Genomic DNA, 288,358 nt, shown 5'->3' on the forward strand with positions numbered 1-288,358 from the left:
TAAATCATGTCTGCAAGCTGTCCAAGTTAGGGCACTGCCTGACCCCTCTGCTATGCTTTAGAAAATGGGGATATTTCATACCTGTTTTATCTCCAAATTTGGGTGGCGATGATAATTTGTGAGTAGTGGGGGCTCTTCAGCCCAGCACTCTAAGCTTATCATTACCACAGTTGTACGGCTAATGCGGACATCCACCACTGAAATGATTCAACCCACAGCCGTAGCACTGCGTCACCCTGATTTATGTAAACCTGCTCCAAAAACAGACTCCATACTGTAATGGCTAAGCAGCTTACGGCTTCCCTTTAATGTTAATTACAAAATAAATTTAACACTAACAAGGGGTAGCAGAGTAGGAGGCATCTTGGCACCGCAGGAAACAGTACAGTAATTTACTCTAATAATAATCTTTAAAATGTCCCTTTCAATATTTTATTTTAACCTGCAATTACTTCATTTAATTTAATTGTGTCCCTAAATTTGTTTTGTTTTAATTATCTGGATTCATGCAAACACTAATAAATATAAAATTATTAATTAAAATAAATCCCTGTCTCCCTCCCCCCCCCCCCCCCCTAGCCTTGTTTGTTGGGGGAATGGCTAACAGGGTGACACAATCCCTTTGTTTCCAATGGGGCTGGTCACTCTAGGTTAGCCTGTGCATGTCAGTGGTACGTTCGATTCGCTCGGCGCTCCGTGTGCCTGCCATTTCCCTGCCATTGACAGACCGTGGGGGCTGGTGACGTCAGCGCGGGAGACGTCAAGGAAGGGGAGGGGGAATGAGAGCGCATCGATGCTCTCTGCGATCTGCAAGGCTGATGAATCGCCGCCATTTTCGGAGGCTGACACAGGGAGGGCTGCTGGTTACTGAGTACCTGGAGCAGCGGGACTGAGCACGGACAGGTGAGTGGGGCAGGAGGGCGGGTTGGAGACTTACCCCTGCTCCTGCTGCCTTATGAAAGTGGGGCTTTATACAGCCAGCCATGCTTGTGTCCTTTGTACTGCGCTGCGGACTAGGTTGGCGCTTTCTCAAATAAAGAATGGGCTCACAGTAACCATGGCAACCCACAGGTGGCTGCCTGTTTGCGAGTCTCCCATTATGGACTTCGCCATATGGCCCATGCTGCCATGGGTTTAGTTATTCTCCATGTAACCAGGGGCAGGCAGACAGCTTGGACCATCACTACTAATTAAAAAACTACAATTCCCTTGATGCAATGCCTAACCTTTCTACAAGCACTATGTCATTTTATGTATTTATGGAAGTGCTTTCACTCTGTCATTGCTAGGTTTTAATTTTTGGGCTGAAATGCTTTTTTTTTTTTTTTTTTTCCAAAAATATATTTTTATAATTTTTGTTTTGTTTATTTTTTATTCTGGGTATGTACATCACATGTAGCAAATACAATAAATGGTAATACATGTTGCTGAAATATCCCATACAGCTGAGCCAACACATATATATTTTTGTTTTACTTTTTTTAAGAACAATTCAATGTGTCAATGCTAATGTGTGTGTGTGTGTGGGGACTGGACAGAGGTATTCATAATTTATAAACCAAACATGGTGTTTTAGCAGCCAGCGTGACAGCATTTAGGGGCAGGAAACCGCCCTTGTAAGGAGACCAAGGGTTGGCAAATATTTTTATCATGACATCTCTGTCATGTCATTTGGAATCTAAATAAATAAGAATCCAGGAGTCATGACTACCTGCTTCCAGGGTTTGGGCATTCTAAGTACAACGTATATATGTGATTTATGACATTGTTCTATAATTGTACATCCATTTAGGTGGATGGATTCGTGAAGATTGCCTCACATGGTGTGCCATATTGTGTGTGTGTATATATATATATATAATATATATAAAAAAATTTTTTATATATATTTGTCTTCTAGTCCTCCTATTTCTGAAGTCTGTCCAACAGATTGTCTGCAAAATAGTCTTCCTCCACAAATCACCAGTTTGTAAAGGCATTAGTATATTACCCATACAATAGTTTCTATTGCTGCAATAATGCAAGATCTAGTGCATATATGCATATTTTTAAACCTCTTTAAAAGTGAAGCACTGTAACCTGCATTGGACAAAAAGGCAAGTTTTTGTAAAGAAAATCTCAGTAGCTGTCTAGCATTATCTTGTTTTTGCTTGCAAATGTGTAACCTGCTGGTTAATAAGGAAGTAGCCAGTCCATTTCTTTAACCCTTTCATGACGTATGATATGCTAGCTAGGTACATAATGTGCGTTTACACATAACTTTGTCAAGAAGTGGTTAAATGGATATACTTGAATGATTCTTCCTGTAGTAAATACTCAATGTTCTTGTTTTCAAGAAAAGACAAGAATACATTTTTCTAAAATCATGTCTGTAAAACAGGATCACCGTTCATCATATAGCTAAACATACATCTTTTTTTATTTTTGTAATGTTTTTTTTATTTATTTTTCTCAAAGTTTTATGATTTGTGGTGGCATTTAGGGCACAGTGACCATCACCTTTTAGTAAAGACCCTTTGAGTTTTACAAAGTCCATCCCCTCTTATGTTTGTCACATGCTGAGTTAAAAACATCTTGGATTTGAATGACACCTTATGTGGAAGTGCTGTGTAACACGTGTTATTACCAAATTAACTCTACCGCATGTCTTCCACCATGTGAAAGGTGTAAGCTTGTTTTATACTGTATTTACTGCTTCTTAAACTTTAGTAAGGGAGGTGTAATCAAAACATGTGTAGATTAGAAGCAACTCCCATAAAGCTGCAGGAGGTCAATGATTAGCAGAGATTTCTGGAATTTTGAAATATGAAGTGTATGACTGTCATTGCATTTACACTTTGTGCCTCGTTTATTTATTTTTTCTTAAGGCGTTTGGTTTTTAAATATATTAGCTGTTACAGCCTTTATTTATTTTAATTTTTTCAGATTTTCCTGTTTAAAACATTTACTTTATAAGCTAAGCAGTCGTGCGCACGATCACCAACCATACTAGCTTCACGTAGTCCTCTGAAAGTAGTTTTTTCCACAATCTATTTGTTAGTCATTTGTTTAAAATTCTTTAGCACAGAAACTTCCCCTTTTTTTCGTCATGTGAGCTTTCCTTCTTGATCAGTTAGGAACATGCAGAATAATTCACTAAAATGTGATTATTATTTTTTTCAGGAATTCACCAGGGAATTGGTTAGAATAGCTGAGTTGGATAAAAAGTTGAAATTCCTTGGTGAATTTCTCACAATTCACAACTTGGCAAATGACCCTGAGACTTTTGATACAAATGATATATACTGGCTCTATGCCCAGGTTTCTCTTCCTCCAACTTCAATTAATGTCCTGTTAGCCTCCAACCTCACCTATTTGTACGTATTTATTTTGTACCTGTGTAAAGTCATCCACGTGGCCACTTTAGAAATGTACATGTTCTCCATACAGTACTTTTCATGCAGAGCAATCCGTTGTTGGTAATTCTAGTAGTGGTTTATCTGTAAACAGTGATACAAAATATTATTGAGGTTTACCAGTCAGAAGAAAAGCTTGGAAATGTATGCACCCCCAAATAACGTGAAAGTCATCCCGCACAGTATGGCCCCAGATGTCAAGGAGCTTTGTACTGAAGTGCCCCGATGAGCGTGCAAAGTAAAATATTTTATTGTTTCTTCGGGTTTGAGTAATTACAGTGAGTTCCAACTAAATTCAAAACACAAAATGATTGCAAACACTGAGATTTGTGTACTAACCCTTTTATTAGCACCTGATTAAGTCAGATTTTTAACATTCATAATCACCCTATTTTATGATTTGTTAATAGAAAAATATGACCACCCGGAGTTTAAATGATGAGCAGTATACTATTATATGTTTTGAAAAGTACATTTAACTCTTACTTTCCCCTCTTGCACCAAATGTCAGTCGCCAACCTCACTATTCTTTCCTCCATCAATTTATACTTCATGCTACTTGCTACCCACATTCCAAAACGTAGTCAACTCACCCACTTTATTCCCTACTCTGCCGTAACACTCTATCTCTCCCTTCAGGTTGTGTTTCTCCCTCCCAAAAGAGTCTGTGTCTGCAGGTTGGTGAATAAACATCCAGGTACTAAGGAGTAAATGGTGTTTCCACAAAAATACATTTTTATAATTGTGTACATATTTAATCGAATCTGTTCATTATGTCTTTTCAACTTGCTGGGAAAGGAAAACCAATGCATAACAAGATGTTGATTTCGGTTTGGAATGATCGCAGCCCACATACCTTGCCCATGACACTCTTCCTGGAAGTGCGGGTACAGGGCACAGTTACCACCTCCTTCACCAGTAGATATTGTCAGAACGTATACTACCACTGCTGAAATATGTTAAGCAGCACCTATGACATGCTGGCATTTTATAGATGTTTAAATCCCATACGTATATTGATTTTGCCCAGTTGCATGAATATGCGTATATGTTGTTATATTTCCACTTTAAATTTCTCCCTTCATTCGCTTTTTATAGAAAGAATAGAAATCCGACCTGCATTTCCAGTTAACACGAAAAGTCATTTAGTGGCGGGTCGACTGTATGCACAGCCATTCCATGCCATATTGGTGGAGAAGGAAGCTCCACAGGGAAATTTAGAAAATTAGATTAATTACATAATGTCATTTTCTGAGTAGAATTTAAGGTGGCAATGTCAACTAATATTTTCTTTTTTTAAATCGCTTGGAAGAATTTTGCAAATATATCCATGTTATATCTTTGCAACAATACGATCGTAATTGTTTTTGTTTTTTTACCACTTGAAGATCTGCCATTGTTTGTGTGAAGGTTGTCATCTTGGAATTGAATCACAATGTTCAAAGATTCATGTTTAAGTTACTGATTAAAAATTAAAGGCTCCAAACTTTGCAATGTATATGAAATGATACATCTGAAGCTCTGGGCTGTCTGCATGTCACGGTCTCAAAATGGGCTCTCGCTATTGGCAAGTGAAGCTTTGGCCCTTACGAGTAGGAATTTATCCCTGGTAAATGTACCATGGAACCTCCAAGCGTGCAGTAAACATCAAAGCCTGGCTACTAGCACAGGACTTAATATTTTAAGTCAGAGAGAGATTCTAAAATGATGACCATTTGATTTATAAGCGCTGACGACAGGGAGAATGTTTATTGGAACGTTAATAGTGAGGTAAGCTGAATGAACATTCTGTTGAAGAAATGAAAGTATTTTTGCCCACCCCTATTCAAAATATGTTTCAACAGTTTACAGTAACTCATTCCTTGCCAAAGTACTGATTTAAAAAATATATATATTTATTTTTAGATTTTTTTTAAGCAAAACATTAATAAACCATTTTATTTAAGGCTGCTTCAAAATAAATTATATATGATTTTTTGGGACTGGACAATAATATAGCACTTGTCCAATTTTAAGTGGTGAATTTAAATTTTTGATTTTAACTCTTCATATTTCAACTGAGCACAAAACCTTTCTGCATGCCATTTTTCTCAGCGACTACTAGGTATGTGTATACATAGCTGATATCATGTTTCCTAATCACTTCTCGTTCTGTTTATTTTTATCCTGGCTTTTAGTTTGATTGTTGTCGGAGACACACTGCAAATTATACATAATAAATAATTTAAGACAATAAAAATCTGGTGCGTTCCAGCTGCTCTGACATCTCTGTCCTTTCATATTCCTTCGGTATCTGAAATCTTAATGTTCACCGATCTAGACCAAACCGGGTTGTCCTGAAGGCCACTGGTAAACCAAGTCTTGGAATTGTCACTAATATTGACTTGTATTTAGGGCCTAATACCTACAGGTCTGAATTTATTGACTTGCAAGTGTCCCATCTGTGTGCATACAGGATGTACGAAAGCAGAAATGTACTTGTGAGCTGTACAGGCTTATTTTTAGGGTTTCCTCTTTGTGGCATCTGCAGTTGCAGCAGTCTCCTCTCCCCCTCCCTTGTTTAACCCTTCTCAGAATGGGTTTATTCACTCTCAGTACATATGTTGGGTTTTATTAATTGTCTTGTGTTTGGTTGTCTTTATTTTGCTACTGTTGAAGATTCTGTAAAATAAAAAAAATCCTGTCTGTTTTATTCTTTACTTTACACAAATGTCTGCATATAGTTATCTATACAATACTTATATTGTATTGCGGCTAATAATACTTAAACCGTAAAAATAACTCCTGGCTGATAGGCCTTCCTGTTGCTTTATATACCAGAATCTGTAAGAAATGTATGCTCCTGCTTGCTTTTTCTTCCAGCCAGTCCTGTTGCACCTTGCATGTTTCACCCCCTCTCCTTGAGTTCACTCTAAAGTGTTTCTTTGAAGCTTAACAGTTTAGAATTAACCTGGCCACTTGCTTATCACCTGTTACTTCAGATTCAAACTAGATACATGTAGCAGTAACTGGAGTTGGAAGAAAGTCGCCTTGGGGAAAGGCATGATTCGGCACACTCCTAACGTGTCAGGCTTTGATGTTCAAAAAGATTGTATCATAGTTTATATAAGTTTAGACTGGAGGCATGTGAACTTGCTTTATGTCAGTCCTACGCGGTGTCTGGTGGTAAAATTGCCCTCTTAATTAATGGAATTTCTGACTCCCACTATGGTAGTTGTCACAGATAAAAACTGATTGTGCTATGTATGTTTGTCCAGCAGTGAGTGCCAAGTCACACGAGTCGTACATTTGAATGCCATACTGGTAGTGCAGGCCAACGCTGTGCTCACCCATATGGCACTTGACAGTTTTAATAATCTTGCAGCCCCTTTGGATGTTAACTCTGTAGAGCCTGAGTATCTGACAATGGATTTAGGAACCTGCTGGTGAAGTGAGTTTTTTTTTGTCTAAACTGTGAGCTAATGAGATATAGATATATATTGATAGATATTGAAAAATTCCTTGCACATAGGCTGTATGTATATATACTTGCCGGTTGCTCAGCCTGGGACTTTAATATCCAGATGATAGTAGAGATGGCAGGACTCACGGTCTCCAATAAAATTCTTCATCTCTATCGATCTATCTAATTCTTTTATTTTTTTTCTTCTTCCCTCCTTTTAAAACATGGGCCAAAATAAGTTTCAAATTGAGACCAATTTGTCGGTTTGTCCTCATACTACAGCTTGCTGTTAAAGGAGAGTTCTCCTACTCTACCCTGTCACTCAGTCGTCACCACATATCTCTATGCTGAGAATTGACAGGTTGGTAACCATATTTTTAGATGGAATTTAAGGGAAATCCATATTTTTTTTTTTATTCTTTATTTTAGTAGTGCCTAGCTAAACAGGAGTACAGTGACATTTCTCATAAGTTTGACAGGCAACACAAGTGGAAGCATATTATATATATGTTTTCTTTTGTTTGTTTGTGTTTTTTAATATAAGAAATGAAGAATAAACAAGAGTTTGTAGCTTAGCAAGGTTATTCCCTGGTGGGACCCTCGGCAACATGGATGTAGGAAAGCTCCCTGCAACTCTGACCGCTGCGAAACGTGACAGTACGTCGGGAAGCCATAGCGTCTCAGGATTAGTCTCTTAGGGCAGGTTGTGCTGATAGCTGTTGGGTCAGGATAGCGGGGGAGTTCGCTTGAGATGTGTCTCTCCTCCATGACAGTCAGGCCCTGCCCTCTGCAAATCCATACTTTTGCTACCAATTCTGCCCTTTTGAGTCATACTGTGACTAACTTGTGTTTTGCCAGACAGATAAACTTTAGGTGTATCAGTCTCCTAAATATACGGGTAATCTCTGTTTGGACAGTTCAGTTGAAGGTTTCTGTACTGGTTTTTTTTTTTTGGCATGCACACACTTCTTGCTGTCTGTGTAAATATACATTCAGCCTGTGCTGCTTCCCAGTAACAAGACTCTGCACCTCTTGTTTAGGGAAATTGGTGTAGTTTTGCATAGAAGATTAGGTGACAAATGTTTGGTTCCAGCCTGCTATAGCCAGTCTGTGCTCGGCATCCTTGCACATCTATTCATGGAGAAGCAGCAATGTAGTCCTGTTGCAAATCCTTGTTTTATTCACCAGTTATACAGCGCTGCAGTCTGTTGGTGCAGTATTAATAGGTTGTGTGTGTAAGACTTGGTTTTTCTGTTTTGAAGTGTATGTTGTGTCTATAGGTATGCTGAGGTATGTCTTGTTTCTGTTTTTCAAGAGGTTTGACGCTGTTGCTCCAGAACATGTCAACCATCATTCTGGATCGTACCTGAGAGATAGTTAAAGTACTTTGGGATGTTCTGTGGACTTCAGTCTGTCTCCATGACTGTAATAAAGTAGAAAGGCCCTATTCCTGTGCAATTTATTACTGTCAAAGATTGAAAGTTGCCTAGTGTTTCATTACATGACCGTGCCATAAATCTAGCGGAGCAGAGCAATGGCCTTTTCTGTTAAGAGAATCATAAATTTTAACCCTACGGAACAAAAGGGAGATGAACTACATCTTTGTTCTCATGTACGTATGGCATGCCAACAGTTAACCATCAACTCTGGTACAAACAGATGTTTGGCAGCGGTCATGCAGTACAGGTTTAAATATATAAAAACATACATTTCATTTTTTATTTTTTTTTATTTCCTTTAACCCCTTAAGGACCAAACTTCTGTAATAAAAGGGAATCATGACATGTCACACATGTCATGTGTCCTTGAGGGGTTAAAGAGACCCTTTTGAGAACCATAGCTGCACTTGCTCCAGGTCCAAATTATGATGCCTAATGCTCCCTTGTTCCTTTTTATAAGCAACAATTTGCAGAATGCTTCATTTATAGAAAAATAAATGTGAATTGGGCTATTCACACTCTAGTTGTGTTTGTGCACACGTTATGGTTTGTTGACTAGTTTCATTTGTATCATTGTGTAAATGAAACTACTCTCAAGTATTTTGTTGCATGCCCTCTAAAGCCTCTATTTTTTTTCTCAGAGGAAATGGCAGATTTGCATAATTATAATGCTCCTTTCACTCCTAAATAAGCAGCAATCTATAAGGCTAGGTGGATAATGGAAGAGTGAAACCTTCCACATTATCCAAGCTGCTGCAAAACAATCCACTTGAACACAATTAGTCAGAAGACATGTTCGTGGCACCCAAAGTCTCCACTACGTTCCGCTGCGTTCTGTGCCTGGACCAAACCGGATAGTGACGTCATTTGCTAAATCTTTAGTATACGTTGACAGAGGAAATGACACTTCAGAAATGTTAGCATTACCAAATAGCTAACTAAAAGTTGGCTAGATGTTTTGCAAACATTTAGGTTTTGTTTTGTGTTTTTTAAATATATATTTTACAGATTTCTTTTTATTGGATTGTCCACATGGGCACGTTCGGCACTGCTGGAGAAAGCACACGTGGGCTTGTATGGAATTTCTTTTATATGACCGTGAGTCTCTGACTTCATGGAACAATCCTTCCAGTGTTTTATTCAATGGTGTGATTTCAGATTTAAACCTGCACTATTTTACTCTTTAAAAAAAAATGAAGTTTTTAAAAAATGTCTGTATCTTTCTAGGTGGTCAGCGGGTCCTTCCGTTTGTGTGTGACGTAGTCATACCGCATCATGAACGTCACAAAGGGTGGCCTTGTTCTCTTCTCCGCCAATTCCAATGCATCTTGTGTAGAGCTAGCAAAGAAAATTGGCGAGTAAGTATCAAATCTCGAATGCTTTAAAGTGGATGTGTCAATTATGAATATCTGACCACTGACCACACTCTCCTTAGATTTCAGAGTAAAGCTATTGTGGTAGTAAAATCACCAGCAACTGTATAGGGCAAGAGTTCCTAATTTTTTCCCGTTGAACCCTATGGCATAGTGTGTCAACATTCACAAATCCTAATGTACAGCCCACGATCATTGTGGGTACACAAAAGTATTCATTGCTCTAGCTGTAATTCAGGATGTAGCACCACGCTGTCAGCATCGTGAAACACATAAACCAAATTAGAATCTATACCAATCCTCATTCGAGACAGTCATCCTTGTGTGTGTGTGTGTGTGTGTGTGTGTTGGGTGCACTTTGAATTACAAATAGGTCTTGGAATGTGTGCTTCTATCTCTGTGTCTGGCCTTGAAGATACACATTTTATCCAATTTGCTTTTTCTTCATACTGAATTGGGTGTAATGAACATTTTGAAGGACTATCGCTTTTCAATGAAAAAGTTTCTTATGTAAGCCCCCTCTCATCCACAACTAGTTAGACTGCAAGCTTACAGTATGCCTGGTAAGCATGATATTGTGTAACTTCATAGAGCATAAAATCTTGCTTACACTTTTTGTACCAGTTTGTCAGCTTGCTATCAAATGTATAAGTGGAAGGTTATTTCTCTGCTTTTGGATGGCCTAGTTATTAAAGGAACACTTTAAGCACCCTAGCCACTACAGCCCACTGTAATTGTGACAGTAGCAGTTGTGCCCTGGCACTGTGCCATAGTGAAGATTGACACTTACCTGAGTTCTGCAAAAGAATCAGAGTAGCTCTTTAAAGCTTAGGAAGGCCAGACAGGACTGAACTCATTGCCAGAGTGTGTCAGCCAAGCATAGTTCTGAGTCGGCAATGTGTTATTCTATAGCGATATCTGGCTTCTCCTTAAAGGGACACTATAGTCACCTGAACAACTTTAGCTTAATGAAGCAGTTTTGGTGTATAGAACATGCCCCTGCAGCCTCACTGCTCAATCCTCTGCCATTTAGGAGTTAAATCCATTTTTTTATGAACCCTAGTCACACCTCCCTGCATGTGACTTGCACAGCCTTCCATAAACACTTCCTGTAAAGAGAGCCCTATTTAGGCTTTCTTTATTGCAAGTTCTGTTTAATTAAGATTTTCTTATCCCCTGCTATGTTAATAGCTTGCTAGACCCTGCAAGAGCCTCCTGTATATGATTAAAGTTCAATTTAGAGATTGAGATACAATTATTTAAGGTAAATTACATCTGTTTGAAAGCTAAACCAGTTTTTTTTTTCATGCAGGCTCTATCAATCATAGCCAGGGGAGGTGTGGCTAGGGCTGCATAAACAGAAACAAAGTGATTTAACTCCTAAATGACAGTGAATTGAGCAGTGAAATTGCAGGGGAATGATCTATACACTAAAACTGCTTTATTTAGCTAAAGTAATTTAGGTGACTATAGTGTTTCTTTAAGCGTCTCCATGCTCTGAAGGGAGACGCTGAACATTCCTCGTAGAGATGCATTTATTCAATGAATCCCTATGAGAAGATTGTAGCGGAGCTGCAATATTAAAACCCAATATCCTGTTAAGCATGAAAGAAAGTGTTGTTCAGCAGAATAATCCCAATCCCACAGTAACTGGCCGACACACTGTTCTGGGAGTCAGCTGTTTAATGGGTGCCCCACACGGACTTGTATGCAACTCCCCATGCAAGGGGTTTCCGAATACATATTCCAGGGGCATTCCCCACTGGACCTGAGCGGAGACTACAGTAAAACACACACATAATTACATTAACTCTCAGGTCCAGGACATACAGATTAAACACACCCCAAAAACATGCATTTAACAATTAGGTACCCCTCAAGTCCTATATCCCTGGGTAGCCTGGATCTGAGCACCCAACATATCCCGAAAGCACTCAGATCCCACGAACGCAGCCGAAACCAGGGCATAGTTTAGACCGACCGCACACGATGCCTACCCAAAATAGTTTCATGAGATTAGGCTGAGCGGTCGGTCTCTCTCGGGGGTACAAAATACAGTAATAAACTGAGCAGAACTGTTCATACGTGTGTTTGCCTTCTGTCCCTCGTGCGGGAGTTTGCTCTCACCGAACGCTGTTCTTTTTTTTTTTTTTTTTTTTAAATTCTTTATTTTTTGCGCAGGTGAGTACAAATAAATCGACAAAATGCCACAACAGCGTACATAAAGGTATAAACAAGTTAGACAGCGGTTGATACATTTGCGCATTTTTCATTTTGTGAGTACAGACTTATCAGAATTATAAGGACAATAGGAGATATGAGAGATGGTACTTCTGAAGGTCGAAGAGCATACTAGCTATGTGGTGTTTAGTAATGAGATGCTAACCTTATTGTAAGTGGGGTCTGGCTTCATTCTGTTGAGCGGGCTTTGGTAATTAGGCTTCTCCGACTTCAATAGAACATGTCATGTGGTAGTGTTAACAAGTAGTGTGACCTTGTGTGTCTAGTGTCTAAACATATATAAGCACGCAATGACAGTTAAGCGTTTGAGTATTGGCATATCAAGATTATGTCTGCTACTACTGGTGTGCCTTATGGTATCGCTAGAGGTCGCCTAGAGTTTTGGTTGCTTGGTGGGCATCATATAACCTAGTCTGCATTGAAGAAAAGTGGAGCCTACATTCCCGCCGTGATTTCAGCGGTCCCCCGAGACATATGCTGTCCGAGCTTTAGACAAGTATTATATACGGCAGTCACAATGATGGAAGGCTAGAAACATTATTGTCAACAATATGACCATCAGTGTCAGCACATATTCAAAACAAAACAGGCTAGGCATGACAGTCAAAATATAAGGCCACCACAACAAAAAGAGAGATCCCGTCTCGCTTGGTATGCGCCACGATTCGTATCGTGGAGTCGGGTGTTAGGGCTCGGTATTACTTGTAGATTGTGCACTTCGTTTTGTTAACAGAGCAGTTAACATGCAGTAGCGACAGGAAAAGTGCATGCCAAAGACTGTTAGTTCAAAGCATCCTACAGTTGAAAAAATTATAGTCATAAAAACAAGTAACATAAAATGAACATTTTCCCCTGACGGGGTGAGAACTTCCAACCTCAGTTTCATTTAGTCAACGTTTGAGGGGCAATGCCTGTACGGTGTGCGAAACTTTAGCCGAGTTGATTCGACCGGTGTGATCCAGGTCCCTTGAGCCCTGGATTGTGTTAGGAAGTGGTACCTTGCAGGGGGTACCAAAGCTTGGGTAGACTCCGGTTAGCAGGTAATGCTGTGGAATCGTTGGACTCTGGGGCTCCCCCCCACCTCGTCAACAGACAGCCCCTTAACGTGTCGAGCCGGATACAGAAAATATGCATGGAGAGTCCAATTAACGAAGTGAACTAAGTCGCCCCTCTCGGGCTGTATCCAGGGGACCTAGGGGTAGCGATGTGCGCCGGGGTAGCAATGTCCCTGTGTAAAGGTTTTAGGTCGTAATTGTTGCGTAGGGTGCCGCTGATGGGCGAAGTGGCACGAACTCTGGGGCTCCGGCTGCTTCTCTGCTAAAGGAGTGCCCTTGGCTGGACGTTGTCCCCAGTACTGTAGGTGAGGTCCCCGGGAGGTTGAGTTTATGCAGGGCCTCCGCGGCCTCGTGTAGGTCCCGGATAACATATGAAGTTTGCCCGGCGGTGATTTGTAGCGTGCGGCCTGGTCCCCACCGGTATTTAAGCTGGTGTTGTCTCAGTATAGAGGTAAATTGACGCAGGGACCTTCTCCACGCTAGTGTCCCACTAGAGAGATCCGCGTAGAAGGACAGGGTCATGTCCTCGAAAGGGTATGCGGTGAGGCCTCTGGTAGCTTCCAGCACCGCAGCTTTGTCTTTGAGGGTTTGAAAACGGATTACTACATCTCTGGTGGTGTTAGGCGGTGCATTTACTGGCCGTGGCACCCGAAAGATCCCATCAATTAGAATGGTTTTGGCTGTCTTCGGATTCAACAGTGCGGCGAGCATTCTCCTGAGGAGGTGTGGGAGCTCTGCCTCAGGTACTGTGTCTGCTACACCTCTGACTTTCAGGTGAGTTTGGCGACGTTTATCTTCCAGTGTCGACAGTTGATGCTCGTGCTGCAGGTGTTGTTGTTGTAGGTTCTTCACGGCCGTCTGGAGCTCCGTAATTTGGCGGGTGTGTTCGGAGGATGTCTCCTCCACTACTCCCAGCCGCGTTGCAATAGATTTGAGGTCTCCCCGGATCAGGGCCACATCCGCGGCTATCTTACCGTGGTGTTCCGCCATGAGCTTGCTCAAGGCCTCCATGGTAACCGGGGTGGGGCTTGCTCCTACCGGCCTGGTCTGTGCCCGCATCGGCGGTGGCAGCGCCGGGGCCGGCATCAGGACTTCATCGGTGTCGTCGGAGTTCTCATCTGAGAAGTCCGTGCAGCCTCCGTGCAGGGACGCCATCTTGGCCTCTGTTGCATCGTGGGCCTGTCGCCAGAGCTCCCCTATGTTCATGCCCAGCCGGGGCTTATCCGCCTTCTGTTTTTTCAATTTTCGGCCCATCGTGCCCTTGGATATGAAAAGAGTACCCTGAGGTGAGTCAGGCTCGCGTGTGGGCTCGGATAGTGGTCGTTTATGGCAGCTAATGTCCCGAACGCTGTTCTTAAACGAACGGAACCGAACATACGTAGAGACGGAAGTCCCAGTGTGGTGTTCACGCCGTCTAGTGCCGAATATAGTTCCATACACTCGACGACCAAACGCTTTTGTAAGTGTTCGCGGCTAAAGATGGCTTCCGTACATACGAACGGCGACCACCCAGCCGCCCACTGAAAACGTTAAGTGCGGTTAAAGGACCACTCTAGACACCCAGACCACTTCAGCTTAATGAAGTGGTCTGGGTGCCAGGTGCACGGGAGACTTAACTACGTTTTTAAACATTACTTAAGAAGGTTTGACTACTATGGGACAGCACCAGGGCAATATTGGCATCATAACCACTACCGCGTACTAAAAGTTTAACTTGTCACTTATGAGTTGACCATGCAGCAAATCAGGGACTCAGCTGTAAGTGCCAGGGCCCCATTTGAATCTTTCTTTAAACGTCTCTAATCGCACCCACAGACCATTTTCACCGTAAACACTACAATGAGCTGCAGTGCTTATGGTGATTGATAGCCCCTTCAATGAAAAAACAACCCTAAACACATTTTTTTCAATAATTTTAAATGTACAAATTAGACTGTTTTCATAATTTGTGAAGAATGTGAATTTTGGCCAAGAGGAGGTCTGTGACTCATTTTCACATCACTTACTGTATTCTTTATTTCTTTGACAGACGTCTAGGAATCGAACTAGGCAAAGTTCAGGTATACCAGGAGCCAAACAGAGGTGAGTTTGGTATTAAGTATTCAAATTAATGGTCGCTTTACTTACCTAGAGGTATAATCAAACTTTAACAACCTCCATTGAAAATCAGGTTTGTCAAAATTGACAGACTTTCAGCTGTTTGCAGTTAAAGGACCACTCTAGGCATCCAGACCACTTCAGCTTAATGAAGTGGTCTGGGTGCCAGGTCCAGCTAGGGTTAACCCAATTTTTTATAAACATAGCAGTTTCAGAGAAACTGCTATGTTTATAAATTGGTTAAGCCTTCCCCCTAATCCTCTAGTGGCTGTCTCATTGACAGCCGCTAGAGGCGCTTGCGTGATTCTCACTGTGAAAATCGCAGTGAGAGCACGCAAGCGTCCATAGGAAAGCATTGTAAATGCTTTCCTATGCGACCGGCTGAATGCGCGCGCAGCTCTTGCCGCGCGTGCGCATTCAGCCGACGGAGAGGAGGAGGAGGAGGAGGAGGAGAGCTCCCCGCCCAGCGCTGGAAAAATGTAAGTTTTACCCCTTTTCCCCTTTCCGGAGACGGGCAGGAGGGGGACCCTGAGGGTGCTTTCCTGGCACTAGAGTGGTCCTTTAACAAATCAAAGTAATTGAAATGGCTCAACACAACAAATGCTTCAACAAATTTTACAAAATCAACAGAAAATTCGACTTATAATGACTTTTCCAGCCTCAAAATTATTGAACCCCCTGAATAGAATTCCTCACAACAGCACAAATATGCAAAACAGCTGTTGTCTCAAGCACATCTGATGCAACTAATCAAGGGCTTCATTAGTTGCACCATGTGAGCTAGAACACTTGAAATACCTCAACTGGCTAGGGGTTTATTGAGTGTTACGCTTGACTGTATGTTAGAAATATGGCTAAGTCAAAAGAATAGTCCGCAAAGATCATCGCCCTTCACAAACGAGACACAGAATACAAAAAGATTGCGAAAGTGCTGAATGTTCCTAGAGACACCGTTGGAAGCATAGTTTGCAAGTCAATAGTTAAATGAACAATTGTTATACTACCTGGATGAGGCAGGAAAATTAAGTTATCAATGGCTGCGACCATATTTCTGAAAAGGCATGTTGTGAAAAACCCTTGAGTGACTGCAAAAGACCTGCAGCAAGTCTTGGTGGCTACAGGCACTGAGATTGCAGTGAGCACAGTAAGGCATGTACTAAACACGGAAAGTTTCCATGCCAGAACTCCAATATGTACACCACTACTGACCTGAGTGCACAAGGAAAGTCTGCTCCAATAAGCTCAAAGTCATATAAATAAACCACAGAAGTTTTTGGATTCTGTACTGTGGAGCAATATAACAAAATTTGACTTTTCAGCCAAATGGATCAGCGGTTTGTCTTGAGGAAGAAGAATGAAGCACACGCTGAAAATAACATTTTGCCTACAGTTAAGCTTGGTGATGCTATGGGGCTGCTTTGAATACTCTAGCACTGCAAACCTAGTGTGTGGGAAAACAAATGGATTGAAGTATCAGGAAATCCTAGGAGAAAACCTCATGTCATCTGTGAGGAAACTGATGCTTGGGCGTCATTGGACCTTCCAACAAGACAATGATACCAAGCATTACCTCAAATTCCACTAAGGATTGGTTGTGGAAGAAGTCCTGAAAAATTCTATAGTAGCCATCAGTCACCTGACTTGAACCTCATAGAAAATCTCTACTTGGATGTGAAAAAAGCGGTTGCAGCATGCAAACAACACAAGCATATTACTGAACTGGAGGTCACTGCTCATGAGCAATGGGCTAAGATTCCTCAGGAACACTGCCAGAAGCTGGTGACGGCTATGCATCCCATTTTACAGCAGGTCAGAACAGCAAAAGGGTGCTCTACTAAGTACTAAAGGGGTTAAATAAAATTGTTACTCTAAGGTCATTATAAGTTGCCTTTCCAGTTTAATTTGGGGAAAGCACTTGAAGCATTTGTTGTGTTGCGCTTTTTAATTCCTTTTGTTTGATTTTTTTTCTTTTCTTTTTTTTTTTATCTTCATTGCAAACAGCTGAAAGTCGGTAAACCTGATTTTCAATGGTGGTTGAATAATATTGATTGCAGCTGTAATATATTCTTCCATTTCAGTATATACATTGTTTTCCTTTTCTGGTGTCTGCAATTCAATTTTGTTAAGGACAACTTACATGGCCTCTGTAGATGGGGCACTCATCTATGCATTCTAACTACTTCTTTGAAGTTAAGAGTGACCATGCCAGCAGAGTCCAGGCTATATAACCATGTCAATGCGATGAAGTGGCTGCAGTGTCTCTAGAATGTGGGCATCATGTTAGTTTCTGTGCCCTTATAAAGAAAAGCTGTCATCTGTTTTTATTATTTAATATAAGAGTGTATATAATATAATACCATTGGTCTCCTGGCAGCCATTTTTGGTACTATTTGATCAGAAGCTCATTTTGGTTTTCTAGGGCCTGTATAGGGCCCCTCTTCTTTTCCCCTTACTAACGACAAATATGCTTCTATTATGATGGAGTGTTATCTAATCTCCATTACAAACCCAGCTGTAATTGGGGGTGCATTCAGTGTGTATGTATGTAAACACTCTGGGCAGTGTGCCTACCCGTGACCCAGAAGGACTTATGGCACTTGCAGGATGCTGCCCAAGACTTTCATTTTGGTGTTTAATGTCTTTGTAAATTACTGTAATTTGTTACTTTTTACTGTTACAATATGCTCTCTGCAACAAGTAGAATTGCTAGACAGAAGAGAATATGCAAGAGATAGTTGTATGTTCCTAAAATGCAACTGCTCGTTCAACTTTGTTAATAGAGCTGATGGCTTCTATAATTAAAAAGATCTTGTCATGTTTGGTACAACAGGTGTGTGTTGGTGTTTGCCCAATTCCCACTATTGTCTGTCCAGTGGCATGTTTTTGTGTTCAGTTAGCTAGTTTATGACCTTCGTTTTGTAAACGAACAATACTGCCTTGCAGCAAGACTATACTTATTTACCCTATTTAATCTTTGTGAATGTAAATGCTTTGTGGAATGTGACATTGAGAACAATGCTGTATCCTTTTACATGTTATTCCTTCGTTCATTTTTTATTTATTTAAATTCTTCCGTTAGCCTTGCATTTTAGTTGCGTCAAAATATGTAAAATAGTCCTTGGCTCCCCCCTAACCTTTCTAATTTAAGTCTTCTTATGCTCCGCATTGTTGGAAGAAACAGTAGACGTTCTGATTGCTTCATATCTTTGTTAATCATGTCTGAAGTCTCCTGCCATCCTTCCATTCACTGTTGAACCGTTTTTAATGTGTTGATGCTAAATCAGAGTCCCCAGCAGCTCATCCCCTCTGTGCTGCTTGGGTTCATTTTGGAAGCATGTTTTAACTCCTAAATGGTAGAAAATGGAGCAGTGAGACCCCTGAGGCATAATCTATATACAAGTACTGCTTCATTAAGCTAACATTGTTTTGGTGACACTAGTGTCCTTTTAACCCTAAATGGAGAGACAGTGTCAGGGGACTCCGGGCACTAAAACCAACTCAGTGAGATTATATTTTTAGTATCGGTTTCCCTTTAAGTTCTGAACCTTGATGGTGAAGGGGTACCTTTGAGAGTGTACACAGTGAATGTAGTGATCTTGTTTTCTTGTCACGTGAAGTACTTTGTAAATTCTCTGTTGCACTTTGCTCAGCATTTTAAATCTCTGGACAGTGAAGCACATCTTTAGTTTGCTTTACTTATCTGAAGGGTTGGGTTTTGTGACCTCTACCTCGGTGCCCTACTCTTTTAGAAATCCTGTTCTTCTACCTATTTCATCACTGTAAGTGGAGTTTATTTCATTACTCTGGCAATGACTAAACAAACATGTCAGGTCTTGGTGAACATAAAATTTGACAAGCTGCAGTTAAGTTGCTTGTGATGAATGGCTGGCTGACTCTTTCCTTGGCGTGTTTATTTTTCCCTTTATTATTTTGGTAGGCTAAGGTTTTATGAAGACTCTGTGGCATTGGACCCAGAGTCCCAAATTATGTACATGGCATTAGCTAAGAAAAGTAAAATGAGTTCACTCACCCATTCTTCAGTAGTAACATTCTAGAATAAAGCCTGCAAAATTTTGTTGGGACTCTGCCCAGTGTCCTGGGATGTGCCCAGGGGGAGCAGAGCTGCTATGCAGAACAGTTTGTTATAGCACCAGGAAAGAACCCTCCATAAATAGTGTGCCTGTTCTAATCACTGATCAATCTAGATTTGAGATCTTCAGGAGTTTAGTTACAAGTCTGTGGGATACAATTCTTCAAAAAGATGATATAGCCTTGTATAAATAGCTTAATTATTGTGTGACTTCTCTCTTCTCTCTTTTTGCCCTCTTCTTCAGAAACACGCGTTCAGATTCAAGAGTCTGTGCGAGGGAAGGATGTATTTATCATCCAGACTATTTCCAAGTGAGTAATTGTCCAATGTCGCATACAGTTTGTCTTCCAGTTTCGATATGAGAAATATGTCTTAATGTACCTGGCAACTACGAATCACAAACCACAAATGTATCCCTGGTACGGTCTGATCCGCCTCTGGTGGGTTGTTTTTAGGTCTCTTTCTGGAATAGAAATCAAGGTTTAAAGGAACAGTGTACCACACGCATTTTTAAAAGGGAGTCCCAAGTCCCTCACTGACAGTTCGTATGCCCATGTGTCCACAAGCCTTTTTGTAACAACCAAATAAAAATCCATTATTATTTTCCCTTCGTATAGTGGCAGTACTTACAAGTGGGATGTTCCTTATGGTTCTGGACAAGAAGTTCCCCCTTCTTAGGTTATTTAATTGCTGTGCTCCGCCTGCTGCCTCCATATAATCTGCAAGCCAGAGTCTTATACCAGTTCTTCTTGTCCCGGCAACCGGATGGACAGGTTCCCCACAGTGCAGGTGGAGAATTGGTGCGGTCAGCACAGGTTGCTGACCGGGAGGTGAGTGCCCGATAGCTCCCCGGGCGGGAACTGAGCGGCAATAGTTCCTTTCGGTTTCGCGTTATGGAACGCGACTGGGTACTTGCTATTTGTGGCATTTTTCTGTGAAGTTCCCAGGCGGTCCTCCTTCATTGCTCGTTACGCATGCGCTCAGCGGTGGAACGCACGCCTGGGAGGCGTTGCGTTCCACCTAACACAGAATCGCGCTACTGAGCATGCGCGAAACGGTGTTTGGCGCCAAATTTAAAATTTGGACTTATGAAGCTGTGCAGAACCTTCCTGACCCCAAGGGTGGGTGTACAGTCCTGGTTCTCCGTGTCACCAGCCCTCCTACACGGATTTGAGGTGAGATTTAACTCTTTAAACTCTCCCTTTTCACCTTTCATTATGCATGCTCCTAGAATTATTTTATTCTGGTGTTTTTTCCACAGATATGTCCAGTCCTATATCTCCAGATAAGACAGATAAAGACAAGATGTCAGCATCTTTTCCGAAAAAAGCCACAAGCAAATCTGAGCACTTATGTTGTCTGGAATGTGCGGTACCTCTACCTGACGGATGTCGCAGAAAAAAAAAATACAAGAACCGTTTCAGAAGGTTACAGAATAAAGTTTTCGTCAAGACCACGTCCAGCCTTCCTACTGTTAAGCTATCCTTCAATGGTAAAAACAGAGGCACTCCTAACAGAAGCTCTTCTTCTTTTAAGAAAAGATGTGGTAGAGAAGGTACCCAAACGTTGGGAATTTCAGTAGTTTCAGGAGTTTACTCACGCCTTTTCCTGGTTCAAAAACCAGATGGATCCTTTCGGCCGATCCTAGACCTGAAACAAGTAAACACCTGCATACCGTACCAGAAGTTCCGTATGGAAAGTATTCTGTCTGTAACACACATTTTACAAAAGGGAGATTACATGGCAAAGTTAGATTTAAAAGATGCTTATCTCCATGTACCGGTTTCAGAATCTTCCTAGAAGTTTCTCAGATTTGCGGTTCTAACAAAAAAGCGAAGGATTCTCCATTTGCAATTCAAGGCTCTTCCCTTTGGCCTGTCCCCAGCTCCTCGAGTTTTTACAAAGATCCTGGCACCCATTGCAGCAGTTTTACGTCTGAAAGGTATCTCGATTGTTCCATACCTGGACGATTGGTTCCTGAAAGCCAAATCAAGACAACTGCTAAAACTTCATCTCAAGATTGCGATGAAGGTTTTGAAAGATCACGGTTGGATCCTGATCCTGAAAGTTGACTCCGTCACTGAGTCTAGAATTCTTGGGTCTTCGGGTAGAATCACAGTCCCTCTCTCTTTTTCTACCAATAGAGAAACAAATGAGGATTTTAAAAGCCGTATCAAAGCTGCAAAAAAAACTAAGCTCAATTAGGGATGCTATGAGGTTACTAGGCCTCCTCACTTCTGCAATCCCGGCAGTAGCCTGGGCAAAGGCGGAATCAAAACCATTACAATGGGACATTCTTTCCCAATGGACACGAAAACAGGAAGATCTAGACTCTGCCTTCCACCTATCCGAAGGGGTGAAAAGACAACTGAACTGGTGGAAAGACAGAAGCAACATCTCAAGGGGCCTATCGTTTGCACAGAAACAGCGGATTACGATAATCACAGATGCCTCCCAGACGGGTTGGGGCGCCCATCTAGGTTCTCAGTTCCATCAAGGTCTTTGGAACAGAGAAGAGGCATGCACTTCCTCAAATTTCAGGGAATTAAGAGCAGTTTGGAAGGCACTGGTTTCCTTCAGTTCAGTCATCACCAATCAGACAGTGAGGATTCAGTTGGACAACGCCACTACAGTGGCTTATTTGAATCACCAAGGAGGCACAAAGGTGAAAGCTCTACGAGATCTCTGCTACCGCATAATGCCCAAGCGAATCTTCTCGCAATATCAGCTACCCATATCAGAGGGTCTCTAAACATTATTGCAGACGACCTCAGCAGAAGCCATTGGTCTCAGGCAGACTGGGCGCTATCAAACCAAGTTTTCTTTGAGCTGGTTTCACGCTTCGGCAGGCCAGATATAGACTTGTTGGCCACAAGGAGAAACAGAAAAGTACAAAGATTTGCTTCTCTCCATACAGGAGATTACCCAGATGTCCTAGACGGTCTCTCGATCCCTTGGAACTTCGACATGGCTTATGTTTTCCCTCCTATCCACAGATTGTTCAGAAAATAAGATGGGAGAAGGCAATAATTTTGGCAGTCCTGCCCTTCTGGCCGAACAGAACTTGGTTTTCAGAAGTGGAAAACATGACCATCTCACGTTGGCATCTCCCAGTCTCTTCTCACATATTAGAGAATGTGACTCTTCCCGTAGAAACCCTGGAGATGTTTCACCTGACGGCATGGTTGCTGCAAGGATGATCCTTCAAGGTCATGGTCTTTCTGACCTTTTATATGACATTTTGCTGTCTTCTGTCTGCTGTCCACTTCGAAAATCTATTTCAGGGTTTGGATGTTCAGAACCTGGTGTTCACTTCAAGGTTCGGATCCTGCCAAAGCCTCTATCCCGGAAATTCTTTCTTTTTTGCAAGACTGGTTTGAAGCCGGCTTAGGGGTATCTACGCTCAAAGGCCAGATTTCAGCTCTAAGTCACTTCCTGGTTCGTGACATTGCCTCAAACCTGCTTATACAAAGATTTCTTAAGTCCATAAGGCTGAAGAGGCCTCCCAAGTTAGTTAGTACCTTTCCCTACCTGGGATCTGTCACTGGTGCTTCAAGCCCTTTGTGAACCACCGTTTGAACCATTACTGGAGGTTCCTATCAAGCTGCTTACCTTCAAGACGGCTTTCCTGGTGGCTATCACCCCTGCTAGAAGAGTAGGTGAGATACGAGCTCTCTCTTCCTCTCCGGAATTCACAATTTTTCACCAAGACAAAGTGGTCCTGCACACCAAGCCTTCTATTTTGCCTAAGGTTATCTCAAGTGCTGCTATAACCAACCTATTGACCTGCCAGCTTTTTGTCAATCTCCTACATCAGATCTGGAAAGAAAGTGGCATCTCCTAGATGTTAGAAGATCCCTGAAGATCATCTTCAGAAGACTCAGGGGTTTAGATCCACAGATCATCTATTTGTATACTTTCAAGGCACTAACAGGGGTTGTGCTGTCTCAGGTCCCTCTTTGGCCAGATGGCTGACAAATACAATCAGGTTGGCTTATCAATCCAAGGGGATTCCCCTTGGATTCCCGTTAAAGGCTCATTCCACTAGGGCTATGGCGACCTCCTGGGCTGAAAAAGCAGCCGCCTCACCTGAAGACATCTGCAAAGCTGCTACTTGGTCTTCCTTGCATACCTTTATCAAGCATTATAGGCTGGACGTATTCTCATCATCTGAAGCTGCTTTTGGGCGTAAGGTGCTACAAGCTGTGGCCTGCTGAGTTCCCACCCTTTGTTTTGTGCAAGGATCTTGCTATATCCCACTTGTAAGTACTGCCACTATACGAAGGGAAAAACAGTAATTTTACTTACCGTAAATTCCTTTTTTCTTAGTATAGTGGCAGTACTGGCTTTCCCTCCTCTTTCATATAGCTTAAATTCTTTGCATTATTCAGTCTCCGTTTGGTTCTTTTGTATTACTGGTATGAGACTCTGGCTTGCAGATTATATGGAGGCAGCAGGCGGAGCACAACAATTAAATAACCTTAGAAGGGGGAGCTTCTTGTCCAGAACCATAAGGAACATCCCACTTGTAAGTACTGCCACTATACGAAGAAAAAAGGAATTTACAGTAAGTAAAATTACTGTTGCTTTCCAATGTATATGAAATTTGATAATATTTTTTTGCTTTCCCTTGGGAACAGATCAAAGCGTGCAATGAAAGGCTAAAAATATTATTAAAAAAAAAAAAAAAAACTGAACATATTTAAAACTTTAAATACATCTTTACAAGTTGTAGTTCTTAAATGTGCTATATAATGGTGTAAAGAACATCTTCTCGTAAGGGTGCCTCGATAACTAAAAAGAAAAAAGAAAATCTGATATGCAAGTGACCTTTCAATGTGGGATTTAGCCAGAGTCCGCACCTTCTAGAATGCGGGAGCCGTATCACTGCAAATTTTGAGCAAGGAAAGCAGTGGGGAAAAAATTGTCCTTTCATTCCTGCAGTCAAAATTACCTGTTAATTAGGTAGCGAGGAGGAACTTTGTGTGTGTGTATATGGGGTCTCTATAGTATGTAAGTATAGCAGGGAAGTGTTGGCGTGAGACCATCCCATTATGTGGCCAGACAAGCATGTGATACATTGCCTTGGTATTTTCTTGGCTGTGATGACGGTTTCAAAGAAATGTGTTGTATATGACTCTCTAAGCACAGCTGACATTTGAACTGCATGCTCTATAAACTGGGAAACTGCAAGTTCTTGGTCCCTGCAGATGGATAAGATAATGGGGTTAATTTCCCGTGTGGTATGTTTAGGAATGGTAAAATGCAATTCAGGGGTTCAGGAACCAAAATGGTGTACCACAACTTGGAAAAATACACGTTTTAATATACAGTAGACAGACCCTCCCATGCTGTATAACAAGAAACCAACCAGGTCTTGCCCAGTGTCTGCCTGTCCCTCATAGGGACAGAATAGGCAGGGATTTGCATCTTTTATTTCTGGGCAGAAGGTGGAAGAACACAAGCTGTGCTTTAGCGCTTCCCTTCTGTTCTATGATTGCCTTACAGCAGTTATTTGCAGCTTTGGGGTTTCTGTGGAGTCTTCATTACCAGTCACTGCTTCCAAATTTCTAGCCTAGCCGTGCCTGTGCTGGAAATGGCCCTTGCCCGTTGTGAAGATGTGCTGGGTTTGAGAGATGGAACACGTGCACTGAATGCAATGAGTTAAAATCTGAGTGCTACTGGGCATGTACAAAACTATTGCAGCGTTTGGCGCAAAAATGTGGTTTAATATTGTTGGTAGATGTACTTCAAGGCCGCAGTTGCCACTGCACTCTAGTTTCAGCCAAACCATGCTTTATGGAGAATAACACACAGGTAAAAACAGTATGGGATATGAAAACGTGATCTGTCTGAAACAATGGGCACATCATATATAGCTGTAGCTCCCTGTCCAAACCTTCTCGTGGGGTGGAGGGCTTTCCCTTTATAGATTTATTTTGAACATTTTCAGCTTCCAGCCAGATATACAAAATTGGTAAGCTAATTTTGCCCCTTTTATAAACAAATGCAAAAATATTCACTTTAAGAAACAATATATCCCTATAAAAAAAAATGTGTATTGTAGTTTTATTTGTTGTACTTGTAGCCTTGTAAGTGCACTGATAGTTAATAGGGTTTTTTTCCATTTTCCAGTGATCCTTATCTCTCATTAATTGGCAAAGCATCATGGTAGATGTAGTTCTAACTTGCCCTTTTACTAATCCTCATTCCTGTAGATTTTGTTGTGTAAGTAGCATGTTATTCTGTTGTAAAGTGAAATGGTGTTAACAGTTTGCTTCCTCCTATGTTTTCAGGGATGTGAATACCACAATCATGGAACTTCTTATTATGGTGTATGCATGCCGGACCTCTTGCGCTAAGACAATTAGTGGCGTCATCCCTTACTTCCCCTACAGCAAGCAGTGCAAGATGAGGAAAAGAGGCTCCATTGTGTCGAAGTTACTAGCTTCCATGATGTGCAAAGCTGGTAAGGCTGGCCCCTGGGGACTGTGTAAGAGTATTCTCATTGTCCAGACCTAAATATTATTTATTTTTGTTTGTTTTCCCCCCCAGTATCTGATATTCTGCCGGAATAATCGTCTTGTGCAGAAACGGTCATGCCAGACATTTATTTTTTATCTCGTGGTTTAAAAGTGTCTATTATTTATTCACTTTTTTCGATACATGGCATTTTTAGATATCTATTTAAATATAAAGGCACTCTAAACACGATACTCCCACACACATACTTTGTGAGTTTTCTTTTCTGATGTTGGTATATTTTCCATTCAGCTATCCTGGCAACTGTTCTAGTTTTTCTTTTTTTTATGTGCAGTTATATTGTTAACGAGGGGTTGGTATTCTATTTGTACAATTGGTAAAACCTATTACTTCAAAACCGTACATGCTTGCTCGCTTAGTGATCAGTTTGCATTGTATTTGGCTGCCTTTTAAGCAGATTTTTCCAACACCATTTCTTATAAACATATTTTTGTTTAGTGAGTGCAATCTTGTTTTCGTCTCCATGTAATATAAAGCCAGATTTAACTAAACAGTCTTCAGGCAAAGTTCCAGGAAGAATCTCCTAGTATAGTGTGTACGTGTTCCTGTTCCACATGTTATTGTTTTGAGGGTTTTTTCCTGTACATCTGATCTTTCTCTCCCCTGTGTCATTCTCCCAAAGGCTTGACACATCTCATAACCATGGACCTGCATCAAAAGGAAATTCAAGGCTTCTTCAATATTCCTGTTGATAATTTAAGAGCATCACCATTCCTTTTACAATACATTCAAGAAGAGGTGAGTTCTGAGCAAGACTGAACCATTAAAAAAAAAATATATATAAAACTTCATAGCGCTACTGGGCATGTACAATAAAGTTCTTTTTAATTAGAGGTAGCACCTATTGATTTGACATCTTTTCCACATGTATATATGTTCACTTTTGTTTTAGAGCTCTTCCAGAACTAGGGATCAACAGCCCTTCTTTTTTGCTTTTTATATATATATATATATATATATATATATATATATTATACAGTTTACACAACAAACTTTGAACTCACCACTGACGATTGCTTCCTCCTCAGCCAACATGTTCTGAAATGTATTGGGCAGGAGTGGTACCCAATTAGTGTAAGTAGTTTGTACCATTTCCACTTGATTTGTCTTCTTACCTGGGTACTGCTGGGCGCTGCTCTCTGCATCTTCCATTCCACTATACATCACCCCTCTAAGCTCATTCAGGGAGCTTCCAGATCCTACAAATGCAGCGATTGATGCTCAGAAGGACCCAGGTATGAAGTCTAACATTTTTTTTTTTTTTTTTTTTTTATTCTTTATTTTTGAGTGCAGTGTTAAATACAGGGGTAAACAGAGACTTGTTCAGTATTACATATCACATAAACATTTGGCGTAGGTAGTCAAGAGGTTCTGCACTTTTTTTTTTTTTTTAACAAGATAGGAACACGAGTAAAACAGGTTATGGCATAGTAGTGATGTATAAAGTTTATACAGTCGAGTGTCACACTAGGCTGGTTTGTCGAGGCTTCAGGCGGTTTAGCAGTGCGAAGTTGTGAGGAGGCGTTCAGGAACGCAACATACATGCTTAGGTTTAAGAATTGACATTAACGCTTAAATGGTTGGTGTGATGCCTTAACAATATATGGGAGGTTGAGTAGGTAAATGGTACACATGCTTAAACAGAAAGATTTAAAACGAAAATGATGCGAAACTCAACTTTTGTACGTCAGGGAGATCAAGTGTGAACAGAGACAGGCAGAGTAAGTTAAAATAAACTGACAGGCCACACATGCTGCCTAAGACACTTTAGCTTTGAGATAATATTGCAGAGGTATTCAAAGTACAGGTAATAGGTTATGGGCTAGGCGTCATATGTAAACTGAGTGTAACTTGTAGCTAGATGAACAATGAGCACCTTATGCATTACAAATGTATAGTTGGCTAACCAAGGTGGTCTAACTAAATACCTGATGGTCTATCTTTTTACATGCTGTAAGCTTGCTGGTCAGGCTATGTTAAGTAATTACGTTAGTCTAGAGTACGACTACTACCATCCATATCCTATAGTGCATTATAACAGTTGATTGTGTGATTGAGAATTCTACAAGTGATAATAAACTGGTGTTCTGCACATGTGGGTCTATTACGCACTTTATGCGCACGAGGGTCGTAAACGGCTGTTTAACCCCTTAAGGACCAAACTTCTGGAATAAAAGGGAATCATGACATGTCACACATGTCATGTGTCCTTAAGGGGTTAAACATAATGTGTGTCTGTGTGGTGCACGGTTATCACAGATTAGGTAATGAGGTCTATTGCCAGGCTTGCACGCTTGGCTCTGAAGTGTGTTATGTGAACAAGTGTAAAGAGCATGGCTACCGGTAAATATGAAAGAAAATAAAACATTTCAGCAGTACTTATTTCAGTGGTGAGTAAAGGTCGTAACAATGGAATGATAGCTTGGTAGTTACTGCCTTTTCAGGAGGACCATGCGTTGTCTCCATGCAGGATCACAGTTCATCAGCGGTGTTAACCGATGCCGGCTTTGGAGGCTTGGCAGGTGAGCCATGTGCAGGGTTGGTGCTGCGGCCATGTTCTGGGCCGGTTGGTAGTCAGCACTCCAGGGGTCAGAGCCGTTGCTTGTTCCTCCCTCCGGACCCCCCCGGCGGCCCATGTGTGCTGTTTACCGATTCGGTTAGTCCTTCTATTGCGGGCTGAAGCTCGGGTGCTGGGGAGATCGGCACAAAGGTTGGATGTCTCCGGAGACTCAGAGTGGCTGGGAGGTCGGGAAATAATTTCTGGCCTCACGTTGGTGTGAGAATGAGTAAGTGCTGGCCCGCAAGGGCCTTGTTGTTTTTCCCGGCCATCTTGTTGTTCGGCGCTGTCGGTCGGGATGTCGCCCTAATGGTTCTTGGCGGGAATCCGCCCAAGTGTCGCCGGACCGCCGGGCGAATCCAAACCGCTGCCGCCTTTCTCGCCATCTTGAAGGCTCGGCGCCCGGCCCTCAGTTCTGTCCAGAGGCCTGCGCAGAGCCGGTCGAAGAATGCCACGGTATGTTTGGGTGGCTTGATACAGTTGATTTGCGTTGCTGGCCGTGCCTGTGCCGCCATCTTGACTGTGCCCTGGCAGTTTCGTCTCACTGCAGGTTTCATCGCCAGTTTGTGTTGCTTTGCAGGGTTAGTCGCCCCCAGCGAGGACCGTGAAATCCTCCGCCGGTCCAGGGCAGTGTGTGTTTCTCGCTTGTAAGCTGGTCCCGTGCCGGGCGATCGGCCGCGTCCCCCAGGCACTAGTCTCCGCTCCCGTGTAGGCCTCATGGTCGGTGTAAGTGCTTGTGTTGCTGTTTGTTGCGGGACAAGTATCTTTGCTTTTCGCAGAATGTCCTGCTTCATATTCCAGGCACCGGGTGCTTCATAGATAGGTTGATTGCCATGGATTATCGATTTAATGCCCGCTGGTGCCGGAGCGTTTAGAAACCACGTCCGGCCATCTTGGCAGTCAGGCCCCACCCCTGAAGTCTAACATTTTGACTACTTACATTTGGATGATAGCCAGGGCACTTCGAGCACCATAACCACTACACTGAGCTTTTGTGGATTTTGTTTGCCTTTTTAAATGTATATATCTTCCATTAAAACATTTTTATGAATCCTACCCCTTCTGGCATAAGCAAGTCTGTCTAAGAAGCTTTCATGCTATTCAAATGTTTAGGGTTTTTCAGTAAAACGTGAATTGTAAAATTTAGATTAAACTAGTCAAACTGTGCCTGTGTTTTTTTTCTAGTTTCAGTTTGCTGCAGTTGTTAGTTTAATAATCGGCTCTGAACAAAAACAGCTAGAAGTCGTGAGAAAACATACAAAACCGTAATAGGTCAGTCTCCATTCAGGTCTCAAACAAATGTTTGCTTACGTGTCAATATAGACAGACCCTATAATATTTGCATATCGGAATAATCCTATTAATAAGGACGGTTAAGTTCCTACCTGATGGCAAGTTCCCTTTTCATAGGAAATCAATTGACCACTGTCCATTGTTTCTGCCTTTGTTGTGCCTCATTTTGAGGGGCAGCTGGCTTTCAGACTGACAGTGACTATTCACTTATCTTCCACACCACCTGTTGGCATAACAGGCTCCCTGTAACCATTTTAGCAAAAATCTTGCTTCGTTCATCCGTGAAAATTGAAATATGAATGCCATAATACCACTAGCACTAGCTATGCGTATGGAATAAACAAACAGGGATATCCCAATCTCTCTACATATATCTAGCTTATTATAGCTGCACCAATTTATAGCTATACTCCTCAATTTCACTTTATCTGACGTTACCGAGAGAGCTTTTCTTTCTAAATAACTTGCATGAGCGTTTGTACAGCAGCCACTCAACCTGCACAATTATGCTCATTCAGAAAAAATTAAATATGCAATGCATGTGACGACATACACTGGGTATACTATGGCATTTTCAACTGCCCTCAGGCCTTTGAAAACAGAATCTGGAGCTGACACAACCTGAGAGCACATGGTTGTCCCACATCTGGAGTCTCAGGCAATGGGTGGCATCCATGTTGGAAATGATTGACATACATAAGGTTGAAGACTCAAGATAATCAGTGCAGCTGAGGAGGCTGGTGTCCTGTTGATGGGAAGAGCCAGAGTTTAAACAAGCCATTCCTAAACAATGTCACATTAAAAAGGGGGATTAACGCCAAGACACACTATGCAGCATAATAACAATAGCAAGCTGCAGTTATGTTGCTTAGATCGCTACTTTACTATACATGAAAGTTGTCCCTGTGCTTAGTGAAACATTTTGTGTAAGAATAAAATGTATCTTCTGTGTCTTTCTTTTGCCAGCATGTAATTGCTGAAGGATGAGTTTGCCCGTGGTATATTGGATGGTCGGCACACTGTGTGACATTGTGTCACTGTGTTGTTTCCTAAAAGGATTAAGCTAGGGAGAGATCTCTTCTCAGTAATTACAGAACAGATATAGGAAGGCATGCATTTTAAATGTTTACCCTGGCAAGCTGCAGACGGATCACGTTGCTGGCAGAACAACGAACGTACGTTAATGCTTTGTGGGATTTGGGACTGTGTTTTAAAAAGGAAAGTCAGTTACTTTAAAGGAATACTTTAGTGTTATTGATACAAAGATGTATTCCCAACACTAAAGTGGCCCCTCGCCATTCAGTCACTTACCTGATTCCAGCAATGACGTCGCTTCAACGCTGGGTCGCACTCCTCCTTCGCAGACATTAACCGATGGGTTAGGGACCTGATGCACAAACACAGCGACTGTCTTGTGCGCTTTGGGCCTTCCGCATAGGAAAGCATTGAATCCATGCTCTCCTGTAGGGTTTTGCTTGATGCTGGATGTCCTCATGCAAAGCATGAGGACATCCAGTGTTGTTTCACAGTCAAACGGCCACTAGAGGCAATCTTGGCACTGAAATGTAAACATTGCAGTTTCTTTAACCCCTTAAGGACCAAACTTCTTGATTAAAAGGGAATCATGACATGTCACACATGTCATGTGTCCTTAAGGGGTTAAAAAGGTACACAGGGTCACTGCACCTAGACCACTTTATCTCATTAAAGTGATCTGGGTGTCTATAGTGCCCCTTTATTAAGCAGGATAGTGTTTAGTTTTTATCACTTACTGGTGTGTTTATTAACTGGACTTTTGTGTGTAGAATTGCATACTCAATGTAAGAGATTATTAGCTGTTGTTATTATTATTATTATTATTATTATTATTGGCATTTATATAGCGTCAACTTATTCCGCAGCACTTTACATAATAAGCTGGAACATGTTTGAGCTTTATTGGTACTATTTAGGATTTTAAAAACGCACCAAAATATTCTGAGGCATTTTGTAATTTGACAGCTATAGACCGTGCAATGCAGACAAGCCAGGACAAAATAAGCATAACTTGGTCAAGCCTTTCATCGTCCTTTTGAACAAAGTGTTTTGCAAGGTAGCTGGTCGACTCGCAATGTAAGAGTTCAGAAAAGAGATTGCAGAGGTACCGTATATACTCGAGTATAAGCCGACCCGAATATAAGCCGAGGCCCCTAATTTTACCCAAAAAAACTGGGAAAACTTATTGACTCGAGTATAAGACTAGGGTGAGAAATGCAGCAGCTACTGGTAAATTTCTAAATAAAATTAGATCCTAAAAAAATTATATTAATTGAATATTTATTTACAGTGTGTGTGTATGAATGCAGTGTGTGTGTGTATGAATGCAGTGTGTGTGTATGAATGCAGTGTGTGCGTATGAATGCAGTGTGTGCGTATGAATGCAGTGTGTGCGTATGAATGCAGTGTGTGCGTATGAATGCAGTGTGTGCGTATGAATGCAGTGTGTGCGTATGAATGCAGCGTGTGCGTATGAATGCAGCGTGTGCGTATGAATGCAGCGTGTGCGTATGAATGCAGCGTGTGCGTATGAATGCAGCGTGTGCGTATGAATGCAGCGTGTGCGTATGAATGCAGCGTGTGCGTATGAATGCAGCGTGTGCGTATGAATGCAGCGTGTGCGTATGAATGCAGCGTGTGCGTATGAATGCAGCGTGTGCGTATGAATGCAGCGTGTGCGTATGAATGCAGCGTGTGCGTATGAATGCAGCGTGTGCGTATGAATGCAGCGTGTGCGTATGAATGCAGCGTGTGCGTATGAATGCAGCGTGTGCGTATGAGTGCAGCGTGTGCGTATGAGTGCAGCGTGAGTGTATGAGTGCAGCGTGAGTGTATGAGTGCAGTGTGTGTGTGTGTGTATGAGTGCAGTGTGTGTATGAATGCAGTGTGTGTGTGTGTTGGTGGGGGTGGGCAATTTTTTTTTATTATTATTTTAATTTTTTTTAATTATTATTTATTATTTTTATTTATTTAATTTAATTATTATTATTTTTGTATTATTATTTATTTAATTATTTTTTTTTTTTTTTTATTATTAATATATATTTTTTTCGTCCCCCCTCCCTGCTTGATATATAGCAGGGAGGGGGGCTCTCACTCCCTGGTGGTACAGCATTGGTAGTTCAGTGGGGGGGAGAGGGGGGCTGGCAGAGCTGTAACTTACCTTTCCTGCAGCTCCTGTCAGCTTCCTCCTCCTCCGCGCCGTCCGTTCAGCTCCCTCTGTCAGCTCCCACTGTAAGTCTCGCGAGAGCCGCGCTCTCGCGAGACTTACACTGGGAGCTGACCGAGGTGCTGAACGGACGGCGCGGAGGAGGAGGAAGCTGACAGGAGCTGCAGGAAAGGTAAGTTACAGCTCTGCCAGCCCCCCTCTCCCCCAGTCTGTATTATGGCAATGCAAATTGCCATAATACAGACTATTGACTCGAGTATAAGCCGAGTTGGGTTTTTTTAGCACAAAAAATGTGCTAAAAAACTCGGCTTATACTCGAGTATATACGGTAATTTGTGGTTGATGGCTAGAGGGAAATTCACAAATGGTTATAAAGTAGTTAAGCAGATAGGGTGGAATTCAGCCACCCATTGAGTCCTATTACAGTAAACTGTTACCCAGGGTGCTATGGGGATTCAAAAACTCTGGAATCCCTTGTAGGAGAGAGGAACTTGTCATGCAAATGGTGAAGACTTCCTCTCTTTTTTATTAGAGTACTCGGTGCATGAATCTTCCTATTTATTTTTCTCCTTAGTAGAAATTTTATTTTATGAGGTATAGCTTTGTATCTTTGTATCCTGTTAAGTGATGGTTTTTTTTTTTTTTTTTTTTTGGTGATCTCCTAACTCGCAAGTAGTCGACGGGTTAATGGATAACATAGTTTATTTTCAGTACAGCTCTAGAGTAACAAATGCATTGCTGCTCGCTGTGAAAGTGAAAAAGTAAACAGCTGTTGGCGGTACCCTATTGTTTGTCATCCTGTTAGTAGGCCACCTGTCCAAAGATTCCATCTGTCCACTCAGGACCTTGCTGGAGCTTTTGTATTTACAGCAAGTTGAACATTAATTTAAATTATTTTTTTTCACAGATAACCATACAAAATGCATCACCTTAATGGTTTGCTATTTCATAAGCCCGTGTGGACCTGACACGACTGTAAATAAAATATTGTATTTCTTTCCTGACAGATACCTGATTACAGAAATGCAGTAATAGTGGCCAAATCCCCTTCATCAGCAAAGAGGTGAGCAAAATATTTTGTGTGCCAGGAGGCCAACTAGGGACTTCCCCCTTCTCCCTAAAAACTGGATTGGTAACACATTTGCACTGTCTAGGCCAAAGTATTCAGGGGGAGGGGGAGGGGGGGGCTGTTGTTTTTTCCATATTTTTATTATTTTATTTTTTTTCCCATATATTACATTTTTCATGTTGGTGGCCTGTTTATGTATGACTAACAGTTCTAGTGATTAATTTAAACTACTATATCTTGTATCTACTGCTTCAGAACTATAAAGTATTTCTTGTAATCAATGTTCAATTTCTGGTGGAGGGGAGGGGGTGTTATGGTGGGGGAGAGAAGTTGCGTGAAAGGCAATGATTGCCAACCATTCCCAACAGTCCTTAATTTAGGCATACCTACACAACGTGAACCATCTTGGCAAATTATGTAAAGTCCCCAGGTGGTGACAGAGCCACTTTAATGTTTGATCAGTGTATGATGTACAAGGCTCTGAGAAATATACATATAAATATACATATATAGGCTTGTATGTGCATTTGTAGCAAAGTGTGAATTCCAGAAAGTGTTTGGTTTTTTGCCTTGCCCCTTGAAGATTATAGAGCAGGTGTCTTCAGTAATTGGCTGTGTTGTCAACAGATTCATGCCTGAGGTGATGCACATCTCTGTATGTCATGGCCTCACGGGTTTTGTAGATCATGCGTTCTAAATGGATTGTAATTGGCATGTATGACCAGTGCACCCACTTCATGTGATACAATCTGAACCAAAATGATTGTGCAACTGTGCCCTTCTGGTATTTTCTGTTAGTCTAAAACTGCCATAATAATTTCTTTAAATTGGACAGTAGGTCGGAGAAGCTGGCCTAATAGGGATGTATTTAGAATCATAAATGTTTGACCCACAAAACAGTAAAGTTGGTCAATATATGCGCCTATAATGCAAAAAATGCGTCTCTGGTATTGTAATCTGTTTTTTTTGTGTGTGTGTGTGTGTGTGTGTTTGAAATCAAACTGCTGCAAGTTGATCTATGCTTTCTATCAAGTTCCTTGGTTTATGCCTAATATGCACCTTCCAAATTCACTAATCTCCCTTTTTGCTCACCTCTCCTTGTGGCAGAGCCCAGTCTTTTGCTGAAAGGTTACGACTGGGAATCGCTGTGATTCACGGTGAAGCGCAGGACGCAGAATCCGATTTAGTTGATGGGCGGCATTCACCGCCTGCTGCTAAAGGAGTAACTGCTCCTGGAATACACCCAACATTGGAGATTCCATGTAAGTATCTTGCACCTCTGTAAATCTTTGTCTAAATGAGAAATAAAAAGTGGTCCTATACAACCCAGTTATTTAAGGGATTAAACAGAATAACTACAAGTGTTCTGCGTGCATGTTACAGTCGTCATATATGTCATACAAAAGAATGGAAGCTGTCCCATTATTTATTAGTTATTTATAAACTTCTCTTGACATAATAATTTTTACACCATACACACGTGGTCGTCCCATATCAAAGCAACGTATAGATCTTGCTATGCTACCTAAAAATATTTATGCATCTATAATATTTTACATAAATGTATCTATGCATCTCCAATGTTTTCATACACCAAGTACCTTTTTGATAACTGTTTATTATTGCTGTTTATCTTACATTAAGCCTAACCCTCACAGAATTTACTTTTCATTCTGATCTACTCATGCACTTCCTGGATGTGCTGTGGAGGAAGTCTTTTGAAATGTTGTTGTCGGAAGCTGCTCGGTTTGTTTGCCAGTGGTTTGCATCTGAAACTGTGTGGGCTGTTAACGAAGTGATCATTTCCAAAGTGCGACATGCTCCCTCTACCCACGTAAACAGAATCCATAAAGCCAGGCCTCCCTGAATATTCACAGTCCTAGTGAATTCATGAACTTGACTGATTTACCATATACGGCAGTACACAGTGCATCTCCAGCTGAGCTCAATGCTAGGCACACATCCTACTTTTTAATTTGTGCCCAATGTGTTGCTGTGGCTCTCAGGATTTTTGATAAATGTGTGTTTACTGTGACTCTGTATTGGAAAAGGAAGAATCAATATAAACATAGAATTGTATTTAAATCTGCTGGCAACCTAAAGTAATTCCAAGAACTGTGACCGGCTTATTGCACTGTTTATGGTGCAAGGCAGCTTTGAGTGCAGTCCTTCCAGTTTGCCAATGGCTGCGATGTGTTCTAATGGCCAGGGGGGTGTGTTTGTTTTACACATGCTGATAGGCTAATATGTCTGTAGAGCAGAACTGGGAAGATGTCAGATGGTACTTTTTTTTTTTTTTTTTTTAAATAGGTCTGGAGGTTACATTAAACTGTGGACCCATTTAGGCACTAAACAAAACTTCTGCTGGCCATCAACATTTCACAGAAGTTGTCACAAGATTTATTTACATAAATCAATTCAGAACAGTATCACGTGATCATAAAGGCCAGTGTCACTACAGTATTCTACATAAGCTATATAAATCTACATGGGGTAATCTGACTACTTTTAATTGTGATGGGGAAACTTTCAATATCCTGGGTAAAGATTTTTAGCTTCCAACAATATACTGTGTACAGTGAGGAAAATCCATGGAACTTTCCATACAGTTTATCCATAGTCATTGATGTCTGCAGAAGTTTAAAGATGGTAACTAGTAGTCTTGTGCAATCTATTCTAATTTTGGGTGACTCCATAATGCCACAGGGACACGGCACAAAACAAATGAAACGTCCAATGGACAAGCGGTTTTATCATTTGGCAATGGCAGCCTGCAGCAAATAAGTAACACAGGGGCCCACTGGTCATGCGGCAGCTGACCACTGCTTGCTAGCCAGCCACCACATAAAAAAAATGAATAGTATAAAAAAGCCTGTAGGTGACATGCAAGTCTAACACTTGTTCGGTTTTGACTTCCCCTGTGATGCAGTTCCATATACCTGCCTTGTGATTACTAATAAAGTTTGTATCTCTCTAAAGGGATACTATAGTGCCAGGAATACTATAGCTCCCTCTGCCTACCACTTACTCGTACCCCCACCCCATCCCGCTGCCGTGAATAAATGATTAAAAATCCTTTACTTACCTGACCCCAGTGCTGATGTCCCTCATGGCAGAGTCCTGGTTCCGCCGCCTCAGATGTTACTGATGGGGGGGGGTGCAAGTGCCATGCGCTCATTACCCCTCCCCATAGGGAAAGCATTGATTCATTGCTTTTCTATGGGGAAATAGCTGACGCTGGATGTCCTCCTGCAAAGCGCGAGTACGTCCAGCGTTTGTTATTGGACCAAAAGTCCGGTAACATCAAGGAAGTGCCTCTAGTGGATGTCTGGTAGACAGCCACTGGAGGAAAACTTAGTGCTGCAATGTAAACACCAAGTGCAATAGGGACACTGTTCCCAGATCACTTCAATGAGCTGAAGTGTTCTGGGTCCCTATAATGTCCCTTTAAAGTCATGTTGATAATGGGATTTTATTTGGTTCTGGATCTGACACCCCAAACAAAGCCAATTGGAAACATCAGTAGTTTTTTTTTTATTATTATAGTAAAAGGGAGTTTTATACATATACTCTATATTGTACACTGACTGGATTTTTTTTTTTTTTTCCCCAAACATTTTTTTTTCCAAGTTTTTTTATTTTTTATTTTTTTTATTTATTGCAGCTTTATCAACGATACAATAACATTTCTTAGACAAAGTAGTCTAATCAACCAGCATATCGTGGTAACAAACATTTTTATCCGTATATTGTACATTTCAGCATTCTGTATAGGCTTTGGTCGAACTTATGTGTTGTATGGTCTGTGATCATTATGAACTTCGTGGTTCGGTCATCAGTTAGGGTTGTTTCGTAGGTATTGGACCCATGGGTCCCATATATATGTGTACTCGTGATATTGATGTGTTAGGGAGTAGCATGTCTCTTCCAGGTTTCTGATAGTTTCTACCTTTTGTATCCATTCTCGTGTGGTGGGTGTGTGGGGCTGTTTCTAAAGGACCGGGATAAGTGGGTTTGCTGCTGTGATGAGATTTATCAGAAGTGTTTTTTCGTGTTTATGCATTCCTGGGGGTGGAAGGAGAAAAATGTATGTGTCTGGGTGTAGCGGGATGTTTATCTGGAGGATCTTGTATAGTACACCCGAGATTCGCGTCCAGTATTTGCGGATCTCCGGGCAAGTCCACCATATGTGTGTAGTTGTACTGTTGGTTTGCTGGCATCTCCAGCATCTATCTACAGTTGTGGGGAAGAGATGATGAAGCTTTGATGGTGTATAGTGCTATCTGTTTATAGTTGCTTTCCTGTGCTATCGTATTTCTAGAGGTTTTGTGTATTTGTCTGAAAATCTGTTTCCATTTGTTTCTGGGTATCTCCATCTGTAGTTCTCTTTATCATGTAGTGGTAAACGTTGGTAAGTTGTATGTATGGGTATGTGTTGCTTGAATAGTAGTGTACATTAGTGAGATGTGTCGTTTTTAGATCCTGGTTGGAGCAGTGTTGTTCGAATGCCGTTTGTGATCGGTTATTTCCCTGTGTTAGTGGTCCTGAGTGTATGAAGTGCTTTAGTTGGTTGTATTGGAACTTTTGTATCGCATTTGGGGATTCAATAAGGTTATGTAGTGGTTTGACCTGCTGTTCTCCAGATTAATCTAGTAAGTCTTTCAGCGTAAGGTATGCGTTTGTTTGGAAGGGTTTCAGCGCCTTACCATCTGCCCCCGGTTGAAAGAGTGGATTATGTGAGATCGGGTAAAGTGGGGACAGGTGGGGTGAGATTTGTTCGTTTGGTTTGAGGGTCGCCCAAATGCGCAAAGTGGGTGTGATTGTGGGATGTGGGCCCTTTATCAGTAGTGTTTGTCCTGTTTTGTGCCATGGGATTGTGTATATGGGTGCTCGGAAGAAAGTGTCTTCTATGGTCACCCATTGTTTTGTAGTGTTGGTGCATGACCAATCATAGAGTCTAGTCAGGTGAACTGCTTTATAGTATCTGCCTATATCAGATAGGCCGAGGCCCCCTTCTTTCGGTAGTGTATGCGCTAATCGAGGGCTTTTGTGGGACCAAATGAAGGTTGTGAATATCTTGCGTAATGTGCTGAACCATGCCTTCGGTATTGTTATGGGAAGTACTTGTAGCATATATAAAATCCTGGGCAGGACATTCATTTTTAGGATGTTCAGCCTGCAGAACCATCCAAATTGGGGTTTATTCCAGGCTGTAAGATCTGAGTGAATGGTTTTTAGTAAGTTTGGGAAGTTGCTTTCGAATAGGTGTCCTGTATCCCTGGTGATGTGTATTCCTAGGTATTTTATGTTATGTGGGGCCCACGCAAATTGGTATTCACGTTTCAGTGTTGTTGCGGTGTGTGCCTGCATGTGTATTGGGAGGATTTCGCATTTATTGAGATTTGCTTTAAAGTTGGATATTTTACTGTAAGTATTCATTTCTTCCATTAGGTGTGGGAGTGAGTCTAGCGGGTTTGAGATTGAGAAAAGCATATCGTCCGCAAATGCGGGTATTTTATGATCATGTTTTCCCGTTTGTATGCCTTTAATGTTGATGTTGTTTCGGATTCCCTGAAGGAGTGGTTCTAGGATAATGACGAAGAGGAGGGGGGAGAGGGGGCACCCCTGCCTCGTGCCGTTTGATATTGGCACGCTATCTGAGAGTTGTCCGTTAACCCTAATGTTGGCTGTGGGGTTTGAATATATTGCTTTTATCCATTGTTGCCAATTAGGTCCGAAGCCCAGGGATTGGAGCGTGTATCGCATTAAGGTCCAGTCCACTCTGTCGAAGGCTTTTTCAGCATCTATGGACAAGAGTAGATTGGGTTCTTTCGATCGTGTGGCCTGGTGCACCAAGTTTATAATTTTCGTGGTGTTATTTTTCGCTTCTCTACCGGGTACGAAGCCTGATTGGTCTGCATGTATTATCCCCGGCAGTAGGGGGGAAGCCTGTTGGCCAGGATTTTTGTAAAGAGTTTGAGATCTACGTTTATCAAGGAGATCGGTCTATAGCTACCGCACTGGGATGGGTCTTTGCCCGGTTTCGTGATAAGTGTGATTGTGGCGTTTAGTTCCCGGAGGGGAAGTGAGTTACCTTGTAGAAGGGAGTCAAAGGATTTTGTAAAATGTGGGATGAGGGTGGTGGCGTATGTTTTGTAGTATTTTGTTGTGATTCCATCTGGTTCCGAGCTTTTCCCAACCGGGAGGTTCTTGATCGTGTTTCTACATTCTTCCGTTGTGAGTGGGTGTTCTCAGGTTTCGCTCAGGTTGTTCGGTAGTGTGGTATGTATTCTGTTTGTAAGGAAGCTTTGAATATCCTGGGTCAATGGGGGGGGGGGGTTTGTCTTAGGTTGTATAAGGAATGGTAGTATTCTTGAAAAGCTGTGGAGATGTCTGTTACTAGGTGGGAGATGTTCCCTTTTTCTCTGTTTTTTAAGTGTGTTGGCTAGTAATCTCCTGCTCTTCCCTCCCTGTGCATAATATAGGCTTTGTGTCTTTGCAATGGCAAATTTTGTGCGGACGTTCAAAATGGTGTTGAGTTCTGTTCGTTTCTCTAAATGTCTTTTGTATATGGATAGTGTGTCGTTCCGGGCATGAACTTCTTCTAGCTCTCTGATTTCTTTGGTTAGTTGCGTGACTTGTGTCTCGAGTTGTTTTTTGTGTCTGGAGGAGTATTTGTATGATTGTTCCTCTAATAGCACTTTTATGCGCTTCCAATATGATTGGGCATGGTGTTTCTGCCTTAGTGTTTGTTTCAAAGTATTGAATCAAGTGTTTGTCTATTTGGGTTTGTATTGCTTGATCGTGAAGTAGATTGTCATTTAGTTTCCATTGTGTCCTAGTGGGGTGTAGGGTGGGGATTGTTATCGTCATTGACAGTGGGGTGTGGTCTGACCATGTTATTGGGGCATATTCACAAGTCTTGATGAGGTTCAGGAATCTATGCGGAGTAAATATCATATCTATTCTAGAGTATGTTTTCGATGAGTGTGAGTAAAATGAGTAATTTCTGCTATTGGGGTGCGTCACTCGCCAAGTGTCATAGAGTTGGTGCGTGTCTAGAAGTTTTTGTATCTGGTTCTTCGTTGAGGTCTGATATGTTTGGGCTTGAGAGGTGGTGTCTAGTGTCCCATCCAGTGAGACATTAAGGTCCCCTTCCAGAATTAGTAGTCCCTCTGTGATTGTTTCTAGCTTGTGGAGTATTTTGCGTAGAGTGGGGGTTTGTTTCCGGTTTGGGAGGTAGACATTGGCTAGGGTTGCTGTGGTATTCCCTATTTGTCCTTTTAGAAAAATGAACCTGCCTCCCTCATCTGAGTAATGTTCTTTGTACGTAAAGGGTAGTTGTGAGTAGAGAAGGATCGTGAGCCACCATAATTGCTAAAGTAACCGTTGGTGTAAAATTTTGATCTGAGAGTGGGGGCTAAGTTTTTACGGAAGTGCGTTTCTTGTATATAAATGATGTCTCTTTTCTGCCTGTGATAGTCCGTGAGTGCTTTGTGGCGTTTCTCGGGCATGTTGAGGCCTCTGGCGTTGTGTGTTAAAATTTTTATGGTTGTCATTGTTTTGTAGGAGTACGTGTTGTGTGGTGGGATGCGTGTAGTCCCTGTGGGGTTTGCTTGGGCTTGTAGTACAGACAATTTCTGCTAGAGTTTGTGTTCTGCGTGTTCGACCTTAGGTTTAACAATTTTACACAATCATATACAATACACAGCTGTATGATGGTCTACCTCGCAAAACAGTAGTTGATACAATATTAATTAAAGCAGTAATAACATACGAACAAAGAGACCGTCAATATTTCCCTTCTGGTTTTCCTTTGAGTTGTCGGTCAACTATATACAGTGGTTTAATATAAGTGTGTATCTGAGAGAGTAAGATTTCCGAATTCAGAAGGGTATCACTCTCCGGTGAGATTAATTCACTGGTGTCTGCCCCTGAGATGTCCCTGTATCTGCAGTGGGCTATGGTGTGAAGACACCGTATTTCGTGGTGGGGGTGGTGTGGGTGTGTCTGCGTTTGTGTGTAGCGTAGATATTTAATGGCCGTCGTGTTACTTGAAGTCTGTTATTTTCTTTGTTATTTAAGTGTTATTCAGTAACTGTTCGGGTGTAGCTTGCGGGTGAGATCGCTTGTTCCGTTTGTCTGTTTAGAGGAGGATATTTGTTTGGGCTAATTTGGATGTAGTGGTGAGTTGGGGAGTGTGTGGTCACCTGTGTGTTTGGTTTGCATTTCCAGATGGATCGTGATTTTTTTTTTTTGCTTCTGTATGACTGATGATGGTAGTCTTTGCGCTCGTTTTTTTTTTTTTGTCAATCTTTCTTTTATTGAAGCATATTGAATGGGGTACAGAAACAAAGCGAGGGAAATGCAATAACAGTTTACAATAAAGGGTTAGTATATCGATAGCTTTGGACAATTACATTTCCTGAGTAATGATGCCTCATTTTTTTTTTTTTTTAAGTAGCGTTAACTTGTCGTGGAGCAAAAGCATGTTGTAGCTAGTAGCTATGCCTATCCTGACAGACTATCAAAAAGTGACAGTAGACTATGCAATAACTTAGGCACGCGGTTAATAAATAGTATGAGATGCCATAGCAGATAAAACCAAGTGTAGTATCAGTAGGGTACTTGCTAACAAACCTTGTTCTGTGTCGTTAAACTATTTGTAGTATGGGTAAACAAGCTAGTCAAACATTTAGTCTTGCGTATAGTGTTAACAATAGTAATCAACATTTGCTAGTGTAGGCTGCTTAGATAAATTTAAAGGCATACTTTTCAACATTTTAGGCAGATTCAAATAATCCAGTATACATTTGTGAGAGTTCAAATGGGGCACAGAGGGCTGTGTGACAGAGGGTACTATGCCTGGCTTTGAGTCCTATTCTGTCTGGAGGTCAGCCGATGCCTTGTTGGGGCTGTGGTAGTCGGTGCAGCTGGTGTATTCTCCTTGGTGTGAAGGAGCTGACATCTCCTGGGCTATGCAGAGTTGCTGAGGGTACTGGGTGTAGCTCCAACCAAGCTGTGTGTCGGGTAAGCTGTGCCTGTCTTGGGCTGGGGTAGCTCTGCATGTTCCTTCCCGTCGCGGTCACCTCCCCTGGTCCAGCTCCCCTCCGCTTCGGTTGCCTTGTCTGTGGGGGTCTTATGCTCAGCTTCGGTGGCCTCCTCCGTAGGGAGATCACCTCTGGTTTTTTTTGCCCCTGCTGTGGGTGTCTGGAGCTCCGTGGTCGAGGTGGGTAGTAGCGTCCATGTTGCTGGCCTGGTCGGCGGAGCGTTGTTCGCCACTGTGGTTTCTTGCGCTTTTTCCGTTTGTTAGTTGTGCGGGGGTGGGGGTTATGCTTGCCGCTTTGTGTAGTAGAATATCCCCCTGTAACTGCTTGGTTTCCTGCAGGTAGGTAGGATAACTCGTTGGGTTGATCTCCCTCTGGAGATTGATTAGGTGTCGCTGCAATTAAAGCCTCCAATTTAGCCCAGAAGGCAGCAAAGGTGGCATCCAGTCGCTCCAACACATATTCTGCAGCATCTCCTCGTGTCTCCATGGGCTGCAGTAGGCCCTGCTGGTAGTGCAGAGGCCCGGCCGCCATCTTAGGTGAGTCAGCCGCGATCATGCGTCGGGAGGTGGAAGCTGTGCAGGGTTGATGGGGGCACCAGCCAGTGGATACCGGGATAACCCCCGCCGGTCCAGAGGGGGGGGGAAGGAGCATAGCTTCGGTCACCAGGGTCATTCAGGCAACGAAGGAGCCTGGAGAGCGGCCGTCTCTCCAGAGCTCAGGCTTTCGTAGGCCGCAGACTGCTATCAGGACGTACCGGGGTCGGATCAGCTCAAGACGAGTATCCTCCGGTGTACCGTGACTCCCTTGGTAAGATAAGTGCCTAGGTGAGTGTCTGCTAGGTGAGTGGCCTGGGTGTAATCTCGCTTTATTGGGGCCAGATGCAGGAGCTCTTGCCGAGCACGTCTGGTTCCCTTGGCAGTCAGACTCCGCCCCCTTTGCGCTCGTTTTGTGTGGGCCTTGCGTCTATGGAGGGTGGCCTAATTTTGGAAAGTCTTTGTTTTGTGTTCCTGAGTATCGTCTTTGGGGTTCAACCTAGTTCTATTAATTATCCTGTGGCCCTGATTAAAAATGTGTAGGTCACGTGGGTTGTCTAGTCATATTGTGCAGATAGTTGAGATCTCTCTGTGTTGGTGTCATCACCCTCTTAGTATCTGTGTATTAGACCCAGTATGGTGTTACAAACTACCTTTAAAGCTAACATGCAGACAGTATAAGATTATACGACCTGTAGATGAGGTTCTCTTGAATTATTTTTTTTTATTTATTTTTTTTGTATTTAGTTTCCGAGTCTTGCAAAGTTTTTCAGCTTTAACGTCCAATTCTGTATGTATTGTCTGCCTCAGTTATTGCATGTCCCTTGGTTCTTTATATCGGTGTGCTCAGTAATGTCCTTATGGGGTTATTTGTGAGGCTTTAACGTGAGTGATGAATGTTGTGGTGTTCCTGTTCAGTCCCGTCTTTTTGTGTATTGTGAGTTCCATCTTGTCCATCTGGGAGTTTCTCTTGGATGTTGCTCATTCGTCCCTGGGTCCTCTGGTTTGCCTGTCGTCCCTCTGGGGTAGGCCGTTCTGTCCTATTCTTTGTCTGTTCTATGGTGTATGCCATTTTTGGCCATATGATTGGGTATCCAGCGTGACGGCCCGGTCGGGGGCATACCAGTTCGCGATATTGACTTTTGTCAGGTTCAGTGCTTCGGTAAAGGGGATGACGTCTTGGTATGTGGAGATTGTGTAAGTCGACCCTTTTAAGCCTACAATCAAGGCAAAGGGGAATCCCCATCTGTAGCGTATGCTACGTGCTCTTAGTTGGTCTGTGATCGGCCGTAGCGCCCTTCTTGCCTGGAGGGTATGCCAGGATAAATCCGGGTAGATCTGGATTTCGTGTCCCTGGTATAGTAAGGGTGAGGATGTGTCCCTTAGTGCCCGCAGGATGTCCTCTTTTAGGGTGAAGTAGTGAATGCGACAAATCATGCGAAAAAATGTGCCATTTTTGGGTCGTAGGGACCTATGTGCCCTGTCTAATACCACTGGGGAGTGGTTTAGTATAAGATTGAACAAGGTGGTTAGCTGTTCTTTTAAGTTTTCCTTTTCTGCCTCCGGCATCACCCTAATGCGCAAGTTGTTCCTCCTACCCCTATTATCAATATCAACCAGTGATCTCTGGAGCATGGTTAAATGCCTTTCTTGGGTGGTGAGTGCCTGGGTGAGATCCTGTATTTGTGTCTGACATATGCCCCTGTCGTCTTCTAAGTCTTGCACCCTTCTGCCTACCTGCTTAATTTCAGGGCTCATGCCCTCCATTTTGAGTTGGAAGGCAGTTTCCAGTTTTCCTAGCATTTGTGATAGATCCAGTCTGGATGGCAAGTTTTTCAGGATGTCCTTTATATCCACGTCCACAGAAGCAGAAGAGGCTGATTGTGCAGGGCTCGGTGGTTCCGAGTCTGTGTGAGTTGCCGCCGGCGCCATGATGGTCTCCTGTGTATGCCACGCAGTCGGCATAATCTTTGAATAGGCGGGTTACAGAGCCCGGTTTACCCGCTGGTGGTTTCCCCTGTGCTTGGTGAGGGTTTGTTGCCTTTTGTTGTTCCCCATCGTGGGTTAGATCCTCCGTTTTTTCGCGGTCTTTGCTCGTTGTGCTCGGAGCCGGTTTAATGTGCGCGGCCTTATACATACATAAAACAAGTGGAGCTTTTAGATTTCAGCAGGCGTTCTGTAAAAGTAAAATACATACAGAAAATAGTGCAATATGTCTATAACACAGTATATAGAAAAGGGTTAAAAGATTTGTCAGACTCACAAGCCTGGAGTCATACCCTCATATGACTCTGGTGGTATAAGCCTCTGGACCATTTGGGGGTTGTCCAGACCCTTCTTTGGCAGCGTGCTGGATGTTGAGTAATTCCTTTGGTGCCTTTCTGACTGGTTTCCAAAATAGGAGTAAGTACCCAGTGTGTCAGGATTTAAAAAACGATTTATTCCAAAGAAATATAAAAACAAGATATATATATAATAAAAAATACTTATCCCAGGTAATACTGGGTAGACTCAATAGTCTCAAGTTCAAGTAGATAGTCCAAAATGCGTTTCGCCTTCTCATAAGGCTTCCTCAGTTGGCCATTCGAGTCGGCTGCTAGCCACGCCCCCCATCAGTAGTCTTTTTAGAGCGGGCTAAACATGACAAAACTGATGGTTCTATATCTTGAATATCCATATTTTCGTTTCTTTTATTTTCCCCTCTCTTCAGTAGCACTTCACCTCTCAACCGAATCTACGCTGTATTGATAGTCTCCAGCCGTTGGACGTTCCCATTCCTTTTTAGAGATGCATGCGTAGAGTGACTCGTCTTGTCACCACTTTCCATTTCAGATCTGATCTATTTGAACTAATTGCCCTGGAAATCCACCGCTCGCGTGCCCTCCCAGTCTGGAGTAGTTCTGCTCATTGAGAGTACATGCATTCTTCACATGCCAAATTATATTTGGTCCATGAGAAATGTCTGCAGTTGGTAACCTAACTCTTCCTGTGCTGCTTACCAGCAGGCTAAGCTCCATTTACACTCCGCTCCAGGAGCAAAAGGATTAGGACGTAAGCCTAATAACAGAGATTTGATTCAAAACTATGTGGATTAATGTTGTGCCATATGTTAGGGTCTTAGATCTAAATTTGTTTACTTTATGTGGAAGGCTAAGGTCTATGTTACAAAGCTGGAATAAAATGTGTGTGTGTGTGTGTGTGTGTGTGTGTGTGTGTATATACTACTTCATTCTGTGTTTGAAGGGCCAGCAAATCTCTCCATCCTTTAAATGTATGTGGCTATATTTCCTAAGGGCAAAGCTTACAAAGAAAACCTCACAACACACATCTTGCACCATAGTACTGCCTTTTAATGTTGCACTGTAGCATACAACTGAAATCTCATTTAATCCCCTTAGGACTAATAGAATAATTACGTCCTTACAATCTAGTCCATGAAAACTGCATATGAAAATGGAATATACTTTTTAGCATCAGCGAGCAAGGCTTTCCATGCCCACACAGGATGTCCAGAAACCAAATGAGAGTGTAAATATTATTGGTCCTCTGGGTGTTAGGTCTGCTTCAACTTTGCATTCACATGCACCCTCCACAGCATTCATTCCACAACTAAGAGAAAAATGGTATGATCAGCTGCAAAATTGTCCTAAACTGAGATTGTGCATAGTGGAATGGGATGTGTCAAAGTAGCATAGTTCTCTTCTTCTCTTTTCATCTACCCTTGAGAAAGACATAATAGATGAGGTATGGGCAGATTTACAGGGTCCAACAATAAATCGTTTTTTCAAAGTTAAAATGCTCCACTTCCCTCTCACATTAATTTATTAAATAAATGTAGAGTGTTCGTTTGTGCTCTAACAGACAGCAGAAGCTTACTAGGGAGGTGGAACATTAATGTGTGCTATATTTTTATTTTTTTATTTTTATTTTCTGAGAAAGAAGTGTCCTTGAGTGTAATAGTATTTCAGGTTCTGTGAATGTCACAATTTATAGACTAAATACGTATCCTGCCAGCAAGGAGAATACCATCACTTTTGTGGTTTGCCAGGCTGAAGAAAAATACATGTTAGATTTATCTACATTTAGCAAAATATTTTATTTTTCTTCATCCTTCAGGGAGATCTTGAGTATGCGAACTTTAAACAATTATACATTATCCCTTCTCTTGGTAAATACAGAAACTTATTAAAGGGGAGGAAAATAGGCAGATCCATTGCAAAACTTTTTTTTGTAAGGAATCTGTTTGTATTTTTGGAAATGCAAAGTCAGAGTACCAGCAGACAGTAAAAATAATTACTGTAAGTTGGGTTATTGCCAGACATCTGTGTTTTTAAAGGAAAATTTGGTCTGCTATTTCAGCGCACAGATATTTCTTGATATGCGTGTCTTTACGAACTCTTCGTTCCTCTTGGCTACTATATTTTATTTTATTTTTTATAACCACGCTGTACAATTTGAGCTATGTAGGCTCCAAACCCCAGATCCTGTATTTTATTATATTTCTGAACTTTTTAATTTCTGGCAGTAATGTAAAAGGTCATTTATTTGAGGTGTTTAAAAGTGTACGTTTTACAGTGATTACGAGCAAATATTTTATATATTTTTTTTCTGTTTTCTAGTGATGTTTCCAAAGGAGAAACCCCCTATTACTGTGGTTGGAGATGTTGGAGGAAGAATAGCAATCATTGTGGTATGTTTTTTTTTATATCTCTAAGCTCCTTATATACCTTACCCAAGGTTGTCTATTTATTTTTTTGTTATTATTAAATGTACCTGAAAGTGTTCTTGACTTTCACAGAACGCTATGCTGGCACTTTAAAGGTAATATTGTTATTTATATCTAGTAATGTCCTCAATGAGCTGGCCAACTTACTGGCAAGTACATTGTTTTAAATGTTATAAATTGAATAAAAGATCGCTGCAATGCAGATATAGCTGTCATTGAAATTCAGTACTCTCCATCCTTGAATTCTCTGTGTTATAGTTGCCAAAGAAGGAACAGCATGCCCTGCATATAACACACATGCTCTGGGTTTTGGCAGGATGACATCATCGATGATGTAGCCAGTTTCCTCGCTGCTGCTGACACGCTCAAGGAGAGAGGGGCCTACAAGATTTTTGTAATGGCAACGCATGGTTTACTGTCCTCAGATGCTCCACGGCTAATTGAGGAGTCTGCTATAGATGAGGTAAGAGAATTCAGTGCGTGGAGGAGCAAGTAATTTAAAATTAAATGTTAGAATTTTAAATCTAACTCTGCTATGCAGGCCTTTAGTCATTTGCCACTGTAAGTCTGGGGTGTCCATGACACTTACCAGGGTGAATTTTTGCTTACCGGGGCTGTATTATAACTCTCCAATTAATTATGGATATTTTGAGTATGTATGTCTCCCAAAGAGAATAGCACTCTTGGCTCTTTTCATTGTGGTTTAATTGTATCAAATCAATGTTTTGTACCTTATTGAGTCTTTTTAAAATGGTTCACATGCATTTACTTTATCATTTAGGTGTAAACATGGACCATAGTAGATCAAAGTGAACACCTACAACTCATTGAACTGTATTGTCGTTATACAACTTTAATGTTTTTAATTTATTTATTTTTTTTGGTCTTCTCTCAAATATTTTATCCACTAGGTTGTCGTCACCAACACAATTCCCCATGAAATCCAGAAGCTACAGTGCCCCAAAATCAAGACAGTTGACATCAGCATGATACTATCAGAGGCAATTCGCAGGATTCACAATGGGGAGTCCATGTCATATCTTTTTAGAAATATAGGTGTGGATGATTAGTCCTGTTTGTTACGTGTTTTTTTAGGAATATACTAAGGGCCAAAACTGGAATTGTACAGTGTACCTGTGCCGTACAAATGCTTACCTTAATATTTCAACAAGGCCAATTTTTAGGCTGATCTGTCTTATGGTTAGATTCACCAATTAATTTGTTTTTTGTCGTCTTTTTTTTTTTAATTTTATTTTTTACTTTTGTTTTTGTTACATGCACTAGTTCTATAGTATGCACAATTTGGCACTGCAGCTGTAGTTGAATTCTGTTTCCCAGCATCCTCCACTCACGAGTTGGCCATAGTTTTGCAATCCAAATATTAGCTGGGCTGTCTGAGTACAGCTATGTATGAGCCCTACAGTATTAAAAACATGTAACCTCTACTGACACCCAGGCCAGTTGGCCATCTTTGTCTGCAGGGGTTTCATTCCCAGCAGATATTTTTTTTTCCTTTCAGTTAAAATTACTGGTTTCTCCCACCATCCACTACAATGGAAAAAACTTGTCTTATTTAAAGAAGTTGAAAAACCTATAATGCAAGGAACTGATTTTGCATTTTAGCTGTAATCCAGCCACAGCTGTTGAGCCAAATTTGTCAGTGGCCTACAGATGACACTACAGTGCCCTGTTTTGTTTTGTTTTGTTTTTGTGGTCTATTACAATGTCAAGTTGATTTATAGTTTATGTATTTTTTTGATTTATATGCAGCACCTCTGATCTATTTTTTTTTATTATTTAATTTTTTTTGATGGGCCTAAAAGCTTTGGCTCTGACACCAAAGCCATTTACCGGTCGCACCTGTGGTGAGTACCACTAAGTCGTGCGTTGTGCACTTTTACCAAATTAAAGAGCCACAGACCACATTTTAACTTGCAACGGGAGATTTTGTGAAATTGCTCAAGAGTATGAGTAGAGGAGGAGTTAGAATTTAAGATTTAAGTTTGTTTTAAGCTGGTTTAGGGGTTCATTACTTGCCCACCACTGCCAACAAGAAGTGATACACCCAAAGAGGTAGAAGATTTTGGTGTAAGCTGCTAGTTACGCAGCTATGGAGTGGTGGTAGCAAGATCAGTTCAAAATACTGCAGTGTGTGCGAATCTTACAGCAGCTCACCAAATCTCAGGCTTAGATTATGTATTGTAATGTTTAATGTGCTTTGATTTTTTTTTTTTTTTTTTTTTTAAATATTGCCCTTAAAGGGACTTTGTTGGATAGCCAGAATTTACACTGTTGGTGTAGAGCATTGAAAAAAATTAAATAATAAATCTATATAATTACTTGTAATTTTTTGCTACCAAAATATAGATCAATTATGTCTGACATGTATTCTACATTTGTTGTGAGAATGTTGCCCTTTTATCAGGCCGATCATCAGGGATACAGTCGGTGACCACTGGAGTGGTCACGATTGACCATCACTGGTGTAGATCAAGTTAACGCTAGTTATATTTTTTAGCCCTGTATTTTTTTTGTATAATTTTAAATGCAACCCAGTTTGCAAATTATCCATACTGCTTTGTAATATCTAGATTACATATTTCTCCGATTTGTTTGAAACCTACCAATTTACGGAGTTTTTTGTTTTTTTCTTCATGCTCTCCATTGGCTCTGTAAAACCTGACTGTCAATACCAGGGGAAGACATCTCAATGTTCACTTCCTGTCCCCCTAAAGGGTTATGAAATGTATCAAGAGCCTATGAAGCATTGCTGAGCAGTGTAGTATGTCTGGATTTGTATATTGTAGGCTCCTTTTGCGGCATTAAGGATGAGGGGAAAAAAAGCTGAGGTTGACTCGTCCCAGCACTCTGAAGCATTTGCTGAGGGACGGGTAACTGTACAGAAAGGGCAGCTCTGTGCCGCATTTTATGTGTGTGGGAGTCTTTGTAGTGACGCTTTAATGTCGGGAAGCGTACAGAAAATATGCACTTGTATTTATTTTCTGCAAAAGATAAGCTGGAAAATGTAATAAAATATTTGTTTTGTGTGAGCTTTTTGCGTTTTTGTTCTTTTTTTATTAATTTATTTTATTCTTGTTTTCAATGCTTGTGTTTTCACAATGTAATGGATAATTGTCATCTAATTACAACAATCCCTTGTAAATTCAACAAATTATTTGCTGCTCTTTAAAGTAATTCTACCTGCAGGAACACAGACTGAATCCTTTAATTCTTTGTGTAGTCCAAAAGCCATTGGATTGCCGTCCGTCAAGGTCACAAAAGGGAATCTTTTTCTTCTCATCGTACATCTAGCTACATAAACACGTTTTTTGTTTTTTTTTGTAAACCACCTTCTGCCAGTGTTTTTGTTTTGTTATTTTGTACGTACGTAAGGTCATTGATAACTCATGTCCTGTAGCATAATAGTGCCATTCTTTTTCTGAAAGTTTGTGATCTTGGATAATTACTACCGGACTGTCATTTATGCTTAAACTCTTTGTAGCATGATAATTATTGGCTGTGCAAATGGCTTTTAGGCTTAATGGAGTCTAAGTAATATATTGAGTTCAAAGGTTCATAGGCTAATCTAGATATGGCCAACCTTTGCAACTCTGTCATCTGTGGATTAAGACTTGCATAGTTCTTAGCAATACTATCACATACTTTATTTGCTAGCCGCTGGAGTGCCAGGGGTAGCTTACCCTGCATGTTGTTCTTTAACCATAAACTCTTAAAGCACGCATGTCAATCTTAAAGGCTAGCACGGGCCTAATAAAGTTTAAGTTTATGCGGGCAGCAAAAAACAACTTAAATTTTCATAGAAACGTAGGTTTATTTTGAAAAGTACGGTTTATTAAAAAAACGCACCTCCCTCTACTAAATCCCAGTGTTCCCCCTCCCCTCTACTAAATCCCAGTGTTCCCCCTCCCCTCTACTAAATCCCAGTGTTCCCCCTCCCCTCTACTAAATCCCAGTGCCCCCCTCCCCTCTACTAAATCCCAGTGTGTGTCCCCTCCCCTCTACTAAATCCCAGTGTGTGTCCCCTCCCCTCTACTAAATCCCAGTGTGTGTCCCCTCCCCTCTACTAAATGCCAGTGTCCCCCCTCCCCTCTACTAAATCCCAGTGTGTCCCCCCTCCCCTCTACTAAATCCCAGTGTGTCCCCCCTCCCCTCTACTAAATCCCAGTGTGTCCCCCCTACTAAATCCCAGTGTCCCCCTACTAAATCCCAGTGTCCCCCTACTAAATCCCAGTGTCCCCCCTACTAAATCCCAGTGTCCCCCCTACTAAATCCCAGTGTCCCCCCTACTAAATCCCAGTGTCCCCCCTACTAAATCCCAGTGTCCCCCTACTAAATCCCAGTGTCCCCCCTACTAAATCCCAGTGTCCCCCCTACTAAATCCCAGTGTCCCCCCTACTAAATCCCAGTGTCCCCCCTACTAAATCCCAGTGTCCCCCCTACTAAATCCCAGTGTCCCCCCTACTAAATCCCAGTGTCCCCCCTACTAAATCCCAGTGTCCCCCCTACTAAATCCCAGTGTCCCCCCTACTAAATCCCAGTGTCCCCCCTACTAAATCCCAGTGTCCCCCTACTAAATCCCAGTGTCCCCCCTACTAAATCCCAGTGTCCCCCCTACTAAATCCCAGTGTCCCCCCTACTAAATCCCAGTGTCCCCCTACTAAATCCCAGTGTCCCCCCTACTAAATCCCAGTGTCCCCCCTACTAAATCCCAGTGTCCCCCCTACTAAATCCCAGTGTCCCCCCTACTAAATCCCAGTGTCCCCCCTACTAAATCCCAGTGTCCCCCCTACTAAATCCCAGTGTCCCCCCTACTAAATCCCAGTGTCCCCCCTACTAAATCCCAGTGTCCCCCCTACTAAATCCCAGTGTCCCCCCTACTAAATCCCAGTGCCCCCCCTACTAAATCCCAGTGTCCCCCCTACTAAATCCCAGTGTCCCCCCTACTAAATCCCAGTGTCCCCCCTACTAAATCCCAGTGTCCCCCCTACTAAATCCCAGTGTCCCCCCTACTAAATCCCAGTGTCCCCCCTACTAAATCCCAGTGTCCCCCCTACTAAATCCCAGTGTCCCCCTACTAAATCCCAGTGTCCCCCTACTAAATCCCAGTGTCCCCCTACTAAATCCCAGTGCCCCCCCTACTAAATCCCAGTGTCCCCCCTACTAAATCCCAGTGTCCCCCCTACTAAATCCCAGTGTCCCCCCTACTAAATCCCAGTGTCCCCCCCTACTAAATCCCAGTGTCCCCCCCTACTAAATCCCAGTGTCCCCCCCACTAAATCCCAGTGTCCCCCCCTACTAAATCCCAGTGCCCCCCCCTACTAAATCCCAGTGTCCCCCCCTACTAAATCCCAGTGTCCCCCCCTACTAAATCCCAGTGTCCCCCCTACTAAATCCCAGTGTCCCCCCTACTAAATCCCAGTGTCCCCCCCTACTAAATCCCAGTGTCCCCCCCTACTAAATCCCAGTGTCCCCCCCTACTAAATCCCAGTGTCCCCCCCTACTAAATCCCAGTGTCCCCCCCTACTAAATCCCAGTGTCGTCGTCCCCTTCCCCTCTACTAAATCCCACTCGCTAGTAGCACGCTTAGTCACGACCTTTAATAGCAAATTATGTTAGAGTCTGCAACATGTAGCTGTTGTTTCATAAGTGAATGCTCTGTAGGTTAGGCCAGTTTTTCAAATTATTATTTATAGTGGTTTCCGATTATGTATGTGATAGTGAGGAATTTCCCCTTGCCATGGTCTTTTGTATCAATTTGCAACTCTCTGTATTTCTCCTTGTCCCCAAGCCAGCTGGTGAGGAGCCCCAATGAACGAAACAAGACAATTTAAGGTTCAAGGTGACTTCCAACGTTTAATGGACTGTGTAGCAGGTTATATTCAGCAGGAAACAGGGGTGGTCTTTACAAGCATTATCCAATCCCTAATAAAATAATCTATCTTATCTTAACCTATAGTAAGCTTGCAGGTGTATCTTTATGTTCAGGCCTTGCACAAAGCGAAGTTTCAATATAACTACGCACTTAGAACTAAAGATATTAACTATGCAGTTCTAAATTACACATTACTAAGCAGTTATGATCAAAGGGAGAAACACAGGAAATAAGGCTAATGGTACACACACAGGATATAACACGAACACCTGTTACACAATGTTCTCTAGCTCTTGTCTAGGGGTATATTCACTAAGCATATATAGATAAACTATATTATTTCAAATAGCTGACATGTTCCAAGTTAGCCAATTTTAAACAGACTGAACATCCGGTCACCTGTAGCTTGAGCATTGGGTCAATAGAGGCAAAGTGTATTATTCCCAACAGTACAACTGGTCTCCAATGACCTGAAGGTAGTTCACTCAGAGCAATGTAACAAACGTCTGTCTAGGAACTTGTATGGAGCAGAAATAGAACAATTTATAATTCTGAAGGAAAATTGCCATGTCTATCTAGGAGCTTGTGTAACATGCAGTACTAAAACACTGATAGGGGTTCAGCTGTCCCTGATGTACAAACACGGTCAGTATGACAGTTTAGTGTGTGGTTAGGGTCACTGGGATGCATGCCAAGCATAAGGGTATGACTTTGACCATAGCATTTTACAAACCTAGCCAGTGTTTAAATTGGGCCGAGGCTGGTGCAGGCAACCTTCAGCACACCAGATGTGGACTACATCTCCCTGAGGCTTTGCCAGCCTTATGGAAGATATTTTTCAGGGGATATCACTGGAGCTAGGTTAGGGTATACGTATATTGTCACAAAATATAGCAGAATAGGGGTGGGGCTAGCTGAGATACAGAGCAGACGTGCATGTGTGTTGCTCAGCTCCACACACTGAAAAAGAAGCCAGATTACAAAAAATAGCACCTCGAAAAGAGCCCAAAAACACCTTACTGCCTCCCAAAGTGTAATGGGGTGCAAACACAAAAAAAATCCACTTGCCCAGAGAGTGTAAATCACCCCGATATCAGACTCTCCTTTGACCAGCCACAGGCCCGCAACAAAATGGCGCCGGGCAGGCCACATGGCTCCAGCAATTCCATAGACGAAGGGGAATTGCCCCAAACTACCAGTGGAGTAAATCTGCGGGCGGATTCGGACACTTCTCCCTCCACGAAGGGTGACCTTAAGAAACTCCTCCAGGACCTAATAGCAGTGTGGAATGCAGACCTGGCAGTCGGCGGACAGCGGAATCCAAAGAGGAAACCCGGGAGCAGCACCTGACTGACACCCACTCCTAAGTGGAAGCCCTTACACAACAGGTCCAAAGCCTCACCCGTACGGTGGCATCACTGGAGGCAAGACACCGCCGGAGGAATGTCCAGATCCGGGGAGCACCATAAACCGTGAGCCTAGAAGCCCTACTGGACTTTGCCCACAAGGTGACACAAGCAATGGGGGTCAGAAAAGCAAGAGACTCACCGCAATTCGTGGCGGCCTTCAGAATAAGGAAGGCACCGTCCACCCCAGCGGACTCACCCAGAGACATCTCGGTAACTCGGGACACAACAGTGAAATCTGCCATTATGGCCTGCTCCAGGAAATGCCCCAGCGTACAATTAGACGCCTGCAAGATAACCGTATACGCTGACTTACCATTCTCAGTCCTGCTGGCCAGACGCAGTTTCCTACCCGTGACCAGACTCCTGAGCGAGCACGGCATCAGGTACCGATGGGGAGTCCTGGGAACCCTAGTGGTGCCACGGGGGGATGAGGTCCATGCCCCATCAGCCTCTGAGGACCCAGCAGCCTTTCTGCAGCAACTCCAGCTGACTCCTCTACCCATCCAGCCCTTAACACAACAGAGGGTTGGGATCCGGGGACCCATGGTGACCAAGCTGACAAGGGACATTGGCTCTGGGGTGATGGAAAGTGGAGATACCCCCAGGCTGCAGAACCCTCCATAAGACTGACCAGGCCGATGGTCTCTGGGGACTTCATACAGCAGCGATGTGGACTAGGATCCTTGGGGTCCTGTTGCGGACTGACAGCTATAAATGTTCCTACCTGCCACTAGTTTGTTTTAGGCACGTTTTGACAGTCTCATAGAACCATAAAGTTTGTAAGAGTTGTTTTAGCTTTGTTGTGGTATGGTGGGGCACGGTGGGAAAGGAACACACTTGCTGACTTAACTGTTGTGACATCTCAGGGAAATAGGAGAGGGTACACACGAGGGGATGTAAAACTACATCGAGCAAATGGCCTCCTGTCCCAGTCATGTCACCCTCATGGAGATTTGGCTGACCCACTAACCTCCCCGGAGGAGCTTAAGCACCCCATCCTTAATGGCCAATTGTCTCTCCCTATGCAATTTTATGCTTTGTTTTCACCTAAGTGACCAGCTATTTGATAGTTGGCCCCCCAATGTTCTAATTTGAGCTGCACCAGAAATGTAAACACTGCGGTTTAGCGGTAGTTGAGACACAGGCTGACCCTGCCTTCTTGCACACAGCCATACCCACAGGTATTAGTTCCCTTTAATTTCAAGACCTTGGCCCCTACTCAGTGGCATTGAGGTATACTGATTTTGTTTCTACCCTTATCTGCTCACACAGGGAGCAACCTCGACCAGCAGCTACATATGTTGAAGCCTTGCATTGATAGTTATATTTGCCTAACGCCCACCACACATGACAAATGACATATGTACATATTGCCTGACAGTTTACCTGTTTATTTACAACCTTATGCCAGCTTACAAGCCAACCAGAAATCGGCACTACCTGAGAAACATACCATTATTATCTGATTATTTTAATATATTATCTGATTATTTTAAGACATCATTATCCTATTTTGAATAATGAAGACACCAGTTACAATACCATTTGTAGCCATTCATAACTACTTAACCTTACTTATCATATAGCAAGACTAGCATTATCCTGTTTACTTAGCAAAACTGCAATTCGATAATATGTCATGACACTGAATGCATTGATTTGCCTGCTACTGCTATTGTGGCACTGCAGGCTTGTATGCAAACCTTTTTGCACAACAAAAATAAAGAATATAAAAATATATATAGCAGAAGAAAAATTGGGTTCTTTAAAGACGCAGACACCTCAGATTTATAAACCATTGTTTTCTTGCTCATACGATTTGATAAAGGAGAGAGGAGCCGAACATTGGATCACCTTCTTTGTTTCAAATTAAAAAAAATATTGCATTTTAGAGGAAGCCTCAGGTGTGCCCGGATATTTCTTTTTCTTACATTTGATGTCTTCAGGGATTGGCCCTCCCTTACTGGAGCACCCTGCATAAAGTATTCCCCCTTTTTAGTGTGAGCATTATAGTCTTGTGGTTTGTTTGTTTTGGGGTTTTTTTTTTCTTTTTTTTTTTTCAAACAACTGTGAAGAAGAGGAAATGAGCATCCTGTTCAAATTAGCTTACCTTCTAGAAATATTAAATTCATATCAAAAATAAAATGTGGGGGGGGGGGAGGAGGAAGGAGGAAATAAGCATAACCTTTTATTCATTTCTGCTAGGTTTGGCACAAAGGTTGACTAAATGGCCATATAAAGACTTGACATGCCCCGTGTGAAATAGCTTGGGGTGCCTACATTGCAAACCGGATGGTGTGAAGGGGAAACTTGACTTTTGATGCAGATAATCAGCCTATAATGGGACATGGGTGCAGGCAGTCATGACAGACAAAAATTGGGGTGTTTGTTTACTAAACTGCGAATGATGGTGAATTGATAACCAGATTACAATATTTAGCCTAAATCCTATTAACCAGAGCACTTTACAGATTTTCAAAAATGTAATGCATATTTCTTAGTCAGAGGGATGTAGACAAACTCAGTAAATAGCAGTAGAGGTGGAATTGTGAAAATCAATACATGAAGTGTTAAAATACACGGAGGGGACTTCTACATTAACCTAAGCATCAGTCAGAGGCAGTGATTGGCTGCCTCTCAGCCTATTACGGTCTCCCATCTCTGGTATGAGTTGGTATGGCTCAAATGGCTTGTAACACTGCCTTTGCTAAACCGCCAATGGGATGTGGGTAGCGTTAAAGCTTTGGAACATGTTTTACCACCATGGAATAGTGCCAGGGGGCACTGAGCATCATAATGACTTCAATGAGATGAAGTGGTTATGGTGCCTAGAGTGCATTTACAGTCCGCACAGACCAAAATTTGTAGCTTTATAACTTTAAAACAGTAATTCATTCTTGCACTGTTTGGCCTTAAACATCTATGTACATCATAGGCAAAATAAATTGTCTAAAGTCAAAACAAATATAGCATTATGATGATCAAGGATTCAGTAGATTTATCGCCCTCTCTAATACTGAAAAGGGTTAAATGCGGAACGTAAACCTGCAGTAATATCTGTGAGGATGGGGCCACCTATGATGCGTTCTCTGTCCCTATCTCCCTGCAAAGCACCTGTTTTTCCTGACCTCTGCTCCATTACACCAATTTGTAGCATTTATCAGAGGCGTGCAACATACCTCCCCACACACTCCCATTGTGTCGTTTCATTAATTCCCCCTGAATGACAACCAAACAGGGTCATCTCCCTTGTTAATTTCCTGCTGTAATAGGCACATAAAGTTCTCCCAACCCAAGATACGAGGTGGATTACAGTTTAAACACAACTTAAAGGGGAACTGCCATTTTCCTCTACTTTATCCCTGTATTAACTATGTATTTGTGAGGTGTTAAATATAATCAAAATAAACTTTAATCCACACCACTAATTCTGCAACTGGGTGCTTTCATCTTATCTCCCTGTCAATCATTGTTATAAACTCCATCCCTTGCAACTGGCTGTCCGCATAGAGAAAACACACAGAGTAATTAAACCATGTTTGTTTCTATCTATCCTTCATTTGCGATCTTTGACTTAGCATTGCGGTCGGAACTGGATTATGGTGGTAATTTGCTAATTTCTCAAGTTTTATAGGTGATTTCCCTTGTTCTGCTCGGTGGTGTAAATCCCCTATAATCTTCAGTGTGCCTATAATGTTTGCTGGAAAAGTAGCATGGTGCTGTGGTGGTAAAAAAATATCTATGGAAATAAATGTAAAAATGTGTTGTTGTTTCCCCCCCCCCCCACCCTTTTTCTTTTGATTTTACAATTGCACACACATTTTGTCACACACACACACGTCTCCCTAATCCATTGCAGTATTTCGGATTCAGGAGCTGGACCCCGTAATTTAAGGTAATTTCACAAGAATGTATCACCTATGGATTATATGATTCCGGAATGTTCTGTACATGTTTTGATTGGTGCACTTTGAAGAAAGAAAATAAACTTTGATGAGAAAGACCCAACACAGAGTTGAAACGTAGCCTGCTCATTGTTTTAGTACAATAAAATTGCACACTTTGGAATTTTTTATTTTAATGTGCTACACTGACTGCTCTATGTTTCAGCAGTGAAGCACTTGGGCAATATCCAATATTCCCTTTCTTTCAGCAATGAGAAAATCCCCATTTCATGCTTCCAAAAACTGGGAGGTATATGTTTGTTCATTTGAAGTAAACCTGTCAGCCACAAATACTCTGAATGAAAAGATCATTCTGATGGGTTTAAAAATTAAACGTCTCTATATTGTCTTAGGAAATTTGGCATCTAATGTATAGTTAAAAAAATATACTTACTTTTCCAAGATGGCCACCACAATGGACATCCTACAAAGCAATGCACCTTGTTTGGCGGGAAGACCGCACCCTACATATATTTGTTGTTTTCTACCTCAATTCCAACAGCATGAAAATGATCGCTAAACAGGGACCTTAAAATAAAATCCATCTAAGTATTTGAAATTAATTTGGCTAGCACGATGTACAGGTTTAAATTTTTTTTTTAATGAAGTGACACCATGAAACTATTTTGTATGATGTATGTACTAACAATACGTTAACTGCATGTATCTAGTGATCTGGAAATTACATGCTGCATATATGAAATTATTTCTTTATGTCAGAATGTTATGTTGTCAATAGACTTGTACAGGGCGGAAAATGCTTTTTAACCGAATCAATTCATCTGGAAAGGTAAAAACAATTGATCAATTGAATTTAATCCATGACGGTGGCTCGGCTTGTCTTAATATCCTCCGTGCAAATTATTTGGTAACAGACTTAGCCAAACCGAAAGGGCACAAAAACTGGCCAATCAATCGACAAAATATTTACACAATATTATACAGAGTATATATGGTAATTGTTGAAGATAATTCTGTCCGAATTATGACCAACTAGGATGGTCTTTTACCATCGAAATTCGGTTCACATTTGGGCACCATTTGCACCATTTAAGCACCCGGTTACTCTTGAGCATTCAGTTGTGAATTTTAAGCATTTTGTCCAGCATATCCTTAGTTTATTTACCAATTATTTATTGATTTGATTTAATGGCAGGCCCCTAACCATCAATAATCGCCAATAAACAAATAAACCGAACCCACTTGTCCATTGCCCAGTTCTCCTGTTTTGTAATTCGGTCACACAGTGGCGAGCCACTGTGTGACTGAATTACAAAACAAAAAAACTGGCTACATTTCAGCTTTTTTGGCTAAATTACCTAACTCCAAAGAGTTAGGTAATTTGGCCAAAAAAGCCAAAATGTGGATGAATTCTAATTTAGGGTGACCTAGATGCACAAGTCTATCAACAGCGCTAAACTCTGAATTGCAGGACATTTCAATAGCAATATTTATGAATTGGTAATTAATCGAGCTGTTTAGTCACTGCTGTTGGAGGCAAAAATAAATCATTTAAGCCAAAATTGCTTATCTGAAAAAAGACTCCAAACCTGCTGTAAACTTGGCTGTTTTGACATTTTGGATTTTAATTTGTTGGATTCAGGGTAAATAGCCAATATGGAAACATTGTCAACTCTGTTATTGTCACAGCTTGTCTACTTTCGCCTGAATTTTGCAATTCACTACAATTCGGAGTTTAGTGAATAAATCACGTGTGGTCGGTGAGCACGGTGCTGTACCTGCATAATATCACCGGGCGTTTAATTAAATTGACTATTTATTTTGGGTGTCAATGTACATCAGGTGAGTGAAAAAAATAAATACTAAGTTGTACTTTGTGTCATTTATATCTGCTTCAATGCCTCCAACAGCAGTGCCTGTCCAGTTGGATTAATGATCAATTACCCAAACCTGCTAACGATTTTCTGGAAGTCAGCAGTTCTGCGACTGACCCTCCATGTTTAGCAGAAATTCAGTTCAGTTTTGGAGACCGGCAGATCGAGCGCAATGGAGAACAACAGCACATATGGCAATGGCACCCCGATACAACAGTTCAATATCTCGGATATCATAGTGATCGTGGCATACTTCATGCTGAACGTGGCTGTGGGAATATGGGTGAGTAAATCCTTTTAATTTTGTAAACTCTTTAAGGATTAGCTACTAAAACATGAATTGTTTGCAATCCAAGGGGAATTTCAAGGTTAAGGCCAAAATAGCTGATCAGGAAATGTGGGACGAAGCAGAGGATTTTTCCAATTCAGCTACTTTGGCCTAATATTTGCAAATCTTTGGGAAGTCCTAAACCTTCAATGAATAACCCTGTTAATGTACGAATGACAGACTATGGCGAAATCACAGTGTAGTTTTTAAACACAATGCTCCGGCAAAGGTGCGTTTTCATACCCACCATATATTCTGAGACGTATAACAAAAAAATTAATATATGTAGCAGGAATTCTCTGATTAATGACGTAATTTCTACCTGCAGCATTTTAATTCTTCAGCCTGCAGGGCAGCACTTTTCCCGTGCTGCCTTCAATATGTATAAATTATATTTATCCAGTAAAATATGGATGATCTTGCAACCTTAGACAAAGCATGTCTTATTCAATTAGAGTGAGCTATAAGTGGAGAATTGAGCAAGACACATGTTGCTGGCATGTGAGGATCTTAAAATGTAATAATTTTACTTATTTTTACTTAGCCACTAATATAACTAGTCACTATTTTTTTTTTTTATTTTACTTAATAAAGACATTTCGAAACTCGTGTTAATGGTAACTAAATGGTTATTATATCACTAGCCACTAATAGAATAACTAGTCACTATAGTTGTTTTTTATTTTACTTAATAAAGACATTTCGAAACTCGTGTTAATGGCAACTAAATGGTTATTATATCACAAGCCACTAATAGAATAACTAGTCACTATAGTTGTTTTTTATTTTACTTAATAAAGACATTTCGAAACTCGTGTTAATGGCAACTAAATGGTTATTATATCACTAGCCACTAATAGAATAACTAGTCACTGCTGTTATTTTTTAATTTTACTTAGTAAAGACGTTTTGAAACCAATGTGTTAATGGTAACTAAATGGTTATTATATCACTAGTCACTAGTTATTATGCCACTAGCCTTGAAATTTGCTACATAATTTCATTTCCTGGTTTAAAACAGCTGATAAATAGAATTTTTGCACTTAAAGTTTGATAATACCATTTCTTCTTTGATATCCGACTGTAAGCCCTGTGCTGTATATTCAGTGATATATTTAAGATAATATAAGGACAGTTTGCTGCACGGCAGGCGTGGACCTGATAGCAGTCCTGATAATATGACCAGTTTAAATAACTAGTTGCGTAACTGATTTATCTCTTTGGCGCGAAAGGGACCTTTGCAATCATTAGAGAAACTGTTATCTTAATGATGTAACATTACTGCAGGGATGGCAAACACTGGTGAATGGTCAATCATTTCTATAAGCTACGTATGTCCTTTTCCATCATTAAACATAGTGTGTCAAAACGGAACCAATGGGGAGAAGATGCAACCGACAGACACTTTTGATTGGTGACTCTTTCCCTTTTATATTTTTGTACCACCTTTTCCAAAAGACACTTTGATAAATCTCCCCGGAGTTTTTGTTTTCCTTCCTACAGTGCATTGTATGCCCTGTGGCTGGACTATACTAGACTTCAGGGCAGCTGCTAAAGCTTTTAATCAGGACTCACTACCGCCCAGGCGCCCCTATTATTGTAATTAGTAAAACATTTTGACTCTTTGTAAAAAGACAAAAGAAAGTATATACACTAAAGGTGAAAGACGAAAAACTGGAAGTGATCCCAGGTGTACTTCACAGCCACCTAAAAGAATATACACATAACCAAGAAGTGGAAACCACCCAGAATACGTCAAAGTATATATAAAAATAGAATAACCTGTATACAAGCGGGTCTTCCAAAATTGTGTTCTGTATAAATAAATTAAATGGCTAACATAGCGTAAAAAAGTTTAAATAAGAAATATAAATAAATGTGATATGAGTGCACTCACAAACAAACGAGGAAATCAAGCCTTTCACCCACTCAGGGGTACTATGATGAGTATGGGATGCAGGATGTAATTTTCTTCCAACCAGATATGTATAAAAATAAAGAAATCAAGTATAGTGAAAGTACGTTGTAAAAAAGGTATAATACATTTATTGGTCGCACTTACACTTTAAGAAGTAAAAAACAGCATGTCTCCAGATTATATAGACCTTTTGTAGTGTTCCAGAGTAGTAGTACTGGGAGTCCAAGGCAGATATAAAATATACCACAGTATAAAACAATAACAAATAAAAAGTTCACAAGAGCAAGTATCCAACGCGTTTCGTCCGTAAAATATTGGACTTCATCAGGGATTTCTAGATGTTCTTCATTGTGAGCCTTTTATAGCCGGTGAAATCTTCAATTCTTCCGCACAGCTGAAATTCCGGCGTGCGTTTCATAAGTGGAACGCATAAAGCGCGCCAAGTGTCCGGAATGCTGGGCTAGTATTTCCGGGTATGAGGACGCATGCGCGCAGAACGCGCATGCGTGAAAGCAATGAGGACCGCAACCTACGAGGGACATAAAACATAAGGCGAAAATCGCCTGAGAGACTGATATAGAGAGTAGAATGATTTGATGTGGTCACACTAGAATCAACTAAAAGACAAAGAGAACATGGAGAGCAAATGGATTAAATATGTACACATGTAAAGTATAAAGAATTATAGTAAAAAAATATATATATAATATAAAATTACAATAAAAAATTATAAAAATTTATTAATTAACTGAAATTTAGATAAATATCTCTACATGTATATTTACACTGAGGTAATAGTTCCAATTGTCATATGAGTTCTACTGTGACCCATCAAGTACCTGTATATATTTATTTCACATGCCACCACATATTGGACCAAACATACATACCAGGCACATAATACATTAGTTTAATCAAACAATATATTTAGAGGTGGAATCCATTATAGCCCAATAAACTTTTATACATAAAGTCTATATATACAAAGAAATACATAAAATTATATATTATGGTAATCCAGATTCCAATGCATCTATAAAATAGCTTATGAGGAATACAAAAAAACCTTAAATCAACCCTTGTAAATCAATTTCCTGATTTAATCCTAAATCCAGAGTTTTGAGGTTAAAAATCCAGGAGGCTTCTTTTCTAACTAATTCCTGCATTTTGTCTCCGCCCCTCCATCCTAGTTGTACAGAATCGATTCCAAAAGCTTGGAAAGAATTCCAACAAAAGAGGGGACATGCATTGCAGTGTCTTGGGACACTATGATCAATTTTATTCCTTTTAATATTGTTAAAGTGTTCTAGAATTCTGATGTGCAATGTCCTGGAGGTCCGGCCTACATACTGGGCCCCACAGCCACATTGCAGCAAGTAGATGACAAAAGAAGATGAGCATTGAATATGTTTTTTAATAGTATACGTCTTTTTAGTATAAGTGCCCACAAACTCTTTAATTTTTCTTTGTTGGTGTTTACAGGTAGAACAGTGACCACAGCTAAAAAAACCTTGTATTGGGACTTTTAGAAAATTATTCTTACAGGGTGGTGTACTTGGTAACAGACTAGGTGCTAATTTATTTTTTAGATTGTTGGATTTTTTATATATAACTGTTGGGAAATCAGGTAATATATGTTTTAAGATATCATCTCTTTTCAGGATGTACCAGTGTCTTTTGAGTACTTTCTCTATTTGTTTTGCTTTAGAGTTAAACTGGGTTAAAAAGGCAAATTCAAACTTATTGTTAGCCTCTTTTCTTTTGTTTTTATTTTTAAACCTGTTTTGGAAAAAAGCCTTATTTTTGATATCTTGTTGTGTTGTAATATGTTCATCCCCTTTTTTATTTTCATTTATACTTATATTTATGTTTTTATCTTCCAAAAATAACGCTCTCTCAGTATTCAAGATCTCAATCTCAGTCTTCTCCATATTTTCAATATTATAACCTTTGTCTGCATATCTTTGTTTAATGATCGTGGATTGTTCCAGAAACATCTGATCGTCTGTACAGTTTCTTCTAAGCCTGGTTAACTGGCTTTTGGGAATATTTGAAAGCCACGGACGATGATGACTGCTTGAATATTCAATGGCTGTATTACAGTCCGTGGGTTTAAAATAAGTTTTTGTTTTTAATTGGTTATTATCCACATATATAGTTAGGTCTAGGAAATTTATAGTGGAAGCATTGGACTCATGAGTAAATTTCAAATTATACTCATTATTGTTAATTTGACTAAAAAATAAATCCAGATCCTCTATTGTGCCATCCCAAATGATCAACACATCATCGATGAAGCGTCGCCATAGGACCAAACTGCCCCCGTTTTTGACTCTTTACCTGGTTTCCGCCAGGTATTGCTCCTCCCTCTGCTACCTCTCTGTAGTGGAGGCACGGAGAGCATCATCTGGCAGACTCCTGGTTAGAAGTCATACCATTCTAAAACTCCTCACAATGATGGGTTATGGTGTTTGGAGTATTCCTTTAATTTACTTTTAAAAGAACATAAACTTAAAGGTCAATTGAGTAAAATAAAAGGGGTCCAGGCACTCCTTGGTTCAAGACAGGCACTTTATTGGAACCACAGCAACGTTTCGACCGGATAGGTCTTCATCAAGCTTGATGAAGACCTATTCGGTCGAAAAGTTGCTGTGGTTCCAATAAAGTGCCTGTCTTGAACCAAGGAGTGCCTGGGCCCCTTTTATTTTACTCAATTGATCTTGGGAATCTGGTGTTTGGTTCTGATACAGTAAGCACCCTGGCTGTGACTGATGGAAGTGAGTGCAGTTCCATACATTTTTTTCAAAGAATAAACTAAAGGTTAGCACAAGTTATAGGTGATCACTGATTTATAATCTTTTATTCAATGGGGTCATTTTCAGAAAAGTGATGGTTCCTCTTAATAGACAATACTGACTAATTTACATTATTATTAGAATAGAAATCGATGACCTTGGCCATAGTAATCCCCCAACGCATTTTGACTTCTGACACATCCCAATATATGAGTTCAGTTATATAATTATGTAGTTTAGCACCCTGCTAATTTTAATTATTTTTCTTTTCTCAGTCCTCCTGTCGTGTGAGCAGAAATACACTCAGTGGATATTTCCTGGCTGGTAGAAACATGGCATGGTGGCCAGTAAGTATAAACCGGTAGTTGGTTCTCATGGAAGCTGTTTTGTACATCAAATCTCTCTGTTAGTGGTGTTGTTTAAAGGGACAGGCAGAGACTGAGCTGTGTAAAAACTATAAAGACTTGAGCATGCAAAAGATACAGCATATTCGTGAGACAAAACTGTTCAAATGCAGTAAAGTTGTTTGGGTACCCCCTTTTTAGTTGAGATCTTAGAGTTATGTTGACCATGTGACTACCTGTGTGCTGTCTGGCAGAATGCTGATGCGTGTAGTTGATCAGAAAATTAGAAAAGCAGCGAACTGCGCTATATGTTGATCATTCAACTCCAACGCGTTTCGTGAATCTGCACCCAGTTCATCAGGAAGATTCTCTGTACCTGTCTGGACTCCATACCCCGTGTGTTTGCATCGATGGACGGGTGTCTGACGATCACGGTGGATGTTTAGCTCTGAATGAGCTTATCAAACAAGCTGAATAACAAGTGCCGTTTTGTAGCACTCCATACGTTGGGGTGTATAATTTTTGGTTTGAATGACTTTCATCAATAAATATTGCACTATAAAAGTTTCTGGTTGCACTCTGTTTCATGTATATTAAACCAAATTACTGTCACTTGGAGTGGTAAGGACGCTCCTTTAGAAGATCTGCTCCACGAAACTCAAAGTAGACACTATTAGATACAAAAGCTTAAAGTAGACACTATTAGAGACAAAATAACTAATTATTTTCTTTCAAGGACTATTTATCGTATTTATCATGTTGGAATGCATAATATTTTGGAAGCATATAGTTTAAAATTTATATAGTCTCATTGTTTTTTTTGCATATAATGATGTCAACAGCCCCTTGATTTTGAGCAAGAAAGCACGTAGCCTAACAGCACATCATTATATCGTAAATATGAGACGATAGCCTACAATAAGGACTTTATCAGATTTGACTTTGTGCCCATTAGCAACCCAAGATAAGAAAGGATCAGTAAAGAGTAAGTATAAGCTAAAGGAAAACCATCAGTCTGTAGCCATAGAATTAGACAGAACATATTTTTGATGCCCTTAATGGGAAATCCCAAGCACTATAACCACTATAGTGTACTGTAATCCGATGCCAGGAGTGCCCTGGTGTCTCGCCATTGTAAGTAGTTTTAGAACAGTATAACTTCTTACATGGAGTCCACTGGTTGCCACTTACCACCTCTTTAAACTCACATCCTCCCAGCCAAATACCCACCCAGGTATATACCAAATAACCTACCACCATCAACCCACTTGGAGTGGTAAGGACACTCATTACATAAAGCCGCCCACCCACTGTCACATACACACACAACTTACAAGCTCACATTCAAAGATAGCACCAGGCCCCCAACCGTCCTAATTTCTGTAGGACAGTCCCAATTTTGGATCCCTGGGGTGCTCCTTTTGATGACACTAGGGAACTGTCGCCAACAAGCAGAGTGTAAGCGCATCATTAGATGTGGGAGTGTTATACTAAGGGCATTAGGACCCAGCAGAGAGCACTGAAATACTGTGTCCTGCATGGTCCGTCCTTGGTGGGCTGGCCTTTTTGATTGACAGGCAGTCTGGTATGCATTCATGCCAGGCCAACATGGCAAGTCGCTTCATTGGCACACCTTCTTTTACCCCTCACACTGGTGAGGTATGTTACACACCCAGTCATACAGTTCACACATTGGTTTGCTAGCAGGGGGCCGTGACAGAGGGATGGTAGTCGTCGAGCCAAAATGTTAGATTTTTTTTTATTGAAGTATACAGTTTGTGTACATTTTATTTATATAGCACAGGTGTACTCAGCACTTTACAGGTTACAATACAGTACAGGGAGATTGACTAAGTGCAGTACCTATACAATGACTAAACTCTAGACCTCTCAATCTAAATTCGCCCCATCCCTTCATGTCAAGACCGACCTCTTCCTGTTTAAGACCAACACGCACTTTGACTGACAAACACAGACCCTCACTGATACACATACACCGACATACACTTACTGACAGATACACATTAACTGGCGCACATACACACCCAGTCACTGACAGGCACACACTCTAAGATACACATGCACCGACAGGCACACACACACACTCACTGATTTGACACACAATGACACACACTCACAGGCCAACACTTCTTCACAGTGGCGTACTAAGAGGGAGGGGGAGGAGGGGGGCCGTCCCCACCGGGTGCCACCAGGTAAGGGGGTGCCATGACCCTGGTCTGGGGGCTGGAAGGGGAATGTGTGAGTTGTGCCCCATGGTAGTTGGGTTGCCGGGCGGCCAGTACAGCTCACACACGCAGAGACCAGCTGAACTGGCCGCATGGAGGAAAGTGGGTGCGGAGCTACTAAAATTCGGAGGTGGGGCCAAACAGGATCCGCCCTGGGTGCCACATGCTCTAGGTATGCCCCTGCATCTTCACTATTTTGACACATTATGACACACACTGAAACACTAATGTTCACTAACAGACGCACACAAACACACACATACTCATTGACAGACACTCACACATTCACTGAAACACACACACAGACTCAGGGCCGGTGCAAGGATTTTTGCCGCCCTAGGTGAGCACTTCCTGTCATTCCGCCGTGGCCGGGTACAGGAAACAGAGGTTCCTGTCCCGCGTTCCGCGCCGCCCGGCCACGCTACATGGAGAGACCGGCAGGAGGGAGCGATCTGCGCTTCCCTCCTGCCGGTCACTCAAACCCGGCCGCCCTCCATGCAGCAGTGCTGGCTGCGCCACCTGAGGCTTGTAAAAGCGCTCAGGCGGCGCAGCATGAGGAGGCGCAGCGGGGACAGGGATCCGGCGCCCCCTGATAAGTTGCGCCCTAGGCGACTGCCTAGGTCGCCTTACAGGTGGCGCCGGCCCTGCACAGACTGACAAACACATACTGACAGACGCATACATTAACTGACAGACACACACACTGATACTGAAACACTGCCAGGGCGTATGGAGCGGCGCATTTTGCCTTGTTAGCCTTGCAGTAAATACAGCGCTGACTGTACAGGTTCAGCAGGTGCAGTAGTTTAACAATGTATATATATTTTATTTGTATAATGTTAACAAAAGTACTTAAACAGTTAGAGTTTTTAATCCTATTTTTTATTTAGTTTAATGACTTGAAATCTTACCAGAAAAAACACAGGAATTGAAAGGAGTTAATAGCAGGCCCTGAGATTTACACGTGTAAGGATTCAATTAGATTTGTAAGACGGATTAGTTTGATCTGTTTGACTTTTGAACTGGCGGTGTTTTGGCAGAGAGTTTGGTCGATGAATAATACTACGAAAGTTGGGCTATTGCTCCCCCTGGCAGCCAAATTAGTGTATTACATGTGACTAATTATGGTTGTGGAAAATATTTAATTTCAAATTTAAGGTCAAAATAGCCAAGTTTAGAAACATTGCCCAAGTTGGTATATGTTACCAGTTCGACTGCTTTGGCCTTAAATTTGCAATTCACTTTGAAGTCCTGAAAATTCTCACTGTAGTGTAAAACCTTGTCTTTTCTGTGAAATGACAACGTTTAGTCGTCTGATAACACACTTCCAGTGGCTGCCGTTTTCTCCAAAAGATATTTTCATTTTTGATGGTCTTTATGTTTGGCTTCACCGTCCTTAGCACGCTGATGCTGAATGTGTTTAATATTTGTTCTTAGCGCTGTATATCTGCTATGATTCTCTATGCATTCTCCAGGTAAATTTAACTGCCTTTATTATATTTTCTTAGTATAATAAATGGGGGCTCTACACCTAAATAAAAAAAAAACACAGTGCACTTAACTCAAATTATATTTGCAGGTATGCATTGGGCTCAAACTCCCACTACTCTTGGGCTTCGGCAACGACTAGTATTCACCAGCTCATATACATAGAAAAAAAGAGAAAAAAAAGTTATCCGCTCACTATCCGAAATTCCTATACACATTGAATTAACAGGAGTTTTTTAGTATCTCTCCATAGGCCTTTTAAGTGCAATCTCACCTATCCTACACTAACACTAACAATTCACCTTACTGCAATTGGCGAAAAGGCAAAATGTCTAATGAGACGGAGAGGGGTATTTTTTATGAAACCCTACGTACTTTTTAACCCTTAATAGGTTACACATGGGGTGGGCGGCAGCACTGTAACATGGCTGTAATACACAAACACGCTTTGTGTTTTGTTTGTTTTTGTTTTTTTGCAAAATATATTTGTATTTAAAATTAAGGTGTCCTTTCAAGGTTCAGAAAACTGTTTTTTAGTTGAAGGTCTTAGGTGATACAAAAAGGTCAACCTGTATCGAAAGAACAAAAGGCATGAATGCGTGACTTGGAAATGTCTTGATTGTGTTTATATAACATGCGCACAATTTAAAGGAACACCATATCGCGAGGAATACAAACATACATAGAAACATAGAAACATAGAAACATAGAATGTGACGGCAGATAAGAACCATTCGGCCCATCTAGTCTGCCCAGTTTTCTAAATACTTTCATTAGTCCCTGGCCTTATCTTATAGTTAGGATAGCCTTATGCCTATCCCACGCATGCTTAAACTCCTTTACTGTGTTAACCTCTACCACTTCAGCTGGAAGGCTATTCCATGCATCCACTACCCTCTCAGTAAAGTAATACTTCCTGATGTTATTTTTAAACCTTTGTCCCTCTAATTTAAGACTATGTCCTCTGGTTGTGGTAGTTTTTCTTCTTTTAAATATAGTCTCCTCCTTTACTGTGTTGATTCCCTTTATGTATTTAAATGTTTCTATCATATCCCCCCTGTCTCGTCTTTCCTCCAAGCTATACATGTTAAGATCCTTTAACCTTTCCTGGTAAGTTTTATCCTGCAATCCATGGACCAGTTTAGTAGCCCTTCTTTGAACTCTTTCTAAGGTATCAATATCCTTCTGAAGATATGGTCTCCAGTACTGTGTACAGTACTCCAAGTGAGGTCTCACCAGTGTTCTGTACAATGGCATGAGCACTTCCCTCTTTCTACTGCTAATACCTCTCCTTATACAACCAAGCATTCTGCTAGCATTTCCTACCTAACGCTCTAGTGTCCTGTAGCAGTGTAGGTACCCGGCCCCCGTCTCAGTACCATGGTTCGATTCTCCATCACCGCACTATCCTCTCCTTGCCTGCCCGCTGCCGCCTTGGCTGAGATCATTAAGATATTATATATATATATTACCCATGATTATGGTGAATGTGTGTTGAGTATTTTTTTTTTTTATGTAATTTGTTTTATTGTGTAACTTTAATAAACATTTGGAAGAATTTCTAAATCTGGATTTGTTTCTCCTGTCTCTTCCTGCCTCCAGATTGGTGCCTCTCTCTTTGCTAGCAGTGAGGGGTCTGGCCTGTTTATCGGACTGGCTGGCACGGGAGCTGCAGGTGGCATTGCTGTTGCTGGCTTTGAATGGAATGTAAGCAAATTAATTAACAATAAGCAGTAAACTGATATTACTGATAAGCATTTAACTTTAACACATATGGCAGAGCATATTCTTCATGCTTGACGTTAATTTGTGTCAGAGGGCTCATTAGTTCCTCTGTTTCCACAGGCTTAGCATAGCAGCCCAAACTACCCCTTCTTCCTCTAGCATTAAACCTGGCAAATTCTGCACCTTATAACATAGAAACATAGAATGTGACGGCAGATAAGAACCGTTCGGCCCATCTAGTCTGCCCAGTTTTCTAAATACTTTCATTAGTCCCTGGCCTTATCTTATAGTTAGGATAGCCTTATGCCTATCCCACTCATGCTTAAACTCCTTTACTGTGTTAACCTCTACCACTTCAGCTGGAAGGGTATTCAATGCGTCCACTACCCTCTCAGTAAAGTAATACTTCCTGAAATTATTTTTAAACCTTTGCCCCTCTAAACATGAAAAGACTCAGCAAGCTGAAGTTCTTTATATATTTGGACAATTTACATAATTGCAATATTGTTTTAGAGCAGTAAAGTTTGTCATATTTCATATATAGTTGCCGCTTTATGAATTTTATTATCTTTATTAATTGTTTGTGCTTCATGCACTTTGGCAATTTTGTCTTCAAAGAAATAACCATAGGAATCCGACTACTCCTCTGTACACACAGTTTGATCAGCGTCAGCTCTTTGATTATACATGTGTAAGGTTATCCGAGGTCACCCACAGACTCATCTGCCGCATTGGAAGCCAAGCGATAGCATTTAGCTCTGTTTTTATAAGAATAAAATAAAATAAAACAAAAGCCATTAGAAAAACAAAAAAGCCACATAAAAACATTCATGCCGTCTTAGAGCTGTAATTATTGTTCTTGTGGTTTTGTACTTCTAAACCCTAAGATCAGTGATGAATAGGCTTTGCCTCTCCAACTAATATGACCAGTTTTTCCCACAAAACTCATGGACATCGTAGTCCACAGCAGCTGGGGTGCCAAAGGTTGCCCCTCGCTTTTCTAAGCATTCTGTTTAACCTTGAGATTTCCCTATGTGAATACCTTGCACTATCCATGAAAAGGTTTGAACAATGTGCTGTCATGTGTTTTATTTTGCTTTTAGTTTTTTTTGTATTTTGGCCCAAAACCTATGTCATTGGCTGTAAGTGGGGGTTCTGATCTCTATTTATCTTCCACAGGCTACCTATATCCTACTGGCACTGGCCTGGATCTTTGTACCTGTCTATATCTCGTCAGGGGTATGTACTAACCTTCACATCCTCTCTTATAGCACTTTACAACTCTGATCTTGCATCACTGCAATTCATTTGCACAGGTAATGCATGTTTTCTGTAAGAATCAATTGGTAAAATCTTCTGGTCTAGTGTCCACGCTAAACGTCAAGTTTTAGAATTCGGATAAAAGTCTTAAAACACGGAGAGTCACGTACAATTCGAGGTTACTGCTAACTATATGTTTTTCATAGAAGAGAAGCTTAAAATGAGTAATTCAAAGAAAAACAATACAAACAGTAGGGAGCTAGAACAACGGTAACCAATATATTCAAAATGACACGGGCAGCTACATACAAGGCAGTGATTTAGAAAGAAGAAACGGAATGTTTACAATATAGTATGAGTGATCCAGAGCTGTAGGTACATAAAGAAAACAGAAAAGACTGTATCTATAAGAAAAGTGCATATACCTTTAATATAACAATATGAATTATAAACATAAAAATGTATAAAAAATGTGTTCTCCTTATCGCTATAAATCCATCCCTATAATAGGACAGTACATCAGATTAGATAGGCTATCAATGAAGTATATCATATATAATAAAAAAGGAAAAAAAAAAAACATGAACCGCCCAAATTGGAGATAAATCATTGACAATATAAAGAATTATTATTATTATTATTGCCATTTATATAGCGCCAACAGATTCCGTAGCGCTTCACAATATTATGAGAGGGGGGATTTAACTATAAATAGGACAATTACAAATAAACTTACAGGAACAATAGGTTGAAGAGGACCCTGCTCAATCGAGCTTACATTCTATAGAATAACACCTAGTCATCGCCCAAAATAAAATGATCTGATAAATAGCAGACAATCCAAAAGGGTGAGGTGGCTAAATGTTAAACAAAATAATTTTATACATAGAAACATAGAATGTGACGGCAGATAAGAACCATTCGGCTCATCTAGTCTGCCCAGATTTATAAATACTTTAATCCCTGGCCATATATTATAGCTAGGATAGCCTTTTGCCTATCCCACGCATGCTTAAACTCCTTCACTGTGTTAACCTCTACTACTTCAGCTGGAAGGCTATTCCATGCATCCACTACCCTGTCAGTAAATATATATATATAAATATAAAACTCTGCAATAACCCCTATGACAAACAGTGAGATAGTGTACAGTGAAATCGCAATGCAGTGTCATATGTAGATGTAACCAGAACATATATATATATATACACACACAAACCTCCCAAGCTGAGTCAAAGCAACAGTTTCAAAAAAAGAAGCGGCGTGTAGTAGGTTACATGTATCAATCATTCACAGGGGTAGAACACCTAAATATTGCACATATAAGATATATGGATATAATTGAAAAACCAAAGGTCAATAAAAAATTGTGTCGATTTAAAGGTAAAACAATGATGTATCTCTAAGATAGCCAGAATAAATGTCCCTCACAAAAGTTAAAATGTATATATAGAGGGTAAATAAAATGCCAAATTAAGTGTGCCGAAATATCAGAAAGTATCAGAGTCCCGATTCTAAATGCGGGATAGAGATCAGTACCTGACCTCGGTGTGGGCCCCACCTGATGTATAAATCCAAATACCAGTCATTGAATGGTAGCTAAAGGCTACAATAAAATCATAAGCCAGTCATAGAGTCGCCAGCTTAGTTATATTTTCAGTTGAGCTATTGCAGCCTGATAATCGCAATACCGTTGTCCGTTATCCTCAATTCAGCGTTTAGTGGGTAACCCCGAAATCTGTCCAAAAACATCACTGGTCCTCGAAGTCTTTCTTATAGTATGGCTTCTGTAGCTGTTGGTATAGCTTGTGATTTGGGTTGAATGAGAAGAAATATGTTACTAGCAGGAATCTGTGATTCGGCTGAGTGGTTGTGTTCCATTTTTCAGATTATCACCATGCCGGAATATCTTCAAAGAAGATTCGGAGGGGAGCGTATCCAGATGTATTTATCAGGGCTGTCACTATTGCTTTCTGTGTTCACCAAGATCTCTGTAAGTATCCATTCCAGTAGTGCTATTAAGAAGTAGAAAAGTCATGGCTGGCTGAAGGTCAGCTGTAAGTAGAGCTAAGTCACCTCTCAATGTTTTGCGGTTAGTCTTAAGCTTAAAAAGCTGGATGCCTATGTAGGCGTACAATCATTGCCTGAGAGCATTAGCTGAGCGCTCTTAGCCAGTGAACATCTTAAGAGTTCTTCTCTTCAACTCTGAGAAGACTGGATGCAGTATGGGCACCCGGTGGGAGTCGTGGGACACGTGTAAGTGTTAAATTATGCAAAACAGTTCGACAGATTACACTGGGACAGCACCAGTGCACTTCTGGCATCATAACTAATACAGTGGTTTGTAGTGGTTATGGTCCTCGGAGTGTTTCTTTAAGGATGACCAAAGTTCAACTTCCTACTTGCCATTGCAGGGTACCTTCTAAATTGCCTTACCCTAAAAAAAAGTAATGAACTCTAAATGTTTGGAATCCCACATTTTGTAAATACAACATCTGAACATGTTTTTCTGGAAACCTTCATTTGTCCACTTCACTGGCGGATCCAGAGCCTTATCTCGGGAGGGGCACTCGTAGATTATTTACAGAAACAATCCAGGCACAATAACCACTACAGCTCTCTGTAGTTGTTATGGCGCCCTCCCAGAATTAATAGTCAAACCGTTTACTAGTTTGACAATTTACCTGGGGTCTGCCAGGATAGGGCCTCTAGGTAGGTGTGTGTGTGTGTATTGGGGTGCAGTGAGAGGGCCAGTGTGTGTTTGTGTGAGGGGTGTAGTATGTGCATGGGGTGCAGTGGGAACACTGTGTATATGGGGCCAGTGTGTGAGGGTGTAGCGGGGGCAGTGTGTGTATGGGGGGGTGCAGTGTTTGTGTGGGGGAGGGAGAAGTGTGTGTATGGGGGTAAAGTGGGGGCAGTGTGTGTATGGGGGTGCAGTGTACATATGGGGGTATAGTGGGAGCAGTGTGTGTATGGGGGTACAGTGTGGCAGTGTGTGTATGGGGATACAGTGGGGGCAGTGTGTGTATGGGGATACAGTGGGGGCAGTGTGGGCAGTGTGTGTATGGGGGTACAGTGGGGGCAGTGTGTGTATGGGGGTACAGTGGGGGCAGTGTGTGTATGGGGGTACAGTGGGGGCAGTGTGTGTATGGGGGTACAGTGGGGGCAGTGTGTGTATGGGGGTACAGTGGGGGCAGTGTGTGTATGGGGGTACAGTGGGGGCAGTGTATGTATGGGGGTACAGTAGGGGCAGTGTGTGTGTATTTGGGGGAGGTGGCTGATTAAAAAAATAAGTGGGATTTTCTTTAATTAAAAAAAATATTCTTTATATACACCCTCCCTTCTTACCTTTGCCCAAGCAGGGGGGTATTGGTTGTGAAGCCCTGGTGGTCCGGTGGAGAATCCCTGTTGGTTCTAGTGGGGAGTGAACTCTAGCCTGCAGCTCCTGGGTTACGATGGCAACACTCAGTGCTCGCGAGAGGAGACCTGGCGGAGCTGCAAGCTAGAGCTCCCGGGACTCCTCTCCCTCCGGTGCTGGCCGCCCAGGAATGTGCCTGTAGACCAGTGAGGGAGATCTCTGATCTCCCCTCCGGTCCGTGAAGACACCCAGCAGGGCCGGCGCTTGGATAGCACCGGCCCTGCAGGGATAAACATCGGCTCTCGGGCCCGCCCCCTGAATCTGTTTCTGGTCCTCTTAGCCCAAGACATTTAAAATCTGTCCATTCACCATGAAATTCTCCTTTGGATAAAACTCAGGACTGTTCTAACTTAAAGAGTTACTCCAAACCTTTTGGAGGGAGGATTTTTTAGTATAAAACGCCTCCTTCGGCACTATGGAGAACGTCCCCCCTTCCATTTGCTCTCCAACTTACAAATAAAATATCTTTTACTCACCTGGAATAAAGCTACCGGCGCTGATCATCTGTGTTACATCACTGGGGCCTAGCATGTCCCATCACAGGGTTCTCATGCCTGTGATTGGGACCATGAGACCATGTGATTGGTCTGTTTCGCCTGCTCACAGCACACACCAGAGAGGGAGGGATTTGTGTTGGCCTATTTGCTGATATAATGTATCCCTTATCGAATAACACTACAATATAAAAAAATACTCAGGGGACTATTTTCTAAACAGTGAACTGAAAACCATTTTTGTTTAACCCCTTAAGGACACATGACATGTGTGACATGTCATGATTCCCTTTTATTCCAGAAGTTTGGTCCTTAAGGGGTTAATTTAGGGCAAATATCCAAGTTGGTAATAAAGGTGATTTGTAAAAAAAAATTCCAATTCAACAACTATTTAGTAAATAAACCTCAGTCTGTCTCTATCCTTATTCAACACACCCAGTCCCTGTGGCTCTGTGTACCATTTTAAACAAAGCTTTGTCAATTGACCTGCTGGTGACTCCATCATTTTTTTTTGCAAACTCTGTGTCTCTGTAGTTAATACGTTTGCATTCTATTAAACAAAGTATCAAGCATGAATTAAAGTCTTTTATTTTCCATTGTTATTTTCCCCTTTTCTTCTATTAGTCTGGGACATACCCTCACGCCCAGCTATGGTATTTGGATAACTTTTGTTTCATGCCACGCACCTGGACACACCTGTCCTATATCTTTGCACTAGATACAGTTTGTTTTCTGCTTACGTCCACGTTATGATTGTAAGACCATGTCAATCCAGATAATATGGTACTGAGACAACAAATGCGTTGGTTATTGTTAAAGCATAGAAGAAAATTGGACATTGTGTACCAATGGAGAGGTATCAGGGAGAGTAATCTTAAAAAGTACTTAATGACTCCAAAATAGATATAGGAGTCTCAAGTTCAGATATAAAGCTAGAACCACACAAAAAAAAAAAAATTAGAAAAGAAAAAAAGTCTTTATTAATTGATTTAAAAATTGCAATTAGCAATCACCCAAAGTGCTCCACACAAAAACAATAGTGGAAACCTAAAAATGAAATCAACAATTGATAGAGAGCACAATAGCTCTATATAAAAATCTCTGAGAACATATAGCTAGTAAGTTAGCAGAAGCCCACGTCTGTGCTGACAGGGAAACAGAAGTCACTGGATACGAGACTATTGTGGGGGGTAAATAGAGCCGGTGGTAGTCAGAAAGATAGCTTAAAGCATATAAATGCTGCATACAGTGAATGCAGAATGCAAGTAATTCTTGAAGGATAATTATGGTATATATATATACTTGCTAATCTACAGGTATCAAGATGATATTAGTAGGCTATAATGCAGCGCACTAAATAGTGCGGTATATAAATGTTATAATAGAACAAGAATGTCACCCCTATGACTGAAGTCGGTATGCAATTATAATGTACTCGGGTTTTTAGTACGCAAAGAGCTTAGTCTGATAGGTTCAGATAGGTTGAGATGTATGATAAATTCTACTTATAATATGTAAATGCCGCACATAGTGCTGAACTGGGCATATTAATTGATGCCTCTAGAAAAAATGATCATAACCCCACTGAGCCTTCGAGAGCTCCTAAATTTGTCACTGCTAGGAAAGGAAATATAAACTGGTTGGCAAGTATCAGTGTAATCACGGCATAAGAATAGCACCTACACAACAAGAGTTGGTGTATGGTTTGATATACCCAGATTGCTAGTATAACGATAGGGACTTAGAAATATGCTAGTCAGCATACAAACAGCAGTGCTAGATAGTATCAAAGTGGCGATCCTAAATATAATAAAAACTAGATGTTAACTGTGACTCCACCGTGCCTTCAAGGGCACCTAAATATCCCCTGCTAGATAAAGACGCTTACATAGGAGCTCTAGGATGTTTTAAGAGATTTTTATATTGAGCTATTGTGCTCTCTATCAATTGTTGATTTACTTTTTAGGTTTCCACTATTGTTTTTGTGTGGAGCACTTTGGGTGATTGCTAATTGCAATTTTTAAATCAATAATAAAGATTTTTTTTCTTTTCTAATTTTTTTTTTTTGTGGTTCTAGCTTTATATCTGAACTTGAGACTCCTATATCTATTTTGGAATCATTAAGTACTTTTTAAGATTACTCTCCCTGATACCTCTCCATTGGTACACAATGTCCAATTTTCTTCTTCTCTTCTACTAAGGGTTACCCCCTCTGTTTAGTGTACCATTTAAGGCTGTATACAGTTTTCTTATTGTAAATGTATTGTTAGTACTGGAAATTCTTAAACTTTGATCTGTCTATAGTAGTTTTATGACTTGGTTGCTTCTGCTTATTCCAGAAGATAAATTCTAATAGCTTTGCTTCTGAATTTTCATGCTTTTATGTGTAGTGTTGTTACTTTTTGACCAAACACCTTCTCATCGGGGAAGACTGATAAGAAATATACCATCTGTGAATCTTCAGTGACTGTAAAAGTGCCATTTTGAGAGCAGACCCATTAATGACAACAGGAGTCGTTAGAGTGTAGACCTCTCAATCACAGAACAGGCAGTTAGAAAGTAGAATCATGGGTACCAGTAGAAAGTCCAGTTAAAAGTTGAAGATCAACGTTGGACAGTGCTTGAAGCATTACAGCCATCTCAAAATTTATCCCGTTGAAATTTATGAACAAAACCTCATTTACCCAAGTTTACTTCTGCATGTGACTATTTATTATAGTAGGAGACTACTCCTAATCTGACTTATTAAAGTGATACTTTGTTTGTAATTACTTTTAGACTTTTTTTTGTGTCAGACAGGATTCTATGTAATGAGGAATTCAACCGGAATCCCAATTAAAACTATATTTATATTTCCGGCTAAGGCAATTGTGATTCTAAGTATTTGATTTCGATCATATCAATTATACATATAGATTTACTGTTTTTCATTCTATAGATTTTGCTTTAAAATTTTGATATATGGTATTTTTAAATGATATAATAAAAGTTTTATTTTAGTCTTCTAGGCTGGCGATCCTTTATCTGTCTTTGTTAAATATATTTGTTCTATTGAAGTAGGGGTTATCCCCCATTGTCCTTTCCAGTTTTGTTGAAGTTCTGTAACACAGGACAAGTGCACCATCCTTGGAGCTTGCTTTTTTGTTAATTTAAATGGAACCTTAAGAATGACAATGCCCGTAAATATTATGGCTTACCCACCATGGAAAATTTATTGTGGATACCCCTGCTCCGGCAATACCCAAAAAAGATATTCAGATCAGATATTCAATATGACAATGTGGTAGGAACTCAGTGTTACACAATGTTATATCCTTTAAGGCTCTCTCTTTAATTCTTTGAGGTCCATTGTTCTGCTGTACTTTTATGGTTTATGTTCGCTGATCAGCTTAGAGTAATAGCTGGGGGAGATATCCAACTGTTCTAACTTGCTCTGTCGGTTTCTTTTTCAGACTGACCTGTACTCTGGTGCTTTGTTTGTCCAAGTTTGCCTGGGATGGAATCTCTACTTGTCTACAGTACTCATGCTGGTGGTGACTGCTCTCTATACAATTGCAGGTAAGTCCCAAGCGCCAACCTCTTGCATATCCCCAGAACACAATTTGTAGCCATTATTGCCTATTCCAACATTCTGATGACCATCCCTGAGAGATACCATGGATTAAATGGTGATACAATCCAGGACATAGACCGAAATGGGCTGTGGTTTAGTTATGTACATTTGCTTCTCGTTACAACCATAAAATGGTTAGGCTGTTTTATGTCCCTTCTATAGAAATGTTGGCCCAATAATTGACCAGTTGCATCTGAATAGAAACAGAGAACGCAAAGACTTACAGTTGGACCTGCACAGCCACAGCTTGACAGTGATGATCACAAGTAGTTGCACATCTAGCATTCTTGATCTTGATCAATGAGAATACAGAAAAATCCAAGAAAAATGATTCCATGCTCTTGGCCTATTCTATTCAACATTCACACAAAGGATGAGTACAGGAAAGAGGCACATAAAAGCAGGCATCAGATTTGGATTTTTCTGGAATTGTAAGTTTATTGCTAGCTTATTTACTAAACCATTGCAAGTGTTAAGATATCAACACCTGGCACTAAAAGGGTGATGTGTTAACACCATGTCTATTATTTTCTCCCTTGTAGGGGGTCTGGCTGCTGTGATATACACAGATGCTCTACAAACTGTTGTCATGATCGTTGGAGCCATCATTTTGACCATCACCGGTAAGGACACCATGATACAGGCCATACAGCCAGTAGGACAGTACCAGGTTTCAAAGGGGGGAAACTCTTCATCTTATTATTGCAGTAGTTTCTTTAGGTCTGATGTATCTCGTAGATTGAGAGAAGGTGATTAGGTACACCCAATAATATTTTTCAATTCTGTTTTCAGGACCCAACAACAATTTAGATCATAATAATATCCCAACTTTAGCAACTACTACTTTAAAGGAACACTTAACTGCCTAAATTAACAAACCAAAAAAATAGTAATAGAAATCCCTTTTTAGTAGATATACTCCAATGAAAACATGCTTGCATTTAATTATGCATTTTTTCATTTGGGGTTTATCTAAAAACACCTTGCAAAAGCTGCATATCTCTTCCTGCTGACTTTGCAAGCCCTCCCCTTCTAACCCCGCCCAGACTCTATGTAGCTGTCCAATGACATACTTCCCAATGCAGCTCAGTGAGAAGTGTTGGCAATGCAGGTGCTCTGGGCAACTGCTGCCTCTTGAGTTTAGTTCCAACGAGCTAACCAACCAGGAAGTAACAGGACCAGTAGTCTGATTGACAGCAAAGGGGGTGTAACAAGGTTAATTTATGAAAGTTCAATTTTCTGTTAAAATCAGCACTTTTGTAAAATGATAAAGAGGACACACTCTTCACACACACAGTGCACTTCAGCAAACTAAAGTGCCTTAGGGATCTGTAGTGTCCCTTTAAGGAATCATTAAGGTTATCCTCACATGGTCTGATCATGGCTCCTGAGGACAAGTTTAAAGAACACAGACCAAAACCTTTCCACAATTTGCATTGTTTTCCAGTCAATGTTAACAAACCATTGCATCAGTGTTGACTGAAGACACAATAATTATCTTCTTGATATTTGAAATTATTACTGACTATTTACTAAAATCTACTAAATCCAAATAAATTGGTCAATTAAGTGCATTCTTGGAACACCTAATTTACACAGCAGTAATCCCAGTAATCCAGTGCAGTTAACATTTGGAGAAATGGTTCATTATTGTTACTCTAGATAGAACCAGCTTTTTGAATTCATGATTGGCTCAGTAAATTCACTAAAACTCAAAGCCCAAACCATCTACTTTACTCTGGTTTAACCAAGTTAGGTGGGTTAAGTTCTCCACTTGGTTAGTGGATAACTAGTAACTTTTATGCTTCATGAAAAGTATCTTTAATTTGTATGCAGCCACTAAAAGAAGAGTTGAAAGCCAATCTAAAAATGCAAAATACGACTGTGTGCTTATGAAAACTAAAAAGTGTCAAATAGAACGTGGTGTGATATTCAAATATCTCAGTGTGTGCTTTTTAAAAAAAAAAAAAAGCAAAATATCTGCAGCTAGACATTGCTCAGGAACAGCCAAGCAAATAAACAAGCCCTGCTACTTAAAAATCAACATCAACTGGGATATAATCATTCAATGTAGGGTAATAACTGCTTGATCCAAGGATAAATCTGACTGCCATTCTGGGGTCAAGAAGGAATTTTTTCCTAGCTTGTTGGAAAATTGGAAGTGCTTCAAACTAGGTTATTTTGCCTTCTTTTGGATCAACAGCAAAACACATATGTGAGGAAGGCTGAACTTGATGGACGCAAGTCTCTTTTCAGCTATGTAACTGTGGTCACTAAACAATGTTAAAAAAATACTTTGCTAAAATGCTGGAGGATGCACGGGCTAGCCTTGGTACAGCATTGGTACTGGCTGGAACATTTAAAAGATGTTTTATAATAATGCAGTGGTTGACTTAGAACAGGGATCCACCAACCCAGTCCTCAAGTACCGCCTAACAGTCCAGGATTTGGGGCTTACTCAGTTGTGTCTAAGGCGTTTTCTTTTTTCTTTAAATACACCTTAGACACAACTGGGTAATCCATAAATCCTGGACTGTTAGGGGGTACTTGAGGACTGGGTTAAGAACCACTGACTTAGAACATTGGGTAAAATAAGGGATTGAGTAAGATTTGTAGGTTGAAGTGTGGGCAATATTAGTGGAACAGATAAAGATTGAAAAATGAATTTTTAACCAACCCTGTTAACAGTTTAAACCACTTGCTGTCTATGGGGATTTTTTTTACCTAGCACAGAGACCAAGTGAAAGCTTGTGCCCTTTTCCATATGTAGGTTAGAGTATTCATTGGTAGCAGTTGCTATTGCTATGGGGTTTTCCTTGAAGAATAGGTAACTTTGTTGAAAAGGCTGAACATAATTAAATTGTATATGTTTTATACTTTTAACAAAGTAGTAACTATGATCAGTCAGCGTTAGCTCCAACGTGAGGACTGCCTGAGTCCCAGGATATAGAGCTGCCCCCCTGGCACATGTGCCGGACAGACCACTCCAGACATGTAATGATATCAGCTGTCCCTCGGACAAGATGAGAGGCTACCTTGTGGATGGCTCCATGGCATCAAGGCAGAGCTGCCCACTTTTGGTGCAACTAGGACCACTTGTCCTCTGTCCAAGTACCTCCTGAGCTTAATGGACCGCACTAGGCACCCTGCAAGGAGTATTTTGAACACTTATATTGTCCCTTGATCTAGGTACCGACATTGCATCTTAGGATCCCAATGCAGGATATTGTGGGTACACACCAGCTCTCTGGTATGTTTTTAAAACTCTTTGTCTACATACATTTGTATCTATATACCTGAAGGGACAATGCAAGATGCATATTCAATTTACCATGCAAGCTTAGTTTAAGTAGCGCCCTGCTTATTTTTATTATCTGTATCCTATGTGCCTCACTTTATTGTACAGCACTTCAGTACATGTTGGTGCTCTATAAACAATAGCAAACTAATAAATAATAATGTCATCTACGGATTATCACTGTACCATCGGATTGGCAGTAATCCATACGTTTATTACTTGAAGTGATGTAAGGATCTGCAACAAAATAAACACATTCGAACCAGAACAACACAGGACTCAAGTATTGTTTTTAAATAAGCATATATTTAAACACGGCTTAAAAATTATTACAACCGTACAAAAATAGTCTCCGCTGGAAAGTCAGAAGTCTCAATGCGGGCATTCAGTGCCGATTTTCTAGAGGTGGAAGTGAGAAATTAGATGGACGCTGGGTAGATACTGCAGAATTATTGTGCACAAAATCACTTGGATTTTTTTTTTTTTTTTTAAATAACCGTAGCCTCATTTAGTGACAGATAATGTGACATTTTACAGCTTTTGATACAAGAGTTATTAATGAATGTTAACCCCATATTTATAGATAACAAGAGATTTCTAACCCTGGTAATTGCTAGATCGTCGGTGTTAAAACTTCCAACCTCAAATAGAAAATGACTTTGGCAGGTACCACAATGCTTTGCACCAGAGCAAATCTTACTAATCAGACACTGAAAGGTATGAATGCATATGGTTTCATAAAACCGAGAAATCTGTTAGATACAGTGCAGTCACGTCCACCTATGAGGAAAGGATTAAATTCCAGCACATATTCACCGAACACTGTAATTCTGACACTGTACAGTATACATTTACATTAACAAATACACATTCTATTTACAAAGAAAAATATATAGATACAGTTTAAAACAGTTTTGTAAAAGGGAGCGAACAGTCACTTCTCTGGAATTTTAAACCATTAAAGAAGACTTTAAAAAAGTCACTTGTAACTTATGCAGCATATTTTTTTTCCTGCGATGTTGCAGAAAAGATTTATCACAATCCTGTTCAATCCTGGCACAGTCAGGGCACACAGTGTAAACAAGGAGGAGAAATAGATACATTGTTTCATTTCTCATTGACAAGGATCTAAGATGGAGGCGCCCCGTTGCAGGATAGAGAGGTGTGGATTTCTATGGTCAATTTAGTTTCTCACACCTCACAATTTTACATATTTGTTAAATAAAGGAGATAAGAAATAGATTTAAAATCCTTTGAAGTGACAGTTCCCCAATAAGCAAGGAAGACCTGGACTGAACTCCAAATGTGCAAAATACCTTGTTGTAACCTCTACCTTATAAAGATCAACACACTGAGGGTTTATTCAATAAAATTGGAATGGGGAGGAATTCACACAGAAATTGCACATTTTTCTCAGTAATACCGTAAGCGGAAAAAAAAAATAATCTAAAATTCGGCTACTGTTCCAGCTCTGTTGTTTTGGGCTTAGGATAGCAATATTAGTGTTAATTTTTTCTGCTTTAGTAAATAAACCTAATTTTGCTGTAAACTATGCTCACGCCTCATCAAGAATCGGGAGAATCTGCCAAGTCTATTGCTGTCGACTACATCAACTATAATCCTCAACTAGTGTAAACTCTGAAAATGCCACTTCTAAATTCCAGAGGACATTCACACAGTCACAACCTTTAAAAGCTTTTTTTTCCCCTCCAAAAAAAAAAAAAAAAACATAGATCACAAACTCACAAGAGTTTAGTAGTCTAACCAAAATGTAGACCTCTGGATATGTCCATGATGAGATCCACATGATGCTACCCTAAAATCTTGAACAGTTGACAGGAGTTTGAAGAATCTAGCTTTTCAACTGCTAGTGCATCATTATTGCTATTAACTTCTCTTTTTTTTATTTTTTTATCTAGCATTTAATAAGATTGGAGGGTACCAAAACCTGGAGACGGTATATGCCACTGCTATACCATCGCAGATTGTTCCCAATACTACGTGCCACCTACCACGTCCAGATGCCATGCATTTATTTCGTGATCCGGTCTCTGGAGACCTCCCTTGGACTGGCATGACATTTGGCCTAACTATCCTTGCTGCTTGGTACTGGTGCACAGACCAGGTAAGTGTTCATCAAAAAAAAAAAAAAAAAAACTAAGCTTGTAGAACTTCAGTCACCATTAATGATGGTACACCTGTAGAATACCTAATTACATAAAAAATAACCAGTGTTGTAGATTTTCACTGTTTTCTCACAACTGAGAAAATGAACAAATATAGAGCTCCATTTAATTTTGGAGCTCAGTTAACTTAGATAATAATAGTAATTTTTAATCCACCTGAAGTTTAACCTATTTACTGGCTGAATTTTTTGTAATATTTTTCTCTTTAAACATGCTTCAGGTCTGTTTACACAAAACGTTTGTAGCCTCGGTTTACAAGGTTTGGCGAATAACCCTGTAGACGTATGATAAAAACTATAGCTTATTCTATTTAGTATAATTATTTTGAGATATTTTGTCACAGCCTGTGGAGACTAATTCTCCCCATATCGTGCTTCAGACTGTTCATACCCCTCCAATCTACACCTCTAAATATTAATACCGAACGTTCTATACAGCCATCGCCTGGCCTTACTTTCTCCATCTGTAACCATACTTCTTGTCTTGCTTCCATTGTGTTCTCCCTCGACCAGCACACCAGCCCATGACACTGATATTTTTTTTATTCTGCTTTCCAAACAAACATTCTCTCTGCAGCCTCTGAGCTTTTTACATTATTTTTTTATTTTTCTATTGTTGTACTCTCTCTGACTTTCTCACCTCCATTAAAATGAGCTCTGGTGTTTATTTCTCCTGGTATCCCTTTTACTGGTCGCTGTGAATTTCACCTACAGTTATTTTTTCCTTTTTGGTCTTTCCGCCCTCTATAACATCCTCAATATCAAGTTTCGTCACTCGCATCATACCAGATTTTCCTCTTTATCCTCCTCTGCAATTACTTTCACTCTGAGCCTCCACTTCAGAGTCATCCCTTGTATGCCTTTCACTGTGGTCAGATCTTAGGGCACACAAACTCAAACTTCTGACAATCTCCTGTCCTTCAACATTTGTGGCCATGTAAATTTGCATGGGGATTGCAAAAGAGCTGTAAACAGTCTGAGCAAGCAGTCTTATATTTTTGGCTCCCCCCAGATGTATAAATACCTGAATTAAATAAAGTTATTAGTTAGTGGATTTTTAATTCCTTATTGCGAGATCGTGATCGTAACCTCGGTCTTCCACTGTAAATTACAAAATGCTAGAACGATCCTGGTTCTACAACCAGTGATTTCCAAACACAAATGTGCCCTTAGGATACAGTATATATTGAAACTAGCTTATGAGAAGAAAAGGTACAAAACTTATAAATCCACTTAAAAATTTTAATCTACCACTGATTATTTGACACCGGCAGCATTTGTTTTTCACAAGCTGATGGTCTGTGAAAATGTTTCCCGCAGACACCTGGTGACCAGGTAGAAACTACCTTGGACTTCTATGAGGTTCTAAAGCCATGGAATATCTGCTAACCTATTTGACTGCTTAAATTATTATTGGAACATAAATAAAGGGAAAATTCTTTCATAAATGCTAGGAAACTTTAAAATAGCCTCTTGCATGTGAGATGTCTATGCTTCTCTTGCACATTTTTCATCTTCCAAATGTCCACAAAATCTACTAAAAAATCTGTAGAATGAAGGTATGGCCTAAATTAAAGAAATGAATGATGAGATAGGACTTCAGCACCAGATAACAAATAAGACATTAGGGCAGACATAGCAAATTTAGAAAAAATATATGGGTTCAGGTATGGCTGTAAACAGTGAGAGCCCTTGTTTTAATGAACAACAAGCTTGTATGGATATTCTACATTACCTTGAACTTTAGAGAAGAAACAGACACAAAAAAAAAAATGTTGAAGTCAGCCAACCACTGCCCACACACCAACCCGCCTCACCAAGTTTATGCCGTTACCTGCACCAACTTCTGGTGGGCAATAAAGCCTAGCAGCACATCTTTGGTGTGCTCCACCACAATGAGTGAAAAAAACACCAAAGTAAAGTGACACCCAAATACCAATTGTTGGGGGGGTGTTCCAGTATACATTCAATTATGGAATAAACCCCTGCATAGCTGCAGAGCAGAAGACACAACCTGTGCTTCTAGACTATAAGTCAGGTAGAGGGTTAATGTCTGCTGCAAATCAACCCAGTGCTCCAATAACTGAAAACCTCTGGGTATAGTTAAAGGTCCTTGTGCCCTGGGGGGCCGTGACTTCTCCTTTTGGAGTCCAGAGTAGCGCCGCTCAGTTTGCTTTTGAGATGTTTTGCTTGTGAAAGCTTCGAATATGGGATTCCAAAAGGAGTGCTTGTGTTTTCCATTGGCACTGGGTTCTGGGAATGGGAACTGCTGAGGCTGTTACCATAGTCTTTACTGCTCCAAAAGCCATGTGTTCCTCTGGGCACTTCGGGCTTTCGACCAGTGTGGCGATACATTCCTAGAACATCAGGCCCATCCTTCTTGCCTTTAACCTTCGGGGGGTTCCTACTTGTACGTTGGGTCTGGAACTGCGGATATCCTGTGATGGGACGACCTAATTGAAAAATTGTTTTGCCCTGAGAGAATAAAAGAGGAATGTTAATTTTGAGAAAATACAGTTGAAACTAAATTAGACTGTAGGATAAAATGCTTGTGTGGTATAAAGCTAAGCTGCGACTTTTAGTTAGTTCTTAAAGACTTTACTGGAAACCTAACTTTCTGTTTTAAGGTCAATCACATCTTCCAAGTGTCCCAATGTATGAGGAAAGGTCCCTAGTTTTGACCCAAATCCCTTGGTCCTTCTTTTCTAAGAGCTCCATATTGTTGGCGTGTTTGAGTGTATAACAGAGCTCCAAAGCAATAATACAGGAATTTGACTTCTAAATACAAGGCAGTGTGTAAATAAGATACATTGTTCTTGTTCCAAATTACATTTTAGTTTCATAAATTGAGCGAGTCACCTAAAATGTATAAAAGCAGCACCTTCCAAAATGAAACGTTTCTTTGACTCTTTAAAAAAAAGTGTGGAGGTATTCAGTGGAGGGCTGGCTACATTTCAACTGGGTGTCAACTGCAAATACATAGCTCCGTTTAAAGGCAAATCAGCAAACCCCACACCCTTTGCTTAAATGTTATATTAATTTTTTTAAAACAATACAATACAATAACGATAAAATACAGTTGCATGATATAGTTTAGTATTGTACTGTGTGGCAGCAGCCCATAATTCTCTCTATACTAGCAGCCCAGCAGGCAGTTATCCCCCTGCCTATGTTGCCAGCCGTCTGTGGTTAAAGTTGAACTATCACTTCCCACAGTTTCCCATGTTTCTCTGGCAGCTGGCTGCATTTGTGAGTAATGTTGTCCAACAGCTAGATGAGGTTAACTACAATTGCATAATTAGACCTTGAACAATAGTTTTGAAGACTAATGGCCACTAGGGGGAAGCACTTGCAAATGCATTGCAGAGCAAAGTACTTTAATCCCATTTTATTCTCCGAGGTGACTGTGCTTTTGGGATAATACAGCTATAGCCTACGATGGTTAGAAAAGAATGGAAGATAAATCTGAAGCTATCAATACATTTTAAGTGGGCCCCAATACGTGACCTGGTGACCTTTCCACCTAGGCTTGGCAAAGGCTGAAAGGATCAAAATATTGCCAGATCACTTATTGTGGCGAAGATCAAGGATTTTGATGAATCCTTTGTGCATGTTGGGATTTTGAGGTAGAGACCCCTGGCTCCAAAGTGCCATAATTGCCTCTCTGAATGTGGATCCTAACATATGTCAAAAACCCATGTCTGAATATAATGTAGCAAGAATGTGGAACTGCACTCAAACCCATTTGAAATGAATCCAGGTGCTTGACAAAGACCGTGTAGGTCGAAACGTTGCAGTGGGTTCAATAAATTTGCCTTTTTGTAACCTGAGAGTGCCTGGACTTTTCTTCTATTTTTCCTCATCAAAAACCCATGTCTGTGATCTTCAAGGGCCATTTCAATTAAAGAGCTAATCCTCATCTACTTCACTCCCAATCAGGTCATTGTACAGAGATCTCTTTCTGCCAAGAATCTGAGCCATGCCAAAGCCGGCTCCATCCTTGCTAGCTACCTGAAGATGCTGCCCATGATATTTATAATTATGCCTGGGATGATCAGTCGCGCTCTTTACCCAGGTAAGTCTACCTATTATTTATTGCACCGTGCCTTAGCAGAAATTCTGTGTTAAATTACTATATAACCTGTACCGGGGCTCTACATCACTGCAGAATTAAATATGATGTAAAGAAAAGAGGTTGCATATTTTTAAATTTTCCCCTGTCGAATGTTTGAAAGTTATTGCCCACTGTAGGGTTTATAAGATAATAGATTGCACTGGTTTGTATCTCTGTTAGAAATCCACTGATTAAAGAATCAATAACTGGCCAATACAAACAAATCAGTATTTGTTTTCAATAAAATAATTATCTCCCACTGGATGTTCCTTGAGAAATAACATTTTTTTGAAATTAGATTTGGGGAATCACGAACGGTCAATGAATCCATATTATTACTCAGTTGGCATTAGAACCGCAGGGCATTATGCCACATAACTTGCTGGGATAAATTATATGGGCAAATGTGGTCTTACCCAAAATCAGTCATGTAGGTATAATATGCACTTGGCTATATCAAAATATAGTGGCGTGAACACTGCCATGTTGCAACCTTTGTTTGAAAGGTAGTTCTAGAATCCAGAATTAAAGTGTAACCAATGTATGTCGGAATTTTTAGTAATAAGTTTACTTCTCTTTTATATTTAACATATGTATTTGTAAGGTGTAAAAAAAAAAAAAAAAATTAAATGTACAAATCAACACCTATTCATCTTGTAACTGGGCACCTTCATCTTAGCTTTCTATTTGTCATTGCTATAAGCTTTGCCCTTTGCACCTGGCACTCAGCATAGAGAAAACAAACAGAAAAAGGGGAGGTTTATTTTATGCAATGTGTGCCCTGTTGTACCTGTCCAAAACTAGATTGTGATGTCTTCTTGTTGAATCTTTAATAAATATTTTTTTTTAAATGCACAGCAAAAAAAAAAAATTTCAATCATAAAAAAATCATTGGTTCACTCTTCGCGGTCAATCGCGGTCAGCAAAGCCGATTTGTGGCTCAAGGAGAATAGATAACAGAGCTAATCTTACTTTTTTCAGATTGTCTTACCTCTATACAAAGTCCATCAACAATGTATAATTTAATATTCTAGATTTGGGTATATCATATCCTATATTGTTTTATGTACATACATTAATTTTCCCTCTCTCAGCAGTGGAGACTAAATGTTTGTAGCTCACTTCCACCATTGCTAGGTTTCTCAGTCCAAGACATTAATACACACCTGAGTAGGCTCTGCCGTTAAGGTCCGGTCTTTTGACAAGGCACGTTTGATTTCCGCTTCCAAAACTTGGTTCCTCCGCTTTCCAATCTCTGCTTCTGCTCTCATATCCAGGAGTGTTTGGGAGAATCCCAAAGGACCAGCATAAGTTCCACGGCTGATATGGCCATCACTCAACTTCCTTTCCAAAGGATACCGTTCCCCATTGGGTATACGATCCGAACTCCTTCTCTGCAAGGTAGTTGATGGATAGTACTCTTCTGACATGGAAGAGGCATTTGAAGGAGGTAGAGAACCAGAACCACTGGAGGAACAGTCATTAGGCTCCAATTCAAATCCATTTGTATCGCCATCATCCTCATCATCAACAACTTCTTCTTCTTCTTGATTGTTATCCACAGGTTCATTTTGAATAATAAAATCTTCAATTTCTTCGTCTTCTCCTACTTCTGTGTCCACCCCATTGACTGAAGGTACAGGACTCTCATTTCTGGGTTTGTCAGACAGGACAGTCTTAATATTAAGGGCATTTTTCATGCTAATAAAGTCTGTGACTGGCAGTGTTCTAGGCTTTGGCATTGGGGGTCCACTGACTTTGTTAACTGGCACAAGGTGATTACTTGTAGCCAGTGATGCTAAACCCACATTATGTTTATGCGGACATCTGTCGCAATTCTTTTGTCCTACATCTATGTGGTCCTCTGTATCAGTTTTCTCTAAATCATCCTGACTTGAGGACACAGACACGGACTTGGTGGTGTTTACAGAATCTTTCTTTCCGCTACCTTGTCTTGAAATAATCCTTTGGCTATGCTCTTTCTTTTCAGAACATGGAATCTCATTAACTTGGAATGAGGTATCCTCTATAGAGTTCCTGCGAGCATCTTCATTCTGCTTCATCTCTAGCTCCTTGTTCTGAAGCATGAATTGGGTGGTGGCATGTGAGGTATCACAAATCTTGATCCTATTCATCTGAGAGAGTTGGGCATTCTTGATGTTTGGATCTATGATATTAATGTATCCCAAGATGTCACTTCCTGGCTCAGGTTCTGGTTCAACCCAAGTGGGAAGATAGTCAAACATGTTGGCTTTTTCCATGTTCTGCAGGGCCGGGTGAATCTGAGACTCTTCATTTTGCTGTTCAATCCATTTTGCTTTATTGGCAGCAATTTGTTTTATTTCCTTGTCCTTCTCACTGGGAGTTTTGATTTTTACTAAACCATATTTAGGGTTGACTAACTTTTTGGCAATTGCTTCTGTTGGACCCACAGGCATAGCAGCTGGCTTTGCTACAGATTCAGGCTCTGGCTCATTGTCCATTGTAACATTCTTTAGGCTGACCCCCTTGGAGGCAAGGTACAACTCCTGGAATTGTCGGTCAAAGCTTTCTACCACTTGGCCGGAGAGGACCGTAATTAAATTTCGATCTATTCTTGCTGCTGACCAAGTAAAGCTGGAAAAAGTAAAAAAAAAAAAAAAACCCATTAAAAACATCATAAGAGAGATTAAAATAGACATAATTAGTAGAATTGACTGGCCACTTCAATATAGAATTAAGACACAGTAAAACTGGTTAAATATTGTATTACCATTTCTAAACATTAAGTGGTTTTATTTAGATTTTCTAGTATTTTGTTTTTGGTCTCTTCATTCTATGGGGGGTAATTAGCATTGTTTCAATCCATTCACTAAACCTGGATCAATTCTCCTCTCGAGGAGTAGATATTAAGACTTAGGTTATCTTTGATGCTGGTTTAATGTTTTCTAAGGCAAGCGTGAAAGCATATTCTGGGATGGGAAAATCAAAGCAAATTACCTGTAGGAGCCGCATACTGCTTTGTCACCATCCACAAACATAAACTTCTGGCTCAAACAGCCCTTGAACTTGGTAGAGAATCGAGTGTAGAATTCGGAGCCTCCTACACTGCGAACTCGAAGATTCTGGAAGAGAAAATGAAAATGGTAAGTGGTCTGGACTCCAGAAGGTTGTTAATGGTACATGTTCTTAGACACAGAAACGAGAATAATTGCAGCATAAAAGTAATGCATATAACCAGCCATTTAATTTTCAGTACAGTTTGGAGATACATTTTACCCACTTCCATATGAATGAATCATTAAACTGGGAACTGTGCGAAAATGACCAGAGAATTTCAAATTTTAGGCAAAATAAAATGTAAAAATAAAAAGAAGTAAGGGCCAAGCTTCAAGTTTCAATTTTGGCTATTTAGTAAAAAAAAGGAAATTCTAATTTCTCGGTTATTTCTCTACAATTTCCATTTTAGTATTTTGTCAAACAGGATACATATCAGGTTCCTGTGAGAATGTTCTTAAGACTACAGAATCGTATTATTGGAACATTCATCCTGAGTCTTTACATTTATTTCTGATAGTTCATTCCCTGAACTGGGGGTTGTGGGGGCTGGGCGGACCTCACTTTTTGTCAGAATGCTGAAAAACCGCTTGTGTGTGTGTAGGGGGAGCAGACTCTCCATCATATGCAATACAAAGAGCTGTAGTGGTTATGGTGTTTAAAGTGCCCAAAACAAATACAATTACCTTCTCACAACCTAATATGAAGAGATCACCTGATATCTGGATTGTATAACAAGTCCTACAGAAAAAAAAATACAGCCTCGCCCTGACATGCTATAGGTTACAGAGAACATAAGATGACACCTTAGGCAGCATAAGAAACACAGATCAACTTACACCTAGTTCTGCAGCATGATGCAGAGTAAAAATCTATAATACAGCAGCTATCTGTTGTACTGTGCATTGGTATTTATGACCCTGATAAACAAAGATTAGAGCAATCTATGATTAGAGTGAGTCACATGTCAACCGATTTAAAGGGGAAAAACATTTGAGTATTAAAGGGACATTACTTTGAGACAAGGATCTCATTAAAAAGCTTTAGATCTGAATGATACAGTTGTCTCACTCTGCAGGCTGATAAAGTCAGGTAAATATGATTTGTTTCATATTTACCTATGCTTTTTCACACCCACTCTGGGGGGCACGGATCTAACCAAGCAATGTCCTATCCCTAGGGATTCTGTAAAAGTGCATTGTGCATCCCTGACAGATTAACACAAGTGCAGTTGTAAGATCTTTTAATCTTGCAACATCGTGACAGGGAGTCTGATCAGGGTTTTTCATGCAGAGCAGGCTCTGAGGTCCGATTTCTCTGTCCAGCTCCTGCACAGTGATGTCCTGGTTCTGTCATAAGCAGACTGGTCTGAAACTGAGATGGGTGGGTAAGGAGGGGAGGAGGCTGAAGAAACTCCACCAGCTGAGAGGTGTGCTCAACAATGCAATCTAACTAAGTTTATAAGTGTTTATTACATACTTTTAAGAGGTGTTGTTAGATCAAAGTGTGTGTTCACGTTCTGCAGTTTCTTCTCACCCCCTTATTGATGGCTGAAAGTGCTTTGAGAGGTGGAGTACTACTAATGTCAAGATTTTGGGGTAATTTGGGATAAGATGTCCAAATTTCTTGAGACAGGCCCCACAGATATACTTAGTGTGTTCTATCAAGATTTCTGATGTCGCCTGTTGGCTTTAAATTGGGCTCTTAAAATCTTGGATACCACCTGCCTCCCTATTTTTCTGTCTTCTAGAGTTGTCTTTGAATAACAGCATCGAGGGAAAGATCTCTTTAAGGAGGTTGATTTTTTCCACATTTTGTGTATTTATAGATTTCTCCTTTTAAGCAGGACATGGCCTTTCACTGGGTCATGAGCAGTGCCAGATTTACATATCAGGTGCCCGTACGAATTTTAAACTGGACATTTCAGGCTTAAAAAAAAAAAAAAAATCAAACATTCATATTTGACAACTGCATATGTAAAGGTGTATGTATATGCATATTTTTGTCCAGCTTGTAATTTATTGCGTTTGCTATTAGTATAGTTAGTGTATGCAGCTGTGTAAATGCACACAGGGTTAAAGATGTTAGAAGTGGTTATGGTAAAGGGGGGTTAATGACAGATTACATAGGATCTTTAGTTTTAAGATGAACAATTGTAGAGGGGGGTTTAAAGATGCAGTTTAAGGATTATTTAGTTTAGGGCTAGAGCTGGCTTAAATTTAGTATTTGGGTACATAAGGTGTTTAGTTTTTAAGAGGAGTTAAACATAGGATTAAGGTAAAAGGTTAATTTTAAGGTCAAATATATATATATGCTTTAACGCAGGTTTAAAGGTTCAGTTGTTATTTATTTGGCATATACAATTAGGAGTGTATGTAAAACAATTTCACGATCTTCAGGATACCTACCTATTCAGTTACTTGAAAAAAAAAAAAAAAAATCTAAAATTGCTTCTTAAAGGAAGACTAGTGTCTGTAACACAAACATGTATTTTTGACAATACAGTGTTTAACTATTTAGATGCTCCAGTCCCCTTGCATTGCATCCCACATCGTGCCAGTCTCACCACGGCAGTTGTTGCGGATGTATGGCAAATCTCTGCGCTGCCCCAATCATTGTCTCCTCATAGAAATGCATTGAACCAATGCATCTCTATAGAACGTTCGCCTCCATGCAGAGCGTGGAGATGCTGAACACCAGTGCTGCACAGTGTGCAGAACTGACCCAGGAAGCACTTCTACTGTCCATCTGAGTGTCTCCCAATAGACCTGTAAAAGCCAGTGTTTCCATTAAAAAGCTTGCAGGGAAAGACTATAGACACCGGAAAACCTACATTAAACTTTCATTAGTTAAAGGGATGATTAAATGATGTTTAAAGCTGTGTAACGACAGTTTCAGGCATAAGAAAATGGTGCATGTACACAAAACTGGTATAAATATACAGCAATTTCTTATTTATTTATTAATAGATGACCCCGACCCTCCTCCTCTCCCCCCCCCCCCCCCGTGTTGCTTTGCTTTTGTAACAAATGGAATAAAGAATGTGATAAAAAAATGGTGTAAATCCCAATTTCAGAGAAGTTGGCCATTTTACCTGCAGTTTATAAGTAGTGCTAAAAATCTGAATTTTGCAAGGCAGTGAGGACATTACGATGGGTTTAATTTGCAGATCACACCCTTTCCAGGGGAGGAAAAAAAAAAAAAAAAACACACAAAAAAATACGTGTTTTAACAATGTAGTAAGACCAGTAAAACTGAGCATCTACACCTTCAAGTGTCCCCTGCAGCAACATAGGATGTTTATTAATCCTCATGTGCCTCAATACGTAATGGCGCCTCACCCTTAATCTAAAACTTAGCAAAGATGATGACTAAGGTTGGACGGAACTTGCAGGGAGTGATTAAAAAAAACAAAAAAAAACCTTCCTGTAGAAAATGCTTGGGAGATTCCATGAATAACTATTTATAGGAGGTTTCATTGCGAATTGCAGAAGCACAGGCACCTCATATTATTATTATCAGTATTTATATAAGCAAAAAACATTCCTCAGCGCTTTACAATTATAGAAATGGGATATTAAAGAGGTAAAGGAAGCCCTGCTCAAAAGAGCTTACAATCTATAGAGATTTGAGATATGCGTTAAAGTATTGTGTTTGCCAAGGACTATTGAGGTGGTCTTACCATGACCTTCACGTGCCGAGCTTTTTCTTCTCATAGAGAAACACTAGACTGGCAGACGCACTGGATCAGACAGAGACAGGCCCACCAACGGTCCCGATTTTGGTGTCCTGCCCCACCGTCCTATTTTAGTTGTCCTGAGGCAGCACAGTGCGAGCACATTGTTAGACGGCCTTGTGCTGTGCATGGGCCGATAGTACTTCAGCAGATCAAAGAGTCTGTCTCAACGCTGGATTTCAAGTAGGTTTAATTGCTTAAATCAATTTTAAGAGAGAGCTCATAACTTAAACCTAAGGAACATATCAGATGTAAAAGAAATGCTTTCGGTTCTCATAATCAATCATGGCTTGCCAAATTATGTTAATTTATTTATTTTTTAATTGTCCTGGTTTGTTTTGTATCACAGCCACTTGTGTTGAATCATTTATTTATTTTGGGATCATGATGCTAATGTTTAATCATTTTTCCTGCCTCGATGTGTTGCCTTGGATGTGAAAAAGGATTTCAAATCCAAACAGTTACACGTATTAAGACAGTAAACATCGCACCAATACACCCTACCCAGAGTCAAAAGAGAAGTCACGCCTTTCAGACCCAACAAGTAAACATCTCCCCCCCAAATAATGCATTAGCATTGTGGCACGTGGTTCCCTATATCAAGAATCACTGAAGGAGTCTGGACTTTGTAGTCTCTTTGAGCGTGTAGGGAGTCTCTCACTACATTTAAAAGTGAGAACACTACTAGGGCCTATTTTTAAGCATTATATGGATAATCATGTGCATTCACGCCAGGCTTATACACCCCTATTCTGGGCAGCTATGTCCCTAGTCCTAGGTGGACTGCCCCTTCTTTCTGGATTCTCGTCCTTTCTTCATACCTCCAAACGTTTGGAACCATGGGTTAACCCATAAATTCCTCCCCAGCAGTGCTTTATGGCCACAACAGGCCTTTTGGGGAGTTTTTGTTCAACTGTTGGCTTTCTATTGCAGAAAACCAACAGGTGAATGAAAAGCACCCCTCTCCTCCAATCAAATGCTTCTCTGAGAAGCAATGATTGAATGTTCGTCATCATCATTCAATGTGTGAAGATGTCAAGCGTCAAGATCCGAGGCTGATTCGATTCTCACAAGGGAAGCACCATCTAGTGGCTGTCAGTGTAACATCCACTAGAGGTGTGTTTTGCCCCACAAAGTAAATATTGCCATATTGCCGAAACAACATTGTTTTACATCGTAGGAACAAAATGACTGGGGCACTACACACGGGCCACTTCATTGAGATGAAGTAGTCTGGTTGCCAATTGTGTGCTTTTAAATTTGAAATTCACTACTTCAATCTTCAAAACATGAAATACAGCAAATAATGCACACAGCCTTCAGAGTTCGCTCGTACCTCTCTATTTAGGAGAGACAGTCCATATTTTGGGCCCAAATCCCTCTGTCCTTGTTTTGCATCCCAATGTCGCTCTTTTGTAGGAGCTCCAAAGCATGGACCACAATAGGTAAAAAGAACACTCTAAAACTGCTTCATTAAGTTAAAAGTTGTTTAGGTGCTTAGTGTCACTGCTCAATTTCCTACCATTTAGAAGTTAAATTATTTTTTGGTTTGTTTAATCAGCCTTAACCACACCTCCCAAGACTATTACTGGCACTGCTTACATAACAAAATTGTTCCATTTTCAATCATACGTGACAGTACAGTGTGTATTAGTTTTTATCTTCTGCGTTGTCAATATAACTTTAATCAAAACACAAGAGGCTCTTGTAGGCTCTAGCAGGCTATTAACAATGCAGGAGATACAACATTCTAAATTAAGTAGACTGTGCAATAAAGTTTAAACATTAGACATACCTCCTAACTGGCATCCAGAGAAATCAGACACTGGTGGGAGGTCGATAAAAGGGGCAAGCTAGTGACACAATCCTGTTACTGGGTCTTCCACAAAGGGGGCAGGCCTGCCCAAATTATTGGTGTGAATGCACGTTAGGACCTGTCCATCATTCAGGCCAGCCCACTCAGGGCAGACACTGCAGGGGTCAGTGGGCTGGACTTTGCAGGGTCATAGTGCACTGAACTTATCATTGGAACGTGTCATTAGACGATGCTCATTGAGAACAGTCCTCTGATGACACCAAAAGCAACAGGAGAGTTAGGAAGCATGATTACATCTCTCTTTACAGGAAGTATGTAGGGAGACTGTAGGTGTCAAGCAGGGCTTGTACGGCTGCATAAACAAAATGAAAACTTCTAAATTGTTACAGCTACTTGTAACTAATGTAGCTTGTTAAGGTGGACTCCTGTGCCGCTTTGATTGTTTGTATGATATAATAAGCACTTTATGCTCTATTACGGTTCTAATAATATAAACAGAGAGCCCTCGGCTGTCTGAGGTTTGTAAAATGAAAATACATTTCATATTGTCATTTAAAGAATGTATTCAACCAACGTCTAGGTTTAAAGGAATCTTTACAGAGGCAAATCAAGCAGTTTTGTCTTCAACATACATAGCCTGCTATTTTCTCATTACCTTAAAGGGACACTATAGTCACCTGAACAACTTTAGCTTAATGAAGCAGTTTTGGTGTATAGAACATGCCCCTGCAGCCTCACTGCTCAATCCTCTGCCATTTAGGAGTTAAATCCCTTTGTTTATGAACCCTAGTCACACCTCCCTGCATGTGACTTGCACAGCCTTCCATAAACACTTCCTGTAAAGAGAGCCCTATTTAGGCTTTCTTTATTGCAAGTTCTGTTTAATTAAGATTTTCTTATCCCCCGCTATGTTAATAGCTTGCTAGACCCTGCAAGAGCCTCCTGTATGTGATTAAAGTTCAATTTAGAGATTGAGATACAATTATTTAAGGTAAATTACATCTGTTTGAAAGTGAAACCAGTTTTTTTAATGCAGGCTCTGTCAATCATAGCCAGGGGAGGTGTGGCTAGGGCTGCATAAACAGAAACAAAGTGATTTAACTCCTAAATGACAGTGAATTGAGCAGTGAAATTGCAGGGGAATGATCTATACACTAAAACTGCTTTATTTAGCTAAAGTAATTTAGGTGACTATAGTGTCCCTTTAAGCAGCAAAGATCACATGCATCAAGATTCCCATGTAGAACTAGCCTTAGATAAAAGGTGTCATGCAAACCACCCTTAGAAAGGGTGCGCAGTGAGGGGTCTACCAGATTCCATAGATTCCATGCCTAGGCCACTGCTCCCAGGATCACTTGCATACAAGTGGTATACTTTAGATATGACACATTGTTAAAGGGGAACGAGAGGGGGAATTTAACAACAGTTTTTAGTGAAATACCAATATGGTCAATGTGAGTATTTCATAAAGATTTTATCTTTATCTGTCCTGACAAATTCGGGATGGTTGGCACCTTTGTCATAAACGTGTGTGGTCGGCATAAACATTGATTAACTAATTGTGACAGCAACAGAATATTGATTTAATGATATGGAGTCAAAAAGTATATAAAAATGTACAATTGAATCCTCATAGCTGCACAATAATTTGAGAGTCACAATGTAACTCTAAGCCTAATCCTTAACAAATTATACGATTTTGTTAATAATGTCAATTTGATGCAAAAAATGATATATTATGATTTCAAGTGACGTTCGGGGAAATTATAAACACGGGTTTACAAAGTTGTTTTTTGTTTTTACTTGCTTTTCTAAAAGGATACTCCTTCACATTGCAGGAAATTGTATGGCTTGCCTTTAAACAAATAAATGATTTTCTAAATTGGTGTCCCATGTGCGGCCACAACCTATCAGAATAAAACCGTTAAAGACTGTCTGAGAATGTAGAATTTGGACCTGCTCTATGGTTTCAGGAGAAGAATATCAGTTTAAAGAATACCATCAGTTTAATGTTTCTCTAAAACAGCAGTGATTTACATTGCAGGACTAAAGAGGATGGGGGACACTGCACCCAACCACGTCAATGAGCTGAAGTGGTCTGGGTGCCTATAGAGTGTCCCTTTAAGTGAATTTGAATATTCGGTATATTGCAAATTACTTGCAGAGCCTTTGCCATTAGTACATTATTTTGCAAACATTGAAAATTGCATTCTGTAACAAAAAAATGTTCTATTTGGGTTTGAAGCCACCTTTAACCTCATCATCTGCTGCTTTTCTCTGCATTCCGAACATTTCACAGTACTTGCCCTGCCTCCTGGGCAGACACTTCGTGAATTTGCAACGAGCAGGACTTCCACGGACGTCAATCGGTACAATTTCTGGTTTTACTGGCAGAGTACCTAAAATATTCTTTCCTTAAATCAGTGTGGAACAATATATCAGTTTAATATTTTACGCTAGCCAAGCTTTATGTTGAGCTATAATACAGTTAAAAAAAATCTAGTGTTAAATTGCCCCCTTAATAATATTGTGTAGCGTTGCAGAATAACGTAGCACTATATAAATGAATACTAATAAAAAGAGAGGGGTTGTCATGTGGAAGCTGCCATCTTGGAATTCCAGGATGACTGATGTTGATACATGATAATATAGGATTTTCTGGGTCAATTATAAATAAATCAGGACTGCTGGCAACTATTATATCTTCACGGGTGCCGGACTCATAATTTAAATAAAAGTGAATTAAATGCACAATATTTCCCAATCACTTTTATGACAACGTACATACCAGTCACTAATGCTGTTTACATTACAGTTAAGTGTGTTTATTTAGCAAATAAATCCACTTTAAGTTGAAAGTATCAGACATGTCGTCAAATATATACTTGCATTCTTCTCCTCCTTTTAATAGTACTGACACTTGATGTCGCGAACATAAAATTTTCGGTTCGCGAACTTCCGCAAATGTTCGCGAACGGGCGAACCGCCATAGACTTCAATGGGCAGGCGAATTTTAAAACCCACAGGGACTCTTTCTGGCCACAATAGTGATGGAAAAGTTGTTTCAAGGGGACTAACACCTGGACTGTGGCATGCGGAGGGGGATCCATGGCAAAACTCCCATGGAAAATTACATAGTTGATGCAGAGTCTGGTTTTAATCCATAAAGGGCATAAATCACCTAACATTCCTAAATTGTTTGGAATAACGTGCTTTAAAACATCAGGTATGATGTTGTATCGATCAGATAGTGTAAGGGTTACGCCCGCTTCACAGTGACAGACCAAACTCCCCGTTTAACGCACCGCAAACAACCGCAAACAGTCCATTTGCACAACCGCATACTCCCCATTTGCACAAGGTTGGATACCAAGCTAGCCATGTCCCGTTCTTTGTCCTCACTGATGTCATTGATGGTCTATCTTCCTCCACCCATGAAGTGGCAGATGGAAAAAGATCCGTCCTCCTACTTCAAATTTGGGGCAATGCGCGTGCAATCTAATGTGCCACCAGATAGGAGTGGTGTGTTAAGTAGTACTATTCTTATCAGTTTAATCCCTGTTACGTTCCCCTATCAGGGGACGTGTATATAAGGCATCGATTTTAGGAAGCGGGAGATGGTAAAAGATGCTTGGTCGGTCCTCCTACTTCAAATTTGGGGCACTGCGCGTGCAATCTAATGTGCCACCAGAGAGGAGTGGTGTGTTAAGTAGTCCCCCTCATCAGTCCTTTTTTAGTTGAATGTATCGCCCACTGTCAGTCCCTTCGGGATCCATCCCTCATTCCTCTTAATAAAGGTGAGGTAATCTAGACTTTTTTGACCTAGGCGACTTCTCTTCTCAGTGACAATACCTCCTGATGCACTGAAGGTCCTTTCTGACTGGACACTTGAAGTGGGGCAGGCCAGAAGTTCTATCGCAAATTGGGATAGCTCAGGCCACAGGTCAAGCCTGCACACCCAGTAGTCAAGGGGTTCATCGCTCCTCAGAGTGTCGATATCTGCAGTTAAGGCGAGAAGATTGGGTGTCCTGTGTTAGCCAGTCAACTATGTCCTCAGAACTTTTCAAGTTCAGGGTACGTGGCCTCTGAACACTGGGCATTATTCTAGGGCCAAAGGGAATTACAGCACCACGAGCACGACGGCCCCTGCGGGGTGGCCTGCCTCTGCCTGTCATTTTTTTTTCAATTAGTGGTACTATGCGTGCAAGCTACTGTGACATCAGATATGAGTGGCACTGGTGTGACACTGTGCTCTGGAAGGCCCTGAAACGCACACTCATGAAGGAAACTGACTGCTATTATATTACAGTCCAAAAAGTTTAGTTTTTTTTAAATGCAAGCTATTGGGACACCAGTGAGTGAGTGGTGGCACTGGGCAAGTGGGCACAGTATACGCTGTGAGCCTGACACACACGCTGGCAGACAACTAACTGCTATTCAATCTATTACAGTCAAAATTGTATTTTTTTTTTTTAAAGTACACTACTGTTACACCAGATATGAGTTGCACTGGTGTGACACTGTGCCCTGGCAGGCCCTGAAACGCACACTAGTGAAGGAAACTGACTGCTATTATATTACAGTCCAAAAAGTTATTTTTTTGTTAAATGCAAGCTATTGTGACACCAGTGAGTGAGTGGTGGCACTGGGCAAGTGGGCACAGTATATGCTGTGAGCCTGACACACAGGCTGGCAGGCAGGCAGGCAACTGCAATTACATTACACACAAAAAAAAAAAGCAGACTGATGTTCTAGCCCTAAAAAGGGCTTTTTGGGGTGCTGTCCTTACAGCAGAGATCAGATGAGTACTTCAGGACTGTAGTGGACACTGAATACCCTAGCCTAGCTATCAATTTCCCTATCAAATCAGCAGCAGCTACACTGTCCCTACTCTCACTAAGAATGCAGCTTCACAATGAATGTAAAATGGATGCTGTCCAGGAGGTGGGAGGGTCTGGGAGGAAGGGTCTGCTGCTGATTGGCTGGAAGGTGTCTGCTGACTGTGAGGTACAGGCAGGGTCAAAGTTTACTCAATGATGATGAATAGGGGGCAGACCGAACAGCGCATGTGTTCGCCATCCATGGCGAACACGCGATGTTCGCCAGGAACTATTAGCCAGCGAACAGTTCAGGACATCACTACTGACACTGTTTCTCTCTGCATTTCTTCACCCACAAACTGTTTGTTATTAGCTAACTCTCTGAACACTGGCTTGGTTTGGCCTTGACATTGCGTTTAAGGGGAGGGAGGTACCTGCATGTCACTGAGTAAACACACAGATGGCTGTCCCTCCTATGGCCGTTTCGTGTATTGTAAAGACTTCCTAGTGAGACACACCACCTGTACAGATGTGCAGTCCCATTGCCCAAAAAAAAAAAAAAAAGCTGTTTATGGAAACACCTACTTTTTAATAACAGAATTTCCAAACAGTCCTTTAAGAGAATGAGACCTGCACCTACCCCACCTTGGGCTATTTTGTAATGTGATGGGTACGGAATACACCCAACGGAACTAGCTCATTCCATTACCCCCTTCCTACAATCTCCAAACCTTAATATCCGTTGTAATATCATCTTTTGCATTTCTCTTTTACAAGCAGAAATCTTGCAACAACCAAGTTCAGGTGAAGAGGGATTTTAGAATCCACAGGTCGGCGCTGGGAGCTCTGTGTCCCTCGGGTTTTGTTTGAGGTCATTGGCAACCCAGAATAAAGCTGATCTTAATTTGAGTTTACCTAGAAAGCAATGCTTCTATAAAATATTCTCAAATAACGTTTAGTTGTTTTTCAAACAACCAAGTTGCACATACTTACCTTTCAGACTTGACCAACTCGAAAGTGCTTTCATGGTGCATTGCCACCACAAGGTGTTTCTTTGATTTCCTATTGGGTTTGTGGCTGGACCAGACTGCACTCACATTTGAACATAGTTCCTGATTTTATTACCCACACATCCTTTAGTAATATATTGTACCAAGTAGGACTTAATATCTCATAGCTTTTAAATTGGCTTGCACAATACGCTGGGGGCACCTTAACAACAGGCACTGTGTCACTCTTAAATGCCAACCTTTGGTTACGCAAAAAAATAAATAACATTTATTAATAGATATATCCAAACTGAAAAGACTGCATGGCAATTTTTGTGCCTATTTCCTCCAGTGTTTTAAAGAGTGGGCCTTCAAAGACAGGACAGCCTCGACCCTAAGGTGCCAAATCAACATTGTCCTGCAGAGCCTGTGATGTTTTGAGAAACTGCAATGTTTACATTAAAAGGGTTACGGCGGTCTATAGTGTCCGTCTTCGAGACAGCAACTAGAGGCACATCCTAGAATTTCATGGAGTTTGACTCCATAAAACGACACTGGACGTCCTCACTCTTTCCTATAGTGAAGGTCTAACGCACGCGGTACTCGCCGCACATGCGCCTTAAATCCCCCCCATTAGCTGACGGCGGAAAGGAAACACGACCCCCCCAGCTCCGAGGAATATCGGCGCTGGAACAGAGTAATTATAAACCCTTTATTTGCCAGTGGTTGGGGAGCCAGAGGGCACTGTAGTGTTAGGAATATAGTTTTTTTTATTCCTAACATTATACATTTTCCTTTAAGCATTTGTTTACACATAAGCATGGGATAAAGCTAAAGAAAATCCGTTTTGCTTTCTGGCATAGCAACGCAATGGGTGAGACACAGACTTTTGACATTTAAAGTAAAAAGCACCTTTTTTATTGTAAATGCTATTTGTATGAGATATGCACATGCCTGTAAAGAAACAGTACTTAAGCGAAATGGGTGGGGAACACAAATGCAATTTGAAAGAACCTCCAGGGTATTTTTTTTACACCTGTCTTTACATGCTTTCAGGAAACTAAATGCTTGTAATAACCACTGTGATGGTTTTCAATAAATTGACAAATTTCAATACATTTCCATCCCACCCACCAACCCACTGTTTCAATATGCATTCTCCTGCCTTTGCCCGATCTTTGTAATTGATTTGTCATCTTTCCACACGTACCGTTAATAAGACATGTATATTCCAGTATATCCTGCTCCGCCAGACTACGCGCACACTACCCCATCTAATAAGTATTGTTAGGGAAGAGTCCGCACGCTATACACATATGTGATTTTAAGTTAGCTGGTCGAGTTAATTTGGACCCCCTGATTCCTGCACCCCCGGCTCTTATTCCTTAAATCATCCTGCAGAGAAATACCCATATTCTCAAAACTCAAACACTTTACAGGTCTTAAGAGAGAACGGTCATTTTTCTGGATAAAATATTGAAAATGACCTATCACTTGTGTGGGCCTTTACTTCGGTTCTCTTTTAAAGTTATATTGTACAATTTAGCAAAATGCATCATAATCTAGTTCAGACAAGGCAAACTTTGCAATTTAAGATGAAAAATAGGAGACTGACTGGGAGCTACAACCAGCTGAATTATAAAGAGGTGTGGATTTCTACATTTATTTTTTTTTCTCACCTCACAATTACATATTTGTTAAATATAGCAATACGTAAACATAATATTAAAAAACTCCTGGGAAGTGACCATTCCCATTTTTTAAAAGTACCACCGTGCCCCCCCCCCCCCCCCCCTTTTCTCCAAAAGGAGTATTTCACAAAGATAGCATTTTTATGAAATAGTCAGAGCGACAGCATCGGAATTTCACTGAAATTCTAGTCCAGTCAAAATATATAATATGAGAATATAGGGACTACTTTGTCTTTGTATATTTAATATGACCGACAATACTAGACACAAGCCGGAGCTACCGGCATCAAGCCTTGTTATTTCCCCCAGCCGTCACTACTGATGGCTGAAGGGAAATTAAGTTTTTTTCAATGGATGATTCTGGGGTCTCACTCCTGCGCATGCACGAGAGTACAGAGCCGACGCTGGCTCCTCGCAGCTGAAAAAACAAACTGAAGAGGAGCGACAGGAAGAGAATAGTGGCGCCCCTGAGGGACAGGTAAGTAAAGCCCCTTTCTCCCCTGTCACCAGACCAAAAATAGCGAGGTCACCATCAGAGGTCTTTACAAATTATGGAAAGACCCCAGACGGTGACAGAGTTGCTTTAAGTGCAGTGACAGACTGAAGAATAGATTAACCTTCTTTAAAAACGCAATGTCCAAAGTTCATGGGAGGAGAATTCTTTCCACAAAAGCAGAAAATCCCAAACTAGTATGATGGAACATTTCATACCATTTTTTTTTTTCTGCAGAAAATTGGAGATTGGAGGGTGCTGTCACTTTTTGGTTAGGGTAACTGAAAAGAGTTAGGAATGTAATGATTTGGGTTCAAAAATTAGACTGATGACATTTCAAGCAGGAAGAACAAATTCTATTTTTATGAAAATAAGTAGTCAATGGTGCAGATATTAGAGTAAACCCCCTACTCTCTCTCTCTCTCTCTCTCTCTCTCTCTCTCTCTCTCTCTCTCTCTCTCTCTCTCTATATATATATATATAAAAAAAAAAAAAAAAAGATACATCCTATATTTATCCCCTATACAAAGACCTGCCACGTAAACAGTCTGACAGCGTGTTATTTAGGGGACACGTCCTTTTCTTTGAAACTCAAAATCAGTTTAGTCATTTCATTAAAACGTTTCTCACCTTTCTAAACAATGTTGTTAGCAAAGAGACGGAAATAGTCCTTTGCTTGGCAATAAGAGGAATGTCGCAAATGGACACTCCTTGTAGTGTTTAGATTTTTGTATAAAAAGCCACTTTTCTCAGCCGTGGAAGAATTGTGGAATGCAATTTTTCTCGGAAGTGGACGGGACAATAATCCGATCACATACAGAAACTATTTCTGGAACAGGCGTAACTCACTGCTTTTAAAGTGTCTGTATATGTATGCTAGGAGACTTCGACCAGGAAATAAAGGTTACACAATTCATGAAGTAGCTTGAGGGAGAAAGTTGGAGAGCTCACATGTTTATCATCAGCTTTGACCAATGGCATTTGCCAAGTGCAAAGATCAAACAGACAGACAAAAAAAAAAAAAAACAACAACAATTACATTTTCCTTTTGTGTGTTCTTTTCTGCAACTCTGCAAAAAAGGGTTCAGAAACATTTTAGGAATTTTACTTAGACATCCAGACAAACACCATAAAGGAATGTAAGCTCGTTTGAGCAGGGCCCTCAACACCCTCTGTTCCTGTACGTCCAACTCGTATTGTTGCAAATATATGTCTGTTAGTCCACCTATTGTACAGCGCTACGGAATTTGTTGGCGCTTTATAAATAATAATAATAATAATCTAAAGCAAGTACTACAAATAGGGAGCATTGCAGAACATGGAACTATGATCCCCAGATGCTGGCTATGAAAAAAGTGAAGGATTAGGAGACATATAGTAGAAAATAAAGAAATAAAAACTTTAGCAAAACAAAAATTGGCTACTAATTTATAAAATGAGTGTATAGGACATTGAAATGCTGATGCCCCAGTCAGATTTTTGGTTGCCCCAGTTCTTCTGGTTTGTTTAGAAGTGTCAAATCCTGTTAATCTATTTTGAAATCCAATTTTATCTGGCACCAATTACTTCCTTAATCCTAGACAAGAAAAACAAGAACTGCAAGTGCTCCTCGTGCATTAACATCCGGGACACTTAAAGTGACAGGTGGGCTTTTGCCTAGAACCAATCCTCTGAGTACTCAGTTACTACAAAGTGGATTTCAAATGATAAGCTTAAACATCCAAGCTGGAATGTTCGCAGAGAAGTAGACGTTTTCCAGTTTGGCAAATTATTTGAGATTTATTGAATAACCCTGCGTCTTTCGGCATCATTTACACGAAAATGTATCAAATCGACAGGTATTTTCTTTTGTGCAAATACAGACACAAAGCATTGGGGGCAGCCAGAAAATTCAAATGTGACATGTCCTCTAGATTTCAAGCTTGTTTGAGCAGGGTCCTCGTTAAACGAACGTTCCAACATTAATAATAGTTTCATTTGTTGTCCCTTTGCAAAATTCCTGCTATAGAAATTCCAATAATACTAATAAAGTGCTCACATTAACAATGAAATAGCTGTCCAGTTGTTGCAGGTCAAGTGATGCATTTGACAACAGGTAGTTAATGCAATTAGGATTTGTCATCGTGATCATATTTAACGTGAAAATAGAAATATATTAATGTGTTCCTTTGAAACACCTTCTTATAGAGCAGCATTGCTGACCTATGGCGCATGCGCAGCAATTGTCGCACCTCTCCAAAGCCAATTCTTTTCGTACAGAGGCAGTGAGCCCAAAGCTTCTTTATGAAGCTTTAGCAGCATTCAGAGTCATCATGCTGTGTGCAGGGACACAGAATGTACAGTTCTTCGGAAAACTGAACACAATATTCATTACAGCTGAAAGTGCAGACTCAGTACTGCAGCTGCATCTATCTGTGGTATCGATTAGCTTGCATAGTGATTTCCTTCATGTCTTTTCATGAATGAAACTACTGCGGAGTGCTGATCGATCCAATAAACGAGATGCACGTGTAGAAGGGAAGTCCTAGTCACCTAAAAAAAACCAGAAATTTTTACTTACCGTAAATTCTTTTTTTCTTAATATGGTGGCAGTAACCTCTGGGTTTTGCTCCTCCCTGTGGACAAGACCTTTAACAAGCTTTTTTTAAAAGGATCCTCCCCCTTTAGGTATAAATACTGAACCCGCAAAACCTACCCCAGTACGTAACAAGTAAAGAAAACCAGAACAAGCAAACATCCAATGCAAAAAATTCTTTAATAAAGAGGGAGGGTAATAATACTGCCACCATATTAAGAAAAAAAGAATTTACGGTAAGTAAAAATTTCTGTTTTTTCTGTCATATGGTGGCAGTAACCTCTGGGATATAGCAAGAATCCCTCTGGGCGGGACCTATGACACGACGGCTTGTAACACCTTACGCCCAAAAGCAGCTTCAGAGGCAGAGAATATGTCTAGCCGGTAGTGCTTGATAAAGGTGTTGAAGGACGACCAGCATGCCGCCTTGCAAATGACTTCTGGAGATGCAAGTGCTCTTTCTGCCCATGAGGTAGCCATTGCTCAAATAGAATGGGCCTTGATTGTAGCAGGAGACTGAAGACCTGAGGAAGAATATGCCAAATCGATAGCCTGAATAAGCCAACGAGATAAGGTCCCACGGGAAGCCACCTTGCCCTTTTGGTGACCCTGAAAATTAACAAACAGGTGATCCGAAACTCTGAACTCCTTTGTTCTGTTTAAATATATACATAACGCTCTTCTGACGTCCAACTTTTGCCATCTGTGCTCTTGAAGAGATGAGGGCGCACTAAAAAAGGAAGGTAAAATAATAGGCTGATTAACATTTTTTGAAGATAAAACCTTTGGAAGAAAAGATGGTCTCGGGTAAAGAACCACTTTGTCCTCATGAAAAATGGTGAATTCATCTGAGGAGGATAGGGCGTGAAGTTCTCCCACTCTTTTGGCAGACGTGATGGCTACCAAAAACAATACCTTAAGAGATAAAATTTTCAAAGGAACTTCCTCCAAAGGTTCAAACGGGTTAGTACTAAGGGCCTGAAGGACTAGGGACAAGTCCCACGTCGGAAACACCGATCGTTTAGGAGGTCTCTTGAGGCTGATGGACCTAAAAAATCTTCTGACGAAAACATTGGCTGCCAAATCCTTAATAAGAAAAAAATTCAAAGCTGAGATTTGAACCTTGAGAGTGGAGACTCCCAGGCCTGCGTCAAAGCCGTCTTGCAAAAACTGAAGAATGTTATCTATAGACGGTTGTAATATCGAGACCCGGTGATCCCTACCCCAGTGAAGAAATTTGGACCAAATTCTGAAGTATATCCTAGAAGTTGATCTTCTAGTTGCGTGTAGTAAGACTGTTATTCTCTCATCTTGCAAGCCCTTGTTTCGAAGGATCAGCCTTGCAGTAGCCAAGCCGTCAACCTGAACATTTCCAGTACTTTCAAGGGTAGGTTCCTGTTCACAATGAGATGAACTGAAATGGGAAGCTCCCAATAGTTGATAGTCATCTTCTTTAGGGCCGCAAACCAGACTCTGTTTGGCCAATAAGGGATTATCGCCAATATCCTCGCCTTGTCCGTACGTGTCTTGAGGAGGACCTTTGGGATCAGGGGCAGAGGAGGGAAGATGTAAGCCAGCTGAAAATCCCACTTTATCGATAGAGCGTCTATCCAATTGGGTTGATCCGTTCTGAAAAGGGAGGCGAAGTGGGAAACCTTTTTGTTTGATTCTCTTGCCATCAAATCTACTTCTGGGACTCCGAATTTTCCAGTCAAGATTCTGAATACGTCTGGGTTTAGAGACCATTCCTTTTGGTCCCACTTCCCTCTGCTCAAATCGTCGGCTATTACATTTTCGCTGCCTCTTATGTAAACCGCTGCGATGTCTTCTAGATTTCTCTGCGCCCATTCCATAACTTCTGTACAAAGACTGTAAAGCCTTCTTGCTCTGGTTCCTCCCTGTCGATTGATATAAGAGACTACCGTGCGATTGTCTGACTGTATCTTGACCGCTCTTTGCAGTAGCCAAGGTCTGAGGTGATGAAGAGCATACAGAACCGCCAATAATTCTTTGAAATTTGTAGATTCCTTTGCTTCCTTGGAAGACCATTTTCCTTGGAACATGGTGGAGCCTAAGTGGGCTCCCCAACCTGAGTTTGAAGCGTCTGTGGTGACTATTAGCCAGACCTTTGGTAGAAAGGATAAACCTTTTAAAAGGCACTCTGAGGTTTTCCACCAATCTAGTTGCGTCTTCACCTGAGGGGACAGCAGGAATATTTTGTCCAGATCTTCCTCCTTCTTTGACCAGGAAGTCAGGATGTTCCATTGTAAGGGTCTGACCTTTGATCTTGCCCATTTGACCGCCGGGAAGGTGGCCGTAAGAAGGCCTAACACACTCATGGCCTCTCTGAAGGAACAAGTTTTCATCCTTTGGAGGTTGGAAATCGTTTTTCGGATCTGTTTTCTCTTTCGTTTGGGAAGGAAAATTGACATGGAGACTGAATTGATCTCGAAACCGAGAAACTCTATAACTCTTGTTGGAATGCAAACTGATTTCTTTAGATTCAAGATCCAGCCATGGTCCTGAAGAAACCTTATAGTGACCTGCAGATCCTCGTGTAGTTGATCCTCGGTATGTGCCACTAGAAGCCAGTCGTCTAAATATGGGATAATTGAAATACCCCTTTCCCTCAAATGAGCAGTTAGAGGAGACAGGATCTTTGTAAAGATTCTTGGAGCGGACGACAGACCAAAAGGCAGGGCCCTGAATTGGAAATGAAGGATGTGACCTCTTCTTCTTCTTATTGCAAATCTTAAATATTTCCTTGAAGCGGTGGCTATCGGAACATGAAGATACGCATCCTTTAAGTCTATCTTTACCATCACGTCGCCTTTTTGTAATAGAGGAAAAATCGATGCGATTGATTCCATACGGAATCTGTGATAGGGGATAAACTGATTTATTTTCTTCAAATCCAGAATGGGCCGAAACGAGTTGTCCGGTTTTGGAACCAGAAATAGTCTCGAATAGACTCCACGAAATTCCTGTTTTTTTGGAACTCTTTCTATAACCTCTTTGTGTAGAAGCAGCCTGGACTGATAATCTAGAGCTCGAGATTTTTTTGCAGACTGGTAAGTCGAAAGTAGGAACCTTGATCTTGGTTTTTCCAGAAAAATAATCTTGTGTCCCTTTCGGATAATCTTTAGAACCCAGGGATCCTCCGTGGTCTGTTCCCACACCGGAAAAAAATATTGGAGCCGTCCTCCCACACCTCTGGCGTCAAAAACGTCTCCCCTTGTCTCTGAAGGATCTTTTGACCTCATTACTTTCAAATTTCCGGTTTTTATCCTTTCTTTGAAAAAAATGTGGTCTCTCTTGAAAGGATCTCCTACCCTTAGATTGGTAATTTCTGTACCCCGGTCTCCAGGAGGACTTCCTATCTTGCGGAAGTGCCTTCTTGGTTTCAGACATCTGTCTTATGATTTCCTCTAAGGGGGCGCCGAATAATTTAGATTTTTCCAAAGGAAGTTCACAAAGGACTGCCTTTGACGCTGTATCCGCTGACCAAGACCTCAACCATAGGGCACGTCTTGCTACAGAAGACAAACCCATGATCCTGGAGGCCAATTTCAGCACCTCAGTCGACATATCCAATAGGAATTCATTCGCCAAATGCATGTTCTGAAACATGTGACTTAGATCCTCAATATGACCAGACGATAAATTTTCCTGTACAAAATTTAGCCACACTTCATTTGCTCTGGCTACTGCTGCTCCTGCCAGTAAGGCTTTGCATTGGAAACCAGCTGTCTGATAAGCCCGCCTACACGAGGTTTCGGCTCTTTTATCCATAGGATTCTTTAATGCTGCAGTTTCTCCTATAGGGATAGTGGTTCTCTTGGCAATCTGTGCCACCTGAACATCAACCTTTAGGAGATCTTCCCACATAACGTCGCTAGCCAGCCTGAAGACATCCTTGAAGTGTCTGGAAATAAAGGCATGTTTTTCCGGGTTTTTCCATTCCCTAAATACAAATTCAACTAGGCTCTGTTGGACAGAAAAGCCCTTCTTTGGATTTTCCGATCCCTGAGGTAGGATTGTCAGATTTACTTCTTTAATAAATTTACGGATTGCCTCAGGGGGAAACCCCACTGGTTCACTCGACGAGGAACCTGAATCCACTGATTCGCAAGAAGAAGAACATTCTCCCGAAGATGATTCAGATGAAGAAATTCTCTTTCTTTTATTAATCTTTTGATGAATGGGGGCTTCTACCCTTTTAGATTCTTTAATCGAGTCCAAGGTCTGGGACAAATTCTCCTGGAACCAGGATAGGAAAGATTGCATATCCTTTTGCTTTTCTCTTTCCAAAGAGTTTGCAGTACACTGACTGCATATTTTCTTCCTAGACCCGTCTGGGAGAGGAGTTGCACATTCGCTGCAAACAATATGTTTGGACTTCACCGTAGCCTTTCTAGGCGTGGGGGTTAGCTTTTCCTTATCCATCTCAGGTGGACTAGACATATCTGGAAAAAATAAATGGAGGCTCTTAGAATCTAAACTCTTCTTCAGAAAGTATTTCAAAGTAAAGATTTCTTTATCAATCTTACCTCAAAATACCTCTGAGCCGTGTGGGGGGGCAGGTGACACGGCGTACCACTTCTGACCTGCATCCATGCTGTCAGTGGGTACCAGCACAGCTTTTAAATTCAAATTTCGCGGGTTTTTTTTTTTTTTTTTGTGTGTGTGTATATCTTTAAGCTTCCGTTTGCGCATGCGTCATTGCGCACCCGGAAGCTTAGGTGGAACGCAATCACCACCAGGGCGTGCGTTCCACCGCTGTGCGCTTGCTCAGAGCGAGCTCCGCCTCCCGGAAGCATTCTGCCGGAAACCTTCTCGGCATAAATCCAACAGCCTCTGTTCACTCCGTAACGGCGAGACAACGGAGCATGGGCCACTCAGCCTACCACCCGGGCAGCTCTCGGACCGGATCCCCCAGACAACAACCCGTGTGCCTCACCATCAACGAAAGTCCTGTCCATCCCTATCGGGACAAGAAAGAAGACTGGGGTAGGTTTTGCGGGTTCAGTATTTATACCTAAAGGGGGAGGATCCTTTTAAAAAAAGCTTGTTAAAGGTCTTGTCCACAGGGAGGAGCAAAACCCAGAGGTTACTGCCACCATATGACAGAAAAAAAAAACTACATTTCTGGAAGCTAATGAGTAATTAAATCACAAATGGAGCCCAACTTTGGCCATCATACAGATTGTTCAGCTTTACATTTCTGCCCCAAAGTTTATTTTTAAGCAACATAAACGCTTTACAAGTAAATCAGTAATATCTCTTCTGTAACCCTTTGAAATAACAATGTAGACTGTAAGTTCTCTGGGCAAGGAGTCTACTCTCAAACTCCCTCCTTGCTCTAGGTGTTCCATGTATGGCTTGTGTTTTATACTATGTGTATGACACTCAATACACGGTCTATTCAATGACAAATCATTGCGTCCTATAGCAGGAGGTTAACCTTGAAAGTGCGTACATGTCAACTCTCTCTACAGCACATTATTCAAAAACCTTGTGTTAGTCATTGTTTGAGCTATTCAACAGTATATTTACGTTCCTGCCCACATTTAGAACTAGATTGCACACAACGTTTGAATTGTTTGGCTTCCTTGTTTACTCTGTTTATAATTTTTTTTAAACAACCATATTCTTAAAATAAAAAAAAAATATCTGAAAGTCAGTAACATTCCAAGCTGATTACTGTAATAAAATCATGAACAAAACGTATAAAAACGATTTCCTCCTATTCCTGGAAATCTTCTGCAGTCAGCCCTGGACCATAGGTTCTCATAAGGAAGTGTTAAGAGTATGCCGTGAATCCAACCTCTGCTGAGGAATGAGATTGTTGGGTATATCCGCACCCTACAGTAGTTTCATTCATGAAAAGACATGAACGAAATCACAGCCACTAGAGGTCACTTCCTCCTTCATAGCACAGGGTTTCTGTGCTAGAGCATCGCTGGACGTCCTCACGCTCTGTGAGGACCTCCAGAGTCGCTTATTTCCCCATAGGAAAGCATTTAAATTATTTTTCAATGCTTTCCTATGGGGAGATGTAATGCGCATGCGCGGCATTAGGTCTCCTCGGCCGGTAGGCAGGATCAGTCTCGCCCACCGGCCGACGCAATGCAGAGGAGGAGCATCGCGGAGGAGGAGACTTTTGCGAGGGACATCGCCGCTGCCTCAGATAAGTGACTGAAGGGGTTTTCAGCCCTTCAGTAACCGGGGATTGGGGGGTGGGAGGGAGAGGGACCCTCCAGTGCCAGGAAAACGGATCGTTTTCCTGGCACTGGAGATTCCCTTTAAGAGATTCCTTGGTATACGACAGATAAGATGCAGCTGCATTACTGAGTCTGTACTTTAAATAGTGTGTAAAATAATTATTTTTATATTTGCCTACACAGTATATAGTTAAAACATAGCAATCCTTAAAGGGAATCTCCAGTGCCAGGAAAACGATCCGTTTTCCTGGCACTGGAGGGTCCCTCTCCCTCCCACCCCCCAATCCCCCGGTTACTGAAGGGGTGAAAACCCCTTCAGTCACTTACCTGAGGCAGCGACGATGTCCCTCGCCGCTGTCTCCTCCTCCACGCCGCTCCTCCTCTTCATTGCGTCGGCCGGTTGGCGAGACTGATCCCGCCCACCGGCCGAGGAGACCTAAAGCGCATGCGTGGCAATGCCGCGCATGTGCATTAGCGCTCCCCATAGGAAAGCATTGAAAAATAATTTCAATGCTTTCCTATGGGGAAATGAGCGACGCTGGAGGTCCTCACACAGCGTGAGGACCTCCAGCGACGCTCAAGCACAGGTTTCCTGTGCTATGAAGGAGGAAGTGACCTCTAGTGGCTGTCTAGTAGACAGCCACTAGAGGCGGAGTTAGCCCTGCAAGGTTATTATTGCAGTTTATAAAAAACTGCAATAATTACACTTGCAGGGTTAAGAGTAGTGGGAGTTGGCACGCAGACCACTCCAATGGGCAGAAGTGGTCTGGGTGCCTGGAGTGTCCCTTTAAGGTTGTAATGAAGATAACCTCTATGTTGATAGCAAGAAGAAAAAAACTTTGTCATCCCCCCACTTTACCAAAATGCTGTACGATTTAAAGTTAAAGTCTGCTGGCGGAGTAATTTAATGACAAGTTACGGCAGGTGGAAATTAGGGATAGTGGAGGATACTCTAGGTGCCGGTGGAAGGAAGCAGATACAAAAATTTGCTGGTAGATGAAATCAAGGCGCTGGCATGTGTCCCGCGTCAATTCAGGGAGAGATTATACTGGAATCCTAGCAGGCACAAACCTGATAATTACTCGCCCTAGCAATCAAATATACAGGTATATATAAAAAAAAAATACTTACAATAAACCCTTGCAATGCCAGAGGTGCTCACAAGATACTGTTCTGGCATTAGCATTTCTCTTTGGCCCTTTAAGTGCCGTAGAGAAAGTTTGAGCAAAAACAACTGCTATTCACTACAGACAGATAGACAGAGGGTGTTGGGGAACACACTTTACAAATACACTTATTGTTTCATTTAGTAGGTCTTTTTGTCAATGAAAGTTTAAAAAGCATAGCCCTCTTCCCCTGCTGTGTTTGTACGTTATACGTGGTTTGTTAGAATTCATTACTTGTCATGGTTTATCTATTGTACAGCGCTGCGGAATAAGTTGTCTCTATATAAAATCATTGTAATTGTAAAAACAAATAACATTTTTATATATCAGGACACTATTCAATCTGCACCAAGATTGCGTGCCCAAGAAAACATATGTAATCCTTTAACAGAACCTGTCATTTGTGGGTTTCTGCATTTATTTATTTTAGCTTTTTTCCCATGCATATTTTTTAGATTGTCATCTCATATTCTTAGCACTGTACTGCCATCTTTATTTTTTCATGGCAAGCTTGAGTATTGTCAACTGTACTCTTTTGCCCTTGGACAAGAGAGATTGACAAGAGAGGTGATTGTAGAGGATCACCAGACCCTCCACAAGTGTTAGGAGATGCCAAGATTATCTAATGCTCAGCATGTCAGATTATGCCCATTAACCCGATCATCTAACCGAGTGCTGGCTAAAACATCAAGACATATCAGTCAGCAGTTACTCAATATTTCCTTTTTTGTATATCTTTGATTGCGCAGTAATCAATGACGTTCTGATCCAATAAATCATTTTTCACAAAGAGTCTATATTTATAAAAAATAAAAAAAATAAAAACGTGGATATATATGCTTTAAAAACTAAAAGAAGAATTCTTGCTGAGACAGTGAGCCCGTTGCTATACAGCTGGGGGGCTATTGAGTTCAAACAATAAATGTTCAATTGCAAGTTGGTTACCTTAGTAACGTGTCGTAATATGCATACTTTGTGCGTTCTTTAAGTATCTCTTTATAGCACAACCTTTAAAATATTTTTGGGGGGTATTTTGAGTTTAGTATATCTGAGCTACATTTTGTATGTGTTCTAAAACCTAATGATTTTTTCTTTTTTCAGGGTGCATTCTTCACATTCTTGAGATTATTTTTCTTGTACTATTTTTTCATATAGATTCACCCTGCGGGTTTCCCGAAAGGCAGCAAGACACACCTAGATATCAATACACAATTATAGTAACGTAAAGAAAAACCAAACCTGTATAAACACAGTGGTCACAGTCTCTATTTAATATTAGTTGTAGGAAATTTGGGGGGAGGGAGGACCAACAACAACTGCCCCCCAAACATCTAGCACAGTGTCTCAGACATAAATGAAACACAGTGAATCAACTGTAATTTCTCACTGACTTGTGAAGGATGCAAAGCAACATTTTCAAAGCTGAGGTCAGAACAAGTGGCACAGCGAATGCTTTGACCAAGTCCTCACACAAGATATTTCATGTTTGTGTGATTTGATTGTTTTGTGCATTTGTTGCACTAGACTCCTTGTGTTTGCATTCATTGTATGCACCCAGTAGGGACCTAGTGGGAGGCTTCCTTTGTTCCTCAAACTGATCACTCACAATAGCAAAGGGGGTGTAGGATTATAAGATAACAAAGTGCTGTAAACTGGCCTTCAGTTATCAAAAACAAACCTGTTAGGAGACTGGCTGGAAGTTAAAGGCCCCCTGTCCCCCCTCCCTCCCCCTCCCCCCCTTCACTCTGGACCTCCTTTCCTTCCCTCCTCCTCTACAGCACACAAAGGGTTAAAAACAGTCACTTACCTGAACCCAGCTCCGGACCTGGCTCGGCCTTCGCTCTTCCTGTCCCGATGTCGGCGACCTAATGCGCATTAGGACAACCCCGTAAGAAAGCATTGATTCAATGATTTCCTATGGGGTTTCAGCGGATGCTGGATGTCCTCATACATAGCGTGAGGACGTCCAGTGTCAGTTAGGCGACCAAAAGTCACCTAACGACCCGGAAGTGCCTCTAGTGGCTGTGTGGTAGACAGTGATTAGAGGTGGAGTTAACCCTGCAAGGTAATTATTGCTGTTTCTCAATAACTGCAATAATTACTATTGCAGGGTTAAACTGACAGGGGCAGTGCATCCAGACCACTTCAATGAGCTGAAGTGTCCTGGGTGCCAATAGTGTCTCTTTAATGTTGCCCTTTGTTACAGCTACAGCTGAATGTACCCTTGCAGGAATAACCATAAGGCGGCCATTTAGGACACAAAGAGTTAGGCAGGGGCCCCCGGAATCATGAATTTGCTTGGCCCCATTAACCATCCCTACGTGAAAAATAACATGGGGGTATGAACTGGCAGCCAAGGGTGCTTCCCTGCACACATGTGATCAGGAATAAAGAAAAAGGTAAAAAAAAATAAACTCATCTGTTCTGGAATGAAGGATGTAAATAAAACTGTACAAAAAGTAGCTATACGCAATGTGTATGTAAAATTGTAAGATCTAAGGACCAGAACAGCACACCCCCTTAATGGCTTTCCTCTTTAAATGTCACAGACGTCTTGGTGTTTTCCTATTATTTATTTAGTAATCCCAGAACTCCTAAAGGACAAATCCAGAATGAGACGTTAATACTCGGCAGGTGTTGTGGGGGTGGATGTCTTACCTTGAGGTGTCCTTTATGCATCTGAGCTCTTTCACACAACTGTAAAAAGTATTGTAGATCTGACTCGTTCAGGATGATGTACACAGCGACCTTCCTCTTAAAGCTGGCTTCTAACAAGTCCTTAAATATATCTACATCGGTAAATAGGTCCATCACCACGGCAATCACCTGCAGGACATAAAGAACAAACAATATGGTGATGGAGGGTATTGGCAACGTTATATCCACCAAAATAAACACCAAGTCAAACTCCATCAGTTTGGAGAAAAAAAAAAGTATACATCATTAAACAACGATGTTTTTGTAAATTTTTCTTCCTATTCAGAAAACATTTAGAATTACTGGTACAAAGGGAATAATGGAACAAAGAGATACAGATAAATAGATATTTTCTTGCTTTACTGTTTGTAGAATTAGTTTCAAATTCAGGCAATTTTATAAAAAAAATTCATGTTTTGTTTTCCAGTCTGTGCTAAGATAACTTGTGTAATACTTTTGCCTTATGACCTTGCTTTCTGAAGTCTGAAAAGGACTGAATCGAAATATTATAAATATGATAAATCTGCCCCCCTTTATTTATTTTTTTATAACAACTCACTGCAGACCATGTTGATCTATGGATAAACATCAAACCTTGCTAAAGTAATACATACCCTATTGGTTTCCTTGGTGATAGGGCATTTAACACTTTGGCCCAGAATTGCACCTTATTGCGTGATAATTATGGCCTTGCGTGCAGTTTGGCTGACGTCAACTGCCAATCAAGTTACACAACAGGGGCAGCTAGTCAATATGCTGACAGTGAAACCAAGAAGATATATTCATATTTACATTTATCAATATACTAAAGAAAGCAGTCCCTACATTTAGAAAATAACATTAAAAGGAAGAAAATGTACAGAATTTTTCAGGAAATCCAGTAAAGAGTGATTTTTTTTTTTTTCCTTTTTTATTTTAGACTGGTTTGAAAAATATGATTTTTGCATTCCTTCTTAATCCTATGTTGACAAGTAAAGAAAATACAAGATATCAACAGTGTATTTAACCTGTTCTGCATATGCTGTCAAAGAAGACATTTACTTTGAGCTCTATGTAACTTTTTCGGGCCAGATTATGATTACGTCCATGGGAACGCACTGCATTCGTCCCGAATGCCCTAGACATGACTGTGCCGTAGCATTGTGCTTCTTCCAATAGCTCCCTCTCTGCCTTGTCTATCCAGCCTCACTTTCTTAACCAGATTCTGCTTACTACCCAGTCTTTCTGCCTTCTCCTAATTCCATACCTCCCAACATTTCTAATGGACCAAGAGTGACAATAATCTAGAACAAGAACAATGTATCTTATTTTACACAGACTGATTTCTAAACACATTTATTGCCGTTTAAAGACACATTACTGGGAGTGTTCTTGCTGTGGAGCTCTGTTATACACTCAGACACACCAACAATATGGAGCTTCTAGCAAAGAGGGACAGAAGCCTCCAACACACAAAACCATGCAGAAAGAGGTTCTGGATCTGCTGCGGCACAGCACAAATGCGTCTATTGATGCACCTCCTTTGTGCTGCGCGTTGGGCAGTTCCTTAATGTCCCCAAATACTGGACACTACGGGACTAATTCGGACGGGACTCCAAAAGAGGGACAGTTAGGATCCCCGATATGGCACGCACCATGGGAAATCAATCCGCTAATTAAATTAACCATCCAAGCACTATAACTACTACAGCACACTGGTTTTTTTCCCCACAGGGCAGCACTTTCCAAGCACTGCCCAATAAGAACATAGACGTGAGATGTAAGCTATAGACCATGGTGGATGTGGTAAGCTTCTTAGTGAGAACACCAACATATAATATGAGAGCCTGACATGTTATTGAACTCCACTTTCCCCCAGGGGAGAAAAAAAAAACCCAGACATTGCAAGGTTAGTGAATGCCTTTTCAGGGTAAGAACTTTAAATATGACTGCAGCCGTTTAACCCATCTAAATGGGTTATGCTGCATGCTGTGGTAGCACTACAGCTCCCATAATGCATTGGTAGCAGAATGATGTTGTGTAAAGCCTAGCAAAGCCCCATCAGTCGGAAGGGACGTGTCATATTCCATAATAACTTCAAGTTGTTATAGTACTTTCCCCGGTGTAATGAAGTGCTCTCAGATACTGGAAAGAGTCCAGTTAAAAGAACTGTGTAGCTTGGCTGATTTGGTGTACATTTTGACATTTCCTGGTAAATTCCCAGACTGGTAATTCCTTCTGTGTGTGTTTGGAGCGGTCAGTAAGCTCCATTCATCTTATCTGTGGAATTACTGCCAATTGCAGAGGTTCATGTCCTACAAACTACAGCTCAGAAGAGGTTTACGAGATATGCACATCTCACATTTCGGTACCATTTTGATTGGCTAAGCCACATCCTGGCCTAGACAAAGCTTCCAATAGCAGATGCAAATCCTCCGTTATGCAGCACAACATTTTAAATTTCAGGAATCTCCAATATTTTTTAAAAGCTTTCCGCAAGGTGTACTTGGCGTACACACCACACCGTTTGTTTGAACTGCATAAAGTGCTGTGGACACTGGGCGTTCTATAAATATGGTTTATGCAAACGTATTTTACTTCCATATATCTCAGAATGTGAGAGTCTGATAAGCGGTGGTTATAGAATTCAGTGCTCTAATACAGAACTAATCCAAATACGTGGTGAGTAAAATCTCTCTATTACACACACATGCACGTTTCTCTCTGTATCTATAGATTACATAATGATTAACCCCAAGATGGCATTAATTCTTTCATATACTCACTTCTTCACTGTTCTGTATATTTTTTTTATTACACAGTATTTTTGGGTTAGGGTTAGTATTAATGTGGTGTAAGGGTTAATGTTATCAGTGTAGTGTAGGATTTAAATACACATTTTACCTTAAAAATAAATAGATTAAAAAAAATGTAAGTAATCCTTGTTCATTAAAGGATTTAAATTACCGCCTCCCCTTTCGTTTTAAAAAAAAATAAATAAAAAAACAAAAATTCCAACAACCCATTTTATTTAGGAATATTTTTAGAACACGTCGTGACCCACTGATAGAAGTACTTAAAGGCAAAGCTTGCCATGTGCTCCTATTTAGGAGGTCCACGTTTGTGGTATGTAGGACTGCAGATAAATAAAATTGAAGACTACGTTTTCAGTTGCCTGAGTGGGAGGGACGGAATTTCAATATCTCGTTATATGTAATCTGTATAGGATTGTACATTGCCAGACCAGCAGCATAGCCCTTACATATCCTCAGATTTCATTTGCTGGCTCCCCTCCCCCCTTTCTGTTTACTGAGTCGGGGCCCAGGAATTTATGACTGACCCACCCTGTCTCTTCTTTAGAACATTATCACACACTTCCCTTCCTTTTCTTTCATTGACCAATGACCATATTGGACCCGGACCATTTGTGTCAGTTTTATTTCAAATTCCCAGCACCTCAGCAATCGGGGTGAAACGGAACAAAACAACAAAGTAACATTTCTAATTAGCATCCACTTTACTCTCTTGTATATATAAAAATAAAGAAAAAAAGTTAATTTGACTTGAATATTTACACCGTATATAATGAAATAATGTGATATTTAAAATTTTCTGCTGGCTAAAAAAAAAAAAAAAAAAATAACTAAAAAATAAAATGATAAAAAAATGATTAGATTTAAAACGTTTACTTCATACCGGACACACTGTAGTAAGTAGTCAAACGGTTTAAAGAGCTAAGCAATGCCATGTAAGGCTGGCTCACTGGCTGAGAGTGTCAGCTGATCACTCTCAGCCAATGAGTGCAGCCTTGCACTGTTGGGCTTAGCCCTGTGGCAGAGTTTCTAGGGCCTCAGGACACTCCTTGCACCATAACCACTACAGCGGAGTGTTCATTTAAGTGTGCAGTCAGTTTACAGACACCGTTACTCACCGAAGTGTTAATTGTTGGGAATTAAACGTAAAAGTTACAATTTGGGCCAAGATAGCTGAATTGTTAAAAATTCAAGCCAGCTATTTTTTTTTCTCCCAATTTAGCTATTTTGACTAATGTTCAAAATTTACTTTGACACTTTGAATAAATGGACTTTCAATATCCAACAATTCACACGTTACTGAATATCCTTGCCAGTCTGGCAGTTAATATAAATGGTGGCTCAGTACATTATGAGTCAGATATCCAGATAGTGTCTGGTTGGTGGGATGATGGAGGGGGTTTAAATAACACCTGGGTGTCAGTCGTTTCCCTGCTACCTCATTGAGGTGCGGAATGTGAATTTCTTCATCGTTGCAACTTTGTTTTTTCACACCATACCTTTAGAAAATTATATACATGTTCTTATAGCCTAAAGCAAAAAGAGATTAATATCTGCGTACCATACAATAGAAGTTTAAAAGGCGCGTCAGTGGAGAATGTCGCCAGAGAGACCTATCTCACGTTATGGACGGTTTCCATAGTATATGTGGTGGCATCATTAAAACATTAATTAATTGCCTCTTTAATTAACTACCATTTGTTAATGTCAAAATAATGAACACAGGGCCATCCGTGGCAAATGCTGAACTATATATCCCATAAGCCCCCTCTGGACAGAGCTTTATGAACTAACATCACGTTACGAGCAGTGTGAGAAGAGCCTGATTGTAGATCCTTTGAGTTAACAGCAGTTACAGGTTTTACTCAAGCAGCCATGCTGGAGGGAGCAGAATGGAGGTGAGACGTCGGTGGGAGTGAGTGAAAAAAATAAATTAGATTTCTGTTGTGTAAGGAGATGTTACAACTTAAAGGAGCACGCATTAATCTTGATGATCTCTGCCATTCCAATGCTTCCTCATAAGCACAGAGAGGCCTGCGCGACAAATCACCATTTCTTCATTGAGATGCACTGACTGATTCATTGCAACTCTCTGGGTAACATTGAGTTTTTCCATGCAGATCATAGAGACACTTAACGTAGGTCAGGACTTAGGCAGCATTGTCAACTCTGCCTTTTCTGTAAAAAGGCAGCTTTTACAATGCCAAACCTGCAGGGGTAGGCTATACGCCCCAAGACCACTTCTTTAAGCAGAGGAGGTTCTGGTAACTATAATGTCCCTTTCAATATTTAAATGGTTCTAGGGGACTATAGTAGGCTTTAGTGCTTTGTCAAGAACTCTTTAAAGAAAAAAAGAAAAAATAATACCATATAATAAAATATTTATAACAAATGAGGGCCCTGTTTTTCAAACCCCAACTTTCATGTGCAAGGTCAGCTCTTTGGTGAACTGTTTTGCCACCAGTGGCTTCTGAAAGGCCTTCCAGCATTTGAATGTCTGCCATCACATGTGGAATGCTTAGAATCACATTGTATCACGCCTTGCTGCTGGGGTTCTGTATTCGAGGGTTAGGTGCAATGGGTAGCTTAAAGGACCACTATAGGCACCCAGACCACTTCAGCTTAATGAAGTGGCCTGGGTGCCAGGTCCATCTAGGGTTAACCCTGCCTGCTGTAAACATAGCGGTTTCACAGCCTCTAGTGGCTGTCTCATTGACAGCCGCTAGAGGTGCTTCCGCGCTTCTCTTTGTGATTTTCACAGTGAGAAGATGCCAGCGTCCTTAGGAAAGCATTAAAAAAAATGCTTTCCTATGGACTGATTGAATGCGCGTTCAGCCGATGACGTCGGAAGGAGGAGAGTACCCAGCGCCGAGGGAGCCCGGCGCTGGAGAAAGGTAAGCATTTAACCCTTTCCTCCCCCTTCAGCCCGGCGGGAGGCGGGACATGAGGGTGGGGGGACCTATTTACACTATAATGGCACTATAGTGGTCCTTTAAATTATAGGTGTGCTGAGCGTTTTGTTTTGGTTTTTTTAAGTTTTGCTCTTTAAAAAAGGAACTTTCACTTCCCAAAAATGTTTAATATTTCAAGTATGTTCACTTACCACAAATATTTTACAAGTATACATCTCTCTATCCTGCAACTGGGCGCCTCCATCTTGGTTCCCTGTCAGTCATTGGTATACACTCTGACATACACATGGCAGATAGCAAGGAGGAAATATCTGGAGAAAAGAGAAACTAAACACTGTTTCTGTTTTCTCCTCATTATTAATGTTTGTCCTAGCTGTGCCAGAAATGAACCGATTGTGATTTCATTTGCTAAATCGGTAATATAAAATTTAAGGGACACTATAGGCACCCAGACCCCTTCAGCTCATTGAAGTGGTCTGGGTACAGTGTCCCTATTGCACTTAATGCTGCAATGACAAACTGCAATGTTTACATTGCAGCACTAAGTCTGCCTCCAGTTGCTGTCTCCCAGAGAGCTACTGGAGGCCATTCCTGAATCCAAAACGGACCTTTGGTCCGGTAACGGACGCTGGACGTCCTCGCGCTCCGCAATGTTTTTGGGAGCTGTAGTTGAGATGCTAGCTTACTACAGCAAAAGAAAGAAGACAATTCTCCCTGAAACTCTTGACATGCCTATAAAATTATTCACAGCTTTTTTTGGGCATAAACTCGGCACGACCATAAAACGTTAAAGAAACACTTCAAGTGTCAAAACATCTACTACCTGCTGTAGTGGTTATAGTGACAGGAGTGACATCCTACATTAAAAATCGTTCTAGTAAGTTTTAACAACTTCCCTTGGTCCTGCTGGGTGCCCACATCTGTTCTTCTCCTGCAGGAGTAGCTCGATCAGGCCTCTGACCGAATAAAAACCATGGTCAGCAGTCCTGCGCAAGTCCTGCATGGTCATTATAAACTGAACAGCTAACCAGATTTTCCTGTAAAAGGCTGTAACCTGGGGCTGCAGCAGCGCATGCTTCACAAGATCCAGGTAAGTTGTCAAACTGATTTAAAAACAGATTTTAATTCAGTTTGACAAAACAGATTTCTTGGTCCAAGGAGTCCCCAGAGTGCCATTTTTAATGTAAAGTGGATTCTCTGGTAAACGTTACACCGGGCCAAATGCTATTGAAGGCCAAGAGTGAGTGAGTGAGAGAGAATATATATATATATATATATATATATATATATATATTTTATTTTTTATTTTATTTACATAAAATAATAAAACAACCTACACATATGGCACTCCAATGGTTAAAGAGAGCAAGCCTACGATCTCTAATACCACTAGGCCTTTTCATTGTACACAATTCATTCTGCTTTGGCCGGCTTGTTTAGCTTTATAAAACCATTTCTGTAATTCCATTCTGAGATCTCCGTCCAACATTCCAGGACAATATGTCACAGTCTAGTGACACGTGAGCTCGGTCACCAAAAACATAAGGACAAAGTCTCTCAAGTGTGATCATCACAGGTGTGTCCAACCACTTGGGACCTGTGTGTACTGGAAGCCAGCAAGGATAGGGTTAACAAACCACACAGGTAAATACATGCAAGACGAGACACATCTACACACTGTAGTAGACGCCGTCGGATTAGTGCTCGTCGTTCGTTAGCCTCGTTGCGTGACCATGATTAAGCATTTGCAGTACACCCTATGTACATACAATAAACATTTCTCAGGAATGAAAAGGATTAGATCTATGGCAAGATACTTCCACCACTCCCACAATAACGTACATATAACAGCCATCAAAAAATCTAACTAAATTATTGAGTGCACTTTAAAGAGGATCTGTCACTTTTTGTTTTTTTAAATTTTATTTTAAACATAATTGCCCAAAAAAAAAAAAAGGATTTATAATAGAAAATGACATATGACCAAGGCACCAATGACAACTATCGTGACAGCATGATGCCAAACGCACAGCTCCTAGAAGATTGGTAAGGAATTAGGTCAGGAACGAGCAATGTGTTTGTACGGCACTTTAGACGCACACATGTAAGCAATCTCCAAGCATCCAGAGAAGATGCTGGCATCCACATTCAGAGCTAAATGCGTGCCGCAGAGCTAAATGCGTTAAATATTTACCTCTGCTGCACCCTTCATTCCATTAAACAGGTTTAATAGCATTTATTAAGGTTATGGTCAGGGGAACGATCACTACCATAAAAGTGACAGTTTTCCTTTAAATGGCACAAGATATGGTTCCAATCTTTGAAAGCAAATGTCAACTGTGTAAAAGCAAACAATATTTTTCTCTTATCTACGCAACCTGCCCACAGGTGTAAATTACAGTAAATCCACACTGCAAACTACACCGTGAGCATCAGCCATAACCGTCTTAATATCGGTTTAAATCTGGTATTGCGGAAGTTAGAAAGAAAGAAAAAAAATCCCACAATTGTGTTGAATTAGTTTACTACATATTGGAGATAAAAAAAAAAAAAAAAAAAAGTTCTATATCGTGTGGATCTGGCTCTATAAGTTTTACTTTTACCTCAATCCAGTTAAGAATGCAGTAGGTGATCAGAGCCACCATCTTCCCACAATTCATTAGGTCTGCTCATGCGCCACAAGCAGGGAATCATGGGACTGTTCTTATTTGCATCGGATGCCAGGATGTGCCATTTATTTAACCCCTTAAGGACACATGACATGTGTGACATGTCATGATTCCATTTTATTCCAGAAGTTTGGTCCTTAAGGGGTTAATCACCTGCTAAACAATTAAAATATCCAGCAGTATTCTCCTTTCTTTCTATCATATTTCTTAACACTTAATCCACATTCCTCCTCACCCAAATCACAGCTAGCCAGACACGCAGTGACCAGCTTCCTTAGGCATGCCATGATTCACTAGGAATAGACTTGGTAATTAAATATTCAGATGGACAATTATTTGCTGTCATTATTTTAAACTAAAGGATTCATGAAACGTAAGTGTTCTTGTTTGAATATGTCACACACTACAAAATATGTAGAGAAAATGGTGCAACATAAATAAATTGTTCTATTTATTTAATTACCAAACAGTTCACTAAACAAATGGTCCAAAGATTAGAAAAACTGTTTTCAAAAAACATGAATTCCGGGAAGACAGATATAGTCAACGTGTCAGTAGAAAGTTCACGGTTATACATACAAGATGCAAAAGGACAAATGATCAGATACCTGGGCTGCTAGCCAGTAAAAAGAGCTAAAGTGACATCCAAAAAAAAAAAAAAAAAAAAAAAAATGTAGGTCCAAGAGAAAGAGGTTGAAAGGCTTTCCCCCGCCCCCCAGTCATTGAACTACATTTCCCATAATTCTGACTCTTGTTAGCTGACATGGAACTCTAGGATATCTGGTTTAATAATAGCAGGAGGTCCAAGGTCTACAAGACTACAACCCTGATCTATAGGTTATCTGAAAGTGTTTACAGCTAAATGTAGCACCTTTTATAGTAGAGAACTTAATATCTCCAAGAATGCACCAGACTTCATAACTAAGTTCTTGCTGTTTTGGGGTTTGTTTTATTTAGTTATTTACGGGAATTTGTGGACAACTGACACGGGAATTGCAATTGCAAACAACACATACAGTATATAAGTTCCGTCATGACTGTTCTTGCCATCAATTTGTAACTCTGAATGCAAGGCTATAGTAGGTATCTGTACTATCCCTTCCTGTGGAGATATAGAGATTAAAATAGCGCTGTTTCCTAAGACACACTTTTCATCCACAAATTACATGTTGGACCTTTAATTATGTCATCTTGACGTCTAGACTAGCCACATTACTAGAAAAATGTGTATGTTTCTATCACAATATAGCATCATATGTTTCTGTGCCGTTGACGTAGATATTTGAGGTGTAAGTGGTGGTTCAGGGGTGAATTTGGAACTCTGTGCAGAAGTTTAGGTTTCCCACTAGGGAACAAATACACTGCCTGGCCAAAAAAAAAAAAAAAGTCCCACTCTAATATTTTGTTGGACCGCCTTTAGCTTGGATTACGGCACGCATTCGCTGTGGCATTGTTTCTATAAGCTTCTGCAATGTCGCAAGATTTATTTCCGTCAAGTGCTGCATTAGTTTTTCACCAAGAGTTTGTATTGATGATGGGAGAGTCTGACCACTGCGCAAAGCCTTCTCCAGCACATCCCAAAGTTTCTCAATGGGGTTAAGGTCTGGACTCTGTGGTAGCCTATTCATGTGTAAAAATGATGCATCATGCTCCCCGAACCACTCTCTCACAATTTGAGTCCGATGAATCCTGGCATTGTCATTTTGGAATATGCCTATGCCATCAGGGAAGAAAAAAATCCATTGATGGAATAACCTGGTCATTCAGTATATTCAGGTAGTCAGCTGACCTCATTCTTTGGGCACAAAATGCTGCTAAACCGAGACCTGACCAATTGCAGCAACCCCAGATCATAGCACTGCCCCAGAGGCTTGTACAGTAGGCACAAGGCATGATGGGTGCATCACTTCATCTGCCTCTCTTCTTACCCTGATGCGCCCATCACTCTGGAACAGGGTAAATCTGCCAGTTTTTAAATAATGCATTGGACAGTTCTTAACCCAATTTTAGTAGTTTCTGCAATCTCCTTAGAGGTTTCCTCTGCTTGATGCATGCCAATGATTTGACCCTTCTCAAACAGTCTAACATCTTTTCCACGACCACGGGAAGTGTCTTTCAAGAAATGAGAAGATACTCATTGCAAGATATGTTCAAGAAATGAGAAGATACTCATTGCAAGATATGTTCAAGAAATGAGAAGATACTCATTGCAAGATATGTTCAAGAAATGAGAAGATACTCATTGCATCAGTTGGATTTAAATAACTTGTTGCCAGTGGAAAAATAATCGCCCATGCAGTAACTATCCAATTGGAGGCGCTTAACTATTTGCTTAGTTAAATCCAGGTGGTGACTTTTTCTTTGGCCAGGCAGTGTATATAGCCCATTGTAAATGTCAGGCAAAAATTACATTTTATCTATATGTTTTAGGAAATGGGGAGCCAAACGTAGATACCCATAAGATGAAGTACTACACCTCCTATGATGTTTTGCAAGTCGTAAGGCATTAAGGATGATCCACTTTTGGCTACCCCCTGTTTTCAAGCTATTAGGGAACCTTTGCTTCAAATTCACACCATATTGGGTGTTTCAGCTGAGCTCTTTCAGTCAATGACATAGGCTCTGCTTCGACCATGATATCTTCTACAGAGCTATCTGGCTTTGGCTGGAGAAGACCAGATACAGAGAGTTGTTAAACCATACTAAAACACTTTGACTCAATCATTGTGACGAACCACCTGATCACTGTGGACTGGTGCAGGACTCCCAACCACTGCCTTCCCATAAATTCACTGTGCCAACCACATCCCTGCTGTGCCTCCCCACTAGAGAGCCATATCAAGAACCCAAAGAGGCTAGCAAAAGGCTCTTACATGTATAGTGCACCCAAACGGGAGTTATCCAGAAACCACATGGAACTGTAGCTTGGATAACTGGAGTGCCACGATCCGGTGAAATGTCATCAGGACAGCTTTCAGCCCCTGGACCACCAAACAGGGTGCTATTTGGCAGGGAGATCGCGGAGATGATAAGACATCCAACAACGTGAGGGAGCTCCATTATAATGGAACCATCAGGAGTCACCTTTTGTGACAATAGATTATACAGTCTAGACACCTCTGATCTGGGTGCTTTTTGGATTTGTTATCCCTCCTGATGACAGCTTTACATGGATAGCAGATGTTTTGGGGTACACTGAGGGGAAAGTGTGTTTTGGGGGTATTGTTAGGCATTCTGGTGTCTGATGGTTAATTAAATTATGTTGTTTTAAGTAAGTTATGTCCCTGATAACAAGGCTCCAGAATTGTGCAATCCATTGTTTTCCTGATGACCCCCTGTTGGCGACTGTGCTGTAAAAATCCTGTTGTATCTTGTTTACACTGCATCAAACCTTGGCTAACCAAATCCCCATATTTATACTTAGTTAGGCATTTTAGTAGCCTTCTTTGTTTCTTGTATTTTTTTGTAGTCTGAGTGCGCCGCAACTATTTATTCTCTCATTAATGATTAGGACTCTATTCAATCTCGGTCTTCCACAGTGGGAAAAGGGAATCCCTGGTGGCTAAACTAACTAACTAGAAGAGGTCCTCAACAATCATCAGATAGCATCAGGGTACTCCTCCTACCATAACCACTGCACAATGCTGTAGTAGTTATGGTGCTTAGTGTTTTTTTTTTTGGTTTTTTTTTAGAACAGAACATTTTCTGGCAAAGACCCAGTGTTTTCAAAGCACTTCAAATAGATATCAGATATGTATTTAAAATGATGATAATAATGAATTAAGCCGTAGGAGAGAGTAAAGGATTTTGCTTGTGGGAGCCTGCAGTCTACAAAGTGTAATTGTAGATCACTTGGCTCATTATAAATGAACAATAATGAGTGGAAAGATTTTCATTGCCAAGTTACTAAGAAAATAGCATCCGGCGATTTAAAAAAAAAAAAAAAAATGTATACCCACATGTTGCATCACTTTTGTACACCTGGAAGAACTCTGATAAATGTGCGTTCCCGCATCCTCTGAGATCATGCACGGCATGAGTCATACGATGATACCAGAGAACCTGACGTAGCATGGCATGACCAATTCATGTCTCTACAGTTCTTTCCCAATTTGGAGAATATTAAGAAAATGTAATCAATGCATTTGATTCGGGAAGCAGAGCTGGGAAAACTCTCCAAGACAACTATGTATTCACTTGAACTATTTTGGCCTTAAATTTGAAATTCACTTTGGATCTTTGTTTAAAATACATTCCTGATTCAATTTAATCAGGGGGAGCGTAACAAAGGAATGGACTGTCCAAGGATCCATGCCCCCGAACTCATACACAGGGGTCGAGAATCCTTATGTAGAAAATAATCCATAGGTTTCCATAGTGATTGTTCCATTTTCCCCTTAAAATTCATATTTTACACATAAAGTTATAACCACTAAAGTGTAAATTCCGAGTAATTCAGAGTAAAATTTCACACTTCAGGCCAAAATGGACACATTTTGAAATCTGCTTTGAATTCCCAGCAATTAACATTCTAATCAACACCATGTTTACTGATCAATGTCAATTATTCAGAGCTATCAGATCTTTTCAGATCAATCTAAAATGTTAGTTTAATTCTGTCTTTTGTTCAGTAGGTAGAAAAGGTGCGATCCTACCTGTACACACAAACTACAGCGAGAATTTAACCAAAACTGTAAATATCAGTGAGAGTTGGGAAATTTTATTTTAACTCCTCTCTCACCCCAGGGACTTTGGACATTCCACAGCAATGTGATCACCAACATGTTACCTACACAGACACATACATGTTAACACACTTGGTATTCTTTAGTTCTCAAAGCACATCACACACACCCCACTGCCATACATTAAAATGTACTGCAATCCATTATATTAAATTAAAATAATAATAATAATAATAAAAAACATGTTTGCCATGTACCATGCTAGCACCGAAAAAAATAAAACCAGGAAAGTTGGATCAAGAAATGGATTCACAGATCCAAGTGAGGCTTAGGGTCATCCTATAAAATGTTTTACAATGTTATTTACCAAAGTTAGAAATGTCTGGAATTTCAAGTGAAATCAAAATGTTAGAACAGGATAGCAGCACTGTAAGCAAAACTAGCTAAGAGAATTTTTACAACTCTGTAATAAATAACTTTTTTAGTGTTTAAATTCTCACCTTCTGGGCCTGGGTTATCATCTTCCTAACCACCTCTTTGATGTGGGGTTGTCCTTCTATAGGTGGTTGCATGTAGACAGTTGCCCTGGTCACTCCTCGGTAGGCTACCACATCAGGCCACCCCAAATCCAACTCAGGGGTAACACAGTCAGACTTTTCCGGCCAATATTCCAAAGAATGTTCCATACCCTCTTGGTTTTCACCATCGTCTCTTTCCTGCTCACACTTGTCACATCCTGTCCTAGTGTGACCAGAGTCTGGGTCAAATGGTTCTACACTACACGCCAGCTTACTGAGTTCCAGCTCAGAAAGGAAGTTCCTGATGTTCTCCGTTTTGATAATTTCGTGGAAGGAATCAGCTCCAGAAGACACCAGAGCTTCCAAAGCCAACCTCTGCTCCTCACTGTAGAAGAACTCAGGCTTGCCCTCACTGGACCTCCAGTTGACATTATTATTGTCCAGACACTGCACCTGGGAGAGAGCCATGGTAGCAGAAACCAGAAGACCTTTTGGATCTTGAATCCCACACTCCCCTTGTTGAGTATAGAAGTAGTGTTCCTTCTCCCAGCCTATATGCAGGTGATGGTCTCAGGTGAGCCTACCTTGCTAGATAGGTGGTAGCAGAGATTGAGAGCCAGCTCAGCCAGGTAAATCCATGGTACAAGGAGTGAGATCTTATGGAGGGGGCAAGAACACCCTGAGCCCCCTCTCTGATCAGTTACAAAGTATCTCACAGTGATACAATAAGGTTCCACCAGCTGTTCCAGGGGTGGGGGCTGTCCAGCAGCCTCTGTGTGAGCAGATCTCCAGCTCCTTCAATACTGATCTGCCCACCAGCAAGGACAGGTAAAAACAGCAACTTACAGGAGCAATGACAATCTGATTCCAACACGGAGTCCTGCCTACCTCCAAACACACCCACATCATGTGACTCAGCTTTAACCCTTCACCACCCCCACTAGGACCTGACCTATATTGCATGCTGGGACTGGGAATCCCATGGCTGGTATTCAAACAGTGCACTACAATTCCCATCATGCTCAGACACAGCGGTGGGAGTTTAAACCTAAAAACAAATAAATTCAGTAAAATCACCAGCACCAACTTAAACAAATACCGGGACTGTAAAGTTCTAAGGATGTTTTATACTCACGGAATCAACGTGTTCCAACAATCACTGCAGGATGAATCATATTATTATTTTTTTAATTACAAGACATGTAGATGTTTTAGACATTCCCCTCAATGTTCCTCCTTTACCAATCTGTTGCATCAAATAATGTAAAAAAATAATAATAAAAAAATAAAATACAATGTAATAAAAAAAAAAAAGAGAGAGAGAAAAAAAAAGTACGGTTGAGCAGTTTTATGTCACTTCAGTTGTTATGGACTACAACTCCTATCATACATAGTCCATTGTAGCTGGCTGAGAAGGAGGAGAGTTGGCACTCAACAGTTGGAGTGCCAGGTTTTGCCTGAACACGAACCCAATTGAATAATAGACATATTAAAACTTGCCACATCTAGAGCATAATTAGCTGAATTATATTTTTTATTGTAATGTGCTTTTTAGTTTTTTTTTTTTTTAGCAAGACACACACTCAAAAAATAAATAATAATTTTTAACTCTTAGAATTCCAGAAGGATTAGCCTAGTATGGGGTGATGGTAATAAAATAACATGCAAACCATTTACCAAATCCTGGATCTCAAGGGGTTAAATGTGTTTATATCCCCTCCTCTATTGTGTTAATTATCCAAGCTCCAACAAATTATCAAGATTGTCTCAAGAAGACACCGCAGGAAGCATATGCTAATTCCCTTTATCCCATATACTAATTCCCCACCCCATGCCATATGCTAATTCCCCCATCCCATATTCTAATTCCTACCCCATCCCATATGCTAATTCCCTCCCCCTCTTCCCCCATACCAAATATGCTAATTCTCTTCAGGGCTTACCAATGTTTGCTAAAAAAGGTATTTGCAAACTGAAAGCCAGGACAAGCAAAGTTTGCTATTGAAATGCATCTCCTTCAAAGCATAGTCAGCAGTATGATAATTAATAAAACTTACTGGCCCTTTTACTAATGCTTATAGTGTGAGGGAGTGGGGGCTGTTCCAATGGCTTCCTCTCAGGCATTGATATGGGGACTCGATGTTTATGTAGAATTTTGCTTTGGGTTTCTCTGGCAGTGGGCAGTGGAATAAGGAGAGGAATCCTTCCAGTTACTTGCAATTCTAAGACCCTGAACTCCTCATTGTGAAGGAGTTGCTGGAAGGCTGCATAGGTCGATGGAATTTAGAATTTACAACTATTTATTGTTTTCACAAAGAGCAGATTTCTCTTTATACAAGATGTCCTTGGAGGCGAACAGTACTTTTATTTCTATATTTTAATCAAACATGTCCCTTGTTAATGGCTTAAAAGAACACTCCAGGCACCATCACAACTTCATCAGAATTAAGTTGTTATGGTGAATGGAGGTTCTGGGTGCAGGTCCTGATTTATATCATGAGCCCCAGTAGGCAGAGAATTCTTAAGTGCCCCCAAAATCCAGCCACTCTTTCAAACTCTAAAAAAAAAAAAAACCTGATTATTTAAATGATTAAAAAATGTATACACAGAGACACCGTGTGTTTGTTGTGGTGCATAGATCTGTGTATCATTATTATTATTATTATTTATAGAGCGCCAACAAATTCCGCAGCGCTGTACAATGGGTGGATTAACTGTCACGTATTTGTAACCAGACGAGTTTGACGCACAGGAAGAGAAGGGGTTGAGGGCACTGCTCAAACGAGCTTACATGCTAGAGATATGTTTGTAGGTGTGAGTTGTAACCTCTGTGATATTGTGTGCAACAGTGTTGGTGTAGGTAGTAGCGTGTGTTTAATTGATCTCTATTTAAAGGGACACTGTAGGCACCCAGACCACTTCAGCTTATTGAGGTGGTCTGGGTGCTGTGTCCCTTTTGCACTTAGTGCTGCAATGTAAACACTGCAATATAAACATAAACTCTAGTGTTTACATTGCAGATCTAATTCTGCCCTCAGTGGCTGTCTACCAGGCAGCCACTAGAGGGCTTCTGGAATCGAAATGGACTTTTGGTCTGTTATCTGACGCTGGACGTCCTCACGCTCTGCATGAGGACCTCCAGCATCAGATTTCCTAATCCTAATGCGAGCGATGAGCCTGACCCAGCGCCGAGGGACATTGACGCTGGATTCAGGTAAGTGACTGATGTGGTTTCAACCCCTTCAGTGCGGGAGGGGGGGAGAAAAAAAATACTATTTTTAAATAGCAACAATCAGTAAAACTGATAAAAGACCAGGAGCTGATATAATATAGATTCAAATATCTGAAAGATTAGGATAAAAACAAAATAAGTTCAAATAAAGTCCTTTTAAGATGTCCATAGGAAAGTCCCAAGTCCTCTAGTTAGTTAGTAACAGGGTGATCAGAAACAGTGTAGCAAATTGTGCTTAAATGCTACAAAATGGATATAAACTGTAGCAAAAATGAAAGCACATTTTGCTGAATGATATAGTACCTAATGTGAAGGATAACATAAAGATATATTTAATTACAAAGGTGAGGAATTCGACTTTTAACCCCTTAAGGACCAAACTTCTGGAATAAAAGGGAATCATGACATGTCAGACATGTCATGTGTCCTTAAGGGGTTAAAGGGACACTCTAGGCACTAAAACAACTTTAACTAAATTAAGGTGTTATGGTGCCAGGGGGCTCCATGGGGAACTCTTCTCAAACTGTTTAACCCCCTAATTTTGCTCCAGAAACTATGTTCACACCCCCCCACCACCACCCCCAGGCCGCATCCGGCTTGTGAAATTTCACTTTTAGATAGCTCGGAGTTGCTGCCGGCTAGGGACGCTGCTGATTGGCGAAGAGCGGTCAGCACTCCACGCTTCCTGAAAGTGAAAGTTCAGAAGACGCATGCCGCCTGGGGTGTAGTGGACATTATTGCTGGAGGCAAATTAGGGGTTAAATTGTTAGAGAATGGTTTAACCCCCTTAAGGTAAGAGGTAAGAGTGCCCCCAGGGATCTCCTGGCACCATTACAACTTAATTTAGAGGAAGTTGTTTTGATGCCTGGAGTGTCCTTATTACCATATATTAGGTAGTGTATCTTTAATCAGCTAAGCAGCTAATCCTTACACCATGTATCTTCTGTGCAGTTCATTTTAGAATAGGTATTGACTTTATTTGAACATATTTTGTTTTTATCCTATTTTTTCCAAGACTTATTTGCACCTATCTTTTATCAGCTCCTTGTCTTTTCAATCAGTTTCGATGATTGTTGCTATTTTTATCTCATTAGGTGGTTTCATACAGAGGCCCCTTGACCAGTTTTTAGAGCGATATTTAGTTGATTGACCCCACTTATCCTTATTGTGATTTCCATATTATTAATTTGGTTTTCTCAAGAAGCAGTTTCTATCTTATCTATTTATTACTATTTTTAAATCGATTTTTCTGCTAATCTATACATTTGTTAGCACAATGTATAGATACAATCTTATGTTTAATCTAATAAGCATACATTGTTTGGGGCATGTCAGGTGCTCTTTAAATTTGCAATTTCCTGTTTAACCCCTTAAGGACCAAACTTCTGGAATAAAAGGGAATCATGACATGTCACACATGTCATGTGTCCTTAAGAGGTTAAATCCTGAAAACTGTAAGGGAAAGGGACTCAGCAGTTTCTATGTTTTCCCCATGATTAAATGAAATAAAATGGTATTTAATGGACAGTCACGAGCACTGCTGATGGGTACCCCAGCAATATTTCTGTACGTTGCCTACGAATCATCAAGGCCACAGGAATTATGCAGAGTTATTTAGAGCTTGCCTGTGACAAATACAAAACTTTTTGACAAAGTACATGCCAAAACTTCAGAAATCTCTTTGATAAGTATTGGGGCCTCTGGGTCGGCCAGTGTTCTTGAATTCAGATCCACTGGCAAAGTTTTATCAGGAGACGTAATCTGACTGCCAACTCAAATCTGTGGCTAGACATTACATTTTATTAACCTCCTATAATCTTGAAATACAAAACAAACATGTTTTTCACTAATAACAGAACAAAGGTGAGAGTGAAGCAGTAATCGCCCATATAGCATTTATAGTGTGTGTAATACATTTATGTAAATCGTAAATCTATGTATTTAATAACGAACCTATGGAGTTTTTGGCTGTCTATTCATTATTAAGCAGATGAATATGCAAAAACAAAACAACCCCCCCCCCCCCCCCCTCCCACTGATTTATACAGATGTGCAGTGAAAGAATTGCATTGGAGCCAGGTCCGTAACTAGAAACCTTGTGGCCCTGACGCAAGAATCTGTTAAGGGCCCCACATCCGCTTTAGAGCAGAGGTGGCCAATAGGTAGATTCTCAGCTGCCGTACAAATCCTGTGATGCTTTGCCAGCTGTGAATTTAGCTATTCTATTTTTACGCGGTATCTGTTTGTGTAGATGTGTTGTTGTTTTTTTTGGAGTATACTTGTGTGAATGTTTGTGTGTTTCTGTATAATGCTGATGTTTGCATGCAGGGGGTCTGTTTGTGTGTAGGTTAGCATTTTAACGCAGGGGTATGTGTAGAGTTGGTGTTTGAAAGCAAGGTTTTTTTATATGTAGTGTTAGTGTATGAATGCAGATGTGTGTTTGTCTGTAATGTTAGCATGTGAATGCAGGGATGTGTTTGTGTGTAGTTTTGGCATTTGAATGCAGAACTGTACTTGTGAGCTGTGTTGGCGTTTGAATGCAGAGGCGTGTTTGTGTGTAATATTGGTGATTGCATGCAAATGTGTATTACAAATACATATGCACTGCCACACACACATACAGGGGCACTTTGTCATACACAGAAACATGCATACACTGCCACTCAAAGATGCCCACAGAGACATACACACACAGATCAACACACATAAACAGTTACATTGATTAACTTACATGCCCAGATTCACACACACAGGTCCACAAACATTGACACACATTTACAGATACACTGGCACACACAAACACTGACACACATGCACGTATACATACACTGACACATAAACACTGACACACATGCACGTATACATACACTGACACATAAACACTGACAAACATGCATAGGTTCATACACTGACACATAAAGACTGACACACATGCGCAGTTGCATACACTGACACACAGAAACAGAGTATGCTAGGGGACGAGCCAATGGGTAGGTATGTATATTAACGTAACAGGTGATGTGCCTGTCTGTAAATGGGTGCATGCATTTAAAAATGGGGGTTTTTGACCCAATCTTCTTGACAACTTGTGACATCTTGTAGAAGATCGAGGGGACTGTTTCTATATTGTGCATCATATGAAAATCCTGCGACCTACACAGCTGGATCCTGCATCTAACTGTGATAACTTCATTCGTAGTCATTTTCCATTATTGCAATCCTATCTGTGCCCCTGTCTGTTTTCTCACCAAAACTTTCACGTGGACATTTTTACACCATCATTATGTATCGCTGACTGTGTTTTATACTTACCTGCATATAAACAAAGCAAAGCGATCAGGTTACAGATTTCTAAAGGTTAAGAAAACTATTTATAAAGCAAAAAAAAATGTTCTCCTTTGGTTTTGTGAAAAGGTATAACTCGGCTAAATTCTTCAATAATGGGGCATGTTGTTACCTCCCCTTCCCATACCAGCTGTTTTACTGTCTCCCTTCCCCCAGAGGAAAATACATACCTGAATGATATTAAAAATTCAAGTATATCAAATAACCTGTGCTTAATCTTTCTTTAAAGGGGCACTATAGGCATCCAGGGGCATAACTAGAAACCTCAGGGCCCCGGTGCAAGACTCTGTCAATGGCCCCCCATCCGCTATAGAGCAGAGGTAGATCCTCAGCTGCTGTACAAATCCCATGACGCCTTACAAGCTATGGATCTGCTAGTTACACATTCTTGCAGGGTTCTATTTTTATGCAGTATATGTGAATGTAGACATGTTTTTGTTTGGAGTATACTTGTGTGAATGTTTGTGTGTTTATGTATAATGCTGGTGTTTGAATGCAGGGGGTCTGTTTGTGTGTAGTGTTAGCATTTAAATGCAGGGGTGTGTGTAGAGTTGGTGTTTGACAGCAAGTTTTTTATGTAGTGTAGTGTATGAATGTAAGGGTGTGTTTGTCTGTAATGTTGGCATGTGAATGCAGAATTGCTTTTGTGTGCAGTGTTGGGGTTCGAATGAAGTGGTGTGTTTGTGTGTAATAGTTATGATTGCATGTAAATGTGTATTCAAAAATACTCCCCACACACATACAAAGGCACATTTCACAGAAACATGCATACACTGCCATGCAAAGATGCCCACAGACACATAAATACACAGAGATACAGACACAGATTGACGCACATTTACAGTTACATTGGTACACACAAACACTGACACACATGTACAGAGAGATACACTGGTACACACAAACACTGACAAACAGCCACACTTACCCTTTGTCTCAGTCCATCTCTTTCTGCTGTGGTCTTGTGTGCATTTTAACTGCCTCCCCCTGGACTCAATTGTGTATGGCTCCAAAAGAGCTTGCCTCCATCCCTTCCTTCCCCTGGTGGTCCAGTGCTACTGCTAACTCTTTTACATTCCCTGGTGCTGATATGTGATGCTCTACACCCCTCCTGGTAACCCTCTATTCTAGCCGCTCTCTCACGTTACCTGCACTCAAAGTTGAGTCAGAGGGCATGCTAAGGAATCCTTAGGCTGCACTCTGACTCACTAACTAAGCGTGGGAGATGATATGATAGAGGGTTACCGGAAGGGGTGAAGAGCATCACATATCACCACCTAACCACCAGGGAGTGGAGCTGGCGCTGGACTCTGTGCAGCGCAGCAACAGAAGAGTAATCTAAGTGAAGTAAGTTGCCCGCTGCTACCCTGCATGCACTTTTCATCTCTGCTGGGCTCCCCCGACAGGTGGAACTCTAGGGCTCGGTCACAGATACAAAGTTTGCGACCCTTGTAGTTCTGCTACTATAGGCACCAAAACAACTATAGCTTATTTAAGCAGTTTTAGTGTATAGATCATGCCACTGCAGTCTCACTACTTAATTCTCTGACGTTAAATCACCTTCTTCTCTGTTTATGCAGCCCTCAAAATACCTCCCCTGGTTGTGACTCAGATGTTAACTTGCTTTAGATTTTTTTAATCACCTGCTTTGTAAATTGAATCACACACAGGAGGCTCCAACAGGGTCTAGACGGCTATTAACAGAGCAGGAGATCAAAAATATGTGGGAAAAAAAGGAAGTTTAAATATTAGATCTATTTTTACAGGAAGTGTTTAGGAAGGCAAACCTGCTTCATTAAGCTAAAGTTGTTTTGGTGCCTATAGTGTCCCTTTAAGTTTAACTAAGTTAGTGCCATTTGTGGATTGGAGACGTGGCACTAAAAAAATACTGTAGTGTAAAATGTTAAAATTTAAAATTATACATTTAGGTGGGGTGACACTTTTTAAAATGGATTGACACTTACCTCTTCACATTAGTGATATGTTCATGTTGCTAAATGAGAAGGGGAATAGCTATAGTGTTTGGCGTGCCCCTTTAAAATACAGAAAACCTATATTTTGTGTATGCAGCCGTCTGAGATGGCTTTAGGGTAACGTGAGAATATCGTCAAAACTCAACCTCTCCTTTCAGCATGTACGAAGATAACTTTCTGTTCATGTAGAATTCATATGCATGTGATATATTATTTAATCAGTCTCAAAGCAACTGTCAGAATTAGCCAATAGGTTTCCTCTCTACACTTACACACATTAAACTATCATTAAACACGGTGACATTTTAATCATGCTCGTATGAGCATGACTTTTAGGGTTAAGATGTTTAGAGGGTTTCAGTGTTAGGAGATGTGCAAGTCTGGAGGTTATTAGCGTTCTGAGATAGATATTTTGTTTTGTTTTTCTGTCTGCTGTACAGTAGCATATGTGATGTGTGTCATTATTGTCCCATGCATTTCTGACGTCTGTTTTGCACTGACAGACACAAGTAGCTCTACAGCAAGGTTGCAGGAACCTAGCATTGGTAATGATGCAACAAAAATATAAAACACGTTATTTGCTTGCACAATGTAACTCTAAATAATGAAGTTCTGAATATAGATTAATTAAAGGGACATACCAGATCTCTAAAGCACTTTAGCTTGCTAAAAAGCTTTATGTATGAAGAGTGTATCCTCTTTTTTTTTCTTTTTGCAAAAAGTTCAGATTTTGATAGAAATTTACACTTTTATAAATGAACCTAGTTACACACCCCTGGCTGTCAATCAGACAGGAAGTTCTGTCACTTCCTGGTTTGCTTTGCTCAGTGGAGCTAAACTCAAAAGGCAGCAATTGCCCAGAGCACTTACCCCATCAAAGACTTCTAATTGGGCTGCATTAGGAAGGCAGAGATCTGCAGCTTTTGCAAGCAGTTTTAGATAAACCCCTAATGAAAAATAAAAAACATAATTAAATACATGCACGTTTTCATTTGGGCCGCATCCATTAAACAGTGATTTAAAAAAAAATATTTTGCATTTGGTCAGTAGAGTGTCCCATTTAAAAAATGTTTCCAGTTATATAAATTTAGACAAACAGGGTTACGCACTAAAATGTGTGGAATCACATTAAGGCCAAAATAGCCAACTTGGAAACATAGCTAACTTTGAGGTTTCTTCCAAATAATATGACTCATTTTCAAGTCCTAACATTTGACATTTTGCAGAAACAGCATTTCTCCTCCAATGTAATGTGCCCTGGCTGTGCCAGGATTGAACCGAATTGTGATTTTCATTGCTAGATCTCTAATATAGACTTACAAGTAAACTTTTATTTGAAAATAAAAAAATGTGAACTTGTTTTCCGACTACTATCGGCTACCGATGTACTCCGCAGACACGACTGGTCTGAGTGGGAGAAGGCAATGAGAAGTAAGTACAAGTTTGACGATGTTTCCACCTGACCAAAAACTGATTCATCACTTCTGTTCGACTCCTTATTTACCGCATTTGTCATTCATTTTACGATATCTATATAAATATATACGACGTAAGAAATGTGTCAGGATCGGGACAGGGATCCAACACGCAGAGTACAAACAGTAGCCAGATACGTATACCGGACCTTAGAATGGCCGGACTAACGTAAGTAGTACCGTATAGAATGGTCAAAGACAAGCCGAGGTCGAGGGTAACAGAAGACAGGTAAGCGAGAGACAAGCCGAATCAAGGGTAACAGAGATAAGCAGAGTAAGGTAAACAAGCCGGGTCAAAACCAAAAGGGATAATAGAATACACAAGCACTGAGTGACTAGAACAAGCTAGAACCACGACAGGGCAATGAGCTAATGAAGGAAGCTCTGTTAAATACCCTGTTCAGAGCAGTAACCACACCTCCGAGACGTCCTGATTGGTCCTGCAGCAATTGACTGACAGGTCGATCCGGGGGAGTGTCCTGATGATGACTTCCTGCCTAGATGGTGTAAAAGGCAGTCACTCCCTCGCGGCCGGCCTTGCATGACCGGATAGACCGCGGGGAAGGGAGTCATCAGACCGTCTGGATGGTGGAACAGCTAAGTCTCTACCTCTTTTGGAGGTAGAGACCACAGGTACCCTGACAGTACCCCCCCTCTCAGATACGCCCACCGGGCGGAATGAACCGGGACGAGATGGGAAGCGAGAGTGATACGCCCTGCGGAGACGGGGAGCATGAACATCCTCCTGAGGTACCCAACTCCTCTCCTCAGGACCATATCCCTTCCAATCAACCAGATATTGTACTCTCCCCCGGGAGATTCGAGAATCAATAATAGAGTTGACCTCATACTCCTCCTGACCCTCCACCTGAACGGAGCGAGGAGGGGCTATTGTGGAGGAAAATCTGTTACATATGAGTGGTTTCAGCAATGAAACGTGAAACGAGTTTGGAATGCGTAAGGTATTAGGAAGAGCTAAACGATACGCAACTGGATTGATACGGGTCAGCACCCTGTAGGGTCCAATATACCGAGGAGCGAACTTCATGCAGGGCACTTTTAAACGGATGTTCCTCGTGCTCAGCCATACCCTATCACCTGGAACAAAGACCGGAGCCGCCCTTCTACGTTTATCAGCGTGTTTCTTGACCAACATAGAGTTGTGCACAAGGATTTGTCGAGTTTGATCCCACAACTTCCTCAAATTGGCAACATGAACATCAACCGACGGCACCCCCTGGGAAGGAGAATCCGAAGGAAGAATAGACGGATGAAAACCATAATTCATGAAGAAGGGGCTTGAATGAGTAGAATCGCAAACGAGATTGTTGTGTGCAAACTCCGCCCAAGGAATCAAACCGACCCAATCATCCTGGTGTTCAGAAACAAAGCATCGTAAATATTGTTCAATTTTCTGGTTGGTACGTTCAGCAGCTCCGTTAGACTGAGGATGATAGGCAGAAGAAAAGTTTAATTTAATACCAAGTTGAGAGCAGAAGGACCTCCAAAAGCGGGAAACAAATTGGGAGCCTCTGTCCGATACAATTTGAGAGGGTATCCCATGTAGACGAAAAATCTCCTTGGCGAATATCTCTGCCAATTCGGGAGAAGACGGAAGTTTAGGCAGGGGAATGAAGTGTGCCATCCTAGAAAACCTGTCAACCACGGTGAGGATAACAGTCTGTCTTTTAGAGATAGGTAGATCGACAATAAAGTCCATGGCCAAACAGGACCATGGTTTCTCTGGAACCTCCAAGGGTTGCAGGAGTCCACATGGAAGCGTATGGGGTTGTTTGGTTTTAGTACAAACTTCACATGCAGCGATGAACTCCTCAATATCCCTCCGTAAAGTAGACCACCAGAAGTCCTTAGAGATCAAGGCGTAAGTTTTACGAATACCAGGATGTCCCGCCATCTTGCTATTATGTAAACACTGTAAAAGTTCCAGTTGAAAAGCAGGAGGAACGAAATGACGACCCGCAGGGGTCTGTTTAGGTGCGAGATGTTGCAACTTAATGATCTCGGCCAGTAATGGAGAATGAATCCTGAGATTCGTATTAGCAATGATATTGCACTTCGGAACTATAGAAGAAAGAACTGGTTCAGGTACAGTAGAAGGTTCATATTGGCGAGATAATGCATCGGCTTTAGAGTTTTTAGAACCAGGTCTGTAAGTCAGTACATAATTGAAGTGAGTCAGGAATAAGGACCAACGAGCTTGTCTAGAGGATAAGCGCTTAGCCTCCCCAATATATGACAAGTTTTTGTGGTCTGTCAAAATCGTAATAGGGTGTAGGGTCCCCTCCAACAAATGTCTCCACTCCTTTAAGGCTTTAATGACTGCTAACAGTTCCCTGTCTCCGATGTCATATCTGCTCTCAGCCTCAGAAAGTTTCCTGGAAAAAAAACCACACGGGTGTAATGGTTTATCTACCGCTAATCTTTGTGACAGAACCGCACCTACTCCTGTCTCAGAGGCATCGACCTCGAGTAGAAACGGCAAAGTCGTATCAGGATGGACTAATATTGGAGCAGAAGCAAAAAGTTCTTTGAGCCTCTTGAAAGCAGCGAGAGCTTCAGGAGACCACGTCTTAGTTTCTGCCCCCTGTTTGGTCATATTGGTAATGGGCGCAATAATAGACGAGTAACCCTTAATGAAGCGCCTATAATAATTGGAGAAACCAATAAACCTCTGAATAGCCTTGAGTCCCTTAGGTAATGGCCAATCTAAAATAGACTGGAGTTTGTCAGGGTCCATCTTAAAACCTTCCCCAGAAATCACGTAACCAAGAAAATCTATCTGAGACTGATCAAAGCTGCATTTTTCCAATTTACAGTATAGACCATGTTGCAGAAGTTTCTGTAATACCGCTCTGACCTGTCTATGGTGAGTTTCAATCTCCCTAGAGTGTATCAGTATGTCGTCTAGGTAGACAATGGCACAATCATGTTGAAACTCCCTAAGTACCTCATTAATCAGATCCTGAAATACTGCAGGAGCATTGCAAAGTCCAAACGGCATAACTGTGTATTCATAGTGACCGTACCGAGTATCGAATGCCGTCATCCACTCGTGTCCCTGCTGGACTCTCACCAAATTATATGCCCCTCTGAGATCTAACTTGGTGAAGATTTTGGAGCCCTTAAGACGATCAAATAACTCGGTAATAAGTGGAATAGGATAGGCATTTCTGACAGTTATTTTATTCAAGCCTCGGTAATCGATACAAGGTCTTAGCGTGCCATCCTTTTTCTTAACGAAAAAGAACCCAGCCCCGGCCGGGGAAGAAGACCTCCTAATGAATCCCTTTTCTAAGTTCTCCCGAATATACTCCTCTAGAACCAAGTTTTCCTGAACAGACAAAGGATATACATGGCCCCTCGGAGGCATAGTCCCAGGTAGGAGCTTAATTTTACAATCAAATGGCCTGTGTGGCGGCAAAGAATCGGCATTCTTCTTGTCAAATACTGCCTTTAAGTCTAGGTAAAGGTCTGGTATCTGTCTTTCTGTGGACTGAATAGGAGTCTCAGGTATGTTAACATTAGCTAATGGAGAAACCTTGCATAAACACCTATCCTGGCAACCCTGGCCCCACGAGAGTATCTCCCCTAACTCCCAATCGATAATAGGGTTATGTTTCTTCAACCATGGGTACCCCAGAACTATGGGAACGGAAGGGGATGAAATGAGCAAAAGAGATAAATTCTCCACGTGTAGGATACCAACATTTAAACTAATGGGTATGGTTTCACGAAAGATAACAGGGTCTAGTAGTGGTCTACCATCTATGGCCTCAACGGCCAAGGGTGTCTCCCTTAGCTGGGATGGGAAATTGTTCTTAATAGCAAAGGCTTGGTCGATAAAATTCTCAGCAGCACCGGAATCTATCAATGCCATAGCCCTTACTACTTCCTTCTCCCAAGTTAAGGAAACTGGTAGCAGAAGCCTGTGATCTTTATAATTAGGAGTAGAGGACAAAATAGAAACACCCAAGGCTTGTCCTCTAGAGAGACTTAGGTGCGAGCGTTTCCCGGACGGTTAGGACAGTTCGAGAGTAAATGACCCTTGGCTCCACAATACATACACAAACCCTCTCTTCTCCTGTACTGTCTTTCCTCCTCAGAGAGGCGGGTATAACCTATCTGCATAGGTTCAGGAAGCAAAGATACCGTGGAGTCAGGACTTGGAAAAGCGGGGGCTAACCTAAAAGAAGGTCTCCGGTTCCTCTCTCGAGTGTTCTGTCTCTATCTTAAACGTTCATCTATACGAGAGATGAACGAAATTAAATCTTCTAAATTCTCAGGGAGTTCTCTGGTAGCAACCTCATCAAGGATTACTTCAGATAGGCCATTCAAAAATACATCCATATACGCCTGCTCATTCCACTTGACTTCTGACGCCAGAGACCTGAACTCTAGTGCATAATCCACCAGTGTTCGGTTCTCCTGTCTCAGGCGCAACAGTAATCTGGCTGCATTAACCTTTCTACCTGGAGGATCAAATGTTCTTCTAAAAGCAGCTACAAATGCGTTATAGTTATACACTAATGGGTTATCGTTCTCCCATAGTGGGTTGGCCCATCTCAGAGCTTTCTCAATAAGTAGGGTGATAATAAATCCTACCTTTGCCCTATCTGTAGGATAAGAGCGGGGTTGCAATTCAAAGTGGATACTAATTTGGTTTAAAAAACCACGACACTTCTTAGGAGCCCCACCATAGCGTACTGGGGGGGTAATGCGAGAAGAAGCACCCACTGTGGCTACCTCTAGACCTAAACTGACAGGAGAAACAGGGGTATTACGTATCTCCTCTGGTGGGTTATTGGCATGAGATAATAGAGCCTGTAGCGCAAGCGCCATCTGATCCATTCTGTGATCCATGGCTTCAAACCTAGGATCAGGAGAAGCCAGCTGACTGTTTGTACTTGCAGGATCCATTGGCCCTGTCGTAATGTCAGGATCGGGACAGGGATCCAACACGCAGAGTACAAACAGTAGCCAGATACGTATACCGGACCTTAGAATGGCCGGACTAACGTAAGTAGTACCGTATAGAATGGTCAAAGACAAGCCGAGGTCGAGGGTAACAGAAGACAGGTAAGCGAGAGACAAGCCGAATCAAGGGTAACAGAGATAAGCAGAGTAAGGTAAACAAGCCGGGTCAAAACCAAAAGGGATAATAGAATACACAAGCACTGAGTGACTAGAACAAGCTAGAACCACGACAGGGCAATGAGCTAATGAAGGAAGCTCTGTTAAATACCCTGTTCAGAGCAGTAACCACACCTCCGAGACGTCCTGATTGGTCCTGCAGCAATTGACTGACAGGTCGATCCAGGGGAGTGTCCTGATGATGACTTCCTGCCTAGATGGTGTAAAAGGCAGTCACTCCCTCGCGGCCGGCCTTGCATGACCGGATAGACCGCGGGGAAGGGAGTCATCAGACCGTCTGGATGGTGGAACAGCTAAGTCTCTACCTCTTTTGGAGGTAGAGACCACAGGTACCCTGACAAAATGTTATAATTTTTTTTCTTCCTTTTTTTAACCTTAATTATTTCATGTCATACTACGGATGTGCAATTTATTAATTTCCCCCCAGTTTCTATTTTTTATTTTCTTCCTCATTTATGATTTTTGTGTTGTTACTCATCGTATTAATAATGTAACCATAACAAAGATCCTTGTTATTATGTCACTGTTCATATACTATACTGTTTGAATACTATTGATTGTTAGAAATGTTGACAAAAACATACAATTGTTATTTTTATTATTTTTATTATTTAAAACAATAAAAAACATGTGAAAAAGATTTACACGTAAACTGAGCATCACGTGATAAAAAAGGCTAATGAAAGGTACAGCTGATTTTAAAAAGAGAGATTTTATTCAGTGGTTGTACAGTTTTAACAAGTGAAATGTGATGAACTGAAATCTAATATGAAAAATATAAGGCAATGTAGATGAATTGGATCATTTTCCAGATGTAGCAATTTTGGTCTAAATTTGGCAGTCTGGTTTTCATTTCATCACATTTTACCCTATTAAAGTTAAAGGAACAATGCACGCACTATAACCACTACAGCCCAATGGTGCCAGGGTAAGTACTAAAGACATTTGAGAACAGTTTGACTACTTACTGGGATCTGCTGGCACCCACCTCCGCCACCAGGGTCTGCTCATTGGATGAGACGTCTCAGTTGAGCTCTCTCAGCCGATGAGTGCCACCCTGTACCCCTGAACATAGCTCACGGCAGAGCTTGAGGGCTGCCGAGAAAGCAGTCACTGGCTCCCTATGGACCCCAGGAAATATTCAAATGATTTGAGTACTTACCATGGGAGGGCTCCAGGGCAGGTTTCACACCTTATCCTCTACAGCAGTGGTTCTCAAACCAGTCCTCAAGACCCACCAACAGTCCAGGTTTTGTTAGTATCTCCATTGGAATAAAACAGGGAAATACATAAATCCTGTACTGTTGGTGAGCCATGAGGACTGGGTTGCGAACCACTGCTCTACAGTGAGCTGTAGTGGTTATGGTGCCCGGAGTGTTCGTTTAAAAAGATCCCTAATATTAGGAACCAATTTCACTTTTGCACGTAAATGTTAATGTCAAGTCTACCAGGCCTCTTCTCAAACTTTGGGTTGGCAATGCACAGGTTAACCAGACTTTCTCAGAAGCCAACGACTTGCCAGCAAGGCTTACGTGCTCATAGTTTAGACTGGGATTTGTTATTTCGAACAAAGATTTCATAGATTGATGCCAAAAAGCTTTAAATCTCCTGAATTCCTTCTCAGGTTCGGATAAGGGGAAAGAAAGATTAATTATCAAGACTGGGCTGTTTTTAACATTAAAGAGACCTGTAGATCTATGAGTTATAACTTTTATTTTACTGGGATATTGCCCAATGTTAGAGTATTGATTATGCAGCAGAAGTATTTCCACATATTGCCAAGGCATCACTTTCCAGCCATGTCCGACAGAGCGAAGAATTCTTAAGCACGCCACAAAAAGAAAATGTTGATATGGCAACCTTACTTTTGTTCTTTTTTTTTCTACACAGCAGGCCCTCTTTTCAATTAACGATCCAGCTCTATAAGTTATAAAACTCATACAACCTAATTTAGAGTTGATTGTAAAGCTTGTGAACTTTGTATTTTCTTTGCATGCAACTCAGAAGTCTACAAATTTAGATATAGGTTCATTTTATTGAGGAATGCATTTTGCATGCAGAGTCTGAACTTTTACGGTGAGAAATCCGTGGACATTTTTATCCATGGCTTTTGTTTGGAAAATGCATGGAGTTTGCTCTTGTTGCATAGTACTGTTGCTATAATTTGTGTAATATGTAGTCGCTCTGCATAACACTGGACATAATGGTGCAAGACAGAGCGCCTTAACCTTATATCACCCAAGGCATACCAAAGCTCTTCCCAGAATTCCATGGCACACCACAAGAAAAAATATGTATGTAGACACACAGACACACACTCTTTTACCTCTCACGGCAGGGGTGGTACGGGCTATTGATGTCCAGCTTGCTGCAGTAACCTCCATGCGTGCCAAGTGACACCCGCCGCTCTGTGGTGAGGGGTAGAGGGTGGCGCTCCCCTCCATCTTAGATTTGTGCATTACCTTGATGGACCAGCACAAGACTACTAAAAAAAATAAACGGGTCGGGACATGGATAGGGCGGCACATTTGGCACTGCTGTTAGCAACCATGCAGTGTCACACCTAGCACTTTTTTTTGCGGCACACTGGTGCATTGCTGTGCATTTTCATTAGTTCTGTTTCTTTTTCGCAAAGAATACAAGGAAAGTGCAATGAAAAATGTAATTTTTTTGTATTTAATGCTGCTTTTCGAAAAAAAATCCGGACATTTTGCACTTAACTTTAGCTTGATCTGTGCTTTTTGTGATATGTCCAAAGTTTGTTTTTTATTGCTATTCAGTGTGTATAAGTGTGTTACAGAGTCTCATGGCAATAAAAGTAACAATTAGGTGTACATCACCTGCTGTTGTAGCAATAGCAAGCTTAGCTATAAAGTGGACCCACATGACTTAACTGTACAGTGATCTAATCCAGGAGAACAGGTGGACATCTCTCCAGCCTACGTTCCAGATGAATTGTAATGAATGAATTCAATACATGTGACGTCATCTTCAGTTTTTTCAAAATATGATGTCCTGACGATGATAGGTTGGGGAGAGTTACCTCTGTTCCTTAAACAAGATTATCAGTGATTGTGAAGCATGGCTCCATGCAGACAGATAAGTATAGTTAAAGGGACACTATAGTCACCTGAACAACTTCAGCTTAATGAGGTTGTTCAGGTGAGAACTATAGCTCCCTGCAGCCTTTCTCATGTAAACACTGTATTTTCTGAGGAAATACAGTGTTTACATTAAAAGCTAGGAACACCTCCAGTTGCAGTCACTCAGAGTGAACCAGAGGGACTTCGGAGTTGATGGAGGCATAATATGCCTCCATCCACTCAGATCTGCTGTCAGCAGAGCACAGAGCAGCACTGTGCACAGCATCCTGTGATTCAGTATTTCCTCCCTCTGCATGCAGACACTGAACTTTCCTCATAGAGATTCATTGATTCAATTAATCTCTATGAGGAGATTCTGATTGGCCAGGGCTGTGTTTAAATCATGCTGGCTCTGCCCCTGATCTGCCTCCTTGTCAGTCTCAGCCAATCCTATGTGGACGCACTGTGATTGGATCAGGCTATCACGTCAGCAGACTGCTTGTTTTTCCTGAGTCTAACAGCATGCAGATTTACAGCTTCTGGCTTGAATACAGTAAGATTTTTACTATATTTATGGAGGCATGAGGGGCCCGAAGGGGCTAGATGGTCGTGTTAACACTATAGGGTCAGGAATACATGTAGTTGCATTGGTGACTATAGTGTCCCTTTAAGCGTCGTGTTAACACTATAGGGTCAGGAATACATGTAGTTGCACTGGTGACTATAGTGTCCCTTTAAGCGTCGTGTTAACACTATAGGGTTGTCAGGATCGGGACAGGGATCCAACACGCAGAGTACAAACAGTAGCCAGATACGTATACCGGACCTTAGAATGGCCGGACTAACGTAAGTAGTACAGTATAGAATGGTCAAAGACAAGCCGAGGTCGAGGGTAACAGAAGACAGGTAAGCGAGAGACAAGCCGAATCAAGGGTAACAGAGATAAGCAGAGTAAGGTAAACAAGCCGGGTCAAAACCAAAAGGGATAATAGAATACACAAGCACTGAGTGACTAGAACAAGCTAGAACCACGACAGGGCAATGAGCTAATGAAAGAAGCTCTGTTAAATACCCTGTTCAGAGCAGTAACCACGCCTCCGAGGCGTCTTGATTGGTCCTGCAGCAATTGACTGACAGGTCGTTCCGGGGGAGTGTCCTGATGACTACTTCCTGCCTAGATGCTGTAAAAGGCAGTCACTCCCTCGCGGCCGGCCTAGCATGACCGGATAGACCGCGGGGAAGGGAGCCATCAGACCGTCTGGATGGAGGAACAGCTAAGTCTCTACCTCTTTCGGAGGTAGAGACCACAGGTACCCTGACAGTACCCCCCCTCTCAGATACGCCCACCGGGCGGAATGAACCGGGACGAGATGGGAAGCGAGAGTGATACGCCCTGCGGAGACGGGGAGCATGAACATCCTCCTGAGGTACCCAACTCCTCTCCTCAGGACCATATCCCTTCCAATCAACCAGATATTGTACTCTCCCCCGGGAGATTCGAGAATCAATAATAGAGTTAACCTCATACTCCTCCTGACCCTCCACCTGAACGGAGCGAGGAGGGGCTATTGTGGAGGAAAATCTGTTACATATGAGTGGTTTCAGCAATGAAACGTGAAACAAGTTCGGGATGCGTAAGGTATTAGGAAGAGCTAAACGATACGCAACTGGATTGATACGGGTCAGCACCCTGTAGGGTCCAATATAACGAGGAGCGAACTTCATGGATGGCACTTTTAAACGGATGTTCCTCGTGCTCAGCCATACCCTATCACCTGGAACAAAGATCGGAGCCGCCCTTCTACGTTTATCAGCGTGTTTCTTAACCAACATAGAGTTGTGCACAAGGATTTGTCGAGTTTGATCCCACAACTTCCTCAAATTGGCAACATGAACATCAACCGACGGCACCCCCTGGGAAGGAGAATCCGAAGGAAGAATAGACGGATGAAAACCATAATTCATGAAGAAGGGGCTTGAATGAGTAGAATCGCAAACGAGATTGTTGTGTGCAAACTCCGCCCAAGGAATCAAACCGACCCAATCATCCTGGTGTTCAGAAACAAAGCATCGTAAATATTGTTCAATTTTCTGGTTGGTACGTTCAGCAGCTCCGTTAGACTGAGGATGATAGGCAGAAGAAAAGTTTAATTTAATACCAAGTTGAGAGCAGAAGGACCTCCAAAAGCGGGAAACAAATTGGGAGCCTCTGTCCGATACAATTTGAGAGGGTATCCCATGTAGGCGAAAAATCTCCTTAGCGAATATCTCTGCCAATTCGGGAGAAGACGGGAGTTTAGGCAGGGGAATGAAGTGTGCCATCTTAGTAAACCTGTCAACCACGGTGAGGATAACAGTCTGTCTTTTAGAGATAGGTAGATCGACAATAAAGTCCATGGCCAAACAGGACCATGGTTTTTCTGGAACCTCCAAGGGGTGCAGGAATCCACATGGAAGCGTATGGGGTTGTTTGGTTTTAGTACAAACTTCACATGCAGCGATGAACTCCTCAATATCCCTCCGTAAAGCAGGCCACCAGAAGTCCTTAGAGATCAACGCGTAAGTTTTGCGAATACCAGGATGTCCCGCCATCTTGCTATTATGTAAACACTGTAAAAGTTCCCGTTGAAGAGCAGGAGGAACGAAATGACGGCCCGCAGGAGTCTGTTTAGGTGCTAGATGTTGTAACTTAATGATCTCGGCCAGTAATGGAGAATGAATCCTGAGATTCGTATTAGCAATGATATTGCATTTCGGAACTATAGAAGAAAGAACTGGTTCAGGTACAGTAGAATGTTCATATTGGCGAGATAATGCATCGGCTTTAGAGTTCTTAGAACCAGGTCTGTAAGTCAGTACATAATTGAAGTGAGTCAGGAATAAGGACCAACGAGCTTGTCTAGAGGATAAGCGCTTAGCCTCCCCAATATAGGACAAGTTTTTGTGGTCCGTCAAAATCGTAATAAGGTGTAGGGTCCCCTCCAACAAATGTCTCCACTCCTTTAAGGCTTTAATGACTGCTAACAGTTCCCTTTCCCCGATGTCATATCTGCTCTCAGGCCCAGAAAATTTCTTAGAGAAGAAACCACAAGGGTTTAACGGTTTATCCACCCCTAACCTTTGAGACAGAACAGCCCCAACTGCTGTCTCAGAGGCATCGACCTCAAGCAAGAAAGGCAGAGTCGTATCCGGATGGACTAGAATGGGAGCCGAGGCAAAAAGTTCCTTGAGAGTCTTGAAAGCACCAAGAGCTTCCTTAGACCAGAACTTAGTATCAGCCCCTTGTTTGGTCATATTGGTAATAGGCGCAATGATAGAGGAGTATCCTTTAATGAAGCGCCTATAGTAGTTGGAAAAACCAATAAACCTTTGGATAGCTTTGAGTCCTTTGGGCAAGGGCCAGTCTAAAATAGATTGGAGTTTTACAGGATCCATTTTAAAACCTTCCCCAGAAATCACGTATCCAAGAAAGTCTACCTGAGACTGATCAAAACTGCACTTCTCCAATTTGCAATATAGACCATGTTGCAGCAGCTTGTGTAATACCTTTCTGACCTGTCTATGGTGAGTCTCAATCTCCTTAGAGTGTATTAGTATGTCGTCCAGGTAAACAATAACACAATCATGCTGAAACTCCCTAAGTACCTCATTAATCAAATCTTGAAATACTGCAGGCGCATTGCATAGTCCAAATGGCATAACAGTGTATTCGTAATGGCCATACCGGGTATTGAATGCTGTCATCCACTCGTGACCTTGCTGGATTCTCACCAAATTGTAAGCCCCTCTGAGATCTAACTTGGTGAAGATTTTGGAGCCCTTAAGACGATCAAATAACTCGGTAATCAGTGGGATAGGATAGGCATTTCTGACAGTTATTTTATTCAAGCCTCGGTAATCGATACATGGTCTCAGCGTGCCATCCTTCTTCTTAATGAAAAAGAACCCAGCCCCGGCCGGAGAAGAAGACCTCCTGATGAATCCCTTTTCTAAATTCTCCCGAATATACTCCTCTAGAACCGAGTTTTCCTGAACAGACAAAGGATATACATGGCCCCTCGGAGGCATAGTGCCGGGTAGAAGCTTAATCTTACAGTCAAATGACCTGTGTGGAGGCAAAGAATCGGCATTCTTCTTGTCAAACACTGCCCTTAAGTCTAGGTAAAGGTCTGGTATTTGTCTTTCTGTGGACTGAGTAGGATTCTCCGGTATGTTAATATTAGCTATTGGAGAAACCTTGCACAAACACCGATCCTGGCAGCCCTGGCCCCACGAGAGTATCTCTCCTAACTCCCAATCGATAATAGGGTTATGTTTTTTCAACCATGGGTACCCCAGAACTATGGGAACGGAAGGAGACGAAATGAGCATAAGAGATAAATTCTCCACGTGTAGGATACCAACATTTAAATCAATGGGTATGGTCTCACGAAAGATAACAGGGTCTAGTAGTGGTCTACCATCTATGGCCTCAACGGCCAAAGGTGTCTCCGTTAGCTGGGATGGGAAATTGTTCTTACTAGCAAAGGCTTGGTCGATAAAATTCTCAGCAGCACCGGAATCTATCAATGCCATAGCCCTTACTACTTCCTTCCCCCAAGTTAAGGAAACTGGTAGCAGAAGCCTGTGATCTTTATAATTAGGAGTAGAGGACAAAATAGAAACACCCAAGGCCTGTCCTCTAGAGAGACTTAGGTGCAAGCGTTTCCCGGGCGGTTAGAACAGTTCGAGAGTAAATGACCCTTGGCCCCACAATACATACACAATCCCTCTCTTCTCCTGTGCTGTCTTTCCTCCTCAGAGAGGCGGGTATACCCTATCTGCATAGGTTCAGTAAGCAAAGATATCGTGGAGTCAGGACTTGGAAAAGCGGGAGCTAACCTAAAAGAAGGTCTCTGGTTCCTCTCTCGAGTGTTCTGTCTCTCTCTTAGACGTTCATCTATACGAGAGATGAACGAAATTAAATCCTCTAAATTCTCAGGAAGTTCTCTGGTAGCAACCTCATCAAGGATTACATCAGATAGGCCATTCAAAAATACATCCATATACGCCTGCTCATTCCACTTGATTTCTGCCGCCAGAGACCTGAACTCTAGTGCATAATCCACCAGTGTTCGGTTCTCCTGTCTCAGGCGCAACAGTAATCTGGCTGCATTAACCTTTCTACCTGGAGGGTCAAATGTTCTTCTAAAAGCAGCTACAAATGCGTTATAGTTATAAACTAATGGGTTATCGTTCTCCCATAGTGGGTTGGCCCATCTCAGAGCTTTCTCAATGAGTAGGGTGATAATAAATCCTACTTTTGCCCTATCTGTAGGATAAGAGCGAGGTTGCAATTCAAAGTGGATACTAATTTGGTTTAAAAAACCACGACACTTCTCAGGAGCCCCACCATAGCGTACTGGGGGGGTAATGTGAGAAGAAGCACCCACTGTGGCTACCTCTAGACCTGAACCGACAGGAGAAACAGGGGTATTACGTATCTCCTCTGGTGGGTTATTGGCACAAGCTAATAGAGCCTGTAGCGCAAGCGCCATCTGATCCATTCTGTGATCCATGGCTTCAAACCTAGGATCAGGAGAAGCCAGCTGACTGTTTGTACTTGCAGGATCCATTGGCCCTGTCGTAATGTCAGGATCGGGACAGGGATCCAACACGCAGAGTACAAACAGTAGCCAGATACGTATACCGGACCTTAGAATGGCCGGACTAACGTAAGTAGTACCGTATAGAATGGTCAAAGACAAGCCGAGGTCGAGGGTAACAGAAGACAGGTAAGCGAGAGACAAGCCGAATCAAGGGTAACAGAGATAAGCAGAGTAAGGTAAACAAGCCGGGTCAAAACCAAAAGGGATAATAGAATACACAAGCACTGAGTGACTAGAACAAGCTAGAACCACGACAGGGCAATGAGCTAATGAAAGAAGCTCTGTTAAATACCCTGTTCAGAGCAGTAACCACGCCTCCGAGGCGTCTTGATTGGTCCTGCAGCAATTGACTGACAGGTCGTTCCGGGGGAGTGTCCTGATGACTACTTCCTGCCTAGATGCTGTAAAAGGCAGTCACTCCCTCGCGGCCGGCCTAGCATGACCGGATAGACCGCGGGGAAGGGAGCCATCAGACCGTCTGGATGGAGGAACAGCTAAGTCTCTACCTCTTTCGGAGGTAGAGACCACAGGTACCCTGACAAGGGTCAGGAATACATGTAGTTGCACTGGTGACTACAGTGTCCTTTTAAGCATGTCTAGAGTTTAAGCTGCTAATCCAATTATTTTAGAACAATAGGATTAAATAATGCCATTGTGTTATAATAAGTCACTGTATGTTGCCTGCTATGATTTGACTGTTTGTAATTTTATTGAGTTTTCACAGCAATGTTAATGTAATGACCATATGGGCTAGTCCCAAGGAAAATAAAGTTTTAGACAGTTCTTCTTCACCCTCAATCTAGAGTCCTGTCTCTTATTGGGGGAATTGCTATATCACTACAAGGGATTGCTATGCTCTGCATGCTCCCTTGGATAATCACTTCTAAGCTCTTTTAAGAGCTTGTTCCTGTCTTGCTCTCGGAAGGAGTCTACGGTGGTTATGGCGTCGGCTGGAGTGCTTGGTGCCCTCAGGAAGCGCTAGGAGCATCCAATAACGGAGGTACCCAGTCGGGTTGCCAGGTGTTCCGTTACAGATGGGAAGAAGGCAGGCCAGTGCAGGCAGTATTATGCTCTGGGCAATGTTCTTCTGAGAGAAAACTTGAGTCCTGGTATTCATATGGATGTTACTTTGACACCTATCTAGAGATTGTTGCAGACCACCTACACTGCTTCATGTCAATGGTGTTCCTTGATGACAGTGGCCTGTTTCAGCAGAATAATGCACCGTGCACACTGCCAAAATTGTTTAAAAACGTTTGAGGAACATGGCAAAGAGTTCAGGATGTTGCCTTGGCCTTCAAATTCCACAGATCTCCGTTTGAGTATAGGTGGGATGTTCTGGAACAACAAATCTGATCCACCTCGCAATTTGCAGAATTTCATGGATCTGCTGTTAATGTCTTAGTGCCAGATACCAAAGGACACGTTCAAAGGTCTTGAAGAGTGCATGCCTCGAGGCATCAGAGCTGTTTTTGCAGCATGAGGGGGACCTACGCACTGTTAGGCAGGTGGTTTTAATATTGTGGCTGATCAGTGTATTTTTATTGCAAATATGCCCTTTACCCCCTTTTTCTAAACAGAGTCTTTTCTTTTGCGGTTATTCTAGATACAGTGGCTTGCGTGGTACCAGAGATATGCGTGGAGGTTTGTGGAACTGAAGTTGGATGCTCCAACATTGCCTATCCCAAGCTGGTCATTGAGCTAATGCCTAGTGGTGAGTTTGTTTTTGGCCTCATGAAGTCCCACTTAAAGTGGGCTTCTCACCTAAAACTATTTTGTTTTACCAAACAGAGAATAACAGAGTGTTTATACTTTGTATACTTTGCACTTGTTGTATATGTACAAACAATGAGGATTAATTCAAATTTCTGGTGTATGCTTTTGAGAATTGTATTACTCTGGTGGTAGAGGATGTGGCAGAGTAAACAAAGTTTTATCTGTTGAACCTTAGTTCAGGGTCTTCATAGTACAGCGCTATAGTGTTTTAGTATCTTAACATGTATAGCTTGGAGGAAAGACGAGACGGGGGGATATGATAGAAACATTTAAATATATAAAGGGAATAAACACAGGAAAGGAGGAGACTATATTTAAAAGAAGAAAAACTACCACAACAAGAGGACATAGTCTTAACTTAGAGGGGCAAAAGATTAAAAACAATATTAGGAAGTATTACTTTACTGAGTGGGTAGTGGACGCATGGAATAGCCTTCCAGCTGAAGTGGTAGAGGTTAACACAGTGAGGGAGTTTAAGCATGCGTGGGATAGGCATAAGACTATCCTAACTATAAGATAAGGCCAGGGACTAATGAAAGTATTTAGAAAATTGGGCAGACTAGATGGGCCGAATGGTTCTTATCTGCCGTCACATTTTATGTTTCTATATTTCCAATTTTTTTTTTACAAACTCGGATTTGCAGAGAATTTTAAGGGAAGGGTAGTAAACAGCAGCTGAGGTAATGCATTTTGACATCTCTGCCTTATGGGCAAACAACTTTAAAAAAAAAAAGTAACATTTCCATAATTGTGTCTTTTTCCGTGTTTTTTTCGTGGCCCTCCACATGTGCGGAATGCAGGTCTGCGTGGACTTATGATTGCAGTGATGATGGCGGCTTTGATGTCCTCCCTGACGTCCATCTTTAACAGTAGTAGCACTCTCTTTACTATGGACATCTGGAGAAAAATCAGAAAGAATGCAAATGAGAAAGAGCTCCTCTTGGTTGGAAGGTACGAGGTGACAAAGTTCAGAATTATAGTTTTTGTATATTTATGCCCAGGAAAATATCTTTATTATTTAATTTGAAGGTCATCATTTTCCAGGGGTCAGTACAGGTTGCCTTGGTGATTGTCAGAGAAAATATAACTACATTTTCAGTGAGCTCCTTTCTATTTTGAGATTTTAGCTAGGCACTATCAGCTTTGATTGAACTACACAACTGTTTATGGGATATACAGACATTTTATTTTTAACCAATGGCTCAGAAGCAACGCAATGTCTCCATTACTCCCCTAACAGATATTTTGGACAAAACTAGGTGCTTTTAGAGGTCCGCAGCCCTGACCAGGTTCCTGAAGACATATGCCCATCGGCTTGCTCTTGGTGCATGGGGCTTCCGATGGAAACCATCAGCTTGCAGGCCCTTGGCTCCGGTGCAGGTGCGGTGGCAGTTCTGCCGCTACAGATAGAGAATGTGGGGCCCTGGTGGCCAGGTGGGAATGTGGGGCCTGATGGTAGCCCTACCTCTGTCATTTTCTGTTCATATTTGTTTTAGTATTTGCTATGACACAGTAATGCACCTGCTATTGTTTCTACCTGTCTCTTTCCTCTTGTAGGAAACTGACCAATTTATTATATATTGCAATCACCGCAGTCTTGACACCTACCGTTGTTGCTGCACCTACGAGTCTACATGCTTATTGCCAGCCTGTGATTAGCAAAATACATGTAATTACAACATGTTAATTCATCAAGATAGTCCTACACAGAATTAGGTGAAAAGACATATTCAGTTATTTTATCACAAATCCCGGAGAATCTGGGCCAATAAATAGGAGGGCAATCCAGGGGAACCAGACCTGCATCCGCGGTTCAGGCAGACTGACCACTATTGAGCCTTTGAATAGAATTATTAAAGGCTGGGGCACCTGCACCCTTCAGTTTACCTTTGTTCTGCTATTCTTGTGAATTAAAAATATTTTTTTTCCTGAATGACTGGAAACTTGATCACCCTACACTCAAACCACCTTTACTGTACCGCTAAGAAGGACAAACAGTTCCTAAAATACAGCTCCAGTGAGCACATTTATTATTCCTAAAGCGGCAGTGACTAGGAAACGGATATTTCAGAGATTGGCATGATCCAAGGAGATTTGTCATCCGTGATTACTGCAATTAAATGGTCCTTAAAATAGACTGCGGTATGAGGAAATCAAACCCCAATCCCAGACTGACCCAACTGGCTCAGAGTCACCAAAACAAAGACAGGCCCTGAGGGACTAGCAGAATGTTGTAGCTGGCATATTAATCGTACCCAGGGCCAAGAGAGACAGACACCAAAGTAAAACAAACCATGAATCAAACATCACTGATAAGATCAGACAGCGGTGTGCTAATAATGATGATATCAAAGTATTTATCAAAGTATTTATCCAAGAATTATACATGTATTGGCCCTTAGTTTTAAAACTAAACTCAAACTGCAAAATCACGGTTAGAATAGCTTATCTAGAAAACTAGTCTCTGCTATTTTAAAAGGTTACACCAAGCACCATGACCACTTTAGTGATATGAAGTGGTTATGGTATCTCGTGTTTGTATGTTGCGACATTATTGCTATGAAACACTGCACAGAGTTGTGCATGTCGGTTCTGGACTGCCCTTATGGGTGGGATCAGTCCTATATTCAAATAGTATAGGTTTTCTCTGCAATGGCACAAGTGAGCAAAAACATTTTTGAGACCTGAGCGGGGATATACCGAAGGTATACTGAGTTTCTGAGTTTCTCTAAGCTTTTGCCTGTTCTCAGAGTTCTCATATATATGTTTTTGTTGCAATGCATTTGCTTGGGCTCTCCCTAAGCTAAAAGGGTGATCCAGAAGTGGACACCATGCTCATAATGGCTAGAGGGCTATCAGCTACATTTTGCTGATGAGGCCCAAAGAAAGCCAAAACAATCAACCGGGGATGTTGTGTCTCTCTGGCAGAGAGAACTTACCGTCATTTTAGCTCTGGACGTCTCTTATGGGTGGGATCAGTTTGATATGCAAATTTTATAAGTTCTCATTGTAATTGCACAAGTGAGCCAAAAGTATTTTGAGACCTGAGCGGGGACTAAGGGTAAGCTGTTGAATTTCTCTCAGCTATTGATGGCTGTGGATTAAAAGGCTCCTGCAGTCTTGAACTCAGTGTTGTACTCTCATACATGTGGGGGGAGTACAGCACTGACGTGGGCTCCTGGCACATGAAGAGCCAGGAACTGAAGAAGATCCTGCGCAAGCAAATTGCAGTGCCTATGAGGGACAGTTTGCATCTAGCAAAACTTACCTTACCCTGAACCACACACCATTGGGCCTTAGACCTGGGCCTTAGACCTGGGCCTTAGACCTTAGAAGGTGACAATGCCATTTTAAAAGTAGATGTACAAAAATGTATATGAATAGGTTTGTCTAAATAAAAATCCTGTTATTGAAAAGTTGAGTTAGAGTCTGGATTAATCTCCCTTGGATAGTGCAGGTAAAATCATTCGGGAATCGCTTCATTCACCGATTACCAATAATTTTGTTACATTTTCATCTTGTGGTATCTTCTCAGGACCCTAAAGGAATTCATTGATTATTTTAACCATGTTTTACCTCCGCTGCCATTAAAGGGACACTCCAGACACCTAAATCATGTGGCTGAAATGCTTTATGTGTGAAGAGTGAGTCCCATCCTTCTCATTCTGAAAAAGGTTAGAGTTCAACAGAAATTGACACTTTCTTTTTTTTTTTTGTTTTATAAATTAACCGGGTTACACCCCCTGGGTTTCAAGCAGATAACTCACCCTGTTACATCCTGGTTGTTTAGCTCAGTGGAGCTAAAATTAAAAGGCAGCAATTGCCTAGAGCACCTGGGTTTAGTCATTATTCAGTTTATTGTGATAAACTGGCGGCCACATTGCTAATTTTCCAGTAACTGCTATGGAGAATTTTTCTAACTCCGAGCTTTTGGTCCAATTTAAGCATAACTCCATAACACTCTATTAAAATAATCAATTGTCATTTCTATAAAAACTGGACTGTATAACTACACAGTAATTAAACATTACAATTCATGTTTATGCCAAATGCTTCGTCTGTTAATCAAGTATGATGACGAGATTAAATGTCTCCATGATCTACCTCGATTTGAGAATGTATTAAATATGTATTTAATGGCACTGACTGGCACATGACTTATAAGAGGAGCAGCTGGAGCCCTGTGCAACTGACCTACTTACAAATAATGGGAGCTGTGTCACCCAGACATAGCCTCGAGCTGGTACCAATTAACATACTTACAGACTGAAGTATATTATATATAAAATAAGCCATTAACCTATAGAGCGGTTGGGACAAGTTTTCAAAACTTGCTTTCCTACAAAATAAGTCAAAATACAATGCTTTAACTTTAGAATTGCCAGAGTGTAGCATAGGATCTGAGCTTGACGTGGTTAAATATGCGTGACAGCTATCCATTTACGCCCCATTCTGTGCGCTATGTACCATACATGTTTATTGGCACTCTGAGTTAAAGCGAGTGGGCGCAAAATAAATCTTTTTTTAGATATTTATCTTCTTTCTTTTATTATTTTTTATAATTAGTTTATTTAAGTTTTTCTGTTTACAAAGACACACTGTTGACAAAGAAAAAAAAGGAAAATAAATGTTCTTTTTTTACCATTAGGAATCTCGGATTGCAATGTAAATAGAGATTGCCCTGTAAATTCTAAACATTTTTAAAATTCAGACTCTAGAACCTGTTTAGTGGTCTAGCTCCCTAGACAAACATCTGCTGCCATTCCCTTTGTGAATAAGTGTTTTAGACCAAAGAATGTGCTACATTTATTACGCTTCATTTTTCAATCATCAATCAATTTATCTCCACATCTACTGTCATCGTCCTTCACCATCTTCACACCTTTCACAATCCTTTCTTTTACAAAGTGCTAACAATTAAATAAAAAATAAATAAAAAAACTTATCAAAAAGTTGATATAAAGCATAACACTATGTGGGCTTAAATAGGAGTCTTGGAAGGGTTTGAAATCAATGCACTTTACTAATCATCATTCTAAAAAAAGTTTGGTTTGGAATGATAGAGAAAGTGAAGGAAACAAGTAGAGAACTACTCATAAACCCTTAAGGACCAATCACCCGTCTATACAGCCATCACAATCTTGTCCTTTTATACCCTATAGCAAAACAGAATAGAATCCACAGTTTATTAAATTAATAGATTCACCCAGACATTAAAGCAGCCTATTGCAGATTTATATTTAAGAGTACTCACGACTCAGACTCCTGAAAAGGCAAATTTAATCCCATGGTATAGGCAGTAGAAAATATTAACATCCACGTTTTATGTGATAAAATACGTCAAATTTATTTTACCCCATAGCGTTAGATAAAACTATAATATGAAATCTACACACTGTTTGGTGCGGAGATTTCATATCATGATTTTATCTAACCCTACTGGGTAAAATAAATGTGAAGTGTTTTATTACATACAACATGAACTACATTTTCTACTGCATGTAAAACCCTATGCCATAATGTAATGTTCCACTTATTTATCTTTGACTGCTCCATGCAACCCTATAATAAGTAAATGAGTGTGTCATTCCATTTTTGAAAAGGATTCCTTAATAACAAAATGTTATGACGGCTTGGACCAAGCATGCCAAACTCAAAGTCTGGCACGGGCCACATAAACAAAGTTTATGTGGGCCGCAAAAAAGTAAATACCGTACATTTTTATAGAAACGTAGGTTTATTTTAAAAAGTACAGTATAAAAAAACACCCAGCATCCTCCTCTACTAAACCACAGCACCCCCCTCTACTAAATTCCAGTCCCCCCTTCTACTAAACCACAGCACCACTCTCTACCATCCTGTGCCATATCTGATCCTCCCGCTACTTCTTGAAACCCTGTGAATGTGGAGCACGTCAATGTCACGTGAGGTTGCATGCCTTCATGCACCTCCAGGTACTCCACTGTCCACTCGCAGCCAATGAAACACTGACCAACAACCACACACACATACACTCATTGACAGACACACACACAGACTGACACACACAGACTGACACACACAGACAGACACACACAGACAGACAGACACACACACAGACACACACACACATACACACACACATACACACACACATACTCACTGACAGACAGACACACACAGACCCACCTTGACGTTGGCAGATTGGCATTCCCTCCAATGGCCATTGGAGTAACTAAATGACCTCCATTTGTTTAAATATACACATGTATTAAGGAGAGAGCGCAGGTAACTTTTTCTTTGGTTTTTACTGTATGTATTGGGGCTGATGTGTACTGTGGTCATTGCTGCCGCCCAAGAGTGATGGGAGTGAGAGCAGGACTTGTTGTTTTGTATTTATATTCACTTTTTGTATCACACAGCTATGTTACAATGCTGCCGCCCATCCCATGTGTTCCCTATTAAGGGTTAATAAGTATATAGGGGTGTATATAAAAAATACCCCTCTCTGTCTCATTAGAGATATCTTTGCCAGAAGCTCAGGGAAGCAAGCTGAAAGGTCAGTGTAGCACCCACCTGAGGGGGTCTGCCTGGCAGGCGGGCATTCCCTCCAATGGCCATTGGAGTGATTTAATGACCTCCATTTGTTTAAATATACATAGGGATTTAGGAGAGAGCGCAGGTAACTTTTTCTTTGAAAAAAGACTCAACATCCAGCGAAAGACCAAAAGATCTTACACTTGAGTTGGTTAGGTTGCAGGGTATAAGGGCATGACCCTGAAAATATAGTATGAAAAGAGAAAGAGACTGAATAGGGATTAGAATGGAATCCTCGCAATTCTCAGTCCCTATACCCCAAAGAGACACTTGTTCATAATCAAATTTAATTATGAACAAGTGTCTCTTTGGGGTATAGGGACTGAGAATTGGGAGGATTCCATTCTAATCCCAATTCAGTCTCTTTCTCTTTTCATAACTTTTTCTTTGGTTTACACACACAGACACACACATACTCACTGACAGACAGACAGACACGCACATACAGACACACACACACTGACAGACACACACACACATACTCACTGACAGACACACACACACACATACTCACTGACAGACACACACAGACAGACACACACACATACACACTGACAGACACACACACACAGACAGACACACACTGACAAACACACAAACACACATACAGACACACACACATACTCACTGACAGACACACACAGGCACACACACTTATTCACTGACAGACACATACAGACACACAGACAGACACACACACACTGACAGACACACACACACACACACACACATACTCACTGACAGACACACACATGCTCACTGACAGACACACACATGCTCACTGACAGACACACACATACTCACTGACACAGACACACACACACACACACACACACACATACTCACTGACAGACAGACTCACACACACAGACACGCACACACTCACTGACAGACACACACACTGACAGACAGACACACACACACATTTACACATTCTTGCACTCACATTATTTAATTTATTGTTCCCTACCTTTGGAAGCTGGTGTGGGGATATTCTGTCTGGAGATCTATTTCCTGCTCCTCACTGCTCCCTCGCACTGTTTAGTGATGCTGGGTGCCAGAATATGACATCATATTCCGGCGCCCGGCTTCACTACAGATGGCGCGCGCGAGGGAGCAGTGAGGAGCAGGAACACTGAGCTCCCTCACTGGCGCTCCTCCATGGCCGGGTAAGTGTTAGCACAGTAGGCACCTGCAATGTAGGGAAAGCAGGTGCCTACTCTGCTATAACACCAGCATGTACTCGCAGCTCGCCGGGCCGCAAAGATAGTCCTTGTGGGCCGCGAGTTTGACATGCTTGGCTTAGACTAAGGTTAGACGACCTTTGGCACGTCAGATGCTGTGGATTACATCTCCCATGATACTTTGCCAACGTTACGGCTGTACGAACATTATGGGAGATGAAGTTCATAACATCTGGAGTGCCAAAGATTGCCTACTGCTGGCATAGACCGTCATTTGTCTTTAAGGGGTTAATTTAAGCTATGAGTTGGAATAATTATATTTTCCGGTAGGCAAAGACCATTTATGTAAAACACTCTTAATTGTATGCCCTGCGTATCAAAGCACCCTAGCTGTCCTCTTCTCCAGGAGTCCTTCCAGTTTGCTATAGCTGTTTTCCAGTACGGCTATCCTGAGATACTACATTTGGCAGATCACACGCACAGCTTACGTCTGCTGACAGTGTGCAGAAACTGCAGGCGTGACACTCTTATACTAGGCATCGACATGCAGGGAGCAGCCGACTGAGATCTGTGCCAGGTGACCTGGTTAGTGGTTTGATTGAATATAATTAAGGTGTGCACGGGCAGAATAACAAGTTGACTCACTGCTGGTGAAACAATTTTACCATTTGGGAAAAAAAAGCTGGTGATTATAAGACCTAGTATTAGAGCCACTTCCTGTAGTTAACATGATCATGAATGCTATAGTTTAACCTTTTTCCTGGCATGCCTCTACGGCAATGTTTTTGTAGCACATCATCTGGTACAGTCATGTAGAAACTATCCAGTTAAATATGCCATTCTGATTTTTAAAAAAAGTCAGATTTTTGGAACTGGAAAATCTGTGAATTAAGTGACTATAACTTGACAGATTAAGCCGGTTTATAAAAATGATGGCTTCTACAAGGCAAAATATTTGTCGTCCTGTCACCAGTTGCCACCAAGCCATTATTTTTCAGGATAGCAGAATGTTCCATTTGCGGTCAGAAGATACTTGAATTGTGCTGCTTTGAAATATGAAGAATTCATATTCTATCAGAGTAAATACATTAGTTAATCATTTGTGGAATCCCATAATTCATAGATTTCTTCTGGCAACAAATGAATTCTACATGCTGTTGGGCAGCACTACTTATGTTGCTCCTAAACACATCTAATTTACAGCTGTCCAGCAATACGCTTCCAGTCTGGCATCTAATATTGTCAGGTGCTAAGAGTTATTTTATCAAAAATGGCCAAAAGGTAGATTCTCAACTGTCGTATAACTCTTACAATGCTTTGCCAGCTGGGGATCCACAATTTGCCCATCCTTACAGGATTGTATTTGTGTCTGAGCAGTATCTGAGTGTTAGAATGTAAGCATATTTTTGTATGGAGTATGGGTGTGTGCATGTAGGTGTGTATTTAAATGTATTGTTGGTAGTCGAATGCAAGGTTATATTTGTGTCTAGTACTGGGGTTTGATTACAGGGGTGTATTTTTTTATGTAATGTTGGTGATTGAATGCAGGAATTTGTTTGAATGCAGGGCTCTGTTTGTGTGTGGTGTTGGCGATTGACATAAAGTGTTTGTTTGTTTGTATGTAGTTTTGGTTATTGAATGCCTGGATGTGTTTGTATGTAGTGCTGTGCTGGTATGCTTTTTTTGTAGTTTCTATGTTTGAAGACAGGGGTGTGTGCACATATACACACACACTGACACACACAGATACGCAGACCTGCAATCACTTCCTCCTAACTCTACAGCTAATCTGATAGGGGCCCAGGCCGGTGCGCTGTTAAAGGGCTGTAGTGCTGGGCCAGCCACTGATCAGCTAGACTCTCCAGGTAGCCCTAAGTGTGAGGACCACCCAATAAATAACCACACATCTCCCCCCGTGCCCCCCCAAGCTTGTGGGTCCTGGTGTGGCCTCACCAGCTACAGCGGCTGTAAAAAGTGCTGTGGAAAAAAATGGCGCTATATAATTGCTAACAATAATGATAACTTTTAATCAATCAAAATAACTCATTGAATTGAGTTGCTGTGGAGTAGACCTATTTCTTTTTTTTTTTTTTTTTTTACTATTGAGCTCCATATTAAAGTTTCTGTAGAATTTAATTTTTATGTAACATGACATCTATGTTTGTATAGACAATTCAGCAAGCAAAGATCAATTCCCTGACAAGGTATATCTTTTTTTTTCCCTTTGCTATAAAAAGTTACCAGCTTCCTCTTGACTCTTATGGCGCCTTAAATACATGATGCGTTTGCTTACTAATAAATCAGGTCCTAGTGGAAAAAAGACTCAAGGTTTCATAACTCTGTAGATGATGCTTTGTTTACCCACAAGGAGATGGGTAGAACTCTTTAGAGGAGTGTAATGCACATCCATCGTTAAGCTCATTAAATATGGCGAGGTACTTGTAAACCATCATGTAATTTAAACCTCAGAATCATAAGTATGAATTGTAAGTATAGGTCACACCCAAGAATTCAAAGGTATTATAATTCCACCCAGCTGAGGGAAGCTACTAAAATGTACATGGGCACACCTCACTAATTGTTTTTAGCCTTTGTTCCAAGCTCAGAACTTTCAATTAAACCTTTTCTGTGATTGTTCAGTCCTAGGATGACCTAGCTGTAAAAAATAATAAAAAGCAAACCCTGAAATTGTTCTGGCATCACGGTAACTTGGCATCGAACTGGCTTCATCTCACAAGAAACTTGCATCTTGTGAGGTGACCTTGTTTTTATTTAATGAGACACGTGATCACTGATGATTGTAGAACCTTCAGCATGCTCTCTCTGGTGGGACTCGTTCTCTTGGTTCGTGCAGAATTTTGAGATCTTTTGTAGCCTGTAAAAGAGTAACTTTAATGAAAAAGAAAATATCAACCAACTTTTATATAAGTAACTGCCACCCAATTCTTCAATGATTGAAGTGGGAATGTTCACACCTCCTACACTATTTCCATCTTACGCTATTGTAAGACATTTCTCAGGATATCCTTGGTATCATTCTCTTTGAATTAAAAACATACATAAGTACTTTTAAAAAACGTCTAGTGTATGTCACTTTCACTTGAAAGGTGAAGATTGTGTCAAGTGTTTGTCTAGGCCAAAGGGTTCTCAAAACAGTTTTCATAACATCATTTCAATTTGTCATACATAAGGCTTGCGGTGGCTGAATGTGCCACGTCCTTTGCAGATGTTATTAGCTGATATTGATTCACAACTGCTATCCATCCCTTCCCTCTCCTGTCCCTCACTGACCATCTCCACATATAACACTACCCTCACCTCTGCCTTGAATGCTGCAGCCTCGAGGAGGGCACACCCCCAACCGTGGCATACTAAATCAACACTCTACCTGCAAAGATGCTCCCGTTGTGCTGAATGCTCCAGGAGGAAGTCTCGCACCCAGGCAAACTTTCTCCATTATAGATTCATATTTTGTTCATACAGCACTGCCCTTGCCAAACAGTCATACTTTTCTTGTCTCATTAGTTCATGCTCCCGCAATCCCAGGCATCTCTTTGACACTTTTATCTCTCTTCTTTGCCCTGATGTGGCCACCCCCCAAACTATCCTTACAGCCGACAGTTTTGCATGCTACTTTACTGACAAAATTGAACAGCTAAGTAAAGAATTCTCCCCACCTTACCGTTCTCTTTCTCAACCACACATAGATCATGCCTTTCCTACCACACATCTTCAGCTGCTCTCTCTCTTCTGGCATTGTCCCTGCTGACCTTAAACATGCCACTGTAGTACTTATCCTGAAAAAAACATCTCTTGACCCGTCCTCCCCCCTCTAACTATCGTCCCATATCCCTACTTCCTTTTTCCTCAAAGCTTCTGGAAAGACTTGTCTTTGTCCGTGTGTCTCACTTCCTCAATTCCAACTCTCTCCTTGACCCTCTTCAGTCTGGCTTCCCCCCTCTCCACTCTACTGAGACTGCTCTTATCAAAGTTACTAACGACCTAATCACAGCTAAATCCAAAGGCCACTACTCCATACCAATTATTCTTGACCTCTCTGCTGCCTTTGACACGGTTGATCATGCTCTCCTTCTTCAAACTCTTTAATCACTCGGTCTCTGTGACTCCATCCTCTCGTAGTTTTCCTCTGATCTCTCCCAACACTCATTCAGTGTCTCCTTTTCTAATGATACCTCCTCCCCTCGTCCTGTCGCGGTTAGAGTCCCCCAAGGCTCTATCCTTGGACCCCTTCTATTTTTTTTATTTATTCTTCATCTCTAGGCAAGCTTATTACCTCTTTTGGATTTCACTACCACCTGTACACTAATGACACCCAGATATATTTCTCCTCCCCAGACCTCTCCCCTGCCGTCCTGCAATGTGTCACTGCTTGCCTATCTTCCATCTCTGACTGGATGTCCTCCCGCTTTCTGAAACTCAATCTCTCTAAAACTGAGCTCCTTGTCTTTTCTTCTCCTAATACTGATCCTCCTCTTCACGTTAGTGGTATCCACATAAGTCCATGCTTGCAAGCGCGCTGTCTTGGTGTCATACTTGACTCTGACCTCACCTTTGAGCCTCACATCCAGGATGTTTCCAAATCCTGTAGATTGCATCTTAAAAACATAGCCTGCATCTGCCCTTTTCTTAAGCAAGATGCTACCAAGAAGCTTGTCCATGCTCTAGTAATTTCTTGCATGGATTATTGTAGCCCTTTCCTGATTGGTCTTCCCAAAATCCGTATTACCCCTCTACAGTCTGTAATGAATGCTGCTGCCAGACTGATTTTCCTCTATAGTCAGTCTTCTCACACCTCACCCCTCTGTCAGTCCTTACATTGGCTTCCTGTATCCTATAGGAGTCAATTCAAAGTGATAACCCATACCTATAAAGCCCTAAACAATTCTAGCCCCTCTTATATCTCTTCACAGATCCATAGGTATGCCCCTTCTCAGTCTCTCCGCTCTGCCCGTGACCTTCTCCTGTGCGCTGCTCGCACCCGTACGGCCAACTCACGCTTGCAAGACTTCTTGTGGGCGGCTCCCTTTCTATGGAACAGCCTGCCTACCGCCATCAGACTCTCCCCTCGTCTTCAATCATTTAAGAAGTGCCTTAAAACCCATCTCTTTAGGTAGCTTATGGCCTCCCAGAGTAACCTCTACCTCACATACCTGTCTCTTGCTCTCTCCTATAGGGCAGTGCTTTACTCTCTCCTCCAGCTCTGCTTCACTCCCACCTTATTTGATTGCTGTTTCCTGTCCTAATGTCCTAATGTGTTTTATACCCCACCTCCTATAGACTGTAAGCTTGTTTGAGCAGGGCCCTCTTTAACCCATCGTTCCTGTAATTGTCCAATTTATAGTTAAATCCCCCCTCTCATAATATTGTAAAGGGCTACAGAATCTGTTGGTGCTATATAAATGGCAATAATAATAATAATAATAATAATAATAATAACACTGACAACCAATCCACAAATCCCACGCTGTGCAGAGATATATGGTATAAACAGAATGTTTCCATTTAAAATAAAGCAAGTTTCAGGATTGGCTGCAAGGCCTGCAATTAAAATGAGTACAGTCGGTTTCCATTTGTAACATAGAAAAAATAAAAAGAAAGAAAGAAAACCAGAACATTTTCTAGTGGATGTCTCCCACGAAGAACCTGCAGAGCATACCAGCCCATCACCTGAAAAGTCAAACCCTCTGTCAGTGCCTACATCACAAAATAATATTCAGTGGAGACCGAGATATTGGGAGGAAGAGACCCTCAATGTATTTAGAACTAGCCAAGCATAATCACTACTGAGAGCCAGCCTGGCTTGCTACTATTCAACAACATAGTGTGCATGCAGCCACGGTGATAAGGGACATTGGTTAAACAACTTCAGGGTCCTCTGCGGTTACCTGTGCAAACATAACAGACTTGCACAATGCAGATAGAGTCTAGACTCGAAAAGGTGCTGAGCTGATCTTGAGACAAAACCTCAAATCTAGCCTCTCAAAGGGCCCCTGTATGCAGATATTTACATCCAGGCATTGTACTAATCTAAAAGCTAGCAAACATAGTGTATTTAGTAAAAAAAATACTTATGATCTCCTACCTTGTAGAAGTTTTGCATGTCACTGTTTTTCAATTGATTTTGAGAGCAAAGCATTATGGGACATATTACATAGTAATACTGTAGCCACGTTTTCTTTCTATACAGCCATATATGTCATATGTTGTTGGGATGTACATGAATGGAGCTGCCCGGCAATGTATTAAGTTCATATACTGATAAGATAGGAACTAATATGATTAAACTGATTTCCTCTTGTAGCATGTGAATGCTACATACGTTTGCAAGCACTGTGCATGCAGCCTATAGAACCCATAGCTTTCTGGAGAACCATAGCAATGATGGCCTTTCCTTTAAATGTATTTTTTTTCCATACATTTACTTGCCATTTTCCTCGCAGTCAAACATTTCAATCATTTGAGAAGTTTTTTGTTTTTTTTTTGCTGATGTGACAACACAGAATAAAAATAAATGTTCGTGCTTCCATCAATTATTTACTATTCGGTCGTTATTCAGTTAATCCCTAAAATTGTAGTCACTATTGTTTAACAACCAGTGGCTGTTGAAACTTTTAACATCTCCCATAGAAAACACTTGATTGTCACTCAGGCTAAAAATTCAAAGTTACCACCTGTTGCTATCGGATGAAAAATTGGCCTAGGTCTAAGAGGAAAAGACAGTTTAACATTTACAAACCATCAATACATTTTACCTTCATAAAATAAATTATATATAAATACATTCCTTTATTTTATATTTAAGAACATTTAGAATACTTCTGAACCAATTTTATAAATTAATAGGAATTATTGTCCAAACGCTATTAGTTTTATTGCACAATAATTATTGCAAAAATATTGTGTTCAGTACAATATGTAGAAGATCGTCATTCGTTGTCATCCTTCTGTTTGAATAAACATTCCAAGGGTCTAGAAGAATACATTTATTCGGCTTGTCATTGCACTTGTAGTTAAACATGCACAGCATAAACAAACTGTATTGTATACGTATGCTTACATTGTAGCTATGTTTTCTACTGTGCTCACAGAACAGAGACTTGATACAGCGAGTTTACTTAGTGACGTAGCTGTAACAGATTTATGAGCTGTGCCAAATATTCAATGTGCAATGTTTCGTTGAGTGTGTAATCCTATCCGTTGCTTTGAGCAGGTGAATCTATTGTGTTTTAGTCAATCACTTGTGAAAAAAGAATTTTGGGCCAGTTCATGTCTCCTAATTTCCCCACAGGCTACAATAATGAGCAGAGTATTTGTTGTGTTTCTGTACTCATAAACACAATAATGATTACTTGTGTTACAAGTTATATAAAGTTACACGTCGGATTGCTAGTTGAGTCTCAGAGTTTCAACAAATACTTAAAGTGGCATTGTCGCCTAAAAATGAATTTCAATAAAATTAGTTTCAAACAATACTGCATAAATTAAATGATGGTTTCTTGTAACCATGCTATAAAATATTCAATGTAATCACTTGAAGTGTTTCGGCATGGTGGCAGCCACCTTAGATTGCATCACAATTTTCTGACCTTTACTGAGAGCTACTGATAACAAAGCTGCAGAGAGCATGGAAAGTCTGCGTCCAGTCAAATTCTGGGATTTTTAGAGCAGCTGTCTGAATTCCACTGTACGAAAAGTTTGGTTCACAAAGGTCATTATGGGAAATGTATTTCAGAACAATCTACAGTCCTAAAGCCATAAATGGAATATGCAGAGGTTTTTTGATGACAGTTTCTATTTAACACTTTTGTGCTTCATGACTTTCTGCAGGATAGTTACGGTGGTACTCGTGGTCATCAGTGTGGTCTGGATCCCTATTCTGCAAAACGCTAACAGTGGCCAGCTCTTCGTCTATATTCAGTCTGTCACCAGTTACTTGGCACCACCAGTGACAGCAGTCTTTGCCCTGGCAATTTTCTGGAGGAGGGCCAATGAACAGGTATTTAAACTACAGGTTTACACGTGTGTGTTGAACGTGTCTGCTAGCTGAAAATCATGGAAGTTGGGAGTTATATTCCTGCATAACAGTCAATGCTTCCACCAAACAATGCTCAGACATGCATACAAACACACCCATAAAACACAATCCATTCTTTTATTCATATACAATGTGTACACGCAGCCACAGATAAGGTCACTAGCTATTATGAATAGGGACTGTCAGTTTACTGTCAAGAACATGTTGTGAGAAAATAATTATCATGGTCTCTAAAAGCATTATTGATGATTAGTCATCCTGAGAGATGTTTAGATTGTTCTTGCCAATAACGTATAGTCTATCTAATGGCCAGGTCTGGTCAGATGCCTTTGTTCAAGGATGTCTTTGAGTTTTATGGCTATCTCAATAGTCTTTTTCAGTGGGTCATTGTGAATGGCGATATTAGCAAGATGTCCAGGTAAATGGACAATTTATTAGGACTTTCCGATAAATGGGCAGGTTACTGGAGTTCCACAGTGAATGGGAGATTCTCAAAGTAATGTTCATTGTTAGAGTCTGGAGCAATATCAAACTCAAATGAAGCTATTGATGTCTATAGACTCTGAGAACTATTGAGTACTTGCCACATTACTATGTGATACATTTGATATGACATTATACCTTACACTGATCTAAGCCAGACAGTAAGGGATCCTGTGAGTTCTTTTCACAGGTGACACCTACAGAGAAGTGGTATGTCCTAGGAACTATTTGCCCTGGAAAAGGCAACAAACTGCTGCTTCATATCTATGTATACCATCTCTGGGTCCAACCACCGGCAGATAGCCAATGTCCATGAAGAAGAGGCCGCCATACTCATATTTGTGGTCGGTTCATATTGTATAGTGAAATACCTTGTGATCGGAATTAAGTCGGTGTGGTGTGCCGGAACCGACGTAGGGGGTAGGCCTGTAAAAGAGGGCCTCCCCGAATGAATTGTATAAGAGGGAGAGGTGGGTGGGGTGAACTGCGTGCATACGGCAAGGTAGGAAGGGGGGAGTAGCGTTTATATAGGAACGCTTAACTCCTCCCACAAATACAGGCCTTACAGCCTTAAACTTGTGGTCGGTTCATATCGTATAGTGAAATACCTTGTGATCGGAATTAAGTCGGTGTGGTGTGCCGGAACCGACGTAGGGGGTAGGCCTGTAAAAGAGGGCAAAAGGAAATGCAAGAAAACACACTTATTGCACTATAATTATCGTATAAAATCCGTCTGCCTTACTTCTTATCTGTTAGGAATGTTCCTGATCCCTAGTGACTAATTATGTGTACCGGCGTACTGCTACTGGATGCCATGCTTATTGAAAGGGCATGCTAAATAGGAGCCAGTGGTCCTATCCTACCTCTAATGCCAGGAGTATGAATGTAGAATCGTATTTTGGAGTAGTTAGGGAATGATTAGTAGGTCAAGTGTCTTAATTGTCTGGTTTGAACGTTGGCGTGACACAATGTAGTGTTTGTACCTTCTAAATCTACCTTGAGGAGACATGATTTGCCAGTCTGATTAGTTGTGATCGTAGAGTTGTAGGGTCTCAGAACCCTTGTACGGTGCAGGCACATGGATTTAAGACCTGGTTGTGTGGTGCGAATGCTGTTATGGATTCTGATACTGCCCAGAATTCCCATCTGTGGACGTACGTTACTGTAGAGTGATAAACCAATTATTTATCTTTTGATATCTTATGTTTAAGATGGGGTATGGTTTGAAAGGTTTGTCAGAACGTGTATGCCAGTTCAGTATAGTGCGATCGTGTTGTATGAAGGTTTGAATAAAAGGTGGCAAAAAGGCAGAATAGACTACAATTATACAGTATGCCTGTGAATGTTGTGTACCACTGAGCCTTGTAATAATGTCACGTTCTGTCGTACGTAGTCGTAGTGCAATCGGAAAACGCTATAGGTGATCACTAGTTGTCGAGTCCCAACAGCCGGGCGACTGAATTAGGATGATTAAAAATGCTGATTAAGAAATGCGGAAATTAACCGCGATGACACGGAAGAGGATGCGACTGAAAGCGGAGCAGACAGAATAATGCTGAGGCTATGTTTATTAGTACAACCGGTGGTGTACATTAAATAATACGTGATTAGCTGAGGAGATATGACATTTTAGGGTGCACGGTGTGAGACACCCCCACCAAGTGTAGAACCCGTGAGACGAATATACCACCCAGCGCCGGGCGGATGTGACTCCCAAAAACGTTAAGTTGAAAGTATTGAACTCAAGAACTTTGATACAACATGTATGGGCAGACGGTCTTGACATGAGTCCCGAGGCAAACAGCACATACGTGAAGTAATCCACAGTTGGCGGACCTGCATATGCCCAGGTTAAAATCATTGCAAATAAGCGGGTGAGTACCCAGACCGTGAGGGGGTGTGAAAGGTGATGCGGGGGGCCAACTCTGTGGGGTGGAGGGAATGGGCGTGTGTGGAGGGCCTATACGAGCCGGGCTGGAGTTCTCTAAGACGGAAAGCCTATCGTTGAACGACTGAAGATTGGCCAGAATGGTGTTTAGACTTCCTATTATGGCAGAAATTTCTCCAAGTGAGCCGATCCCCAACACAGAATCCTCCGGGTTCGGTTCAGTAATCGTACAAGGGAGGAATGGTTCGTCTCCCATATTACCTTCTTGGGATGTGCTAAAAAAAATCACAACAACAATGAACTGATTAATAACAAACAGTTGAATATGTGTAGAACTGGCTGGCTAACTAGTGCCGAAGCGAAAAGCTCTCTACCCCGTGACAGGTGAGGCCCTGCTAGTTGCCAAGCGGCTGGTGAGAGGCTCTACCTATGGTTTGGGCATGGGGCTCGTGCCACTAGCGTGGTGGTGGGGTGTTGGCCTCTCAGTGACAGTAAAGTTCCAAATACGTGTGGCCGTGTCAGGTGAGGCCCTAGCTATGAACCCGATAGGTGGGTAATGCGAGGCTCTAACTATGATTTGGGCCGAGGGGCAAAATCTCCGTGTTGAGATTGGGGAGTTGGCCTCGCAGGACCTGATCCGTGGTACAACTAAGGCCAGCAACCTAACCCTAAACAGCCAGTTCTCTAACCCTAGACGGGGGCTTGATGAGGGTGGAACGTAACGTATGCAGTAAACAGAGTTGAGGTTGATAGGAACTATGAGGTTCGAATTACAGGGAGGTATAAAAAAAGAGATAGGAAGAAGAGGAGGAACTGAGGATGTGGGATAGAAGAGAGAGAAAAGTATTAGCAGCTCAGTGTAGTTGTAGGAGATGTGGATAATATCATAGTAACCATAGACCCTGAAGAAACTCAGGATATCACCCTGAAGGGGGATTTACAGGAAGGTATTGTGCCAAGAAAGCACGATAGTATCAGAGGGGGAGAGGAGGTTGATAAGAGCGAGGTTTGTATGAAACGGACGACTGTCCACAGATAGCGAGTTTGAGTAAACGTATAACGAGTAATCGAGTAGAGCCGTGGCCTGTCGAGGCAAGGCGGGAAATCAAGCCCCCGTACCACAATAACCCAACATGTAAATACGTGGCCTTGATGAGGCAGTAAATGAACGAAAAGTATTTGTACCTGAATGAAACCTGTAGATAAAACAAGCCAGTAATTGACTGGTGATAGGATGTTGTCTCGAACCTGAAATCAAGGTGCAGTTTAAAAGTAAAAGTCAACCCTAAAATATAAGTGGCTTCTAAACAGTATCAGATTATGCAGACATGCAGAAGGGCAACACAGTTGGTTGTACAGGTAGACGATAGTAGGTAATCTATTTAGTGAATTCCGTGATATTGCCTATAGGATTATAATCATAGATCCTGAGTGCGCTGAAGAGACTAAGGACAGTAACTATTCCCCTATAAGGTAGCCCTTGAGGATACTGTGCTAAAGCGTGGTAGGATTTAAAGGATGACAACGGTGAAGAAATAAAAGGAGATGAGGGAGTCTAGGATGGGTATAGTGAGATAGTGAGATGTTGGTACCGCAAGACGAGTAGTAGTGCGGAGTCGTGGCGAGAAATCAAGCCCCTTATGTTAAAACCCCTATAATGATGCGTGGTATTGCAGGCAGTAAATAGAGACGTGAATTAGGATAGACTAGTACCAGAAAAGCACGAAACCTACAGGAGTAATGGCTTGTAGTAAAAGCCTGTGTATTAGTATTCGACGGGGAGAGGACTGTGAAAATAGCAAGGTAGTGAGTAACAGGACAATTGTTACAGACAGTGAGTATGAATGAACGTACTACAAGTTGTCGAGTAAAGCCGTGGCCTGACGAGGCAAGGCAGGAATCAAGCCCACGTACCCCAAATACCCAATTGTGTAACAACGTGGCCTTGTAGAGGCAGTTGTTGGGAATGTGAACGAGAAACGTATGTATAGGCGACAATAGCGAACCAGTAATTGACTAATGGTAGCAGAACAACAGTAATTGCGAAACCAATGTATAACGGTATTTTCCAAATTATGCAAAAATAAATATTCCTTAAAGATAGGGCTGCCTGCTGCTTCCTGCATTATTTATTAAAAAATGTAAAACCGTGGCTGTTTGAATAAACCAGGTGTAGATAAGAATTGGAAACGGATCTGCTTTAAGCGGACCTTCCATGGAGTGTAGCACTATATAAAGACATTTACGAGAACAACAACATCCTCCTTGTCTCCTGGGTAAATATGTCTTAAGTCAAAGCCCAAGAATGAAAAAAAACCTCACAATTACAGGACGATTTATACAATCACAGAGCCAGCCTCTAACAAACTGAGCTTACTTCTTGATTAGACATAACACATATTGAAATCTGTGCCCTTATAGCGATGTCTCTCTGCACAGTTAAATGTGCTGAATGTATCAAATCTTTCATCAAAGAGAAATCTACTGTCCACCCTTTCTGGAAGTGAAACAGTTAACCATACTTTGTAAATCTCGGATAATACAACTAAGCAAGAATTAACTGGCTTTTTTATTTGTGAGACAGAATCCCTCTTTTGACAGAAGGCTTAATCAGTGGGGAAATCGGGTAAACTCAACTCCCCCACTTTGTAAAGAAACTTTGCTTGATCAATACATAAATTGAACTAATTGCAGTAGGTTTGACATAAAACAGTAGTGGGGAGAAAAACGTACAACGTGATAGCGTATTGTCTAACGGCAAATAGCCAGAACGCGGCTATTCGCCGATTACCTGGTGTTCGTATTTGAGGTGGTTCGTTTAGGGGACCAAATTAGATGAACATGCCCGAACGGATGAGCGGTGTCACTGAGAGGACGCCGAGACCGGAAGCGGTGGATGAGACCGGAAGTTCAGCTGTCACGGAAGCGAGGTGAACAGGTGAACTGCGTGCATACGGCAAGGTAGGAAGGGGGGAGTAGCGTTTATATTGGAACGCTTAACTCCTCCCACAAATACAGGCCTTACAGCCTTAAACATATCATCACTCTAGTCAAAATTATTCTAAGTTATGCACCAGTCCCACTGTTTTATCTCATCTTGGTATTAATAAAGTTACAACCGTACACTATTGACATGGTAGGTAAATATGACTTCCTCTTCCCTTCCATAGAGACTTTGCCTGTACGGTTGTCTGTAGTATTCATTTGGTGTCCTGGGGATTGTCCACTTTTAGTTTTACATGTTCCTGTGATTCAGTTGCTGATTCAGCTTGTTCTGTACCGGTCAACCAACTAAGGGTCTTAAGATTCTGGGGTAATTAAAAAAAAAAAGACCCATGTTCTGGTTATAGACCTCCTTAGATATGCTTAGTCTGCTCTAACATGATTCCTCACATCACCTATTGAATTGCATTGGTCTGTCAGATCTTGGATGCCCTAAAAGACAGGTCTGTATATTGTTCTATGTTCTAGCCATGTCCATCCAACTCTGTTCCTGTATTTCTAGCCTTACCTTACCATGGTGGACACTGGCTACACTGATGGGTATTGTTTGTCCATCAACAGAGTCCCAGCAAGGACTCATCCTGCAGACAATGGTGGAATTTAAGGTGAAGGCTCTTCCGACACACTCTACCCTAACAAGAACTCCACCAAACAAGTCTGTATGGTTATAAACTTGAGCTATAATTCCCTACATCTCTGCATGTAATATCCCAGAAAGAGGCTTTTCCTGCAAGACATGAGGTCCAGCAATTCAACATAACGTGACATGTTAATTTCCAAATTTAACACTCACTCATTTCGATCCTGAATAACCCATTGTGAAAATGGGTGTGAGCAACTTTCTGGATTCTCAATGAATTTCAATCCATCATTTTAATCCCTAGCTGATAAAAGCAGTATTATTGTATATTTGCAAAATAGATTTAATGGGCAGTCTAATTAGACCTGATTTGCAACATGTGACTATTTGGGATGTGTTATATCCCAGGCCTTTTCAGCTTTCTGAATGTGGATATTATGCATAATTTTAATTAATGATAAGTCTGACTTATGATTGTGAATTCTTCAAAACAAAAATGACTGTGCACTCGGAGCAGCTATGGTGAGCAGACTTTTATTAGAGCTTAGAGCTTAGGGCAACGTTTCGGCTCTCTCCTTGAGTCTTTATCGAGGTACCTCTTTATCGAGGTACCTCGATAAAGACTCAAGGAGGGAGCCAAAATGTTTCCTGTGGGGATATGTGAAGGAGCGAGTGTACGTGAAAAAAACGGGTACACTTGAGGAGTTTAAGGAGAATATCCATGAGGAAATTTGAGCGCTAGAGCCTGAAACGTTAATTAATGTTATGACCAAGACAACCAAAATAGCTTGACTTTGCAAGTTGGCAAATGGAGCTCGTTTAAAAGATGCCATCTTCCAGTTCTATCCAAACAAATCTCCATGCATTAAGCATTCATTGCATGCAATATCATCGAAATTGGTTCATTAATAAAAACGTTATTGAATCTTCAAACCCTGAATTTTGGCCATGTATAACACTTTACTTGTTTGATGGCATTCCTATGTGGATACATAAAGTACCCCATTTTTTTCAGCTAAACTTATCATTTTAGCTATGTTTTCATAGACAGCTATAACATACCTCCCAAGTGTCCCTATTTAGGAAGGACAGTCCATATTTAAAGCTCAAATCCCCATGTTTCTTTTTCTATTCTCATAGTTCTGATTGAGGCTTCACATTTTTGGTTTTTATCATACTTGACAAATTTGGCGAATATGACGCCAGAACAAAAGTGCGTGAAAGTCGGGCCAGTAAGTAGCTGGCATGCTGGTGGCATAAATTGTCATGGTTCATGCCAGTAATATGGTGGCTGTAAAGGTAGCCAGCCATCCCAGCAGCCGTTTTGATGCATTTCTCAAATCTGTTATGTGTTTGATTACTTTCAGATCAGTAGTCTTCAGACTTGTCCTTTTGACCCAACATACGTAAGAGTCAGAGTTTGGGCTTATACCTCAATCAATGAACAGGCGTCTCAATTATCAACTGATTAATTAATGTTAAAGCAAGCATAGCATTAAATTCTGGTGAGGACAAGATTTAAGAATCCTAAGTTAGAGACATCTCGAAGATCTCAATGGATCTTTGGAACCATACACTGTAACGTTCGCCTTTATTTGTAAATTGCCATAATATTCATGACCCAACCTTTGGATTAAAAAAAAATATTTTCTCTCTAACATTCATTGAACAAGATTGCCATCACAATACAAAGGTTAATGAAACTATGGGGTTATTTATGTTTTTTGTTTTGTTGCTAAGGTTTATTATTGTTAACACTTATATATTAACCATCTCCATGACTATAGCAGCTGTAAAAGTGTTAGAGATTTTTCAACCAATTTGCAAATCTAGACCCAGATTGTCAAGTGGGGAAAAAGTTGAACTTGTCTATTCTATCCTAAACAATAGCAGACTGGCGGTTAACTCACTGTAGGTCCCTATTTAGTGAATAGGGCCCATGAAGCACTGGGAACATATGTGCTCTGTACAAAAATAAGATAAGAGCCGCTCCCTGGTTGAACTGTCGGGTTGCTATTTTCTGCTTTATGATGTTCACACATCATACGTTTTATTTTTCTCTTATAGAACTGCTGTAGATTGTTTTCTTGACTTCTCCTACTGCTTCAGCAATAAAACGTGAATGGGAAAAAATATTGAAAAATTGACATAAGAGATTGTTCAGTGTCAGGGTTAATTACTAAATTGTACATTATCAGGAATTAAAACGAATTTCAGATTTTTGTTCAGAATAGCCAAATTAAAAAAAAAAAATCCCAGGTAGTTATGACTTCAGTTCAGTTCTTGTAGCCTAAAATTTTAAATTGCATTTAAATCCCCAACATTACACAGTTTAGTAAATAGCCCTGTCCATCTTAGCAGTTTACAAATCCACATATACTGGAAGCATATTTGGGCTACGGTAAAAATCCCCTAAATTTTTTTCAAGAAAATTTTAATAAATGGACTAAAAGTTCACATTTATATTAAAGGGGCATTAAAACAGAACTCTGACTTTTACAAATGTCAATAAAACATAAGTTCAGCCTTCACAGCTTAAAACAACTGAATAAAACAAGTCTGCTAGTTAACAATCTTGTTATTTTGGTTCTATGTGTATTCTGAAGTGAGGGAGTCTGATCAGTATGACCATAAAGAGCAGGCTCCGATGTCAGATTTTTCTCTTCTTTTGCTGCACAATGACCCCCCCCGTTTCTCTGTCATTAGTAGACTGGTCTAAAACGGAGCTGGGTGGGTAAGAACGGAGGTGTAGACCGCAGAAACTCCCCTAGCTGAGAGGCGTGCTCCACAATGCAATCTGACCTAGTTTATAATAAGTTTATAAACATTTATTGTGTACTTTTCAAAGTTTTCCTTGCTTCATTATGGTTTCTATATTTGTTTAAAAGGGTTTGCTTTCTGGTTTTAATAGAAATGTCAAGTGATACATTTACCTTTAATCTGTAGAAGACAAGTGTAACTGAGTTACAAAGAAAGTGTAATGGGTGTTTCCAGACCTTGTGACCCTACTCCCCAGCCAATGCGATTGCATGCAGGATTTAATACGTAGGTTTTCAGTTGTCTGATAAAATCTTTATTTAAGTAAGTACCACATTTTAGTTTCATCTCTTTTTCAGGGGGCCTTCTGGGGCCTAATGATTGGACTTGTCATTGGGCTTGTGCGCATGTTTATGGAGTTTGTATACCCAATCCCTCGCTGTGGTATCCTCGATGAAAGACCCTCAATGCTGAAAGACATCCACTACCTACACTTTGCCATCATCCTGTGTGCCATGACTGTGGGTGTTGTTGTAGTGATCAGCCTTCTTACAGAGCCCCCACTACAATCCCAGGTGAGATCATGACTTGGCATCATAACGCTTTGATCTAAATCAGTGGAAGTTAACCTTTTTATTTGTCAGGGACCAAATTATGTACAGATTACATATCATAACCCTTTTTACCTGAAATTGTGGCCTACAGGGTCCTGTAGGAAATTTTAGTATCCTAAGATATGTCTGGATTCATTTATACATTTCCACTTATATTTTTTTAGTAGCACTTCTTGGTAGTTGTCACCCACCACCAATTTTGTATTTTTTGGGGGTATAGAAACTATTTAAAAATAGCTAAAAACTTACCAGCACTCGGTCAACCTTTCTCCTGATCTATTCCACTCCTCCTGTGTCTTCCTTGCATGTTATGGGATTCGCCTCCATGGTCCAATCACGAGGAAGGGAGGCAAATGAAGGCTGCCGGGAAAGAGATGGACTGGGGGGGTGGACTATGGGAGGGAGTAGGGCAACATACTATATTGTATGGAGGGGGAGTCTGCCTGCAAATTAAGTGATTGTGCCTGTCGACGATGCAATTCTACTATAGACCAGTGGTTCCCAAACGTTTTAGGTTCAAGGCGCCCTTAATATTTCAGTATTTTTCCAAGGCACCCCAAGTCAAAATTTCTAGGTTGTATATCTGTACAGCGCTGCAGCATTTACTGGCGCTATAGTGTAACGTACAGTGTTGGTGTTTGAAGGGATCACTTTTAAATGTGGATGTACATTTGTGTGAAGTATTTGTGTTTGAGTGAAGGGGTGTGTTTGTATATATATGTTTTTAGTTTGAATGCAGGGGTGTGTTTGTATGTAATATTTGTGTTAGATTGCAGGAGTGTGCTTGTATGTTGTGCTGGTGTTTGACTGCTTGGGTGTATGCACATACACTACCACATACATACTTACACATATATTCATGCACATTAACACACAGATGCATGTAAATACACCGACACATACACAAAAATTCATAAAGACACCGACACAAGCACAGATATAGATACACACCAACACATACACACACATAGATACACACCGACATACACACATGCACCCTGAAACACACAAACATTGATACATGCCCACACCATGACACAGATACACACACTGACGTACAACACACACCCTGACACACAAAGGCACATACACAGATGTGTGCGCACACACAGACACAGAAGCACACTGACATATATATACACACACAGATGCACACCCTTACACACACTCACAAACACCCTGACACACACACACACTCATACTCACTCACTCACACACATACACTCATACACATACACACACTCATACAAACACTCACACACATACAAACACTCATACCTATACACACACTCATTCTCACTCACACACATACACTCATACGCATACACACACTCATACAAACACTCACACACATACAAACACTCATACACATACACACACTCATACACATACACACACACACTCATACACTCATGCACACACACTCAAACACACTCATACTCATACTCATACATACTCACTCTCATATACACACATACATACACACTCACTCATACACACACTCAAACACATACAAACACTCACACACATGCAAACACTCACACACATGCAAACACTCACACACATACACACACTCATATACATACACACACTCGTACTCACACTAATATACACACTTACACTAATAAACACACTTACACACACACTCACACACACAAACACACACACACACACACATACTCAAACTCATATAAACACTCACACACAAGTGATTTCAGGACGGTGGCTTGGAGTCCTGATCCTGTTGGGGGGAGTGAAGGGTACTGGACCTCTCCGTGCTCCTCTCCCCTCACGCTGCGGTTGACTCCTCACCCTACCACGACGTCTCTCTGCATGATGCTGGGAGGAAGTGACAGGCTGTCATTTCCTCCCAGCCGGCCGACATTACAGGGGCCCGGTCGCGGTCTTAAAGGACCACGGCACTCGACCGGGTCCCTGTTGAGCAGTACTGTTTCCCTGGTGCTATAATTGCGGCACGCAGTTTGGGAACCGCTGCTATAGACAAAATTCTTGCACAGAATTAACAATAGGCCCAAGTCACGTGTGCCAGAGGTGTAACCAGGAAAAACAGTGCAAATATCTGTGTAACTGCAAAGCTTCAAGCAGAAACACTGCGCATACAGACTCCGACCACCATGACCACTCCTAGAAGCAGAAGTGATGATGGTGGTTGGAGTAACTTTTTAAATTAATATTTTGGATAAGCTTTTTCTAATTGATCTGTTAGAAAACGTTTCAAATGATTTATGACTTTAATGGTGACTTCAGCATATAAATCATTTGAAACATTTGTCATTGATCGTTCGAGAAGCTTATCCACAAAATTCATTAAAAAGGGTTACTCCAACCACCAGACAGATTGGGATTATTTGAAAATCTTATTGAAAAACATTAACTCAAGGCCATAGTCTGACGGAATGCACAGACTTGAAGAATCTGACAGTGTGTCTGTTGTAGCCTTCAAATGTTAAATTCCCTTCGGCTTCCTGGTAATTCCCCAGTTTAAATGACAACATAGTGTAGTTCCAAGCTTTCCTGAAAAATGTCACAACCTACTGTGAACAATAGAGACGCTGCCGTCAAGTGTCTAACATCTAACCCGTGTAAGAACCCATTAAAAGCAGTCTTCTTAGAGCTTAGCATTGTTGCAATGTTGTTTAAATGGCATTTGACATTTTAACCCCTTAAGGACCAAACCTCTGGAATAAAAGGGAATCATGACATGTCACACATGTCATGTGTCCTTAAGGGGTTAAACACTTCACTGTTTTAACGGCTAATCCATACCTCCTAGTTTCTGTCATTCATGTCTTAACTAGAGACTTGGCATCTCAGGGTATTTCATTTATTGGATCTATATCAAAGTTTACTATGAATTTATTGCAAAAATATCTAGCCGAGGTTTGTAGTTACTTTGATTGCATCAACGCACCTGAAAAAAAACCCAAAAAAGGCTTTTAGTATCCGGAATGCTGTGAAATTACAAAACCCACAAATTTATCTGGGGGCTAAGCTCCTCAGACATTTGTCTGGGACATCCATATTTATTTTGTTTGAGTTGTTAACAGGTGTTCAATTGTGGCTGGGGTAAATACTCTTCAAATGGGACAAATGCAGTGCAGCTAAAGCATCCTTATACAATATCTGCTGTGCTTAAACCAGGGGTGCCCGAAATGTAGATCCCCGGGTGTTTTAAAACTGCAGCTTCCATGACGCTTTGTCATTCTGCAAAGCATCATGGGAGTTGTAGTTCTACAATATATGGGGATCAATCTACCTTTTAGGCAGCCCTGGTTTAAACCTTTATTATAAATGATAGAATGATAGGAAGGACAGAGTGAGAACATTCTAAAGATTGCAAGCTCTTTAGTTCAGATGTTACGGAAGAGTAAAAACAGAGCTTTGAAATTAGTTTGAGAACCCATCATTTGTTCCAAGAGCTTGCAGTCTATTGTATATGACGGCGTTTCCCAAACCAGTCCTCAAGACCCACCAACAGTCCAGCTTTTGTTAGTATCTCCATTGGAATAAAACAGGGAAATACATAAATCCTGGACTGTTGGTGGGCCACGAGGACTGGTTTGAGAACCATTGGTATATGAGGATGGGTGGATGGGATTCTGTAGCAAAGCTTTTGCAGGACTTTATTGGCATGACACACAGCCCTAAATTCGGCCGACGAGGTATAGAACACCAGTAAGCGTCTGGAATGATAATCCCAGTTCTTGCATTGATTACATGTTTTCAACAAGAGCAAATGACACATTCAAGTCAGCTGAGATGCTGGGAGGTGGTGATGGGGAATTTACAGGCTTTTATTGAATATGACACTTGTGTAATAATGTTTATAGATTTCAAAGATATATAGCTATCCCCTGCTAACTCTTCCCTGTAGACTGTGAGCCAGGGCTTAGTCATACAAGAAAGAGGAAAAGGAGGAGTTTCATGCCTAAGAGGGAACTGCAGTGAGTTGCCAAGAGTTGGGAAATGTAACCTTAAAAAGCCAAATTGGAAATAAATCTCCAGCACAGGGGAACTTCCAGGAACACTCTGGGCACCATAACAACATCATCAAAACAAGCTGGCTGACTTTTAGGGGTTAAGCCATTAGAGAATAGTCTGGGTTCTAGCACCGGATCTCTCTGTCACTCTTTACTTGCTCAATTTCTGGAAACCGGACGGCTAGGGCAACATCGGGCAGGGGAGCCGCTGATTGACTGAGAACGGTCAACTGTAGTTCAAGAGTTGGAGAGCTAAGGCCGAACATCCGTATTGAGGATCATAAATTAAATGGGATCACTGTGCTGCCATTCTTGCAGTAATCTTATTTAATATATGCTATAAATTTGCCAAACATTTTGGCTCTGGTTTTAATTTTCTTATTGTGTGTGTAAAATATTAATTTTGCCTACGGAGTCATTCGGTGATCTCACATGAGGTTGGAGATAAGTTTAAACACAACTCATCTGCAATATTACTAGTAGCAAAGACATAGGTACATTCTATTCACTCCTCGTTACTTGCTAAACTAGGAATTGCTGAGAATTGACAAAGGAATTTTGAGCCAGTATAGGTGTACAGAAAAATGAGCTAAATTGGGGGGAAATCCTGTTCACCTATTTTGGTTGAAAATGTGCAATTTCATTTTTTCAGTTTTTCACATTTATCAGTAAAGTGAACAAGCACAATTGTTTTGATGTGATAGCATAATAGCTCCCAAGCTACATGATTTCTGAAGTCTTGAGAATAAGTAAGATGGCTGCTTCCAGAGAGGTTATGGAAAATTCTCATGTAAATTTAAGGTAACGGCATTCATGCTTTAACTGTGAGGTCAGAGCACACATAGCACACCATGGGTAAGATAAAACAGAAAGGTAAGAGCTGTATTTGACTAACCATTCTGGCAATCAGACATGGACTCCCATCTTGCTTGCGCCATTAAGCAAAGCCCACCATTTATACAACATTGACCATGTGACCAAGTTTTGCAACAAACACCCCCTTTTGCATAAAAAAACCCCAATAAATCTTTCAGTCTCCGGTGCATTGCAGTTACTGGTTCTGCTGACTCAACTAGGAGACAATTATGTTTATAAGGTTGTGCAATCAGTAACATAACCAGTCTGTAGAGTGGACAGATTTGAGAATTTCAGGAAAAGACAAGTGCAGAGCTTGTCCCTCCCATCCATAAATGCAAATATTTATGATATTTTTTTTTACTTTTTTATTTTTTATTTAAACAATGCAGGTGAAAAATCTCACATGGTGGACGATTCCACGAGGAATGACTCCTCCCGAAATTACCCTCCAGAAAGTCTCAAGCAGAAGTCAAGCAGCCACAGACTCCAATGATGGTAAGCATAGCGTACGGCGTGCCGAATATGCCCATGTGTCTTAGAACGGGGGGGTTTAATGACCAAGAAAAATGAACAGTATAGATTTCACTAACTGAACAAGCGATGGCACAAGAAAATATGACCCAATGTTGTGTAAAACTCATACACTGTTAGAATTAGGCAAATGCAGGTGTGTAAATTATATATACTGATGGGTAGTACTTTGGTCCAATGGCAATAAATAGAGATTTTCCGCTAAACAGTGGGAGACTTACTATGTTATCATCAATTACTTTGATCTGGTCATAGAATAAATTTCAGCCCTTAAAAATATTGCTTCTTAATTGTATCCCATTCTTAGAAATTCACAAATTTCTTTATTCGTTATTTTTACACAGTCCCAGGCAATCTTTCCCCTCGCAGACGATCTTGGAGTAGTAAGTTCTGCAGCCCCCCTAAAGACGCAGTTGACTCCCCCATGACCAACCAGCAAAGAAGCATCAAGGAGGACCCATTCTGGTCGCGGGTGTGCTGCATCAATGCCATTATCTTGATTTGCATTAACATTTTCTTATACGCATACTTTGCTTGATATACAAGACAGTCTGATCGATGTGTTTTCAAATATTCTTGAAACCACACAACAACCACATCCGCTTGTATTAAAAAAAAAAAAAATCGGTGATCGACAAACCATGTGGATAATAGGTTCACATGCTGATAGTTATATATCCAATTTCTAGGCTGTCCTGGTGAAAGTACCAGAAATGTAAAGATACAAATATATATATATACTTACCTGAAGTTTTTCTACCTCCTCACCCAACATGGCCTCCCAAAATAGATGGAGTGGCCCCACCCCCTTACAATGCATGCGCCATCACACAATTTTGATCATGCAGGTCTACACAATGGGGAAGATTTATCAAAGTCTTCTGAAACGCATCTTCTATTTTTGGTCCCTAATCTCTTCATATCTATCAAATTGTTCTAAAATTGGTTTACAAAAGGGCTGGGGGTTATTTTTTCACAGAAATATCTATTTTATAAAAGAAAAAGGGATGTGAAACAGAACACGTTAATGGCGGTAAAAGTGGCGTAAATATTGTTAAATCAGTTGTATTGCTTAAGAAATGGTGCACATGCAAATATGACCGTTTGGGAACAAAAGAAACACATAACGAAACTGATAGAAAAAAAAAATGCCCCAAAAAAGTAGAAAAGTGGGACACTTTGAAACATCTTCCACTAGGAATCACATCATTTGGAGTCACCGTGTTATCCACGTCTAGACATCCAAGTAAAGTAAAGTGCCATTACTCCACGTCTAGACATCCAAGTAAAGTAAAGTGCCATTACTCCACGTCTAGACATCCCAGTGTGTAAACTTTACTATAATGCCGACAACAAAGCAGCAAAGCCTGTAGAGGTCAATACATTTTAAAAAAAAAAAAGTTATTCAGCTTGGATAGCTTGTTGTGTAGATTAAGTGATATTTTTTTTGAGTGACACCAAAGGATATATTCACTAAATAGTGCATTGTGTTCAACTGAACATCAAATTGTAAAATTCACTCTGAAGTTAATCTATTTCGGCATAAATTTAGCAATTTGGTTTTCCTTTCACCATAATTATGTAAATAGATCCTTAGGACAAGTTGGCTATAGCAGCAGGTAATCTTAAACTCCTTTAACACCAGTATGAATTCTGGTGTCCATCTACCCCTTAACCCCTTAAGGACACATGACATGTGTGACAGGTCATGATTCCCTTTTATTCCAGAAGTTTGGTCCTTAAGGGGTTAAGGGGTTAAGGACCAATGACAGTAACATTCTGTTATAACGAATACATCTTTAACCCCTTTTACATCAGTGCTGTGCTTTAAAAAGCCCATAGATTTCCCTACGTGTAGTCCCTACAGAGTTAAATATATTATATTAAAATGATTTATCCTAAGGATTTACTTTACAATGGGTTGCATAGATACACGTGTATTAAATAAGCAAGATATTTCATGGTGGAATATAGTCTTAAAGGAACACTCCAAACTTTAGCTTGCTGAAATGCTTTATGTGTAATAAGTGTGTCCACATTTTTCATTTTACAAAAAGTACAGATTTCAGTGGAAACTGGCACTTTTATAAATTAACGTTGTCACACCCCTCTGGTTGTCAATCAGACGACCTTTACTGTTACTTCCTGGTTTAGTTAGCTCAGTGGAGCAAAACTCAAGAGGCAGCAATTTCCCAGATCTCCTGCCTTGCAAAGACTTCTTAATGAACTGCATTGGGAACAAGTCTGCGATTGGACAGCCACAGAAAGTCTTGGCGAGGTCATAAGAGGAGGGCTTGCAAAGGGCAGCAAATTTGTAGCTTTCAGAAGTTGTTTTTAAATATAACCCTCCCTGCATGCCGCACACCCATTGAAAATGCATAATTAAATGCATGCATTGGATTATATCAACTACATTTTAAAATATATATATTTTTTCTGCTTTGAGTGTTCCTTTAAGGACCACATTGGGATGAAGGACTAAGATATCATTGATCTTTAATGAGGATACCTTACCTACTGCCCAAGGGAGGCTCTGTAATGAGAAATATTCACTGTTAATGGATGGTATAATGTATATGTAGTATCGTATCGTAATACTTTCCCTGTTTCTTGTGGAATCTAATGTCATTGAATGAGTTCTGCTAAACCATAGCTAGGATATTTAAAGCCGATTTATTACAGTTTTTATATCAACTGGTACAACACAGAAAACAGCGTCTACCTTTTCGTTTGTTTGTTGTTTGTTTGTTTTTCAGTTGTAATATGGAGGAAAAATATCTAAATAAAAATTTTAAAATGTGTTTGCACATGTGCATGATTTTTTTTACGCAGGAAGTTTCTTAATTAAAATCATGTTGGGGAGTGAATGGGTTATTAAATTATTATCAGTAGCAGTATTGGCATTTATATAGAATGTAAGCGTACTTTGCAAAAAACAACTAAAAACAAACCATTGGAAATATACTATTACAAGTTTGTTCAGAACACTCGAAACATATTGCCTTCTTTCATTCTGATGGATTTTGTATTTCGTATTGAGCCATATCAGAAGTTATCATTACCAGCAAAGCAATATATATATATTTTTTTGACAATCTTTATTTAGTATCTTTTTCCATTGAAAATACAAGTAACAGCAGGGCCGGCGCGTCCATAAGGCGGCACAGGCGGCCGCCTTAGGGCGCACCGGCTCTGGGGGCGCCAGATTTCAGTGACCGGCAGGAGGGAAGCGCTCCCTCCTACCAGGTCATCTTCTGGACCCCCAGCGAGCGGCAGCGTTCTAATGAGAGGCGGCGAGGGAGCTCTAACCTGTCTGCTCTGCTCCCTCGCGCGCCGTTTGCTGATTCTGCGGGAGCCGGAATATGACGTCATATTCCGGCTCCCAGCATCAGCAGACAGCCCGCGAGGGAGCAGAGCAGACAGGTTAGAGCTCCCTCGCCGCCTCTCATTAGAACGCTGCCGCCCGCCGCACTGAAGCCCCACTGGACCCCAGGGACATATCCACGCCAGCTCTCCAGGTAGGGAGGCTGGGTGGATATTTTTAATAATTTGTGTGTGTCTGAAAGTGTATGTGTGAGTGTTTGTCTGTGAGTGTGTGTCTGTGTATGTGTTTTGTGAGTGTCTGTGTATGTGTATGTGTTTGTCTGTGTGTGTATGTGTTTGTCTGTGTGTGTATGTGTTTGCCTGTGAGTGTGTGTGTCTGTGTATGTGTTTGTCTATGAGTGTGAGTGTGTGTATGTGTCTGTGTATGTGTTTGTCTGTGAGTGTGTGTCTGTGTTTGTCTGTGAGTGTCTGTGTATGTGTTTGTGGGTGTTTGTGTATGTGTTTGTCTGTGTGTGTATGTGTTTGTCTGTTAGTGTGTGTATGTGTATGTGTTTGTCTGTGAGTGTGAGTGTGTGTATGTGTCTGTGTTTGTCTGTGAGTGTGTGTCTGTGTATGTGTTTGTCTGTGTATGTGTTTGTCTGTTAGTATGTGTGTATGTGTGAGTGTGTGTATGTGTGAGTGTGTGTCTGTGTGTGTATGTGTTTGTATGTGATTGTGTGTGTCTGTGAGTGTGTGTGTCTGTGTATGTATTTGTCTGTGAGTGTGAGTGTGTGTATGTGTCTGTGTATGTGTTTGTCTGTGAGTGTTTGTCTGTGAGTGTGTGTGTGTTTATGCATTTGTGAGTGAGTGTGTGTGTGTCTGTGAATGATTGTATGAATGTGTGTGTCTGTCAGTGTACGAGTGTGTTTTGTCAGTGTGAGTGTGTCTATCAGTGTGTGTTTGTGAGTGTCTGTCAAATCAGTGAGAGTATGTTTGTGATTGAGTGTGTGTCTGTCAATGAATGAGTGTGTGTCAGATCAGTGAGTCTGTGTCTGTCAGTGAAGTCTGTGTGTTTGTCATTGAGTGTGTGTGGCTGTTAGTGTGTATACACCACAGAGTGTAGGGTGGCGGAGCGGAGCGCAGTACTGGAGCTTCTGTTTCCTGTACCCGGCCAGACTGACAGGAAGTGCTCACTGACAGAGCACTTCCTGTCAGTCCAGCCAGGTACAGAAAACTGAAGCTCCTGTAGAGGATCTGCTCCGCAACGCTACAAGACAGGTAGGAGGCACACCAGGAAGGGGAGTGTGACCGCTAAGAGGGTGGGGGGTGCATCAAGGGACAGAGAGGGGAGGGGAGAGAAACACCAAGGGACAGGGAAAAGAGGGGGGAGGGGAGAGGAACACTAAGGGACAGGGAAGAGGGAGGGGCTGGTTAGGAGGCACATAGGTGAAGATGTTAATTTTAGAGGAGGGGTGGCGGAAAAATGCATCTTTGCCTATGTACCCAAAAATCCTTGCACCGGCCCTGAGTAACAGTGAGAAGCATTACAATGTGTCCGTAACAACATCAGCGACTGTACAAAGAGAAAACTGTGTCGCTAAACTATGCACGTCTAACAGCTGCAGCCTTTTCGGGTTGTTAGGCAATACGTATAGTGACCTCTGCTATTTTGGTGATTTTGATCGTCTCCCCACCATGTGTTCCCGTCTGCGTTCTAGCAAACCTTGTTTGGCGATAGTACACCGGTTCTCCACCTATATGTTTGTCGTAGCCGTACACTTAATTTTTATTAAGAGCCCTTTTAATGTCCAGGTCGGGTATATTACTGTTGTGTTTACGGTATGTAATCTACAGTCCTGGTGGGCAGTTATTTCACCGTTGTGGGGCCTACGGGCTGGTGCGGTTAAGCTCTTCGGGCTCTTGTTACTGGCAGTCAGTCCTTGAGCTGGGCTAGTTGGTCATGGAGGATGAGCCCGGGTTTCTGTCTGTGCCACAGTCAGATGGGTAGCTGGTGTGGGAGTCTGTGCGTTTGTTTCGGGTCAGGTCAGGTTTCTGCCCCTGATGCTATGCGGGAGTCCAGGGCTATGTCTCTCCTTCTGGTACACTTTTCCTATTTTGGTGGTGTTGGCGTAGGCAACGTGTTTCCGTCTAGTTTTAACCAACTATTGTGTGCTTCCCGTCCTGTCCAGGGACGGGTCGTGTCCATAATGTAGGCCTGTCTGCGTGATTATGTAATCCTTCTACTGTCTGTGTTGGTCGTCGGGGAAACGGTCCGTGGTCCAGTCATGAGGCAGGGGGGGTGGGTGTTGTTGACATAAGGGGAAGGGGTAGGTGGGGGGGGTTAAGTATGTGTGCTCCGGGCTTCTGTGGGCCCCTGAGGTGTCGCACTCGGGGTCGCTAATCTGTTGGCTAAGTATGCTGCCCATGGATACCAGGTCAATGCACACTGCTCCTGTCTCCCATGGAGTTTCCATTGAATGTATTTCTTCCACCTTTGACACCCATTGCTGGAGGGTGTGTGCTCCCTTCTGTTTCCACATCACAGGGATGAGGGACTTGGCTGCATTAAGCAGTGGTAGCGTTAGGGACTTCTTATATGCCTTCAGGGGTGTGGTGTAGTAGTATCGTTAGGGGTTTTAGGGGAACCCCTGAGCCAGTGATTTCGTGTATCTCCTCTCTGATCTTCTCCCAGTATGGGGCGATTACGGGGCATGCCCACCATATGTGTCTGGAGTGCTCTCGTGCACGCGTTGTAGAATATCGTGTGTTCTGTACTATCGAGTTAATATTTTGTAATTCAGTTCTTGGTACTTCGAACTGATAGAGCATTTATGGCAAAGCAATATTTAATGACAGTGGGGCCTATTCAATAAAATACAAATTGTACCAAATTGCAATCCATATGTCTTAAAGGGACACTGGAGGCACCCAGACTATTTCAGCTCATTGAAGTGGTCTGGGTGCTGTTACCCTTTTGAACTTAGTGCTGCAATGTAAACATTGCTGTTACAGAGAAACTGCAATGTCTACAGCTCTAAGTATGCCTCCAGTGGCTGTCTAACAGACAGCCACTAGAGGGCTTCCGAAATCTAAACTGACTTTTGGTTCGTTATCTGACACTGGACATCCTCAGGCTCTGCATGAGGACCTCCAGCATCAGATTTTTCCCTATAGGAAAGCATTGAATAATAATTAAATAATGCTTTCCTATGGGGAGGTCTAATGCACGCGTGGCATTCGCCACGGCATTAGAACCCGCTTGTCGTGGGATGGAGAAGGGGGCGGAGCTTCGACCTAGCGCTGAGGGACAATGGCTGGTTTGAAGAATTATTCCAAATCAGCGAATTCACCCTAATTGTTAATGAACACGTTCATTTAGATTCGCCACAGGTTGTTACATTTCGCTACAATTCGCTAAGTGAGAAATCAAAGTGAATTTGAGGTGAATTTCAGATTTGAGGACAAAATAGGTCAAATAAATGTACTGTGGAGATTAAGGATAAATAATCAGGCCTCTGGGTTAACAATACTACATTCTGTAAATGAGAAATTTATTTTTTATTTTTTATTAACTAAAATAAATGTTTGCCAGCTTTTGGCAGTTATAGGAACACTTTAGTATTACAAACATGATACTATAGTCTATGGTCCTGATGTGGCTGTTTAGGTGATTGGCCTTGCTGAAAATGGGTTTTTAGTCCCCTTTTCTCCAACACCGCACCGGTCTCGGCGTGGCTGGCTCCACCTCAATGACTGGAGCTGCACCGGCTGGCTCCACCTCACCTCAGTCCTGATAATTTCAGCCAACCCAATGCTTTCCCATAAGAAAGCATTGGGAGGCTATTGTCCATGCGAGGCAAAACGCCACACTGTGTCAGTCAGCGTCTCCTCATAGAGATGCATTGAATCACTGCATCCCTATGGGGAACGTTCAGTGTCTCCTTGTAGAGCGTGGAGAAGATGAATTTCAGTGCTGCAAACTGTGCAGTACTGACCAAGGAAGCACCTCTAGTGGCTGTCTGAGTGACTGAGTGACTGCCACTAGAAGGGTTGCTAGGCACCAATGTAGACACTGTCTTTTCTCTGAAAAGGCAGTGTTAACATTAAAAAAGCCTGCAGGGATGTGCTATAGACACCAAAACCACTACATTTAGCTGTAGTGGTTCTGGTGACTATAGTATCCCTTTTATTCAGTTCATTATAGTGATCACATGTCAGTCTGCACGTGTGTCTAGTGATGGAATTAATCTATAGCTAACTGCAGGGAAAAATTAAATTAATCAAAACAAAAGAATAAAATGCTGAGTCGTTGAAAAAGCCAGAATGACTCCCAATTACAGCAATTATCCTTGCTTACCATGCAAATACCTAAGGACAATTAAAGGCTTTGAAACAATGAGGCAATAGCTAAGCATTTTTGCATCAGTTATGTATCCCTGTATCATGTCACACAGACTGGTTTAATGGTTAATTTAAAATGGAATTACATTAGAGGGCCCTGTATAGGGTGGTCATATGCACATTGCCTCTTCTAGACCCATATCACTTATACATGCTTATATCCAATGTGTAAAAAGTACATAGCAGTCATATCCTGCAGGAAGAAAAACAATTAAAGGACAACTGTACCTCAAAACTATTTTTAACAACACGTCTGCCGAAGCCCAGGATGGGGTGAAATGCATCACTTGTATATTTGGACCCTACCTACTTCGTTAAAATAAGCCTAAAATCAATTTTTGTTGCGACTTTTTGTCGGTCTCTGTGGCATCAGGGGATATCCCTGTCTCAAACCCTGGTGAATTGCTCGTTCTGTGAAATGGTTGGTTTATATGTACCTTCTTAAATATAAACCCAGTGTTTAACCCCCATCATGCACCACAGCCTCATGGCTTCTTAATGTGCATGTAATTTTTCCAATTGTTGCATATTGTAATAAAGTTATTCTACCATTATTTTATCTATTGGAGGGGCCTCCCAATGCTTTCATATGGAAAAGCATTAGATTGGCTGAGATTGTCCATTGTGATGATCTCAGTCAACAAGACAGATCATAGGAGGAGGCAGCCGAGGGGCTGCGATAAAGGTAAATATCATCGCCTTCTAAAAATGTGTTTTTAACACTGTAGTGGCAGGAAAACATATTTGTGCTCCTGACACTATAGTGTGCCTTTAAATTTGAAATTTACTTTAAATTCACTTTGAATGCTGGCTTTAGTGGCTAACCGTGTGTGGTAGCTGAAAGTCCAGCATTTTCTCACTTCAGTAAGCTTCATGCAATGCTTTAAAAGGGGCAATGCATTTAAAATCTAATTGTAGCTCACTTTATCAAAAGGACAGTATTAAATCTGACCGACACATTCCTAATCTGAGATATAAAACATTTACTGGTCTTGTTTTTAACACAGAAGTTGCAGTTGTCTGTGGGTGCATTATCCGAAGATGATATAACGTTGCTCTCCGCAAAGCCTGATGCAACATTGCATCACCCTGATCGGGTTTCATGAAAATTTGAAAGAACTTGCCTTCCTCTGTTTACAAAAAAATAAATAATTAAAAGAAATCTGGCTTTTGTTATGCTAAATAAATTTTGCAATAAATGTTTTATAGATCGTAGTAGGGATGTAATAAACTTGTCAGATTAGCTATGGGCGTTAAATAGGAGAACTCGAAGCCCAACATCTACTACATTTAATTTTATTTTATAGCGATGGTTATGTTGCTACGGGACTCTGAATACAGATCACTTTGGTTTTGTGAAACCATTTTCTAGCTTTTGACCCATTCAATGTGACTGATGTTCAATGGATATTCGACTGCAATGATCAGACTCGAGATTCGGTGTGACTGAACCCGGCCCCGGCTTCTCATTGCATGAAATGGGCATGCAATACAAATAGTTTGCTGTATAATTGGAAAGTAAAATCTTTTCATTAAAATGGTGTAACATTACTTGCTAGGAACCACAGTATCACTTTAAACTCCTGGTTGGCAGAATTCTGAGCATATTGCATTATTTCAGTGTCTTTCAAAGTTCTTCGTACCATTCCTCTGATTTGCTTACATTTTTGACGCAGAACGCTGCTTCGTAAAACTTTTTTTTCTCGGCCAATCGTTGTGAGGGTAACCAGAACGTCAATTGATGCACATTATGTTTTGGAGATTCAGAAATGATGCCACTTCACCTGCCTATATAAACCCACTGATATAATCCCCTTTTGTGGTTCTTGTCTGACCCGATAACGTGTTGATATTATTTGTGTATCTCTGGTATTGACATTTGGCTAGGCCCCGGTTTTGCTGCTCAATGTCACACTGACGTAGGATTGTCCATATTTATGATTTTCTCTGGCTTTTTTAAAGGCCCTCTCATGTTAAGCCAAACTATTCTAAAACTCCATAATATTTCACTGTAGATGATACATCGCGCCTGGATCTTATCATTTTCCTGACACAAGGTTCCAGCCAAGAACTTTCTGTTGTCAAGCTGCTCAAAAACATTTTGACAGAAACTGGAAAATATTACCTGTAGCTGTCTTGCCCCATAACCATTACATAAATATGCATGGACTATAGTGTTTGGAGTGTCTCTCGGATAGGAGAGCTTAATGTAGTGGTTCTGGTGTCTGTAACCTGTCCCTGCATCCCTTTTCATATAAACACTGCCTTTTCACTCAGACTGCCACTAGGGGTGCTTCCTGTGTCAGTGCTGCACAGTGTGGAGATGCTGAACGATCCCCACAGATGCATTGATTAAGGGGGTGCTGAGTGGCGCATGCGCAATAACCTACCAATGGCTTGGCTGAGATCATCAAGTTTGATGATCTCAGCCACCGAGGGGGAGCAAGACGGGCCAGCTGCAGCCAGACTGGTGCAACGTGGGAAAAAAAGTTGAGTAAAATCCCCTTTTCAACTGGAGGCAAGGGGGGGCCATTGAAATAAAGTTATTTTACCACGAGAGTGTCAGGATTATATGTCTGTGTTCCTGACAATATAAGCAATCATTTATTATTCTTTATACTGTCCCTTTAGGTCTACGTTCATATGACCTGAATAAATTAGCTCTAATCGAAAATGTTTGAGTCATGAGAGCAAACACTTCTTAAATTGGGAAAAATAATTCTCCTTAAAAGGACACTGTAGACACTATAACCACTACAGCACACCATCTTATGCTGCTAATCTTTGAAATGTTTAGGAATGGTTAGACACTAATATTGTCGTGTTGGGTTCCAGCGGCCTTTCCAGACTGAGTTGGTCTCATAAAGCAAAGGTTTATACTTTGACATGTTTCATAGGTTTAAACAGTAGTCAAGGGCTAAGAGTGTTTATTGACGATATCGTTTCTTTTTACTTATTGGCTATCCTTAAAACAAATGTGGCACTTGCTAATGAACTCCCGTCCCTTTAATGGTTGTGGCTTTTAATTTTGGACATTATCACAACTTTGCATTAATTCATGAAAATTTTCATATTATGGTACATTTCGCATGAAACTGCACTGTGTCCATATTGAATTTGCCTATCATTACTCACAACCCTGGGATTTAATGGGATAGAAGACGTCACGAAACAAACTCTACATTATACATGATGATGTATTGAAACAGAATGTGGTACACTAACATTACATCAGAACACGTATTACATATAAACAGCATCACAATGAAGGGACAGAGTGATAGAGATCTGAAGAAAGGGAAATGATAAATCAATATGAAATGATAAACAATCAGAGCAAATTGATGTAAAAGTGATGCAAACTAATTGAAATCTGCACACACAAAAAACAACAACAAAACAACACATTACTTAATTAATACAATACAAAGTGGCATACAGAACTGGAACATTATATCACAAACGCAGGGGGGCACCAGCTTGCGCAGAATTGGTGAAGCACTCTTTGCCTGGAATTTATAAAAATGGACCCAAATCCTTTTTCTCATCTCAGTCTTGGCTTGTACTTCCTCACAGCACTGTAAGATTGTGGCTTGTGGACTCTTGCAGTGTGGGAAAGGGTGATGTAACATCATGATGCATTGGGACAATATAAAGGAGAAAATGGTTAGGTTGCAGGGTGCTGAGCAGGCTGGGATCATTTTCATTTAGTATATCATTTAGGATAGTAAATATCCTCTACTCCTGTATACATAGGGTTGGTGGATAAGTGGTCCACTTCACAAAATATGTAACATATGTATACATGTAAATAGATGAGTGAAATTTCTCCTGATGACAAACAGATAGACAGAGACAAAGAGTGCACACACAGTATTCAGGTATAAATAGGGTTACCAGTGCACAGACAATTTGCACCCATTGATGGCTAGCACATGAATTGTAATGCATGGTTGTATGCAGAATTCACATACTGCATGAAAGAAATAAAGTAATTAATCAGTTAGGAATCTTGCAGCATATCATTGCTACACACTGCTGGTCAGCACATAATCCTTATCACCAATAACGTACTCTAGGTCTAGAACTGTTCATGGTGTGGTAATGTGGCGTTCGTTGTAATATTACCGTTCGGTGTATCCTGCTGCTGATTGTGATCAGTGCCAGCAGCAGACAGATCTGTTCGAGTCAGTGGCCTCACGCGAAGGGGTGCGGATAGTTTAGAGAAAAACACAAGCTGCAACTTCAGCAGCCACAAAGCCTTCGGGGGAATGCTTATACCTACAAACTACCACACCCCAAACATTACTTTACTTGTTATCTATAACGCTTTGGTGGGTTACTCACTCTATAAGAAATGAAGCAGTTTGTACAACCTTAGACATCCTGCAGCTATAGGACTATAATCCCCATAATCCTTTGTTTGCACTACCTGACAGAGCATAAGATGAAGTGAAAGCTAAGAAGCAACGGAGGACTCTCTGCAGAATGCCTCTTTCTTAAAAGGGATGTCGTATTTGTTCTTTACCTGGAACCTAAGCAGAGATGTGCTCTTAAAGAAACACACCAAGCACCATAACCACTGCGGTGCCATGGCACCCAAAACCTGTGTAAGTTGGCAAACTATTTTAGTATGGTTTGATTTCTTACTGGGGTCCAAAGGGAGTCGCTCCTTACCTCCTCAGCAGCCAGGAGACCCCACAGCTACGCCCTGCACCTCCAGGCCTCCAGAGAACGATTGGCTCTTACAGAGGCTGTTGTTGAGGGGGCCAGCACCATTCTAAAAAGGTTTGAGTACTACAATGGGGGAGGGGGCACCACTCCTGGCACCATAACCAACAGAGTGTGCTGTAGTGATTATAGAGCTGCCATGTTCCTTTAATTCTTTACTTTCTTACCATAAATCTACTATTATCTGAAGTTGACAGTTCCATTATGTTTTTCTGGACACATTGACCATATTCATATTTATATTTATGGACAGCAAATAAAAAGCTTTGCATTGAACAAAGAAGAATGTATATGATTTAGAAGTATTACCATTTGGGAAACATCTAGATCCTTTGAGATTGGCAAAATAAAATTATGTATGTGGATCTGGCAATCCTTTTCCCGTTCTAGAACTATAGTGCCCATCAACATATTCTCAGTTTCACGTGAGACCTCCCCCAATGCTTTGGAGACTTCCGCATGGGGCATCACGTTACTAGGATGTCCGAAAGTGATAGATACATAGGCGAGATATTCCATTAATGTTTCTACTTTCTACTTCATTTTAGTTCAATACAACATTTATTAATATACCTTAGATTAAATAAAAGTATTAAAAAGGTACCAACACCTTTCCTTATTTAAAAAAAAAAAACAAACAAAACAAAACAAAAACCACACACCCACTTAAAAGGATTGATACAACTGGGTTAAGCAAAAACAAAAATCAACAAATAAAATGAATAAGCTAATCCAAAATATATCATACAAAATATCAACATAACAAGTTTGTACAGAAGGATTCGATTTATAGTTTCAGTGCTTCATGGTTCACCAATAAAAATAATAACCACAGCTTACGTCTGTTTGTAGGAAGGAAGGTTGTGAATGAATTATGGATCTAAGCAAAAAGAACCAATAGGGGCAATCATCTAAAATAGTTTTCCTGTAATAGTGCAGCTCCCAATATCCAGGTCATCACTGGACATAGGGTTACAGATGCATCTAAGTAGAACTTATCTGGAAACCTTAGATATATATTGATATGTATGGCAAACATGATACTGCCTTTAGAACAATGGCAAAACAATATCTATTAATCTTTCACTGATGGTCAACCTTTTGAAGCTGGAGATATCTATTAGTCTTTCACAGATGGTCACCCTTTTGAAGCTGGCGATATCTATTCGTCTTTCACAGATGGTCACACTTTGGAAGTTAGAGGAGCTTACAAACCACCAAGGAAACATATTTTTTTCCAACTGAAGATGACACGGTCACATGTAGATTTTGTTTACATAGTTCTTTGGGAACAAGCCAATCCTTCCAGAGATTCTTCCTTTCCACCAGTTGGGGTCAGAGGATTCCAAGACTTCGATGATATCGCCTTGTCTGAAGGACAGCTCATGCACCTTTCTAGAGTTAAAATCAAATTCTGCCCGAACAAAATGGCTTTTCCTCTGTGAAATAAAGAAATGGAACAAAATAGAAAGACATTTTTAGTTTTATTCGTGGTGGATCAAGGTGAACAATTGTACATATAGCTGAATAAAATGAGCCATTATTGATACAAAGAGGACTTCTCTATAAAGTAGCCCCGATCTATTCTATAATTTCATGTTCTGCCACTGGGCAGAGAGAATACATATGATACACCATACATTAAACAATTTACAGGCAACGTACCACATAGGCTTTTTTATTTACATAATTTACCTCTGAACACAATGTTCAAGATCAGTGACATTTGAAATAGGAGTATTTCAGAATTCAAGATATCAATGTTTAAAAAAATAAATAAATTCTTAGTTTTGCTGTGTATGTGAATAACAAGGACAAGATATCACACACTAGAAGGTTTACAAGGCATGGACATGTCGTATCAAGTTAAGCGATAACAGAGATATCAGCACTTTTTTTTTTTTTTTTAAAGAAAATAAAGAGTTGAATGTTAGGATATTAAGTAGACAGGAGGTATGCACTGAGAGTAACACTATAGAGTAGACAGTAAATAACTGTAGAGAATAACAAATAGCTGAGCTATGATTAATGTAAGATGGCGACCTTATGTACTGATTGATAAACCATAGGGATAACAACACTGAGCGGTACACCTTACATAAAATAGATCACCATACTTATGTGCTAGAACGCCACAGGAACTAAATTTGGGCTTGGGAGGACCCTCCAATTAAGATTATTCAAAGCAAAACAAAGCAAAATTTGTATAACAAAGAAAAATAAAATAAAGTAGTTGTAGCAAGGTGCTGAGACATAACGGCGTCATGTTTTGTTGTGATAAAAAAAAAAGGAAAAAAAACCTCTCAGATGTTATGGGATTGTTATCATTGTAGCAGGGGCTCAGCGCCTATTAGGTAGGCCATACTATTAGTGGGATGAACAGTCAGCCAACTCCCTGGCTTGGGAGAGTTTGTGGGTATTTGCAATGTCTACCACTGAGGGCTGCACGGCGGTAGCAAGGCAAGCGACCCTTCCTGCCCCCAACCTGTACTTGTGTCAACACTTCTGGACCCTGAACCTGAGAGCCCTTAGAGTCAATTAATTAATTAATGACATCCTAATAATGCAGACAGAGGTGGCGTTACACCTCTGGCAGTTGAGGGGTTAAACTCTGTATGTTCAGCATTTAATAGCAAAACATAAAGATTCTACACACCATGACCACTTCAAATCACTGTGTTCTTTTTTCCCAGACCCAGTAACTATTACAATCTGCATTACAGGACTGAAACACATTGTAAAGGGCTACCGTCAGGTTTGTCAGGCAATCAATTTTTACCCACCCTAAGTAATAAATAAGTAAATAAATCATTGTGGATTCTACAAGGCACATCAAGGCTGAGTACATCTTGCACCTTGAATGCCAACACCACTCCTGTAGGATTTACCTGCCTCAGCAGAAGGAACAAGCCAAATTGCTGTTTATTGCATAACTAAATAATCCTCGTGATACATCCTCGTGATACGAGCAAGACAGAAATGATGCTCAGTTGTTTGCCACCCACCAAATTATCCACCACTGGCAAACACTCCCACCCCCATGAATGTGAAGAAAAGAGTCGTCTACTGGGTATAAGCCAGGCAGACTGGTTAGGTTTTTTTTCGGACGTTGGCAAAGATTAACCCCTTCACAATCATGGGATTTGCGTAAAAAAGGGAGCACCGGAATCAGTGGTAGGTTTTTGTTCTGGGCAGTAAGATGTACATCAGCATGCATAGATAGCATCATTTTTAAAATGAAAAAATTATTGTAGATTTTCTTGGTTTGTTATGCCCGTGAGATATCTAAAAAATTATTTATTTTTTATCATTTCATTATTTATTATTTTCGAAAATTTATCACAATAGACAATAAAAGACTTACATTTAAAAATATAAACAAAAGACAATACAACAATAAATACATTTCGACAGTTCTAGCACTCTAAGATACCAAATTTTTTAATTTATCACCCTTAATTATCACCATATTTATAAATTAGACGACATACCAAATTTAGTATCTTCACTTCGACTTGAAAGAACCTTAAATAGCTATTCACTGTCTATGACAAACCATGTAAACATAAAAACAAACAAACATAAAGTCATATCTCAAAAATGATAATATAATATTTACCCATGCCACTTTAAACAAAGTTCTTGAATACGTAACATTTTGTCGATGTTGTTACAAGCCTCTAAATGTGACACATTTTACCGCTCTAATTCTTCCACACACCACGTGTTATTGCTCCTTCAGAGGTTTTGCATTATGCAACTTGGATAAACGTATACATTTCTGTTCTACACACTCTGTGATGGGTTTCCCTATCAACCTCTCTCCTGAGAGATGGGCAGAGAATGTTGGCACCTGTGCAAAAATAGCTTTTCTAGAGAGATTGCTCAGTTTATGATATCGTTACATCTTAGCTATATTTCCTCAGCTTTGCAATTTAAATTCTGGAGCAAATTAAAGGGAAAGTCTAGATACCACTAGAGAGTCCCTTTAATTTGCTAGAATTCAGACCTTAACGAATTTAAACGTACAGTGCTCTTCACTAAGTTCCATATCCTGCTTTATTTGTCTTACATCTCCAGGCTGGTTTCATGTCGGTGTGTCAACAAACCCTGCAGAATCCACATGCACCAACCTCAGTTTTCATTCCGAATTTATAATGAAATCTTGAGCACACACACACACCTGCAGGCTGGGAGGGATCAGCATTTTTCTATTACTATATAAACTAATTAGATTATTTGTTAAAAGAACGTAAAAATTGTTAAGGCTTCCAAAGAGAGAGTGAATGTGTATAACTACTTTGTACACCTATAGCAAAATATCTACATTAGGTATTAGGAGAAAAATAAAAGAAAATACATTTACACTCAAAACAGCAGCACTTAAGCTATTTTTCATTATTTTCAAACTAATTGTGGCCTCGGCAATTAGTTTAAAAATACAAAATGAGAAACTAATCATGTGACGGTGTTAGTGGTCATTATCACGCATCCTGTGCTGAGACATGTTACTTAAAACTGACGGTCTCAGCTAGCAATGTTTATTCTCAAACGACTTAATATCTATCGGGATAGGATGCGCTAAAGGAGCAGAAGATACCCCGAACCACCACCCATCATAAATGCTTCCTTTACACACGTGCTACGGACATATGCGTGAAATTAAACCACCTATCCCTCTCCTTATGCTGACTCAATAGTTACATAAAAAAACAAAACTAAGTATATGTCCCAACCATAAACCACACCACTAATATTTTTTAGAAAGGGAAAGCTGCCTAGCCATTAAAAATGTACAAAATAAATAAACAAGTACATGAAATCCATACTTCATCCTGCAATGTTAAATGAGGCCATTGAACGCTTCTTATACCCAGTGAAGCAGGCAATTAAATAAAAGTGATCATTAGAAAGCCGTAATTCACCTGAAGAAAATACCTCGAAAGAAGCCCAAAGAAACTATTAACATAAAAACAAAAAGAGAAGTTTGCCGAGTTACTAGAATATTTGAGCTGCTGTGTATTCAGGTCGGATGCCAACAGCACTGGGACTGGAGGTAAAACTGTTAGTAAATAGGTAACTATATCTGTTTTATGGGTAAAGAAATGAAAGAAATGAGATTTGGAAGCACGTTCGTCATTCTGTGCAATTTCTGTAAGTCTGAACTCTAGACAGTGGTTGGAATGAACAATTGCAGGAAGTCTGGCTAGATCTCTTTATTCAGCATATAATTCACAGACAAAGTCTGCCCGACGTACAAACATTACGCACTATACCTAACAAGTCTAAGCTGTCACTCACTTCAAAAAGTAAAACCAGCAGAAAGCAGAGGGACGTGGTGCAGGCACGTCAGGCGGTGCGGGCTAAGCTTCTAGAGGCTCCAGGTTTTAAACATCACAATAGAACTCGGTGATTAAGTTGCCATTTGTTTGACATTTTCTGGAACTTCCTGACCTAGAACATAGTGAACCAGTTTCAACACACAACACAATGGTGGAAAGGCTGATCCCGTGTCTCGTGTGCTGTATATCCCGTCAGCTAAAACATTATATGATTTAAAATACACATTATCTCAGCCTTCATCCTTGTTCCTCTTTCCCCTGGTAGTGATAGGGGCTTGTCCCTGTCTGTTAAAGGGATACTATAGTGCCACGAATACAAACCTGTATTCTTGGCATTATCGCTCCTGCTGCCTCCACCCTCCCTTGCACCCGGTAAATAAAGGGTTAAAAACGTTAGTTTACTTACCTTATCCCAGGGCCGATGTCCCTCAGCGCTGGGTCGACGCTCCTCCCCTCCGACATGCCGCAGCAAGCGGACGCTAATGCGCATGCGCGGCAAGTGCCGTGCGCACGTTAGACCTCCCTATAGGTAAGCATTGAATCAATGCTTTCCTATGGGGAAAGAACTGACGCTGGGTGTCCTCATGCAGAGCGTGAAGACGTCCAGCTTGAGATACAGGTCAAAGGTCCGTTACGATGCAGGAAGTGCCTCCAGTGGCTGACTGGAGGCAGACTTAGAGCTGCAACGTAAACATTGCAGTTTCTCTGTTTTACATTGCAGCTAAGTGCAAAAGGGATATTGCACCCAGACCATTTCAATGAGCTGAAGTGGTCTGGGTGCCTACAGTGTCCCTTTAAGTGGATGGAGCCTGAGAGTCCCTTTACTGTGTGAGTTAGTGTGGACATAGAAAGACTAACTTTGACCGTGCTTCCACCGAGACTTACTCAGAGAGCACAAGGCCAGGTTTGGGATCTTCCCAACAGTTCAGGCTCTTATACCTGGACATTGGTTCCATGCATTGTTTGGCTAGTAGTAAGGGCTGTAAACAGACTGGACCTCTCACTACTGCACCACCTGTGATCTAGCAGAGTGATGCGGTACTCCTCTCTCACTGGGTAGTGGGTACCATTTGCACCCACACAGGTCACGTCCCTAAGGCTTGTATTGCTCAGACAAATCAGTGTCCGTGATTTTCACACAAATCCACCTGTACGACGGTAAACGTCCCCTGTGCATGTTTGAAGAGTCTGCACTGTTGAAGTACAACTTATAAAAAGGGCACTAATGTTAAGGCTCTCTCTGACCTTTACCCACCGCGTACACTTGCTCTAGGTATTTCTTTTATAGTGACATCCAAGACGTAGTATATTTATGGTGTCAAACTGATGTAGGAGGAAGATTTGAGAAAGACGTGCAGCTGGGAATTTACTTAACACCCCCCTCAACTGTCTGAAGTATTAATAATGTTTAATGTAAGAAAGTGTTGTCTACCAATAATTTGCCATTAAAACACCAGATTTCTGGGATGATAATAACAATTTCATATGAGGATTACAACCGTTACACAGGGCACAGAGCACAAAGATCAATACAGCTCCACCAGAATGCCACCTTAATACGTGCATTGGCGTCTTCCATTCTGGACACTTGGGTCACTACTGATCACCTACAAATAGTCCAAAATAGAGCAGCCGATCTTCTAGCATAGTAGCCGTCTAGCCCCATTTATCGTGTCTATCATGCCACATTCCATTTCTCACTAACGGCTTACTCATGAAATGGAAAATATATTTTTATATATAGATTTGTTCACCCTCAAAGCATTAACCAATCAAAGTCCATACTACTTAAAAGAACTTCACCCCACGTGCCTGACATCCCATCTTGCTGTTTTTGTAATTCCTTCAACACACACAAAGTTAGGGTCTTGTATACTATGTTATGCTGATCCTAAATGTTAGTTAAATATCTCTGACCCGTTCAGTTGGAAAGATCATATCCTGGAAGGTTAAATAACTTATTCTACCAACATCTAGTTTGTATCCATCAATCATTTGATGGAACTTAAAGGAACACTATACAGCGTTAGTAATACAAATGTGTATTCCTAATGCTATAGTGCCCTAGTCACAGTTTGGGTGACCTGCCTCTGCTGCCAGGGGTAAAAAAGGTGAGTTTTCCTTAACCTTTTCTCCCTTGCAGCTCTGGTCCGCGGTGTCCCGCTCTGCGTTTCCACTCATCTAAGAGGTTTGCTAGTTATTTAAGTATGCATAGGGATTTGGGATAGTGCGCATACTGCGCGTGTATTGATTTATTGATTTATTATTATTCTATGCATTGGGAGTGCCTACTAGGAGTAGTGGGAGTTTGAGCACCGGGCTTAATTGTGTATGTTTGTTTTTGTATTACAATGCCGTGTCACAGTGCTTACGCCCACCCCATGTGTGTCCTGTTAAGGGTTCTAAAGAGTTAATTTCATAGGAGATTTTTGCCTTTTGGGTGAAAGCAGCAAGGTGAATTGTTATCAGAGGACTTACCCAAGAGGTTTCACCTTGACTTGGCAGGTGAGCTTACACTTAAATGGCCACATCCAGTTATTTAAATGTGCTTAGGGATTTATGACAGCACAGAGGTAACTTTTTGTTGTTGTTTTTATGTAGTATATAAAGACAGCATTTATTCTTACACTCTCACCTATAAAATATAAACTGGTTTTCTTCCTAAACTTTGTCCAGTTCCCATCATTAATACCCCTCAATCATAGTGCCGCTGTCAAAATTTAAAGCCCAGATTAAGGATACAATTTCTTATTATTTTATTCAATGTCATATAGACACTATGCATCATCCCACAGAGGGTTAATATGTTGTTATCATGCTTGACTAATCCCACCTGCAGTTATAAAATATTATGTTCCACTAATGCAGCCCCTAGTGGGTGGAAAATGGACGAGAAAATAGAAGTGAAACCAAGACTCTGTTTGTGTCACCCCTCTTCTCTCTCCCACTTGCTCCGGTACCTACAACACCAGGCACAGCGCGCTTACTCACAGTAATGGTCCTGTAATGGTTAAAGGTCACTTTATTAAAGACAAAAGGGTAGCAGTTTTTAGTTCCAACGTTTTTGTATTTATACAGCCCTGATAGTAGTGATCAGCAATTTAAAGTTGATACTATAGTTCAGGAGATCTAAAGTGTAGCCAATGCCAAATAGAGATATTCTAAAAGCAACTATATTAAAGGAACATTATAGTGTCAGGAATACAAAGATGTATTCCTGGGGGCGGGACCCAACTGTCATGGAGGTTAGATTGATGTTTAGACAAGCTCCTACACAAGCCTACTATAAAAAGCATATTAAAGTCTACTAACGCTCAGTCTGGGCCTGAACAAGCAATGTCCATGCTACCTGACTTACCTGCTATGCGAGGTGGAGGTCTGCAACTCAACAAGCATGCACTGGCTCCACCATGGCAAATGCGGACTAGTGCTCGCCAGCCAGGGGAAGCGGCTGATCCCCTCGACCGGGGGTGCCCAGAGGCCATTACTCCTGTGCAAACGCCCTGTTAACCCCCCTTGGACCGGCATGGGTGATCCCAATTCTGCATGGGGAGGCTGCCCAATTCAGGCTGGTAAACTCTTCATGGCAAACAGACCATGCCACAGCATACCTAAAATGGCGGAGACCGCATTGTGCACTACTCCTAGTCAAAGTCCAAGTTATATACTTTCCAAGCTGGACAGGCTCTTCTCCAACTTTTAAGTGCAGCTGGAACTCAGGCTGCATTGACCTAACCTACCATAGCCCAACACCTACTCACCTCAGGAGTCCACGGTTTTACACGTGGAGAGGGCCTACCCGTGGTAGAGGAGCATGAGGCGCATATCATCCAAGAACAGGGGGTGCAAAGGCACACTCCGAGGCGGACCATAACTGAATCCTGAAGGCTGCCAACAGCACCACCCAATCTGGGTGACAGAACTGATATAATGGCCTCCTACTAGAGTCCACGACCAGCTGCATATGCTCTTGGCTCGGATCTTCGCACTGCCTTTGAAGGGCATAGGCTGAGTGGGCTCGGGGGCTGAACTAGAAAAACAAGCCCATACTTCAGCTCATTAACATCTCTGCACGACAGCTGATAGAATGCTACTTGTTTTTCTTTTTGACATTTTGCTTAAAGCCTGTTATTACCTGAGTGAGGGGGTTTTGTGACACCTGCCATCTTCTCTCTCCGAGTGGGCCACCTAGGGGAATTTCTCTGTTGTGCCCAATATTGTTTTTCTTTTCACATACAAAAATGTGCTCCCAATGCAAATGTTCTGCTCTACCTTCTTCAGCTATGGTTATAATCTTGATGCATTGAGTTATTCCTGTGTTTTTATTCATCCCTTATTTTAAAAGCTACCTGCAGGTCCTCTATCAATCTCACCTTTCCAGCAGCTCACCTATTCCTACTACCTGGGCCTTCTGAGGGGTCTTACTCGTAATGAATCTACCTGTTAACCTCTACAGTTATTTTCTGCCCCCTTCCCTTCAGGTACCACGTACCTAGAATTTGCTCACCTTCTACTACACTTATTACTCCACTCTGCACTATGCTACTCTTGTCTTTCCTCTTTTTTATATAAAAAAAATGTGCTGTTGAATATGTACACTTACCATCTTTGACAAGCTAATCCTGTGCTATCTAATTAGTGTATATTGTAAACATTTTGCTATTAAGAAAAATAAAGAACTGTATAAAAAAAAATATATATATATATTCCTGACACTGGTGCGGCTGTGCAGTGAAAATGTGTTTTTACTTGCCTTTTCTGGCTGGCTCTGTCTCCGTTTTGAGATCATTAATGTTGATGATCTCAGCCAATCCAATGCATTCCCATAAGCATTGTGAGGCTATTGCGCATGCACAGCGCCAATCAGCATCTCCCCATAGAGATGCCTTAAATCACACTGCGCAGTACTGGACTAGGAATCACCTCTACAGGCCGCTGAGTGACTGCCACTAGAGGTGGTACTAAGCAGCAATGACAACACTGTCTTTTCTCCGAAAAATCTGTGTTTATAGTGCTGAGCCTGCAGGGACAGACTAGAGATACCAGAACAGCTACATTAAGTTGTAGTGGTTCTGGTGACCCTTTAAGTACAGATATAATATATATTCCTTCCCTTGTAGAGGTTGTTAGCTAAAAATGCAACATGCCAGTCCTTCCATTAACATCGATATTTCCGACACATTGATCATATCCTCTAAAGGTGAGCAGAGCTCTGAGAGAGGTACAACACCAAAAATCAACTTTCAATTAAATGGCTTTTATACTTTTCTGACATGAACCAATTACAAACATGACACTTGGTGGATGACCCATTCTTCAAATGTTATGTCATTTGTACTAAGAAAATACAGTGGGGTCTCAGTGGCACAAGGAAATGCAGACCTTCTACAATAACCAATTTATTTTGATCCTTATGAATACAATGTTCTAATCATTTTGACCCACTAGAATAGCATGGAGTTTTAGTTCCAGAACGAGGAATTAAGAACCACTGAATTAATCAGTTTAAAATTCTAAAGCGTGTTTCTTTTTTTTTAATATCTCTGAGTTCTGCATCAGTTCCAACCAATTATCAATGCTGTCCAATCCTTGACTGGCTCCCAATTACTGCTGCCCAAAGTTGGACGCCTTTAGAAATGTTAAATTACATATTATCTGAACATCAGCAGAGGGGAAGAGCTATGGGTGCCAGGAAGGTCCAAGGTCACACTGAAGAAGATTGATGGACAGAATAGTGGGTAATAGCACCGAAGGACTCACAGAAACCAAACAACTACAACAAGATGTAGTGGTTATGGTGCTTAAAGGACCACTATAGTGCCAGGAAAACAAACTCGTGCCCCCACCCTCGTGGCCCCTCTCCCACCGGGCTGAAGTTGGAGGAAGGGGTTAAACACTTACCTTTCTCCAGCCCAGGGCTCCCTCGGCGCTTGGGCTTCTCCTCCTTTGGACGTCATCGGGTGAACGCACATGCGCGGCAAGAGCCGCGAGCACATTCAGTCAGTCCATAGGAAAGCATTCTCAATGCTTTCCTATGAACGGCAGCGTCTTCTCACTGAGAAAATCACAGTGAGAAGCGCGGAAGCGCCTCTGGCGGCTGTCAATGAGACAGCCACTACAGGCTAGATTAACCCATATGTAAACATAGCAGTTTCTCTGAAACTGCTATGCTTACAGCAGGCAGGGTTAACACTAGATGGACCTGGCACCCAGACCACTTAATTGAGCTGAAGTGGTCTGGGTGCCTATAGTGGTCCTTTAAAGTGCCCTTTTGACAAACAAGAGAAAAAAAATACATACAAGGCAGAATGTGGAAATATTTTATTACCACAGCAAAATATATATTTTTTAAATGTTAATAAAAATCTTTACTTATTTGTTAATGTAAAGTTGTTTTCACTATAGCTGTCATCAGTACACATTCATGTTTTTTACCCAATTAACTGAAAATCTAAGAATCTTGCTACAAATAATATACAGACTGATGACTTGGGAACTATGCACTATTGTATTGAGTGTTTACAGGAAAACCTGCACATCACAGACAGGTCGAATCCACCTACAGCTAAAGACTGAGGCGGATGACTGACTGACACAGCAGCTCCAGAGCAATAACAAACAAATCATCACTCACAATGCAGCTTTCACACAGACAGAGTAATGAATGCAAACAAAGAAGGCAAACATCATCTTACACATGACAAAAACAGCCCCATATGCTTTTTAAAGACCATCACAACACCACAATCTTTAACACTAAGTACAAACACAGAGGGACAAGCTACGGTGCATGTTATTAACCCTTTCTGTGCACTGTATAGATAATCCATTTAAATATACCGGTATGTATTTTATATTAAAAAAAAATCCCAACTACACGGCTCTCATGCTGATTTTTAAGGCTCCAAATGATCTCTAGGGAGGTGTTTTTATACAGAATAGGTTATTCTGGGTTATTCACGAAAGTCTGAATGGCTCCAAACTGTATGGGGTATAACCACTCAGTTGCATACGGGGCTATTTGGACTACGAAATCCAGAATTTTTTTTATGGGATCCATCAATATCTGGGTTTTGTAATTCATGTCCCAAACAGGCCTGAATTTAGACTGGATTTTAACCAAATTTAACACCGCAGGATGGCTGAATTCCATGCCCAAACACAGCAAATCCAGAATTGGAAAATTCAACTCTGAACCTGGATTAATAAAAAAAAAAAAGTCTAAATGATTTACCTGCTGGCAGAGCTAACAGCCATTGGGCAAATCATGAAAAACTTGCTAGCCAGCCACCACATTAAAAAAAGTAAAAAAATAAATAAGTAGTGATGTCCCGAACAGTTCGCCAGGAACCGTTCGCCAGCGAACATAGCGTGTTCGCGGTCCCAAACACGCGCGATGTTCGGTCCGCCCCCTATTCGTCATGGAGGTGGGAGGGTCTGGGAGGGAGGGTCTGCTGCTGATTGGCTGGAATGTGTCTGCTGACTGTGAGGTACAGGGTCAAAGTTTACTCAATGACGAATAGGGGGCGGACCTACCATCGCGCGTGTTCGCAACCGCGAACACGCTATGTTCGCCGGTGAGCGGTTCCCGGCAAACTGTTCGGGACATCACTACAAATAAGATTAAATAAATACAAATCTTATGGCGGTCAATAAGATCCCCCTATTTCTAAAATGGAGGTATTGTACATCCACATTCCCCCGACAGGTTGGGGCATATCTTAAAACTGATGACTGGGCAGCCGTTGCTGTCCAGTTGCTATAAAAGGCCCCATACCATGGTCTTCGAGTGTGGGATACTTTAAATTTTAAGAGGGTGGACCTATTATCTGTACGTATATTGTTGCAGAAAGATAAGTCCTGCGCTCTCTCCCATCACTGGGCGGCAGCAATGACTACAGTACACATCAGCCCCAATATATAGTAAAAACCAAAGAAAAACAAGTTACCTGCGCTCTCTCCTTAATCCCTATGTATTTTTAAACAAATTGAGGTTTTTTAGTGACCTCCAATGGCCATGAGAGGATAAGCCCACCTGCCAAGTGGGCTTATCCTCTCATGGCCATTGGAGGTAACTAAAAAACCTCCATTCGTTTAAAAATACATAGGGATTAAGGAGAGAGCGCAGGTAACTTGTTTTTCTTTGGTTTGTACGTATATTGTGACTATAGGTGATTGTAAGTCTGCGTATGTGATTGTGTGCCCCTCTTTGTATGTGAGTGCATGTATGATTGCATGCCTATGTATGTAAGCATGCATGTCTGTCACTGTCTTTATCTGTGTGGAGCAAAAAAGGGTAAGAGGGCTAAGAAGAGCTAATGGTGTTAAGAAGGTGAAACGGGATTAAGAAATACACAAGGATGAAAGGGGGGGCGGTAGGAAAAAAAAAACACAAGGTGGCGCAAGGAGACACACAAAAGGAAGAGTGGGTGTCAACATACATTTTCAACTATTCCACACCCTCTGAAAAGCTGCGATTTTTATTTCCCCGCTTTCCCTTATCCTATGTTGTTCCCTCTCTACGCCATGCTAGGATTTTAATTTCTCTCAATTTCCCAGTAATTCTATGTTGTTACATTCTGATCACCTGTGATTTTCTAGTCTGTCCTTGATCTTAAATTAATTTGCATGTTGCGCCCTGGCTGTGCCAGGACAGCCACACATACAATACGAATAAAGAATAAAAATGATTGTGAACTAGGAAATAATAATTGTGCTACCGTGTTGTGCAGAAATCTGACATGTGGCATCTCCACTTTACATATGCCTGCTATGTTGTTTTGTTGTACATCTCTGTACAATGTGTTGGCTTTGTGACAGTAATCACGCAATAGATTTAACTTACACTAGCCTCCAAGCAAATATCGGTTTACTAATTCTCCCAATCCCAAAGTTTTAATTGTCAGCTTTCAATGAATCAGCAGTGAAATGTGATTCGTTTTAGACAGATACATTGTTCTTTGACAACATTCCCACCCAGGACAGTCCTCACACCCCAGACAGTCTCACACCCCAGACAGTGCCGTATCTCGCACATTTCCTGGACTTAGGAAAATCACTTTAGCATTTTAGGCCTGTTGCGTTTTGTGATGTGAATACTAACCACGTTGCACATCGATCTGGAATTTAGCATTTCTTTTCCATATAGGGGGGAAGAATAATCAAGAAGATAGCGTCTCCAATGGGCGACGATGTTATCTATTTATAATATATATATCTAGAGTTATTGGGAAGTAGTTTATGCTATTCTGGGGGACGGTGCTAAATATTAAAAGACATACTGTTGATATCTACGGTGACAGCTAAAATGAACACATGGACCAGATATAGATGGACTCAGATGAGTGTGTAAAAAAGTACTTCTTAATTTTACTAAAGGACAATTATAAACAATTATAACTAACTATAAACATTGCATTATAGTTAGGCTTCATAACAAATTTAATCATATCTAAGTTTTCCCAAAGTACATAATTTTGATGACAGAGGACAAATAAAATACAGTCATCTGTATTTAAAAAAAATAAAAATATAAAAAATATATATATATATATATATGTTTTTTAAATTATTTTTTATTGATTTAATTATATATTTTTTTAATTGATAAAAAACAGAATATTGGGCAGCGGGGCCTGACCGCCATGCCGACAAGTCGCACATGGAGAGAGCTCCTGCCGAAAACCCGCTAAAAACGCAAAACTAACGACTTTCCACTCGAGAAAACGAGCTGGGACTCGGCTGAAATACTTCTCCACGCACGAGAGACAGCTTCTCAAGGCTCCTGGCTAATATACCGGAGGTCACACCCTGAAGCCTCTTTGGGCCTACTCGCGGACGCAGCCGAGAGGATACGGCCGGTCTCCCGGCTGCCTATACTGCTGTGGCACCTAGAGGTAAACGGGACCCCTGTTTCCCCCCCCTGCCGTGAGGGACATCACGGCACCCACACAAGCGAGACCATCCCGCTGGGAGGCACCGAACAGCGGGGACGAAGCTAAGATGGCCGCCCATCATAGGCCCAAGAAGCGGAGCACATACGCCCAACATGCCGCGAACCCTCTACTGGAACTCGATCGGCTCTGCGCGAGCCTCTGGGCAATGTTATGCGACCGCGGAATGGCCCACAGACTGGCAGTCAAGCTAGTGGCCACATGGATCCGTCCTAAAACCCGTCGCCTCCACTACAGGCACCCCCCGCAAGCACCCAGAAAGGCCGAAACGACACGCAAATGCCAGCGACCTCACAGGCGGGAAAAGTCACCTGGCTACCTGGGCAAACGCACGGATCCACACATACATGGGAGCTATGCCGCAAAACCTGGTCCCCACACAAGCCACTCACCTGATCCGGGAACCGGGAACTTATATCATCCCCTTCACGCCACTGCTGCCAAGCGAGGAGCCGCAAAGCTGCACACTCTACGGAATGCAGAGGTAGTTGATTCCCGGCCCAGAGGAGCCCCAGAGACAAACGACGCAGGCAGGACACGAGTCACTGCAATGGGCATAGGCTAAAAAGACTACCCCTGTGACCTATGAACGAGCATGCCTCCATAGGGTCAGTCTACAGCCTTCTATCTATCCTGTCAGCCCCCAACCTGATGGACAGTAAGGGACTTACACTTACCTTCTTGTTTTCATTAAACTGACTCATTAACAAGCATAATAGGTCAACCATACCTGGTTTTAAGCATAATCGATACTAATTCGTTGCCGAGCATGTTTAGTAATATGTCAGCATTAAGTGATCCACTTGTCAATTTTTGTAACGCAAACTAAGTTTAATGTTAGGCACACAGCCTGCTTAATTAATGCCTCAACGTGCTATCCAATATGTGCCTCACTTGTATATACCTTGTAAGGATATGCAGATTGCAGATTGTACACTTAGGCAGCCAGACGGTTCTATTAACTAAAACATTATCATATGCTCAGTAATCCTAGTTACATGGTCCAAGCTTGTTTTATTCCTTTTACTTTAACCTGATATAACATTTAATATAATCTTAAACGTAACTAAACTTAACAATTCATAGGCTTGTATAGCTTAGTGAATCTATATATATCTACTATTGTCATAACGATGGATATTTGCATGTTTGCTTTAAAAAAAAAAAAAAAAAAGTGCTGTTTAATCTGCCACAATTTAATTTGTAAAAATGTTATGTAAAGCCTGCAGCTGCTATTGTGGCTCTGCTCGCCTATTGTTATTTCATGCACAATGAAAATAAAGAATTAAAAAAAACAAAAAAAAAAAACAGAATATTTCTAGTTATTACTGACTTTCTGTGACAGTAGTTGGCCTTCACTGAATTCAGATAACCATTGCCTTTTTTCTATAATGAGATATTCCTAATCAGCTTAATTGTACAAATCTATGATTGGCTGCTGAGGTCACATGCTTTTGGTAGACATTTATCAGCAGTTGTCACTGTCAGCTTAAGAATTTTGATGCAATTTCAAAATGGCAGCCTCCATGCCAAAAAACAAAAAACAAAAAGTTAAATATTTACATATTAACTTTAACTTTGTTACATTAGTTCCAGGATCTCTCTATATACTAACTATCAACTCCCATAATAACCTGGATTGTCATTTTATGACCATCTAGACCTCATTTATGCCAGTCAGTCATTGCAAAGTCTTGAGATAGCTATCAAGTATATGAACACATCACGGCAGTACAGTTTTTGGTTGTGTTTTATAAATAATAGTGATATCATGTTTTTGATATTCCAAAAGTCGCAATGAAATTTATCCTCTTTTTGGAAATATACTGTATCCTTTCACCTTTTTTTGGCACTAGCCTAAGTCCCCTCATCATTAACTACCTTAACTCTGCATCTGCCTTAGATTCAAATGTTTATGTACGGTCCATTCAAGCGGCATCTTGACCTTAATCTACTTCACATTCCCTTGACGGTTTGCAACTATCTTACCATTTGTGCTGTTTGAATGGATTCATACTTGCAAGCAATCCCAAATCAGGCTGGGAAGTCCTGATTTTGGGCCCCTGTTCCCATAAAGCCAGTATTTTACAGGACACTGCCAATCATTCTGGTGTACATGCACACTGAGTGAAACCCACCTTTCACACTCTGAAACAGATTCTATGACTTGAATTCCATCGCTGACACCTCCCCCCCCCCCCCCCACTATGGTCCCCATATCCACTATGGTCCCCTCCTGTCCCGATTCCTACATGTCTGTTGACAAATAGAATTTATTTTGTTATGTGAATATATCATACAAGAAATAATAAAATTAATTTTAAAATGAAAAAGAAAAATGTAAAGTGCAAAAAAATAGTGAGCATTTCTAACAGAATTTTCTATTAAATAACGTGTCTGTCCTCAAATAATTTCAAAAATGTACCTTTACACATATACTAGCACACAGAAAAGAAGCCTACTAAATATTTATTCTCAAACTCTTTCAATGTTAAATGCAAGTGAGAGCATGTCTCTTTAAGGTTCTGGAGTCCTTTCTTGATTCCAATGTCAAAAGGCCTTCACGTTGTACATTCCATTAAACTTTCTGAGAATGTCTACCGGGATGTTTTGTTGAAATACACATAACCACCTGGGTTTTGATAGATCTGCCTAAAATGTGTTGTTTTTCCTCGATGTTTTCTGGTGCTGAGCGTTCACACCGTGTTGGTCACGTGATGTGTGTTATTAGGGCAGGTCTGATTGCCTAGAGCGTGTAAATAAGGGTAAATTGTATCACGCACTCAGCCTAACTCACAGCTTGACGGACTCAGGGACTGTCACTTATAAAATCATGCACAGCCTAGTAATAAGAGAAAACATATTGACAACAACAATGTCATAACAAGCATTGGCTTCTCCTTACAAAGCGCCAATTACATTCTGTATTTTCCTTGTAAAAATTCAGGGATGGGCTGCCACGGTTGAACTTGAAAGGCTTTTTATATGGCCTGTTAACAAACATAGATTATTACGGTCAATGTATTTAACCCCTTGAGAACCAGCAGTGTGGCCAACAGATTGCTGTGCAAAGTGCTCTCCTTTGGTACTCAAAGAGTTAAACGATTTTATGTTAGAGTGATTACAAGCATCACTTGCCTATCTCAGAAAAACGACAAATCATGCAACTTGATACACACAGCCATCCAACGTGTGTGTTTTTATAATAAGATGATAGTTTGTTATTATAAAAAAACTGCCCATTATATTGTTGTTGTTTTATTTTAGTGTTAATTAAAGCTGCACAAGACCTTACCTGACAGAAGTCCCGGATCTAGCAGGACAGTCCTGAATTGGAACAAGTGACTTACCATCCTGAGTTATCTACCAGCAAGTGGTTCTAGATTGCTCTGCAATTGTTGACTGGATTATATGTAATGGTAGACTGGATATATATAATTCAGCCCAGATGATGTTACTTTAGCAATTTACTTTCTTTAGCTGACAATTTCTCAGTAATGTTCTCTAACATTCAGTGACATGTTCCCCCATGGGACATATGGCAAGCCATCTCCAGTCCAGAAAGTCTTCCTGGCCGTCTAACCTTTCTCATATTTAACCGTTGTTAATGACTGATAACCGAGATCTCGACCATCTTCTAGCACAATATAAGATTATTATAATTAAACATGCAATCATGACAACTGTCTAGTAAGGAACTTAAGTAGAGGAACGATTTGTATGCTCAAGCGTATGTGAGAGCACAGCATTAGTGATGTCCCGAACTGTTCGCTGGCGAATAGTTCCCTGCGAACATCGCTTGTTCGCGTTCGCCACGGACGGCGAACACATGCGCTGTTCAGTTCGCCCCTATTCGTCATCATTGAGTAAACTTTGACCCTGTACCTCATAGTCAGCAGACACATTCCAGCCAATCAGCAGCAGACCCTCCCTCCCAGACCCTCCCACCTCCTGGACAGCATCCATTTTACATTCATTGTGAAGCTGCATTCTTAGTGAGAGTAGGGACAGTGTAGCTGCTGCTGATTTGATAGGGAAACTGATAGCTAGGCTAGTGTATTCAGTGTCCACTACAGTCCTGAAGGACTCATCTGATCTCTGCTGTAAGGACAGCACCCCAAAAAGCCCTTTTTAGGGCTAGAACATCATCAGCTAAGCTTCCGCTCGGAATCTCGACGCACCATCCTCCTCCAGCTTAGCTTCAGGCACCTCTCAAGTTACCACTCACCCGCCTGCCGCCACCACCATTACTAGCACCACAGCCGCTTCACTTGGTATGTCAGAGGAGTTATTTACACATCAGTTGTAAGAAATGAGTGATGTGCAACCATTATTGCCAGAGGATGTAGATAACAGGGATATGTCTCAGTCAGGCAGCATTACACACGTACGGTGTGATGATGATGATGTTGTACCCACTGCTGCTTCCTTTGCTGAGTTGTCAGATACAAGTGAAGCGGTTGATGATGACGATGCGTCCGTGGATGTCACGTGGGTGCCCGCTAGAAGAGAAGAAGAACAGGGGGAAAGTTCAGATGGGGAGACAGAGAGGAGGAGGAGGAGACGAGTTGGAAGCAGGGGGAGGTCGTCGCAAGGAGCTAGTGGCACAGTCAGACAGCATGCATCGGCACCCAGGGTCAGCCAGACAGCACGCCAATCAACGCATGCTGTTGCCACCACCAGAATGCCGTCATTGCAGAGCTCAGCAGTGTGGCATTTTGTTTGTGTGTCTGCCTCTGACAACAGCGATGCCATTTGCAACCTGTGCCAAAAGAAACTGAGTCGTGGGAAGTCCAACACCCACCTAGGTACAACTACTTTGCGAAGGCACATGATCGTACATCACAAACGCCTATGGGATCAACACATGAGTACAAGCAGCACACAAACTCAAAGCCGCCATCCTCCTCCTGGTCAAGCATCTTCAGCCACGTTAACCACTGCTGTCCTCCTTGCCCCCTCTCAACCATCCGTCCCTCCGTCTCTCGCCTTGAGCAGTTCCTGCTCATCTGCCCACAGTCTGTGTCTGTCAAGGACATGTTTGAGCGTAAGAAGCCAATGTCACAAAGTCACCCCCTTGCCCGGTGTCTGACAGCTGGCTTGACTGAACTCTTAGCCCGCCAGCTTTAACCATACAAGCTGGTCGAGTCTGAGGCGTTCAAAAAATTTGTAGCTATTGGGACACCGCAGTGGAAGGTACCCGGACGAAATTTCTTTGCACAAAAGGCAATCCCCAACCTGTACTCGATTGTGCAAAAGGAAGTAATGGCATGTCTGGCACACAGTGTTGGGGCAAGGGTCCATCTGCCACTGATACCTGGTCTGTAAAGCATGGTCAGGGCAGGTATATCACCTACACTGCGCATTGGGTAAACCTGCTGACGGCTGCCAAGCATGGAATGCGTGGCTCTGCAGAGGAGTTGGTGACACCGCCACAACTTGCAGGCAGGCCTGCTGCCACCTCTTCTACTCCTCCTACTCCATCCTCTTCCATAACCTCCTCGGCTGAGTCCTCTTCTGCTGCTGCGTCTTGCTCCACATCAACGGCACCCCCCCAGATCCCCAGGTACTGTTCCACATCCCGGATACGGCAGTGTCACGCCGTCTTGGGGTTGACTTGCCTGAAAGCAGAGAGTCACACCGGACCAGCACTCCTGTCCGCCCTGGACGCACAGGTGGATCAGTGGCTGACTCTGCACCAACTGGAGATCGGCAAAGTGGTTTGTGACAACGGACGAAATTTGTTGGCGGCATTGCATTTGGGCAAGTTGACACATGTGCCGTGCATGGCATATGTGTGTAATCTGATCGTACAATGCTTTGTGCATAAGTACCCAGGCTTACAGGATGTCCTTAACAGGCCAGGAAGGTGTGTGGCCATTTCAGGCGTTCCTACACGGCCATGGCACACTTTTCCGATATCCAGCGGAGAAAAAACATGCCAGTGAGGCGATTGATTTGCGACAGCCCGACATGTTGGAATTCAACACTCCTAATGTTCGACCGCCTGCTCCAACAAGAAAAAGCCGTTAACGAGTATTTGTATGACCGGGGTGCTAGGACAGCCTCTGCAGAGCTGGGAATTTTTTTGCCACGTTACTGGACGCTCATGCGCAATGCCTGTAGGCTCATGCGTCCTTTTGAGGAGGTGACAGACCTAGTCAGTCGCACCAAAGGCACCATCAGCGACATCATACCATTTGTTTTCTTCCTAGAGCGTGCCCTGCGAAGAGTGCTGGATCAGGCCGTAGATAAGCGTGAAGAGGAAGAGTTGTGGTCACCATCACCACCAGAAACAGCCTTATCAGCATCGCTTGCTGGACCTGCGGCAACGCTGGAAGAGGATTGTGAGGAAGAGGAGTCAGAGGAGGAATGTGGCTTTGAGGAGGAGGAGGAAGACCAACCACAACAGGCATCCCAGGGTGCTTGTTGTCATCTATCTAGTACCCGTGGTGTTGTATGTGGTTGGGGGGGAAGAACATACCTTCAGAGAGATCACTGAGGACGAGGAACAGGACATGAGTAGCTCGGCATACAACCTTGTGCAAATGGGGTCTTTCATGCTGTCGTGCCTGTTGAGGGACCCTCGTATAAAAAGGCTGAACGAGAACGACCTGTACTGGGTGTCCACGCTACTAGACCCCCGGTATAAGCAGAAAGTGCCTGAAATGTTACCGAATTACGGCAAGTCGGAAAGGATGCAGCAGTTCCAAAATCAATTAAAAAGTATGCTTTACACAGCGTATAAGGGTAATGTCACAGCACAACGGGAATCTAACAGGGGAAGAGGTGAAAGTAATCCTCCTCCTCCCACGACCTAGCCGGCAAGGACAGGACGCTTTACAGACGTGTTGTTGATGGAGGACATGCGGAGCTTTTTAAGTTCTACGCATCGCCACAGCCCTTCGGGGTCCACCCTCAGAGAACCACTCGACCGGCAGGTAGCAGACTACCTCGCCTTAACTGCAGATATCGACACTCTGAGGAGCGATGAACCCCTTGACTACTGGGTGTGCAGGCTTGACCTGTGGCCTGAGCTATCCCAATTTGCGATAGAACTTCTGGCCTGCCCCGCTTCAAGTGTCCTGTCAGAAAGGACCTTCAGTGCAGTAGGAGGTACTGTCACTGAGAAGAGAAGTCGCCTAGGTCAAAAAAAAGGCCTGATGAGGGGGACTACTTAACACACCACTCCTATCTGGTTGCACATTAGATTGTATGCGCAGTGCCCCAAATTTGAAGTAGGAGGACCGACCAAGCATCTTTTTCCATCTCCCGCTTCCTAAAATCGATGCCTTATATACATGTCCCCTGATAGGGGACGTAACAGGGATTAAACTGATAAGAATAGTACTACTTAACACACCACTCCTATCTGGTGGCACATTAGATTGCACGCGCAGTGACCCAAATTTGAAGTAGGAGGACCGACCAAGCATCTTTTTCCATCTCCCGCTTCCTAAAATCGATGCCTTATATACACGTCCCCTAATAGGGGACGTAACAGGGATTAAACTGATAAGAATAGTACTACTTAACACACCAATCCTATCTGGTGGCACATTAGATTGCATGCGCAGTGCCCCAAATTTGAAGTAGGAGGACCGACCAAGCATGTTTTTCCATCTCCCGCTTCCTAAAATCAATGCCTTATATACACGTCCCCTGATAGGGGACGTAACAAGGATTAAATTGATAAGAATAGTACTACTTAACACACCACTCCTATCTGGTGGCACATTAGATTGCACGCGCAGTGCCCCAAATTTGAAGTAGGAGGACCGACCAAGCATCTTTTTCCATCTCCCGCTTCCTGGGTGGAGGAAGAGAGACCTTCAATGACATCAGTGAGGACAAGGAATGGGACATGGCTAGCTTGGTATCCAACCTTGTGCAAATGGGGAGTTTGTGGTTGTGCAAATGGACTGTTTGCGGTTGTTTGCGGTGCGCTAAACGGGGAGTTTGGTCTGTCACTGTGAAGCGGGCGTAACCCTTACACTACCTGATCGATACAACATCATACCTGATGTTTTAAAGCACGTTATTCCAAACAATTTAGGAATGTTAGGTGATTTATGCCCTTTATGGATTAAAACCAGACTCTGCATCAACTATGTAATTTTCCATGGGAGTTTTGCCATGGATCCCCCTCCGCATGCCACAGTCCAGGTGTTAGCTCCCTTGAAACAACTTTTCCATCACTATTGTGGCCAGAAAGAGTCCATCAAAAACTATTGAGTATATTATATACCATGGGCAGCTAGGGAAGCCTTGGTCTCAACTTGACTGCAAGACACTGGTCTTTCATTGGAGGTAGCTTTGCTTAAAATAAAAGATATGCTAACAGCAACAATCAGAAACACAATATTATCCTTTCAGAAGGTTACGATGGATGGATATCTTTGACATTTACTTTATATTGGAAGTGACGGTGTTGTTTTATAACCCCATGGTGGATACATCCCCCACTTTTTTCTTATCTCGTGTATCTTTTCTTCCTTTCCACCTCTCTGCTACTCTCCCTTTTTTGTTATACATCTAAAATCTATGTGATAAATTAGTACATGTAATTTGTATCCACTTCTTGTAACTTGATAACATTTGCGTATTGTGTACCTGGAAAACTAAAATTCCAGACATCTAAAAACAATACCCAAGGTATAATAAAAAGTAACAAATAGGTGAGAGCACACACAATAAGGAAATACTACCCGTTCTGTAGTCAATTAATCTGGAAAAAAACAAAAAAACAATACATAGAGTAGTATAGCCTGATACAATATATAGACAGTAGGTGCCAATCACACTCACATAAGCAGAGCCACTTAAATAGCTGGCTCAGACTTGATGCCTTGAATATATAGAACAGGACTTTCACTGGGAACTTCTTCCTCCTTGGGATGTAAAACCTCCAGGACGCAGAATGTTCAGGAGTAAACACTTTATTCTTCAAATCATTAAGTAAATAAAAGCAAGTCCAATCACTTGACGCGTTTCGGCTGTTCGCCTTCATCCGTTCGGTGATTGGACTTGCTTTTTGGGACTTTTATTTACTTTTGCTTTTATTTACTTCATGATTTGAAGAATAAAGTGTTTACTCCTGAAAATTCTGCGTCCTGGAGGTTTTACATCCCAAGGAGGAAGAAGTTCCCAGTGAAAGTCCTGTTCTATATATTCAAGGCATCAAGTCTGAGCCAGCTATTTAAGTGGCTCTGCTTATGTGAGTGTGATTGGCACCTACTGTCTATATATTGTATCAGGCTATACTACTCTATGTATTGTTTTTTTGTTTTTTTTCCAGATTAATTGACTACAGAGTGGGTAGTATTTCCTTATTGTGTGTGCTCTCACCTATTTGTTACTTTTTATTATTCACTTTGTTGTGGTTAGTGTGGCCCACAAAGGTGATAGTAGCACCTATTTATTTAGGGATTTATTCACTATATTTGTTATTGTTTTAATACCTAAGGTATGTATACACCTCTGGTTTTCAGAGGGTTGCCATTTTGGTCTGTCATGTCACAAAAATGCAAAAACCCCAACGCGAACACATGGGTTAAGAGTTGCAATGTTCTCTGCTTCCAAAATATGTTTTGCGACATGCAGGATTTAACACTGTACAATGCTTGCTTTAGTTAGTTTCTTCCCCTCTAAACCCAGAATTCTAAATAACCTTAACAATACTATAGTTTTAAAGTTGTAGAAAACAAATAGTCTGTCTGGTTTTGCCTTGGGATGGGGAGAAGCTGGTTGGCTGATTTTAGCACTGTTTGTTTTCTGCGTAGGAGGGGAAGTTAGGGAAGAAGGTTAGAAAATATACATAACAAGCCCAGAAATGCGTTGCGTTGCATTTCTGGACATCCCGGACAAGTCATCAGATCTGTTTTTCCATTGCTTTCCTCATAATGCAGAGCTTATGTCACATGCAGAGAATTCTGGGAAGGGATATGTAAATGACTCTCTTAATGGTTCCATTTAAATCCCGGACCACTTGATGCAGTACAAGAAAGCTTAGGTTGGAGATGAATCGCTAAAAATCCACATTATATAAGCTATAAAATTTATGTAAAGATTTTTTTTTTATTATCCACTATATCACTATTAATCAAGCATATATTTGTTAGGTCTAAAAAAAGTTGAATTAAATATAAAAATCTACACTAATGTCATTACCTCCATCTTGGCTCCCTGTCAATCAATGTTACAAGCCTTTGCAGCTGTCAGTCAGCATTGAGAGAGGATAGGTAGGTATGACAAGCCTAAACTAGATTGATTTATAAAAATATTTTACCAGGATAGATACATTGAGATTTCTCTCGTTTTCAAGTTTGTCCTGGGTCCACAAAACATTGCATTGTTACAAAAATACAACATAGAAACAAAATATGATTATTATTGCCATTTATATAGCGCCAACAGATTCCGTAGCTCTTTACAATATTATGAGAGGGGGGATTTAACTATAAATAGGACAATTACAAGAAAACTTACAGGAACGATAGGTTGAAGAGGCCCTGCTCAAACGAGCTTACAGTCTATAGATATTATATATATATCTATATATATATATATATATACACACATACACACACACAAACAAACACACATAACACAGATTAAAACAGATCTGTCACATTTTAGATTTCATAAACATATCATCTTTATGACTTACTAGTTAAGACTGCAAGTCAGAGATAACATAAGACAAGGTAGGGCATACTTTGCCTTATGGTACAGCCTGAGGTTGACAAAAGGAGGAGCTCCTCTGTCAACGTTTATCCAATCCCAGCACCCATCACAAATGACGCTGTGGGATTGAGGCTTTGTCTGTGGAGGATCCTGCGGTTTTGCATGCGCACTAGCATAGCTCCAGGAGCCAAAGAGGACATTCATCATGAAGATGGCGGTAGCCGCAAGGGACAGCTGTTACATAAAATTCACCTCCCCTTGATTTCCAAGCCCCTGCACCCACACCCGATACGTCTGTTTCGGGGGTCTTTGCGAAATATGCAATGACCAGGAAATTGGCAGATCTTACGTAAGCATCATAAGGCCATGTCCTGCAACTAAATCTATTAATTGTTAGTTTATACTCTTTTTAGTAGCACTACAGTTAAAAGGTACACATTCTGAGTTGTCTGTATTTATTTCAATTTAGGCAAAGGCATTTGATTATTAATCTTTCTGGGGGGAAAAAAATCGTTGTTCCTTTTGCCCAATCTTTGTCACTATCCACTTCACACATAGCATTTCCGCAAAAGTCTTTTCAGATATCACATCAACACAATGCCATCAGTTTAGAAAAGGACTCTGTTATTTCAAGTCAAATAAGATCCCATTTAATAATTCCCACTGAATATTTACCTTCTCTTCTTCATCTCGCAGAAAGACTTGGTGAGATTTAGCTATGGAGCTCGTTCGATAGTGATCCACAAGTTCATTTATGGAGTTGAACTTGGTCTCCCACAGATAGTAGATTCCATTTTTCTCCCTCAGAACTTTGAAGTGTTGCACATGATGTCCGTAGCTGTGGATACATTTGAAGATTCTATCAGTAACAGATTCAGCAGGACCCCAGTAGGAGCTCCAGAGGTCATGGAATTTTAACAACCTTACTTTTATTTAAAATGAAATCAAAATATGCTCTTTTAACATGTTTCAACTACAGAAAGGACATTTTTACTTTAAGGTATTTTGACTAGAGGAACGGTCAGGAAGTATAGTTTTCCTGTATAGCATTTGAAGTGACTTTGAATAGTACCAATAATTTGTGCAGACGAATGAGTGATTTGAAACAAGAACAACATGTTTTATTGGTACATTAAAGGAGAATTTAATAGGATATTTAATATTATGTTTACATATTCCCTACATATAACGAACAATGGTGGCTATAGACTTTGCATGGCCTTCGCAAAACTCTAACTTGAGGCCCCATTGACACCTCTAATGAGACAAAAATATGTTGCTTTGTGTTTGTGGATTAGGATTTGTTGTGTATTGGATATGTAAAGGGGCTGTAGTATGCAGGGCCGGACTGGCCCACCGGGATACCGGGAAATTTCCCGGTGGGCCGCGGCATCTGGGGGCTGCGCAAGTATGTGCCACCGGGTGGCCGGTCCGGTGGCACACTCAGAGGGGGGCCGGCGGCCGCGTTCCACACTGCAGCCTCGCCGGCCCGGCTGCACTCCTACTGCTGAGGGCTGAAGGGGGAGGGAGCATATCTCTACCATGCTCCCTCGCGGTTCCCACAATTCACAGCACGGATGCTGCTGGGGATTGTGGGAACCGCGAGGGAGCATGGTAAAGATATGCTCCCTCCCCCTTCAGCCCTCAGCAGTAGGAGTGCAGCCGGGCCGGCGAGGCTGCAGTGTGGAACGCGGCTGCCGGCCCCCTGACTCCTCTGCCGGCCCTCTGACTCCTCTGCCGGCACCCTGACTCCTCTGCCGGCACCCTGACTCCTCTAAGGTGGGGGGGGGTGGGTGTGAATAGAGAGAGAGACAGAGGGAATAGAGAGAGAGGCAGAGGGAATAGAGAGAGAGGCAGAGGGAATAGAGAGAGAGAGACAGAGGGAATAGAGAGAGAGAGAGAGAGAGAGACAGAGGGAATAGAGAGAGACAGAGGGAACAGAGAGAGAGAGAGACAGAGGGAACAGAGAGAGAGACAGAGGGAATAGAGAGAGAGACAGAGGGAATAGAGAGAGAGACAGAGGGAATAGAGAGAGAGACACAGAGGGGATGGGGGGGTGAATAGAGAGAGAGACAGAGGGGGTGGGGGGTGAATAGAGAGAGAGAGAGACAGAGGGGGTGGGGGGTGAATAGAGAGAGAGAGAGAGAGAGACAGAGGGGGTGGGGGGTGAATAGAGAGAGAGAGAGACAGAGGGGGTGGGGGTGAATAGAGAGAGAGACAGAGGGGGTGGGGGGTGAATAGAGAGAGAGACAGAGGGGGTGGGGGGGTGAATAGAGAGAGTGACAGAGGGGGTGGGGGGGTGATTAGAGAGAGTGACAGAGGGGGTGGGGGGTGAATAGAGAGAGAGACAAAGGGGGTTGGGGGGTGAATAGAGAGAGAGACAGAGGGGATGGGGGGTGAATAGAGAGAGAGACAGAGGGGATGGGGGGTGAATAGAAAGAGAGACAGAGGGGATAGGGGCGGTGAATAGAGAGAGACAGAGGGGGTAGGGGTGGTGAATAGAGAGAGACAGAGGGAATGGGGGGGTGAATAGAGAGAGATACAGAGGGAATGGGGGGGTGAATAGAGAGAGAGACAGAGGGAATAGGGGGTGAATAGAGAGAGAGACAGAGGGGGGGAGTGCCACAGGGAGAGGGGGGAGAGTGAGACACAAGGGGAGAAAGAGAGGTGCATAGAGAGAGACAGAGGGGGAGGGAGAGTGCCACAGGAAAAGGAGGGAGAAAGAGACAGAGGGGGGAGAGTGAGACACAAGGGGAGAAAGAGAGGCGAATAGAGAGAGACAGAGGGGGAGGGAGAGTGCCACAGGGAAAGGGGGGAGAGTGAGACACAAGGGGAGAAAGAGGGGTGAATAGAGAGAGACAGAGGAGGGGGGGGAGAGTGCCACAGGGAAACTCTAGCCCTAAAGCTACAGGCTAGAGTTCACTCTCACCACTGCGACCACCAGGGATTCCTGGTGGTCCAAGTGGTGAGAGTGAACTCTAGCCCCATACAAACACTGCCCACACACACACCATACACATTCACACACTGCCCCCCCATACACACACACAGACCCCCATACACACATTGCCCTACACACACAGCCACCCATACACACATTGCCCCACGCACCCTACACACTGAACCTTTCACACACATTGCACCCCTCACACATTGCACCACTGCTCCTATACCCTACTACAGCCCCATATCCCAGCAGACCCCAGGTAAGTTGTCAAACTGTACTTAAACGGTTTGACTATTTACTCTGGGAGCGGGTCCCGGCACAACTGGCACCATACCCACTACACAGAGCAGTAGTGGTTATTGTGCACAGATTATTTCTTTAAATAATCTATTGGTTCACCCTCCTGAGATCAGGCTCTGGATCCACCACTGATTTTATATATATATAATTATGCCTATATTATTTACACATATATTAATGTACATTTATATATGCATAATACACTGAGAAATGTCATTGATATGTACAATATGTAATAAGCAAATATTGGCCCAGTCTTGTTGCTAGGTACATACTCCAGCACAATAACATATTTAAAGTGAAGAGTGCACCCACAGGACCTCAAAATAAACAAGATAACGTAATTTTTTACAGTTGTGCCCTACATACATTCACCATTTCAGTCCCATTACCAAGCTTTCCTTAATATGTCATGGTAGTTGGACTGAAACATTGGTTATATGCAAAGGCACGTCTGCTTAAAATAAATCTGCACTCTTTTTTTTTAAGCCTATGAGTGCTTTTTTTCACGTTGGAGTAATAATTTTAATTTTAAGTTATCTTTTCTAACTCTGTATCTGCACACTATGCTGGTGCGACGCATTATGGGGCTGGTAAATAATTTTTTTCCAGGGCTGCTTTTAATTCCCAGTCCGGCCCTGGTAGTATGCGTGTGTGCATAGGAGCTGAAGTGTTTGTGTATAGTGGGGACAGTGTGCATGTGTGTATAGGGGGTGTAGTGTATGTGCATGGGACATAGTGTGTGTACAGTGGTTGTAGTGTTGTAGTGTGTATAAGCATAGGGTATAGTGTGCATAGATGTGTAGAGTGTATGTACAGGGGTTTAATATGTGTGTATGCGTGTGTACAGGGGGTATGGTGTGTGTATAGAAGGTGTAGTGTATGTATGTGTAGAGCGGTGTAGTATATATGTATACGTGTGCACCATGTGTAATTGAACATAGTGTGTGTATGGAGGTAGTGTGTGTGTGTATAGAGGGTAAAGTGTATAGGGTACGTACTGTGTGTGTATAGAAGGTAACATAGAAACATAGAATGTGACGGCAGATAAGAACCATTCGGCCCATCTAGTCTGCCCAGTTTTCTAAATACTTTCATTAGTCCCTGGCCTTATCTCATAGTTAGGATAGCCGTATGCCTATCCCATGCATGCTTAAACTCCTTCACTGTGTTAACCTCTACCACTTCAGCTGGAAGGCTATTCCATGCATCCACTACCCTCTCAGTAAAGTAATACTTCCTGATATTATTTTTAAACCTTTGTCCCTCTAATTTAAGACTATGTCCTCTTGTTGTGGTAGTTTTTCTTCTTTTAAATATAGTCTCCTCCTTTACTGTGTTGATTCCCTTTATGTATTTAAATGTTTCTATCATATCCCCCCTGTCTCGTCTTTCCTCCAAGCTATACATGTTAAGATCCTTTAACCTTTCCTGGTAAGTTTTATCTTGCAATCCATGAACCAGTTTAGTAGCCCTTCTTTGAACTCTCTCTAAGGTATCAATATCCTTCAGAAGATATGGTCTCCAGTACTGTGTACAGTACTCCAAGTGAGGTCTCACCAGTGTTCTGTACAATGGCATGAGCACTTCCCTCTTTCTACTGCTAATACCTCTCCCTATACAACCAGGCATTCTGCTAGCATTTCCTGCTGCTCTGTTACATTGTCTGCCTACCTTTAAGTCATCAGAAATAATCACCCTTAAATCCCTTTCCTCAGATGTTGAGGTTAGGACTCTATCAAATATTCTGTACTCTGCCCTTGGGTTTTTACGTCCAAGATGCATTATCTTGCACTTATCCACATTAAATGTCAGTTGCCACAACTCTGACCATTTTTCTAGTTTACCTAAATCATTTGCCATTTGGCTTATCCCTCCTGGAACATCAACCCTGTTACGTATCTTAGTATCATCCGCAAAAAGACACACCTTACCATCAAGACCTTCTGCAATATCACTAATAAAAATATTAAAGAGAATGGGTCCAAGTACAGATCCCTGAGGTACCCCACTGGTGACAAGCCCAAGCTTCGAATATACTCCATTGACTACAACCCTCTGTTGCCTGTCACACAACATTCACTAACTTCCAATCTTCTGGGACTACTCCTGTTAACGATTGGTTAAATAAATCTGTTAATGGTTTTGCTAGTACACCACTAAGCTCTTTTAATAGCTTTGGGTGTATTCCATCAGGTCCCATTGACTTATTTGTCTTTACTTTTGACAGTTGAAATAGAACCTCTTCCTCTGTAAACTCACGTGTAATAAATGACTAATTTATCCTTTTTTTAAACTGAGGTCCCTCTAATTCATTTTCATCTGTAAATACCGAACAAAAATATTCATTGAGGCAGTCAGCTAGACCTTTATCCTCATCTACATACCTTCCTTCTTTTGTTTTTAATCTAACTAATCCTTGTTTTACTTTTCTTTTCTCATTTATGTATCTAAAAAAAGTTGTGTCCCTCTTTTTTACTGACTGTGCTATTTTCTCTTCTGTGTGTGATTTGGAAGCTCTTATAACTTGCTTAGACTCTTTCTGCCTAATCTTATAGGTCATTCTGTCTTCCTCACTCTGGGTTTTCTTATAATTACTAAATGCTAACTTTTAGTTTTTTACTATTTTGGCCACATCTGCGGAGTACCACAGCGGTTTCTTGAATTTTTTGCTTTTACTGACAAGCCTAATGCAATTTTCTGTTGCCTTCCGTAGTGCAACTTTTAAATAATCCCATTTCTCTTGGACTCCATTTAAATTGCTCCAGTCTGATAATGACTCCTTTACACATATTCTAATTTTAGAAAAGTCTGTTTTTCTAAAGTCTAAAACTTTTGTTTTTGTGTGGTGTGACTCAGTCACTGTTCTTATATTAAACCACACTGACTGATGATCACTGGATCCTAAACTTTCACCTACAGTAATATCTGATACCAAATCTCCATTTGTTAACACTAAATCTAGTATGGCCTCTTTACGAGTTGGCTCCTCAACGACTTGTTTTAGAGACAATCCCAGTAGGTAGTTTAGAATATGTGTGCTCCTGGCACAAGTAGCTATTTTTGTTTTCCAATTCACACCAGGAAGATTAAAGTCACCCATGATGATAACTTCCCCCTTCATTGTCATTTTAGCTATTTCTTCAACTAGTAGAATATCTAACTCTTCAATTTGTCCTGGGGGCCTATAAATCACACCTACACGAGTCACTGTCGAGGTAAAGTGTATAGGGTGCATAGTGAGTTTGTATAGAAGGTAAAGTGTATATGGTACATAGTAAGTGTGTATAGAAGGTAAAGTGTATATGGTACATAGTGAGTGTGTATAGAAGGTAAAGTATATATGGTACATAGTGAGTGTGTATAGAAGGTAAAGTGTATATGGTACATAGTAAGTGTGTATAGAAGGTAAAGTGTATATGGTACACAGTGAGTGTGTATAGAAGGTAAAGTGTATATGGTACATAGTGAGTGTGTATAGAAGGTAAAGTGTATATGGTACATAGTGAGTGTGTATAGAAGATAAAGTGTATATGGTACATAGTGAGTGTGTATAGAAGGTAAAGTGTATATGATACATAGTGAGTGTGTATAGAAGGTAAAGTATATATGGTGCAAAGTGAGTGTGTACAGAAGGTAAAGTGTATATGGTACATAGTGAGTGTGTATAAAAGGTAAAGTATATATGGTGCATAGTGAGTGTGTATAGAAGGTAAAGTATATAGGGTGCATAGTGAGTGTGTATAGAAGGTAAATTATATAGGGTGCATAGTGAGTGTGTATAGAAGGTAAAGTGTATAGGGTGCATAGTGAGTGTGTATAGAAGGTAAAGTGTATAGGGTGCATAGTGAGTGTGTATAGAAGTTAAAGTGTATATGGTACATAGTGAGTGTGTATAGAAGGTAAAGTGTATCGGGTTCATAGTGAGTGTGTATAGAAGGTAAAGTATATAGGGTGCATAGTGAGTGTGAATAGAAGGTAAAGTGTATATGGTACATAGTGAGTGTGTATAAAAGGTCAAGTATATGTGGTGCATAGTGAGTTTGTATAGAAGGTAAAGTATATAGGGTGCATAGTGAGTGTGTATAGAAGGTAAAGTGTATAGGGTGCATAGAAGGTAAAGTGTATAGGGTGCATAGTGAGTGTGTATAGAAGGTAAAGTGTATATGGTACATAGTAAGTGTGTATAGAAGGTAAAGTGTATATGGTACATAGTGAGTGTGTATAGAAGGTAAAGTATATATGGTACATAGTGAGTGTGTATAGAAGGTAAAGTGTATATGGTACATAGTAAGTGTGTATAGAAGGTAAAGTGTATATGGTACATAGTAAGTGTGTATAGAAGGTAAAGTGTATATGGTACATAGTGAGTGTGTATAGAAGGTAAAGTATATATGGTACATAGTGAGTGTGTATAGAAGGTAAAGTGTATATGGTACATAGTAAGTGTGTATAGAAGGTAAAGTGTATATGGTACACAGTGAGTGTGTATAGAAGGTAAAGTGTATATGGTACATAGTGAGTGTGTATAGAAGGTAAAGTGTATATGGTACATAGTGAGTGTGTATAGAAGATAAAGTGTATATGGTACATAGTGAGTGTGTATAGAAGGTAAAGTGTATATGATACATAGTGAGTGTGTATAGAAGGTAAAGTATATATGGTGCAAAGTGAGTGTGTACAGAAGGTAAAGTGTATATGGTACATAGTGAGTGTGTATAAAAGGTAAAGTATATATGGTGCATAGTGAGTGTGTATAGAAGGTAAAGTATATAGGGTGCATAGTGAGTGTGTATAGAAGGTAAATTATATAGGGTGCATAGTGAGTGTGTATAGAAGGTAAAGTGTATAGGGTGCATAGTGAGTGTGTATAGAAGGTAAAGTGTATAGGGTGCATAGCAGGGGCGTACCTAGAGCATTTGGCACCCGGGGCGGGTCCTGTTTTTGGCACCCCCCTGCCCCCCCCCCCCCCAAATTTAAATATAAAAACAACCAATTTTTTTTATGTATTTAGCACTAAGCAGTGTTTGTGTGTTTGAATGTATGCATGTTTTTGTATGGAGTATATGTGAGTGAATGTAGCGGTGTGTTTGTATGTAGTGTTGGCGTTTGAATGCAAGCATGCATTTGTGTGTTGTGTGGTATTTGAATGCAGTGGTATGGTTATATATAATGGTGGGGTGTGTATGTAGTTTTGACGTTGAAATGCATGAGTGTATTTGTGTGTAGTGTTGGCGAGATTGTTAGATGTTTGCACATATACACATATACGGACATACACACATGCAGATACATATACACATTGACACACATGCAGACATCGTGACGACTCTAGGAACAATATATATGGGGGGGCACATAAGATACCACAGTCAAAACAGGAGGGGGAGGGGGAGCAGTAAAACTTCTCACTAGGGGATGGGGTAATATGCTGCCATTGGCTGTCTGATGCCAGCATGCTGTGTTCTGCATGCTGGCCTCTGACTACACATTTGCATATTATTCACATTAGCCACCCAGATTTCTTGTTGTGGGCTGGCTGACAACTCTTAATTTCAATCTTTGTTTAGCAGATAACTCCTATTTGCTATCCTTTGTGGGATTGCCATATTTAAGGACACCAAATAAGGTGCTATCTGCTAAACTGCACCCTCATTTAGTATCTTTAAATATGGAAATCTCACATACGGGCACCAATTCAGGGAATGATCTACTAAACAGATAAAGGATAAAAACATGCCCTTTTCTTATTTTCAGTTGTTTAGCAGATAAATCCCTTATTTGTTATCCTTATGTGGGATTGCAATATTTAAGGACAGGAAATAAGGGAGCTATCTACTAAACACATACGCAGAGATACACATAATCACAGATTTACACAAACACAATCACTGACCCACAATCACATACACACACACAAATATTACATACATACACACATTTAATCATTAAGAGGTCCACCCTGCCTCCCTACCTTTCTCTAGAAGGGCTGGAGTGGATCCTCAGTCCCTGGTGGTCAGTGGTTGCTGCTGGGATCTCTGTGCTCTTTCTGCACAGGTCCATCGCACGCCCTGTAATGATGCAGAGGCCGCGATGACATCATATCCTGGCTGCCGGCTCACTGCAGGGCGAAGACCGTCAGACACAGTCACTCACACACAGTTACAGGCAGACAGTCAAACACGCAGGCAATCACACAGGCAGACAGTCACACATACACATACAGATTCACAGACAGTCACACCCACAATCACAGGCAGACAGTCACACATACACACAACACAGTCACAGGCAGTCACTCACACACACACAGTCACAGACAGTCACACACGCACACACACACAGTCACAGACAGTCACTCACACACACACGCACACGCACGCACGCACACACAAAATCACAGGCAGACAGTCACACACAGTCACACAATCACAGTCAGACAGTCACACACACAGTGGCACACACACACACACAGTCACAGACAGTCACACACACAATCAGAGGCAGACAATCACACAGGCAGACAGTCACATATACACACAACATAATCACAGACAGTCACACACACACAATCAAAGACGGTCACAATTAGGGATCGACCGATATTGATTTTTTAGAGCCGATACCGATAAGCTGTGAACTTTCATGCCGATAGCCGATAACTTGCCGATATTCTGTACATTTACCATTTTGAAAAAATAAACTCTTTCTAACGGTAAATGCACAAAATATACATGCCACATGTAGTGGATGAAGTGTATTTAGACAGGGGAGCTGTGTGTGTAGTGGATGCAGTGTGTATTTGTGTAGTGTGTATATATAGTGTATGCAGAGTGTATAGTGAATGCAGTGAGTGTTTGTGTAGTGTGTGTGTATGTATATATATATATATATATATATATATATATATATATAGTGAATGCAGAGTGTGTATAGTGAATGCAGAGTGTGTGTTTGTGTAGTTTGTGTATAGTGAATGCAGAGTGTGTGTTTGTGTAGTGTGTGTATAGTAAATGCAGAGTGTGTGTTTGTGTAGTGTGTGTATAGTGAATGCAGAGTGTGTGTTTGTGTAGTGTGTGTATAGTGAATGCAGAGTGTGTGTTTGTGTAGTGTGTGTATAGTGAATGCAGTGTGTGTGTTTGTGTAGTTTGTGTATAGTGAATGCAGTGTGTGTAGTGTGGGTAAAGTGAATGCAGTGTGTGTATATAATGCAGTGTGTGTATATAATGCAGTGTGTGTATGTAATACAGTGTGTGTTTGTATAGAGTGTGTTTGTGTAGTGTGTGTGTATGTAATGCAGTGTGTTTGTGTAGTGTGTATATATAATGCAGTGTGTGTGTTTGTGTAGTGTATGTATGTAATGCAGTGTATGTTTTTTGTACTGTGTATGTATGTAGTGTAGTGTGTATGTATGTAATGCAGTGTGTGTGTATGTATGTAATGCAGTTTGTGTGTGTGTAGTTTGTGTATGTAATGCAGTGTTTGTGTTTGTGTAGTGTGTATGTATGTAATGCAGTTTGTGTGTGTTTGTGTAGTGTGTATGTATGTAATGCAGTTTGTGTGTATTTGTGTAGTGTGTATGTATGTAATGCAGTGTGTGTTTGTGTAGTGTGTATGTGTGTGTTTGTGTAGTGTGTATGTATGTAATGCAGTGTGTGTGTGTGTGTTTGTGTAGTGTGTATGTATGTCATGCAGTGAGTGTGTGTGTGTGTGTGTGTAGTAATTTGTGTGAAATGGAGGGGGGGATTTTTTATGTTTATTATAATTTTTTTAATATTTAAATTGTATTGTTTTTGTTTCTTTTAGTCCCGTCCCCCCCACCTGCTTCTTACCAGGGAGGGGGGGGATATAGTATTCCCTGGTGGTCCGGTGGCTTGTTAAGTACTGTGGGGCAGCTGACAGCAAGCGCTAACTTACCCTCCCAGCAGCTCCTCCAGCTCCCCAGTGTAAATCTCGCGTCCCTTAGTGCCGCGCGGAGCTTTGCCATGGTAACCCGTGGCAACGCTCTGCAGCCGCGGGTCTCGCGAGATTTAGACATGGAGCTGCAGGAGCTGCTGGGAGGGTAAGTCAGTGCTTGCTGCCGCCCCCCCCAGAATCGCCGGGCTTGTAATGAGCCTGGCGGTCCTAGGAGGTATTATCGGCAATATCGGTAGCTATATTGGCCGATACCGATATTGCCGAAAATAACGAATATCGGCCGATTATATCGGTAAAACCGATAATCGGTCGATCCCTAGTCACAATCACAGTTACACACTCACACACAGTCAAAGACAGTCACAATCACAGTTACACATTCACACACAGTCAGACAGTCACAATCACAGTTACACACAGCACACACGGTCAAAGACAGTCACAATCACAGTTACACACAGCACACACAGTCAAAGACAGTCACAATCACAGTTACACACAGTCAAAGACAGTCACAATCACAGTTACACACAGCACACACGGTCAAAGACAGTCACAATCACAGTTACACACAGCACACACAGTCAAAGACAGTCACAATCACAGTTACACACAGTCAAAGACAGTCACAATCACAGTTACACACAGTCAAAGACAGTCACAATCACAGTTACACACAGTCAAAGACAGTCACAATCACAGTTACACACTCACACACAGTCAGACAGTCACAATCACAGTTACACACTCACACACAGTCAGACAGTCACAATCACAGTTACACACAGTCAAAGACAGTCACAATCACAGTTACACACAGCACACACAGTCAAAGACAGTCACAATCACAGTTACACACACACACACAGACAGTCACAATCACAGTTACACACAGCACACACTCTCTCACTTACAGTAAGATTGGGCTGGAGGAGGAGTGGATCCAGTCCCTCCTGTGCTGTAGTTGGGGAAGCAGGGACTCCTTCCTGCTTCCCCTCTCTCTGTGTGCAGCAGTATGAGGCTGCATTTAGCTCCGCCCCCGCATCCGGCTTGGCTCCGCCCCCACGGCCGTTTTAGCTCCGCCCCCAAATCTCCGTGCAGGTTTCCTGCTTCCAGCCCCTGCGTGTGAGCTGTGTCGGCTGCCCGGCGCCCTGCTGCTACGGCACCCGGTGCAGCCACACAGCTCACAGAATAGCAAGCCTGGCCAGCCCTGGTGGCACCCCCCTGCCTGATGGCACCCGGGGCGGACCGCCCCCCCCGCCCCCCCCTTAGTACGCCACTGGTGCATAGTGAGTGTGTATAGAAGTTAAAGTGTATATGGTACATAGTGAGTGTGTATAGAAGGTAAAGTGTATCGGGTTCATAGTGAGTGTGTATAGAAGGTAAAGTATATAGGGTGCATAGTGAGTGTGAATAGAAGGTAAAGTGTATATGGTACATAGTGAGTGTGTATAAAAGGTCAAGTATATGTGGTGCATAGTGAGTTTGTATAGAAGGTAAAGTATATAGGGTGCATAGTGAGTGTGTATAGAAGGTAAAGTGTATAGGGTGCATAGAAGGTAAAGTGTATAGGGTACATAGTGAGTGTGTATAGAAGGTAAAGTGTATATGGTACATAGTGAGTGTGTATAGAAGGTAAAGTATATATGGTACATAGTGAGTGTGTATAGAAGGTAAAGTATATATGGTACATAGTGAGTGTGAATAGAAGGTAAAGTGTATATGGTACATAGTGAGTGTGTATAGAAGGTAAATTGTATGGGGTGCATAGTGAGTGTGTATAGGGGGTGTAGTGTATATGTATAGGGGTTTCACTGTGTGTTTAGTCCCCTCCTGCTGTCAGACCTCAGTATGTGACCGAGTGCCCAATGGGTCAGTCTGCCCCTGTAGGTGAGTTAGGAAACCGTGAGTCTTGTGTTTGTGAGGTCTGAAGTGTGAACTGTATGGAATTTAAAGTGAATTAAAAATTACTACAATTTTTTAGGCCTAAACAGTCAAACTTTAGTAAACTGTGCTTTCAGCTCTATTAATTTGGTCTAAATTTTGAAATTCAACTTATCCTTATATTCATTTTTTTTTTCTTGTTTCTAGGTGTGTGCACTTGGACGGAAGACGCTGTTGTAGACTGCATTCTCAGCGAGAACATATCACCACCTAACAATCAGACCTCTAATCTACCCACAAAGCATGCTGGGAGTATTAACCACAAACCGACACGCTCTGCTGCCTAGAAAGGCTTTACCGTTATAAGAGGAAAATTAAGAAATAAAAATAGGAAACCCCCAAAAATTGGCTTCCTCTTTTATGTTTGCTAATTTTTTCTATGTGAGCATTGTTTTCTTGGGACTTTTTACACAAATATAAAAGTTAAACTACCATTAAAGTCAACTCTGCTGCCATGGTAAATGCTAACTTCAGGCCAAATAGGTGAATTGAGGGGGTGGGGGGGGGGGGGGAGGGGGAGGGCCAGAAACACTACAGTGCAACAATTTGTCCACATTAGACCTAAATTGAAAATTCCCTTCTCAATTTTTCACAATTCCAAATCAGTTACAAAATTCAAGGGGGTTTAATTATTAAACAAGGAAAGTTTTTTACTAATTGTTGGGAATTCACAGTGAATTCAAATTACATTTCAGATTAATACAAATCAAGTTGACTTTCAGAATTTTTCCAGTTCGGCTACTTTGGCATTATCGTGAAAAAAAATAAAAAAAATAAAAAAGTTACCTGAAATCGCTCCCATATACATTGAATATACCATATGTGATAAGTATGTGTATATTCAATGTAAAGTTTGAAGATTTACTCACTTTTCCTCTGTTCCAGGGCCACTTCGTGGGCTGACCATTCTCCGTTCTGCCTTGGCTCCTCCTAAAGTCTTATTTTATTTGTCCTGCTTGGGACGCATCCATAGGAGTTTCCATAGCAACCACAGCTCATGCACTATGGTTGCTATGGGAGAAGAGCAGAAGGGCCTTGTGTGGGAGGTCTTTTCTGCTCTCCCTTGTCAGTCAATGACATGGCACACCAAGCACTGACTGACAGCTGGGAGAAAAACTTTTTTAAATAGGTTTTTATCCTAATCTATACATTTGCTAGCAAAACTGCAAGCACAATGTAGATATATAATCTTATGCTCAATCGAATGAGCATACATTGTTTGGGGCATGACAGGTGCCCTTTAAATTTCAAATTCACTTCAAATCCCCCCCCCCCCCCCTTTAGTGAGTAACCCTGAAGGAATCACATTATTTGAAAACTGAATGGCAAAGTAGCTGATTTGGTAAAATTCTCCAATTCAGCTATAAAGTCAGAATTTTATTTATTTTTACCCTGAATTTTCAGTTCACCATAATTCAATGTTCTTACATTTTCCCATTTAGCCATTTTAGTTTAGATGAATTCCTGCTTCCATATTAGATTATATTGTAAATGGGGAGTCACTGATTGGATGAGAGCATCAGCTGGTTGCTCTCATCCAAACAGTGGCGCCCCTGCCTGGTGGCACTCCGTGCTTTCTGAATCTGAAAATTCTTAAACTGGATGCCGCTGGGGAGGACAGGACATCACCTCTGGAGGAAACGTTAGGGTTAAAACGTTAGAGAATGGTTGAACCCTTTGAGGTAAGAGTTCCTCCATGGGCCTCCTGGAACCATAACAACTTCATAAGACTGAAACAGCAGTCCTCATGTGATGCAGCCCACAAGGAAAGCATTGGATTGGCAAATATTGTCAAGGAGGCGGGATGGGGGCAGGGCCAAACCCTGCCCTGGCTAATCAAAGCACTGTCCGAGGAAGCACCTGTAGTAGCCATTTGGGAGTGTCCACTGGAGGTGTCCCTAGGTTGTAATGTAAACACTGCTTTTTTTCTAGAATGACAGTGTTTACAGCAAAAAGCATGCAAGTACTGACTATACCCTTCCAAAACAATTACAATAAGCTGTAGTTGTTCTGGTGACTATAGTGTCTCTTTAAAAAGAAAAAAAGATTTAAGCGCTATAACGCAGAGTTTGTAATAAACACACTTTTCCAAAACACTATTATTTTTCAAAGTACATCAATCTAAGATTTAGTCTTAAAAATAACAAAATCATAGTGTAGTAATTAATAAATCAGTGAATAAAAGTTGCACCAATCCAAAATGGAACACTCACATTAGTTAGATTCCTAAACAGAACACTCACATTAGTCAGAGCTAGTAAGCCAGCTCTCACTAGAGCCTCTGAGCCTGTTCTGGCGACCACAGCCCTGAAAATATATAAATAAACAGGCCACATATTTTTAGGCTAATAGCCGCCAGCACAGGTCCAGAGGTTAACGAATTGAGAGCTATTGTGAGTATTCTATTTGAGATTTGTGCAGACTTTTACTGCTTTATTAATTACTACACTATGATTTATGTCTGCCTATTTTGTTATTGTTAATTTCAATTGATCTACATTGCAAACCAGAAGATTTTCATGAACACTGTAAATTACAGTGCTCAACTTCATTTGCAGATTTTTGGTGTTTTTCAAAAGGGCCCACATGAAGTGTTGAAGCAACTAACAGAATATCATTAAATATTGATTGATAAAATATATGCTATTAACGTTCAGATACAATTAATTTGTTTTGTTCATAATTGGATTTAATAATAATTAATACCATAAACATAATATTGTTACTGGAATGTCTCACCGAACCTTCATTCCTCCTCTTATTGAATTTGCTTGTGTTTATATGTTGCTGTTTTTTTTTTGTATGTTTACTCCTTTCCTTTATCAATAGCCATGCCCTCAGTGATCTGTCTATTTTTGTTTTAATCCTTCCTGGCCTCGTACACTAAGCTTTAATGTGTAGTGTTTGTATCAGCCTTTTGATTTGCACAAAGTAAACAGTTAAAGAAGTTGGTTCTGGTGGAAACTGTCCCTGTGGATTTAAAGCTGGCTAGACACAAAATACATTTGTCTTATCACAAAAGGGCATTAACCAATGATCACTGAAACCAGTTATACTGGTATCTTATAGAGAGGTAACAAAATAAATAATGTAAACTATAAATAAAACAGTATCCTTCCCAGCATCCTTTTAAAGAGTTGAAAAAAACACATTGAATTTGCATGTGACATTAAAGGAAAACTGTTACTAAAATAAATAAAAAATTAAAAAAATATACAGTGTATATATATATATATATATATATATATATATATATATATATATATATATATATAAATCAGAGTTCTCCCTAAAAGAGAAACCTAATAGGAAGTACGAAAAAGGGGGTTATAGGGGTGGCAGAAAGAGAAAGGGCATAATCCTGCATATAGCGCAAATAAGGAAAAAGTAGTGAGGCAAGATCACCCCGTATCCAAACGAGCTGATCTCCCTCAAAACACCACCCCTAGAGGAGCGTCTAGGAACTTTACAAAAAATAAATAATAATGAACTTTATTGAAAAATACTAAATTAGAATAAAAAAGCTAGGAACTCATACGTGAATAGTCTCCTGATTGCTGCAAGGGTATTACTGTGGTAACATGTATAAGTTCCATAAAAATGTAACAATCCAGCTCTAAACAGAGTTGTTAATCATGGAGACACATGTTACAATATAGACTAAACCTTGCAGATAATCACTGAAAGCCTAAAAGGCAGTATATTGTGCTGCAAAAGAGCAATGGAAATCGAAAGGACAGAGGAGAGCATATAGTGGAAAAAATAAAGGGAGAAAGAGTAAGTTCCAAGGGGGTCCAAGCTTAAAAAAACAGACACTTCAACCTAGGATAACCCTTGTATATAACCCAATGCCCCTACTGCCTCAGAGACCGGCCGACCAAGGTCTCATGGCAGCACAAAAAAGACTGCAAAATAAGAACACTAGAGAATTAATAAAATCAACGATGGCAACATCGGAGAAAGCGCGTTTCGGCGGTCTAACCTCGTTTCTCAAGGGCCAAACAAACCAAATCAAAAGGTCCCCCCTCACCAGTTAAATACCTCATGTGATCCTCCCATCTGCCAACTAGGGGCCGTCATTAGTCCGGAGCAGCCAATAGAATCTATCTCGCGGGGAGGGAGTGCAGTCGATGCGCATGTCCATGCCAAAATATCGGCGCATGCGCGAGAACTTAGTGCAACGAATATACAGAAGAGAAAACCTTGTTGCGATCCCCATCTGTCTGTCTGGCGGGAAGGGAGTGCGATCAGTGCGCGTGTCCAAACCGAGACATCGGCGCATGCGCGAGGACGTAGCGCAACAAGTGTACTGAAACATTGTTTCAATCCTACCCCAGCATGTGAATAATGGACGTACCACAGGAAATATGTATCAAATTACAGTTGCTTGTACCTAGACTGTATCTTCAGTAATAAATGTAAAAAACGTAAAAAACAACAAACTGTGTCCATATTCAAATTGCTAGGTGATTAAATACCCGCCGAGTAGGTATATGTAATGGCTAAAAATCAATAAAGCCATCAGACAGGGGCAGAGCCAGCAGCTGAAGACTTGAATACAAGTACGAGTTTACTATATTTAGGGAGGCAGGGGGGCTAGATGGTGGTTGTAACACTATACGGTCAGGAATACATGTTTGGCTTAGGGTGTCAATTGACAGCTTTCAGACTATCACAATGCCCATTGTGGAAGGACTCTGTATGGCTAGAAGGAAGTGAGTAATCTCTGCCTGAGCCATCTCTCTAGTGACCAGAGACCCAATGGAGGGACAGTACCAGGACCCTCCAGTCACTATAACCAATTAAAGGAGATTATATAATTATAGTGCCTGCAATGTCCCTTTAATCGATCCTCTATGAGAAGCAGTGCTTGCCCACTCAAAATATATTTACTTATCTCCAGTATTACAATGTGAATATGTTGCAAGCCAGGCAAAGAGCATCTATGGTCAAGGAAGCATGGTTTCTGACTGATTAACACTTAAAATGGCAGCACCTGGTTAATAAATACGGTCATTGGTCAGGATTCTAAAGCGGAATATTAATAGTTTAAGCACAGACTGCCCTGTCTATGTTTTAAAATACCTTTGCAGTTTCACTCTACAGCTGAAAACACACTTCTCTATATCTGTATATTTACAGCAGGATCTTGCATTAACATGTTGAATTGATGGACAAGATATGCAAAAGCCATTAGAGAGAAAATATATTAATGTATTGTCGCTCGCGGCCATTAAATAAATGTGATACATTGTACGCTACATGAAAAGCTACGCAGACGTTTTATTAACGGTGTAATTTCTGTAAAAGTGAAAACTTATTTTTAAAAATAGAATTGTCACCAAAATGGCAGCTTTTTGATACAAATAAAGTTGGATTTTTCTGTTTTTTTTTATTTTTTATAAAGCATGCATTTACATATGAACTTCTAAGTCCTGTGGAGAATCTATCACGCTATTTCTAGCAAAGTTGCCATTTTAGGTGATACTCTATCAGACACTGTGCTTGCCCAATAAAAATTCATCTTAGTTTGCCCAATCTTGAAATGTGAATGTGTAGCAAGGCATGAAGATCTTTGGACTAGAAAGCGCTGTTTGCGACTAAGGGTAACTTAAAAAGGCGTCGCTCAGAGAGTGAACACTCAGCTTTCAGCTACAATTAAATATTTATTAGAAAAAAAACCACAATACAGTTTAATGGTAGTTTTCCTTAATATAAAGGAGAGGAAGGGTTTTATACCCTTTTATGAAGCATCTTACAAACTAGGGCAGGCATAGGCAACCTTCGGAAGTCCAGATGTTTTGGACTACAGCTCCCATGATATTGCCAGCATTATGGGTGTAAAAGCATTATGGGGGATGTAGTTCACAACATCTAGGGTGCCGAAGGTTGCCTATCCCTGAACTAAGTGGACTGTTCTGACAGAGTTGATTACTGATCTGTAACGTTTAAAGCGAAGTAGTGGAGTCATAAAAAAAAATCTTTCTATTTTACACTGAAAATCACAATGGGATCATTTAGATTTTTATAGACATCGGTAATATTGATATGACATATTCTGAAATGTGTAGCATGTACGTCCAAGTCATAAGGTAATTGGGTTTCTAGTTTGTAAACATATGTAGATAAAGGTCTCTAGAAATTTAGATATGCGAGAGAACGTTGAGGTATTTGGTTTGTTTCTTTGTTTTATAATTTTTTGATAAGGGCGGTTGTTCACAGCACTGCTTTAAACATTTCAAGGAATTGTCACCATTCTATTGACGACGGTTCTTCTTTTCCTCAGATTAATCAGCACCGCATCAGAATTTACTGAGGTTAGATGTGCAGCAGGGATAAGTAAAAAAAAAAAAAAATCATGTGACAAAAAAATTATAATCTCTCTGTTAAGTCTTGTTCACGAACATAGAACAAGCTCAAATTTAAGCTTCAGAATAATGAAGTTAAAGTTCAAAAACCACAAAGATAATTTTTTGGAAATATATACATTTTTTATATTTTTCTGTACTCATAATCTGCGCTATGTGTCTGTCCATGTGACACATTTCCCCATGTGTGCTTTATATTGTAATTCCCATAGCACCTTATTGCTCCCAAATTGTTCCATAATGTATTTTGCCTCATATGTGTGTCACACTGCTTCAGATATAGTGTTCAACATGTCATTATGTCCCATATGCAGTGATATAACCCAATATATTTTATCCTTCATGTCATCACATTGCCTCATACACATCACCCTATGTACTAGTCACATTGCCTCTATATATTCAACCCATATGTAGAATAGGGACACTTTAATTTGAGGGGTGTGAGTGGGGTGTGGCCAGGGTCAGGACTCTTCTGAGAAATTTTAGGTAACTTACTAATAATTTATGGAACGAAAATGTAATTTAGAACAAGAACAATGTATCTCTTTTACATATATTGATTCCTAAACACATTTATTGTAATTTAAAGACACATTACTGGGAGTATTATTAATGTGGAGCTCTGCTATACACTCAGACACACCAACAATATGGAGCTTCTAGCAAAGAGGGACATTAGGATATAGAAGAGAGACAGAGGGGTTTGGGTCCAAAATAGAGACTGTCACACCTAAAAAGGGACACATGGGAGGTATGTATCTCCCTAGACATTTTTTCAAGCCCACATATATATTCCCCAATATTTTCTCACATTGCCCCATGTGTCCATCGTGCTGCTGCAGATCTTACCCACACAAGCTGTGTTTGCGGAGAAACTCTGAAGCAGTTACGTGGTGAGTGATAGATTTATTAGTGGAAAGACGTCCACAGGTTTCCAAACTCAAAACATATCCCCAAATCATATGATATAAAAGATACATAAATGACGGCGCGAGTATTATTGAAATCAATGCCATCTCTGGATTCTAGAGACCTTTGTAGAGCAAAACTGCAATGTCTATAGGACTCAAATATGCTATTCTAGTACTATGATACTTTCTTTATTGTTATGTATCCTCTCTCTATAAAATTATATACATATAATCCGTAGTGTTTATGGAGCTTAATGTGTCCACTTCAGTGAGCAACAGCCTGCCTTTAATTTATGTCTGTATGTTTACAGCAGGATCTTACAAGAACTTGCTGAACTGATAGATAACATATGTAAAGCTATTTGACAAAGAAATAAATAAATGTAACATCGCTGGCAGCATAACATACATGTGGAACATTGCTCGCTACCCCAGGTGGTACATGCAAATAACCAGTTACGTAGCTGAATTCAACTAAAAAAACAAATTTAAAAGATACGGAGTGAGTAATTGAACATACAACATTCAAGTCCAAACTTGTGTCGACAGTACTTCCTTTTTAATTAAAAAGTAAATAATTAAAACAAATTACAAAGTGTCTGCAAGACTGTCAGTGTGGCATCATAAAGCCCTACCCTATGGATATTATGTGAGTGTTGCATAAACTGGGAAACAACCGGCAAGACAAAATCAGTTTATTTTAAAGGGACATTGCAGTCACCGGAACCACTACAGCTTAATGTAACCTTCTAGCATGTAAGCTCATTAAACAGGGCCCTTAGCGTCCATCTCATCTGGTCACATGTACTTGTTTGTTAGATCACCCATTGTACAGCGCTGCGGAATTTGTTGGCGCTTTATAAATAATAATAATAATGTAATTGTTCTGGTGTCTGCAGGCTTTTTAATGGAAACGCTGTGTTTACATTGCCGGCTAATTACACCTCTAGTGGCAGTCACTCAGACGGCCACTAGAGGTGCTTCCTGTGTCAGTGCTGCACAGTGTGCTCTGCATGGAGACGATGAACTCTCCCCACAGAGGTGCACTAATTCAATGCATCTCTATGAGGAGATGCTGATTGGTGGAACATGGCATTTTGCCGCGCATGCGCAATAGCCTCCCAAAGCTTTCCCATACTGTCAGCCATGGAGGAAGGACCAGGTAGAGCCAGCTGCTTCGAGACTGGTGTGAGGTGGGAGAAGAGGTGAGAGAAACACCTCTTCCAAGCGATACAGGGTGGGCTGTGATCCAAAATAGTTAGTTTAACGCTATATTGTCAGGAATGCATGTTTGTCTTCCTGACTTTATAGTGTTTCTTTAATTGACTTATATGATACTTTAAATTACATACTGTAGGTAGATGGGATTTGACTAGGATTTGTAAATACACACGTGACATATATACATTAGAGGCATTTGACAATATACTGTTCTAAACGTGGATCAGTTACTGTGGAAACCAAGGAATGTTGTGGGTGTTAAAACCCGTTTTCAAAATTTGACCCAGAATTGTTATCTACATCTAGCCCCAATTGCCGACTCCTACTACTTTGCACAGTAGGACCACTGCTAACAATGCTGGCTGCATAAAGTGCCCAAACAGCAAGTAAGAGACATGTACAAAATAAAATTCCTGGCAATCGTCAAACGAATCCATTCTGAAATACGGTTCATTCACAAATAGACCGATTCATAATCCTCTGAACTGAATCAGAATCATTAGAATTAAAAAAAATAAAAATAAATCAGGATTTTAATTCTGATGAGTCTCATGTGATTAGGATAAGTCTTATTCAGTTCAGATAATTTGGATTTGGTTTGGATGATTCTGTTTCGACTTGTTTGTGAACGAACGAAATTTTCTGAATCGATTCGTTCAATTGCCAAGAATTGTATTCGTACAAATCATTTAAAAATTAGTTTTATGTACGTCTAGCAACTAGCAGTATTTTAATTGGGTTAAAGAATCACCACAGACCATTTGGATGACCAACTAGCTTCCAGGTAAGTATACATATAACCTAACCTTCACTTTGTCCTTCACTTTTTGTCTCACACTCTAAAACTTCTCTTGGAAAACCGATCATGAATCCACATCCACCTCTCTTTAAGGTATGGTATGTCTGCATGACCAGAGAATGTTTATGAGAATGTAACAAGATCAAAAATAAGTGTGCTTTTCTTATTAAATTGTATTATTATAAAAATGTTTAGTACAGATTAGCTTGATTGATGAATATAAAGTGCCCCTTATAACTGTTGAGTTTGAATAAATATAACCTTTTTTATGAAGAAAAAGTCACTGATTGCACACCCTAAAGATATGAGCTGCACCCGCCCAGGGCTGCCATCAAAAATTTTGGGGCCCCTTACATAGCTCAATGCCTGGGCCCCAGGGGTCAACCCCTGAGTCTGGCCACAGAGCCCATCCCACCAACTTTTTCTTCATTTTCAATTAATACTACTACTTAATATGAAAGTAAAAAGTAAATTTTAAGTAATATACTCATCAGTGCTTTCACTGTTTGAGAGTAATTATTATTGTGTGTGTTTGGGGGGAAATTGGGGCTGTAGTCTGTGTGTGCGAGATATTGGGGGTGTATTATATGTGTAAAGGGGGGAAATAATGGCAGTAAAGCACTGACGGCAAATTTATCCCTCTGATATTATATTGTTCACTAAACGGTTAATTATACTTGAAAAACTAAATTGGTTAATTACAGCCAAAATAGATGGTATGGAAAAAAAATACTTAGTTCCATTATGGTCAGAGTTTGGCTATTTTAGTCTGAAATTTACAATTAGATTTTTTATTTACTACAATTGACCCTGAGGGGACAGGCAAGGCCCAGACAGAACAGGGACATGTGAGAGTGAGGGGAGTGTAGATAGGGTAATAATAGGGAGCCTAAGAGAATGGGTTAGGAATAAAGAAAGAAATGCTGCTTGCATTTTAGTGTGGGACTGGCTTGGTAACAGCTTCCCGCACTCCCTCCCTTGCGGATGTTGTTTGTTTTCTGTTCTAATTCTTGTCTTTTGTCACATCGGGCAGATGAAGGTCTTTGACAATCCAGGTTGGATTAGCGGTCCAGGGCTGATCCCTCCACCTAACCTTGGGTACAGGTATGGGTTAACAGACGTGCTCACTGAGCCAATGGCAGGCTAGTGGTCAGCATTACATTAACGTAAGACCAGGTTAAAGGCAATTTTGGTGGTTAGAATGAGGGGGGAGGACAAGTGCCCAGGTAATCGGATTAGGCCCTCTAGCCCATTTGGAATCTGTATAACCTGCACTATTGCCTCTCCTTGTTTTGTTTCTCTCCTGCAGACCTTATTATATATTATTTGAGAGAAGTATTGTTTTACTTACTTTTTGTGTGCATTTTATTTATTGGTAAGATGTGAAGGAAGGGGATTTTATTGAGCATTCTAGGGACTATAGTACTAAATTGTGTGCTGCTGTACATCACTTAGTGAGTAACCCTGTTTGAGTTGCTAACAATTCCCACCTTAGCAAATAGCCCTGATTGTTTTTACCAGTGACTAATAGCTAATTGCTGTATTGAAACATATCATCTTAGCTGTAATTTTCAAATACCTATTTCACAATAAAATATTAATCATAAACACATTATTCTAACATGCAGCAGATCCATTTGACCCAAGAAAAAACAGAACAGCATTTTTTAATTTTATTTTTACACAACACTAATTTACCTTATAGTTATCACTAAAGTCACCCAAACCACGTCATCCCAATGAAGTGGCCTGGGTGCAGAGGACCTGTAGTTTTAACCCTACAATGTAAAACAATACAGTTTTACAGAAAATGCAATGTATCAAATGCAGGGTTCACACACCTCCAGTGGATCTTCCACACAGCCACTATAAGCACTTCTGAGAATCGTTCATAGTATTTGACTGGTGCAGCGCGGTGTTGCTGGTCATGAGCATAAGTCTCCCGGTGTATCCATATGGTAAACATCGGATTAACTGAAATCATCAAGATTGATGATCTAAGCCAATGAGGTGGAGAGGCAGGGGGACAATTGGAGCATTATCTTACCTTTCAAACCCTCACTGGTGCAGGGGGAATCTAAATAGGTAGATTACAAATATGGCATTAGGAATACGTTTGTATTCATACCGCTATACTGTTCCTTTAAACAAATAAACTCTATACAAGATGCCTTTATAGATATATACATGATGACATATATTTTAATAATAATATCCTTTAGCCAACTGATCTTGTTCATATGATCATCTCTATCACGCATTCTCAGCTAGGTTCGTCATCCGATACATTGCCCATAATTATACATTTAATACGAATTCAAGATATAAAGATTATGTGATAAACGTCTGACCTTCGAAACACCTTTGTGCCGATGGTGGGAATATATATTTGACTCCCCCAGACAGGGAGAGGTTAACAGATAAATTTAGAAATCAAAACACAAGCGGAAGCCGATGGGTGGATTAATTAACAATGTGAGTCATGGATACCCGCCAACACCACGCAGAACCAGTTAATCATTTGATTTTTATACCTATATCACTTTCAGTCCAAACAAGTCATTTGTCAGCCTCGTAACATCTGGTGCATTTGGTTTTATGGGTGTCAAAACCTGCCTATTTCCCAATAGATTCAAGTTTGGACTAAAGTTGTGTAGTTATCAATATAATTGTGAGTCTGATTCCCATCAGAGTAACTTTAATCAAATTCACTACATACATACCTAGTGTATAGGACTGCTTTACACACATGGTCGTACCGTGGGGTTGGCGAAAAACATCACCCGCCAAGGGCGCAGGCTGAGGGGGGGGGGCGCGAAAATCAAGTGTCAGTATGACAGGCACCAGGCACCCCGGGGAAGCGTGCAGCTACATAAGGGAACCGCACACACAGTACACACTAGGAGGGGGAGCTTCCATTCTGCGGGTGTCACGTGACTAGTCAGCGCTCAGTGTGAGACCGCCCCTCTTCCCCTGCTCTAACAGGTAAAATGGCAGCCAATATGGTTCCTCGCCAAGTGCGCTGGAGACCCTAGGTACGCATCTGTTTACACAAGACACTAAGAAACATTGACAGAGTATAGTCTACCCTGAGGGACCGCTTGAAATTGAATATCAGTCAGTCAGCAAATACTCAGCCTTTAAAATCTATTTCTTAGAAAATTCTCCCTCTCTCTCTCTGTATATATCAATTTGTGAATATTCTAGGAACATCTGTGTGTGTGTGTGTGTATATATATATATATATATATATATATATATATATATATATATATACACATACACACACATACAGGGAGTGCAGAATTATTAGGCAAATTAGTATTTTGACCACATCATCCTCTTTATGCATGTTGTCTTACTCCAAGCTGTATAGGCTCGAAAGCCTACTACCAATTAAGCATATTAGGTGATGTGCATCTCTGTAATGAGAAGGGGTGTGGTCTAATGACATCAACACCCTATATCAGGTGTGCATAATTATTAGGCAACTTCCTTTCCTTTGGCAAAATGGGTCAAAAGAAGGACTTGACAGGCTCAGAAAAGTCAAAAACAGTGAGATATCTTGCAGAGGGATGCAGCACTCTTAAAATTGCAAAGCTTCTGAAGCGTGATCATCGAACAATCAAGCGTTTCATTCAAAATAGTCAACAGGGTCGCAAGAAGCGTGTGGAGAAACCAAGGCGCAAAATAACTGCCCATGAACTGAGAAAAGTCAAGCGTGCAGCTGCCAAGATGCCACTTGCCACCAGTTTGGCCATATTTCAGAGCTGCAACATCACTGGAGTGCCCAAAAGCACAAGGTGTGCAATACTCAGAGACATGGCCAAGGTAAGAAAGGCTGAAAGACGACCACCACTGAACAAGACACACAAGCTGAAACGTCAAGACTGGGCCAAGAAATATCTCAAGACTGATTTTTCTAAGGTTTTATGGACTGATGAAATGAGAGTGAGTCTTGATGGGCCAGATGGATGGATTGGTAAAGGGCAGAGAGCTCCAGTCCGACTCAGACGCCAGCAAGGTGGAGGTGGAGTACTGGTTTGGGCTGGTATCATCAAAGATGAGCTTGTGGGGCCTTTTCGGGTTGAGGATGGAGTCAAGCTCAACTCCCAGTCCTACTGGCAGTTTCTGGAAGACACCTTCTTCAAGCAGTGGTACAGGACGAAGTCTGCATCCTTCAAGAAAAACATGATTTTCATGCAGGACAATGCTCCATCACACGCGTCCAAGTACTCCACAGCGTGGCTGGCAAGAAAGGGTATAAAAATCTAATGACATGGCCTCCTTGTTCACCTGATCTGAACCCCATTGAGAACCTGTGGTCCATCATCAAATGTGAGATTTACAAGGAGGGAAAACAGTACACCTCTCTGAACAGTGTCTGGGAGGCTGTGGTTGCTGCTGCACGCAATGTTGATGGTGAACAGATCAAAACACTGACAGAATCCATGGATGGCAGACTTTTGAGTGTCCTTGCAAAGAAAGGTGGCTATATTGGTCACTGATTTGTTTTTGAATGTCAGAAATGTATATTTGTAAATGTTGAGATGTTATATTGGTTTCACTGGTAAAAATAAATAATTGAAATGGGTATATATTTGTTTTTTGTTAAGTTGCCTAATAATTATGCACAGTAATAGTCACCTGCATACACAGATATCCCCCTAAAATAGCTATAACTAAAAACAAACTAAAAACTACTTCCAAAAATATTCAGCTCTGATATTAATGAGTTTTTTGGGTTCATTGAGAACATGGTTGTTGTTCAATAATAAAATTAATCCTCAAAAATACAACTTGCCTAATAATTCTGCACTCCCTGTATACATACATACATATACACACACACTCACACAGACACACGTTCCTAGAATATTCACAAATACATAAAGCAAATACAATATCTATTTCTCCGAAAATTATCTCTATCTCACTCTGTATATATAAAGAAATTTAGAGATAGAGGGAAAGACTTTTCTAAGAAAATGGATTTTGAAGGCTGAGTATTTTCTTCATGTATTTGTGAATATTCTAGGCAGAATTACTAAGACTTTACACTAGTGCACTGTTCCTAATTATGGAATGCCTAAAGTTAAACTGCACAAGAGGAATATTTTACTGTTGTGGTATGAGTCAATAATTGTAAGACTGACATGACCTAAGGATCACTAAGCTGGCATACTTCTTGGTCCCTACTAGCACTACGTCCGAAACAGACTCAGACCTGCGGAACCTACTCGGGTTGTCGAATCTAGAAACGCACGATACCCTATTTTATACATCTAGGTAATAGATATCAGTAACCGCTACACCCACCCCGGGGCGACATCATATGGGACCTGCGCGTCCGGCAACGTAGGTGGCTTCCGAGCCCAATTGTTATTGTATAACGCCTGATGACAATATTCGGACACATATCACGTCTGCATGCAAAATTTATCCTTTTTATATAGTTTTATAAACATTTAAGTGTGCAGTTTACTCTGCCATGACTTTGTATAACGCTGTTGTTCAACCTCTTTTACCTAACAAAAAAAAAAATATATATGCATATCCAACTTGCCACAACACTGCCATCATATGTCTAAAAAAAAAAAATCGAGCCTGTCAATGCTGTTGTGGCGACACAGGCACTGTTGTAACTACTTGCATACCAAAAATAAAGAATTTAAAAATAAAATAAAATAATTGTAAGACTGATATTCAATTTCAAAAGGTCCCTCCAAATAAATGATAGTCCGTCAATGGTTTTTAGCGTTTTGTGTAATACAGTCAATAATCTACTACCATCCAACAAGGATTTACCTTCCACCTTTAAGAGCCCTTTCAGAGCAGGAAGTGACAAGCAGGACGTGAATGGGGCAACAGAAAATTCCTTCCCCCAGAATACAGATAAATAAACAAAAGTGTAACATAATGCAATGATTATGTGACTTGACGGGCACGTGAGAAATATGAACATCTAATATACGTGACCTGCTCTAAATACGTGGGATAATAATCAATACAATTGTAGAGGCCTGGATGTGTCTGTCACCATGTTTTGAAAGGCGGATGACGATTGTTAGTGTTTGTTTAATTGACAACGAACATTTTAGGAGGTGTGATCATAGTGGCTGCCATTATTTTAGCTCTGGCATGTTATGATAAACTCTTGGGTTCATGAATATATTATTGTGGCGTGGGCCGTGGGCCCATGTGCTGCAAATACTTTCAGCTTGAATAAAAAGGAATGGATCGGCAAAACAATGTAACACTGCTGTGCGATATGTAAAGTGGACACATCGATCACGGCTTGACAAATGAACAGATCACGTCATGCCTTTAAAGAACACCTGTGTTACTCACAACTTAAATAAACCTGGCACGGAAGAGGAACAGAAGATTTACACACATGTTACAGGAAATCAGAGTGCTGTGGGAGGAGGGGTGGAGGCTTATTTTAATTTGTTCTACAAATAGATAAGAACTAAACTTGGAGATTCGTGTCATTATGAGCTTCAATTCATATGTATTTGGTCCGATAGGATGATCGTATGAATTCCCCGTTATCCCACCACACAGTGTAATCACAAAACAAATGACTTGCTCAATGGACGAGTAGGTTTGTTTAATTCGAGATTCAGAGTTCTGCTTTGGGTACCATAAAAAGAGACGATTAATGGGAAAAACCATAATTAATGGATAGTGGAAGTCACTAAATGTTGAATTTATTCGCAAATCAAGAGTAATATATATTTTTATATTATGTATGTATTTGGAAGTAGATAGATTGACCCATTTTAACTCCCCTTTGTCTTATTACATTTTCCCTGAATATATTTTGTAAACAAAATCTGGATGAGCTGAACTGCCATATGGCCAAAATATGGACATCCTGAAACATACCCTAAGCCGTGCCACCTTGAATCCAGTTTTATATCAATGAATTTCTAAAAAATTATTGAACGACAAGAAACCTCTTGCGTCTCGCTATCGTTCCACATTTAAATTGTTAGAGGAACACTTAACTGATCCTTTTGAAACCAATAAATGAATAATAATTAAACAATAATTGAAGGATACTCCTAGATTTCCTGCAAACCTCAAAGGTTGTGCAATGAACGTTTACCAAACCGGGAAGTGATTCAACCAATCGTGATGCTCAGTTAACTCTCCTTAATGCTGTTGAACATATTTTTTACACAATGTTTAATGGGCAACCGTAAGTCATGATATATGAAGAACGGGTGGACTTTTGAGCAAAACTGAAAGAAAACAAATCTGTATTCATTTTTGAAAAATAGATAATAAAAAAATCAATCGTAACTAACCAACAAATCTGTGACTACACATGTACAAGATAAAATAGATACCTTGCACACACAGGGGCATGCTTTTATATTTACTTTTTCTGCACCCCTTACCCAAAGTGAATCCAGAAAAATCCAGAAAAAAATACATCAGTGTTACACTGATCTGACCCAAGTAGGTTTCAGCCAACAAACAGACGGCAAACCTTATATAAATTCCAAACGAGTTATGCAATATGAATTAATAAAATTATTATTATCAGCTAAATATGTTTCGGTACTATCACAGTGACATAATTCACAGTTGTAGTTTTCTAGCCTGCCGTAATGTCTTGCCAAATGTGGGCTAACTGGCTAGAAACACAATTGGGGCTAATTCACTAAACTGCATTTTTGTTGAAAACTGGAAAATGTTAGATCAAAAGAGCCATAAGGAGAATAATCTCACACTCAGTTTGGGTTTATTTACTGAAGTAAGAATCAAAATGAAATTCCTGTTTTAGGCCAGAGTCGTCAAATTGAAAGCATAACTGACTTAGAGAACTTTTCCAGTTCGGCTACTTTGACCTTGAATTTGTAAGTCACTTTGAAATCACTTTGAATTCCTAACAATACACAATTTAGTGGACAAAACTGTCTGCTATTTTCTTCAGTTCAAATACCCTGGCCTAAAATCTATTATTTTCTTGACAATTGTTCAACATTCCTGATTTAGTAAATAGGCCCCACCAATCTTTTATCGGCTGCACAATGTTTGCTTTCATCTGGTCTGTTTTTTGTCTTTGCTCCTCGCGCACACTGCATCTCTGCCAATGACGTTCAGTTCATGTTCAGACCAGTTAGGGTCCAACATGATAAAACTCGACTTCAAAAAGAGCCAAACGGGAAAAAATGATTTACCTTAAGGTCTGCTTAACAGTCATAGTGTCAGTTCTAACGATTTAGAGGAAGATTATTTTGGCAATCTGGCTTTTGTAGCTGATGTAATGTAATATGTTCTGTTACATAACGTGAGTGTAACAATAGGTTCTATACATTTGCAGATTACATAGTAACATTTTGTGGTTTACCAACGTGTAGTGAATTGGAAACAGATTTGATTTGATAAAATTCTTCAATTTATAGTCACAGCTGTACCTTGAAATCTGATTCTCTTTCCACTATCCTTTGTTTAGTATGTACAACAGGAATAATAGACGCTCACTATAGCTTAGTAAATAAATAACCAGTGCAGGCTGCAGTACACAGTACAAGGCTTCCCAGACCTCGTGAATGAACAAACAAAAGAAATAGCGTATACAACAATAGACGTACATAAATCTTCAGAGGGTATAACACAGTAGACCTCAGAACAACAAGATAAACAAAATGATAGTGCAATACAGTTTGATATAAACAGTAATTAAGTTTGTGGCTCTGTATAAAATCCACTCACATTTTATTGAGCAATCTTAGAGCTCATCTGAAGATTTATGTATGTATATTTTTTGTATAGTTAAATTTGACGCGGTATGCGCAATTTCTTTTGTTATTCTTTTGTTTAGTGAATATACCTCAGGTTGCAACCAGCTAATCTGGCTTTACCGCTAACTGGAGGTCAATAAACAATTACAATTATTCTATCAAAAAATGTTTTAGCCAGATCACTCAAAATTATAAATAATATAAAGAAGCATGGACTGTGACACGAGGAATGGATAGAATATGGGGAAAGTGTGCTGTAAAGCACTAGTTTAAAAATACCTGCCTTCAAAAAATTCACAAACCTCATGATTGCGTTTATGAACAGCTAATGGTCCATAACAACACTTCCCAAGTGTCCCTATACAGTAGGGACAGTCTCTACAGTTTTTATCAGAATTGTTTCTAAGAGCACTGAATTTGTTTGCGCATGTAAGTGTGTAACAGATTTACCGCAATAACGTTCACAGTAATTTGTCTGTAAACAAGATTTGGTCTTATTCTATATTACATTTTCAGCAGTATTAATGGTTATGAGTGGGTCAGGAAGTCACCTAAAAAAAATAAAAATTCTCTATAGGAGATTTTCTGTGTATTGTCGATTGTCTTATAATCAGATTAAGGGCAATCTTTTATTTCTAAAGGTTCAATCGTTATGAAACATTTAGTGAATCCACCCATAGTGTGGTGACATGATGACTTACATTATGGGGGATGCCAGGGTGGTTCTGGCTACAGTGTGCTGTTGTGGTTATGGTGCTTGAAGTGTTAATTTAAGTGGTATATCTCAATCCATCTCTACACATAACTGTATCTCCGTATTTATTACAACTTATGTGGCAAATGTACTGCATCATGTGGTTATAATTTCCTTTTCTTTAATATACTTGAATAATTAATTTAATTCTTTTTTTTTTTAATTAATAAAAAAAATAAAAAAATAAAAAAATAAACTTAGTGGCTCCTAAAAATTAGAAAATAGTTCTTAATGTCAGTTTGAATATATTACATGCAATTCAGTTGTTTAGTAAATAAACCCCACAGGCATATTGTTTAAAGCCAATGGTAATCACATTCTCTAAAAAAAAATACTGCATATGTATATTGCCAGCCCCCTTTACAGCTGTAGTAAAACAATTCATGTTAACTACTCCTGTTCTATATGTCTGCACAGAATTATCTTAAAACCCCTTATCTACTCCTTATTACCATGTACTAGAGGTCAATTTGTTAAGCAGTATACCATATCTTTCAAATAGTAACTGCTGTAGGTTTAAAATTCCCCTTCTCCAAAGATAATCTGAAAATACTGCTTAAAGCAGGGTTGCTCGAAAGGTAGATCCCCAGATCTCCAGATGTTGTAGAACTACAACTCCCATGATTCTATGTGTGCCTTTAGAATGATAAGGAATCATGAAAGTTCTAGTTTTTAAAACATCTTGGGATCTGCCTTTTAGGCACCCATGGCTTAAAAGAACACTATAGTATCAAGAATACAAACATGTAATCCTGACAGTGTAAGCGTGCCTCCTATGAGAAAAGTATACCACACCGGTCTTGTTGCGGTTAGCCCTACCCACACTCCTTTTCCCCAGGAAAGCATATTGCGCATGCTCGGTAAAAAGTTGTATTCGACCTTTCCTAATAGAGATTCATCCAATCAATTTCTCTGAAAAGGCAGTGTCTACATTAAAAAGCCTGCAGGGACAGGCTATAGACACCAGAACCACTACATTAAGCTGTAGTGGTTCTGATGACTTTAGTGTCCCTTTAACCTAACATAGGTATATAGCTAAAGAAATTGGCACTAGAAACAAAATTATACTTTGAGTAGTAATCACAAGCCAGAATTCAAAGTTAATTTTAAATTTAAAAGGGACTTCACTGCGGCCGGCCGGCACATTGGCAACAAATCCTGTGTGCCAACGTCACTGAGGAGGTTTGCCCTGTTTGGGGCAAGCAGGATAAATCAAAGAAGACTGCAGGCGGAGCGGAGGAGGAGAGGAGGACAGCCTGGAGGTGGGTGTTACACGTAGAGTAACACCCACTAAACGCCACTGTAACGGAGGAAGGTTGAATATTGAACATTGAATACATGTATGTATACTCATATATTTATTCCTTAGGCCTCATAGTTTAAATCTTACAAGATTGCTTTGTTCATAGAAATGGCATGTCAGCAGGAAATGCTAGAATCCTGTTAAATGAAACACTGTAGCAGATAGTCTTAATAGAATGTATAATTGCTAAAAAAAAAAGGCCTTGGGGATGCTAACCTTGAACGACTAATGTACCAGTTGCTCATTATGGACAACTGCCAAAAGCCCCCTCCCACCGAGAGAGCTCCCTCGTGCCAGCAAGATGGTGCTGAAACCTGTAGGAGCTCGTCATGACGTCAGCTATGACATAAAGATGTAACACCCAACAGGGAGGGCATTTAACTAACCACTTTACACCTAAGCCAATTGACAATGTTTATTTGCTGATATCTTGATTACTTTCAATGATGTAATTTTGCCTTTAAAAGGGTCTGCGAGCCCGCTTTTTAACAGATGCCAATAAATTTTCTCGAAGTTCTTTTAACCTGAACTCCGTGTGTCAGTGTGAATTTACTTCTGCGTATACGCAATTCAAACATCTCTAATTTGGTCAGGAACAGATAGTCATTCAAACTTATTGGTTTGCCTAAAAGATTCCCTTATCAGCTGGCGCCCAACGTGGGGCCTGGGTTATGCCCTGCAAGGGCAGCCGTCCGAGAAGACGTGGGGTTTTTATTTATTTTTTTGGTACCTATTATGGATTCATCATGGATGAAGGATATGTCCTACTCCTTACACACACCCTGGCAAAACTGCTCCCCAATTTGCCTCCCTGTGACGGTCCTGAATATGCTTTTTGCACCATGTGGTACAAACCAACCATCAACCCTGACCCTCGCTATGAAGATGAACTTTTTCAATTGGTTGAGGTAACATTCACCTTACAGGACTTCTACTATGATACTGAAGGTAACAGCATGACTTTAGTCCAACTGCCACATGAACTTAAACATCTGTACCATCATTGGGACACAGCCATTCCACATGTCCCTGTAACCAAGTCAAAGACTAAGTCATGGGGTGATCTTGGGCCCATGGCAAAATTATGGGCCACCATGGATGATTCACAACTTCAAGAAATAGGTGTTGCCAAATATGCACCAACTGAACGTGAACCTGTAAGAGCATGGCCACGTTACTTTCTGGAAGAAGAATTTGAAGACCTGGTCATACAACATGACTATGATCCAGAAACCCCCCATGACTGCTTTGAACAGATGAAAATGGAAACCACACACCTACCAACCATGCATGAGGATCCACTAACAGACCCCGACATCACCCTGTTTGTGGACGGCTCCAGATATGCTGATGAAGAAGGAAAATATCATACAGGATATGCCGTCACCACAACAGATGAAATTATTGAGTCATCATCACTACCATCAACAAAGTCTGCACAAGAAGCTGAATTACAAGCTCTAACTTCAGCATGCAAGATTTCTGAAGGAAAGCGCGCCAATATCTACACAGATTCAAGATATGCACTGGGCGTGGCTCATGACTTCGGACTGATTTGGAAGACAAGAGGATTTCTTACTACTGCCGGTACACCAGTCAAGCACAGTTTTGCAATCAAGGAGCTGATGGATGCCCTCCTACTTCCAGAAGAAGTGGCTGTTTTAAAGATAAAAGCACATGGGAAGTTGGACTCGGATGAAGCAAAGTGCAACCATCTAGCTGATCAAGCTGCAAAGCAAGCTGCAAGAGGACCACAGGAAGTGGAAAGAAGAGTGTCCGGAAATAAAGAAACTCCTATAAATGAAGAAACTCCAATATTCACTTTGCAGACTCTTCCAACTGACCTAAGGATCTTACGAGAACAACAAGCTACAGTAGCCCCCGAGGAAATACAAAAATGGAAACAGAAAGGGGCTGTTCTAAAAGATTCCCTTATCAGCTGGCGCCCAACTGTGCGGCCTGGGTTATGCCCTGCTAGGGCAGCCGTCCGAGAAGACGTGGGGTGGATGAATCCTGGGGGAAGGAAGGAGATTGATCACCTCTGAATACACGGTTGAGTCTGCTGCAGCACCTGCCCGGTATGTTCCAGCCCCTGTGATTGACCTGCCCCAGCGTCTGTGATTGGCTGCCAAGAGGTCATCAAAGACAGGTTATATCTTGCCCAGAGACCCCACACCTTACTTGTTGATACCTACTTTTACCTGCACATACTGACTATCTGTTACCTGGGTGTGCTCTTATTGATTTGTCCTTATTTTAGTGCCCGGGTAGTTTATTTGTTTATTTGCCTGTTTACCCCTTTTAGGTACCACGTGGCTGTGGTAGTAAGGAAAAAGGGGGGTGGATCTGTGGAAGTTTTCCTGGGGATCTTCTGTTTGCCTGTTTTCCTCTTTTAGGTGCCGAGTAGCTACGGCAGTAAGGAAAAAGAGGGGGGGAATCTGTGGAGGGGTGTAGACTCAATGCCTCCTGGGGGTTTCCCATAAGTGTCACTTTGACTGCTAGCCTCATTGGACACCACTTTACTCTGCTTGTTGTGTGCAGAGAGGTGGAACACTGCAGCCTCGAGCGCTGACGCTGAGTGTTCCAGTTTAACTTTTGTGGCAGGTGGATTCAGGCTGGTATTGCTGTCTCCATCACCACGTGGTAGTGGTACTTGCGGGTGGGTCTGCAGGTGTACTACGGGATTGAGGTAGGTGGCTTTTGCCACACGTGTAAGGGAAAGGGATTTTTGCTAACCCTGTTTGAACTGTTGAACTTATTTGCACTGTGATGCATGTACTGTATTTACACTTGAATATTGTTTTCATTGTCTGTCACGCTGGTTCCTGTATTTACTTTCATGTTACTCTCTGTATCATTTACACTTTCCCCTCCTATTTCTCTGTTCTGAGAGAAGTGATTGGTCACACACTTCTCGCCTCGCTCCAATCCGCGGCTACCTTGGGTAGGCGGAATCAGTGACTAGTCTACGTTTTGGGAAGACGTACGTTGGAATTTATTCTTGCGTAGCAGTCGAGCATTGTAGACATTCTCTTCCATCTCTCTCTCTCTCTCTCTCTCTCTCTCTCTCCCCTTATATAGAGGGTATGGGACAGAAATTAGGAAAACCCAGTAAGGGGTGGTTCGCGTGTGATTTGGTAGAAGATAGAGAAGGTGAAGAGATGGTTAAGAAGGTTGATAAGATTGCTAAAATCTGTGGAATTGCCGTACCTCCGTGCGGTAGATTGCAGCCAGAGAGCTGGCGTAAGTTACTGACAGAAAAGAAAGGAAAGCTTTCAGATCATGATTTAGTCCGAACAGCTGAGGCTTGGTACCGGGTGGCAAAGGCTATTCAGCAAGAGGGATGGATTGAGGAAGAGGTTGATCATAAAGGTGTAAAACTGTTTGTGTACTATAAAACAGGGAGGCTCTCCCAGCCGGCGCTCAGTTATGGCGCACACGAGGTGACCCCTCCCAGCATCACTTCAGCAATGGTTGAAAAACAACTGACCATAGCTCCCGCTCCTAGTCCCCTCTCTGCCACTGCCCCCGTTTACCCAGTCCTGAATGCTGATGGATCCATATTTGCCCCACCATCAGTCCCGCAACTCCCATCATCCTCATCCAGCCCTTCACCCCGTCCATCTCCCTCCAGCACTTCACCCCGTCCATCTCCCTCCAGCCCATTCCACCCCTCCAACATGACGTCCCTCCGCCCGTCCCCACCTACACGCCCTCGTGCCTGCCCATTTTCCACTCCTCCTCCCACTGACCCATCCCCTTTGCCTGTCTCTCCTCCTTTTGCCTCCCCTACTTTCCCTGTCCCACCTTCTCCTCCTCCTACTCCTCCAGCCCCGCCTACTCCACCCTCTCCCCCTCCTACTCCACCCGCTTCTCATCCCTCCCCTTCCGCGTCCTCATGTCCGTATCCTCTGTATCCTTCCGCCCTTCCTAGCCCCTACTCGTCACCACCGCCCTATGCCTACTCCACCCCTCTCATATCCTTATCCGTCACTTCCGCCCTATACACCCACTTCCCCTGTGCCGCCCGTGGTCACGCAACCAGCCCCTCTTACATCTGCCCTTGTTATGCCCACATCCAACATGGCCGCCACTTCCTCACTGAACCCAAACGTCACTTCCTTCCACGCCTCCAATATGGCGTCCCCCAGTAACACAGCACCTCTTATGCCGGTCCTTCTGGATGATCTGCTTCCACCAACTCTTAGTACACCGGCAGCCCCAGCCGGAGGAGTGCCACTTCTGCCCCCAGCCTTGACACCCCAAGTAGTGCGCCCCCCGGGCATCCGGGTGACACAAGCAGATGAATCTGACTCGGTTAGCACCCATGGCTACCAGGTGCCACCGGACGCCAGGGAAGCTTCGCCCCAATCAGCCCGGCGTTCTTTAAATGACCCTTTTGGCCGCAGGCTTCAGGGAGGCGAGGCCCCTGTAATGTATGTCACCTTTAACCCAACACAAGCCAGTACACTGATGAAATCGCTCCCTGACTCCGAAAAACAGCCCATGCCCTTCTACAGAGCAATAGTTCAGATCCAGCAAACTTATTCCGCCGCTTGGCAAGACTTACTGAGCCTTTGTGCCATTATAGCTGGAGATGCCTACTGGCCTAGCATTGCCCGCCACCTCTGTACTAATTGGTTAGTCAGTGACACAGATTATTTGTCCGGTATTGAGTTATGTGACCAACTGAGGGCCTGGGCTAAAGATAAACTTGCAGATTTAGCAGCAGGCCTTACTGACATTGTCCAGGAAAAAGGTGAATCTGTAGAAAGATTTCATGCTAGACTTTTCCAAGTGTTCACTGACCTAGGGTTTGAACTCAGTAACAAAATACACGCTCAGATGCTTTCCGGTGCTTTTGTCCTAGGCATCAAGGACTCTATACGTAAGGGTATTATTGCTGCCCGCCCTGAGTATAGAGTGGTTCCCCTCGATAAGCTGCTCCTAGTTGCCAGGGGCTTAGAAGCTGCACAGGTTCCAAGGAAACCCCATCCCACTCCCCTTATGGTGTCACGTCCACCAATCCCCAAAGGCACTAAGCCTGCAGATGGAATCTGCTTCAACTGTGGGGAAAAGGGCCATTTTAGGAGTGATTGCCCTGCACCCCTTAAACCCCAAAGATCTAACAGGCCTAAATATGCCACAAAGGCCCCAGCACCTCCTTCACCTGATTCAGCCCAAGAAGACTAGGATATTGGCAAGCCTGTATCATTAACCCCTGTTATGGCAGTATCTGCAGGGGAACAAGGGGGGCCATTAGCCACTGTTACTTTACCCATAGAAGGCCACCCCACCACATTCCTTGTTGATACAGGTGCAGCCCGAAGTGTTCTGCGAGAACAAGACCTGCCTGATTCTTCATTTCTGTCCAATATTGATGTCTCCTGTGTGGGAGTGGATGGTCTTCCAAGACAAAGCCCATTAACTACTCCTTTGCGGGTTGGCAGCTGTCCTAGTCTACTTGCCCGTTTTGTGGTGTCATCCACATGTCCCATTAACCTGTTAGGTGCTGATGTACTTTCCCGCCTGCAGGCAACAATCACTTTCACACCTGATGGCCAAGTGGAATTATCTTCGCCCCTGTCTGATTCAGATACCTCAGCATTGTGTTCCTTACCTCTGATGCTTCATCTAGAAACTCCCCATGGTTATGCAGAGGACATGAGGGACAATTTTCCTGAATCTCTAATGAACAGTGTCCCTAAGACTTTGTGGTCCTCAGGCCCTGAGGACAGAGGCCACCTTAAAGTTCCACCAGTGGTGGTCAAACTCATTCCAGGGGCAAAGCTCCCAAGAAAGTCTCAATACCCATTGAAACCTGCCCAAGCGGCAGCCATTACCAAGCAAGTCCAAGCACTACTGGAGAAAGGGGCTCTTGTTAAATGTGAATCTCCATGTAATACTCCTTTATTTCCTGTGAAAAAGAAGACACCCAAGGGTGAACCAGAGAAGTACCGAATGGTATAACATGGTATGCATCTACCAATCAAACATGGCATTTATCTACTCAGTATACCGTGGTATGGATCTATCAATCAGTATAACATGGCATTTATCTACCAATCAGTATAACATGGTATGTATCTACTAATAAGTATAACGTGGTATTTATCTACCAATAAGTATAACATGGTATGTATCTACCAATCAGTATAACGTGGTATGTATGTATCTACCAATCAGTATAACACGGTATGTATCTACCAATCCGTATAACACGGTATGTATCTACCAATCAGTATAACATGGTATGTGTCTACCAATCAATATACCATGGTATGTATCTACCAATCAGTATAAATTAGTATGTATCTACCAATCAGTATAACATGGCATGTATCTACCAATCAGTATAACATGGTATGAATCTACCAGTCAATATGCAATGCCACATATCTACCAATCAATATAGCACGGTATGTATCTACCAATCAGTATAACACGGTATGTATCTACCAATCAGTATAACATGGTATGCATCTACCAATCAAACATGGCATTTATCTACTCAGTATACCGTGGTATGTATCTATCAATCAGTATAACATGGCATTTATCTACCAATCAGTATAACACGGTATGTATCTACCAATCAGTATAACACGGTATGTATCTACCAATCAGTATAACATGGTATGTATCTACCAATCAGTATAACATGGTATGCATCTACCAATCAAACATGGCATTTATCTACTCAGTATACCGTGGTATGTATCTATCAATCAGTATAACATGGCATTTATCTACCAATCAGTATAACACGGTATGTATCTACCAATCAGTATAACACGGTATGTATCTACCAATCAGTATAACACGGTATGTATCTACCAATCAGTATAACATGGTATGTATCTACTAATCAGTATAACGTGGTATGTATCTACCAATAAGTATAACATGGTATGTATGTACCAATCAGTATAACGTGGTATGTATGTATCTACCAATCAGTATAACATGGTATGTATCTACCAATCGTTATAAAACAATATACAATGACAGCTTCCTTCAACACCTATGAAGCTGCATTTCTATTTTAATTTTGCTTCTACCATGTAAGCAGATGTTAAAATATATTTTACATGCAATATAAATTACAAGGAGACAGACAGACATAACTACCTTCAACAGCTGTTAACGAGCACTGTTCAAGTGTCATTCCGCAGGGAAGACTGAACAAAGAACAAATCTCTTTTGCATCAGAGCCAACAATAGAAAAATAATACGTACTGGCACCAGATTATTGCTACTGGTTTAAAGTGATATCTATTGTGAAAACCGCAAATATTACATTTTATTTTCTGCTCTTGTGTGCACTTGTATTACAATGTTTAATTTGTGATATGTAAGCCGGCATATTGTTGAAACTGAGAAAAATGGTAATGTAAGCTCTCTCGTTTAAACTCCTTCCTAATAAAAGTATAACAATATAATTATAGCAATAATAAGTATAACAATATAATTTGTCAGGATCGGGACAGGGATCCAACACGCAGAGTACAAACAGTAGCCAGATACGTATACCGGACCTTAGAATGGCCGGACTAACGTAAGTAGTACAGTATAGAATGGTCAAAGACAAGCCGAGGTCGAGGGTAACAGAAGACAGGTAAGCGAGAGACAAGCCGAATCAAGGGTAACAGAGATAAGCAGAGTAAGGTAAACAAGCCGGGTCAAAACCAAAGGGGATAATAGAATACACAAGCACTGAGTGACTAGAACAAGCTAGAACCACGACAGGGCAATGAGCTAATGAAAGAAGCTCTGTTAAATACCCTGTTCAGAGCAGTAACCACGCCTCCGAGGCGTCCTGATTGGTCCTGCAGCAATTGAGTGACAGGTCGTTCCGGAGGAGTGTCCTGATGACAACTTCCTGCCTAGATGCTGTAAAAGGCAGTCACTCCCTCGCGGCCGGCCTTGCATGACCGGATAGACCGTGGGAAAGGGAGCCATCAGGCCGTCTGGATGGAGGAACAGCTAAGTCTCTACCTCTTTCGGAGGTAGAGACAGCAGGTACCCTGACAGTACCCCCCCTCTCAGATACGCCCACCGGGCGGAATACACCAGGGCGAGAAGGGAATCTAGAGTGAAACGCCCTGCGGAGACGGGGAGCATGCACCTCCTCCTGAGGTACCCAACTTCTCTCCTCAGGACCATATCCCTTCCAATCGACCAGATATTGCAGTCTCCCCCGGGAGATTCGAGAATCAACGATGGAATTGACCTCATACTCTTCCTGACCCTCCACCTGAACTGAGCGGGGAGGGGCGATCGTGGAGGAGAACCTGTTACATATTAATGGTTTTAGCAAGGAAACATGAAATGAATTAGGAATGCGTAAGGCATTAGGCAACGCTAAACGATACGCAACTGGGTTAATTTGAGACAGTACCCTGTAAGGTCCAATATATCGAGGAGCAAACTTTATAGACGGCACTTTTAACCGAATGTTTCTAGTACTTAACCATACTCTATCGCCTGGAACAAACACCGGTGCTGCCCTTCTACGTTTGTCAGCGTGTCTTTTAACCAGCGTAGAATTGTGCAGAAGGATTTGTCGAGTTTGATCCCACAACTTTCTTAAATTGGCAACATGAACATCCACCGACGGTATCCCTTGAGAAGAAGACTCCGAAGGAAGGATGGAAGGATGAAAGCCATAATTCAAGAAAAAAGGGCTAGAATGCGTAGAATCACAAATGAGATTGTTATGTGCAAACTCCGCCCAAGGAATCAAACCGACCCAATCGTCCTGGTGTTCTGAAACGAAACAACGTAAATATTGTTCAACTTTTTGGTTAGTGCGTTCAGCAGCTCCATTGGACTGAGGATGATAGGCAGAGGAGAAATTCAATTTGATGCCTAGTTGGGAGCAGAATGATCTCCAAAAACGGGAAACAAATTGGGAGCCTCTGTCAGAGACAATTTGGGAAGGTATCCCATGCAAACGGAAAATCTCCCTGGCGAATATCTCCGCTAATTCGGGCGAAGATGGGAGTTTAGGTAAGGGAATGAAGTGAGCCATTTTAGTCAATCTGTCTACCACACTGAGGATGACAGTCTGCTTTTTAGAAATAGGCAAATCAACAATGAAGTCCATTGCCAGGCAGGACCAAGGCTTTTCAGGAACCTCTAAAGGGTGCAGAAATCCGCATGGAAGCGAATGGGGTAGCTTGGTCTTCGTACAAACTTCACATGCCCCGATGAATTCTTTAATATCCTTGCGTAAGTCAGGCCACCAAAAATCTTTAGAGACCAGCGCATAAGTCTTGCGGATGCCAGGATGCCCAGCCACCTTGCTGTTATGGAGACAGCGTAGCACCTCCAGTTGAAGAGCGGCAGGAACGAAGTGTCGATCCCCAGGAGTCTGTTTGGGTGCCAAATGCTGAAACTTCATGATCTCAGAAAGCAATGGAGAGTGAATCCTGAGATTCGTGTTCGCGATGATATTCCCCTTAGGAACTATGGAGGACAGAAGTGGTTCAGTTATAGTGGATGGTTCATATTGACGAGACAAAGCATCGGCTTTAGAGTTCTTAGAACCAGGTCTATACGTAAGAACATAATTAAAGTGAGTGAGGAACAAAGCCCAGCGAGCCTGCCTGGCGGACAAGCGCTTAGCCTCCCCAATATAAGACAAGTTCTTATGATCCGTTAGAATAGTAACAGGGTGTAGTGTCCCTTCCAGTAAATGTCTCCACTCCTTTAAAGCCTTAATGACCGCTAACAGTTCCCTCTCCCCGATGTCATATCTGCTCTCAGGCCCAGAAAATTTTTTAGAGAAGAAACCACAAGGGTGTAACGGTTTATCCACCCCTAACCTTTGAGACAGAACCGCCCCAACTCCTGTCTCAGAAGCATCGACCTCGAGCAAGAAAGGCAGAGTCGTATCAGGATGAACTAGAATGGGAGCTGAGGCAAAAAGTTCCTTGAGAGTCTTAAAAGCAACAAGAGCTTCCTCAGACCAGAACTTAGTATCAGCCCCTTGTTTGGTCATATTGGTAATAGGCGCAATGATAGAGGAGTAACCCTTAATGAAGCGCCTATAGTAGTTGGAAAAACCAATAAATCTTTGGATAGCCTTGAGTCCTTTGGGCAAAGGCCAGTCTAAAATAGATTGGAGTTTACCAGGATCCATTTTAAAACCTTCCCCAGAAATCACGTACCCAAGAAAGTCTACCTGAGACTGATCAAAACTGCACTTCTCCAATTTGCAGTATAGACCATGTTGCAGAAGTTTGTGTAACACCTTTCTGACCTGTCTATGGTGAGTCTCAATCTCCTTAGAGTGTATTAGTATGTCGTCCAGGTAAACAATAACACAATCATGCTGAAACTCCCTAAGTACCTCATTAATCAACTCTTGAAATACTGCAGGAGCATTGCATAGTCCAAATGGCATAACAGTGTACTCGTAATGGCCATACCGGGTATTGAATGCCGTCATCCACTCGTGACCTTGCTGGATTCTCACCAAATTGTAAGCCCCTCTGAGATCTAACTTGGTGAAGATTTTGGAGCCCTTAAGACGATCAAATAACTCGGTAATCAGTGGGATAGGATAGGCATTTCTGACAGTTATTTTATTCAAGCCTCGGTAATCGATACACGGTCTTAGCGTACCATCCTTCTTCTTAATGAAAAAGAACCCCGCCCCGGCCGGAGAAGAAGACCTCCTGATGAATCCCTTTTCTAAATTCTCCTGAATATACTCCTCTAGAACCGAGTTTTCCTGAACAGACAAAGGATATACATGGCCCCTCGGAGGCATAGTCCCGGGTAGAAGCTTAATTTTACAGTCAAATGACCTGTGTGGCGGCAAAGAATCGGCATTCTTCTTGTCAAACACTGCCCTTAAGTCTAGGTAAAGGTCTGGTATTTGTCTTTCTGTGGCCTGAGTAGGGTTCTCCTGTATGTTAATATTAGCTAATGGAGAAACCTTGCACAAACACCGATCCTGGCAGCCCTGGCCCCACGAGAGTATCTCCCCTAATTCCCAATCGATAATAGGGTTATGTTCTTTCAACCATGGGTACCCCAGAACTATGGGAACGGAAGGAGATGAAATGAGCAGAAGAGATAAATTCTCCACGTGTAGGATACCAACATTTAACTCAATGGGTATGGTCTCACGAAAGATAACAGGGTCTAGTAGTGGTCTACCATCTATGGCCTCAACGGCCAAGGGTGTCTCCCTTAGCTGGGATGGGAAATTGTTTTTACTAGCAAAGGCTTGGTCGATAAAATTCTCAGCAGCACCAGAATCTATCAAAGCCATAGCCCTTACTACTTCCCCCCCGCAAGTTAAGGAAACTGGTAGCAGAAGCCTGTGATCTTTATAATTAGGAGTAGAGGACAAAATAGAAACACCCAAGGCCTGTCCTCTAGAGAGACTTAGGTGCGAGCGTTTCCCGGGCGGTTAGAACAGTTCGAGAGTAAATGACCCTTAGCTCCACAATACATACACAAACCCTCTCTTCTCCTGTACTGTTTTTCCTCCTCAGAGAGGCGGGTATACCCTATCTGCATAGGTTCAGGAAGCAAAGATACCGTGGAGTCAGGACTTGGAAAAGCGGGAGCTAACCTAAAAGAAGGTCTCCGGTTCCTCTCTCGAGTGTTCTGTCTCTCTCTTAAACGCTCATCTATACGAGAGATGAACGAAATTAAATCCTCTAAATTCTCCGGGAGTTCTCTGGTAGCAACCTCATCAAGGATTACTTCAGATAAGCCATTCAAAAATACATCCATATACGCCTGCTCATTCCACTTGACCTCTGACGCCAGAGACCTGAACTCTAGTGCATAATCCACCAGTGTTTGGTTCTCCTGTCTCAGACGCAACAGTAATCTGGCTGCATTAACCTTTCTACCTGGAGGGTCAAATGTTCTTCTAAAAGCAGCTACAAAGGCGTTATAGTTATAAACTAATGGGTTATCCTTCTCCCATAATGGGTTGGCCCATCTCAGAGCTTTCTCAATAAGTAGGGTGATAATAAATCCTACCTTTGCCCTATCTGTAGGATAAGAGCGAGGTTGCAATTCAAAGTGGATACTAATTTGGTTTAAGAAACCACGACACTTCTCAGGAGACCCACCATAGCGTACTGGGGGGGTAATGCGAGAAGAAGCACCCACTGTGGCTACCTCTAGACCTGAACCGACAGGAGAAACAGGGGTATTACGTATCTCCTCTGGTGGGTTATTGGCACGAGATAATAGAGCCTGTAGCGCAAGCGCCATCTGATCCATTCTGTGATCCATGGCTTCAAACCTAGGATCAGGAGAAGCCAGCTGACTGTTTGTACTTGCAGGATCCATTGGCCCTGTCGTAATGTCAGGATCGGGACAGGGATCCAACACGCAGAGTACAAACAGTAGCCAGATACGTATACCGGACCTTAGAATGGCCGGACTAACGTAAGTAGTACAGTATAGAATGGTCAAAGACAAGCCGAGGTCGAGGGTAACAGAAGACAGGTAAGCGAGAGACAAGCCGAATCAAGGGTAACAGAGATAAGCAGAGTAAGGTAAACAAGCCGGGTCAAAACCAAAGGGGATAATAGAATACACAAGCACTGAGTGACTAGAACAAGCTAGAACCACGACAGGGCAATGAGCTAATGAAAGAAGCTCTGTTAAATACCCTGTTCAGAGCAGTAACCACGCCTCCGAGGCGTCCTGATTGGTCCTGCAGCAATTGAGTGACAGGTCGTTCCGGAGGAGTGTCCTGATGACAACTTCCTGCCTAGATGCTGTAAAAGGCAGTCACTCCCTCGCGGCCGGCCTTGCATGACCGGATAGACCGTGGGAAAGGGAGCCATCAGGCCGTCTGGATGGAGGAACAGCTAAGTCTCTACCTCTTTCGGAGGTAGAGACAGCAGGTACCCTGACAATAATTATAGCAATAATAAGTATAACAATATAAGATTCAAAGTTCTTAGCAAGGTTTTATCCGAGTCAGTTTATGGGTATGCCAGTCTAACACGGATAGGGTCTTATATAAAAAAAATAATAATAATAATTAAAGGGACACTCTATGACAATATCTCATTGAAGTAGTTATAATTCCTGGAGTCTCCTGGCACTGTTTCTTCAGTGTTAAAACGTTTTTAAAGCCGTTTTATACTAAATAAGCCCGGCCCCCTACTGGAGGCGTGACTAAGGCTGCGATTACACACTTCCTTCTAGTTGTACTGATTCATACCAGCTATGGGCAGTGTGATAGGATGCAAGTGGTCAGCTGACACTCTCAGTCAATCAAAGCCACACAATGTTGGTCAGGCAAATGTTGCTTCATTAGCCCAGGCAGCACAGAGGGGATGGGCCGCTGAAGATTCTTGTTTCGCATTAAAACAGTAAAAACAGTTCAATGCTGAATGGATGGATGGCACCAGTGGACTCCAGAGACTAGAACAACTTCGGTGAAATGAAACAGTTACAAAGCCTACAGTGTCCTGTTCGCTATGGAATGATTAAGAAAAGAATGCCCTGGAAATGACACCATTGCATATAACATTGAAATTTACCTATACTTTGTATAAATATTCAGCAAGTGACACAATGCAGTTCAGTCATAGAATGCAATGAGCTGAGCAACAGACACATTGTTTAGATTTCCCCGTATTCCGCTAACTATGTCATGTGGTGGCAAATGGCCACAGTTAGGACACCGACTGAAGGGGAGCCAGGTTCCAGTACAGAAGTGTGAATTTCTACATTCAATTTTACCTGTGAAACCTCAAGAAATAGAATGTTTCTAAATATAGAGGGCTGGTAAATAAAATATTAAAAATGTTGGGAAACCACTGAAACAAATAGCTGTTTTTATTTTACATTTTTTTTTATTTTTTTTTTATTAAATAGCTGTGGTGGTTTTTTTTTTGTTTTTTTTATTAAGTAGCTGTTTTTTTTCATAAATAATTGTAACAGCAACAAATTCATGTTTAGTATTTTGACTGATTTGAGAATTATAAAACTTGTAGTTAAAGAACAGCTGGGACACTCCTGTGAGCCCCTTTTGATAGTGTGAGACAGTAACTATACAGAATTCAGAAAGCGGAGGCGGAGGGCCCATTTGCAGCAGCTGTAAAGCAACTTTCAGTTTGTGGTTTCAGAGGGGGAGAGAAAAAAAAAGTGTGCAAAAAAGTGAAAAATAAAATGCAAATCACGCAGGTTTCTATTGCACACAAAAACAATACAATACGCCCTGCTGGTCTACAAGTTTAACCCTTTGGTGTTTTAGAGCAGTTTGTGCAATCCGTCACAGTGATTACTTAATATATAAAATTAGTTTTTTTGGAATAAAATCTCCTTGTGAGACTTACCTGGAGGTAGCTACCTACACACCGCATTCCCAATATTCAGATTAGTTCACCTTTCCTTAATTAACCAGTTTTTCTCTCTCGTGGAGGCCGGAGCGTGGGAAAGCCCTCGGGGTGGTCTCAAATAAATTTAGTTTAGAGGCAAAAATGATCTGTGTCTCTTTGTAGTGTATAGCATAGTGAGTACTATAGACAGTCACATGTGTACATGAATAACTATTTCTAAGAACCTGAATTGTGACGTAGTTAACCCCTTTGTTGCAGGAGCAAATAAGTTTGGGAGAATTTGTGATAGAAGACTTACAGGTGTCTGTAAAAAAAAATATGAAATACTTCTTTGCAAGATGTACCATTTCTAATCAGATCACACTTGTTTGTGTTATAATATTTATCACTAAGCTGGGAGATGCTATGATAAATAGATAACTTGGAGCCAAATAGTCAAGTTCCCAAAATACACTGTATATGATGCTATATTTTTATTTGTTATAACACCATTTCCCCATTGGAAGGGGAACTGTGGACCACATTTTAATTCACAAGAATTATGCAGCCATTTTTGGAATTCCACTGTGCTAGATACATTTAAAGTTTACTCCGACCTCCATGGCCACTTTGGTGTTTTGAGGTGGTGATGGTGCTTGGAGTCTGTATGTGCAGTGCTTCAGTCTAAAATGCTGCACGTACAGAGATATTTTATATCGCTGCCAGAGGTGTAACTCCTCCTACAGTGACATCAGCCAGCCTCCAAAGAGAGTTTTGACTGGCTAATGGTAATTTGGTGCATATGCTATTTACAGAGGGTCATTTATTGGCTGAGAGTAGTGGGCTGACGCTCTTAGCCAATTAATGACTAGCAGGATCAGCGCCTGGCTTCTGAACGCAGGAGCTGGAAGCGTGTCAACTGGCTCAGAGGAGGCTCTGAAAGTGGAAGGTTTTCATAGTAGGTTGGAAAACGGTTTGCCCCATTGGGTAACGGTGCCCGATGGGGCTAGTGGTTATGATGCTTGGAATCTGGGAATCGGAGAAACCCTTTAATTACAATTACCATTATTTATACAGCACCTGCATGTTCCACAGCGCAGTATAACAGGTAAACAAGACAAACATTGAATTCTAACATAACACAAATGGCATACAGGAACAGTGCAATCTATATAGAAACTGTGACTTCTCAGGATGTTTAATATTATGTTTATCCTCTATCTTAGCTCTCTGTCTTTGCACCTGACAGTCAGCACAGAGAAAACACACAGAGCAGAGGAGGCATGCTCTTCGTTTACAATGTTTGCCCCTAGCTTTGTCTTGTCTGAAATGGATTACAAATGATGTTTTCTGCTAAATCTTTAACATAGTCTAAAAATGGAGATTCCCATAAAAAGAAACATAAGGTATAGATAATTTTCAATGTTTTATTCAATAGTATAAATGTGATAGGTCCCCTCTGAAGGGACAATTAAGGCACCCTAAGCAAAGCCAGTTTCGCAGTTGTTATGGTCAAGGAGGCTCTGGGTGTAGAACCATTTTCCATTACGTAAGGTAAGAACACTGAGGAACCAAGGAAGCATGCACATACGGCTCTCCCCCAATGCTTATATTTTCCACCGATGCTCTACCCCGTTACTCTCTCTTCCCCTTTCAGTTCTAAAACATCATTCTGCCCATCACCCAGCATCTGTCTGCCACATATGATTTAAAATATTTTACTATAACCTGAGACAGATGACGCGAGACCCGAAAATCCACCTGACCATAAAATCTGCCCGCTATGCAAATAGGACAATGCAGGGGGCTGTAAACCATTAAAGGTTCGGCGACACACAAGACTAATTTTGAGAACTTATGTGTAAATTCTCAAGTGTCGGAATATCCCTGAACTATGGAAATGTAATCTTGGAAGTACCTTCTTCAGTAATATTAAAATAATGTGGCTTGGCTGGTTTCAAATCAAAGCCTGCTTTGTAAGCTATGCTAGTGTTGAAGATATTAATAAAATCCTTTAATTACTAAACAGTATTATAAGGGTACAAAATGGATCATGCTTGTTGGGTATCCTTGCATGTGAGCGTCTGCCATATTCACTCAAGAAGGACCAATTTAGCATGCGTTTAATACACCCAATTCTTCCTCCTTTAACAGGAGGGCAAAATGCCTCGAAGGCACCAATAGTCAGCACACCTCAAGACAATTTTAAGGGACACACTGTCAAATTTATCCTGAGAGTCTGACAGCTCAAATTAATCATTCTACGTAGTTGGTATATATTTAGTGGCAGTTTGCCCAATGACAGCTGCCAGGCTTTGGGTGTTTGGTATTCCCAGGGTTGGTTTTTTCGCCACACCTCTTGAAAAAGGTTTGACGAAAAAAAGTCTGCATCCATACCCTCCCAGCACCATAATCACTGTGATAACCGCCAATATGTTCTTTAGTGTTTGTGATGCTTGGACTGCCATTTTATGTCTGCAATATTACAATATTTTATCTGACAGCCTTAAAGACATCTGCAGTACATTTTGAGAGCATTGCTCATAGGCTTACAATCTAAAATCTGATTACTAAATAAACAAGCCGAGTTTGTTTCAAAGTGCAAAGGACTTAAAGAAAAATTACAAGAGCCAGCACCGAGCCTCATATTTATATATCCCAGATTAAATGTTTAAACACCAAATGTGATGAACAAACACTCTTTATTTTATGTCCATTGATTAATAATGATTACATTGGCAATTCCCACTTAATTCTAGGGGGTCAGTTAGCGGCACTTTGTGATGGCAACCATGGACGAATTTGCCTGTTTAAAGCTTTGCCAACGCTGACCTACTTGCAGATAAGGGTTGGAGACTGCCATCTTGAATGTTTACCACATTTGGGTTAATGGAACATGACACCTTGATAAAATGAATTTTCAAATGTTCCGCAAAACACTCAGGACTCCGCTGTCTGAACTGACAATTTATGTTCTGTCAACACTTGACAGGGTGAATGAGAGCAAATGGAGCAAAGGGCGGGAAATAGACTGGTTGGTTTAATAGCAATAGAGTCACGTAGGGTTACTCACTAAGGCGTGACTTGCTGTGAATTCAAACGGAGCTTCACATTTTAGACCAAAAATAGCCAAACTGAAAATATAGCTTTTTTAGATAGTATTTCAAAGATTGATAGTTCGGCCTAAAATGTAGGATACACAAGGATCTTCACACTGGCTGCAATGTTTTTTTGGTTTTTTTAAATAACTTAATTTTATTTAATAATGATATTTTGGGGAAGGACACTAGTAATTCTGCTCTTGTTGGCTCCTGAGATGAAAATCTGGATTGCTGCAACTGGGATAAGCATAAATAACCGATGGAATGTATTGGGACAAAATTGTACCTATGTAGCAATGCAGAAGGATGTTTGTTTGGTTACCATAGCGACTGCATCCTTGTTTTTCCTCTGGTGATTGACTCCGTATTCAATACCAAATTGCACTTGAAACACTTCCTTTGCCTTGTGTTGATCATTTTAAAATGTATTCAGCAGTTTGTTTTCCAAGTAAAACTTTAAGAAAAGAGTTTTGTTTGACACATGCTTCCTGTGGTTAGAGTGGGCCTATAGCATCAGTGTATGTATTCAAACAACTATTGCCTTTCTCCAAACAATGGAATTCTGGGGAATTATCAACTTAATTATAATTAAACAAATCCTAATTTCATGAATAATACCCAATGGGGGGGGGGGGGGGGGACAATTATATACAATATCCGGGAAATCACACACACACACAATCTGACATACATTGTTTGTGTGTGATTTCTGGGATATTCCATATGATTTGCAGGTGTCCATGAGCCACATTTACAACGCGGGAGTCTCTCGGAACCTCCTGGAGACTTGGGATCTGTGCTTATTGAATAAGAATTTCACAGCTACTTTAAGAACAGAAAAGCTGTTTTGTTAAACAAAAGACAAAACTAAACATTATTTATCTTATGAAGTGAAGGAAACTGTATTCTATACAAAAGCATAACAAAGAAAAACATGTTTTGCTGTTTACCTCATATTATATCAAAAGTTCGATACTATCAGGATTATGCACTAGGCTAGGTATTGTTAATCAGCGTAGTGCAAATTTTAAGATCAAACTAGCCCTAATGGGAAATAAATATGTAACTCAGCTATTTTTCAGGCTTGGCTATTTGGGGGTAATATTGCTATTCCACCGGTCATTTTCACAAATGTTGTAGTTTAGTCTACACCAGGCATAGGCAACCTTCGGCACTGCAGATGTTTTGGACTACACCTCCCATGATGCTTTGCCAGCATTATGGGTGTAAGAGCATTATGGGGGATGTAGTCCACAACATCTGGAGTGCCGAATGTTGCCTATCCCTGGTCTATACCATGCTCGTTCGTGTTCTTTTCTATACTGATTTCCTTTTTTTATTTTGTTTGACTGCCTCCTGATGAGTGATATTTCCTTCCCAGTAGATTAAGCCGAGCAAAGATCGTTTCCGAGGGGAAAGGACCACAAATTATCAAGGACTAAAAAAATCCTTGCGGAATCAACATGTCTGATAATCCCTGTCTAATTCCAAGGATTTTTTTCCCTCTGAGAATTTGTTGTGTATCTCCACTGACCTCTAGTGGGTGAATCATGCTCATAATGATTAGGAACTGGACGACAGATAAATCAATCTGGGATATTCAAACTGATTTTTAAATTCCAGCTACGGAGAATCTACAAGCAGTTGGCAGAACGTTATTGGAGTTAAAGTTTAACCTCTCAAGGACCAGATATTACAATTTGCTGTCATATGGTCTCTCTCTAAAGGAGTTATGCCAGCATATGATAACCTGTCACTATTTTCTAGGAGTTCCATATTGTTGGTGTGTCTGAGTGTATAACAGAGCTCCACAGCAATAATACTCCGAGTAACGTGTCTTTAAACTGCAATAAATGTGTTTAGAAATCAGTCTGTGCAAATAAAATACATTGTTCTTCTAAATTACATTTAATTGTATAAATTGCTGTGAGTAAGTCTCCTAAATCTGTTCAAAACAGCAACACCCCGACTCACACCTCTAAAATTAAAGTGACCCTGTTGCTCCATTGGAAATGTTGGGCGGTATGTAAGGGCAGCAATTTTCATGAGCTGTTCAGCAACATATAGAGCTGATATAGGTAGACATGGTGGATCGGGAAATAGTCTTCAAACAATCCCATTCACCCGAGAAGTTACATTTTGCATAGAGTTCCAGAATCATTTTGCTAAACCTGTAGACAATCAGGGAAACTTGACACTATAACGCTTAGAGGAAAATATCCACGAAGGTTAAACGTTTAATAATTCACCACAAGCGTATCTGTTAGCATTAGCTAAACCCAGTTGGGGAAATCAAGTTTCCATTTCTGAAATGTGAAAGTGTTTATGGTTACAAAAACATCCCAACATGCACATATTTTAATTTGGAAATGTGCATTAGCTACACAACCATACAAGAAAGTTTACAGGAAAGAGTGTCAATTTTGGTTTTCTCAAAGAGATAAAAAAGCCAGCAGCTTGACTATTTTAGATATAAAGATTAAGGTCTCTTCGGGGAGTTCAGGAAGTCTCACAGATAAGATGCACGCGTGTTCTTATATAGATGTATATCAGCTACATCCATATCGTTAAATTCATATTTTGTGATTGCCCTTTGCACAGAATCTCTGAAACACCATAAAAGCTCAGCCACTTACATGGGATGTAACTAAATGACCTCCATTTGTCTAAATATACACAGGGATTAAGGAGAGAGCACAGGTAGCTTTTTGTTTCTTTGGTTTTTACTATATATTGGGACTGATGTGTACTGTAGCCGTTGCTGCCGCCCAGGGGTGATGGGAGTGAGCGCAGGACTTTTCTTTTTGTATTTGCATTCACTTTTTGTATCACACAGCTAGGTTACAATGCTGCCGCCCATCCCATGTGTTCCCTATTAAGGGTTAACACGTATATAGGGGTGTATATAAAAAATACCCCTCTCTGTCTCATTAGAGATATCTTTGTCGGAGGCTCAAGGAAGCAAGGTGAAAGGTCAGTGTAGGACCCGTCTAGGTGGGTCTGCCTTGACGTTGGCAGGCGGGCATTCCCTCCAGTGGCCATTGGAGTAACTAAATTACCTCCATTTGTTTAGATATACATAGGGATTAAGGAGAGAGCACAGGTAACTTTTTTTTAACTAGGATATAAATAACTGGCATGATTTGAAGAAACACTTATGATATAAAAGCAGCGAGGTTAAAGAAGCACTGAGTGTTGCCGTTTAGTGTTGTAGAAAAGTGTGTTTGTCTCTGTTGTTTTCATGTTGACCTGGAAACATCTCTTGCCAATTGCTTTGTTAGTGCAATTTCCCACTTCCAAACTACATGTGCTGAATGCTTTATGGATGGTTTGTTGCATCCTTGACCTTATTGCCCTTTAATAGTCAAATGAACAAAAACACAGAAATCCAACAATGCCGTAAGATAAAGCCTTGTTGTGTTTATCTCACAAGCTGAGATAGGAAAACAGTTAGATGGCAGCCAAAGTATGGTTTTTGTTCTTTTTTTAGTAATAAATATAGTTTGTAAAGTAAAAGAAAAATGCATTAGTATCTAGAGAGCCTTACAAATAGTGTAAAAAAATAAAATAAAAAATAAAGAATTAATAAACTTTTTTTTTTCCATTAAACTAAAGGGCTCAGGAGCATTTGTAGTGGGAAGAACAAAATAAATGAAACAATAGTGAACATATAATAGAATGTCATAATAAAGAATTTAACAGTATTAGCAAATTAAAATCTAGTTGACAAAATATAAGCAAAAGTAGCTGATCTGGAATCATTCTCCAAAGACGATTAAGTCACAGCTTGGCTTTTTTTCAGCCTAAATTGTGCCATTTGGATTTAGCTTAGACTTTAGTGAATAATCCATATTTGCCTTACTTGACTGAAATGGAGAATTCTCCTGGTGAACTCTCACTTTCCCGGATTAGGAAGGCTCCAAGGAACTTCCGTTTCAGCAGCTTTTCTTCAGCAACTTGTCTGGAGATTCTGCCTTCGTACCACCTGTGTAATGATATGAACCATATCATGTTAACAGAATCAACAAAACTTTTCTGCCACTTAACAACGTTTGTGGAAGAAGGCAAACTAAGACAATGTTTCTTTCCTCATTTGCATTGTGTGCCCAGGCTGTGCCTTGACTGAACTAGATTGCTAAATCTTTAATATACATTTGAAAAGAAGATGGAGCATCACATGAGAAAAAAAAATAAGTTAAAGTGATTTTCACTTTTTTATTTATATTTATGTAAGTACACCTAATGTGTAAGTACACCTCCTATTTAACCCCTTAAGGACACATAACATGTGTGACATGTCATGATTCCCTTTTATTCCAGAAGTTTGGTCCTTAAGGGGTTAAGAGGTATGATCACAGAGAGATTGGGGTTTTTGCATCCCGCATAGCTGCGTGTGTTTGAGGGCAGATTTAAAACGAATGTTTACTAATCAGAAGCTTCCCTATTCGAATAACATCATTCAGACCATCACTCTCAGAAACCTTGCAATTTAAGGTTCCTGGTGGTGTTACATAACAGTCTGCACTCCATCACAGGCATTGGAGAATGTTAACCAATGTAATAACAATTTCGCAATACCTCAGCGAAGTACTTCCAGCTGGATTTTCTAAATATTTAAGGGAATTTGCTGTGCAATATTATTAGTACATGCAAACTGTAAGGTATTTAGCTTTTTTTCCCCGTACACTAGTCCAGATATATGTGACCCCCTCCAAATTGGAATTACATCTTGCCCAACCCTCCAGCACGTTATAGCACCAGAAGTCAAATATGTCTCTTGCAGATATGTATGTAATTTATAGGAAAATGTGTGTGACTGCGCATGTATTTGATAGCATATGCAATCTGTGTTCATGTGGCTGGGTATGTGAGTGTTTGTGTGTGTGTTTTGCATGTATGCGATAGCATAGGTAATCTGTGTTCATGTGGCTGGGTATGTGAGTGTTTGTGTGTGATTGGGTGTGTGTGTTTTGCTATATATATATAATGTGTGTGTGCTAACGCATAGGGTAGTTTGTTCTGCAATGGCTTACTGTACTTTAGTTTTGCAGAGTAAGAGCGGGCGCATGCAACGTGCTCTGCAGTTTATAAATAGCATTACTGCGATCTGAGTTTTTTTTTGTTTTTTTTAACGAGTTATATTTCAATCGTGGTTTTTCATCACTTCTTCACTGTAGGCAAATCAATCCTACTTCTGACCTGCGCTTCCTCCATCTGTTTCCGTGATTTCAGGGAAATACTCTGCAAAAACCCGTGTGTTCTGCCCCAGTGAACAACTTTCAGAAACAGGGTAAAAGCCCCAAAACTCCCCAGCAGCTCTCACAATCTGCAGGCGTAGACCAACACAAGAGAGCAGGTTCAACTTCTATTATTCTAAGCGTGGGCAAGATGTCGAAAAGACGTGAAATAAACCGGAACCCGAAAGACGTAGCTATTGTCCCCATCCCTAAATAACCACTGTCCTATGTCTCTTGGCCAACCATTCACATATTCAAATGTGTTGTTTTAAAGGGACCAAACAATACCACAATGAAAAGTCCACGATGCTATGGCTTATTGTCAGAGTGTTTCAATGGCGCCCTGTGGAACCTTTCTTATGTCTAACGTTTTTACTGTATCTAATAATTTAGTATTTTACTGCACTGACCACTGTTGATCTTTTTTTTTTTTTTTTTGCTGTTCTCGCTGCTCAAGCTTAAAAAAAAGAATGAAAAAAGGGCAAACAAAAATGAAAAATGAAACCTATAATATTTTGCTATATATGATTAGCTGGTTGCCAGATTAAAGTTAATTCATATTATCAGGAACTTTTTCTGTAAGTTTGAAATGTAGCCAGATAAAGACGGCAAATCATATACAAGATGGGGCCTTTTTCGCATCTTCCCCCTTTACCCTTCTTGTGGCTATCTGTTCCAGTTCATAGCCTTTCTCACCTATCTGTTTATCTTGTGACTCCCTGTCCTATTTATGACCCCACCATTTGTCCCTCATGTGTTCACCTGATTTGTGACATTCTGTCCTATGAAAAGTAAGGGATGCCACCCAGAGCACCTCACTACTGCTGGGTTGTGTTTCCACAACTAACAACCTGACACACAATATAGTGAACACCTGCCAGGTGTCTTAAATCCTGACGAACAGTCCTAATTTGGAACCCCCATCCTGCCATCTTGGATTATCTCCTCTATGATTCTGCTTCTCAATATTCGGGAAACTGAGAGCAAATGCCCCAAAATCACAGCATGAGCACATTAAATATATTCGTAGTTGTAACCATGAGAGAACAATTACAGCACGTTTTAGATCTAATGTAGCACTCTGCAAAGGCACCGGTTGCCTGATTGGCTATGTGCATTTGTCAGCAAGTATGTATGATACAGGGCGGACAAGTGCTGACACTTCCTCCATGAGCCTGAACAATGTTCCTAAGGATTTTCTCTGCACGCTACCCATAATAACAAGACATTCCCACTACACTCTAATTCTAACCACAATACCAAAACATTCCCACTACACTCTAATTCTAACCATAATACCAAAACATTCCCACTACACTCTAATTCTAACCATAATACCAAGACATTCCCACTACACTCTAATTCTAACCATAATACCAAGACATTCCCACTACACTCTAATCCTAACCATAATACCAAAACATTCCCACTACACTCTTATTCTAACCATAATACTAAAGGCATTCCCACTGCGCTCTAATTCTACCCATAATACCAAGACATTCCCACTGCACGCTACCCATAATTCTAGAGGCATTCCTACTGCGCTCTAACAATAATACTAAAGGCATTTCCACTGCACTCAAACCATAATTCTTAAGGCATCCCCACTGCGCTCTAACAATAATACTAAAGGCATTTCCACTGCACTCAAACCATAATTCTTAAGGCATCCCCACTGCACTATAAACATACTTCTAAAAATATTCCCACTGCTCTCAAACCATAACTCTAAATGCATCCCCACTGCACTCTAACTAATGCCATTACCCCAATGTGATTTCCACTGTGATTAGGAACGTTCTCAGATGGTAAGCGAATCCTCATGCATTGTCAGGGTACCTGAAGTCTCTACCTCGGAGGAGGTTAGACTTTCAAACGGCCGTCCTCTCAGGGGGGCTGATTCACCCAATCCTCACAGCTCTCATAGCCGTTTACACGCCGGCCGCGATAGCCCCGCTTCCTTTTATGACGCGGCGCTCAGGAGCCGAGGTCATGACGGCAATCACGTCCTGACCTGTCAATCCAGTTCCGAACAACGAATCAGGGCTCGGCAAGGGCGGAGTCATCAATTAAAGAGCCAAGGTATAAAATAGGGATGTGTGTAATGGTTCATTGCCCTGTCATGGTTCTAGCTTGTCTGGTCACTCAGTGCTCTTATTACTGTTTGTCTTCTTGGTTCTGACTCGGCTTGTACATTCGTTCCTGCTTAACTCTCGTGTCCTTTGACCTCGGCTCGTCTCTCGCTTACCTGTTCTCTCGTTCCCTCGACCTCGGCTTGTCTCTGACCATTCTTTGCTTTCTCCTTACGTTAGTCCGGCCATTCTAAGGTCCGGTATACGTACCTAGCTCCTGTTTGTATTCTGCGTGTTGGATCCCTGTCCCGATCCTGACATGCATTCCACATACTAAAGCCAAAATCCAAAGACTGGAAGGTTAGTCACTAAACGGTGGCACGGTGACATCTGACAACTGAATATTCTGTTCAGAATAGATGGTATGAGATAATGTGTACTTACGGATGGGGCTTTACTTTGATGTAGTTCTTTGGAATGAAACCTTCTACTCCAAATTTTTCTGCCTTAAACCAGTTTTGATCATCTTCCATGTTAAGAATCTGAAAAATAAAGATATAATTCACGATATGGGTGACCTGACATCGGAGGTGAGTCGTGGAGAAGGTATTCTGAGCAGCTGAATAGATGCCCTCAGGTGTGCAATTGTGTATCTAACAATCAGATACTTTCCGTATTACTATATTCATTTTCATCATTAGCATCATTTATATAACACAAACAACAAAAGTTAAAAACAATTGCATATGGGTGGATTGGCGCTATTGAATTGTGAGAGATGCAGCAACCCTAGTGTCAATTATCACTCAGAAGACACTACATAAAGTTCAAAAACAAGTACAAAGTACAGGGTGCGCAATTAAAAACACCACCACACATAATGTGACATACTTAGATCAAAGAGGACCTTACAATTTGTCTCTGGTTATCTGTAACATATAAAACTGGACATAGTGTAATACTGTTTATATACAGATATTTAAGTACACAGAGGTAATGGGTCATTCACTCTTCCCAGAGCCATGTAAAAGCACAACGCGTTTCAACCATATAGGTCTTCCTCAGATGTAAGTGAGGAAGACCTATATGGTTGAAACACGTTGTGCTTTTATTTGGACATTTTTAATTATTTTTCTGCTGCTATATCCTGTTTTCTGCACTTTATTGAAGCAAATCCATTTGAGAAAAACCTTCGCGTTTCCTGAATATTTAGGAGTAACAGAATTCCAGGATTCATTATAAGCCATCACAGCCAGAGCCTGCTATACGTGGCTCTGGGAAGAGTGAATGACTCAATACCTCTGTGTACTTAAATATGTCCAGAGAATGTCCAAAGAGCTACAAAGTCAATATAATGCTATGCAGAAATGTGAAAAAAAACAAAACAAAAGTGTGAAATAGTCTGATTATAGTTTTAGTTTAAGGATAGGCTAGGGCTGTGAGAGTTAGGGTTGGAAAGGAGGTTAGGTGTTAGGCTAGGTGTTAAGGGAGTTAATTAGGGAGTTAGGGTTGGAAAGGAGGTTAAGTGTTAGGCTAGGTGTTAAGGGAGTTAATTAGTTAATTAGGGAGTTAGGGTTGGAAAGGAGGTTAGGTGTTAGGCTGGGTGTTAAGGGAGTTAATTAGTTCATTAGGGAGTTAGGGTTGGAAAGGAGGTTAGGTGTTAGGCTGGGTGTTAAGGGAGTTAATTAGTTCATTAGGGAGTTAGGGTTGGAAAGGAGGTTAAGTGTTAGGCTAGGTGTTAAGGGAGTTAATTAGTTAATTAGGGAGTTAGGGTTGGAAAGGAGGTTAGGTGTTAGGCTAGGTGTTAAGGGAGTTAATTAGTTCATTAGGGAGTTAGGGTTGGAAAGGAGGTTAGGTGTTAGGCTGGGTGTTAAGGGAGTTAATTAGTTCATTAGGGAGTTAGGGTTGGAAAGGAGGTTAGGTGTTAGGCTAGGTGTTAAGGGAGTTAATGAGGGAGTTAGGGTTGGAAAGGAGGTTAGGTGTTAGGCTGGGTGTTAAGGGAGTTAATTAGTTCATTAGGGAGTTAGGGTTGGAAAGGAGGTTAGGTGTTAGGCTAGGTGTTAAGGGAGTTAATTAGGGAGTTAGGGTTGGAAAGGAGGTTAGGTGTTAGGCTGGGTGTTAAGGGAGTTAATTTAGAAGATTAGGCTAGGATTTATGGGTGTTAAATATCTGTCTTAGATTAACCCCTTAAGGACCAAGCTTCTGGAATAAAAGGGAATCATGACATGTCACACATGTCATGTGTCCTTAAGGGGTTAAGGGAGGTGACTCAGGTGAGAATTTACGTTCAACTAGGTGTTGGGGAAATAAGCGTTGGTAGAGATGTGATCATGCCAAAAGTTTGTTCAGGTCGTCTAAAATGCAGAAATTATTCATTCAAAATAAAAAAAAAAATTCGGAAAAATTTCAGGAGGGAAACACAATTCAGGTGATATTATGCCAAAGGATACCAAATTAGGGTGCTATTTAGCAGATAGCTTCCTAATCCATATTCCCATAAAATTGTACCAAATTAGGGA

The 288,358-nt window shown here is 41.1% G+C and overlaps 4 protein-coding genes across 7 annotated transcripts in view; 2 read left to right on the forward strand and 2 right to left on the reverse strand.

Moving 5' to 3' along the window:
• The first annotated feature begins 815 nt into the window (after positions 1–815).
• PRPSAP2 (phosphoribosyl pyrophosphate synthetase associated protein 2) lies at positions 816–51,158 on the forward strand. 2 transcript variants are annotated; one of them, XM_063430440.1, is made up of 12 exons: positions 816–903; positions 4,035–4,092; positions 9,504–9,634; positions 14,975–15,027; positions 19,377–19,443; positions 25,429–25,601; positions 26,298–26,413; positions 33,738–33,793; positions 34,907–35,061; positions 48,002–48,072; positions 48,425–48,571; positions 49,020–51,158. In XM_063430440.1, exons 3-12 carry the CDS (start codon positions 9,552–9,554, stop codon positions 49,176–49,178), a joined length of 1,080 nt encoding a protein of 359 aa, XP_063286510.1. In that variant the 5' UTR covers positions 816–903; positions 4,035–4,092; positions 9,504–9,551; the 3' UTR covers positions 49,179–51,158. The 2 variants fall into 2 exon arrangements, with proteins under 2 accessions (XP_063286510.1, XP_063286509.1); XM_063430439.1 differs by lacking the exon at positions 4,035–4,092.
• Positions 51,159–61,319: 10,161 nt separating this feature from the next.
• On the forward strand, positions 61,320–190,463 carry SLC5A10 (solute carrier family 5 member 10). Its single transcript, XM_063430449.1, has 15 exons — positions 61,320–61,472; positions 66,506–66,577; positions 71,911–72,015; positions 73,213–73,272; positions 75,182–75,286; positions 80,658–80,763; positions 81,361–81,441; positions 86,036–86,241; positions 90,241–90,376; positions 158,769–158,876; positions 159,739–159,889; positions 174,547–174,715; positions 183,825–184,040; positions 189,328–189,433; positions 189,814–190,463. The coding sequence occupies exons 1-15, from the start codon at positions 61,362–61,364 to the stop codon at positions 190,005–190,007; spliced, it is 1,926 nt and encodes a 641-aa protein (XP_063286519.1). The 5' UTR covers positions 61,320–61,361; the 3' UTR covers positions 190,008–190,463.
• On the reverse strand, positions 86,861–134,082 carry FAM83G (family with sequence similarity 83 member G). The gene is made up of 5 exons (XM_063430448.1): positions 133,217–134,082; positions 119,620–119,787; positions 93,395–93,519; positions 91,582–93,031; positions 86,861–88,776 (listed from the first exon to the last, which is right to left on the reverse strand). The coding sequence occupies exons 1-5, from the start codon at positions 133,700–133,702 to the stop codon at positions 88,405–88,407; spliced, it is 2,601 nt and encodes an 866-aa protein (XP_063286518.1). The 5' UTR covers positions 133,703–134,082; the 3' UTR covers positions 86,861–88,404.
• Positions 190,464–203,160: 12,697 nt separating the features above from the next.
• Positions 203,161–288,358, reverse strand: part of GRAP (GRB2 related adaptor protein) — an 89,192-nt gene continuing 3,994 nt past the window's right edge. For all 3 annotated transcript variants that reach the window (XM_063430453.1, XM_063430452.1, XM_063430451.1), the window contains 4 exons: positions 286,284–286,381; positions 282,390–282,512; positions 228,561–228,723; positions 203,161–203,343 (listed from right to left, as the gene is read on the reverse strand). In XM_063430453.1, coding sequence (XP_063286523.1) covers positions 203,161–203,343; positions 228,561–228,723; positions 282,390–282,512; positions 286,284–286,381 — 567 coding nt within the window. The remainder of the gene's footprint in view (positions 203,344–228,560; positions 228,724–282,389; positions 282,513–286,283; positions 286,382–288,358) is intronic.

This window comes from Pelobates fuscus, chromosome 8, assembly GCF_036172605.1.
Source record: "Pelobates fuscus isolate aPelFus1 chromosome 8, aPelFus1.pri, whole genome shotgun sequence".
Taxonomy (NCBI): Eukaryota; Metazoa; Chordata; class Amphibia; order Anura; family Pelobatidae; genus Pelobates; species Pelobates fuscus.

Coding starts and splice junctions, on each gene's coding strand:
- PRPSAP2 (XM_063430440.1), top strand. CDS start 9,552: ATGAACGTCACAAAGGGTGGCCTTGTTCTCTTCTCCGCCAATTCCAAT. Junction 19,444..25,428: donor ATCATCCAGACTATTTCCAA/GTGAGTAATTGT, acceptor CTATGTTTTCAG/GGATGTGAATACCACAATCA. Junction 33,794..34,906: donor TCCCCTTCATCAGCAAAGAG/GTGAGCAAAATA, acceptor TCCTTGTGGCAG/AGCCCAGTCTTTTGCTGAAA.
- SLC5A10 (XM_063430449.1), top strand. CDS start 61,362: ATGGAGAACAACAGCACATATGGCAATGGCACCCCGATACAACAGTTC. Junction 75,287..80,657: donor CTGTGTTCACCAAGATCTCT/GTAAGTATCCAT, acceptor TTTCTTTTTCAG/ACTGACCTGTACTCTGGTGC. Junction 90,377..158,768: donor CAGTCGCGCTCTTTACCCAG/GTAAGTCTACCT, acceptor CGGTTATTCTAG/ATACAGTGGCTTGCGTGGTA.
- FAM83G (XM_063430448.1), bottom strand. CDS start 133,702: ATGGCTCTCTCCCAGGTGCAGTGTCTGGACAATAATAATGTCAACTGG. Junction 119,788..133,216: donor TGATAACCCAGGCCCAGAAG/GTGAGAATTTAA, acceptor TATGTCCTGCAG/GTGATTGCCGTGGTGATGGA. Junction 88,777..91,581: donor TAACGGCAGAGCCTACTCAG/GTGTGTATTAAT, acceptor TTATTCTCTCAG/GGCAAAACAATTTTTCAATT.